Raw genomic sequence first — 288,358 nt, forward strand, 5'->3', positions numbered from 1 at the left:
CATCCCAGCACAACCCCCAAACCACCACAGCACCCAGGCACCCCTTGAAAACATAGTAGAATTTATTTTAAAAAGGCACCAACCAAAACACCCAAACCCAACCAAACAAAAAGAGTAACAAACTTTTGAGAGACATTCCAGAGACCAAAAGGCCGTGCTGGGTTTTTCCCCTAAATGAAGCGACAGATTTGAGAGGGCTTGGTTTTATTTAAAACCAACGACAGTTTTTGCTACCCACTGATTTCGGGGCCGCGGTGAGGTCTGATATAGTGTCTGAGGGGCCTGGGGAAGCACAGACAGCACAGGGCATTCCGGGATAGCACAGGGCACTCCTGGGACAGCATAGGGTATTCCCGGGATAGCAAAGGACACTCCCGGGATAACACAGGGCACACAGGGCACTCCCGGGATAGCACAGGGTATTCCCGGGATAACACAGAGCACTCCCGGGATAGCACAGGGCACTCCCGAGTCCCCGGTGCGGTCCCGGCCCCGGTCAGTGACGGCCTCCCTCAGCGGCGCCGCCGCCACACTGCAGCCTGGCGGAGGCTGCAGCGGCTCCTGCCGGGGGCGTTCGCTCAGCTCCGGCCCTGACCCGCCGCCCGTGCTGGGAAGCGCCGCTAAACACCGGTAAACACCACCAAACACCGCTGGGCACCGGGAAGCGCCGGCAAACACCACTGAACACCGGGAGGAGCCGGGCCCCTCGGCCCGAGACCACGCCCTCCGCGCCGCCAGGGGTCGCTGTCGCAGCCCGCCCGGCGGAAGCGCCGCCCCGCTCCTGCGCCTCTGTGGTGAGGGGCCGCTCATGGCCGCCGCCCGCCGGGCTACGCGCAGGGACGGAGCGCACGGACGGGGATCGTCACGGCACGGCACGGCACGGCACGGCACGGCACGGCACGGCGGGACGCTGCCCACACGGCGGCACCGACACCGCGGGGAGGTACCGGGGCGGCCCTGAGGGCGCGCGGCCCGCAGCGGGAGGGCCGAGCCTTTCCTTCCGCGGGACGGTTTTAGGCCATCGCTGCCCGTGTGAGGCGGGTTCCTCCTCCTCAGTGCTCCGCTCTGGGCTCCGCTCTGGGCTCCGCTGTGCTGCCGCTCATCGAGCCTTTCCTCCGGGCTGTGGCGTTTGCTGCGGTGAGCACTGGTTTAACCATTGCACAGGTGCACGTGCAAACCTTGGGGTTTGGGGTTTCAATCGCTTTTCTCTTTCCGCCAAGGGGAATCCACAGGAAAAGCAGCTGTGTGTTCGTCCCAAGGGAAGAAGAAGCTGAAGCTTCCACCAAGAATTCCTGCGGGTTGAGTGGATGAGATCCCTAGGTTTCGTCAGTAGTACTGTCATTTGAACAAACTGAGGTGACAGACCTGTTGTGCTCCTCTGCAGTTTAATATAGGGAATATCCCATAGCATAGTCAGCGGTCAAAACAGATACCTGACTGGGACAGCATTGTAATTTTTTTTTTTTTTTTTTTAATTAGAAGACAAATGGGGTTTCTCAATAAGAACGTCTTCCAAGAGTCCTGATTTACAATCCATGCAAATTTTGAAAATTCAGACCATCACCTGTATATTGACCTAGTGTGTTTCAGCCACACACACCGACCCCACCTCCTACAACAGGAATCGGTCAAAAATGCTCGTTAGCACTTGAAGCAGGCTTGATGCAGAGCCTGTAACAGGCTTCAAGTAAAGTTGACACTGCCTAAATTGCTGTTAAAATGTTAACTTGGCTGCAGTGAAGTTTGATTATTAACAGTTCCAATTACCTTGGCTTGAAACACACACTTTGTGCAGCTAATAAAAAAAGATCAGTTGCCATTAGAGTTGGTTCACTAAGATGGTGAAGTTTGATAGGTGGTCTTTTGAAAAAGATGAAAAAATCATTCAAAGCCAGTACTGCAGAAATGTGTGTAAATAGGCAAAGGCACTGGAACTTCTGTGTAGTAAAACTTACAAGTCAGTGCTCAGCAGCCACTGAAAAGAAGGTTTTTTAAAATTTCATTGACATCTACTCTTCTTGTGTGTGTGATTCAATGCAGATCTGAAAAGCTCAAAACTTCAGGAGTTAACTTAGCCTACAGAAATTTGGGTGAAGAAGAGTTCAGGTGGCCTAGCAACTTAGGAGTACACTAGGTCTAGTTTCAAAAATACAGGATTTACGTTTTGACCTGAGAAATCAATGTTAAGTATTAGAATATGTAAGTCTTTGTATTTTCAGATCACTTGCAAAAAAACAGAACCAAGTTTGCATTGTTTTCAGAATGAAGCACACACATTCTTTTCTGCAAACTGGGGCTTTAAAGCATTTTATGTAGTGCCTCTACATTCAGGTCTCTTTGTGCCCCTATTTTTCTTTAATTTAAATGCAAAAATTGCACCCTTCCTAACAATAGGCTGAGAAAACTTGTTTAAAAATGGTCGTTCAGTTATTATAAGTTGTGCCTCAAATCAGATATAAAATTACATTTTCAGACAAGTTTACTGGCCCAAGTAAAACCTCTCAGATGATTTATATTTGCATCAGTTAAATCACTAGAAAATATCATGTCCTATGCAAGACTTTTCAATTACTCTGCATAAAATTTGATGTATGGAAATATGTAATTGCTTCAGCTATAAACATCTGCTTCAGAAAAACTGAAGTATTACATTTCTGCTGCAAAAATGTTCCAACCAGTGACTTTTCAGATTAATTCTAAAAATCTTGTTGACTTACTATTCTCTTTTATGCTCTTGCACTGCCATGTTTGCATTTTTGTGTATTGGCTAAACTTACCCATTTCATGTCATTAGATTGTGTATGATGCTATTTGATTATATTTTATTGAAAGCAGAATCCCAGACTCTCTAGCACTGGACAACTGGTAGATACTTTTATTGATTAAAAGGCAATATTACCCTGTTTAGTTGTTAGAACAAGTAATTGTGTGTTGTGGTTTAGCTCCAGCTGGCAGCTAAGCAGCACACAGCCATTCCTCCCTCACCTTCCCTCACTGCAGGGAGGATCAGAAGGAGAAAGGTGGGGGCTGAGATAAAAGCAGCTTAATAATGAAAAGATGGTTTTAAAAATATTATAAGGACACCCCCCCCCAAAAAAAAAAAACAAAAAAACCAAAACAAACAAACAAACAAAAAAACCACCCCCAAACAGAAGAGAGCAGAAAGTAAAAACCAAGCAGTGCAGGTGGAGACAGTTGCTCAGCACCAACTGACCAATGCTCAGCCATTCCCAGCAGGCCCTTCTCACTTTCCTCTGCTTTAGTGCTGAGCATGAGGCCATATGCTCTGGAATATCCTGTGGGTCCCTTGGGGTCAGCTGTCCTGGCTCCTTCCCTTCCCACCTTCTTGTGTACCCCCAGTCCCACTCCAGCAGGGTGAGGCGGAAAAGGCTGTGATGATGTGTAAGCCCTGCCAAAACATCAACATGTTATCAGCACTGTTTTGGTCACAAATCCAAAACACATCCCCACACCAGCTACTGTGAAGAATTTAACTCTATCCCAGACACCACCTTTTCCACTGCTTTTCCATTTTTCTGGGATTTGCCTTTGCAAAATAGGGTGCAGGTAAACTTAAACATCCCAGTTAAGCTACGCTCGTTGTAATTAAGGTTCTTAGAGTATTTGAGAGCAAGGGATTCTTTTCTTTTGGTAGAAGTTTCGTTTTTTATATTGTGGTGGAAAATAATGCAAGATGGGCTCAGGCTCTGGTACGTTAGGGCCAGCGCTGGGCTGGCAACAAACTTTGGCCAGGGTGTGAGACCAGTCTGCAATGGCTCACTTGGCATTTGGTAATTTAATTTGCTATTAGTGTATAGCTGTACAATAGCTGCCCAGTAGAGGGCTGCACACAAAGGCCTAATAACCCCAAAACCGCACATCTGGAACCACCAGTCTTCGTGCGTAGCCCAAACTGGTTCTTGGAAAGGCTCAGGTTGATCCAGAGTGCTGACCCGCACCTGGTACACATGGGAAAAATGTACAGGAAAGTGCTGTTGGATGGGCATTGTTGACTGCCATCAGCCAGCCTGTGCAGCCTACCTTCTGCAGCTTTTTTCCCTCCTTGGAGATAGGCTAGGTGAATTGTTTAACCATCAGCAGTCCCTTTCTGGGGTCAGTCGGGTCTCGACTAGCAGGGATTGTCCCAAGAGACGGGGTCCCCAGGAAAACCAACGACCAGAGCAGGCTGCTATGTGAACAGTTCATCTACTTTGTACCTTGCTCCCAGATTGCTTTTGAGAAGGTAGTGCTGATAAACATTTTGAATAAATACTTATTTTAGGAAAAAAAAAACAACCTCTGAAAGGAATAGAAGATGCAAGGTTTAATTCCAGAATAAATTTAGTATCTTTTTAGTTTTTTAGTTTTATCTGGACTAGAAGGCTATAATTTCTTTACATGTTTTTTTAATAACTTAAATCCAGTGTGTCAGGTTTATGGTTAAAAGTTTGCACTGCATATCTGATTGATTTTAGTGCTTTCTCTAGGGTGGATCTTCACAGAGACTCCTAGAGGCTTCGAAGAACTCATTTTAGACAAAATAAATAAGTTTTTCTGATAAAGTAAAATGGATCCTTGTTCAGTTGGAGTTCAGCTTCAAGCTACCAATGAATGCCATAAGACCTATTACACCCGTCACACTGGCTTCAAGACTAAACAAGAAATATCTTCATCTGACCTCCTGCTGCTTCAGCTTAGGACTGGAATAACCCTGTCAGAGAACAATACTATCTGCTTCCACCATGCAAAAATTTACATTGAAAGATTTGAAGACTTACAAAAATCCTGTTGTGATCCCTTCAACATACACAGAAAACTATCAAAGAAAAGCTTGCGAGCAATTGACTTAGATGATGCAGCTTTTCTAAGTGCCAAGTTTGGAAGACAGTTTGTTCCTGGTTGGAAGCTTTGTCCCAAATGTATGCAGATAATAAATGGAAGTGTGGATGTGGACCCTGAGGAGCGACAAAGAAGAAAACTGGATCCAGATGTATGTATATGGATCAGTTTTCCCATCCCCTCTGTACTCTGCAAGCTATTAGAGTTCATATAACTGGTACATAAAGAAGTTAAATTTCTCTCTCATGAAAATCAGAAAGGATGTAGTCTTTCAGATGTGCAGGAGTTTACTATATTTAAACGTTTATTTGGAGAAACTTAAAAATCTTCTCTAATTAAATAACATGGCCTCTGAGTTTTGAAAAATTGTGTCTACAAGCATGACTGACTCATAAATTCATGTAAATACCGGATGCTGCTGGTATTTTAAGCTGTTATTCAAGCCTTGCAAACAACAAACTCCTGTGCTTGAAACTGAATACTGCAGAAGTTGCTTCTAAAGATGTCTCTTCAGTTAAAAAAAAAGAAAAAAAAAATGGAAAAAAGGGCATTTTCTCTTGCAGTTCATTATGAAATGAACCTGCATTGGGGTGAATTAAGTGTGCTCTTGTTGTGGTGTCTGGACTGTGAAGGCCATGGCATTTGGTCAGGGGCAGTGATGAGCAGGTGTGGGAGGATTGTTCTCCAAGTGCTGAGCTTGGAATGTGGCTGGTGCCTTGCTGGGTGCGCTGTTCAGGCTCTGCAGGGGGAATCTGTGGTGTGGGCAACCAAAACAGCAAGAGCTTGTCTGTATGCACGCTGTGCAAAGAGGAGTTGCATTTTCGGAGCTGTTGCCTAGCTGAACTTTTTAATTATATGTCATTATGATTAGGAGGCTGATCGGAGGATATTTGAAAGCATTGATTAAAACTGCTACTACAAAGCTTGTGTTGCTAGGGTCAGAGACAGGTATAGTTCTCCAGCATAAAGATTTTCAGGCTTCAGTTGTTTCTCCTGGGAAATCATAGAATCATAAGTCAAGAATTCATTATTAAAATAGATTATTGCAATATCCTTGACTGGATATTTTCTTAAGAATCAAGGTTTGTATTTATCATTAAGTTATATTTTCTCTTTCTTTAGGGGCGTACAGCTAAGGCTTTAAAGTCTCTGCAGTTTGCTAACCCAGGGCGACAGACTGAATTCACTCCAGAGACCAGTAAGAGGGAGAAAAGAAGGCTGCAAACAAAAATCGCAGCGTTCAATTCGGACAGGTAATTTTTTAGTTGTATTTACATTCATCTTCATTTGAAAATAAAATAGCCTTGTTGGTCAGCCACTGACATTATCTATGTGCGTGTTTGTGTGTGTATGAATTGGGTTCTTGGTTTTAGGGTGTTGAAGGTCACTCTCATTCCTGAGATAAATAAAAGAGAAAATAAAACATTATCTTACATTTGATATTTCAGGCAAACATAAAAAGGTGCTTGTGAGGCACAATACTATGCAGACCATAGATGTAGCAATTAGTAGATACATAAGCTAAAATTCTGATAATAAGATAAATCTAAGTATAGTAAGATCAAGTAGGCTGCGCTTAAAATATTGGTTATCATCTTTTGTAAACTAAGTAGTTACAATTGGTAAACAAAAGTGTCAAGTTAGGACTATGGCTTCCTTTTGAAAAACAAAGTTAATATCCAAATTGGATAATACTGAATAACGAGTTACAACCTTCTAATGTGACTGTTTAAAAAAAAAAAAAAAAACTAAGACCTTTTCTATTTGTCAAAATATGCAAGAAATACCACGTTAATGCATTGCCCCTGCCTGCCACCCAGGTGTAATTGTACCAAACAGAAACAGACACTAAATGTGCTGCTCACCAACTATACATCCTTCCTTCTCCCTCTGTTTCTTCTGCTTAGTGTGGGCACAGAGTGGAGATAAAATTAGGACTGAAAAATGTTATCAAATACAGCAGGGCATGTATATCTTTGAAATTAACACTGTTAAAGCGAGCACCTGAAGAAAGCAAACATCCCTCCACAACTCTTAGCAACTTGGGCATCAAAATAACGAGCAGATTTTAACACGGGAATGAACGGTTGTTTTTCATTGTACAGGCAAGTTATACCAGCCAAGAGCAAAGTGTACGACAGCCAGGGCCTGCTGCTGTACAGCGGGATGGACCTGTGTGACTGCCTGGATGAAGATTGCCTGGGCTGTTTCTACGCCTGCCCCAAGTGCGGCTCCAACAAGTGTGGCACAGAATGTCGCTGTGACCGCAAATGGCTCTACGAGCAGATCGAGATCGAGGGAGGAGAGATCATTAGAAATAAGCACGTTGGGTAGTGCAGGTGTACATTACTTATTCCTGACTGTATGATCCATGCTTTGATTAAAGACAGCACATTCAGCATTTAGTAATTTAATGGAAGCTATTGGAATTTGTCGTGATCCGTGTGATGAATGTGCTCACTTTCGCAATCATTTTCAGTGTGATTAAGGACTTAGCCATACTGCTGTCTTTTCACACTCGAGTCTGCGTTGTACTCAGGCTTCTTCGTCATCCGGGTAAGATCTCACTGAACAACTGTATTCAAGTACAGGGTGCTGAATTCTAATGTGATCTCTCCTGAATCACTCACTATTCTTTCATACATTGTTTTATAGAGTGTACCATCTCCATGTATCCCTCATTTCTCCTTTTCAAATTCAGGATCTCGTGGGTGAAATGCTGTGGAAGTTCTCAATTAATTTACATGCAGTATTAATAAAGCTCTCTTTCTAGTATTAATAGTGAACGCTGTATCTTCTATGGCGTATTGAAGCTCCATCTGATAAATCCAATCCTGTTCACTTAAAAAGGAGTCAAAAGCATTTAGGTGTTCAGATCTCATCCCACTTACTGGGATTTGAGATCAAGTTATCCTTATGAATCCATAAGGATATTAATTCATATTCATTAAATACTAATTAATATTAAAATACTGAAATTAATCTGTCACGGCATTGTGTTAAAGTATTACTCATTACTTTGTTGGTTTCTGTAGAGCAAAATTAAAATAATTTTGCTCCCTTATCAGTCTGTAATTGGACTGAACCAGTACTTCAACAGCCCTCTCCTCATTTTTTTCTCTTTTTACTGATTTTAAAGGTTTATATGCAGCTGAAATAAACTTGAGTGTCTGTTTTCAAAGAAAGGTTATGTAGACTGTTACCATTATCTGTCCTCATTATAACAAGGCTTATTGAAAAGATGTTATAAATGAAGTCTTAGTAACATTTTTATTCTTTGTATTTTTGTTGTGTTTTGTAAAAATTTCCTAGTCTTTGATGACTTGGAAGATCTACATGTTTGTTGGGTCACATTTTTTCAATAATATTGTTAACTTCTTTCAGACTTACTTGATAAAATTGTATAATCTTGCTATGTGCTCAGCAGATTTTTTTCTGTTCTAGTAAGCGTCATGAATGTTGCATTGACAAGATCCAGAGTTGTGCTTTGAGTTATGCTGACATCTGCTGGTCTCACTGGAGTATAAGCACTGAGATGCTACATTTTTATTAAATCTGTTACAAAAATAATGAGACTCCCTTTTTTTGGTCAGAGCGTTGGCAGTTGTTGCAGTGGCTGTCTTAACTGTTTCATCTCTTAATGAATTGGGTGAAAATATAAACAGGTAACTTCCAGGAGAGGGAGAGGGGAAAAGCTGGTTTATTGTTTTGTTTTGTTTTTTTTAATTAGCCCAGAGTTAGCAGTACCCATTGTTAATATGCTTAGCAGGCTTATTTACAGATGCACTGGCAGGTGACTGCTTTCCCAAATTAAACACTTGTTTCCTAACAGAATGCACAGGACTGCTGTTTGACTAAAAAAACTGCATCAAGTAGTGGGTACTGTCCCTCAGGACACTTGGGGTTTAAGGGTTTTTTTTCTGGCAAAAAAAATGACATTTTGGTGTTGGCTGTTCACATGTCCTCCTAACATATTTAGGACATTCCCGTTTAGCTGCATTTCCTTAGCATGCCCAGGCTGTAATGTATTACTGAGTTCAGTAGCATGTTCTTATGAAGTTCCATGTGGCCCACAACCGTTTTCCTCTTAAAAGACCTTGTTACAAGTCAGCCTTTGCCATCTTGCTAGATTTAAACTGCTTACAGCATGATTTTCTCTTTTTGCTGTTTTTATAAACACCACACAAGCTCTTTTGTCATCACCTAAAGTGAGTGTTTGTGACTCCCAGCAGCACATGTACTTCCCCGTCTGCCAGAATTACTCACAATTAAGCCTCTTATACAGGACATTATTTTAATAGAGCCAAAGGAAACAACTGCTTTCCATAAAATCCAAAATTCATAACCACTTCAAGCCCTGCATGCAGTGAAGCCAACTGTAGGTGTACCTCAGTGGCTGTATTAAAACTTTTCTTTTTGTATGAACTGCAAAAATGTATGCTTTGGCAAAGTTCAGATATTCAAGAGATAAAAATCGATTACAATAAAAGAATGGTTTGTGAAGAATGCATATCCCATGAATCGGTTTGAGTTTATTGAACAGAAGCTCCAGAACTGTGGTCTTTTAAGAAACCAAGCCAGTCCTTAATACTCTACTTTCTCCCACAGAGCAAGCTTCCCTTGAAGTTTAGAACATGGTCAAATTTAACATACTCAAAAGTCAGTGAGGGTTCTTCTGTTGACCCTGTGAGAATTGCCACACAACCCTGTGGTCAGACTAGAGCTAGGATGTGCCCCTTTGTAGATCCAAAAGTTTAAAACCAATTAAGTATCCCCTGGGATTATTTGTGTTCAAATGCTCAAATAACAGTGTAGTGCTGTCAGGTAATTAAAACTCAGAGAAGGTTTACATTAACTTCTTCAGCATTATGCTGCAAAAAGACATTTATCTTTGGGAGTATATTATAACCTTATCCTTAGACACAGCATGAATTTGTGGGTTGTTTTGTTTTGTTTTGTTTGTTTGTTGTTTGTTTTTAATCAGTTAAATTCATTACTTCAGTTACGAACATAAGATAACTACTAACTTTTGAATCTCTTACCATTCAAGACATCAGAAAGAGCTGTAAGGGGACAGACCCCCACAAAAATTGTAATTTTGTAAATCCAGAAATCAGAATTAAAACTTCTAAAGAAAAAGAAGGGAACAGTTAAGGTGACAAATTTTTACTTATTTTAGATCTCTTTTAATGTTCCTTTTAGCCTTTTCTCACAGGCATTACTCGTATTAGCCAGGCTGGACCAATAGGCAGCTGCACAAATGCTCTCACTGAAATCCCGTAGTGACAGAGCTCCAGAGAGGTTAAGTGGACATCTGACACTTGTTGTGTGACAGAAACAGCTACACCTAGGTGCAGTCACCATCAAGGCCTTAGTGTTCTCAGTCTCATGACATAAACACACAATTTCCTGTTTTAATTTGTTTTCCCCTAAAATTAGAATTACTTCTATTGTATTTGTGTCTCAATAAATGCAGTTTCAGCAATTTTCAACTGATCTCTCAGTGGAACATAGGGTGTGCTGACACAGTAGCTTGATCCAGGTCGCTTTTCCCCATAACTCTTCAGTAAACATTCTGAAAGTTCATTTTATACTGGTTTCTAACCAGTCAATACCGCACTAATGCAACTTTATTTAAAGGCCCCTTCAGACACTTCTCTCCCAACTTCGAATTACACATTCTTTTAAATCCAACTGATAGTAGAAGAACAGTTTATTGAAATTAATATATTCAAAGATCATTAATTACAAGTTGTATCTAATATCCACCAATGTGGAAGCCATAACCAGAACTACTGTTATTCATTCACTGGAATTAGATTTCAAATTATCAGCTGTCTTCCAACATGTATTAAGAAATATTGTAGGGAGGTGTGAACCCTTGCCATTAAACTGTCCGGTTCACTCTTTGAAGGGGTTTTGTGATGTTGTCCCGCTGTGAAATAGAGAATTTACATGTTTCAAGTCCCTCACACCCAGCAGAGGGCATCAGCTTGCTGCAAACCTGTCCATGAGTTCCATGGTGCGCCTCCAAGAGATGCATCCCCAGAACTGGGGGATTCCTCAAAGAGGAATTCATTGACACATGCAGAAATCGAGCACAGGACAAGAGAATTGTTACCCACAGCCATGAGGTTGCAATGTAGCTGACTCAGGTACAAGACTGGAACTTAAGAGAAACTGATTTTCTTTGTGGGCTTTATAAGAGCTTTGCACTCGATCCCCAAACACCTCGATGATTACTAGTTCTTTAACAGGAGAGCAACACGTTTTTATAGATACTTTTGCATCTTAGATTTCATCATGAAAGCTTGGTTTAGATCTCCTGCCTGAGCATTGCCTTAGAAATGCAGTATTGGATAGCCAAGAAGGCACTCGTAGCAGGGCCCTGCGCTCACTGGCAAAATGGAAAACCTTCTGACGTGCACAGTGGTGCTTCTGCCAGTGGCACAAAGCCACACGTGTCTTCTCCTCCACGCAAACAGGGAAGTACCCAGACAACATTCTACCGGAGTAGCTACAACAGGAGCCAGAAGCAGCCTAGCCTAAGGTGTTGGGCTGAGGTAGGGAAAAGACAAGAGAGACAGGGAGTTTCCCTGCTTCCCCTGCCGTAACTAAGTGGTGAGAAAATTGCCCGAATTTTTCTCACCTCAGCTTCCTTCGGTAGCCCTTCACATGTACTTGGTAGCAGATTAAATCTGGATCACACACTGACTTGCCTTTCTAAGATCTAGTTAGGACAGTATTAACAGCTCGTGTCATAAGCTCAGTTCTCCATCTCACCCACAGATGTCAGCGTTACCTGCTACAACCTCCTGCGAGTGGGTCCGTGAAGAGCTCTGGCCTGCGACCAGAAGTAAAAGCAATTCTCTTCTATAATCTTCTGATTTTTCTCCTTGTTATTCATCCACTTTCTCTTGCACTTTAACTGAAAGCTCTACCTACTTTTAAATTGATTGGTTTAGCTGCTGAATTAGTACTATGAAGTAGACAACATTAGTTAACATATTAAAAAGAATATGTAGATAAAAATATGTATACACCAGCAAGCACCAGCTGTGCAACCTGAGTAAACTGGTAGCCAGGACCATCAGAACTTAAATTCTCAAAGAGAAATCACTGGGAATTCAAAGATCCTACTTCATTCACTGCTTTTAAGGCCTCACAAGTCATCTGAGAAACCTTTTAACATAACTACTTTGCTTAAAGGTAGAAAATCAGATTTTACCAAATTTCAGTAACATAAGTTTTCTTAATTCACTATTTCTTTTTCTAGTTAATCCTGCATTAGAGTACTTTATAACCCAGGTGAATGAGTTTTCTTCTCACTTCATCCATTTTCTCTTGTAAGTTTCTAGCCCACAACAAAACACCCTCAAAACCCACAAACAACCAAAAACCCCACCAGCTGCTCCTTTCCTTCTGCTTTATAACATGATAGTGCTCTCTCTTGCCTGACAATTTTCAATCAGATGGGCTGGATCTTGACAGTTGACTTCAATGCTCCTGGAACTTCTCTCTTGACAGCCTTCTCTTTTTAGTAGCCATTATAATTAGAGTGATTATATCTTGGCTTAGTTTTCATTTGTTATCTTCATGCTGCTTCCTGGGAGTTTCAGATCAATCTCTAAGAAAAGAGAAAAATCAGAGCTACTTCTCTGTTAAGTACACTTGTGCAGGATGCCTAACCTCCACCAGGCTCCTTAAATTGTACAGGCTTCTCAAAGCACTTTTGAGGGACCCCCAAATCTCAGTAGTGAGCTCCTACTAACAGTCCTGGTGACTTGAGTGAAATTGCTTAGAGCAGTGAGGAAGCCAAACAAGGAGGTGCTTTCTGCCTAGGTGAAATGTGTCAGGAGAAAATGCCGAGACTGACAGAGCTGTTTGGACAAAGACACCATTCACCTTCACTGGCTATGTGTGAAACAGGAGGAGAGACTGTGCCCAAGACCTTATGATCCTAAGAAGCCACCGTGGAAAGCAGCGACAGAGTGTGCAGTGTACACCTAAAATAAAATCACCTTCTGTTGTGGGATTCCCAAAATAAAATGCTGGGTAACCTTTACAGGATTGTTCCCTAAAGATCCAGAGAAGCCCGAAGTGCCTATGATGTGTTACGTGCCAAATGCCTGGATGTGAACTTTATGTTTCCCTTTGGAGTTCAGAATGAGGCTTGGAGATGGGGACAGGGCAGCCAGACATGCAGAAGCAGAAGGGATGACTTTCCTTGTGCTTTCTGTGGGATTAGTCAGTATAAACAAACTGTGTAGAAAGCACAGTAACTTATACTAATGAAAGTTGTTTATATCTCCAGACAAAACCAGAATTTTATTTTTCACAAGAGGTTTTCTTCCTATTGGGCTTGAGGGTTTGGTTTTGCTTTTATCAAAAACCCCAGATAGGCCAAATTTATCCAGCCTAGTCTGTGCCAACCACCTCTGCTTTATGACTCCCCTGTGTTAATTTCTTGTCTGTGAACTGCGACTTTTTGAAGTAAAGCTTGGGCTGGCTCTGGTTTGGAGCAGGTGAGGGTGCAGGGCTGCTATCAGAGGACATCTGTCATAGGAGTTGCTGCAGAAAATGTCCTACAATTTCTTCTGTGGTGGGAGTGGCTGCAACACCAGTCTCGATGTGCACACTCCATCCCAACCAGGCACCTCCGACCCAAACTGGGGCTAACATGCTTTTCCTTGTCTACCCTCTGAGCACATCCTGACTCCTTAGTTTGAAGTTCTATTTTTGCTCCAGAGTGGCAGAACCTAACTTGCTAACAGTGCATCTGTAACTTATTTAATTTTTATCTGCATAGTGCTCCACATGGTCCAAGGCTGATTCAGGTCTCTAGTAAAGTGTGTGTGTGCACACATGCTTGTAGGACTGTAACATGCAGCTGATGCAGTCGAGCTGGGTGGAGCTCCTCTCTCAGAAATACCAGGGGCAAGTGGCATGGGTATAAGCTCTCCCTGATTTGTACTTGTTTGAATCTGCCCATGAAGGGACTAAAGGAACATGAAGGAACAAACCCCACTTTTCTGCCTAAGCGTGTGTTCCGTCCCATAGGGTATGAGGAGAGGTGACCTGCACTCCATTGACTTGTACTGGCCTTAGTAATTATTTAATAGTTAGCTGGAAGGCTGAAAACTGTGCTTCTGCTTCTTCTGCTTCAATGCAATTTTAAAGGCCCATCCATCACTCAGGTACAGCTGGTACCCAGCTCAGTATTTAGATACCACCATGTGCAACACAGACAACTTCTGGAGGAGCAGAGCTAGAACCCTTTCTCCTTTCACATCTCTTCTTTCCATTGACACCACTAATTTCACTATTTTTTTCCTACCTAGCATTAGTTGCTGATGCTTCTCACATGTCCAAAATTGCTACTGACATTTCAATTTTGTTTTATTTTTCCTTTTTCTTTGATAGAATTACAGAGAACATTTATATTTGAATAAAAAGCAAATAATGCATGTCAGAGTATGCATCAGGGAACATCAAATTGTTTTTTTTCCAATTACAACTCTATTTCAAATAGGGTAATGCAATTAAAGGATAATTACTTGAAGTGCAAAGCCAAGGTTATGATCAGAAATGGTTACCCTTTCACATCAAAGGGCTGTCTGACTAAATAAAACATCCCTGTGGGGTAAGTTACTCTGCCTTTCTGCAGGTATCCAGAAGCAACATGTCTGGCACTACAAGTAGAGTGGGTCTTCCAGTATAAACCACCATTTTAGGAAAGGGGACAAGTATAAGTGGCTTTATCACTGATTGATGGTGGCAGAGATTCACGTCAAGATAGGATGTTAATTAATAATATATTAGTACTTTTTAATAAGCAGCATCGTAACACACTTTTAAATAATAATTACGGTAAACTAGTAATTCTTCCTTCGCAGTGAGCTTAGTTTGAGTTGTCGTTGCTTTGATAAAAAATCAGCAACGAGGTAGAGAAGCAAAAAGGTAATTCCAGTGTTCTCCAGCCTTGCTCACTGAGCAGCTTACCCCAGCAATGTGGAGGAGCCATGCCCAGGGCCAGGGATGCTGTTCCCCAGCAAAGGGATCAGGTGTGGTGGATGAGCTGCAGAGCAAAGCCCTCAGTCCACAGCAGGTGCTGCCACAGGGAGGTCCAGGGGCCCAAGCAACCTGGCACTGGTGATGTAGCTCTGGGTTTTTGTCCCCGTGTTCCAGACCAAAACTGAATGAAACAAATATATATGTACTGCATCCTGAGGAGCCCTTCAGCTGCCTGCAGGAACACAGTCCCTGTCCTTTCAAATGGCAACAGACCTCAGCCTGAAACACTGCCAGGAGGACCTCCCACCTTCCTGCATCCTCCTGTACTCAATCATGGCAGTGATGGAGCCATGGGGACCAGTCTAGGAAGGGAATTGCGGGTATCCCCTCCCCCGTGGAGGGGCTTTCCCTCTGCAGTTTAGCTGTCTCCTTTAGGAGTGTTGAGGTGAGCCAGAAGTTTTCAAAAGTTCCTTTTCCAGAGCTGATTTCACCTCCTGGGGAGCAGCACAGCAATGCTGTACCCTGGCTCACCTCGGGGGCCATTCGTTGGGAATCCAGCCATGGGAGAAGTCTAGTTGTGCTGGCTGTGCCACCCACACGGGGCACAGCACTCAAAATTACTGTCCTATCATGAGCATAGATTGTTAACTTGCACAAACTCTTGCCCTTCGTCAGCCCCTGTCACTGCCAGTACCCTGGGCAATGGGGCTTTTTCCTTCAGCTGGCTGAGGGAAGGCTAAAGAGGATCTAAAATAGCTAATAACTAGGGGAGGTGTGGTTATAAAGGTGAGGGTGCTTCAAACTTTGTTCAGATAAAGTCATGGACTCCCACCCTTCAAAAGTCCAAAACTGCTGGAAAATCCTGCCTTTCTCCTGAAGCCTGTCTGCTGCTATGAAGCTTCAGCGTCGGAAATGATTAGTAAGGTTTTGCCAATCTGTTTTATTTAAGTGCAGGAAATAAAGCAGCAATCCTTTATTATTAGCTGCTTTATTGGACTGGTAATAGCGCCTAAAAAGGGCTGGGACTCCAATTTGCTCCACTTGGAACTACTATTTGCTGTGAGAGCACACGGTCTCATTTCCTACAAGGGTTTCAGTGGGACAGAGACTGAGTCTTGATCCTGTTTCATTTGTCTTTATCTTTTTTCTGGAGGTGGCTGACAGGCGATGCAAAGTACCTGTTAACTGCATCATGGGAGCAAGCTTTATTGCAGGAAATGTTCCAAACCACTTGGGTGAAAAAGCAGTGGTTTTGACTGTGCCCACTGGCCTTCCCCTGCCAGGCCCCCGAAAAGGGAATTCATGGGAGGCAGCTGAGCCCCATGGAACTACACACCCGAGATAACACAGAAAGGGTTTAGCCCCTGGTGTTGTCAATTCCCATGTGCTCTTCTAATGAGAAGCCAGATGGTGAAACTAAGCATACAGAGAATTTGTTTTATAACATTAACATTTTAAACAAATATAATATTAATAATAATAAGACAAATATAATAGTAATTATGATGATAATTTTAGTGGTCATGACATATTTATATTGTTTGATAAATTGTTTTATTTTTCATGTCATACTTACTTCCAAAACATTTATTTTGCCTGCATCCCACAGTACCTGAGGCAGACAGAAATTGTCCTCTGTTTACAAACTAGGCAAATGGGGCAGAACAGCAGACCAGGAAATACTGAGCCCTATGGAGCAAAGAGAAAGTGGAAAAGCAGCTGAGGTAAAGCATTTCCCTCATTCCCTGGAGGTATTTCCCAATCTCAATAACTGGAGGAAAAATAAATAAATACAATATCTTATTTAGCTGTGTTGTTGTTGGAGCCCTTTGTCTGTAGTGTACTCAGAAAAAACTTTCGGATTGATCCGGAGTGCACAAGCCTATTTTCTATTAAAGTGTATTAATGCCAAGTTCTGTGCAATTAGTGAAAAGTCAATTCCCATTACTAGTTAACATTATTGAGTATCTGCTTTCTTTAATAAAAACCTATGTCTAGCATAAAGACAATAAATCGATAAGCAGCCACTTTCTAAATCTATTCTGTCTCCTCCAAAAATGCAGAGAGAGTGCTGCCGTTTGGAAGTCGGAATGGATTTAGAAGAAGAGATCCCCTGCAGCTCCGTTTTTCTGTGAAAAAGCATTTGCTCCTTTCTTAGAGCTGTGCACGTGCAAACTGGGGTTAAAGTTTTACATCCATTCAGCAGCATCTCAGCCCGGGCTGGCAGAAATCCTCCATGGAATTAAGGCCTCTCACACGTTTAAATCATATGCATCCCTTAGGATTTCTTTTACTGTGAGGGTGGTGAGGCACTGGCACAGTCTGCCCAGAGGACTCGTGGGTGTCCCGCCCCTGGAAGTGTCCAAGGCCAGGCTGGATGCAGCCTGGGGTGGGGTCTTGGGGCTGGTGGGATGCTGCCTTTCCAGCGGTCGTGGAAAGTAATTGCATCTGACCTAGACAGCAGAGACTTCTGAGTGCAAGGGGCACCTGAATGCTTCGCTAAAAATCAGATGGGGAGAAGTGGCAAAGATCTGCTTGATACGTTTTTAAGCTTCTACGTGCGGGTTTCGTGTCTGGTTAACCCTCAAATAAATGAGGAATATTATTTGAATTTAACAAAAAATAACTAAAACAGGAGGAAAAAAAAACCCTTGTTTTTCTAGGGAAAAACTTGTTTTTCTAGGATCAGAACAATGAAAGCTAAACAAGAATTGAGAGGAAGTGTGAAAGGTTTATTGTTCTGCTCCTGATGTTTCTTTAGTTTACTATTGGTTTTCACTTTGACCGTGGATCTGCAAAACCCCAAAGGCTGCTGCTCGAAAGTGAATCAAAGGCAACTAAAAGGGAGCTGCTGTCAGTAGCCTTTTTTGTTGTTAATGGCACCTGCAGAACAAGAGGGAAAGGAGTGACTGGGTGGCAGAAGAAGCCAAAGATTGCTAAAGGAAAGCAAATGTATTTTCCTTCATTCTTTACAGAGAAGGAAGGAAATAAAACTGCTCTGCTTGTTATAAAGATTATTTGCTAAACATCCAAGCAGCTGAGTTGTTAGTCAGAATGAATGTAGATGAAATTCAGACATAGACAAACCTATTTGTAGATATTTTATTTTTATAGGCACGTTGGCAGTACTTTTTCCCTAGAAGAATTACATTTTGATTTAACTGAGGAAAAGGAATTATATTATGTGCTTTAATTACACGATTGTGACTCACACTGTTACAAATACTGAGCAGTGAAAATGGAAGCAAAATGCAAGCTATCTGTTAGGTAAACATGTTCTTTTAAACTGTTGACTGAATTTGAATAATGAATAAATTGGAGGAAATGGAAATCTGCTTGTGGAAGTTTCAGAAAAATAAAGAAGGGCGAAGCTCAAAAGGTAAATTATTAATGTTGGTATATTTGCTTTGCTCCTGTTATTTGTAACATAGGAAATGTGATTTGTGTGTATGTCATTTTAATATTAACTCAGTTGCCAGCTCAGATCTAAAATAATGAGTCAGATGCAAGTCTTTCATTTCCAGAGAAGCATTTTTAATGCAAATGAAATCAATATGGTAAAACATTCTGCCCAAAGAAGAGTTAAAGACTGGGGTTTGGGAGGTTTTATACTCTTCATTTTCTCCACCTATGGTGGGACGGACACATGAACCCATGGAAGAGGATGATGACACAAGCTTCTGCTTCTGAGTTCAGCACATGGTGGGATCTTATCTGCAGTCACTTTGATCAGGAGCAGCTACAACTCCATAAACAAGAGTGAAAAAGAAATCAGATACTTAGACACAGATGTGTACAGCTGCAGGGCCTGAGAGTTGGTGAGTGAGAGCTAACAGCATTGGTGGGATGCTCTTGGAGAAGTCTGTATGTCAGCAGGAAGGCTGCACAAGCCCTCTTCTTTCCATTTCCAGCCCTTCCTTACTACTCATAAATACAAATCCCTACTCCCTTTTTTCTTTTTTTTAATATAAATGTCTTCAATTGCAAGTGCAGGAATAAAATTTAAATAGAATTGTGAATTACAGCTGTATTTTATATATCTGAGCGTCTCGTTAATTTTAGATTTGAGTGTTTCGTTAGCTTGGTTTCAATGTGGTTTTGGTATTTGCAGATGGCAACTGTGGGACAACACCGGGCCCTGCAGCTTTACATTTTACCCCAGCAAAGAGACAGATCCACTGCCACTTTTCAGGCTTTGCCAGCAGGCTTCTGCCCAGGAAAGACCGTGTCTGGGACTGAGAAGGTTCTCTGAAGCTGCACAAGTCAAGCTAAACCCAGCCGAAGCCGCTCTGTGTGTTGTTGAGGGACCATTGACGCCGAAAAAGGGGCAATTTCTCTCCTTCCCGCTCTGTGTTTCAGTGTCGGTGTGTGCGAGCCGGTGTGCTGGAGGCGCCCATGACCTCAGCCGTGACGGAGGAGCGGGTTCTCCCACGCCTCTGCCTGCAAAGGATTTCGGAGCGCTCGGGGCCAGGCACTGCCTCACAGCCCCCGCCGATGCTGAGGACGGGGCAGCGAGCCCAAGGGCTGGCTCCGGGGAGGCCACGTAACACCACCCTCGACACTGCTGGGCGTACTGGGAGCTCAGAGGGCTTGAGCCGCGCTCCCGCGCCACACAGCTCACCCCCAGCCCTGGGGCAAGGGCCCTGACACACACGTGCGAGCCAAGGGATGTGTAAAGTTCCCTAATGCTGAGGCAGGAAATGCCAGGAGTCTGGCAAGTCTTAAAGGCCGTAGCGGTAGAGAAACACGTAGGTCCTCTCCTCCTGTTTAGGGCCTAAATGGGCCCACGTAAATTATCGTGGAATTTTTCCTGGACATCAAAGGGAAATGGCAGACCTGGCTTTGAAGCTGCTTAAAACCAGGAGGGAACCCTCTAATTTTTGAAGGAAATCCCCTGGGACGCTGGGGAGATCCCTCGAGAGAGCAGATCTCCCAGCGGTTCCCCTGCATTCGCATCAGAAAGCGAAGGCCGTGAGCAGGCCCGGCCACCCACGCTCCCCGTGGAGCAGCATCCGTGTGAGCAGGAGATGTCAGCATTCTTCCAGCTCTTCTGTCTTCAGCCCACTCCAGGAGGACCTTGAGCCCTGCTGAGGTCTTCACTTGTGGCCTTTTCAGAGACCTGTGCAGCGTGGCCTTGCTCCAGGTGTGAGTGAGTGTAATGCACAGGGGAGGCAAGGGTTTGATGGGCCTATACCTATCCACTATCCTACCAGCAGGTATGAGCTGGGATTTCGGCTTCCCAGACGTGGGAAACCCAGAGCATTGAGTATAGCCATACACCTTGCCCTGGAATGTTGTTTTAGACCACTGCCTTAGATCAGAGCGGCCCTGTGGTGACAGGTAATGGCATGAGAATAAAATAACCCTCACCAGCTCACCAGCGTAGGTGACCCGTGTAGGAAAATAATATTGTCAGGCAAATTTCAGGTCTTATTTTCATGCCGCAGGAGGATAGCAACTCAGGTGCAGCTACAGCTGGATAAAAATGCCTCTTTATTTAACTCAAAGGGTGAAAACACTGTGGGGTTTGGTCCAGCACCTCTCTTCTTTATAAGGCTGTACATGTCTCCAGACATACAGCCCATGTTGTCTCAGAGTGGATCCAGCTTTCATCCTGAGCTGATGTTGCTGAGATGCCCTGCACAGAGGCCAGGAGTATGCTGGGTTCCTAAAGGCTTCAAAGTTTCCTCTCTTCTTGTTTTCCACGGTGCTGATTCAGTATCCCCCAGAGGCTGCTTGTTAACAGCGCACACCGTCGCCAAAAATTAAAAACAAAAAAAGAGGGGAGAGGTGAGAAGAGGGGAGGAAGGATGAGGAAACAAGACATACCTGCAGCAGCCCTTGCTGTATATTCCCTCTGTGTCCCACCGACAGTGTCATGCAGAAGGAAAATTGTTCTATCAGTGACTATGTTAGATTCATGACCCCACCACAACCTTGAATTGGCCTTTAGTTGTCGCTGATGGGAACTGAAGAACAGCTCCTGTCGACATGATTGCTGCTCTCCAATGAATCAGAACACACAGGGCACAGAGCAGCACATTAAACTAGCAACAGAAATATATCACTGTACTTTTATATAGATGTATTGCTTTTGCCCAGGCATATAAATGATTGGGCTATCCACTTATTTTTTTTCCAAGGACTATAAATTAAAAATAAGCTAAGGGTTTGGAAATTATGTTCTCTCTCTTTCCCCCCTCCCCTTCTCTCTCTCGCTTTTTTTTTTTTTTTTTTTTTTTTTCTTTCTTTTTTTTTCTTCTTCTTCTTCTTCTTCTTCTTCAAAGCTGTGTAGCTATTTTAGGTCTACAGTAAAACATTTTAAAGGTAATCTTACTGCCTATGTCTACTTGATCATCTTTTTTTTTTTTTTTTTCTTCTAAGAGAAATCTACCCGTGCAGTTCTTGCTTAGGTAATTTAACGCTTCAGTTTGATCACACTTACTGTATGTATGGATCCCTGTGCTACTTCTGCTGCTAATGAACACCTACAAGGCTGTATTTTTTCATTTGGTAAGACAAGTTTCTGAAATGGCAAAATCTATGTGTGCCAGGTGCTGGGGTCTTTCCCCAAACCAATATTTTATGAAGTAAGATTATTTCAATATACTTTGACCAAAGGTCACTTTGACTTGAAAGTTAGTTTGATGCACTGCTGCATAATTCAAGGTAGTGCCTCAAAAGTGGAAATGTTTCACCATTGAACTGCATTTAATTTTTGCAACTTTCTCTGCTTGCTGATTGAATCATCTGCTTAAAATATCCCTTTAAATTGGAGGTGATATCACCAGATCTGCAAAAACTGGGATACATTTTGTCCATTGCACATTTCCAGTTTTTTGCAATTTGTCAGTTACCAGCTTTGCAGCCACGTGTAGAAGCAATAAGAAAGCTGCTCCCCTTGCATTGCTTCCCCCAGCTTAGGGAATTGTATTTTGGATGAAAGGCAGAACCAGAGTCCAGGGATCCATTTTTTGTGACCTGAGGCCAAGGCAGGCAGGCATCATAGTGTTTTTTCCAGCCCTGGAAACCCTTGTTCAGGTGAGCAGCCCCTGGCTGTGAAAGTAGAACAACTGACTACCACAGGGAAAATATTTCCTACAAGAATCTGTGGGACTGAGCCTGCCAGATTGTTTTCTGCTAGCTTTTTGATGTGCTGTAAAAGACCTCTTTAACTTTACTTTTCTTGGGCTACCTGCTAAAGGAGTTGGGTGGTAACCACATGCCCATGTACTGGATGAAATGGTTTTATCTGACCACAAGTATATGAGCTGGTCAAAGAAAATAAATAAGCTGGTCACAGCTATTTCCCCTCAACAGTCATAACCACCATAACTGTTTCCTCTGTGTCTTTTCACCAAGACCTGGGTGATTGAATCTTTACTGTGTACCACTTCCTAGCAAAACTAGTAGGGTATAAATGAAAACCTGGCTGCATTATTATGTCTTTAAAAGACCATTAATGATAGTATGGTCTCAAGGCCCACAATTAATCCAGGGCTGATGGGTGAAGGGCAGCAGTTCCTCTTTGCTGTATTTTCTCAGGAAATGGAACCACAGCTGCAGGATAAAGGACTTATGGTGAACACCTACATGGAGACCAGCACTTTGCTTGCCCAGAGGAGCCAGATGTCAGGCTTGGACTCTGCTTTCACTCTGCCACCACTCAGCCAGACCCATCTCCCTATGGATTCAATCCCTCTTGGAGGTTACCTGATGGTTTGTCCATTCTTTGGGTAATGGATAATGCTGATAACTGGTCATCCAGATTTAAAAAAAAAAGAAAAAAAAAAATCATTTTATTTAAAGACAAACAAGACTTGCTTTGTGGTTAAAGGGCTGCCCAAAGCCTATCTCTCCCCAGTGCATGTGTAATTTACCTTGTGGTCTTGGGAAGGCCAAGGAGCTGTTACTGGTTTGCTGAGCTGTGGAATTACAAAGTTTGGGGTGTCTTTTTTCATTTTTACAGAATTGTTGTCTTTTACTTTCTAACAGCTTTAGCATATCCCAATTGTTTACAAACGAACTTTTAAGCGTGACTGGTGCTAAGTTCTAGACCTAATGGAGTTTTGTGTCTCAGGATTTGCTGCTGAGCCACTTCAGGCTGTGAGGATGAGTCTATTTTCAGTACCCTCCTGTCAGGCTGGGAGGGGATCTCCTGTCTGCAAGGGCATTCCTCCTTCCCTGTGCCCAGCAGTGAGTGATGCCTTGGAGTGGCTACTTGTAACAGAGGCTAGACAAAATTAAGAGAATAAAGTGGGTATTTATTAAAGGCTTTCAAACAGGTACAGCTGGGACAGTCAAAAGCTTCTGAGGCTACACCCAAGAGGAACAATGCTAACGAGTTTTTCAGACTGATATGAGTTTGGGCCATTTACATGTCAGGCATTAATCCTCTAATTACAGTTCCAGGCAATGAAGTCATATTCCTCCAGTTTTTCCCCCCAATTCACTTTTGTTTATACTTTTCCAGTCCTGAGGCTGTAGTATGTCCTTGGATCACAGGCCCAGAGGGATTGTTTTGTCTGGCCAAAATGTGAAGAGAGTTTACTACGCTTCATATGGAGTTTGGAGCTATGCACTAATGCAGTATAAGATTTGGAAAATATAAAAGCTAAAGTCCTAAGGCATCAAGGGAAGCAGAGGGGGCAGAGCCACAGCTTGGCTTTTGCTCTTCATGGAGAAAGGGACAATCTCTCACTAAGCTGAGGACCAGCTCAGGTATTTCCCTCTAGAGGAAGGGGACTATAAGACTGAAAGGCCAGTGAACCTCTGCCAGCTCTGCGTAGGAACATGCCTACATGTTGTTTTCTATAAAATACTACATCACTTTCTATTCTGCTCTTAAAAGGCCAGGAAAAGCTCTTGAGAGCAGCCACGGAAAAGGAAGAACGAGGCTCTAGAAGCTGTCTCAAAATGGGAGAGTGGTAGCCAGCCAGCAACAGTGTGTTCCATGCCCAGAACTGTTTACAGCCAGCTGTAACTCAAACTTGCTCCTGATCTTAAGTGAGGTGAAGTTTAAGTGATCAACACTTCTGTAAATGCCAGTCCTCAGACCCAGACAAACTTGAAATACTCCCACCCAATAAGTATCATTGGCACTTGAAGGACACATAGAAAGTCACTACTGAAAGGTGCTAACTTTTCTGATGATAATGAATTAGTTTTCTGACTCCTTGAATGCTTTGTCAGCCCAGTCAGGAGATTGTTTATAGCACAGGTCTGGTATTGCTGCTTGCTTATTGATGTTTTGAATGTCCATAATTTTTTCTAGGGTTTAGGTTATCACCAGATGTTGAGATTGTATTTGGAGGGGTGAAATCTTGCATTGTCCTGATCTGATCTATTCAACTGTTTCTCCAGCAGCTCAGGTGAAGGGGAAGGTTGACAAATTCCTGATAGCAAACCCAGCTGTCAGAACAACACAGGGTAATAGCTGTCCTTGTCAGACAGGCCAATTAATTCACCAGCATGTCAATGTAGGTGTAATTGATAGACTCCACATTCTGGCTGAGTAATGAAAGTCTAAAACCTTACTAAGACCATTTCACAACCTAAGAGATCCTGTAATCTCACCTGAGCTTCAAGAGTTGTGGTGAGGGGCACTTAAAGAAACCCAGCAAACAAAACAACAGTTTGCTGCAAGAGCAAGTAGAGCTTTCCTATGAATCTTCATTTTAAAGGTAGAAATGGATGTGAAAAGAAAGACTATGGAACAATGCCATAATATTTTGGAGTGACAGTTTTATTCAAATCCTGCTTGAAGTCAAACAGAAAATACAATTACAGGAATTATTTCTCTGTGGGAACCCATGTGTTCTGGAATCTTCCTGTTAATGAGAAAGATGCTTTTGGAAGAAAATGTGGCCATTGTCTTAAAGAGTTGTGGAAAGGCAGTGTCAGCTCAGCAGGCTCATTAGCATGATCCTTTGTCTGACTTGGAAATATTTATTAAGAACTTCTAAAACAGCAACAAGAAATTGCTCTTAGAGTTCCCTGACTACTGTGCTGACTCATTTACTTGCAATGTAGATTTTGGTTTAATAAATGGCTTGAGTTCTTCTGGCTTTAGAGCACAAATTTTATATTAAGCAGTCATTTTTACCCCGCAAAAAAACACAAACAAACAAACAACAACACAAACAAAACAAACAAAAACCAAACCAAAAAAACCCAAAACTTTCTTCTTTATAACCACAGCACAGGGATAAGTTTGCTGGACCTGCAACCAGGCATGTGCAAGACCATGGCATGTGCAAGCCAGAACAGGTCTGCCAGGGGATAAGTATTCAACCATGGACTCAACAGCATCATCATAAAATACAGGAAAAACTCTTTGCAGAAAAGGCTAAAAGCCATACAAAACAGCATAAGAAATAATAATAGCAGGAGAAAGAAGGACTGACATTCTCTAAAATCCAGAGTTAAGTGGGTGCTGCCACGTCACATTTTTGAAGCAGCCTTGTGCCCCTGCCCATGAGGTCAGGGAGGATGATGGCAGCCTCCCACTCCACAGCCAGATCTTCTGTGTAGGAATGTATAACATACCTGAGATCCCCAGGGAAGGTGCATTTCTATACTGACCCACGAAATGAGTCTCATCCTCTTCCAGCACGCTGCAGCATCTCCACTGGGCTGTCCCAACTGGGGCGCTGCAAAGGCATCAAGGCTCCTTGCCTTGAGAAATACCTGCCAGGGTAGATCCTGCTTCTCTGGGGTAGCACAAATCATGAACAGCAGCCCCAAGGAGGGAACAAAGCCACCTGGGATTTTAATGGATGCTCCGAGAGTCTGAAATAAAAGAACAGACCTTCTAAGATAACTAAGGAGAGCTTTTTCTGGGGAGGGACTGCTGTATTGGTTCTTTATGCAGTTCAGGAGATGATTGAGGGACATTGCAACCACTGACAATGATGAGAAAAGCATTTGAAAATAGACCAGCAGTGTTGGTAGCTCTGCTTTCCTGCCTCCTAGGATTTATGTACTTACAGATGAATTTAATACTTGGTGATCAAAAGAGTTCAAATAGTGGTTGTATTAATGATTTCAGCATAACCTCTAAATCCCAGGGTGGCAGTAGAAATCTTCAGCTTGGTCTTCATGTCCTGACATATTTTATTAAGAGGAAAATTAAGCGCTGTTGCCTTATGATAAAGCAGCTTACAGAAGCGTGAACTCTGGCACTGCCAGCACAGGGAGCGTGCACTCTGTGCCCTGGTCTCAACCCTAGTCACACCAGTCGGTCCTTTCCCAAAAAATTAATTACTGGACAATAATATCCTCTTTTCCTCTTTGATACTTTTTTTTCTTTTTTTTTTTTTTCTTTTTTTTTTTTCCCCTTCTGATATTTGGTTAATTCTTACCTGGTCCTTACAGCCTATGGCTCTGGCTGTGCAGAGTGATCACCCCATTGCCTACATTTGTTACAGTGCACTGCTGTGTTATATACTGAGCCTCTGCCAACTGCTCTGGTCCTAAATTACCACTCTTCCTGTTTTCTCAATAAATGTTTGGTACACATTAAAGATACCTGCAGGGCTCTTAGCTCATAAAAGTTATTTGGGATTTTGCAGTGAAAACTACCTTATTTTGGAGTTTAGCTCACCTGTGATCTGTGTTTTGTGGCCAAAGAAATATTAATGCGCCTCAAATATGGGAATCATCTCACCATTACTCTTCTTCCCTTCCTCCCACACATTCCCTGAAGTATATTGATTGTTGATGTGCTTGCTTTCTTGAGCCAATTTGAAGACAAAGTGTCTGAATCAGGGATGGAAATAAGTGATATTTGAAGCTGCTCTCAAACCTTAGGACAGTTTATTCTGGCTTTGCTATGTAAGTCACAAAGACTACTCAGTTTCTCAGTTAGGGGTAGTGTTATCTGCTAATTAAAGGTAATAACATCCCCAAAGACAAACACTGCCAGCTCTAGTCTTTATTTTGAAGCTATAAAATATGGCAAGCTTGGATCCCAAGGGCCTTGAATGAAGGACAGGGATTTTGGGGTAGACATGCTGTCGTACTCCCTCCATCACAGGGGGGCTATTAAGGACACTCCCATTGCAGAATTGGGTGGTAATGCAGAAGGCAGATAAAATGATTTCTGCAGTTCATAGTTTCTTCTCCTTCCTTACATGTGGGACCCCACATCTCACAATATCAGTTGTGATGTACCCTGACAAATGCTGAGGACAGGGGTCTGATAACCTCCCCTACAAGCTGCACTCACTCCAACACCGTCCCTCCACAGTGCAGGACTTGTGTTTGTTCCTGCTGAATTTTGTCAGGTTCCCATTGGTCTGTTCCTCCAGTCTGTTCCTGTCCCTCAAAACACTCCAAGATCTTTGGATCAAAAATTAAATGCTAATGTTATTTTAATATTCCCGCATACGATGTGAAGAAGGAAAAAATGTTATACTGCCAGCTGCTGCTTATTAAAATGCATCTAGGATACATCCTGAGGGGAAAAAAATGGGAGGTGGACACGGTGACAGCATCTCCATGTTTCCCCACTCCCCTGACCTCAGGTTAGTTGAGTCCCTGTTTGTATAAGATATGTGGCAATAATATCTGAATGTTGTGGCCTTCAGTGAATGCAAGGTTTAAGATGTGAGGGGAAGGCATTCATAAATTCTCTGTGATGAATGGTTGGCAGTTTCATTTGAGTACTTTCTGCTACAGATGTTTAACATTTTTTCCAAGGCGTCAAGGTTTAACCTCAGATGGCAACTAAACCCCACACAGCCACTCACTTATTCCCCCTTGGAGGGATGGGGGAGAGAATGGGAAGGGTGAAAGTGAGGAAAATCCTGGGTTGAGGAAAAGACAGTTTAATAGGGAAAGCAAAAGCCACACATGCAAGAAAAGCAAAACAAGGAATTCACTCCCCAGTTCCGATGGGCAGTCAGGTGCTCAGCCATCCCCAGGAAAGCCAGGGTCCAGCTCTCATAATGGTATCTTGGGAAGACAAATGCTCTCACCGAATCTCCCCTCTCCTTCTTCTTCCCCAGCTTTATATGCTGAGCGTGAGGCCATGTGGCCTGGAATATCCCCTTGGGTAAGTTGGGGTCAGCTGTCCTGGCCCTGTCCCTCCCAGCATCTTGTGCCCCCTGATCCTCTCGAGGGTGGGGTGAGAGGAGAAAAGGCCTTGGTTCCAAGTAAGCCCTGCTCATTTAATCAGGGTGGTTTAACATCCCTGTGTTATTGACACCGTGTCCAGCACAAGCCCTAAGCAGTCCATGGCATCCACGAGGGAGAAAGTTAACCCCAGACCAAACCAGCACACAAGGGCCAATGCCAGAGAAGGAGGTGGTTTCAGCTGAACACTTGCATCCCATGGGCACGGACACCACGGCCAGCAAAGCCAGGGCAGCTGCACACGGAGCACCCAAGTCAGGAGGAAGTGCAGCGGGAACACAACTGGGTTCTGGAGTCGGCAGAATGCCGGCATTAATACGATGTGCTTTGCTGGGCAAGGTGGAGGATGCAAGGTCCCCAGCTGGCAACTGCTGGTAACTCAATGCTCCCAGCTGGAGCCTGGGGGGTGAGAGGATATTCCCAGCTGGTGGCCATGGCCTGCCTCGGTGCCTTCCCAGTCGGACATGTGGCTTCCCCACACAATGGGAAGGGGTGGGCGAAGCGTAATAAAGCAGCTGGTCTATTAGAAGATAAGCTTTGTGGAGAATAGCACAAACATGCAGAATCCCCTAATCTTAAACTTTATTACCCTAGATAATAGGCTTTGGTAGCGACAACAATCGGTTGAAATGCAGAATTGTCTTGGCTCCTGCAGCACCTGCCACGTCAGTCAGTCACAAACCACCTCCTGCCGCACAAAAAGGTGGCTGTGTGGGACCGGCAAGCTGAAAGTTTTGTTGGTTTGTTTTGAAAAGGCCAGGGAAAGCTGGGCACGCTCTCTTTGCAGATTTAAGCGTGCACTCTGAACCTGCAGTGGGGGAAAGGCTAACAGGATAAGAAAGCCAGCTTTCTTTACCTCCAAGGATTGGAGCAAGGCTTCTTTGTCTACTGAAGCCCACTTGAAAGAGCAGGGCATGTTATTCCTACTCTGAATTAAGTCGAGTTTCCCAATATTCAACCAGCAATCAGAAAGGGAAAACCCATGAAATCTGTTTGTAAAACCTTTATCTGTGTCCCTCGCAGCATTTCTGACACAAAACACAGTTATCTGAGGCAGAACTTGGAAGAAGTATCTCACATGCTCCTTTTGGTGAAACAATTGGATCCAAAAAGCTCAATGCACATGTTCAAGGTCCACGTTTGTAAATAGGGAGGAACCGAGAGCTCTCAAATGAAAAGGCATTTTACTTTACAAATGGCCTTGCCCTTACTTATTTTTCAGGTTGCTTTTTAAGTTAAGTTTTTTTCCATGGTTCTGTGATCAAAATATGAGGGAAAAAATAATCTGCTCACCCCAAACTTTTTTTATTTAGAAATATTTCAACATGAACACATTGATTAATATAATAACTACAAAGTGACAGGGTGATTTTTAAATAATGAGACATAAAAGTAGTTCTAACAAAAATTTGTGCCCAGTGTTTCGACTTTGATGGGCTCTCTGTTGCTACAAGAAGTGTAACAGAAGCTCATGGTGGAAGGGGCTGACTTAGGGACGGGTGTTTATACATGTGCTGGTTTTGGCTGGGATAGAGTTAATTTTCTCCACGGTAGCTGGTATGAGGCTGTGTTTTGGAAACAATGTGGATAATACAGGGATGTTTTCCTTCCTGCTGAGCAGCACTTACAGTGTCAAGGCCCTTTCTGTCTCTCACCCCACAACAACAGCAATTCGATTGGGGTGCACAAGAAGTGGGAGAGGACACACACAGGACAGCTGACCCCAGGGATATCCCCAAGGGATATTCCAGACCATGTGACATCATACCCACACTGAGAGCAGGGGGAAGACAGAGGGAACTGGGGCGGTGGTGTTTGTCTTCCCAAGTAACCCTTACATGTGATGGAGCTCTGCTCTCCTGGGGATGGCTGAGCACCTGCCTGTCCCTGGGAGGTGGGGAATGAACTTGATTTGCTTTGTTTGCATGTATGGCTTCTGCTTTCTGTATTAAACTGTCTTTATCTCAACCCAGGAGTTTTCTCACCTTCACTCTTCTCATTCTGTCCCCCGTTCCGACGTGGAGGGAGGGAGGAAGGTAGCAGCTGCGTGGGCTCAGCTGCTGGCTGGGGGTAAACCATGACAGGACAGGTCCAGACAATAATAGTTAACCAAGTCTAAATGTTATGAATATTAAAGATCAGTCTAGAGGGTTAGATTTCTGTTCTTAGCTTTGCCCACAAATCCAGGATCTTTCCCATTTAATGTCCAGCATTTCTTTTTTTCCTCTGAAGAAAATGTAAGTGGAGACATAAAAACCAGTGAATTGAAGCCAGCAGTGTATTTTGACCTGAACAGCTATAAACAGAGAGGGAACAGAAGGTGCATTGAAACCTGCATGACTCTCTGCATGTCCCCGAAGTCAGAAGAAGTCAGAGCTGAGGCAGCAGTGAGCACCCCAGCAGCCTGCCAGCCACACTGAGTGAGTGCTGGAAAAGCATCCTCATGGCAGAGCAGATGCCAGCATCAACCTGGCTGGGAAACAAGGAAACCGAGGAGAGGAGCTGAATAGCAGCTCTGCCAAGCTTTACAAGAAACGGTTTTGAGTCTGATTTCCCTCAGCCCAGTTGTCTTTGAAACTCCTTGTCTGGTTCAAGTGATTCAAGGGCTCCTGAGCATTTCATGTCTCAGAAGGATGAGACAACCTCCCTCCTTAGGCGGCTCCACTTCCTCTGGCAGACATGACCAAGACACCCCAGCTTCCTTAGCGAAGCCCTATTGATTTCTGCACTCTCTCCTTCCCTCAGGAATTGACCGCACTAGATCAAATTAAGAACAACCTGAGCATTTAATGGGGCCCCTTCAATATGATGAAGTTTGATTGCTTGAAGTTGAAGTCCATGATAATTATTTATGCTGACAGCACCCTCACAGACAATAAAGCCTGGCCCATTCCTAAAGGCCTGTCTCTTCATCAGGGAATTATTTTAACCCTGCTGTGCTTACCTGATACACTTACTTCTCATTATTAAATATGAGAATAATGATCAGAGAATAAAATTTATTATATTTACACCAAAAGCGATATCGAACCTCTTATTTTGGTTCTGTTCTCACCAAATAAAACCCACGTCCTTGACCAGTACTTGCAGCTCACCTGCAGTTTGGAGGTCAACAGCAGAACTTTTGGCTCTTTCGGGTAGAGGATTAGGGCTCTTCCTGCTTGTTTGCACAGGAGTTATAAAACCCATTTGTGATGAAAATTGCAGTATTTTTGTAATGTCTAAGAGGTCTGTCCTCAGGATTGCCTATAATCACCACTCTGAGTTAATAAACAGGTTTATCTGTGAGCAGGTATTTTCCTGAGTGACAGAGAGGCTGAAAATAAATCTCCTGAGTTCTGTAATTAAAACCCCTCATGGCTGGGTGTAATGAAAACAGTCCTCCAAGTCTATGTGTGTATTTGTGGGTATCCCACAAAACCAGCTGAGGATGTTTGTCAGTGCACAAAACATCAGCATGTTTTCATTTGTGGTATGTATTCACACATGCACACAGAGATAAAAGCAAAAACAAAACGTGTTGTATTTATATACACATATACAAAAACACAAGTGTAAAGTAACCCTCCACTTGCAGCTGCTATAAACCTCATCCCTCAAAGAAGTGAAAAGGCAAAAAAAGAGAAGGCAATTTCCTGATTCTTTTTTTCTAACTTTCCTCTCCCCAACACGCCCCCCCCCCCCCCTCCCCCCAAACAACAGCTACATCCATCCTACTTTTCTCTGGAACATAAAAAAATAGAATAAATTTTGGGACAGCCCCACATGAACGCCGCTTTTCTATGGCAAGGAGAAAAGCAATGAATATGGCTTTCCCACCAGGAATGTAGCACTTACCCAGGTTGAGGAGTCCTCCTGTGGTGGAGAGGATGTGGCTAGGGCTCTGACACAGACTCATAAAATGTCACAGCAGCACATCCCTGCTGCGTCCATCCCTCTCTTCCCCAGTGCACGTTTCTCTCTCTATGCAAGTTCTTGGTACTAGAGCTTTCAGATGGAGCAACAGCTGCCTTGCATTACACGGTGACTCTCGAGCCAAGGGACTGAGTAGAAAAATCAATCTCTTAAGTCATCTAAATGTAAAAGTTATGTTACTGAAGCAAAGTCAGAAAACATGAAAATGGAAACGAAGCTGCAGGGAGGCAGCAGAGGTTCCCTGCGGCAGTGCTCACACTCCCGCAGCAGTGACACACAGCCCAATTCCCTGCCCACCCCTTCAGCTGGACAGGGAAGGAGCAGCTGATCAAGGGGGAAAAGCACATTTGAGGAGTTCCCTTAGATGGCCGTGTTTATTTCTTGCTTTGGCTTTCATTTCCTCTTTGTCACATCTCAGTTCATCCCTTTCAGACTGTGTGTCAAAACAGATCTTGTCTCGGAGGATTGCTCTGAAACCTAATGATGCCTTGGCTTGTTCAATACCCCTGAGGGGCCAGGCAAAAGGAGGCTGGAGCTGCCCCCCGTGCATGTCAGGGTTTGCATTTTGGGGGGCAGTTGGCTGCTTGGAGCAGGGGAGGGGTTTTTCAGCAGCATGGCTTGATGCAATGAAAGAAAAGGGCTTAAACCTGCTTCTCATTTGGGGGGGGGAAAAAAAACCCTAATTAAATAAAGCAAGAAGGCAGAGAGGCAAGAAGGGAGCTGCTCTATTTCTTTAAGGGAAAAGAGGCTGTCAGCCCCTCTGCTGAGCAGTTCATGCCATTCACTGCCCTGCTCCAAGTTTCTGTGATACTGAACTCCAGGTGACCCTAGCAGACAGTAATTGCTTTAGCATAGGTTTGACAACAACAGAAAGAGCCTCTCTAAAAATAAGCAAAGCTTAAAATAAATTTCAACTCTGGAGACCTGCTCATGTGAGGAATCCAGTACATCACCTGTATTTTCCATGATGAGTTCCACAGTTCTTGGCAGCTGGAAAAAATTACAGTTTTGAAGGGATTTCCAGTGCCCCTTGCTCCAGTGTCTAACCTGGCAAGGAATCAGCCAGGAAAGACAGCAGGTGGCCTTAAGGGAACCTCATGGGATAGCTACAGGCCAGCATCCCTGCTCATTTACCCCAACAGCTACCTTATTTAAAGGTGGAATTTAGAGAAAACCAAATTTAATTGCAGCGCCTGGGATAAATGTCTTTCCTTGCTTTGTAGCTGTAACATAATTAATTTAAAATGGATTCATCATACCTGGCAATAAATAGTACCTAAAAGCCATTCATCAAAAATGCATTTAGTCACCCTTGCCTTGGGAGAATGAAACAACTCTCTGCCCATCAGGAGGAAAAGGGGAAATTTCAGCTGCAAGTGCTGGAGGAATTGTTTGTTCTCCAAGAGGTGTCCACAGGACATACACAGAGCAGAGGCATGTCTGCAATTCCAGAGCACTTTTAGAGCATTTCCTGTTGTAACAAACCACCTGCAAATCTGCCCTGATCCTGCAGAAGTTTCTAAAGGTGTATTTGCTGCTACACCAACTGCGGAGTGCAAATTTTGAGTAAATTCAATAGAAAGTAACCTTCTTCGATAGGGAAGAAAAAAGTGTTTTACTTGAAGAGAATTCAGTTTCCTTTTTCTAACACAGTTGTGGCGTACACAGAATGGATTTTGATTTGATGAGTAATGAAGAAGAGAACCGAATTATTTTTTCCTGGCTCTTTTTAAAGACTTTTTTTTCAGTTTTCCAGGCGGACTTTCTGCAGTTCACAATATGAACTGCTGAAAGTTAGAATGTACCTGTCCACCTGGCATAGCCTCCCCTTGTTCACATTTTAGTGGATGGTATGTGAGGAAAATGCTGTCAGGACATTGGAGTAGAGCCACAAACATGGAATTGTGCATGGCACTCAGTGCATAATCCAAGCTCCTGTGTTTTATCCTCTTAGGAAGACTTCAAATATTTCAAGAAAAGAATTTGCACTGAGTTTCAATCTCCTGTAGCAAACATATAGAAAATAAATGTTTCAAACTTTAAATACCAGTAGGTTCCAGGATGTATTGTGTGAGGAAAAGAGGAGGCAATATCCCTGCATGCAGTTGTCTGGAAACTGGCTTCTTTTTCTTTTTCCTTCCCCTCACCAATAAAAGCCAGAATTAGATCCCAAATGTAAACTGAAATACTCGTCTGACAAATATTCAGATGATCCAGGCAATTCTAAAGCAACACTTTCTCCCATGACAAATTAAAGATCTGAATTCTGAAAAACATATATATGGAGTCTACATCCTTTGCTTGCTTTCTGATTAAATACACTTCTGCTCTATTATCATTGATGAGGTCAGTTTGGTCCAACAATTTTTGATGAGATACTATGGTGGACTTCCTGTTGGCTTTTTATTAAATGCCTCCATTTTAGGAAGAAATTGTCTGTATCAGCTTGCTAAATAACAAAACTCGTGAAATTGCTTATTTTAGTCATCATTTGGATTGGCAGTAATTATGCTTGTAATAGTAAAATGAGATTTTAATGCTGATTAATGAAACTGCTAAATTGTCAAGACTGCTAGTCACAGTTATCAGTCTCTGGAGACTGTGCCCTGAAACAGTTGTCATCATATGTGTAATATGGCTTCTTTTGTAGGACCAGATGCGAAGCATATGGTGACCTATTACAATAGGGATGAGCTGTAAGTCTGTGAGGGCTGGATTATATTGGACAAACTACACAAATGGAAAAAAAAAAAGTCCAGTGATTATTGTAGGATCATAGTAACTTTCTAGAAGGATGATGAAGGACTTGGGAAGCTGCCTAGCTCAGGTAATCATTCCTGTAGTTCTGATATTCTTTCATATTTATTTGTATCCTGGAGGAAAGCTGTGGCGCTGTGCATGCAGACACACTGTAAAACATATTGCTTCTGCTTGTTCTCTTTCCTGCCTGTTTCAGGGACCCATTCCCACTGCTGAAAGGAAATCCTGTGGAGTGATGGGTGCTGGCATGGGGAACCTGTGGAGTTCCCCAGCAGCAGCAATCCTTAGAGGTGCTGCAGAGGAGGAAACGTGCTTGGTGATAGGAAGGATACTGGGCAAGCCAGAGCACAAAGCAGCAGGCATGAGAATGGAAACTAATGTAATGAAACTCACTGTCCTCATATGCAGAGACAGTTCTAGTGCATTGGGCACAATTTACCTCCTTTTGGCCATTGTCACTGGTGCAGGGTCCTTGCAGTAAAGCAGTGAATGGCTTCACTGAGCTCAGGAGGGTCATCCTGGGAGCACTTGTGTCCCCTGGTAGGAGGAAAAAGAGTAGACTCCTCTAACAACCATGTTTCCCCTTACCCATTAACTTCACTGTTATCAAAACTTGTGCTTAGTCTTCAGTACATTGGCAGGTACAACCCAGAGCAGAATATAATGGACTGCTTTTCAGTTTTGCTACTGCCACTTTGTATTACTCCTCCTATGATTCTATCATTTTATGAGCAGTTTAACCTATTTACTCATGTGTAAATGGACAATGGTTGAAGATTAGAGAGGCTTCATTTGCCATGAAGAGCTACTATCTTTTCTGAAAGAGAAAAGAACCAGCTGACCTGGATGGCAGGTCAGGTACTCCATACTGCAGATGTGTATCGAATTACCAGCACCGTGCCAGCCTACGTGTAACAAATACTCCACAGCATAGACACAAACTGATTTTTAGGGGCCAGGGAAGTTTACTCAGCTATTTCAGTGACTAAACACACAAGTCAATATGCAGTATGATTCAGATAATTCATAGGCTCATGCATTGTGCTTTGCAGTAATTTCTAAAATCAGTGCTGTAATTGCTGAGGGTCAAACTTTCTTCAGGCAAGATGTCCTTGTTTGAATGTATGCAGGAGGGAGTAAACTGTGCTATCTACTGGACACACTTCCAGTTCTTCCATTGCCCTATTCTTGGGCTTTAGGATTGTTCTGTCCAATAGAAGTGCTCTTCCTACAGCTTGTCAGGTCTCACTGTTTTGTGTGTGATTTCACAGCAGCCAGCCCTGCATCCCTAACATGCACAAGCAGCATCACCAACTTCAGAAAATCAGATCCCCAGAAATGCTGAAACTTTGTCCCACACTTCTGTAACCGTGTGAGGCTGATTTACTGCAGCAGAAACCCTCTTCAAATTGTCTGGCAACAGAAACTGAGGTATTTTTATTTTATGGCCAAGCTTTCTGTGACAAATAGTGCTACCACAGCTTAATTGGCATTTATACAAATATTCGGGTCTGTAAATGATACTAGTGGAAGCCAAAGCTACAGCTGGGGTTGCCTGCATATGGTTACTGTGCTCGGGATGGATAATTTGTTCCTTGGAAAAGTCTGTTTTCATAGTAACGTGGTTACAAAGCAGCCTCTCAAGTGCCACTGTGTCGAGAAAGCACATCACAGACAGAAGGTAATGACTGCTGACACCAGACCAGCTTTCCTCTTGCTCCATATAAAAGCCAGCAAACTCTAAATCATCAGTGCAACCCTGCTGCGTACCTGCCCCCATTGTTCAGGCTTGGCTTTAAGCTGGGAACAAAATCTATCAAAATGCAGTTTCAGAAAAAAAAAATTACTGTGCGACATGTACGAGTCCAACTGGCTGGTCTGAACAAAAGTAAACTGGGATTAAGATTTCAACAAAGAGCACTTCCTACTAAGAAATAGTGCTTTGGGAACTACTACACACACACACACACAAAAAAAAAACCCCCTCCAACATTCCACCTCCCCTCTCCAAACAAAAGAAAAACCTGGGGTGGGATCATCTTGGAATTGTTCCTGCCCTGGCATTTTGGCACACACCGTCAAGAAGGAAGATTACAGTAAACAAGTCCTAAAATATTGTTTGTCTAACATTTGCCAAAACTATAGCCTGTGTATTTTAGCCTGGAAATCCAGTTTGTCTCTCAAGTGCCCTTTCTGTTATCTATTGGTTATCATTAGTTCAAATGTTAGTTTTAATGTGAAATCTTTTGTGGGCTTTTAAATTATTTTGTTTCTCCAAATTAGGATTAGAAAGCTGGTTCATTCTCACTGTATGATCTTTCTAAATAAAAAGTTGTGAGGAACTGAACAGCAGCAAAAAAAGCAGATCAGAAAATAAGGATTCCATCCTTAGTCTGGCTACAGGCCACTGGTGTGACTGGGCTGATCAGCTTGATTTTCCTCCCACAGCTGCTCTAACAGTAGAAATAGCACAGTTACTGGCTTTTTGCTTTCCCTGATTCTTGTTTGACTCAGACTTCCAAGTAAAGGGGACTCTCTGACCATGTTTGACAAGTACACCAAGTCAGGAACATCTTTGTGTTCTCAGCTGTATCTGAGAGCTCCAGCTTTTATCCTCATAGCCGACAGTTTGCTGTAGGGCATTATACTAAGAGTAAATTTTATCTCTGACTATCCACTGTGCTAAAGTCTGACTGGTACCTACAGTAGCTCCAGAGAAATCTTTGAACAACAGATAAGATTTTTTTTATAAGACATGCCAAAACCCAGAATATTTTTAACATGCTTCCAGATCCAACAAGTGAGAGTGTTCAAGAGTAACACGTTACTGGCAACCTAAAACCTATCTGAGAAGCTGGCCTCAATTTGATAACAGAAACACAAATCACAAATAAAAATAAACCACCTGAATTTAATTTTAAACTGATACAGCTTTTGGATTTCAAAGTTTTTTTGTCAAATATAATTGACTATGAATAAGTCTATGTATTTTAGTTTCAAGTCTGCAGAAGATTCAATAGCACTTTGTGCAAGAAGCTGTTCTGTCGATTAGGAGACCTTAATGAGTGCCATTTAGCTCCTCTTAGGAGCTGCCCCTCTACCAGCCAGAGTCGGCCTTGAGCCTTGTAGTGTCAAGGCTCCTATCAATATGATGCTCATATCAATATGTAGCCCATATCAATATGATGCTCAAACACACCGTCTCCAAAATTCTCTAGATACCTCCTAACATAAATCCAATAACAACGTGGTGTTACTGACAGAGCTGCAGTCTGTATCTCACAATAATGCAGATTTTGTACCTGCTTCAGACCTCTTGAAGAATCTATTATAGTGCTCATGAAAAAGTTTACATTCTTCCTCCAGCTGCACTAACTCACAGAAAAGAAAATATTTTGCTGCAGTCCTTACACAACGGTGGATATTGAAAATGCTTGAGCACAGAATGCAAAACCCCTTATATTTGTGATGCTGTTCCTTTAGTGACTGAGGGCCCTTGGCAACAGACTGACACTTTTGAGCCACTTCAATAGTAATAGTAATAAAAAAATACATCTTAATGCAATTCAAGGAAGGCAAAGTCTTTAATTTTATACTTTTAAGTCTGTGCTTTCTAGTCTAATTTTTTGAATATGTTGCCATTTTTTTAAACTCCTTGGACTTATGCAGCCCCAAGTCTTTAGTTCCTAAATCCGTCAAGTCCTATTGTGCCACTGACATCTGCCTAAAGAAGTACTACCCACTGTTTCAGAAAGAGGAAAATGTGGGTTATTATCCTAAAACTCAGGTACAGGTTTTTGTTGCACCCCCTTTCACAAATGTAAACCTTCACAAAATAAGTGGCTGACTTGTGTAGTGAGAATTACAGAGAAAGGTTGCCCAGAAGAAATGAAGAACTCCTCTGATTCTATTCTATAATCAACGAAAAGTAAATTGAGCTTGAGGAAAACAAGAGGTAAAACAAAATGAGATGTATCCTTACAGCCACATCCTAATGGAATCATTACAGCACTGGCTGGCTCCTGCCAGAGGTGGAGGCACGGAAAGTGATAACTAGATGGGGAAGAAACAAATCAATATGGATCACTGAAAACCGATTTAGACCACTAAGCTCACTCCAACTTCTCTTGCATTTTCTCTTGATTAGGCTGGCAGGAAGTGAAGATGAAAACGTTAAAACCTGACTTGAGCCCTCCATGCTGCACTTAGGCTGCAGTCTTGTGTTGAGTCCCCTTCCTTGCATTTCTGCAGATCAGGCAGAGCTCTGACAGCTGGAATCTGCCCACAGGGGTGCAGAGGGTGTCCTCTGGCAGCTGACATCCTTGTCCAAGCCTGACCATAACATGATTTTATTTGAGTAGCTCAAGTAAATTAGCTGATGAGTGTGCCCAGCAAATGAGGAATCTGCAAGGAAGTTAGGATTAGTATAAAGGATAGAAAATACACTTGCTTTACCAACGCATTTCTCTTTCCATTAAGAAGCTATGATGTTACGCAGAGAAAAATCAGAATCCCTGCCTGCCTGTAACTGCTAGAGAATATCCAAAAACAAAACAAAACAAAAACAAAAAAAAAAAAAAAAAACCAAACCAAAAAAAAAAACCAAAACAAAACAACAAAAACCCCCAAAAAAACCAACCAAAAAAAAAAAAAAAAAAAAAAAAAAAAAAAAGGCAGGGGGAACAAGGGAGAGAAGGGGGTGAAAAGAAAATTCCAGAAACATAATTCAAACACATGTGGTCAAAAAGCAAGGTCTCAAAGAATGCCCTAGGGTCAATAAAACAGAGAATGGAAGGTCTACAGAGTTTGGAACTCTCCCTGTGACTTAAATTACAGATAGATTCCAAGAATTTCCTTAATAAATTTTGTCTAAGGAGAAAATATTGGTGTCAGTGAGGGGGAAAAACTCTGATTCAAGGAAAATGGAAAAGAGAAAAGCAGCTTCAACTGGGAGTCAGTCATCAATCTATTGCTTAGACAGAGTCTTGGCAAAACCCATTCTCCTGGTAGAACTTGCCTGGAGTAGAGCAGATTGATTTGACAGTCTCTTAGCCTAATAAATGCTTGACCCCAAGGTCTGCTGAATTCACTAAATTCACTATGCAGAGAGAATTGGGAACCAATCCCCTCTGGGGAACATCCTGTTCTGCAGCCCTCCCCTGCTGAAGGCCTTGACTGCTCTCAGCCTTATCGAGATGACGAGATGGAAGCTGCTCTCAAAAGAAGAAAGGTTAATCGACTACAGTGCTGTTAATCAATCACTTGGAAAGATTCAGCACTTAAAATAGGTAGGTCTCTCTTCCTGCCAAGAGGTTCTTGCATCTTAACCAAGGACCATCTCCTCCAGCTTGAAGGATGAGTAATAGACAGAAACACAGTCCAGAGAGATGCCAGGTGTCTGATCCAGAGCCAGCTGAAGTCAATAGAAAGACTCCTGGTGAGTTCAATGGGCTTGGACCAGACCCCAAAGAAGGACTTATTACCCAAGGTTTATTCTGCATACATGTATCAAGCTACTTTTAGAAGTGAAAAGAAGCAGATTCATCACACGCTTTTGCCTCCCTGTGAAACTTCTACAAACCACACTGTGTCCCAGTTACCCTGATTGTCACATATGGCTGACACCCAGCAAAGGAAAATTATCTGCCTGTGACAGCACAGACAGACACCTATACATTTCAAAATTTCTAAGGAGGACAAAAAGAAAAAAACCAAACTGCTAATATTTTCCTGGCCATTTTGTAATTGCTGCTAGCCAAAATGAGATCTTCCTCAGAAGAGGAAAACTAGATCAGTTTCTGAAAGGATAAAAGAAAACCAAGGGAGTTAAATTTAAAATATCCTGGCATGGAGGAGAACAAGCTCAGTGCTCAACCACCAGCAAAATGAAGCTGACAGCGCCTGAGAGAAAAAAAATACCAGGAAAAAACCTAGGGCTAGACAGTAGCCCTGAAGACATACTTCTGTAAATGAACAGCTGGATTTAGCACCAGCATCAACTGATGACAAAGCAGTGACCGTCCTTGATGCGTCTAAATCGAAGGAGGAAGTCTTAACCGGTTGTTACAAATCCAGGCCCGTGTATCCCAGCGCAGAACCACTTAGTAACACACCTGCTGCATCATACAGCCAAAAAGCCACATGGCAAAGAGCTGAAATCAAGACTCACACCTTTAGGACATCTGTGGCTACAGGTTCCAGTTTAGAGCTTATCGCAGAGGTTGCTACAGCTCTGCTCCTTCACGGCATTGCTTCCGGTGTGTTCTCACTGCCAGTCTGACCCAAGGCAGATTCCTGGACGAACTTCCACTGCCACCCACTCGTTTTGCTGACAGAAGTCTGCTCAAATCCTGGAACAAAGCTGTTGGCTTGGAATTTTTGCTTTTGGAACACCCCAGTTTTTATCAAGAGCCAGAGACATGACAGACTGGTGCCATGGACTATACCTGCTGTAGCTAATGAAGAGGTGCCAGGTTCTGCAGAAGGCTGGAGAGCAACACAGACACAGTGCCTATTCTCTGCTCATCTGAAAGTTCACAGCGTTACAGAGCATCTGAGGCTATGGGTATTTCCTCCTTATGCAGTGACAACAAGCAAGAGATGAGTGAAACAGAATCATCTAAGGTGTGCTACATACATGATTTCTATGTGCTCCAAAAACCGCTTTTCTTCAAGGATAGCCATCTCAAAAGTTCTTTGCCAGTAGGCAGCTGTGGTTGTCAAAACCAATTTCCTCGTCTCCTCACTGCTAGCTGAAGAAAGCCCACGAGACAGATCCTGCATCTACATCCAAACATAAGGACTAATATTTGGTGGCTTTTCTTCCTTTGGCTCAATTGATAAAATAACCATCACTGCAAGCAAAGTCAGGCAGATATCATTAAGGAGTGAAGGTACTTATCTATTTCATAAGGAAATTCCTTATGAAATAGAAATTCCACATACAGAACAAGAACTAGATTTAAGAAATACAGCAGCTTCTTCCCTCAAAAAGACTTTGGTATAGCAGCCTTATAAATCTGAATATTTCAGCCAACTCCACAGATATGTGTCATGCACGTTGCATCAAAAATACAGACAGTGGCCCTCTAAGTTGTACTCTGCTGTAAGAGCCTTGGATCTGTTTGTCTATAACCTTTGTATCAAAATAATGTCAAAAGTTAACAACCTGTTAAGATAAATGGTGGTTACTCCGTCTCTCCTCAGGTCTTGTTGATGTTACTGCGGATGCAGTTTCATAAAAACTGTGCCTCATTTTCTCATGTTTGAAACCAGATTTTTGCAGCCATAACTCCTGCTCTGGAACAAGACTGTTATTATCTATGTAACTGTATGCAGCAACACCAGCAGGTCCTGCAGTGTTTATCATTCCACTGGCATACACAGAACCACACTGCCCTGTGATTCCCCTGCCAGTGGTGGATCCTGCTGTAGCCACAAAACTGACAAGAGATCCACATCAAAAGTGACGTATTTCACCTATTGACTATTCATTTTTTAACCCAGAGCGAATGAGCATAAGACACCTGCAGCTCAGTGCTAATGACCAAGTGAGGAAGCAAAAAGGTTACTGCCTGATCAATTCTTCCTTGTGTCATTTGGAGCAGTGTCTCACAAGGCTTTGCAGCACAGACTTGATCACACTGAACCACCAACACCTAAAGACAAAATTCCTTCTGTCTATAAAAGAAATGGAGAGATGGATGGCAGAGAAACAGAAGGGAAACTCTGAGTGCTCTATTGACCAACTGACATCTGATGAATGATCTGCAATATAAATTTATTGAGAAATAGAAAACGTCTTACTTACCCATATCATCACTCCCCAAAATTGTTCATGCCACAAAAAAAAGACAAAATTCCCTTGAACCACATATTTAAAAATCTTGCAATTTTATTTGCATATAAAGGCCGCTAGATATAATATCACAATAAATTTAAAGAAACAACAGCTTTTCTAAATTCCATTAACAAGGTAACAAAACAGAACAAAGCTCAATAGCATTTACAGTGGTGGAACAGAAATAACTATCTGCAACAATATTTTGTGCTAATGAGATTGCATTTACACACAGTGCAAAATAAGAAAAAAGAAATAAAAAAGACAAGAAGAATATTTAAATATAAAGGACAACTAAGCCTTATTTTATTTAGGCTTGATTGTATCCATTTGACTCTATACATGCCTGAACTACAACAAAGATTTAACTCGGGCTCTTGAAGGCCTTGAGCACTTGGAAAAATGTATCACATCCTTCATAATTTAGATGTGCTGTACAGCATAATTTTGCAGATGCTATACTGGCAATATTAAATCCTAGCTTAGTTATAATGCACAAAAAATACATATATATATAAATTCATATTTAAAAGGAGTCCGCATTTACAATTTTTTTTTTTTTTTAACTGCATGAAATACCTGCTCTTTGCAGCTTTCACCCCCAGTCTTTTAAAGCTAAAATAATTTAAAAAAGAAACAACAGAAGGTAGATATCACATACAGGCTGTGGCTATCTAGATCAGTCTTTGTAAAGCAGGAACAGACAAACAACTGAGAAGTCTATTCTCCCCTTGCTGCATTCTACTGTGAATAGAACCAAGTTTAAGTACATGCACACATATCAAGAGGTAAATGGACCCCAAAACATTGTTTGTGCTACTAAAAAAATATATATAAATGGAGATAAAAAGCTAATATTTAAACCTAGGGAAAAAGAAGACACTTAAAAAAACCCCAAGAGTAACACAAGTTGTGCAAATTTGGGTGTATTTAAATGCTGCCTATTTTTTAGTTTATAATATAATATTAAAATAAGGTCTCTCACTTATTAAAAGAAAGCTTGGCTGTCCTTTTGAGAACACTATAACAATTTACAATGGCAAATTTATTGAAAAACAAAATTCATTTTACAAATTCACAATGCTTTATCAATTTAAAATGAATGCTGCATTTCCAAAAAGCACAACCTCTAACTTTTCTTCTTGTTTCTTTTGCACCAGCAATTTACAAATAAAAAACAAAAAACAAAAAACAAAAAAAAACCACCCAAACCCCACCCCGAAACAAAAACTCCCACGGCTCCCCCAACCCACCCCCCCGCCCCCCAGCCCCTATTTTGAAATAAACATGTAACTGAATGTAAGTTTCATAATTAGAAAATGGCAGTTTATAGACCTTCCCCAGTAGTGCTTCAGGATCCTTGAGGGGTTGGAAGGTCGAAGATGATGGGAGGGTTGGTGGGCTGGAAGCTGACTGTACACGTGGAGGCGTTGATGTAGGTGGTGTAGCCGTCTGTCATGATGCCATAACCTGCGGGGACAAGGGGCACACTCACTGTCAGGGACACACAGAGCACTCAGCGCTGCTGGAGGAACCGTGCTGTGCAATAAAGCAAAATTAACCCCCCAAAATGACACCAACCCCTTCTGGTATCTCTGTCACAAAGGCCTGACTGAAAAAAATACAGGGAACTGTGTTTGAGAGAAGAACGGGCGCTTTTGGTTTATGTACAAACTTCTGTTCGCCGCTGGAAAATCCTCTGTTGCAACGGGGTGTGGCAGAAACACAAACCACACATGTTCTTTTTCTAATTACTTAATTAGAGAGCTATAGTTTGCATGCCCGTCATGTCTGTCAGAAGAAAATGACCATTCAGAAGCAAAAGATTTAGAAGTAACTTTAATTTAGCCTAAACACCTCCTCTCCACCAAATGACCTGAACTCTGTCATCTCTCCCGTGCTAGCCCTAATCACGCAGTTCCTCACCCTAGCAATGCTGAGCTGGTGTTCACGGTGGCTTCTGAGGCCTCAGGAACTCATCAGCAGGTTACAAAAACACACATGCACAAGCTGTGTCTGCCAGTGTTCAAAGCCAGGCTGGGCGGGGCTCTGAGCAAGATGCTCAAGTGGAAATCATCCCAGCCCATGGAGGAGGGCTTGAGATGAGATGATCCTTAAAGTCCCTTCCAAGCCAAACCATTCTACAACTGCATTATTATATATATAATTTTTTTATTAGTATTTATAAAAGTGGTTTTGTTTTCAGCTGATGTCCACAAAAAGCTAACAAAGAAGTTTGAAAACATCCAGGAAGTATTTGGACCCAAATGCACTCAAAAAAAAAAAAAAAAAAAAAATTGAAAAAACCCCCCAGGGTTTCAAGGAGGAAGAGAGCTTTCCATTGCAAACCCTCAGAGGAAAAATGTTTTTCTTTCAAACCATTATGATAGAGTATATGATCACCACTGTCTGAAAGCGAAGATAAATACAGCTACCCACGGTGCCTATCAGAAAGAATAATCACTTCAGAATTGCTGCACTGTCCACCTGTATTACTTTATTTATTTGGACTAGCAATTTTGATGTAGATCATCTCATGGTGGGAAAAACCTTGTTTGTGGTTGTTTTGCTTATCAACTGGAGGAAAAAACCTGCATCACCTTAATGTGTGTATAGCATCTGTTGGTTCAAGGAAATGTGGTGCATGTTCATCTCAGCTGGAGTTGGATAAAAATTAATTGCACTGTAAGATAATGCTCTGAACGCTTTGCTATTTCTTCCTGTACTGAAACAAGACATTCTTATGTCTTCTGTGTAAGTACTAGAAACAATTTTCATTTTTTGGTGGTCTTCTTATAAGAATTTATTTGAATGTTTACTTTTATTATGTCCTACCACCTTTCCCAGGAGATTTAAATGTAGGGTGCTGCACATGGCAGCATTCTTCTTGTTGCTTTCTCATAATGATGGTCTTAAACATTCAGACACCCTCCTCTCCCACCCTTAGCACTATATCAACCTCTAGTTTCACCACCCAATGTGCCTACAAAGGCTGTAGACAATTTACATATTTTAGCTGGAAGTCTTGCTCTCTTCATTTATTTTAATATGCAAGTACTAGTATTTGTACAAAAAAACCAATCTTCTCCCGGGTGCTTTAAAAGACTGTTATTTATGCCTCTATGCAGAGGGTCATGTTGGTATTCCCAGTGCAAACTCTTTATTTACAGATGCCAGGCATTGGAATCATTGTATGAAGTCACAAGCGTTTCAGAAAAACCAACTAGCAGAGAAAGCTGTCCTTTTTTTTTTCTTTTTCTTTTATGAAATCCTCAAAAATCCTTAGGCCTATGGAGAATCTAGTTAGAGACAATGGAGAAACCTTTGGGGAGGGGGGAGTATAAAACATTTAATGTGTAATTTTGAGGTCTAGGGTCATGAAGTCTTACACTCTCAGGCAGAACTCCTAGTGTTAGTCTCTCAGCCAAATGAATGCGACAAAACCGTATTAAATATTTAAGTATCTCCAGAATGTATTTAATCTCTCAGTCTCTTCCACTGCCACAAACTGAGCTCATTGTTTCTGAAGCTTCACACTCTGCATGTCCTGGCACTGAGAGAGGGGCAATATCTCTTCCAAAACATGAGATCCTGGAGGGTAACACAGAGAGTACAGACTGCATTACGGGGTGCTTTTAGAAATGTGTGCAAAGTGAGTTCTGGCAGTGACTGCTTCTGATGCCTGACTTGAGATGCCCTGCTTTCTGCTTCTCCTTATACTCTGAGGGAGGTGAGCAGAGGCAGCAAGTTGTCTTCGCATTCTCTTTTTTTCTCTAGCATCTTTCTTAGCTCCTGTACTTGGAGTAATGGGGATAATTTTCATTTTGGCTTGCAAGTGTGGGGAATCTCATCTGTTTCACTAACCAAGTTTGTCAAAATTTGAATTGCTTTCAAATAACCTGTATAGAACAACCTTTGCACAGTGAAAGATGTAGGTGGCTAAATGTAGCACACATTCCTGAAGCAGTCTGTTTTAATTCTGGAATAAATTTACAAAGTGCCGCGCATGCAATCGCTTCCCTGAACTCCCTCTCTACTTTAATCCAATATGCCATTATCCACTGCAATACACCATCCAAATGTGCTTGAAATCTGAGATGAAGCAGGGAATAGCACTGCTCCTTACCTTCATGAATCCCACCAAAGACATGGAGTTTGGGCCTGACTCGCCTCTGCACTGTGTTCAGCAGCTCCACACAGCCCACTCTCTGCAGCTCCTTTGGAACCCAGTCTCTAAAACCTGAAGGCAAAACACAATCAATACTATTAATTTTCCCTATTCAGGTAAGGTTTCACATAGTCTTTCAGGAAGTCATAATTCACACAGGGTTTATTACATTATCTCTAGTCATAACCTCTCCATTAAAGCACACAATGGCTTTTAAGAAATGTTTCACTGTCACTTTGCCTTCCTTAAGATTTCCTCCCTCCATCTGCATTAATATTTTTCTGGATGTGATTTGTTTTTTTAAACTATGGGTTTAAACTCGTCTTCCACCTTGAAACTCTGGGAACATTTATTCCTGGCACTGCTGCAGATTTTTCTTCCCTTTCACCGGCTCTTACAGCAGTCAGCTTCCCAAGCCAGCTATGTGATTACTCCAGAAATGAAACAGCCCAAGAAGATGAGCTGAGCTACAACTCAGTACAGCTGCCACCCCAAAAGATTTAAAATACAGACTCCCACAATTTCTGGAGGACCGTGGTCTGCAAGCATCAGGTTACTTCTGAGCCCTTGTCACCCGCCTCAAGCAATGCAAAAATTGCAAAACAGCTTCCAGCAAGCCAGCGCTAATTGACCACGTTGCCACTTGGTCTTACGGATAATACAGAAAAATGTACAAAACCTGACATGAGTGCCTACAGGAGCCTGCAGCCTGGACTAGCATGGAAAAGGATCAGCAGGGCAAGGTGAACAAGGAGCAACAAAAGGGAAATCAGGAGCCACATTCAGCTGTAGCACCATTCTACTGTCTTTAGCATAATTACAGCTCGTGCCAAGGGTAATCCCAGGTAGTAACAACATGATGGGACATGAACTTGGCTAAAATTTAGAGTCACCAAAGAGTCCAGTTACGGCTCTACCTCCCTTGATATTTACTTAATATTAATAAGTAAAGACTTATTTAAAAAGCAGTGTTTTGTCAATATTGTCATGCAGGCTGAGAGCTAGAGCCCCTCATTTTAGCCACAGTACTGACACCTAATCTGTGTCTGTAGTTAAGATACAGTGCCAGCCTTTTGAAACTGAACTGCATTATCTCCTTCAAACACAAAATTTAAGTGTGAGTATTCAATAGTGTCTGCAACATCACAGTATTTCTGTATGAACCCAATTCAGAGCAGATGGATGAACAACCCATTTAAAACAGCACCCATGAAACATTACAAACACACTTGCGGGGTTTTTTTTTTGCTTCTTTGAGAAAATTAAGCAATTAAGAGAGTGCTGTTCAAGGCCCTGGTTTGCAATATCCGGCGGCTCTGCTGTCAGGGGATGCTGTGTCACTGCCTTAACACAGCAGCACGCAGGGAGCTCCAGGAAGGTTAAAGGGAATTTGCTGATCATCTTACAACATTCTCTAAGTAGCATTAAAAAACTAACCAGAATATAAAAGGAGCAGTAAGAACATTGGTCAAAAACTTTCTGGACTTTTTTTTTTTTTTTTTTTCCCTTAGCTTGGCTTAGATTGCTGACTCTTAACTTAATTGTGGTAAAAAACATAAGCATGCATTAATTCCTGACTCCACGGTCACCACGAAATGCTATGAGAACATTGAGCCAGCCTGGAAGCACTTGAAATGCTGCTTTATAATGGCACTATGCAATTCAGAGAAGATTTTACATATTCACTACAATGAACGTAGTGAGCGACTGTGATTCGGTCACTTCCTGTGATTGTGTGATCTGACCCCTTGGACTGCAAAGAGCTTACTAAAACCCTGACAAAATCACTCTTCTCACAGTAAGGGCAATGAAGAGACTGCCACACTTCCTTATCCTGGTAAGTCATATTTATAAAAGGCTCAGCTGTTGTAAACCCAACTGAGATACTTAAAATACAGTCCCAGGCTGCTTGCCCCATGTGCCTTGAGGAAAGGCAGTAAATAATGAGATACTGCCCTGTGAGGCACAGGATGGAGAAGGGATAGTGGGGCTTTCCAAATGGTTTTACTGTGGGCTTTAACGACTTCAGATATGCCAAAACTGAGTACTCCTGCCTCTGCTGAGTGAGTATCTGGTGTCCTTCTGAGACTATCAGAACTTAGTAGTTCAGATCTTAAGAGTTAAAACAGAGATCGACAAATGACTCATATTGACAAGACAAGCAAAATTCAACTAAATGAGAAACTTTAGCTACCTAATGAAGAAACAAATTATGCATTCATAGACTGGTGCTCACCTGTCATTAGACCAAGTTAGGAACAATTATCTGAGAACATAATTGTATTCCTTCACAAATTTTTTATAAGCCAATGAATACCTTTAAAACTGTTCTTACATATTCTAAGTTTACAAGGACATTATCAAGGAGAATATGTGACTGCATAGTTCCAAACTCTTGACTGCTACTCTCAAACCTTAAAATGACATGACACTGTAGTGAGAAAAGGTTTCAAGAGTTTTAGTCAATCTCTAAAAAGTCACATGGGATTGCAAACTGATTGTCAGATGAATACTATTCTTAAATAAAATGTCAAACTATAATGGTTATGGAGTCGGATATTTGATCTTCCCTAGCTTGAATTTAATAAAAAAAATCAAGTTTTTTATGGAAACTCAACAGATCACCTAAGCCTAATCATCATTTTCCACTTCTTTCAGAAAGGTTTTTAATCCATAGTATTTCGTTTGGGTGCAATTATAGTATATCTTACAGCATTATCAACTTTGCTTATTTTGAAGGTAAAATTCTCATGCAAAAAAATCACACAGAACCTTTGTTTCACTTACCAAGGGGAGGTCCATGTGTCATTAGTATATCAATTCCCTCAGGAATAAGGTTCCACTTGTCTAGCAAAGACTGACCTCTGGGTAGATTAAAGCCCCATCCATTAAACCATGGTGTCCTTTGGGGAAAATAAGACAAACGGCATCAGTGTAAAATAAAAATCTCTTCCCTTCTCCAATTTTTTTTCTGAATTAAAGCAATTTCTGTGCTTCAGAGATTACCTGCAGACAGCCTTTTTGAAGTGGATGCCTCTAACACACACTGATTCAAATACATACATATGTTAAAATATACATTTGAATTTAGATTAATGTCTGATGTTATTTTTGTACTTCAAGAGCATTCAGCCCTGGGGGCATTTACTCACTAGAGAGAAAGGAGAAAACACTAAAATAACAAAGTCTAAATCTCAAGCTCTTTATCAAAGTTTGGAAATCTTTAAACACTAGAACTCCTTCCCTATACTAACTACTAAAACAACCCCCAAAAAATTTTGGAGGCAAAAATCCTTTTCTCCCAGCACAGGGCAGCAGTAACAGTTCAACAAGTGGCTCAATGTGGCAGCTAGAGGCAGAATCCGTGCCACGACATTTCTCTAAATTCAAACTTGCCCCTTTTATCACTTTTAATACCAGAACTCTGTCACCCAACTGCTTTCTGAACTCCTGAGCCTCCTAGAGATCTCCGTCACACAATGTTTAGCCTCACAGTGACTTTTTAAAGAGATCTTATCATTTAAAATTCATTTAGTATTTCTCAAGGAAAACTGATACCCTCAGTTTTCTCCAGCATAGCACAGAGTTGTTCTGAGAGATCAGTTTATTCACCAACCCAAGCATGTAGCAATGACAAGTACATCTTCTAGGAGTACCTTTTTAACATATCGCTTTTTCAAAATATAGCATATAATTTTGATACAGGTATATCATAACAAATTCTTTCCCTATCAAATAAGTACACAAAACAATTGCTCTGCTGAAATACAGGAATATTTAGATTTGTTACCGATAACCTTTTATACAGCTCTTAGTACTGTACTAATTTTAAGAGCTTGCATCCATGTATGTGTTTTCTAGAGCTCAGGCAACAGTTTTAGACTTTGTTTTCTAGGTAGAATACTCCTGTCCTAGACCTAGTCACATTTCTGAAAGTTTAAGCTACACCTGAAGTCTTCTGTGTGCTGCAGTTCGGAAAACAGAAGACAAAAACTGGGGACAAAAAACAACCACAAATCAACCTTGAAAAACCCCATACCTGTTAAAAACAGAGATCATTAGAGTCCTATGTAATTTCATTATGTAATCTGCCTCCTCTATCTGCTAAATTATTCATTTTTCCAGCCTCAAATATGCATTTAAGTGGGAATGTCCTGCTGAGATTACATCTCTAATTTTTATTTTTTTATAATGAAAGCATTTTGTTTTCCCGAGACAATAATTTGACCAGTGAGGATTGTACCCAGTTATATAGATGATCTGCATTCCTGACAATCAGCAGTATGGAAAAACAGCAGGCACTGCTAATATAGGGGCAGGAAGGTCACTGGTGCCTTTGTAACAAATAATAGACATATCCCATGTAGTCCTGCTGGATAATACTCATACTACACACACACACACAGGAACTCATTCAAGCTAGCAGACTTCCTGAATGAACACTAACAAAAGATAGGAAAATTAGATGTTAGTCAAACATTTTATGTGAGCTGTGGGTTCCTCACGTGCTCAGCCATGAAGCTTTGCCTCTCACAGGCTGCCTTGCCTTGCACCCACTGAAGCACCCAAAAACTTCCTGTGCTGTAAAGCAAGGTCGGTGTACCTCGCAGGAGGTTTGTATGCAGCTGAATTAAAACTGAAGGCTGTGTCTTGGCTTTAACTAAACCACAAGAATTTCTGCTTTTCTAGGATTGGCTTTCCTGAAACATGTATCTAAGTTTCCTTTCCTATAACATTCCTAGGTTTTAACCTGTCAAGATTATTGTAACCTTCAAGGCTGCACTCAGAAGTTAAAATACCATTTGGCTAAACATTCAGCTGCTGAAAACAAACAAACACACAGAGCTTGGGTCAAACTTATCACTGTCAATTAATGATTCTTTCCCCACTTGCATTTCTCCTGCAGATAAGACTGTAGTTATTACAGCATAGTTAAACCTGAAACATGAAACCACGTCTGTGATTTCTCTGGAGCTCTTTGGAGACTACAGCCACAGAAAAACCTAGATTTGTCTGCAGGATTTTTATTTCATTTTCTTCTGAAGCACTGTGGAAAGAGGAGGAGGGGAACCTGAGCTCAGATATATTCCTCATTCACCAACCTCTGTAATTAGCTGTGACTAACAGGCACCACATGGGAATCCACTGGCAGGAAAACTTTTGAGAAACCTTCCTCTTTATGCAAGCATGTGCACAAAATAAGATGGTCAAGTACTTATTTAATATACTAAAAGTTTTCATACAAAATGGGTCAATCAAAGAGAAAAGCAGGCATGACTGGAAGAACACCTGGGTTACAGATTTAGGCTTTAGGCATTTAAAACATGAAACAGTGCATAATTCCTGACTGCACTGCACACTGGCCAGGCAAACTGAGGGTCCCTGCCTTTTGTAGGGAGTTCAGGCCTTGCCAGAAAGCCAAACATATGTTCAAAACACCACCAAGAAGCCAAACAGCTGTATGGCATGGGCTCAGGTTTAGATGGGATCACATGGAAGGTGACCTGATGTTTGCTGTGTTGCAGGAAAGACGAGATGGGGTCGGTGTGCTGTGAATCCCATGAGTGGACACTGAACGGCTGGTTATCCTAGAAAAGTTTAAATACGTGCAGGAAAGACAAAGCCTGCCCTGTAGGTAGGTAGTGTCCTGTCAAGGGGTATAAGAGAGCAGTATTTTACTCCTGTTAGTGCCTTTTTTTGCATACATAAGGGTTAAATAGGGTCACTCTCAATGTTTAAATAATTTAGAAGAAAAAATCTGTGCACCGAGTTAGGTGCCTTCTGCAACGTATTTTCAAGCTGATTACTTACTGTGAGAAACCACTTCCTACCTAGGAAGAAATGCAGATAACGAACTTTGATTGCACTGTCATGGTTTAACCCCAGCTAGCAGCCAAGCACCACACAGCCCTTTGCTCATTACCTCCCATGGGGTGGGAGAGAGAATTAGAGGGGTAAAAGCACTTACACCCACTCGTTGTAAATTACAATCAAGCGCAAGTAATTAATAAAGGCTACTTAGTCATTCGTAGCAATATTTCAGATCTGACCTAATTATTTTTCCTATGGATCTCTAAGTAAAAGATTTCAGTTAATTCCTAAACTTCGTTTTTAAGTATAGCTGGCAATAGCAGAAAGTTATTGGCTGTTGAATAATGCCACAAGGGAGGCATAGACGGAAAACCCCCAGGGACTGGTAATGAGAGATTACAAATGATTTTGTCATTTTACGTTTGATGGACCAGAACACGTCTTCACGCCCGATGCCTGGCGTGTCAGCCGTGTGCAGAAGGACCTAATTGAGGCTCTGCTCGTCAGAACCATGCCACACTTCACAGCATCCCTCACGTGCCATCAAACCGTGACAGTAATTCCTGATCCCCGGCTCACCTGACAGCTCAGCCCTCACCTCGACTGCAAAGCTTCCTTATCATTTAGGGAGAGCAGCTATGCTGGCACCAGATGTGACACAGGGAATATCCTCATGAAAGGCAGACACCTGGCCCATCCTTGCTCTCCTCAGTTCTTCATTTCTGCACAGGAATCCCCACAGACTCCCCTCCGCCTGGCGTTTTGGAAGCTACGCTTTCTGCAATTAAAAGAATGCTTACGCAGGAGGCTGCAAATTATCTTCACACCTTGTGCTGCAAGGGATGCAGACATTACTTGACATGATGCCAGGAAGGAGGGAACGTTAAGCTTCCCAACAAGACTCATCCTCCTTTTACAGGCGTATTGGGAGAACCCCCGGACAGGACACAAAAATCCATCTGCTTTTAACAGCAGAGAGCTGCAGCTTCAGCAGGTGATCAGATCTCCCTTTTCCCAAGTAAGCACTGTATGGCTTTATTATTTTACTAATACACTTAAAAAAAACCAAAAAACCAAAAAACCATACCCAAACCAACCCACAACAAAAGCACAGCAAATGGTGCATCATTTCATGACACAAAAAAATCAAGCTCCTCAGTGCATTCACCTCAGAAGTAACATTATCACATGAGGAAAGGAGACACAAAGCCACAGCCAAGTTCATCCAGGTAACACAGAATGTCTACTCCTTCTGGGACGTTAATGCTTTTAAAGGTTGGTAACTCCTACAACCTACTTTCATCTCTTCTCTGACTCATGAATTTCATTACCTGATCCTCAGGGTTCAACAAATCAAAAGGTAAATGTACAATGAGACCTTCTAGATTCACATTTTCCTCTTAACTCCACCAGTGAATCCATTTATTTCAACAGTTACTTCTAAACAGGATTAGAAAAAAAAAAAAAAATCTCATAGGTCTTTAATCCCAATATTCACTCATATTTTTAAGGCTACTCAGTCTTTTAGGAAAGCCTCAATTTTATCCTTAATCCAATGAGTAAAGTGCACGGGAGGCAAAACTCTCAGTCCGTCTCCTTCCACGGGATAACAGCTGAGGGAGCGTGTAAAAGGCGTCCCAGTGGGAAGCATTTCCACACAACCAATAACAATAACAAAATGCCCTCTCTATTTTTGTCAGCATTCAAACTGAGCCCACAGACCTGCCTCACGAGGGAGCGAGCCAGTTCCAGCAGCAGAACAGAAATGCTGAGACAGGACACGGACGTGCACCCCCAGGCTCGCTTCATTGCGGGACCCCCCTACAAACACCCTGCTCCAGGCCCGGGTGAAAGCTGCGGCCGTGCAGCGGAGCACAGAGCGCAGACTGCAAAGTGACAAACCAGCCACAAACAGTGCCCTTCGTGCGGGGAGAAGGAGAGGCTTTCAGTGCCCCCCGGCCCCGGGGGCACGCAGGAATTTGCCAGGGCCAGCAGCACACCGACTCCACGCACAGAGTGCCCACCGGGAATGCGCAAACAGGGACAAGGGCAGGGAGGAGAGACGGCCTGCGCAATCACCGAGACAAAGGATTGAGCACGGCAAGAGCACAATGGATTGAGGAAGCGCATTTTACAACAGCTTCTGTAAAGGCTCTGAAACTTGCCTTCGGTGCCACGAAAGTACTTTTTTGGTTAAGCTTCTTTTTATAGCGGAGATTCAAATGCTTCTTCATAATGTAACAACCACCAGGAAATGGTAAAGGCTAAATTGTTTCCTAAATGTGCTCATTATATGCAGTGTTGTGACATCAGTGAGAGGCACAGCCTGGGGGCTCGAGCTGAATGTCATTCCCACTAGCACTTACCTGCTGTGCCTCAGTGTCCCATTTAGAAAGTGAGAATAATAACGCAGAGCAGGAAGAAGCATCACGGAGCCCGGCTCCCTGGGATTTTGCTTACCCTGCATCTTTAAACAGCTGAAGCTCTCACAAAAGTGAATTATCAGTACTGCAATTATGTTACCGTGTTACTACATGTACCTCCTTATTACCAGCCTGCACTTAACTCAGGAAGTCTCTAAAACAGAGTTCAGCTCTTTTGACAAGGTTAGAGAACCTGAAACCTCAACAACCTGCTGGTTGTTTTGATTGGTTTTGTTTTGCAGGTTTCTCTCACTCTCTCTCTCTCTCTCTGTCTTTTAACTTACAGTCTCTAACCTCTAAATGCTGGTTATCTAAAGGACAAAGCATTTGAGAAGCACGACCCCCTATTTTCCACTGACCCCCCATCTTCCACCGTGTTTGGAGGGAAAGACCCATGCAGTGCCTTTTCCCTAGGGAGCAGTCCTTCACAATGAGAAACTGCAGGATCACCTCATCAGCCAGAGCGACCTGGCACACTCCTTGCACCAAGTCATTCTCAATTTCTACCTCAGACTGTACAAACTGGTCGGTGCAGGTTTTAGTTTAAACTCCTGTCAGATAGAGATTCATGCCTGGATCTGTGAGAGCTATGAAATGAAAGAAAAATCCAGGACCTTTACTGCTGCCATACATCATGTTCCATGGATGTGCTGATCTGGACCAGACTATCACATAAAACAGGAACAGGACAGGAGCAAGTGCAGCTTTAGCCATCCATCCAGCTGGAAAATGGTACAGGAAAAGAATTCCCTCCTGCATCTTTCCTCTGTCAGTGTCTGCACATCTCTGCCCTTGCTGCCCCAGCTGTTATTGACAGGTAACTGAGCTCTGGTCCCCAAATCTACAGCCTGGTACCTCTGCGGATACCTTTCACTTATTTCTCTTCTCTGATGGTCCACACCAGCCACTGACATCTTCTACCCTATGTCTGGAATGTTTAATGATCCTTTTTCGCAGATGATTGTCCATTCAGTTCACATACTTTGTGTTTTACAATACCAAAACACCACAGCCAGTATTTAAGAACACTCATCTGTGGGGAAGATGTGTTTTAATAAAAAGAAAACCAAAAGAAATTGAGTAAAGAAACACATAAAAATGGTCCGGGGTTTAAGAGACTCGAGAGCAAAGGAGCAGACACGCAGGAGGTTGAAACCCCAGTACTGTCCTGGAGGATCACAAGATACTGAGGACAGCAGGACCCAGAGCACAGGGCTCCCAGAGGACAGCAGTAGAGAACACAATGAAGCAGAGCAATGGACACCACCAGGAAGCCTGTGAATACTGGAGAGGAGAGGAAAGGAATAGGTGAATTTGTCAAGCTTATGCTCCAGACAGCATTTGCTTAAGTATCCGAACTGCTCATCAAAGAGGAAATTTCCTCCAAACCTTCAGAGGCTCTCCAATCCCTAACTGTATTGCAATTATTTTATTTAGGGCTTTACTTAATGAGATCTGGGAGATATTTTAATATCCTCAAAATATGAAAATAATTCAAACTTGACTCAAGGGCTAATTTCATTCTACTTTTAAAAAGAATAGAATTACAAAAGCCTATGAATAGAAGCAAGTATCAGACCTTACATATTTCTGTGCTGCATATAGCTGGGGCTGGCTTGAAGGGTAGACCTGGTTTAAGTTAGGACCAGACTCAAATGGATCCATACATTAAGTATATGGTGTTTCCCCACATGGCAGTGGTATTGCACTGTGGCAGCAGCTCAGACCTACAGAGTACATCCTGCACTGACTTGTAGAATTGCTTCTCATTCTGGAGTGAGCACATTTACTCCTTCATTCCCCTACTGCCTCCCAGTGCAGGGTGCACGCACCCTTGAAGCATCAAAGGATGCTGCTGTACTGAAGAAACTGAAATTACTCAAGCTCTTATGGTAAAATTTTGTGGTCTTCATAAAAACACAGAGAATCTTAAAATATCTATCTAAAGGAAGGAGCTCTCTGGTCCTGAAGCTCACCACAACATAAATCGAATATCTGTTCCCAGGGACATGCCAGGGGAAAGAGGAAACAAAAGAAAAAAAGAGCAGTTGTCTAAAATTTTGATTCAATTTTGCTCAACAGCCGTGCATGTTTAAGAACGATGCTTGAATGCTTGATTTCTTACAGTAAGTGTAATCATAATATGCTATTTTACCACATCTTAAATTAATTTTTTACATTCCTCTTATTATTTGTGCAGGAAATGTAAATTGACAAAGCTTCCACCCCAGGTCAGTCTGGGAGAGGCTTTTACTAGCAGTTCTGCTTCTGTGATGACAACACACACTAAAGTAAAGCAAAAAACAAAGTAAAGACCTCTCCCCCAACACACACTTAATAGTGCATCTCTTCAATCCACTGGGGTAGGATTGACATGTGTGTTTGACATGTAAAAAAGCAAAATCTGAACAGGTCTAATTGCATCCAGTAGTTTCTGTTGGATATTTTATATATTTGTAAGAGCAGCATTTGGAAAATATTAACAGAAACATGTCGTCCTTTTAAACAAATAAGTTACATTTAGGTGAATTATGAAAGAAATGTCACCAGATATAAGTTGGTATAACAAATAAAACACTCCAAAGTAGTTATGTTAACCTGCCCTATTTGTGGAATTGGTTTTTGCTCCTAAGAAACAGCCTCTAGATATTTAATTATTTGGAATGCTCCTTAAAACAGAATTCTTTAGCATTGATAAAGTCTCTGTAGTTCCTCCAAAAGGCTGTGAGGGTCAGCAGATGTGATAGCTTGTTCATTAATTAATGCCACAGACGAATTCCAGACACATATTTTTATGTAGTGTTTCAGCACTTTTTTATACGTTTATATCTGCAGCTTGTACTGCTCCTATATATACACAACATTTAATGACATCTACAGGAAAGGTGTGTCTTTTTTATACTGAGAAGCTCTACCACATAACACCATGAAGAAAAATGTTTGGTTCTTTGTGCCTTTATGTCCTGGCTTAGTTGCCCATGCTTTTCCCATTCTAATTTCCACAATTATCAAACCGGTTTGATGTTTCTGAAAAAATAAATAAACCAAAACCAACCCAAAGGAACTAACTAAGCACAAACCTACATCACAATCACAGGAACATGAAGGCTTTCAAAAACTCTTTCAAGTGCTTTAGAAGTAATAAATAATTTAGGCTCGGAAGAGTCTAGACAGAGCACTGTTTACAGAGGTACTGTGCAGAACTAGGTTGGCTAACCCGAGAATAAATTTGCCAGAATATATGCCTAAGTAACTTGCATGGAGTCAATCAGATGGTAGACACAGAATTCTGCCCTCCATGATTTTCACCATTAGTCTTTACCAATAACTCAATTATTGTTAGATACTCCGATGACTTAAAGCAAGACACTGAGATTGCTTATTGCCAGATGCTGCTGTTTATCTATAAACACCATCGCTATTTTTATTTATGCTTTGCTCAAAATGCTGGCTAGCATTCCTCAATAAGAAACTGAAACTTTCCAGAATGCCTGCTAGGAAAACCAAACAAGGCTCACATGTATTAAGTCTTCCAGACACGCACAGCCCACAATATTTAACTGTAGGAACTTGCAACGTAATCTTCTAAATATTTACAGAAAAGAATGGAAACAGTTATAATTAGGTCACAGGATACTCCCAGCATTTCTTGTTTGTCTGAAGTGTGTGCTACCTTCCGTTCCAGCTTATTATTGAAGCTCAAAGTAAGGACTCTTACCCTCACTAACCAGATGAAAACTGAGTTTCCAGTGTCACAATACATGCTTACTTGGCATTTAGGTGCACCATAAAATACCACGGCTTGGTCTTAAGCCATAATTTACTGGTTTACCGTTCAATTATCTGTTCAATTATAAGTTTTGGGAAGTGTCCTTTATTTGAAAGCTATGCAGGTATGGTTCATTTTCTTCATTTATTACAGACCTTGCCTCATGCAGAAATTTAACATCTGGCACACTTGAAATTTCACCTTTGCTGAAAACCGTGATCCAGCTTTGGAGTCTGCAGGAAGGGAAAGTTACCGGCTCCTGTCCAGTCTTCACCGAAACCCACCGCTACCTCATTTGCCAAATTCTGTCTACCAACCAACTTTTTGTTTGAAGTCATCTGGGGAAAGGGAGGATCATGGATCTCAAAATGCGTATCACACCTCCTTCTCAGCTCAGAAAGCCTCAGGAAACTTAATTGCAAGCGAAGTTCACGCAAACAGAAAATCCCATACCTCATGTGTACAACATTTGCACTTGTGTGTGTATATATTTATATGTATGTATAGAATAAATAAACATTCATTCCCTGCTGCTCTGCTTGTGTCAGGGAAGCTGAAAAACAACTTGCAGAAATGGCGCAGTGCACTCCCAAACCAATGAGAACTCCAAGTGCTGCAGCACTCAAGCATGGCCACAGTAATGTGAGCAAACATTTTCAGGTTATTACCTGGAGGAGCTGTCTTATGTATGAGCCAATTCAGCAAATCAATTAAAGTAATGCAGTTACCTGATCAACAGATGAACACAAAGGGTAAAATATGACAGAAAAAATTGAGGAAAAAACATACGGGTCATTAAAAAAAAAGCAGCTGAAAAGACAGGACAGAGCGTTTGGCATCACAGAGGTAAACAGAGCATTATTTTAATTGAAAAGGATCTGTTTAAGCAATGGGTCACTTGTTTTTGTTGCCTTCAGGATTAAACAAGGAACACTGATGACAATTGGGTCATTTACACAACATTTAATTTTAAGGTCCTCCACCTTCATGTTGTCCTTTCAACGAGGTTTGTGGGAGATACGGATTACCACAGACTGAAGGAGAGTTAATTTGACTCTTCTGGTGAAAAAACTAATAATAGAATAATATTTCTAATAATAGAATGATTAGAAACCAATGTAGCAGAACTTCTGCATCTGTGTCAGTTACTTGATCAACAAAATATTATTTATGTTTGTCTCAATTCTCACCTTGAGGGAGAGAAGATTTGACCCCCACATCTCTCTGAGGCCACACCTAATTCCTCTCAAGAGTGTTAATGGAAAACAGTTAAGTGGAAGCAAACAGCAGGAAAATGATGCAGGGAAGATGTCTTTCTCAGTGACCACCAGTGAAAATTCCAGATATTTTAAAAGCCTGAGTTGCCTCCTAGAGGATCGCAATGTAGTTCAAGAGGCTGATGAAACTGCTCCTCCTGGACCCACAAAGCAGCAGCTTGCAGTGGGCAACAACTGGTGTTTCTGGTGCTACAATCTATAGAACAGCTTGGATTGGGAGGGGTGTTCAGACCTACCTGGTTCCAACTCTCTGCCACAGGACCAGGCTGCTCAGAGCCCCATCCAACCTGGCCTGGAACACTTCCAGGGATGGGGCAGGCACAGCTCCTCTGGGCAGCCTGTGCCAGGGTCTCAGCGCCCTCACAGGGAACAATTTCTTCCCAGGATCTAATTGAACCCTACCTTCTATTGTTTGAAGCTGCTCCCTCTTGTCCTGTCACTTAATGCCCTCGTACAAGTCCCTCTCCAGCTCCCTTGCAGCCCCATTAGGTACTGGAAAGCTGGAAGGTCACCCTGGAGCTTTCTCTTCTCCAGGGTGAACAGCCCCAACTCTCTGAGCCTGTCTCCACAGGAGAGGTGCTCCAGCCATGCTGTAGTTTCACAATTATATATTCACCCCTTGGGATATTATATACTCATATTTTTTAAAAAGATGCATTCAAAGAAAAGTTGTGAGCTCATATTACAAGTTCTCAGCTGAAGTAAATTTTTCACTGATGAGTTACCAGCCTATGAACTGGTGGTTTATAATAGAAAGGGAGACTGACATTTAAATAGAGTGGCACTAGAATAATGGCTTTACATTAGTATTTTATGGGAGGCTGAATAACCACAGAGTTAACATACTGTATTTTCTGGCAATAAAAAATCCTTTGAAAACAAAAGGTCATTTTATTTGATAATGTAAATGAATTAGATTTGTATCGTATGGCCAAGAGAGTAAAGGAAAGATTAATTCTTAGAGAAGAAGTCAATATATCAGGATGGCTAGGATTGGTTTGGTTTTAATTCCTTAAGCATGCTGTAAAGCCTGCAGTTCATAACCCACAGCCATATATTGCTGTACACTGGGGGTTTTAATACAGGCCCTGGACTTCAGTCTGATCTGATAAAAATCTGAAACTTGCAATAGGCCATTATGTGGGCAAACTATTCATTTTATATTCACCTCCTTGTCGTGTCAGTGCAGAGGTCATCTAAAGAGGGGGCCTAATTAATCAAACTGTCAGAGCCGATGAGGAGGAGCATGTTAATGGGACTTTTATTTCACCCAGGAAAGCAGTGGTCTGACAGGAACCAGAAAATATGGCCTTGATGTTGCTGTTTATTAGCAATGCTGAGATCAGTAGTAATAGGTGCCAAGCAGCCTATGTTTGATAAAGCACTGGATGTCAAGAACCTGCACCAACCAGAAATCAGATAGACAAGAGGCAGGAATCACCACATAGTGATGACAGCAACAGAGCACAGGTAGGGGTTGGGTGCGAGTACAGAGCACACATTCTCGTTTCTTCAAAAATAAATTTGAGAAACCTCAAAAAAACAAGCCCAAACCCAAACCAAACTACCCCTCACCCTCAAACACCACAACCCACCAGCTATTTTCCTGCACTTAGAGGTGAGGCTTTGCAATATTTAATGCCTATTGGGCTTGCCTACTAGGCAAGCACAGTGGCACAGAAAAGAAACCTAAATTTGGTGCAAGAGTGCTGAACTTAGAGGATTGCCTTGATGGGAGGCCATGGTGGTGCAAGGCCAGCACACTGCTGATACCCTCTGAGAGCTGTCAGGACTGAAAATGCTCCAAGAGCAGCACAAGAGCTGACACTACCTGAGTCAGATCCTTGCAGGATGCACCAGATGAAGGAAGCACGGCACTGGCAGGAGTCAGGTCCCTGCACCTCTTGCCTGTGCCAGATCAGGCACTCAATGAGTTCAGCCCTGGCCTCACGAAATACAGTGATAATGCTAAAATAAACACAGCAAGGATTTAACTTCTTGTCCAAAGCCTCTCTCCAAAATTGATGTTCTTAACACAAAATGCACGCCCAGAGTAAAGAAGAAAACAAGGATATCTAAAAGGGAGTGAGTGGGAGTTATAAGAGATGCTCAGTTTTTGAAAGGCACTGGACTCATTTTAGCAGCAGCCAAGGCATTTGCTGTGTGGGTGATATATGTAAAATTTTAAATTAATTATTTTAGTAATGCCCCCTACATGATTTCTCAGACTGCCATATAATTCAGGCCATGGTAGACTTTATAATGAACTTTCTGAAGCCATTTTAATTATTTTTCCCCCCAACACCATTATTTTCAAATGAATAGAGAACTAGCATTAAATACCCTTCTAAATAGAGAGCTGCAGGAATCTAGTCTTGCAGGATAAAGCCCTCGGAATCACTACCCTAGCAATGCCCCCCAAAAGGTTTAAGCAGCTGAAAGGAAATATGTTGCCAAAGGGAAACCTCGGACACTAGCAGGGCATGCAAGTCCCCCGCTGAATTAAAATTTTTCTTCACGGAAAGGAAAGCTATTGTGGTTTTGGCTGCTGCCATGGATCCAAATATCCTCATCCTGAATTCTCTTTTTCTTTTCTCCATTGTCTGGGTCTTCCTCTTACAGCCAGCAGTACTAGAATTGGAATTAAATGATTCAGAACCAAGTTCTTTGCCTCTGACTGGGGTGACTCGGCCTCCTGGGCTGCTGGGCTCCATCCCAGAGCTCTCAGCAGGCTGTGGGATAGGCAGGAGCCCAGGGTAGCCCTGCCTTCCCCCTGGGAACAGCTGCCCCCTGCAAGTGGACAGGCACAATTCTATCTACAGAGGCTGGCAGAAAGGTGTTTTTCTCTGTTAGCAAAACCACACAGAAAACATCCTGCTTCTCTCCTGAGCCTCCCCTGCTCCTCCCTGCCACAGGCACCGCCCTCTTTTGGTGGTACTGATGAGCCTGAGACCACTGACAACGTCCTCGTCAGCAAAAATGGGAAGAACTTTTTGGTTATTTGGTTTTATAGGGTTCAAAACTTCAAGCAGCCCAAATATGGGACTGGAGAATGATAGCACCGAGCTCAGGACTGGTTGTTCAGGGCAGGAACTGCTTCTCTGATAGCAAAACTCACAGCTTTACCATCAAAATACAGCTTTAAAGAGAACAATCCACTCCTGCTGTAGAACAACTATATAAAGAACAATAAAGCCACTCTTCCCGCCCTAATCTTCTGTTGTTGACATTCCCTTTTGAATGGCCAAAATCATATTTTCCCTTACACTTTCATGCTTTCTAATTTAAACATAAGGCACACCCCCTATACTTCAAAGAAAATACATTAGATTGCAAATACATGCAGAAAGCTAAAATATAGTTAAGATACCTACCTTTTAAAGTTTTAGATGGCTGCTTTCACAGCTACAAGGACAATAAATGTTGATGCATAAAATCTTAATGGTTATGAGACGCATTTTTATATTTCTTGGTGGTAGTGGTGTTAAAAACATTAAAGCTAGTTCACTATTAGCAAATGGAATAGTACAAAAATTTGGGACTATGTTAAGTATCTTTTAAAAAAGCACTGAAGAGGGTTTTCAGTCACTGACAGTGTATTACCTAGCCATCACCATGGTATTCTGTTAGTATTAGGATTTTATTACCTATATTGTACTATTAGCTTATTGGAGGGGAGCTCAGAATTTTTTGTAACGTCACACCTTCATTTACAAACGTGTAGTTGAAGTACGACCACAAATCTCCTGCTTCAAAGGCTCTGCAAGCGTGTATTCCAAAAATGCCTGCCCAGCTTCATGGAGATATTGCTCTTATTTTGAAACAAAAGAAAACCTGCACGTTAATCCCAATGACATTGCTACAGGAACCTTATTTACAGTATGATTAAAAAATGGTCCTTTCTTACAGCCTCATTAAATCTAAGCCTCATTTAACTACTAGGACATTTTTACAATGGGTTTACTGACATACTATGATAAATGTCTGTATAACATCCTTCAACAATAGCCCTGACTACAGCCATAACCACAATGTGTATAAACACTGCATCAGCCCTAACAATGCGCTGTTCTGAATAGTAGGAAGTGAAGTATCACTGAACACATTTTTACTAAGCTCCACATCTCCAAACCTGTGTTTTGCTTTAGTTTTTTTATTGGTTTCTCTTTTGTTTTGGGGGACTGCTTTGTTTTCCCTTCTCAGTGGGAAAAGAAGCATTCTCCTTAAAATTACGAGAATTAACATGTTAAACTTTTCAAATATTACAGGACCCTTTGAAAATCTGACCTAGGCAGAAAGGTTTCCTGAAATTTGATTCTTTAGAGATAAAAGTGTTGGCAGGAAGATGAAAGCAGCCCTACCCTTTTTTCCATGTCAGAGAAATGAATGGAACAGCTTATGAATACATGTATCTCACCCATTCAGGAGCCACGCTGGTGCCTATTTGTCCTGAAATATCAGTATTAGGTTACTGTGCAAAGCAACATCACTGTGAGCCAGCATCGACTCCATCCACGGGAACAATGAGGGCCACAATAAGGATTTTGGAGATTTAACAAACTTTTCAAACTTCAAGCAAGGCAAGGAATTGAAAGACACTTCTGTGGGAATCATGCTTTAAAAACACCTCTATAAATGGTTATCCACTGTAACTTACTCCTGCAAGGCACAGCGATCAGGAGTACCAGAACTGTACAACAAACTAAAACTGAACGGGCTCAAATGCTTTCCTCTTCATGGCTGGCCTCTGATTTAATTTCACATCAAATGATATCTCAAAGCTGGACATGGTAAACCTACAGTATTTTCACTGGAGACTAGGGTCTGACATTCTGTCTAAATGAAATTTCCCAGTTGTCCCAAACACTTTTTATCTTATTTCCATGCTAGCAGTTTGAAATGTCATTATGCATTGCCACAATGACAGATGAGCAAAGGCACAAGAAAGCAACAGAGCTGCTTTCTCCAATGAACCATGCCTGGCAAATGTGAAAATTCACTTTCGCCCCTGGCTCCTGGCTCACTCCCAGGTATTGATGGTAAGAGGGGGAAGCTCTGTAATGTGACCTCATGCAGGTTGAAATATAGAGCATGAGATGAGAAAACTTTGTATGTATGTATATATATACTCACATTATTAAAAAACACCACTAAGGGTCAAATCTTGCAAATATTTTTTACTTTATTACCACAGGTTATCAGATACTGGCAGCAATAAACATCCTGGGATACAGGAGATTAAGTCACATGGCCATAATACATATTTTATGTGGATTAATAGACTGAGACCTAGATGGTAGTGGTAAAAAAAATAAACATCCTTCAGAAAACATTTTTGTCAGAGATGATGCCTCATGCTCACAGGGATTTCAGAAGCAACAGACATCCCTTCAGTGACAGTGAGGAGGAGACCACACCAACATTCCTCCCTGCCGTAACTTACATATTTCTATCGGCTACAGTGAATTTTTCTAAGGACAACTTCAAGACTAAACTGTGAACTAGGGTTTCTCTTTGCTAAATCACCTTTTCCTGCTGTAGTGAAATAAAAATCTTCTGCTTCTAAAAGGCAACTCCTTTATATAGGCTTGCTCATGTCATAGAGCTGACAACCGGCAGAAGAAAAATAGATGGGGTTCTATTACCAATTAACACCTGGATATTGCTTGCTCTCTCCCATTTGAGTCACTGCTCACTCAGCCACTCCTGTTTGCTTCACCTCACCAGACAGGCAGAGCGGCCACTCCCTGCAGTGACTCCTGAGTGGTGCTGAAAGGGAAAGGAGCAGGGAGCATTGGTATGCAGCAACCTCCATCCAGGAACACCCCGCACCGGGATCAGCGTGTGTGAAATGCTGCTCTCACCCAAGTCAGGGCTCAAAATTTCACCCATGATTTATTTTTCAATAAGTCATCTCTTGCTGTCCTGCTCTTTGATATTGCTTTGCTTCTGAGAGCACAGAAGATATGAAAAGGTGCATTTCTATTAGCAGCATCCACTTTAAAACTTAGCATGCTACGCTCTTTATAAGGCCCGGCTGTCTTCCATTCTCTAATACAAGCTGTTGCTCAGCCTTCTTCTGCCTTTATCATTAGAAGAAATCATTTTGACTAGCACAAAAAAACCCAAAGGTCACCATGATGTCTTTTATAAGCATTAGGAAACTTTTTAGTAGAAGGTAGGGTAAAAATCAAGTTCTGCACCATATTTTGGCTACATTCCCCTGAAGGAGTTCATCTATACGGCTCTTCTCTTTAAAAGTCCAAAACTGAGGCCCCAGATGGCCAGAATTTTCCATGACTACAATGATACAACTGAGTGATACCATATTTTGGGGATACACTTCTAGAGCATAGTGGGATCCATCTAAAACCTTCCTCTTCCAGGGATGCAGGAGATTACAGCTGCCCCCTGGAGACCCATCACCAGAGCCATTTCCTTAGCTTACCATTCCCCCCACCAAAAAAAGAGGAAAGGAAGACTGCTGGGATGGTAACTTCAGTTTATACAAGACTCCAGTGGTTAACAAAAACTTTCTCAGAAAGTTCTCATTCAGGAGATATGAACCAAGTACTCTTTAAAAACCAAACAGAAGACTAGAGGAACAGCCTCAACATCTATGTACAAAGCCAGTACCTCTATGAATGTATGCAGAAACACATTTATAGGCAACACAGTCCATATATTTTTCATATCTACCTATATATGTATATAGGCAAGGGGCTGCATAATATGCTATGCAATTGCAATCAAGCAGTAAAATCAGCACGATGATTTGGCATGTTGAAGGAGTCAGACACACTTTGCATATAGAAACATACAAGCCCTACCAAACTTTGCTCATCAAATTGTTGGAGCAGCTTGACTTCTGCTTGCAAATATGAATTTATAGAAGGGAGAGAAGCCACTGTCGTGGCTCTGCCTAGTTGCTTAATTACAACTTGTATTTGGCCAGATGAATTAGCCAACTGTTTAAAACACAAGCAATGGCTATCAGTCAGTTTTCCATAGTGTTTAACATTTTGCAATGCTTAAACCATTTTCATGATACCCTTACAGAGGTAGCTTTATTTCTTACAATGCATCAGGACCAAATATGACATGCTTTCATTAGCTACAGTGCGTGAAAGTCTATTAATACTGGAGCTAAATTCAGCTGTTCAGAAGTCAAATGCTTGGTGCAAGGCAGTTTCCTTGGCTCCCATATGGGCAACAGAGAGAGACAAGCCCTTTTTGCAAAGGGTACAATTAATTCACAGGCTACTTTATAAAGTATCTGGGATGGATTGCAAGTGCTGCTTTTGGTCGCCTTTAATAAAAATAGGGAGCTGAGGAACTCTTGTTTAGTTTCAACCTGTAACTTTTAAATAAAAAAAAAAAAAAAAAATCAAGCCTCCAACCCCAAATTTACTGTACCTTAAGGGACTTCATACATTTTATAAAATAAAGCTTCTGTAAAAATGTGGTGAGATAGGTGTTTGTTCACATGAGCATGCACATATATATACAGCACATAAAATCTGACACCTAAAAAAAAATATATATATCAACTTCTGGCAATATTGAAAACCCTTCAGCATGTTTCTTGTGTGCAATGTTTATAAGAAGGCAACTGTGATACTGCTTTTAAGCTATTTTAGCAAGGGCCCTTGACAAGCTTCACATAAAATATTCAGCATGGATGCTTTCAAGTCCACACAATCTAACTTAAAAAGCTCTCTTCTTCAACCCACATTATAAATAGGTTCATTATAAAAGGTGGAGTGTGGATTAGATGTTTCCCTTACCCTTCCCAAAGCATGATTGTATTGGGCTGCAACACAAGCCCAAGCAGAAATTGAAAAACAATTGCTTTTTGAATTAAAATCATTTATTGAATGTTTTGATAGGTTGTAAGAAATTCAGAGGAATTTCACATACTGTTTCAAATAGTTATGTTTACATCTCCAACAAGTAACTGTATGGCTGAAAAGCAGTCAGAATTAAAAGGGTACTCTATTATTTCAGTCCTCTAGTATAAAACTTTATTGCCCATGCCTTTATGGAAAGAATTTGTCTTCCAAACTAACTTTTGAAATTACATCCTTTCTTTACAGAACTGAGGAGCAAATGCAACTGGTTTCAGAGGGAGCTGACTTTCATCCTTAATCTTTTCTTTTTCATCTGCATAAGGAACTGATAACCTGCTCAATGTAAGGAAGTTCTTTAAACAATACACTGAAATACTGAAAAACACGGAAAACACAGCATTCACGTGACTTTTCAGACTATAGCTGCAATGAAGGACCCTTTGTAGGCATAAAGAAAAAAGCCTTTTTCAAATCCTTACAGGCCTGCAGACTACAATATCTTTTTCTGAGCTGTTTAGATGCCCAAGCTGGCATCAAAATGGAGACATGGTTGAGCCTGCATGCTGTATTTCACCATGTAAATCTGCAGTCCTGAGTCAGGCAGAATTCCAAGTAGAGTATTTAAATTTTTCTCATCTGTTGTCTAAGAACTTCAGGATCAAACATATGATTTAGAGGCCGTTGAGATCAGTGGGAAAATCCTGTTGGCTTCAATGAGCTTTGGATGAGACTCAGAGGACCACAGTCAGAAAGTTACCTAGGGCTGAAAATGCATCTAGTGACTTCTAGGCCAATTTTGTAGCTCAGCACCAAATCTTCTGATCATCTTAGCTTCCTTCTCAACTTTTCTACCTTTCAATCCCAAACTTTACTAAGCAGACATTTTCTTTATTCAAAAATCTAGCGTCTCTTTCCTGCTCTCCTTCTTCCCTCTTCTCTATTTGGTACATTTGGGAATTTTATCATCGACAATAGAACTTATGATAAAACAGCGACCAATAACACTTTTGACTTCTTCTAGTGTTATGCAAAGATATTTTAACTGCTGCTGAACTCAAGCTATAGGAAATGGCGATTTCAAAGTGAACTTGGTACAGTCATTGAAATATTTCCTATGAATATTTTAGATGGTAATTCTATTCTTTCCAAAGAGAAAATGATTTAATTATCAGGGGCTTCTGCTCACAGTATTCATGGGAGCAGATATACTTTTTTAGCATATTTAAAGATACTAAATTATGAAAAGCAGTTCACATAGGGTAATTATTTGATCGTTCATTATGATGAACAGTACATTTATTTATAATAAGTGCCATGTTTTACAGCATGATACCAAAATCAGATACCACTTCATAGCCAAAAGGGTCTCCTTTGGCACTACCAGAGTGAAAACCCCTGCAGCCTGTTAGTGCAGTCCCATTCAGACCCAGACACACTTCTCTTTGCAGTTTCCATACTGCCCAGCCACTGCAATCCATTCCCTTGCCCAAAGCCTCCTGGGTCAGTATGTTCTCTTACAAGAGCTACACACGCTGTGCACATGGGTAAATATACTTTGCCATTCTCTGTGTTTTATAACCTACCATTTAACCTTCAAGCATGTGTTTACCAAAACTTCTACGGGCACAATGGTTTTCTTTAGCTGGAGAACACCAGGCACACAAAGCAAGGTTTATATAAGGTTTTAACTTTTGCTTGACTGCAAAATATATCAAAACAGTCTCCCATTTATCCTGGGGAGGGAACAACGTTCCTCTGTCTTCTCCTCCCAGGTCTGACAGTCATTTACAGAGACTGAGAATTCATCTCCCACTGAAATGAGGAGAGGTCTGCCCAATGATTTAAAGTGGATCAAGATTTAATTGAGGTGAGTATTGACAAGACATTTACTGCAGAGTTATTGCAAAACACATTTCATTAATGACAATGATACTAAAACATTGGAAATCCATAAAGGTGAAATCAGAAAGACTAGACAAAATGCTCAGGGAAGTCAATGGAAATAAGCTCTGGACCCCACTTTGCTTACAAAATAACACCTTCTTTAGGGGCAGTAAAATTTTTACACAAAGGATTAGTGGCATGTTACCTATTATTTCTATAAAATCCCTATAAACAAATGTAAAAGAGTAGATATGAATAGAAAACACAGCAAGGGAGCGGAAGGAGACTCAAGACCGTGTTTCCATGAACACAATTACTGACACTCATTCAAGGGAGCTGCTTGCAACAAGAGAAATTTTTCACACCACAATTTGCAGGACGGACTCATCGGCCTACTTTCAGCAACCCTATCGCATCTTTGAGAAATCAAGCACAGAAGCCACAGTGTGCAGTCTTTACCTGGAGTTTTAGCACCAGCCTTTCCCCCCTGCACAGCTCCCCAGGCACAGTGTGTCTGGCCAGCAGCCATGGAACAGCAGCACACACAGATCTGGTGCTCAGAGCCCGGGGAGCTCCCTGTGCTGCTCTGCTGCCTTGAAGGCAGCTGTTTTAAGGAATCACCACGCTAATGAAAAAAAAATCTAGTCGCTGGGACAGAATATCAAAATGAGCAGTTGCTGCTCCTTTGCTAAGTTTGCCCTTTCTTGTCAGCTTTTTCTGAAATAAAAATGAATTCACCTGAAGGATAACCACTAGAGTGAGGTGAGGAGAAAAGTGCAATATTATTAGGACAAAGTGAAAGCTGTGATATGAAAGTCACAACCCCCTCCACCCCCACTATTTATTCCAACTAGAATACCATCTTTGCTCAAGCTGATATTCACCTTCTTGTCACTTGAAGAGAAAAAAAAAAGACCAACTTTTAAATTAACTTACATACCACACCTCCAGAAATGATTAATACCTCTTGAAAGGATAGTTAAGAACAGCAACAAAAGAAAAACCTAGATTACTGTAAATGGGCAGAATTTCTTCTTGACCTAACCTCAAACAGAAAGATTTAATTGCCCATGTTGTAAGGTCAGCTGCTATAAAATTCTGATTATCTAAGGTTTTCAATGGACAATTCAGCATAAAGCTTCTGTTTGAAAGGCCAGTGCCTATGAAAGAATCACAGCATTAACTAGCTTGGAAAAGACCTTTGAGCTCATTGAGTCCAAGCTATGACCAAACACCACGTTATCAACCAGACCATGGTGCCACATCCAGCCTTTTCTCCAACACCTCCAGCATGGTGACTCTCCCTGAGTAGCCCATTCCAGTGCCCAGTCACCCTTTCTGTGAAAAAATTCTCCCTAATACCCAGCCTAAACTTCCCCTGGTGAGCTTAAGGTAGGGTGGAAAACACAGAGACCTTCCATTATGGAAACAAAAGAGGCAAAGAAGATAATTCATGAGAAATCCCCGGGGAACAGTGAACTGCAGTGCCTGCTTGCTGTCAGCCCCAAAGGACTGAATTCATCAGCACCAGCACCATCCGTGTCCAGGAGCTCCCCTCCTACTGCCAAGAGCACTGCAGCTTTCCAGAAGCTGCCCCTGGACACAAGTCCATGGTGTTAATCTCTGCTAGCATTAGCTGTGTTCTAGAAAGCATCACAGAGCTCCAGAAGCTGAGGAATACTGAATTTTAGCCTACAGTGGGTTTGTTTGCAGTGGGTGGGATGGCTCATTATTATTTGTTGCTAGTTTTCACTACTCGGGGTGGGAGAATGCTGACACCTCTACTCTTTTATCACTTGAAAAAGGCATTCAGTCTCCAAAAATATTTTAGACTTTACTGATTGGTTGCTTTCTTGCACAAATTATTTTAAATAAGTTTCCATGGAAAAAGATGTTTTGGAATACACAATTAGAATAATTAACAACGAAAATGAAAAAATAAGGCGGTGCCCCACTCAAAATCTTCAGCACGTTGTTGGTGCAATCTTCTCAGATTGTGCAGCTAAACATAACCCCAAGGTTCACAAGCAGCTGCCACCCCTGGTACAATGGAGGGGAAAAAAACTACAGTAAGTAGAAGAGGAGTTTGACATGTGGCTTCTCTTCACAGACGTGCAGCAGATATTAAGATTCAAAAAATAAATGGTGGTAGCGAGACAAGTTTACATTTCTGATTTAATTCATGTGGGGTTTTATTTTGAGTTTTTTACACAGCAAATGCTAGTTTGCATAAAGTAGATTATTAGAGTTTTAGACAGCTAATTGTTTTTAACATTTACCCTAAAGATGTAACTACTCACATGAAGTCTACACTTACAATAATATAATAAAATCATTAATATTTTAAAAAAGCAATATTTACTTGTTCCTAAAGTTAAAAGTCAAGCCACTTAACTGAAAAAGTCCTCAAATAAACTCTTAGAATTACAGTTTGCTGGAAGAAATTTTACAGGATTAATTTCTGCTTCTCTCAAAGATAATACATTTTTAATTTAAGTTCATATAAGTAGTACATACTAATGTTTGAGTAAAATGAAAAGGAAAAGCCCCTAAAACCTGGGAATCAAAAAAGGAAAACTACCACCTACAATTTATGAATAAAAACAAAGTATAAAACACTATGTCTATTATCTATGTAATCTTAAAAGACTGGTTTGACCAGGAACAATACATTAGTTTAAAAAGCTGAAACAAAGCTAATCTTTTGTCTTATAAGATGAAATTTGCTGTAATGAACTTTTTCCTTATGCTTTTACAAGTGCTAAGCTGGTTTCATTCTGGTAGGAGAATGCATTTTTAAACATTCTCTGTGTTCATTTATAAATTAATTCTAATAATATGCATCAAAAGACAGCTGGAATACATGAAAAAAAAGATATTAAAAAGCATAATTCATCACTTTATAATAAGCAAGTATTTAAGGGTATAGTCAAAAAGAAGAGCAAAAAGATTAATGTATTTTATTTTTATGCTGCTACTTAAATAAGAGTCAGCAGCATCCTGTCCCAAGTTTAAAAATGACATGCTGCCAATTATTAACGCTCAATTTTCTTCACACAAATAATCGCTTGTAGACTTTTAGGAAGTAAAATAGCAAAGCCAGTTCATTTAACTACAAAAATCACTTAGGCTCGACCCATCTCTCCCTGTAAAAAAGAAAGAAGTCTTCCCCAAACAGCAGCATTTATTTCCATCTGCCGCGGAGGTTTTCTCCAAGCAGTTTCTCTAATCTCTGTGCAGCTCCTCTGCGGTGCCATCCGAGGCTGCACTCCCCACAGCGTGCCCTCGCCCTGCACCTCAGCCCTGTTTATCCACCTTATCAGCGCAGGAAGAAATTTCGGCAAAACTCTTCCTCTGGTCACCGATATCTCTGGGAACCGAAGCCATTAAGATATCTGTGACCCCTACTCGTGCTATTTTAACTGTCCGTTGTACAGGAAGGAACTGATAAAAATAGGATTACAATGCCCTTACAGATGAACTAGCAGGAGGCTCGATTGTGATTGATGCCTGGATAAATACACAATAACAGGCCCTACATTTCAACACGGCTTTTGATGGAAGGTAAGAAGCGGTGTCGGTTTTCGCTGCCTGGACTGCAGGACTCTTTGCTCATACACCTGGTAAGTGCTTTTCATTGAAGATTGAATCTTCTGCTCTTAGTCTGACTTTGAATAAAGAGCAGGAGGTGGTTATTAGTAGGTAAGAATGCATATTCATATTATTTTGTGAGACACAAAGGTACGCTTCTTCCCACAGGCACTCGCGTGTGGCCCACCCTAAATTCCTCTGAAGTCTCAATATCTTCCCCACAGATAATCAGTGCCAAGGTGAGTGTATTTTAAAAATAAACAGCATCATAACAGCTGTGTGGGAATCAAATGGGCTGGAACTGGAGTTCGGGGTGGGGAGAGGAAGGCTGGGATCGTCCACATCTTTGTCGACTCATCTGGGCCTTGGGAGATGAAGTTTTCAGCAGTCAATCAGGCACAGGCTAAGCCCAGGAAGTTTCTGCAGGAAGGGCACGAGCTCACCATTACTGGCGTTGGAGAGCAACAGGAGAGCAACAGGAGAGCACAGTATTTCTGTGTCAGATGGCTTTCCCTGACTCCATTTACTTCAGTACAGATTGAAGCCTGTCTGCATTCTTTCGATCTTTCCTAATAAACTAAGTCTTAATGAGTGATGCATTTACCACCCAAAACAGAAATTTCAGGAAGTAAACTCAGAGCACAGTTTTTATTAACCTTCCTCTTTTGGAGAAGAGGGCTTCAAGTATCCTGAAATCACACGTTATCAGCTCCCACTTCAAGTAACACAGCTATCTATTCCACTTCAACAGTATCTCAAATACGCCCCTTCTTATCCTGCAAAAAATAGACACCTACTTAGCTTTCCAGTGCTATGATCCAGCCAAGCACCCCAGCAAGTACACAGACTTCAAGGGGGCAAACACTCCCTCTAGCTCCTTTGAAATCATTCAAGGAGGAAATGCTTGCATTTGCTCAGGACCTTGCTAGCTCACCTTGCTAAAAATAAGTTAACAATACTTGGCACTTTCAAAGTGTTTCATGTGCTGAAACTCCTGTCTAAGCGGCAATCATAAAACTGTTACTAGCCTTATTTTGTAGATGGAGGAATTAAAGAACCAAGTTATTTCCTGGGACTCCCCTTCCCTGCTCCCTAATCCACATGCTCCACTCTTCTGGCACCCACATGTTTCTCCTGACTGAAGGCACAGTCACAGCCTGCACAGCAGCTGCCTGGCAGTCTGCAAACAAACTTTAAAAATTCAGTTCCACCTCTTACTACAGTCTGTACCAATTACTGTACATCACACCCCGAAATTAGTCCAACCCCCTGCAATGAGCAGGGACACTTTCAACAGGTCACTCAGGGCCCCATCCAGGCTGGCTTTGAATATTTCCGGAGATGGGGCATCTGCCACATCTCTGGGCAACCTGTACCTATGCTTCACTACACTCCAAGGACCACCACTCGCTATTGGTTATTAGCAGATCTTACTGAAGTACTAATTCTATTCTGAAGTCATCATTCAACAAGACAGTAAATCCTAGTTTGGTGCACCTGACACTAGAACTCCATCAAGCCCCTGAACCCCAAACTAAAGCACTGCAGCAACGAAATGCAAAGCATTTACCCAGTATAAACTTGGCATGCAAAGCATTTACCCAGTATAAACTTGGCCAGTTCAAAAACTGGAGTAAACACTTCCTAATTGTACCCTGAAGAATGAAACAGATACCCAGCTGACTTGGAGGAAACTGTGTTGAGGGGTAATATGGCAAAGCTCAGATTCAGTATGACTGTGGCACTGAGATTAAGCGGTGTTCCAATCTGCCTTCCTCTCCCCAGTTTCAGTGGTGTTGAAATGCTTGCAGGGTGACACCAAAATTATTGTGTTTAAAATCACTGAAAGGAGCATCTCACTGCTTAGGGAAAAGCAAGAAATCCTGGCTCCAAGTGGTCAGTGACGCCTGAGCACAGCAGCACCGTTCAGACTGCAGAGCTGCCCAGCCCTAACCAGGCAGGAGGCAGTGACAAGTGCTCTGGTTTTGTGCTGCAGTAGAGCTCTGGATTAGCACAGAACTAAATCAGGCCTCTGACCCAGATTTTAACACCTTTTCTTATCCCAGATGATGATTCAGTGGTGATTTGCAGAGCGTGCCCTTCCAACCAAGGTGGCACAAACAAGTTTTCCACACTACAATTTATAGAGTAAAAAGTGGGTTTTGCACAGAGTTTGTAAAATCAAGCCAAACACAGTAAGAGGAGGTGAAATCACAAGATCGGTTTCATTCAATTGCTGGATGGGACAACATGGTATTCAAGTTTATACTGACGAACACAAAGTTGTGAAGCATAAATCTTTTCTTATTCCACTTTAAATATCTTTCACAAATCACAAATTCATAAACAATTGATATAAACCCAGCTTCACAGCAAGAAAGCACTTAACCCACATCAAACTTAAGCAAACAGATAAATCTTACAAATTTCACAAGGATGAAAGTGTGCACTTAAAAGTAAGACAAGAGTTTACTACTGCTTTTGCAAACACGTAAATAAAATTTCAAATAGAAATTTGTATATTTATATATATATATAAATTACAAATAACAAAATGACAACTGCAGACAAACAAGCAGTAGACAATTCAAATACTAACAGAACAATTCCACCTATAGAAGTTTTGTATTTAAAATCAAATCCTGGACAAGCAGTGAGGAACATGGCACTGATCAGTACACTGTGAATTACGGAGCAATACTGAGAATCCTCTCCTAGTAAGTCTAAATGCAGCACAGAATAAAATTGCGGTGTAACTGGGGTGGGGAGTGGGTAGGGGTGGAGGAGGTGTAATTGCTCTAAGAAAGGAGAATTATAGCTACTCAGCTGCCAAGATCTCAAAGTGCTCCAAAACTACAGTTTTATTTCATCACATTTAATTTCTTTATATATATTAAATTCAGCCAAGTCAGTAGATTAAAATAATATAGTAGATTGTATCAACCCAGACTTTGGCAAAATGTGACACAATCCTTTTTCAAAACCCTAAAATTGGCTTGCTTACGAGGACTAGCACATGGCTGAATAGTGGCTAAGGGGCTATAAATAAATATATTGCAGCAGCACAAGGGAGGTGCTAGCAGATTGCCACAGGGATTGGTATTAGGATCAGTTTTATTTAACATCTTTATTAATGATCTGGAAGAACGAGTAAACAGTGCATTAATTAAATTCACAGATTTCAATATAGTGAGAAGTGTTATAAACATGACAGTGGGGAAAGAAATTATGCCAAAGGAGGTTAGAAACACTGAGATAAGTAAGAAAAGGGGATTCCTTCTGAAAAAATGCAAGCTAATACATCTGAAGAGAATTGAAAACCACAAATAATCAGTGAGAGGAAGAAACCCAAACCTGTTAAGCTAAAATAAAAGACCCAAGGGCAGCAGCTGACAGCAAATTATGCATGGGCTTGCAACATGAATGAGGAAAAGAATAAGATGATCTGGGCTACACACGTGGTTGCACCATGACATTATAGCGTGATGCAAGCCTGGACTTCCTGCAGAAGCAGTGAAACACAGTCCCCATCCTTCATCAGTGTTCCAAACAGCCAAGGATCACCCCTCATCATACAGCAGAGACAGAATTCTGCAGTTTGGTTCTAAGCCTCTTGTGAAAATTTGAAAAAAAACCAAACCAGCAACCAACCAAAAACCAATACCCCGGAATACCAGACACCTCACCAGAAATAACAAAGAGGAAAACAGGAAAATCTGAAAGGATTACAAAGATTGAAGGTATAAAATAAATGACACAAAGCTAGAAAAGTAGGGTACAGGAAATCTTTAGACTTGTCTCACCAATGAGCACAATCAACGGCACAATTTGTATTTTTTTAAAAAATAAAATAAACATAAGAAGTATATAAACAGAATATTAGTTCCCATTAGTAACATCTTTACTGCACTGAGGTAGAGTATCAAAAAGAATTAACTGAAACTGCTTTTCTTCATTCATTAAAACTGGGCATAATAGTCAAAAATATGGTGTAGGAGACAATCCTGCAATAGCAGAATGATTTAATAGGCCTTTTCCATCTCTAACTTCTATGATTCCTTAAGAGACAATAAGCAGAGAGACAACCTTCTGCAAAATTAAATCACTGGGATTCAACTGGAGAATGAAAATTAAATCACAGCAAAGTATTTTCTTCTCTGTAAGCATTAGCATTAATCACATGCAAAAGTAAAATATTAGTTAATTTGATTCCCTGTGCCTTCCAGACTCTGGTCGAAATGAATCAATGCAGGAAGACTGATTTCTCTGATAATTGGGGAAATGGTAAGGAGGGAGGAAAAAAGAAGTAAGGAGGAAAGAAAAAAAACAAAAAAGGTAGAAATACCTGGTGAAAATGAAATTACCAAAAGGAATTCGACTAGAGAAAACCATGCTAGAGCACCTATTTCTTCTCTACTCCTAATAAGAACACTATATGTAAAATTTCACAGTGGTGGCTTTGAGAAAGTGTTATCTAACTATGGCTAGAATTGGGATAAGTCACCTTGGACAGTACAAACTCTCCAAGTAACTAATTTAGGTGACTAAAACCTCTGAAAAATGGTTTTGCTCTCTGTCCTCTTCCGGTAGTCAGCCCTCTGCAACACCTCGGGTTTACCACAGGGACAAGGTGATGGCACACCAAAATCCCAGCTCCACCAACCAGTGAAGATTGGGAAGGATGAGTTTACGAGGCACAGCTGGTTTGGGAGCCCCTTCTCCTGCCCTGCCGTGAAATGTGCACACACTTGGGTGTGCAGGAGCCGCTCGCTGGGCTGCTTGATGCGCAGCGTGTCCCCACAGCCGCTGCGCCGCCCAGGAGGGAGGTGTCACACCACCACTTAAATCTGCTCCTTAGGCCACAACAGCCCAGACTGGACAAAACCATGGCCTAAGCAAGCCCTTTGTAGCTGGGGGCAGGCAGCACAAAGCCTTTCAAATTAGCAGCTAGATGACGGTACAAAGCCGTAAGGGACCGGTTTCTCAGCGCGGCCAACAAGAATTCCCGTGCACGTGTCACTGGACATCAAGACCGGGCCAGTTTTGCCAAGGCTGGTAATTTCAGCTTGTGCGCTGGAGAAATTGAAGCGTGTGCCACGGGAATACAGAAAAAATGGGCACGAGCACAGTGAGAGGAGAGCAAAGCAGCTGAGACAAACCCTGCTGCCTTGGGGCCACTGCTCTTTCCAGACAGGCAGCAGTTCTTTAGTTCAGTGACAGACTTCATTGAGCTGGCTAAGGGGTACGTCATCAACATAACAAAAACGTAAAAAAAAATAAATAAAAAATAAAAATAAAGCCAAAGGAACAATATAGAAAAAAATAACCAGAGATCTGGTTTGTTTCTTTTGATACGTTTTAAAATATGTACTCTCCGCCTAAAGGCAAGAAATACTGCATTTAATTACAAGAATAAATCATTACATTTTTATAGTTAGTAGTTTCTTCTACAATGAAACTAGATTAGTTTCTCACTACACATGCTGTTTATTGTTCAAATTTTATGGTAAGTTCTAATAACTGAAGTGTTACAAACAGTTCAGTTTGGGTTTGTTGTTTTGTTTTTTTTTTCCTTCCATTAAACCAGCTCTCACACTATTCTTTTGTTATATACATATAAATTTCACAAAAATTCTCTCTGGATTTCTACCTATTGCAGAGAAAAACACACTCTCTTAAATTACCCTCTGAATCTTATGGGGATAGACTTATGCCTCAAATTCTGCAAGGAGTTTAAAACTTAGTCCCACCCGTGAGTAAAGTTTGAATTTTAACCCTCACATTTATAACTGGGCAGGTTCTTCGCATTCAAAACACGGGTAACCAGAGGTTCTGCTGTGACAGGACCTGTCCTGCAACACGTAGCCACAAATGTCACTCACTTATGCAATTTCTATAGGACTGCAATTATTTCCCCCTAGTTTCCCCCTCCTACAGCAACAAAATCAAGATGTAAACACAAAGGAAGTGCAGCAGACACCTCACTGATTTCACTGCCATTTAAGACAACCCCAGCAGCTCTGTGCTGATGAGGAAAGCACATTAAGCACTTGCAGCAGAACATCCAAGTAGACCTGTTTTGCAGCCTGATTAATAGAAACAACCTCTGAGGACTAATCACAAGTCAAGCCCTGTTTTGTAGATTAATAGAACAAAGGCACAAGAGAATAGGGAAGGTTACAGGACTGGAATATAAATAAGAAAAGGTGTACATTCTAGGCAGATTGACTGCTAGTAATTATCAGCTAAAGGCACGTCCTTACAGCGAGGCCTCGCTGTTGTGTGCTAGAACAGCTCTTTTCCAGATGAACCATCAGTCTATGTATCTCTGAATATTCTGTCTTCAAAATCCGAAAACCAATGACAAAATACTTCTCTGAAACAAATCACACCTTCATCTCACTCTTTCAGGATCACTTGAATTTCTAGGTTGATATTAGGTGATCCCAAAGTTAGTAGCAACTATACTTTCCAGCTATACATATGTGGATCAGAAATACAATACTGGCATGTAGGGAATTGACTGTTACACAAACCCTGTAATATGGGACCAGATGCTACAGCCCAGCAGAGATGCTGCTTACCCCATCTGGCCCTGCAAGGAGCTGTGCTGAGTGATCTATACTTAGTTTACTCCGTCATTTTCTAACCTTTCCCTAATGTTCCACCTCTCCCAATGTTGCACCTCCATACATGCAGCAATATAAGTTCTTGAACCCTATAAATCTAGAAGTTTATTGATAAAGATCTGCAGATTAGGCAGTGGAAGACAATCTTCCTTAAAATGGCACTTTGCAGATTTCTCAAGAAACACAAAACTTATGTTACATTCATAAAGAGAAGAAGGAGCCAAATTTACTAAAAACTGAAAAACCAAATTCAGGGAGCCATAACTCGAGATAACAGTTTTAGGGCATCCCATATTGAAAATGGGAACACTTCAGGACTACAGCTTTCAGACTAGCAACTCAGGTTGTCTTTCTCCTTTTTCTTGCAGTGCAGGCCATGGAACTGTCCCAAGCAGCCCAGATGGAGCACCAAGACAAGTGTTAAAGAGAACACCTTTCTTGAAATTTATTACATTCCCAGTTTTGAAAACAAGATGCATTAAAATCTGTGCCAGGAAAAGGAGACTGAGAGACAGCCTTCCTTCTTACATAAAGCTTACTTTATATATTACTTATATAAAATTGGAGGCGACACAGAACCATAAGTATATTCTCAAGGTATAGACCAATAAACCTGACTCAAGCAATTAATACAGTTAGCAGCTGCAAATATCAGCTTTTGTTAGTGAGACACGCTGATTCACATATGCACGAAAAACCCCTGGCTTTCTGAACAATCAGACTCCACAACCTTCCTGCCAGCTCTATCCATCCTACAAATGCTGCCAAAGCAGCAAAACTGTAGGTGAGAGTCCTCCAGAAGCAGAGGACAGACAGGCAGGCAGACCTGCAGATACAAAACCCAAGTACTGGCATTACTTGCAAAATAAATACGATGGCGGAGTTGTCAGATGATTTCAAAGCATCACAAGATCACTTCCTGGAAAGCATTATTCCTTTTGTCAAAGTAGCCATGGACACAGGGTCAGTAAGGGAGGCAAAGAGCCAAGCACATCTGTTAAGGAATATTCTGTTTAGTGTTTATCTGAAATGCTGAAGAGGAGCACAGAATGGAGCAATTCCCAGTGCTTTCTCACAGGTACACTGTGCATGCAGACTGGAAAATGATATCCTTGTCTGTGCAATTGCAGCTGAGGAGGCAGCAAAGGTGGTGTGCCTTGTGAGGCCTCCTGAACTCACTAAAGGTCTGTGCAGATCAGGCACATCTGTGAAGGAACAAGGATAAGCTGTCGGCATCTTTCTGCCTGCAAACTACTGCTTAAGCCTCCTCTGTGTGAGCATCACAAACATGGCTCTCAGCCACAATGAGATTTGTTAGAAATGTCACTAATCCTCGTATTTTACATGTACACAAACCATAATATAGACCAGCACCTAAATGTTTTAGAGGTGGTTATAAATATCCACGGGTCTCATCGATTTTCAACTAAATCCATGAGTGTTGACCACTTCTGAAATAAGGTGCAATATCTATTCCACTGAACAGATTTTCATGAAAATCTGATGAATGTAGTTGTCACTCTTGACCTTTATGTCTATGCTCAGATTCACAAGCAGTGGTCTCTTATTAAAAGTGCATGTGCATTTTTTTCTCTATTTTATATAGGTTCTGTGAATTACTTTAAGCATTTTATACACACGTCAGGGTAAAGTTAGCCTTCTGATCAGTAAGTATTAGATAAACATGACCCAAATCATCTGGAAGACCATCATGAAAAATCTCACCCTTCACTGGGACCTAACAAAATCTAGCCAATTACTTTATGGCTTACTTTCGTGTTTAAATAAAATAAAAAATAATTGCTTCTCCATTTCTATTGCATTTTATCACCGTCACATCACGTGAGTTCTACTTGACAACTCCACCTGCTGTGTAAATTCTTCCACACTTTTTCCTGTTTGTCCCGAACAGATGAACTGTGAAACAAACCACTTGTAGATTGCATCGGTTCCACATACCCAACCACCTTCTTCCCTGTCACCTCCTCCATTCTAATTTCATTCATTTCCCTTCCCAGGAAGCTGGGCTTCATCACATGGAGTGGTTGCTCCAGAGGGCAAACACTGTAAATATCAAATGTCATCCCCCCACTTTCCTTAGCTTTTCTATCTGAGCTGATGTCATATGGTACGGCATATTCCTTTGGTCAGCATGGTCAGCTTCCAAAATCTTGCCCAGCCCACTGAGGGAGGGGAGGGATTTTGGAGAAAACAGTGCTGGTGCTGTAGTCAAAACACAGGTGTGTTATCAACACCTTCCCAAGGCACTGGGAGGGTGCTGTGAGGAAACGAGCCCCAGCTCAGCCAGACCTAACACAAACTGGCTGGGCCTTGCCCTCCCACAGATATAGCCCATCTGTGAACTCCCTACCCCTACAGCAAAGTCTTGCTATTCCACCCAGTTCCTCAGTGGAGTCCTGGCTCCTCTGGCTCACCAGCCCTGCCAGAGAGCCCTGAGCCCTCCCACCCTGTGCTCCAAGCAGCCAGGCCCTGACTGCACTCACCCACACATCCTCCAACAGGCTTCTCTGCCTGTCACTCAAAGCATCCACCTGCTCCCTCATTCTTCTTGCTTAGGGCATAGGGGAAATGAAGCAATGAAAGTAATGAGGCTTGAAGAGCACCATGCAATTCAAAATCCATTCTGATGTCAGCTCATCAAAGCTGAAGCCCCTTCTCTTCCACTCTCCTGCCATGAAGGTGGCTGTCCTAGAGCGAAGTAATTTTTCAGTTAACCTTAACAGCATAGTATTTTCAGCTTTGTCTTTCTTCCCTTCTGTACCAGACCACCACAAAGAGGTATGGTGCAGGTGAAAGGAAATGGAAAAGCAGAAGTCCTGAAGTACAGAAGCTGCACGGGAGAATTTGTTCAAGCGAGCATCAACACACTGCAAGGAGTCCAGCCCTGTGTACAGAACAGCCTGTCTCCAGATTTGGGTTAACTCTTGCCTTAACTCCTCTTTGCCAGCTCCCATTCTTAAAGGGGCTTCAAACCCCCTCCCAAGACAAAGTCTGATGCTATGGAGTTAAAATGTCAAGAGTTTTGTAGTATTCTGTTTCCTGCTCTAGGTAACTCCTCACTGGGTGTAAATGCTTAAAGCCTGCTCCTTGCACATGAATGCCACAGTGACCACTACGTTACTCCAGTGTTCAGCTAAAGGAAAGCAAACTGCTTGCTCCTGGCAAGTAAAAACACACCCACCAAAGCAAAACTACAAGTATAAGCACAACTTATCTATCAAAATGTCCTTTTGTTTGAGCAAAGCACACTTCAACCTACAAATGAGAAGGCCACCATAAATAATCAGCACTCCAGCATCACAGCTCAGGCTCATTCTGGCTCTCTGCTATTTTGCATGGCAAAAAAACCTGAACTACAGGAAAACGGAGCAAGAATTAGAGACTCAGAGCAGATTTCCACAATCATTTGTTTGTACTGCTGTGAAAGAATTCAAATCCCTGTTTCCACACCAGGAAAGATTCAAAAGAGCTAGGAGAGCTACCATTTTATGGTCGCTACATTTCCACTCACAATTAGGCACAGTTTATTTGTTAAGACTAGTAATGAACACTCTAAATTTCTTATTCCTGCATAAGTCAAGCCTTGAAGGAAACATCAAGACTTCATGATCTGCCCCAGTGCCAGGATGCAGAGAATTAAACAGGGCAGGTGAGAGAGAGAGGAAGAAATAAAGAAAGAAAGCTTTTAAAAGTAAACAGGACAATTTTTTACTTGGAAGTGGATCTGATATCAAGGAGACCAAAGAAAAATCAGCTACATTCCCAACAAGGTAAAAAATGTAAACAAACCACTGCAATTCTAGACTAGGGGGAATTAATTCTTCAATTCTGAACTGAGAGAACCGGTGGACAAATGCCAAGAAAAATGAAACAGAAGCCTGCACCTTTAAACTCAACCACGCTGCAGTGGTGGTGTGTTTGTTTAACATACAGACAGGAGACTTCAGTCTTTGCCAATAATTTTCTCAGTTGCTGACTTCTGCATAAACACCAGAATTCCTGAAAAACTGGTACAACACACTCACAGTCCTGTCCAGTCTCTCCTGGTTTCCTCACCACTAAATAGCAAAGAAGAACTTTATTGCTGAATAGCACAATTTCTATCCACCCTTTTTTAAGACACATGCTAATTGCCAGCTAAGACCATGACAATAAAAGAAATGAGATCCATTTCAACCCATCAGTGTATCTGAATCCCATCATGTGAGTTGCCAATTGGTTTTCCAGTCCTCAAGCTCAATATCTGCTGTTAATTTGCTTGCTATTTCAAGAACTTGAAGACTGTCAGCAAAATCCATGATGCATTACAAAACTTTATAATTGGAAAGAAAAAAAAAACCTCTGACACTTTTCTGACAGGATAAACAGAGTCTGAAAACACTGATCAGAGCAAGGCAGAAGTACTAACTTAGAGCTGCTTGTACTAAAATATTATTGCAAATGAAGCAGAGAAAGGAACTGAGTTAGAGAAATAATTTTAAACTGATGCAAAATCATTTGATGAAACCCCAGATTTTACACTGGGCTAAAAAGAAAAGACTGCACAAAACATTATTTTTAAAGGAGATGGCTGAACCTGTCTCTGCTTGCTTAAGGTTGCATTATCTATGCCAATTAAAACTTTGCTTCTGAAAAAGAGTTAAGGCACTTCCTCTAGAGTTACTAAAAAAAGCAAATGAAAGCCTTGGCTCCGCAGACGTGAGTGATAGTGAGCTGTTTGTTCTTGACCTCTGGATCACCCTACAGATCAAATTCTTGGACATAGGAAAAACCCACTAGTATTCATTAAAAGCAACTGGGAGGCCAGCTTTGTGCTTCTGTTCTTGAGACCCGAACAAGCTACAACTTGACAAACGTGCAGGATATTGCTGAACAATGCTGCTGTTCCTGTCAGGGGAGAAGAGCTTTATTCCCAGCTTCATTCAGGATGAATTAATTTTCATCACAATGATGCAAATTACAGATTTCAATCATTATTTAAATAATTGATTGTCATCTTTTACCTTTGTGGTGCTTTTCAGTTATCCCCATAAAGCTGATTCTGTTAACCGTTAACACACATTGATTTATACTGAATTAGCTTTTACACTACATATTTCTTCCTTCAAAAAGATACATATATCTCCAGGTATCTAAACAAATACATAAGCTGAAAGTCCCAGATCTCCAGCTTTACTTCTTAATCTGTTAGATATGAGTGGAATTTTTGCTCACATACTTTCACAGCTAAAAATGACATCAAAATGACATTGCTTTGTTAGATTATTTTACACTTACAGCTTTTGACATTTTTTGTGAAATTTTTATGCGGAACAGAATTTCAAATCCATAAATAAGCCTATTGCATCATTATTCATAAAACTAAGAATCACGAGTTTCAATGCACACAAAATAAAGTACATCAGAATACTTTTTCTTCTCAACTACTCATCTCTTTCAAACAAGTGAAAAACCACAAAAGTTACCTGTAGAGCTGATCAGCAGAACAAAATAAAACGAACAATAAAGTGAAAAATATTCTCCCTGAACAATTGTTTCAGTCAAAATGTAGTTTAAACAAATTCTGGCTCCAGTTAACTACAGTTCTCTGGTGGATTGAATGCTTTTAAAGCTTCATTAGAAAACACACATTGTGAGAATATTTGTATCCAAATGTCTGCAGCAGACCACGGTAAATTCAGCCCTCAGCATGGATGAACAATTTCAAATATGATTTAAAAAAAACAACACGTATTTTAAAATAACATTTGAATTTAAGTAAAACTTGCACTAATTCGCTTATGCATATTCAGCTCCCAAAGCTGCAGTAAAAACAGACTGTCTCTCCTTACCCTTTCACAGATACATCAGTATGAGTTATGCTTATGTTTACTTCACAGAGGGAGTTTTAAGATTTAAAAATTCATAAATCCATCACTGGTTTTATTTTCTCTCCTGTTTAATGAGAAACCTCAATATCAAATTTCCCAAAGAGCAAACGTTTTCACTGGAATCTTACAGAATTTTTTACTGCATAAACTATCAATTATTTTCCCACCAAACAAGCCAGGTTCATAGGGCAAAGTCAGAAGGAAGAGAAAGGAGGGGAATGTTTTTGTGGATTGTTATCTATAGACCAAATGGAAAATCTTCAGCCATTTTGTTCCTTCAAGGTACATCAAAGGCTCTCCTATTTAAGGTGTGAAAATGTCAGTTACATTCTTCACCTCAGAAAATGAGCAGAGCTCTGAATGTGATTTATGTCCCACCCTTGCACTTTTCTCTTTTAGGGGCTGATACTTTCTTTTCAACTTCCCCTCCAGCTAATGCCATTTAATACTCTCAGAAGCATCAGGCTAAATTCAAATTTTCTGCTCCTTAGAGGCTGTTGTTATGCACCACCGCACATTCCAATTGCAAATACACATGAATGCTCCCATGTATTGTAAGTTATTTTTTACTCACAAATTCTGCTAAATTGTAAGTTAGGAGGCACTACTTGAATTCTCTTAGGTCTTTAGAAAGCTTTTAGATGTACCATGAGTAATAACATGTAATGAATATGAACTGATATTTCTTTTCTGTATTTACACTGAGTTGGCAATTTACATTTTCTAGATAGGTGACTTATAGCCAGCCTTCCCAGTACTCTGGCAATTACTTCTTAGAAACCCCTGACAGGCTGAAACCTCCAGAATCACATCTGTTATTCTTGGTTTCATCCCACTTTTTTAAATTAAAACCAGTAGCTTTATCAGCAAATGAGAAATTTTTTTCCCCTCTGGAAACACTTACAAAACTGCACATAAATTGAACGTGCCAACTTATCTCATGTTAGGGTTGGCACATCTTCTGGGTTAATGACCAGTGTTCCATTTCTGTGACAGAACTAATTGGGGTAAGGAGGCCATAAATACATACAAAACCCCACAAATTCTCTTCCTTTGCAGTAATCTGAAGATTTATGGGAATAGAGCAAGATGTGATTGGAGGGGAGAGAGTGTAAAAATTTAACAAGTGGTAAAATGCTTGTCTGATCATTCTGTCTCAGTTTGCAGGCACAGAACAAAATTAGAGCAGAGTTTTCTAACATCTGATGGAGCTTTTCCTTCCTCTGAAAGACTGGCTAAAATACAAAAGACTAGTAAATTTTCACATTTTCTGGAAACTGTCGTTATTTAAAAAAAAAAAAAAAAAAAAAAAAAAAAAAAAAAAAAAAAAAAAAAAGGGGCTGGGGGGGGAAGAGAAAATGCATGGACAATGCCACATTTCTGCCCTCAACACAAACTGGCTGATTGATCTAAAAAGCTGTATTGAAAATGGTAGCCTCAACTCCACACCAGCAGTTGTTTAAAACATGATCTGACAACAATTTTTCACAGCTAAACACAAATGAAGTATCATTCAAGAGATTGAAGTCTGCACTTGGTTCGAGCTCAGTGTCAATTTCTAACAATCTAGCTTCATTTATCATGCATCACTAATTGGAAAAATTAAGTTATCAATGGATTATAAGAAAGATTAATTCAGGTTTGTCTTCCATGACTAGGTCAGACTACATATGTCCTTCACTTTTTACAGCTGAGACAACTCAGTGCCTTGATGTGATATCCCTTAATATTCCAGAACAAACATTCTAAATCCATGTGTACACCTGCAAATTGAAAGAACTTCTAAATGCAGCTGGAGACAAAAGGATGACAGATTTCCATTATAGATTTCAGAAGGAAAAGAGGAGAAAAAAGAACGTGATATATTGCCAGTACATATAAATGTAAAAGTAAAGGTGCATCACATCGTTTTCCCTTTCAGAATACCAAACTCACTCTCCTCCAGACTTGGATTCTGTGTTCTCCAGGTCTCTCCAGCAGTGCTGTAGGAAGCTGAGTTCAGGTAAATCTGATCCAAATTAATTTGGAAATATGCCTACACTTCCAAATCACTGGGTGCCTGCCCAGGCCCTTCAAGTCTGATGCATACATACAAAAGCAGCTGAACACAATCTCAACCTTTAGCAGCAAACTTTCCTCAGCTCCTCACCCTGCAGGCAAGTCTCAAACCCACCTCACTACCCCAGGCCTTATGTGCCCTGCCTTCTGTGCTGCTATTACAAAAAAATTACTTTGAAATGTCTTCAGGAGATGATTCCTAACCTGAATTAAGATCATCTTTCCCAATTTGCTGATATTGCAGGATTTAGAGCATTAATTTTTTTTTATTTTATTTTTTAGCTAAGCAATGTCAGGCTGATTTAAACTAGTAGCTAAAGGCTATGACTTAAATTAAAAGATTAGTAGCTCAAGTCAAGAATGTGAGATACAGAGCTAGATCAGTTTTCTAGCTAGCACTAATGCATACAGTATGATCAGGAAAAAGCGTTATCAGAAGCATCAACGTGTGTGGTGTCACATGAATCACCAGGGTCTGCTGCCCAAGACAACAAAAATGAGGTGAAGGGGAAAATTTCTAATGCATGTATAGGTTTGTCCCATTTTCTGGTTCAACCCATCATTCCTCCTTCCTCTCCTACTTTCACCTTTAAAGCAAGCCTGACATCAAAAATAAGTTATAAGCTTATAAGCCTTTCTTATAGGTGTGCATAAATTAGCATCTCAGTACTTCTGCTGACAATTGAGAATGCCAAGCAACAGAATGATTATCACCATCACTCAAGTTCAGGTCTCTCTGGTAAAGCCTGAAAGGGCTGTGGCTGTTCTTAGCATGAGAATTTAGAACAAGTGCTACCTAAGGCTCCACAGAAAGATGTCAGGCATCACAATCAAATGACATGTAGAAAAAACAAGGAAGAACCTCCTTAGCACAAAACTGGGCAGCAATCCTTCCTGCTTGACATGCTTGACACATGGGTGGAATGAGACCAGAACTGGTTTGAAATTTTGTTATCACAACTTTACAAGCAGAAGAAAACAATGCCTAGAACCGATCAAAAATAAGGCTTAAAGCGCCTGCTGCCTTGTGCCCTTATGCTGTGTGGGTGTTAAATGCCACCACACTAATCTATTAGCACAGCAGATACAAATAGCTCAGCAGTATAGAATGTAATGGAGTTTCCCTAATACATCCCAAAATGCCACCACAGTTAATCCACAAGCACAGACTCGGTATTGACTCCACAGTTTAAGTGCATTAAACAAGCAGAATAGAAATAGTTACAGTTCCTTTTGTCTTATTTCATACACATGGCTAAATAAAGATTATCTCTCCAAAAGGAAAAGAAAAAAAAATAAAAGCAACTGTTTCAGAATGGTTACAGCTAAGTCTGATGCCGTTCTGCAGGGCAATGCAACAAGGCAACTTCATGCACGTTCAACAGGAATGATTCCTGCTGCGGTTCAAGTAATAAACAGCAAAGAAAGTTTAAATTGAGACTTACCACGGGGCACCATATATTCGGAATCCTTTAACTGTTACCTCTGAATCTTGTAAGTAAATACTATTTGTCAGGAGTGACTGAACATTGTCAAAGTCCTCTGGTTTCAATTTGGACACAGAGGGAAAGCGGTAGTAATCTTGTTTAACAAGGTCTGCCATGAATTCCTTATCAAATGTCAGTTCATGATTCCCAGCAATCACTATTTTATATTCATATGGTAGGTTTCCTGAAATAACAAAAAAGAGGACTTAATTAGCACATTTCCTCCCACACCAGCGACGCTGGCACAATTAGCTAGCAGTGACAAGAGGGGAACACCCGAGGCCAGTGTGCATCTCCATGCTGGGCACAAGATACTGATGCTGCTCCTCCTCCTCCACTCAGTGGAACGGCGTCAAAAATGCACAGGAACGGCACACGGAGCCTGTACTGCAGAGTTCAACAAAACGAGCTCCAAAGGTGGCAGAAAACACCACTGCTGGATTATTCACTTGAATGTGAAAATGAGGCCTTAATCCAGGTCAGGGCCAGCAGTCCCCAGGAGTGACCTGCAGTGAGGAACCTGGGTGTCCAAGCGGGCAGGTGACCACAGACAGGATGCCTGCCAACTGTGTCCTGAGAGCACCAAAGCAGACTGCTGGGGCTGTTGGTTTTTAAATTATTTGGTTTAATTTGTATTCCAGTGGCATTTATTCAAGACCTATTCCCCAAAGCTTCAATTCATTTGCACTGTACTTTTATTGTTATTTTTGTTATTGTGTTCATGGCAGTATCTCACGTCTTGTAAAAAGCACACAAGTAGAAGCAACCACAAAACTCAGCCAAATAAGACAAACTAGGCAAAAAGAAAACCTGGTTAATTCATTTACCATCAGAGTCAGAAGTAAAGGATTACATGTTTGCTCCCCTCAGTTCAGGGGAGCTAATACCATTGTTTGGAAGGAGGCATGGATCGTGCTTCATGGAGGCAGATTTTTGGAGATCAGAACAGATTTTCAAGCACTTGGTATCAGCAATCAGTGCCAGATCTTCCAAATAAACATACTGGGTGCTGAGCTCCCTTAAAAATACAGTCCCACACTGTGGCATCTTCACAGAAGTTAGGCTCTTTTACAAAATCTGTCCCACTGTGACTTGCCAAAAATCACTCGTAAGATTGCATCAAAGCTAACTGCTACTGCCTTCCCAATAAGCCTGATTTCTTAGTCTCATACCTTATCCTTCATTTTTGTGTTTATTACTAATTATCATTTAGAAATGGCTGGGTTTATCATGGGGATTTTTGTGCAGCTTGTCTTTGTGTTTTTTATATAGGCAGCAAAATGTATGTAGAAATCTATGGGTTCATCTTCCCGTTCTGGAACTCGCAACATCTGTCCCAGGGAAGACAGAATCAGGTGTTATACATTTCTTGTGAGTACAGTTCTCCTAAACAGAAGTGACTTTGCTAGTTGCAAACTTTTCTTTCAGCTTTTGAAATTGTTTGGGTTTAAGGTTTTGGGGGTTTTTTGTTTTTTGTTTTTTTTTTTTTTTAAGTAAGTAAGTCTCAGAGTAAAGCTATATAAAGAATATACAAGATTAACTTTTCCCCTAAATAAGACTTACAGGGGGACCAGTCAAAACCCTCTGCTTTTTCAATATCTACAGCACAGAAACAGGAATTATGCAAGGTATGTGTGCAAACATCATCTTTGCACAATCAGTTAATTCTGGATAGAAAACCAAAAAGCTACAAATCCCTTGAAAAAACCAAGGAGACTATGTTTTTCATAGACACCAGACACCTCACATCTGAAAAAAAATACAGCTTGTACATATTCATAACTCTCTGTGGTGCTGCATTAGAATAAAAGCTGGGGACATGCAATAAATGCTCCTCTACAGTTTTTGACTCACTCCTTTCCCACTTTCCTCCCCTTCCCCATCTCTACTACGTGCTGCTCTGCAATGCATTTTTATTTAAAAACTCTGCGTGGTGTGTACCTACAATTCCTGCTCCCAGTGATTCCTGGGCACAAGACAAAATTGCTATTTTCTCTTCTCCCAGGAAACATAAAAGATACCACCAGCATGAAATTTGATACACTTGTCATAATCATCAATCCCCCAAAACAAGCTAGGTGTGATAATATTCTCAGAGAAGTAGGAAGGAGAAATTAAATTCAGGTTTCTGCTAAGTTATCAACATTTGCCTGTTTTAACACAGAAAACTTCATCCTACTTGATACATATCCAAGCTTTACACTTCCATTTATTTTGATAGACTTGAAAACCAGCACGTTCTGCTGATAGTATGCCTAATTAAGCCCAGAGCATTTTTGCTCAATATTTTTTCAACTTGACATTTTTAAAATAAGGGCTTACTTTGAAGACACACAGGACATGCAAAAGCAAACTAATGGTGACATCAGCACTTATTAAAACATATAAATGTAACATTATACATGCTATATAAGCACCTGAAATCTGTAGGGGAAACCCAGACAGTGAAACCCAGACAGTATTCCTTGCAATTGGTGTGAAACAGCGGTTGATACTTTTAGGACTAAGGAGATGCTCCACTTGTTCATTTCTCGAGAGGAGGCACTGGGGAGCTGGGGGGCACTGGCAAGGGACAGCCTCTCCCCACTGCTGCCAGGAAGCCCAGGACATGGCCCCACCAACAAAAGCTAAGGACTAACACCAGGACCAAGAAATGAGGCAAGACAGGCCCTGGAGAAGAGCTCCCACAGGGACCAAGTTCATCAGCACTCACCCCAGTGCTCTGGTGCAGTGCTGCTGCATGCCCGTGCCCGGGAGCTGGGGAGGAAGCAGTGCTGGCTGCAGGTGTGACAGCCACCAACACAGGCTCCCCATCCTCCAGCAGCCAGACCAGAGGCCCTGTGCTCTGCATTTGTGCCTACTGCAATATTTGCCACAGGAAGGGTACCAAGGTCTGGCCTTGCTCCCCACCCAGGGCCCCCAGGTCATCACCAGTCACTTTTTGGTTCTTGTTCTCTGGTTGCTAGCCCAGGAGCTCGCCATGAGCCACACCAACCCTCAAAAGGCAAACACATTAAAAGCCAGGGCAGCAGCAAGAAGAAGTCTCATTCAATTCTCCTCTCTTCCCTGAGGAAAGACTATATAGCACTAATCACAATAATAAATTACCTGCAATCAGATTGGCTATTCATTCATCACATTCCGGTTTTTCCTTCTTGAAAGGCCCTGTGGCATTGTGCAACACCCACTCTCTCTGATATAATTTCTGAAATATTTTGGCATGTTTTCTTTTGGCAAACCTGCCCTTTGTCTATAATCTTGTGTTGACCTTGTGTTTAATATGGAAACATGAACAGTCATATTCAGAAATCTCCAACTCCATGGTAATTTAGTTTTATCTTGACCAGATTAATCTCTGTGTATCTGCATCAGTGCTGCCTGTACAGCACAACACACAGGTTGAAAGGCTTTTCCTCATTATCCTTCACTAAATCTTTGTTAGCCACATTTGGTCTTTATTAGTTTGATTTCCTAACTACCAAATATTCCATTATGCATCAGTAACATCATTCATTCTATTTTATACTGTGACTCTGGAAAACAATTAGAAGAATCCTTTTCCAAACTAGAAAAAGTGTGATCTGTTTGCTGGGCCAAGCACTTCAGAAACCCCAATTATTAACTCCCAGCATAATAACTGAGTTTATTTAAAATACTTAACTGCTTAAAAGGTGAGATCAAAAGGCAAAAGTTACAACTACCAAAATGTCACTAAGTCTGTGAAGTAGAGTCACTTGTACCGGAGCATTTGATACCCATATTTATGTGTATATACACACACACAGAGGGTGTGCATATGTGTACCTTCAAAATATATCTATTATTTTGGTCAAGATGTTTTTCAACATCTGCTCTCAACAGTACAAGCAAGGGCACAGTGTAATCATTGATCAAGAAAATGCTGCAATTAGACAAGTTGTTCTCTTCTGGAAGCCAAAAGGTCAATACCGCTCTTGCTCAAATAAAGGCAACAATGGTTATCTCTGAATGACTTGTAAAAAAGTGGAATTGTTTACAGGAAATGCATTAATCTAGGAGCCTCAGAAAGTTTCTGTGACTTCTGGTCAAACAAGTCAACCCTCAAGCTACAGTACCTTTGTCCCCCAATGGTTCATCTTTACTCCTGTGCCAGGACACCCTTCTGCCAACACAAAGATTCGGTGGGCACAGAGCAGAGTGGATCAGAGCACTGATCCAGATGAAAAACGATGTAGCAAAAAAGGAGTGGGGGTCTGTGAATGCTGCTAAGGCAGAACTTCTGTTGCTGGGTGCAACCACTTAACACCACTCCAAGTGTCAGCTGAACAACAGACTGACTTTAAACATATCTATTACCTGGGACAAGAGGGGAAGCTTGGGGGCAGGGGGGTAGCTGTTTCAGTGGGTTTCTTTAAGTTCACCTTAAGCACCTGGATCCTAGGAAGCCTCAATCTGTTGAACAACCATTCCCATTTTAATACCATGCTTCATATGAGTACAGTTTAGTCACACAACTCAAGTTCTGTAGAGCTGCCACAAATGAAAAGGAATGTGCCTGGCAGTGAACATTAACTGCTGAGTCCCTATAAAAATAAAAAATGCCATTATTTTTTGACTACTGTTACCTGCAAACCCCACAGGGAAGTAGGGGAATAAGAAATAATGTGATACTAGCTGTCTATATAGTGGTAGAAACCTGTATTTATTTACCCACAAATGATATGCAAGTGCTTTTGATGCAAAGCTCTGAATATGCATATGCATGCATTAACTAATCAAACCACACAACACCTCCACGAAACAAGAAGCTTTTTTTCATGCCTGCTTCATAGCCTCATAAACCCTTTGGCCATATGCTGAGAAACAGGCTGAGAAGCCTTGACGTATAAATCTTAGTCCCCTCAAAAAGAGGGAAAACTGTACGAGAGAGAGATGTCCGCGCAAGAGAGTCGCCTCAAATTTATGGTATCTTGTATATGCCCCAAAAGTGCAAAACTGGTCGTGGATCATTCCCCTATAACCAATCCCATACACATCCAGGGATAAACACAGAAGGAGCAGATTTTGGTTTGCTGCTACAGACTTCCAGTCCCCACAGCTGCAGCTGTGAGCGCAGCCAGCACGGCCCACCTCTGGTCAGCAGCTCTGCAACTCTTCCTAGAGAAGTTTCTCATGGAAAGCCCTTGGCATCACAGAGCCACAGTCACTCTCTCTTCCCAGCATTTACAGCACGGTAGCAACACACAGAGGTTCCTTTCAGCTTTTTAAAACAAAGACAAAATGTCTCAAATGCTGCTATTTCTCCTTCAGCAGCAATAAGTGAGTTAGACTGCATAGGTACAGTTATGAAGACTCAAGTTTCCGCAGGATAAGCTGGACCTAGCCCATCAACAACCCGCCTCAGGTACCAAGATCCAAAACTGGGTAAGAAAAGCATCTTTTCTCTGATGAGACTGGCCAACTGGCTATGAAAATATTTTGGCTGTTTTAATCAAGTGAGCCTTCACAAATGTCCTCAACAGAATAGCTCAAATGGTATCAACCAACACACTGGCTGAAAACCTAGCCCATGAATTTCTGTGCAGTTTAGCCCCCCGTGTCTGTAGAAACCTACTCAATGTAACAATTAAAAGCAACAACAACAAAAAAAAGGCAGCAAGAAACAGAACATGCACAAAAACAGAGCATGCTTCTAAAACAGTACAAGGGACTGAAGTACAAGATCTCTCAAAATCTTCCCAGTGAAAAGTATTCTACCATCAGTTCAGATGCCTCTTTTTTATTTTTTTTTTTTTTTTTCCCCTCCACTTTTGGAGAAGAGAAAATAAAGGCAAAACGGCAAGAAGAGAGGATGAATGAAAATGTAACTGGTTTGCCTTTATGCAAAGAAAACATCAGATCGCAGCACGGGGAGAAGCAAAGGCTGAGACCCTTGAATCCCTGTGATAAATCCAAAGCTTGTACATTAAAGCTCCCCTTTGTTGAGAACACTGTTAGACACAACAAAACAGAAATGTTAGGTAAGTGCAAGCTCTGCCTCTGACCTTTCCCTCTGTAACCGTCAGGCTTCATTAATTTTCACAAGGCCTGACAGCTCTAGCGTTAATACTCACACTTGCGGATCGAGCCACACAGCAGGTTCAGAGTCCGCTACCTTCTCCTCTGAAACTCATGCATTAGGATTTCTTCCATGCTGGCAATGGAAAACCAAGTCTAAGAAACATTAAACACAAAAAACTACGTTACAGTAATGCCGGGGTTGAGTCATAAACCCATGAAAGCAAGGAAGCACTGGGTGAATCTCCTCGCCTCAGCACCTGTGCCTCAGCCGAGCAGTGCCGAGGTGCGCCGGGACACTCGGCCCTTTCCCAGGGACCGCAGGCGCTGCTCCGCCTCTACGGGCACTGCACAGGAGCCTGATGCTGCAGCATTAGCGGTGCTTTATACCGAGTGTTTCCACCCCTTCTCCCTTCCACGAGTAAATGGAGGGAATTTTGCACAACACCGGGCCAAAACATCCCCACGTGCAGCATGAGCTCTGCGACAGGGCCGGGCGCACTGCAGAACCTACTCGACTACGGGTCTGATTTAACCACGCTCTGGCGCTGGTACCAATTCCTTGCTTTTATGTTTTTATGTCTCAGCCATAACATTATTCTAATGTAACTGTGATTAATATCTTCCTCCTGTCTGTTGAAATGAAAAATGTAGCACTACATAAGCGACAAGCTTTTGTTTCCCTTCGGAGTTCTACGGCTTCCTTAGCATTATTCTGACATAACTTGTCCTGGGGTTTGATCTCCGGCTCGTTTTGAACTTCACAGGCTACACTGTTATTGAAACACCTGGGTTTTTTTGAAACGTGGAAATCTTCACTGAAGTTTTAACAATTAATATATGACATTTCCTTAGTTTGAAATGGAATCTGAAGGTTTTGTTCAGTCTAACCTCAAAAGGGAAAAAAAAAAAAAAAAAAAGAAGAAGCCTCCAGATTTTGCAGCTCACAGCACTGCCAACTTTAGGTGTAAAAAGTCCCCCCAAATTGACTTTAAAATTATGAAATCTGAAACGCAAGCAGCACAGATTGCTTGCTAGTCCCTGGAAAGGCTTTCTTTTCAGGCTTTTAATTATGCAACCTAAAAGATTGAGCTTTCAAGAGGGAAAAAAAAAAAAAAAAAAAATCACATAACTTAAAATCAAAGGAGCTGGCAGCTGTTAAATTTCTCTTGAAATTTAGCAAATTCTGAGATACCACCCTACCTGGAAATCGCAATAGCCTTGTCTGTCCCTTTTCATTTTCACAAGTTCATCTTGCATTAATGGCACTTCCTGCTCCTGTCCCCTTTCCAATAGCAAAATAATACCTAAAGGACTCCCAGGTCTGTGCTGGTGCCATGAGCCCCTTCCGAGAGATCCTTTAAGGGAAATGGTGCTCACTTGGAAAATTATAAGTGATTTTCAGGAGAGAACATCTTTTGTCTGGCAGAGCTGAAGGGTGCTTCCCTAAACAGAATTAGCCTATATTAACAGTAACAGAGACACTTGCATCAACCCCCCGCAGTTCAGGGTCTGCAGTGCACGTGTACTGTATATACAGAGAAATACATCCTGTTTTGTCCAACAGAACTTTAGGTTCTTCTCTTGCAATCAAGATCTTAATGAACCAGGGCTGACAAATTTTAGCAATTTTAGCACATTGTGTGCTTTCAAATGGCTGTGACCTTGAACTCCAAATACTAAGGCTGAGAGCAGGAACTAAAGCTCTGCCTTCACAGCGCCAGCAGGGCTAGATAGAAACATCTTTCCTGGACTTAATTTAGACTTAATTGAAAAGAAACATTTTTGGTTACTATAACATTAGGCTAAAACATAAAAATGAACCCTAATACTAACTAAATCTAAGAAGAGAAAGGCGTCTCTCTTTCAAAATTTTCAAAGCATTCTCTCTAAATGCATCACAGATCAATTTACATGGTACTTTTGCCAATAAGCAAAACAAAATCACAGGTTCCAATTGGCTTAACTCATATTGGAAAGCGCGAAAGCAAATGCTAGAAAATGCAATTACTGCAAACAAACTCCATTTTCTCCACTCAGGAGGGAATTTCAGAGAACATTTTATTGCCCTCAAATAATATTTCTAAAGGCATCAATACACAATTCTATTTTCTTTTCAGAGCCCCCCACACCATATAACCTAATCCTCCATAAAGAAATTCACCAGATTTTGAAATAATATATTGGTTGTTGATATTACCTTGTGCACACACATACTGTATCAATTTAAATTATTTTTCTCCATGAATCTTAAGAATATAAAAACCAACTTCCACTGCCTGACACAAACAGATCTGGACCTATTTCCCATAACATACCCTTTATCTCTGTAATCTACAATTCCAATTAAGTCTTTCTTTGCCCCCCTAAAATAAATGAATAAAAGCTGCCAAAAAAGGAGGTCATTTTGAGAAACAATTATACAGAAAGTAATTAAGCTAATCATGATTATCACAGACAATGTCTTGGTATTTTAATGCACATGGATTTTCACACTGCAAAAGGCCAGGGAAAGCTAAGGACAAGATTTTCCAGAAAAAGTGAAATCTTTATTTAAAAAAGAAAAACAAGGTTTGAATTCTTCACTATTTAGTGAAAGAAATGAAAATTATGAGTGCAGGGCCCAGATCTAGATTCTGCCCCAAATTCTTCTACCTTTTTGACAGAGACCTTTAAACAATCAGCAGAACTTCCTTTTCTGCCCAGGACTGACCAGCACACACTCCCGCTATCAGGATCCTTCTATCTTAATATGAACAAATAAATGCACCAACCAAGGAAACATATGATTGCCAAAACATTTTCCTGTTTCCCAAGTCTTTGAGCTAGTTCCCATTATTTGTTTTCTCATTTTTAGAAACAAGTCTCTGAGACTTACAAATGCACAAAGCAGTAGGACATCACCTTCCTCTGTCTTGCAGCCCAGTCAGTATTTCTGAAAAAAATCCCTTCAGATATCTCCTTTTTCCTGTATTCCAAGAAGGTGTTCAGAGTATTTCTTATGAAGAGAAAAATCTCAAAATACACAAAGAAGCTTCTAAAAACTATTTTCTTTCTATGATACATTATATTCTACATAACTTCTTGATTTATACCTGGAACTGAAATCCTTCCTTTAAAATTATGATTTTTGAGTATATTGTTGGTAAACTACAAAACATACTGGGGTTCATAATTAACCAACTATCAGTACCAGTGTTAAGTGGATAAATATCCATAATGGTAAGAGGAAAGAGAAAAAGCAGAGATAGCAAGAATAATCACAAGGAAAATAAAGAGAAGAAATAAGATAAAGTGGTTTTTTTTAAATATCCCAAAGGCTTTAAAAGCATGAACTACTGCCTAAAAGCAGGATGACAGATTTTTAATAACTCTGAGAATGTAACATTCTCCAGTGTGCTAAAGCTATTAGCTGCTTTTGAGATTTCACCCTGTGATCAAGGCTTGCGCTTTTATTTGTAAACATGAAAGGATAAGAAGCAAGTTTGATATTCAAAGGTAATTTTAAACATATTTTCACATGGCAATGTTGATGCTTGTTGGGAATTGTTTCCTCCTTTTCTAAGTTGGAAAGGCAGAAGTCAAAAGCTTGAGCTAAACTCCACCTCTAGAGTCCCACATGCAAGTGACAGCATGGATAGTACTGTGTTCCAGAACCACCTCCATGGCTCTTTTCTGAACTCTTTGTGGAGGATAGAACACAAAGAGAAAGTGCACAGAGAATGCAAACAGAAATTACAGTCAACTGAAATACTCAGGCAGCACTTTAGGAACCTCCATCATTATTCTCTGAATCCCATGTTTAAATTTATTATTCTAAATAAAGCTAAACATTCCATTATAGTCTTTCAAGATGAACTTGGATACCAGGAATCTCCTGAGTCCCGTAAGGAAATTCCTTTTAATAACCCAGCTCACAGAGAGGTTTCTTAGCTACTAAGAGAGACAACCAAATCACTCTAGCTGTATCATGTTATTTACAAGGAGCTGAATTCCTCTTACGCAGGTTTTTTTTTTCCTGGCCATCTAGAATTCGCTGACCAGGAGCCACAGATCCCCTCCTTGTGAGTTTAAGTACAGGGACAAACACTAAATGCTAAAAGGAGAGAGAGAAGGAAGCTTGAAGCCTGAGAAAGGTTTAGTGGCGACTATGGATGTTGGCGACAGTGATTTTTGAGTTCTCTGTCTCAACCTTGCTACTGTGTCTTGCCACATCCTCTTTCCTACTGGCTTTGCAGAATTTGAAGTCCCAGTTTATTGGCTGTAATTTATGTTACAGCATCCCAGGACCACACAACAGACAGCTGAAATTCACACTGAAGTTTTTTTTTAAGAATCCAAATATTTGAATTTCATTGCAGAAAACTATGTGCTGAAATGCCTCCTAATTGTCCTTCCAAAGGCAGGACAAATCGGAAAAAATTAAAAACAGCGTATGTAATGTAAACTCCATTCTGCAACAGAGAGTGTGCACGCTTTTATTTGTGACAGAATTCAGGTAAAATTCTAAATCTTTCCTGCCCTCATTACAGGGAGATAGGCTCTCTGCTACTGCCATCTGTGCTCTTCAGTAAGGATAATTGTAAGCCACTAACCTAAGAGCGAAATGTTTTTAAATCAAGTCAAATGAATGTGTGAGATTTAGATTTATCATTGTGGATTTGAATTTACAGCAACATTTTCACAAGGTGCTGGAAAATCTGTATGATGAAAATCTGTACTTCAATACAGAGGACACTGAGAATTCTGGTCCACAAATAAATATTTCTCTGTTATTCAAAGCTATGGTTAATTGTTGGACCATGCAATTTTTCACTGTGTGCTTTCTGCAGAGTGGGATTTCTCTTGACTTACCTTTTTTAGCCATTTTTTCTAGCCTCTAAAACAAAAAATAGGATGAGAAACCTGCTGTAAAAAGCCATGATATGCAGACTAAGTTTTGCTGAATAACGCAACAACTACAGTGAACCAGAGCCAGTCATTAGGACAAAGCATTCAGAGAGCAGCTATTTCAGTCACTTAAGACAAAGGTAACAATTTATTCCGTATTTATTCTCCTTTCTGCTGCGGTTTTGCCCTCTCACCTCACAGGCAAGCATCAGTTTTCACAGCTGGTCTCATGGAAGCAGCTGTTTATGAATAGCTGTACTGCTTCCACTCTAACTGGACACACTCTGGTAACTCACTCCAGTGCCAGACCCCTTCCAACACCAGAGCAGAGGCTCTTCCTTCCCTTGTCCCCATGCAGGCTGGGTGCCCACCACAGCAAGGCATCCCCTAACGCCTTTCCCACTCCAGCTAATATCAGAGGATTGTAATTCACAGCAAGGAGGCAGCAAATGGGGAGTGGCGTTCTGTACAGTGTGGATTACTTTGCATGGGGATTTATGAGGGGACTCCAGGACCTTTATTCTCAAGACCACAAGTATGGCTACAGCTGCATTATTTTATTCCCAGTGACCACTGCAACTTGATGCAAGGACAGAGGGGAGCAGAAGGAGCGAATCCCTCCCTGCCACATTCAGGAGACATCTCCTGCACAAAGCTGCAGCAAACTTCATGTCTGCCTTGCAGCTTTTCTGCTCATCTCTCAGTAGTGATGGCAAATGCCAAGTGCTGCTGAGGGAGCAGGGAGCCTTCAGAGTAACATATGGGGGAGAGCAGCTCAGGGAAAAGTAAGGACATGTGGGTAATTTTTTATCATTTGCAGCTCTGTTTTAAACTAAGAACCCTTTGTGTTGGCTGGTTACACCAAAAAAATGTAATGGCAACATTCAAGAGAGAAGGAGCTACTGCACTCTGATACCCAGCCTCCCCTGTAATGTGAAAGCTTCTGGCTCATTAAAAAAGATGCACATAATTCTGAGTCTTCATGGTTCACTTACCAAAAATTACAGGAAATTTAAAGTACAGAGTATTCCCAAGCTCTCATTTCTTAATTCTATTAACTCAAGAAGAGATGAAGCTCTGGAAAAAGCAGGTGAAAAAGAGCCGGTCCAGTACTTTATATCCCTGTGCTCTCATTTGTCTCCCTCCTCTTTGTAGCCTCCATCCCGCCCCCAGTTTGATGTTATTTTGTTCTCCCGTGTTGGTTTTCCACGGCCTCTCTCCATACACTGCTGTCCCCTGGTGTGCTGCTTTCTTCCTTCTCCCCTAAAGGTACCATCAGTAGCCAGAGAAGGTTTGGTGACTGTCACCTCTCAGCTGGGGTGCAGGACAAGAAAAGAGACCAGAACAGCTCAGTGAAGTGAGGCATGGGAATGAGCTGAGCCTCAAAGCCATCACAAGTCCTGAGAAACTGCCCTCCCAAAGCTGTGGAAGGGCCACCAGGATCCAGCCATCCCGTGAGCCCAGCGCTGAGCCCAGCCTGGTGTCATGGGGTCTGGCAGCACAGAGGGTCCTCCCAGCCTCGGACCAGGGCTGAGGATGCTGCCGGTGGCTCTTGTGGCCACCCTACAGAGCAGGTGCCATTATTCACTGCCATGCCCAGGACAGGGCAGGACAAAGAAAACAAAAGTTCCTTTAGCTCTGGGAAAAGGGGTTCTCTTCTTTTTCTCCCCACCAGCAGTGCCCACAACCATAACATCTTCCCCCAAAACCAATATACTACTCCCTAAATACGGGCAACTAAGGTTTGAAGGTCTCCTAGCAGGCATGACAGGGGAGGATGGGATTTGTGGTCTCTCTTTCACAGCCCTTTTGTGCCAAGACACATCATTCAGATGCAGGATTTGCCCAAGCTCCAACACTCAGCCCACTGCAACAAGAGGGTTAATTAACAAGCTACGCAGGCTGGTTATAGCCAGCAATAAGCAGCTCTCTGTTTTTCTTTAAGAAAAAAAGAAGTCAGTAATTCTTGGAACATTTATTAAACCCCTAGTACAGGCAATTACTGTAAGATAAAGGTCTGCCAGTCTTGCATTACCATAAATTGCTGCATGTTGCTTTTCCACGGCACAGTAACGTCCACAACCAGTGTGAATAAATGCTAACGTTTGAGTTTTAAGCTTGATTCAACCCCCTCAATTGAACATTTTCAGCAGGTCTTCACTTTCAGTGCCTGTTGGGCCACAAAAAAATTATACAACCAAAAAAAAAAAAAAAAAAAAAAAAACAATCCAGGTTGGTATTTTATTGGTAAGACTGTTTTGTTTAAGGTAATCTCACATATTGCCTAACTTGCAGAATGGAAAAGAAAAAGGCAGGGGGGAAGCACAAAACCCAAAGATCGTTCCTGCTGTCTACTAGGTTTTGTAGTCACATACAACATAAAAAAAACAGTGGCAATAAAAAAAAAAAAAAAATAAAAAAAAAAAATAAAAAAAAGGCTTTGTAATAGACAGAACTCTGCCAACCAGCTTTAAATTGAATTACACAGCCTGCTAATCTTTATGATGAAATAAAATTTCTTTGAACACTACACATTATACTAAAATCCGCAGTGCTTTCTCTCCAGCCTCAACCCCTCTTCGTTCACTGCAACTCCTCCACCCCGAAACCATTGTTCTTTCCAGCCTGGAATGTGATGCTCTACTAACAGAAAGACTTATTTTAATTAGCTATTGTTCATACACCGTGTGCACAGCGTGAAAATGTAGGAGAGAAGTATTTTTGCACTTTGTATTTTTGATGCAACATTGAATTTGCAAGTGAAAAAATAAACTGTGGATGTACAAAGAATCCATCCTTCGACTGCTCTCCACTGAAATCATTCTCATTACAATATGTGGCTGTGGCAGCAGTACTGGAGGAAGAATCGGATGAAAATGTCTATAAAAGTTTCTGTTTGAGTGGCATTAGTTGTTTCATGCCTGGTCAATACAGCAACCATAAATCTCTTTTCTGTTTCAAAGTGGATTTGCGGGAAAGGGGGAATTGAAAGGAAGAATTATTTGGGGTTTTTTATAAATTTAGTTTAGTTATAGCTTGTTATAAGAAACCTGATCATCCCCTCCCCCCTTCTAAGACAACATTAGCAGCCCAGGGAAGCAGATCCAAGAAATGACCAAGCAATTATTGTGATTGAAAATCCATTGAAGAATTGTGCAATAGTTTGCAGTGCTCACTGGCTCCTTTCTTTCATTGAAAATTACCAAATGAATATATTAGTTTTAACTTATAAAGAGCTACTCTCTCCAGAACATTATTCTCTTTGAAAGCACATTTTACCTCAGCCAAGTTTTTAAATGGCTGTCAAATAACACCTTTATATTTGGTTTGACTGACCGTGGCAATTTGTAAAGAGAATTTTATACTTTAGTAGCAAACACAGTTTAAAAACCCTCCATTTCTCTACAGACCATTAGGAGATAGCAAAAATAGATTTTTGAGAAATCTCTTTAAGAAGAATTGCCAGGAATAACAAGAGCAGAACAAAAAAGAACTGATCAGATATAAACGATCTTACACTGCTCCTCAGGCATAAATTCCATTTTAGTCGGTGGAAATTTTACTACCTCAGCATTCATTTTATCCAATTGCTTCTATTTTACCTTCTAAGTTACACTTTTGGGGTTCTGCTTCCCACAAAGCAACTACTACCTGACTTAGAGTGGAGGACAAATATGAAGAAGCAGCTATAAAAACCATGGCACAAAAGGAGAATTTTGTACTTTTTCCTACTTTTGTTTTCACATTGCACAATAGATTGCTACATCAAGAAAAATTATCTAGCCTTTACCAAAAATCAATATGTTTGTATTTTCCCCACTACTTTATAAATATAATAAAATGAAACATTCAAACTACTTTGGTATTCTCTGAGAAGAAAAAACAAAGATAAAAATTAGTAATAATATATCATAAAAAGGTATATGGAAATAAAAGCTGAGCACTGATTATTAATTCAGGCAAGCCATATGGGAATTGAAAACTAAGTACAAATGGGAATTTAACCATGGCATTAAACACAGTAGGAGTCAGAACAAAAGCAAAAGAAATGTTCTTAAGTGGTAACGTGGTAATAAACCCTAAATAACTTCTTCTAGGAAGAAGTCTTTTAAAACTTTATAGTAAAGACAGAGTGTGATACCTAACCCAGAAAACTACTAAATCAGTAAAAACTCACAAGTCCTCAGCACCAGCTCAAGCCCTAAAAATATCTCCATCCCAGGAGATGCCTAAGGAAGCTCCTCACCAGGGCCATCACAGAAGACAGAGTTGCTTCCAAAATTGAACTAATACATTTTCCAGAGAGTTGCTCGCCTCTCTCCCAGAACAGCTGTGCAAAACTCACACGTACTTCCAGGATTAAAGCTACCTCAGCATTTTCTTTCACTTGCAATGAATGCAATTTTTTTGTCAAGTGCTCAGAGTTTTGTTCATCAAAGTGGTATTTTATGTTTAGTCAATTATTCATTCTAGCTATAACAAGTAGAGCAATATAGAGTTCAAAATTCGCTCCAGATGGTAAAAACACAAATCAGAAATAAATCAATTTATAAAAAAGGAAGAGATTTGGTTTTATTGCCATAATTTAACTTTAAAATATTCACAAGCTTCCTTCTGGTTCTAAATTACCCCAGAATACTTTGAGCTAATACCGCTCTGAATCTGGAGAAATTTAGAACTTCCTGGTTTGTTTTTTTATAAAATAGTGTGATGTCAGATGCCAAAATAATTCACATCAGAAATATACTTTTATAAAGCAAAAGACCTCAAGAACAAACACTTCATCACACTGAAACTGTTCTCAGTGTACATTAGTAAAAGCAACACACTTACTCTAAACCCTAAATGAGCCATGCCTAGAGAGGAGATGAAGCCAGATAACTAAGCCAGACCAGAGAGATTGAGAAGGATAAAAGTAGAATGTGACCCTGCATTTTTAAATAGTCATAAGAAAAGCGCTTGATCTTACTATTATACTATTCTGGTATGGTTTCTTTTTTTTTTTTTTTTTTTTTTTTTTCAAATTAAATTACGCTATCTTCAATATCAAACACATTCTGGCAGGTGTCTGGCTTAACAGTTTTGAATATAATTTCAAATTTCCACAGCATTAATGCATAAATTTAAGTGTAGACTGGAACCAAGTGTCTGTCCATAGTTCTGAGAGCAACACCACATTTACATTTTATCATCTATTCCATGTAACAACCAGCAATTCCAAGGTGATGCTGCTATTTTCAATTACTAATAGTCACACAAAAATGAACTTTAAAATAATTGACAATATTTTGCTGAGGACCACATCCGCAGTTGCAGAGTGTAACAAGAAAACCTCTGCATTAAAATTATATAATCATTCTTTTCTTCTCACTTCAAATAACATGATCACGGAACTACAGCACTGGGGGGAAAAAAGCTCATTTTTTTTAGCTCTAGCAACAGTGTTTACACTAGAGGCAAGCACATATTACAGGTAAAGAAATACTGCCCTGTACAAACCCATACGTATTTGGCCACTAAACAGTTCACAAAGTTTTTGCAGTCATAATGCCAAAGAAATTAAAAGAAATAAACATTCAGAACAAAAGCGAGACTTCAAAAACATGAAACAAGTTGCAAAATCATAGAACAACTCAGGAAAAACCCAGCTAAATTCAGCTTTCAGCTCCACAGAGACAATAACCAGCAGTAAGGTCACCTACTGAATTTACCCAAGTGTACCACTGCAAGATTTTGCCTAGCTTGTGCAGTAATATTCTTTATAATAAAAACCTTGCATGGGGGGACAAACAAACAAACCAGAACCAAAAAAAATGAACACAGTATGATAACTAAACAAAAAAGTACAAAATGGGCTATTTGAGAAAAAATTTCTGAACTGAATTCAAATTACTCACGCAAGCAAGGATGTGCACAATCAGGCCCATAGTAAGTGAGCAAAATAAACATATCAACTCATTAAAGATCTATCTGCTTGAATTTATCTTCGCTTTCTCTTCAGTTCTTATGAGTTATTCAATCACTTTCCATCACCCAGAAAAGGAAATATTGCACTATGAAGACAGAGCTATAATTAGATATTCTTCTATTTCATTTCGCATATATGACTGAATGAGAATGGATGGGAAAAATATGAACAGAGATAATAATAGTAAGTTGAAACATTCAGTAAAAAATATATTTGGCACAGAATAACATCTCAATTCTTCCTCAGCACATAATGCTGTGTTTACTGCAAAATTATTTAAGTTAGTATACAAGATTTTTAATGAAAACAATTATAAATTTAAAATAACTGTGTTTAAAGCATTTAATAGTCCCTAAGGTCAAGTGATTACAGCAGTTACAAGACCCAAGGGACATGTTCACACCAAAACAAAGTGAATAAATTACCTCAGCCAGTGTATGTAATCACTAAGTGACCACAGAGGCTATTCAATGTATAAGCCCAGATGACTTCCATGCAAAACCAATAATGAAAATGTAACAGCCAAAGGGAAAAAGCATTTAACTAGCAAAAGTTGCTGGTAGGGCTGAGAACTTGGAAGAGTGAGAAAGAGAGTGAGAAAGAAGAGTGTGGGAAACAAGTTCCATGGCTTGGCTGTGGAGACAAGGAAGAAGGATGAGCATTGATAAAATGGACAGACAAGATGCTGAACAGTTTTTTCCCAGGTGAAAGACCCAAATTGTTGCAGAGGGATGCAAGACTCAAGAAATAAAAAAGTGCAGAGCTTTAAGGTCTGTTTTTATGTGCTCTTAGCCCTGTATAACTCTGGCATTATGTAATGCCCAATGAAGTATAAGCAAGGCAGGAGCTCAGAATAATCATCTTTTAACTTTCCCCTTGGCTTTACTGACAGGAAAAATTATGGACAGTTATTGTGTTTTACTTATCCCATGATATAATTCTAATGGAGGCAAGACTCTGTTTTTTAGCACAGTAGGTAAGATAAGCTGCAGAATGAAATCCAGCTTTGATCTGGCTTCTCTCCCTCATGACATAAATGATACAGATGCCTTGTCTCCATTGCAGCCTCACAAAACAATTGCCAGTGGGGAGAACCAGACCCATGAAAGACAGAAAAACATTTTTCTGTAAGGACCACCTTGTATTTGATGGCAGCTCTCAGTGTGTAGCTTTGGAATACGGTTCCTACCAACTATGGTGAAAAAAAGATGCTACTGAGGAAGCACAAGGAATCCTGCTTGCTCCTGCCTGCCACTGGTACATATTTTTTTTTTTAACTATGGCACATCATTACCTCACATCCTTGAAGGTTATTAAACCTTCACAATACACACAGTAAATAATAACATAGTAAATGGTAAACCACAATTAACACATTTTGCAGATAGGAATCTGAAGAGAGGCAAAAGGACATGCTTGACTTTTTGATCTGTGTTTTGATTCCTGGTGGTTTGATTCCTGGTGAAGATGCACTGAAGCAAGTATTCACCAACATTCGCAAGGGTGAATTAATTTGCTGTGTTGCCCTGTGCCAGGAACCTAATAACTGGTATTGCCATAGATCTATGAGAAAATGCAAGCGGACTTTTCTGCATGTAAAAAAATATTTTCTCTGTATCTGAAATATGAAAGCCTGAGGCCAAAGCCAGCAGGCCCTCACACAGTTAAAGTCTCCAATTTCAGTGAAATCTGCTGCTTTCTCTGATAAATGCTATATTGTCTTCTATAAGAATTATGCATATATGCGAAGAAAGCCCCCTAGAAAATTATTGAGGCTGGAACACAACCTATTCAAAGGCTTATAATTCTTCTGTTGGGAATATTAAGCCAAGGACCTGTGTGCTAAAATAATATCATCATGAACCCCCTGTTAGAGACAACAAATGCCAAGTGGCTGCCAATACTGCATGATTCCCCACAGAAGGGTGAAAGCACCCTGGCAGATTATCTGGGCTGGCTTAATGCAGCACTGAGTGTTTTCAAATATTGGCCACAGGCTCTGGCTGTATCAAAACAGCCTCTGTGAAATTATTCAAGGGCCAAAGAGGAACTCAGGTGGCCAGATACTGCCCTTAGCAATCCACTCAGGGAGATCTGTGCTCTCCAAAAGGCAATTCCTCTTCTGGAGCTGCAATTACATGCCCAGAAAAAGGATAGTTTTGAGCCTATCAAATTTAGTCACTTTCTAGAAATAAGAACAATAAAACTAAGTTACAGCGGTATGATTAGAAAGCTCCACTCCCACATGTGCAGCAGGAAAAACACTCATTAAAATAGGGTTGTGGAAATCAGAGGTGGTCAGGTAAAGAGAAGAGTGTGAAGGAAAAGCAAAGAAGGATGTCAAGACACATAATGTAAAAGTTCTTCTATTTAAAATTTCTTTTGTAAATCCGAATGTTCCTTACGTATCTCTTGAAGGGTCAGCCAAGGAACTCCAATGCAATAAAATGATTCCATTAAAGGCACGTAGAGATGCTGCCATCACACAGCAGGCAAGAGAGTGCAGTAAAGCCTGATGACAAAGCTATGCTTTGAAATATTTTTTTATATAATGCTGTAAATTCATTCTAATGTTTCTTGAAAATCAGCTGCTCAAGTCACCTTCAGCTCTGGGTATTTCTAGAGTAAGAGGTGACCTGGCAGTGCACAACCACCCTGCCAGTGGCATTTACAACAGGAGCTTCCTGCACAAGTTCCCCTCTTTCATTTTGGTTTTCTGCTATTGCTGTTTAATTGCCCTCAATTCTATCAATATGCTGTCAGGGCACTGCTGTCAAATACAGCAGAATATGAAAGGCATTCTACGAAAGAGATGCTGACTGCCCGCGATCAAAGTTAAAATGTCAGTGCTCCAACTCAAAGGGGCAAGCACGTGAATATCACCCCCAAAAATATTCTCCTCTTCCAAACAATATTATTGATTCTGTCAGGCTGTATTGTGGGAAGAAGGACTTTCATCATTCCCAAGTATGTTGTAACTTCCAGCGCTGCTGTAAGTTACAGTGAGCCCAAAATACAGTGAGCAGAAGTTTTGGCCGTGGATACAAAACTCCCCAGCATCTGCCAATGGGACACTGTATCCTTTGTATGAGGTGCCACCACCTCCTCAGCACTCCCAAAGGGCTGCGCAGCTCTTGTCGTGCAATGACAGAATCTTTTCCCCAGGGTAATGCAGAAATACAGCAAAGTCTCTAAATTTGTCTTAATTAACAGAATTATACTGAGGCTAGAAACAGCACATCACATGAAGGCAAGTGAAGTAAGGGTGGGGGGAGAATTTCGAGTGCCCTAATTCAATTAGGAGGCAGTGACTGACACTTGGACAGGAGAGGTTAATTGGGGTCACCAAAACGCAGTAATTCCTTACCTAACCAGTCATTAAACTTCTTGACCTCTGAGGGCAGTCCCAGCTCGGTGAAATCGCCCGTGTGAAGAAGGATGTCCCCATAAGGCATCTGGATGCCATCTGTTCTGGAGTGCGTGTCTGAGACGCAGACAAAGCGCGTGTGGCCCGCTGGTTTTGGAGTGTCATATGGGATAGGGTCGACCCTAAAGCAGACACAAAGATCTCGTAACAGTCACAAGGTTAAAACCCTCACATCCATTATTTCAGATATCAGCACACATCTCTCTCCACAAAAGCAGCCACACATCCGTTGACACACACCATGCTCTGCCAACAACCTTGCCAAAAACCCAGGAGGGACCGCAGTGCCGCTTAAAAACTTACCTGGTAAGGAAAGGAGGATTAAAATACACACAAGACACAGCCACTTCCTGACACTGAAGTATACTTAAACATTGGAAAAAATGGATTTAGGAGGCTTTGAATTCAGATGTTTTACATCCTGTGCCTTACACATGAGCAGGTACAGGGGCCATGAAATAAGAAGTCTCACAGGTGGGCCAGGAACAGGCTCTCACCTGAGCTTAGCAGCTGACTTTGTTCAAGGGCATATATACTTGTCCTAGGGTGACTTTATGATGCTTGTATCCCCAATCATTTGTTCTGTTTATGTTGGATATCGCGTTCTGTACCTTAAAGACTGGTTCTGAGAGCAAGGCAGGGAGAAAGAGATGCGCACACTTTGTCATCAGGAACTGCGCTTGCTCCTACACATTCCGCTCCTGGACTGTGTGTCTGCAGCACAGACAGACAGTGGGACAGAGATCTCCTCTGCTTTTAGCTGGTTTTAGCTAGCTGAGGCAGAGAAGTTCCCTGGACTGTTTTCTTTCCTTTTTCTTGGGACTGGATAAAGCTGCTCTGGACTGAAAACCCAGAAGAGCACCGGGAGCTCACACCCATGGCCCACCGGCATTTTCCGGTGCTGGAGGGATCAGTGAGAGCGAGCTGAGCTGCACTCACAGCAAGGACTTTCTTAGTTTTGCCATCTCTTTTCAGAGCAGCAAGAGGTTTTATTGTTCCATATTATTCATTTTTTATGTTTGTGAACATTTTGCTTGCTGAATAAACAGTTTTTTCTACTTTTCTCCTATGGAAATTTTGTCCTGGACCAGTTAGGGGAGGGGCCACTTTAATCTGCTTTCTAGAGGGATCCCATTCAGAGGTTTTCTCCTAAATTTGCCCCAAACCAGGATAATACTCCTGCAGATTCCAGCTCAGAGTATTTGTTTACACACAATAAAGTACATTCAGGGGTGCTTTGATGAAGGCTGGAAACTGCAGAATCAAGTCTACTGACACCTTCCTAAACTCATACAAAATCCTGAGCTTGTCTTTCCAGAATCTATAAAGTCAGGAACTGATGTGCTATTACACTAAGCAACCACATATAATTTTTTTTTTCTATAGCAATGCTAAAAATCTAGTTCAATTGGTTATTTGCAAACTACATTTGGTAATTTGATCTTATCAACTACCTGTGACCCATCACAGAAGTCTGGTCATTTGGGTTTTGGTCACTTTTTTTTTCTTTTTTTCTAAGCAGAATAGGGAAAAATAATAGGTAAGAGAAATGCTTTATGCATACTTAGTGGTTAGAAGGTCTAATTTGTAACAGAATAAATTAAATACAAAAGGCAACCCATTGCCTACTTTGGAATAGCAATTATTTCTCTGCAGAGTTACCATAATTTGATTTGCTCAACGCTTGAATAGCACAGCATCTGGATTAGTGCCACAGAAAATCCCATCCCAATTTCACAAAACTTCAACTCATTCCATTGATGTGCCACTTTGATCATGGTTAGAGCTTAGCTTCAGCTAGAAATGTTGAGGTATTTAGGAGTTATGTCAGAATAATAGTCCACTTACATCTCAAATTAGCAGGCTAGTGAAAGCAAGCTCCACCTACTTTAAAGCACCCAAAATAATGCTATTCTAAGATTTACTTGGACAAACTGGCACAACAGGCATTCAAAAATCGATGCCTGAAAGTAAAAATAAAATTAAACAGGTTTTATTAGTTTTGCTCTCCACACTGAAAAGAAAAAACAGTAGACATCAGTGTGAATTTGCTTGTCCTAAACCCCCACAGTTATAATGAGGTGTATGGTCAGTAATAGAAAATAAAACACAAACCTTAAGAAAATACTGACTTTTGAAGTACTACTTTTGTTTACTGAACTATAAACTAAATTAGCATTTAGTTTTCACTCTACACTGAACTGTGTGTAAAATTCTACCAGTGACTTGAACTTTAGCTCTCTGCATAGGTAAGAAAGACCAGAAGCATCCCCCAGGGTACAAATCAGTTCTGTGCTCTGGGGAGTTTTAAAGTGGTTCCAGAAAGCAGATTCCATATGGGTACGTCCTGGTCTCCAGTGGAAAACTGTCCCTGAGAATGCACTTACTAACAAGTTTTTACTGATTTAATTTTGTTAGATTTTTAAAAATTATATTATATTAATTATTTAGTATATTTGTTAGAATATCCACAGCTAAAATATTAGAGGGGGAAGCAGTAGGGGGGAGATACTTGTTAGAATGTATTTTCCTAGGTGCCATAATTAGGTCTTTCCAATCAATCTGTATTTACCATTAAAGTACCATACCTCATTGACATGGGTCACTGAATTAATTTCCAAAATTCAGGCTCTCCAAGATGATGCTTATTTTAAAAACAGATTCTGCTACCAGCTGGACTGGAGAGAATTTGGTAGATAACTCTTTTTGGGGGTTGGTATTGTACCTCCTGTTCCACCCAAAGCACCAGGTACAATTACCTGAGCCATGCAACTGGTTAGCACTGCAGAAACCCATGACAAAAATCCAAGAATCGATGGATTTTTTTCCTCAGTAAGGGTCTGAAATTAATAAGGTTATTATTCCAGAGAAAAAAATTGAATTTGTACTGGCAAGCTGGGCAGAACTGCAATCAGAGGCCATAGTGCTTTTCTACATGGTGTCTTCCTTCCAAAATATGGGGGTTCCCAAATCAACATTTCCCTACTTCCGAGTGTGTTTACTCCAGACAACACAAAAAAAAATGAACACCAGCTTTCATCATCACCACAGAATTTGTTCAGAATATCTCTGCTTGAGCTATGACCAGCACTGCCTGCCCTGGGGAGTCCAATTTTGTTTGTATACAGAAGCTACGCTTTTGCTATTCTCTGCAGTTTGCAGCCAAACCAACCCTGTTCTGCTTGAGGCAACCCCTATTAGAGTATGACACTGACATCTGGTTTAGGATTTTTCTATTCATGCAATGACTTACTTACAAAAAATTCTATAATCAAAATTCATTAAGTCCCTGACCCTTCTTTCTCTTCTTTACAAACACTATGATGTTGCCAAGTAACCTTTTTTCTACGTCTTAGCTTCCTTCTCTTATTCAGTAACGCTTGCCTACTAAGTATTTGGAAGAGAGATACTGAAGGTTATTGTGCTCAGTCCACCCATTTATCTAACTCAAAATAGTCCTTCAATAGAAACTTAATAAAGTGGTGTTATTGCCAGTCCTAAAGGCTCAAGTTTTCTTTTCATCCACAGCTACAGCACGGCAAACAGCAATATGAGAGTCTCCTTTCCCACTGCGAAATCCCAAGGGGATTGGGCTCTGAAGGCAAGGCACTGCCCTTTCACAGCTCCTGGGGACACGCTGCTCACTAGCAGGTTCTGGGCTGTGAGCATCACCCGTTCTTCCTGGGCTCTGAGCTTCTTACAAACCAGCAGCTGGGGGTTACATGCTGGCATTGCTAAAACCTCTGTGACAGTTATGCATACGACCCTTACTGCAGTTCAACAGCAGATAAAACAATTATTTCAGCCCTGTCCACCACCATTCCGCTGAATCAGAGCACATACCTGACAAATTCAACTTATTCTTTACCTTTGCTCCAAAAACAGTACATCCAGCTAACTGAGACCCTCAAACACTTCATTTTTTTATTTTTTTTTTCAGTCTTCTTGATATGGCAGACTGAAACACTTTACAGATTATTCGATTACTGCATTTGGAACAGCATGCTCATAGAAAGATACAGTAAGAGATAATTCAGAATCATTTAAATGGTCATATATTAGGACTAATACAGTAATGGGGAAATAGAAAACAACGTAAGATATGTTGCACCTAGAAAATCAGGCACTGGGCTGTTTTTTAAAAAGTTTATGTAAGAGCCAGAATGAAATCCCATAAGGCAGTTGAGCAATGACTGCTTTGTGAGATCATGACAGTAATGTAAGATCTGTCACATTTAATGCATTTATGACAAGGGTTCAGGAATCAGAAGGGACAATGTAACCTTCATACACTTCTAGAAGAACCTTGTTTATCAGATAAATACTTGGCTTTACTAAACTGCCCTTACCACCAGTGGTTCTCACTGAGTCCCTCAGGTAGAAATCTCCAATCTGCAGTTCCTCACACACTGCATGGGAAAACAGCATTCACCAGGCTCTGATTTGGCTTGCTCAGGTGTCACTCAGCAGCCCCTTCCCCACACCCACAGTTACCACAGTACTTCCAAGGCAGTGAATCTGTGTGAGTCAGGGGCTGAGTGCTGCCCCTTGCCCTGCCAGCTGTGCACACAGCAGCCCAGTGCCGCTCCCTGGGACTGCTCCATCCTGGGGTTGTACCCTGTCCTCACCCAGCAGACAGCAAATTTCACCATGGCTTTAAAAGCGAGAGATTCAATAAGCAAGAATGAGCAACATACACGATATTGAGGGGGTTTGAACAGGTAGTGGGGGCTGAATTCAGGAACTCACAGAAGAGGAGCACCTTGGGCCTTCCACAGGCACAGGGGCAAAGGACTTGATTTAGGATGTCTTGCTAGGGAACAGACATGTTAACTGTGCATTTCAACCCAAGTCTACACCAGTTACTCATAACGATGTCTTATAAATCAGCAGCGTTGGAAAGCTCCCCTGAGACAGGCAGGGCAGTGCAGCCCTCCTACAGACACAGCTGCAGGCACAGCCACGCTGGGACCCTGCTTCAAAAAACTCAGGAAACACACAAGCACCATTTTCCTGAAAGGAGTCAGTTTTGATTGTAAAGGATAATTCTGCATGGATGAGTTCAAATGCTGAAAATAAAGGTCTTGGGCTGGGTTAGCCAGTCCTTGGGAATGCCCGGGGTTGGAGAGCCAAATCCCACAGACTGCCCTGCTCTCTCAGGTTTTGAGATATGCAGATTCCAAATACCCTCTTAGAGAAGATTCCCAAGAAACCAATTCATCCTTGAAGATGGAATAAAAATCTTAAAACATTAAGCCAGGCAAAATGTCCAGTTCCTAATGGCAAGTAAATCACTCAGATGAATGCAGCACCTACGCTGGACAAAACATTAACAGATGCTGAAAATGCCTCCTCCACCCCCACTCCCCACAACTCAAATCAGCATTATTCCTGCTTACGACCCACCACTCTGCAAGCTGGTTCTGCTAGCATTGCTACAGGTGAACAAGTCAGCAGGCAGCACAGAAAAACACGTCATTTTACTCTTCCTGGGCTCTCCAGATGCATGAATAGCCCCGTGACATACGGGCTCATGCCCTTCCTAGACTGGGTCACACCATACTCTGGCTTTTCATCTCAACAGTTACCCCACTGGCTGTATCTGTGACTGAATTTGTGGGTATGTTTTTTATGACATCTAAGTAAGTATTTGTTATACATCTATTTAAGCACGGTCTTCCAAGTCTGTGTGCCACATCAAATCTGTTCCCCTGGTTTTTCTGAGTTTTTTTTAAGGCCTTTTTGAATTTCATAAATGGAGTCAGATCTTTTCAGTTATTGTACAATATTAAGAGCAGTTTTCTACCTTTCCCACAGATGTAACATAAACAAATCCTATGTTTTTCATTCTCTGTCCTTTGTTTGCATATTTCTAACCTGAAAGCAACTGTAACTGACAATTGGTCTGGCCACTGAGGCTGAGGGGTGGAAACCCCAAAAAGCCAATCTTCTGCTAGACCCAGAAATGTATAAAAGTAAAAGAATAAACAAAGGGTCTCTTCTCTCCGCTCTCTCAGCTGGGAGCTGGATCAGAAGAACCTCTGCGAAAATCTCTTGTCTGCATGTGACTGCTTTGTGTGTCTCAGTGACACAAATCCATGTGTGTTGTTGCACTTACTCTGTTTTGGGAGTCACTTGGAGACATCCTAACTAGTAACTACTCTATATTTAAACATATCAATACAACTAGCTTTTCAGAAGCATCCTACTCGTACTTCCTGTGAATAGTCATCACTGCATTTATTTGCAGTTTAGCTCCCTTTTGTATGATTTCATACTCTTCTTGCAACTCCTGTTTTCAAAATTTGCAAACAAAATATTTCTTCAAAGAGCCAATTCGCTTGGTATGTTTATTTCAGCATTAAAATAAAAATATTTTCTGCAAAAACACTTTTAAAAGCTTGTTTCTTAGCACTGTTAGTTCCCCCTCCTCAGCTAAGGCAATGGAAGACAATTTTTTCGAAATGGGAAAACAAAAGCAATATACTTTCTATATCTTCAGGTTTTTCTTTCTCTGAATTCATACCTCTGCCTCTACACATGCTCCCTCTGGCATGGAAAATTCAGAAGAAAAGAATGGGTTTTTCTGTGAAAACTGCTTGCTACGGTGCTTAATGTATTTGTTTCTGTATCCAAGTCTCACAGCTTTGCTATGGTGTGATATTTGTTACCGCTCTTAGAGCCAGTCCCAAGTCCTGGAATAGGGCGACCATGTGAAACCTGTGGCGTAATTAATTTTGTTAAAATTTATCAATAACTCTCTCAGCTGAAGAAAAAAAAGCATGAGGTGCACCTGCATGCCTGGCAGCATCCACGAAATAGAATGAAAGTAAAAGAAGTGTAATTGTTCTTATTTAAAACAAACAAACAAAGCAAACCGCAGGACCATTAGGCCAACTTCATAACTCTCAACTGAGATTTTAAAGCCACAGACTAGAAGGGCTATAGCAAACTGTAAATGTGTCTACATTTTGAAACAAAAATTTAATATCCTAATTTACAAATCTTCAAAACATGAACACCAGTGCAGTGTCATTTAAGTTCCCCCATCAGAAAAACACTTACATGCCCATACACACATAGCTGATTTTGTGATACAACACATGCTGAAGACACAAAGCCAAATACTAATTTCCTCTCAATAAACAAAATTAATGCCAAAATATAGTACGGCTTTAGTTGGCCACTGTCAGCCTTTAATTGTTTAAATCATACATATTAATGCTTTTGTTAACTTGACTGTTTCCCAGTATGCTCAAACACCAAGCCAACATCTGGTTTCTTCTCTGACTGAAAACAAAGGGATAAAAATACCTTTCAACACTCTCACTGGTAGATTTTATTTGTCTAAGTGCACATATCTAGGAACAGACTACCCCAAATCTGCTAGGAAGCCCCACCTCTTCTGGATATGTACACCTCTCCATGTACATATGTCACCCACCAAAGCCTTAGAGGGTTCTGGAAACTGTAAAACAGAGGCCTGATATTTATTACAGAAATGGCATTAATTGTGTCTCGGTGCAATGTGGAAAAAAAAAATAAATTACATTTACAAACCCACAGGAGGATTCAATGCATCGCTCAGCAGCTTACTGCTAACGCTTCCAACAATTATAGCTGCAGGGAAATGATGGATCTTTTTATTACAAGTTCTGGAGCTGTTTTACTTCCAGTGAGATTTATGAGATTAAACAGAAAAGACCTATATTACCCACTGTCATCATTTGGGTAAATTTAAGAAAACTCTCCTTTATAAGGAATTTATAATAATATATCTTCTCAACCTAATTTAAACCTTAACTAATTAAGGGTCCAAACTCTGTTAACCCCAGATTCTGGTCAGTAATAAAACCAGAAAGAGCTAAAATCCAAATTTTTCATGGTGTTCTTTGAGGAGCAAATGGTCAGCTGGCCTTTTCTGAAGTACCTAACCTCTGTCTTTGATACTAATGGGAACTCAGAAATGAAATTGCTTGAGCATTTTTAAAAATTCTATTAACCATCCCTTTGCAGAAAAAAATCCTTTTAAATCAACAAAATACCTTCTAAAATTTAGCTATCAGTGGCTCTCCAAAGGTTAGAGAAGTAAAACAGAACTGAAATGTTTCAATATCAGTATCAGCATCACTCTAAGGCCCAGACAGAAGCTTCCTTTAAATAAAATAGTAAACCACTCTTATGCTGGTATGATTTCAATTAAAATTCATTAAGAAGCAGTTTTCCCCTATTCTTTTGCTGCTGTTGTTGGGGGGCTGCTATAAATTATGTCTTTCTCTCACCCAGACAGAACTTACTTGCTGGCAAAACTGCACCTACTAGGAGGGCAAGTCAATAAGGTCTCCACACTGAAAGATTTTTATTTCCCTACTACAGGCTATCCAAACACCAACTCATGAAATACACTCAGAAAGTACAACCTGGCATCCCAAGCTTAGATCAAATTTTAATTTAAGGACAATGAGGTTTGAAAAATACGCATTTTGATATATTTAGCAAGAGTGAGGCTAAATTAATGTGTGGTATTCCTCCAATCATTTCAACTGGAGGAATCATAAAATGGGCTGGATTTACTTCTAGGACAGAACCACAGAGAAGGCTTTAGCCCTTGGTTCAACAGTAAAACAGTTTTTCCAACATGCAATGGAAAAAAAAAATGCACCCCCAAACCAGCAGATCTCCAGCACAGATTACATTTAACTGGTGTTGCTCTAACTTGACATGCCATCTTCCTCAGAAATCAGGACAATTCTGATCAGAGGGATGAAAGCCACAAGGTTCTGTCAAAATAGAATTGTTTAAGCATGTACTGTAGCATGTATTCCATTTCTGATGCCCATTTATATTAGGAATCAAACCCAGAATGTCATAAAATACAGAATTCATATGCATAATAAATTGTATTTTCTTGGAGATTATAAATTCAGCAAACAGACAATAACTCTTATGGAATAGGGAAACTGGGCAAGTGGACCTGAAGGTGCATTCTCTTTGGAATTTGCTATTAAATCTAAAATCCATCTTCATGTTTCAGAAACCCACAGGATTAAGCCCAAAGTGTTTGCAAAGAAGTTTGAGGTTGGTTCTGATTCTTTTCCCCCAGAACATGTTTGGTCTAAGGTATAATGGCTACTTGAAATTTTGCTGCCTTTCAGCTCAAGAAATACCAGCGTTCTTCTTTAAGCCACAAGTTAAGTATACAGTGCAAGTCAGAAACTCTGCCCTCAGCCTTCTCAGTCATTTTGCTTCCTGACCTGCAGGTATCACCCTCTCCAAGGGATGAGATGCAATTCAATCTCCATGCAGGCAAAGGGCTAGCCCTCTCCCAAGCAGACTACTAATCACGAGCCTCTCTGCTGCTCTCCCTCATGGTTTGACTTCCACAGGGGTGATGGAACTGAGTCAAAAAAAGCCCGTTCAAAGGAGAGGCAATTCATGCTGGGCAAACACCACCAGCTCCCGTTTTTGAGTTATTAAAGGCACAGAATGCCATCAGCACGCCTGTGAAACTGTCGCCGATGTTAGGAGGAGATCGGCGAACAAACAGACTGGAACGTAAAACTCAAAAAGAAATAGCATGTGCAGCATGACATACTATTTTAGAGAAGTAAATTGGCAGACATCATATGTTATCTGCAATATGAATTTGTGTATGTGCACCAGTACAAAAATCTGTCTCTGATAGGATGTGTATTGTCTCCTGCATCGGAGCTCTAACAAACTTCTCCAAGGTATTAGTCATAAAATGCATCCCATCAAAACACGAGCATCTAACACTGTGTTCCTACTAAATAAAACCCTTCAGAATCACCCTGCTGTCTTAAAAGGCCTTCCACCACTCAGTCTCATGTATATGAACTATTTCAGCCCTTGTCAAAGGTTTCTTTTCATTTGTCTACCTCCTAAGGTTTAAGAAGCTTTCTACAGGGAAGATGATAATATTCAGACACCATTTAGCTCTCCTAAAGTTAAGTCCTAGTGTCTAATAGGAATAGAGAGGAGATTATTGACTGCCTTCTACCAACACAAAAATACAGCTCTCTACTCAGCATCCAGGTTAACAAAAAGCTCAGTACCACATTGAAATGGTTAATTGGAATTAGGTAAGCTTTCATGCTCTGAAGTCACACAGCTGGCCTAATATTTGTGTACTCTTAGAAATTACGCTGCAAAAAATTTTGACACCAGTTGTCTTATGCTCAACTTGAACTCTGGATCTAGAATAATGAAAGATCTCAATCAGTCCCAGGGCATATAGAAAAATATACACTTATCTCATATAATTTTCTTTTTTGCAGAGGAAGAAACCAAAAAAACAATCAAAAATCTAAAACAAACCAAAAAGAGGAAAAAAAAAAAAAAAAAACCCACCTAACTTCCAAAAAACAATTTCTGCTCTTAAGATATGCACTTAACCTTTCACAGAAACTTTGCTAGAGACCCACAAACCTAAGAGACAACTTTGGGCCTAAAATTCTGCTGGAGAGAATTTAACACTTTAACGTTTCTATCCTTTCTCTTTCCAGTGCAATTGTCTTCATTACAGCTCACAGCACCTCCCTGACGCACATCTAACACGAAATCCAGTCCCAGACAGAACTGGATTCAACCAACAAAACGCTGCGATTCCTTGGCGACTGCATTGGAGGGGGCTGCAGTGGGCTGGACCGTAGATACTGAAAGCAGGTTCTTTTATTCGTAAAACACTGTGCCAAATGCATTCCCAGCTAAAAAGATTCTACCAGATAGCTCTCTCCGCCTTCTCTCCCTCTCCAGTATTAAATAACTTATGACAAGGAAACTTCAGGTCAAATAGTATACATTCCACAATATTTCAAGATACAAACATTAGTTCAAGTGAGAAAGAGCTCGATAGATAAAGCCGTAGCAGGCGGGGAAGAAAAACATCTCATGTCTTCACTAGCAGAAAGCTGCACGAAGGTAACTCCAGCTGGAGATACTCCTTGGAAATACACAATTCATCCTGATTCCCTTCCTCCCCCTTTTATTTTTTTTCAAATCTCTCTTATTATTTGGTGCTCTCATTTATTTTCCATGAGTACTTATACATGACAGAGGCTGCTGAAATCAGGACCAACGTTTTCTTATAGAAAATATAAAACACCTCAGAGATAAAAACCAGCACTGACTATTTTAGTTGTACCATCACTTTAACTTGACTGTGGCATTTATTTGACACACATCATTTTTATACAATTTTACCAGAAACAGTGCTGCATATACGATCAGGAAGTTTTATCAATCATGCAGTTAATACACAGCGTGTTTGTGGGCAACCACAGTGTTACAGGTTATCTAAGAACATTTGCGTTTTGCTTATACTTCTGTAATAAAAATTAATGACTTAAAAGTGCTCGGTGGGAGTATCTAGGACATTCATATTTATCAGAACTGTTACTGGCTTCTGCAATAAGCAATTATTCTTATTGCATTAAACCATTTATTTCCAAAGATATATCCCCAAAAATCAAATAAATCCAAAAATGAATTATAGTCAAGATATAAATTTACCTCAGGGATACTTTTAGAAAACTCAATTTAAAAATGCATTTACTTTTGCCTCTGTGCCAGCAACAAAGGCAGGGGAAAAGAGGGAAGAACAACAGAATCATTTTGTTTTCAGTGTTTTCTACAAAACAATTCCAAACCCAAATGAGCGGACACCTCTCAATATACAGCTTCTCTCTGTGAATGGTAGTAAGGCACTGCCACCTATGACTTGGAGATTGTTGCTAATTGTACAGACCTACTGAATAATGCTTTATATGCAACAGAATATTCTTTTCAATATTCCCCTTGAAAGCTTTGAAAACTTTGTATGTTTCTTCCAAATCCGTATGTTGTGCGCTACCAAAATTTTAGTTGGCATGGCAGATGCAGGAGCACGCTGCAGAAATTTCTATGTCAAGTACAAAAGGCAAATAGTTGCAGTTTGAAATTTAGAGAAAGAGCATCACAACGAGAAGCCCCGGGAAGGAGGAAAACAAGCTGCACCACATAACGTTTTACGATACAAAATGAGATGTGGGCAATGTAATTTCACTTACGTGATTCATTTTATAAGCAATGCAAATGCAATCCTACTGATTATCCTCCAAAACAAAAGAGGGAATTTCATTACTTCAGCCAGTGCAATTAGACATGCAGAAATCACAAAACATCCTATCTGCAGCAGAACAAATAGAAACCACCATTTCACATTTAGATGGGAAGAACCAAGGTGGGTGAAATGCATTCTGCGGTGGTGGGTGCTGGGAAGGCATAAACTGAATTGTGCAGCCTTTAAACTCACACAGCCTGCGGTACATAAAGACGCACACAGAGATTAACTCCACCGAATTTGTCATAAATGAGCTAAAGGTACCTCAGAACCCGTGAGACACGAGGTAAAAAAATCCCCAAACAACAACAAAACTACAAAAAACCCCAAACCAGTGTCTTCCCCCTCTCCCCCCCAACAAAACAAAACACCACCAAAAAACCCACCCCAAAACTGCACACCTGTTTTTTGATACAAGAGTCTTTTTCAGCTTTTATTTATCTTCTGGTTTCTCAGAGCTTGAAAGTAGGCGGTTACTCTGAAGTAAATCAGGCTGTGTGAATTAAGAGTACCATTGCCTTCCCTATATGACTCCCTGGGGAATCTATTTATTAGGCACAGGCCTGTTTTCTGATTTAGCTTAAGCACTTTTCCTAGAGAATATGACTATCCACACCAAGAGGAATTTTCAAGTAACAGCTGCAGAACAGCCTTTTTCTGTAGGAACTATCTTGAATCAGCTGCCTTATATGGATAGACAGTATTGATTTTCATCTTCGTACTCCTCTTAGTACTTAAAAGGAGAAGAAAATTAAATGTTTTTAAAAGGTACTCCAATAATAAAAACTTGAGAAAAGCTTCAGCTTCTTGAAAATTAGCAATAAAACTGAAACTGACAAAACCAAAATACATAAATAGATGGAATATCAGGGCACTCAGCTATACTAATTTGGGTGTGTTGCTTTTAGTTTAACAATCAAAATCACTTTTGCTTTGACTAAAATTGCACCCACCTACCCATCCAGTCTTATTTCTCAGCATGTAAATGAAATCCTAGTTCTTTTGCCTTTATCCACTAAGGAGCAGGAAAAGATGCCCGCCAGGGACAGACTACAGCAGAATATCACAGCTCTGCAAGGCTATGGGGAAGTGCAAAGGAAAAAAGAAAAAAAGTTTCTATGAGCTTGCAGCAAAAAAATCATTACTGAACATTCTGTAAAAGATACAGCTATTAGGGTGGTTTGTAAAGAAACAGGCTAATTTACTAAGTTGCTTAAGGAGACAAAAAAAGAAAAAAAAAACTTCAAAAAACATGCAACTGTTAAAGCCTGGGAACAGATATCTAACCATTTCTTTCTTTACATCTGGATCAAACAGGCTGTTATTTTTCTTTACATTTCTGCATTCTGGCGTTGCCAGTGAAATTTCCAGTTGCACAGCACCAGGGCTGCTTGTGCTGGCGCTTACTGCAGTCAATAAAGTCAAAGTTCACAGTGACCATAATAGGACAGGAATGTGAGCTAAGTGAAACTACCCTATTCACATCAATACTGTTACAGTCACCTATATTATACAAAATTAGCAGTTAAGAGTCTCAGTTCTTTGACTGAAGTGACTTAATTTCCTGCAACCTTTCTCCTCCTTCTTCCCTCCAAATGTTTTGGCAATCAAGAACAGACTTAGAGACTGTTTCATAATGAATACACCCCTCGAGGGCGAAACCAGCAAGATACTCCAGTGTGTTCCAGAAATCCCTTCTGCAATTCATTATTCCATCTAGTTCTACTCTACTGGTTTACTCCAGCCTATAAAATCTTGAGCTCCTTCATCTTCTGCAGATTGTGGAGGCTGGAGACTTGCTATACCCCTAAAGGCCAAACCCATGTCTCTCTAGAATTAAAATGCCCTGGTCTATCTACCTTCTGGAAAATCAATTGCTTTAAATCAACTGCTTGCACGTTGCTACAGAAAATGAATGGTGACACGCTCAGAGGCTTTCCACTAATTACTACTTTTGCCTCAGGAACCATCTCTAACACTTGCTTTTTTCCATTGGTATCACCTACAGGAACAAGAACCACATCTCCTTGTCAAATAACACGATGGATTTTTTAAATAACGATCACCTTCAACTGATGAAGAGAATACCATGCAGTTCCAGAAAGCTACTCTCATCTCGCCCACACAAATGACATTTTCTTGTCTGAAATATCACGATCTCCCCAAAGACCATTTCTCACCAAAGTGATACTTTGCTGTTACTATGACTTGATAGCTGCATACCCTTTACGGTGTACCACCAAGAGAGCAGCAAGTACAACTTCATTTAAACAAGCACAGGTGCATTTTTTTTGCAAAACAGCAAAATCACTTAGATCGCAGACATTCACTGTGTCATAGTACCTGTCCTTATAAGCCATGCTGTGCACACCCCTCCACCAAACATGATCCAGTAAATTGCTCTGCCCTTGACCTTTGCTAAGTAACCAGGCTCAGAGAATAGCCCAAATTACAGACTTGCCTTTGAACTATGTCTCAGTTTGAGGCAACCTGCCAGATGTACGCACCACTAGCCACAAGATATCCGTGAGCAGGGGTTTGCCTTGCTGCGCCCAGCTCAGGCAAGCCAACTCTCTGATGGGAATCTAACCTCACAGGAATTTAACAAGGTCTCTGACTTGTGACATGTGCCACTCACTTCTTCCATTCCTAGCCTGATGGCAAAAATGGAATTCCAGTCCAAGAGTGATGGGAACATGCTTATACGTGGAGGGACCAGTGCAGTGTGGTACAAAGGGAATTCAGCCCCGGGACATTACATATGGCCTGCCACCAGTTTAACAGATGTCAGAGCTGCACTCTGAGACTAATACAATGTACAGCCACTTTTACAGTTTGAAGTAAGTATGGAAAGTGTTGCTGAACTCATAAACTAAGCTGTCATTTTTCACACTGCTAAGCAAAACAGATGAAAGTGTTAACCACCAAGACCTGTTGTGTCCTGGATTTTCCCCGATGATTCTCAGCGTGTGATTCTCTCTTTTATGAGTGTCTCAGCGAGCTCTGACTCATGGGAGATACCAGGAAGCCGATCAAGGCGGTTGCCTTTACCATCCATTTCATTCACAGAAGTGGTAAAGGCCACTATTTCTTCTTCCTCTCCCACTAACCCAGAACCTGCATCTGGAGCCTATAGACAAGTGGCTGATCACATCCTCCCAACCAGCCATTACCAGGCATGTGCCCAGTCAAACCTCCTCCCAGCCCCACTCACAGAGCAGCTGCTCCAACAGCTGCCTGGAGCCAGCACTGTGAGTCAACACTTCAGGGCATCACAGCCTAGAAATGAGTAGTCACAAACAGCCACGCAGACCCAGGCCTAGATCCCTGCACTCCTGGGTTCCACCTGCCCCTTCCCATGGTGTGGCTGCTGACTTGGACTAGTCCTGGAAGCTGTGTGGCCCCTGCACAAGTGGATTCAGCTCATCTGATGGGCAGCTGAGTCTGAGCACAAATGAAGCAACAGGAGCCCCGGGGCACGGCCACCTCCTTTCTGCAAGGAGCCACATACTGGATCAACACAGCCATTTTCCCAAGTGTTAAGTGGGATGGTTTTTCTCCTATTAAGGCAAAAATAAGAACCTCCTTGGTCTAATGAGAGTTTTCTCTATTTGCAGACACAGTTTGATCTTGCACTGCATGTTCAACTTCCAGATGACTCCTTCTGGTAGAGATGGTATTAGGCTTGGATGGGAAACAGCCTTCTAAACAGGCAAATTAAAAGCAAACAAAATGAACAAAGAAAGGAAAAAAAGGTAAAGCAAATATCTTTAATATACTGAGATAATAAGAGCCCTGGCTGCAGTTTCTTAATTGTGCTAAGGGGCTGTATTTCATAACCTTCTTCGCACCTTCCGGTCACAGCATCTCATCTAACCATCCATGCTTTTTTCTTTTTTTTTTATATCTTTCTTGAACAAAACTGTATCCTCACATGGTCTCATGTAGTTACTTTAACCATAAGAGCATCAAGTGACCATGCTATACACAAAAAACCAAATTATGCTCTGCCCACTTTTACAGACTCTGCTTTTTCTTTATTTTCCTACAACCACTTCATTTTTTCCTGAGGGACACGCTGACATGAATGCCACATTAACTGCCAACCCCATGAGAAGAACATTTCAATCACCCATCACAACCAAGAATCAGACCTCTAAAGTCCCCTGGCCAGGCTGCTTCATGCCCTTCCAGTAACCCTGCAGCATGGCTATCACTGCCACTTCTTATCTTATCGCCTGTTCAAACATTGTCTGCTAGGGGCAGACAAGGAGCCAGACCTAAACAATGATGTTAAATGAAGGCTTCCTCCCAACACAGTCTTGAACTTCTGATGAAACTGATCACTCCTCAGCAAGATAGCAAACCCTGTTGGGGGTTTAAAGGCTTTAAAATCCAAGTCAAGAGAGTGCAAATAGGAAGCAGGCTTCCAAAAAACAGCAAAGCTCTCACTGCATTCAAATATTCTCTCTGGGCATCAGGTAATCACCAGCTATACGTACATACAGATGCACATGCAGAAACAAATAACAAATATACACCATGGGGATGTTTTGATTCCTCAGTCAAATTCTTTTCTGTTTAAAAAAAAAAAAAAAAAGTTAAATGAGGTTTTTTAGCTCATTAGATTTTAAAACATAGCTGAAGGACTTGGTCTTTTTAAATTCCATTAAAATTCAGGCAACTCTGCTCTAGAATTTGATGCTTGTTAGAGAAATTAAGTTTTTCACTGTTTTTGTAAGAGTGAAAAATCAAACAAACATGAAACAAAACAAAAAACCTAATCCTAGGAAGAAGCAAAACTTTTGCCTCCATCCTTTTTCTCCATCAGGCTACTTCCTATCAAGGCTCTAAGCTTTCCCATCACAATCTGTGTCATTCTTAGGCAGATCTGTTAACATGATTAACATTAGAAGTACACTACCTGCACTGAAGCATTTGGCCTCTGCTCACATTAACTGCCCTTTCTTCTAGAGAGCCTCAGGCAGAAGTTCTAAGTGGAGATTTAGGGTTTTCAGGGGTGGAAGACATCCTCTCCCGTCCAAGGCCCCATTCATTCCACCCGCAGTGGGATCATGCCCACAGCTCCTCCAAAGCCTCAGCACGGGCAAGCTCCAGAGTCACTGTGCGGCATTCCCAGGCTTTGGGGGGGGTTACCTTCTTATAGGTTAGGTTTATATAGATTGTAGATTTATATAAATTTCTTCATCCTGGAGACAAGTTTTCTATGCAAATTAGTTATCATGCGGAGTCTGTTCTTCCAAACTTTTCTGGAAATGGGCTGGAGGACTTTGGGGGTGGTTGGCAGTCTTGTTCCCTCCCTACAGTCCATGCCCATTCTGAATCTCATTCCTGTATTTGTGTTGTGCTTATCTCCAGGAACTAGAACAAGGATATTTGTCCCAGAAAAGTGCTGCCTACCTTCACATGGCCCCTGTCTCCAGCCACATCCTGTTTCTTCTCACAATATGTTATCACCAACAATCCATGGCAGTCATTACCAACAACCCTTGGCTGGCTCCACAGCCGTCTGATTGGGGGTGTTTGAGACAAACACATCGGTCCTTCTGGGCTTCTACAGACACTGCCCCACTGCCCCATTCCTGCACCAACCCATGCCTTGCATCATCACCACTGTGACAACACCAGGGGACAGCTGGCAGCTCAGCACTCGTCTCACTTCAAAAGCGCTGCTCTGGCCCTGCAAAAATTCAAATTCTCACTAATCCCCCCCACAGGTGCACTCAGGCCCTTCAGGATGTAGAAATTACCTCATATTAATCTTGTAACCTTGAAAAACGTTGGGACATTCTTTATGTCTTGTTGGGAAATCCCACAGAAGTCTCATGTGGGTTCATTCTACGCCTGCACTTCACCTGCACAGTGAACTCTAAACCATCTGACCCCACAGGACGATACAAACCAACCATCCCATAGCTGCGCCTGGTGAAGCACCTTTGCAACCAAACTGCTCTCAGCCACGCGTTGAACACGGCGCCATCACCGATCTGTGCAGGGACACAGATCAATAACCTCACCTTTCAGCAACAGCGCCAACCTCTGCAGCTCCCAGTCCCCTCTTGCTGTGCCCAGTTCCTGCTTCAGGCTGTTGTGCCAGTACAACTGTACAGGGACAGATGGTGAACGGGGCTGGAGAGCTGAGCCGGGCATCGAACTCCAGGGATTACTCTGAACTCCCGCTGATGCTACGCGTACAATACAGACGCGTGGGTGAACAGGACAGCGCTACAAAGCAGCGAGGGCTGCCCCAGCTAGCAGCACCACCACCCCCAAACAAGCAGGGCAAAGGAGTTCTCATCAAACCATTGCTTCACACGCCACTTGGCATCCTGAGTTCAACAACAGCGGCTTGGACCAGCCACGCTCGATGTGACAACAGAACTTAGCTGGAGCAGCCAAAAGGAGCCCCAAGGTGCATGTCTTTGTGGAATCACTGTGCAAATCAGATTGCTGGCCCAGTCAGGAGTGGAACAGCACATGTGAAGGCAGTGGCAAGCTTTGACTAGGTGTGCAAGTGAATGCTTTCTTTCATCAATGATTAAGCCATACAAAAAAGGCAAAAATACCACAGGAAAAGAAAAAAAAATAAATATTTTACCCTTTTTAGCAATATAGCTCAGTTCAGGAGAATATTCCATGGTATCTTACTGTTTCTGCAAGGACAGTGAAGGCAATCTCAAAAATGTTGATCCCATAGAAACTTGTCACACCACTTCCATTCACAGGCTGCATTTCAGCATTTCAAAACATTTCCCCAACAACAAATACAAACTGGTCTTTCAAATGTATATGATGGAGCAAGTGGCCCAGTGAAAGCACACAGTATTGAAGTTCTACCTTCTTCATTTTCATAAACATTTAAGTCATGTGCTGCAGAGCAGCATCACTGAAAGCTCCTTCAAGTTTCAATCCAAGAGGGTTGGGATCAGCCACCTTCTCACTAAATGCAGGAAGCAGAAGAATGAGAAAGCAAGTAAAGCTGTCAATACAGGGAACTGTCTGTATGCCATTCCTCTGTAAAAACACACCCACTGTAAAACCTTAGAAGTCTTTTTCAGATAGTGTGTCACTACTAAAGCTAATATAGCAGGAAAATTTGAGCCAAATACTGTATTAGCCACAACTACAACAACAAATAGCAAAGTTGCCATGCCCTGCATAAAAATGAAACCCTAATGAAACCTAGTGCAGTTTGTTGATACTATGTGCAGCATAGGCTACATGCATAATGTAACAGTGCAACTGCTAACAGCAGGCTCACAGAAGATAATTTACACTTGTTTTTATGGACATGAGGAACCGATCTTTGAAGTTGTCCCTAATGAGATTCTGCTTGGCCCCAACAGCATCCTGAGAGAACGTGCTGGTTTTCTCCCCTGCATCCAGTGCATATTTATGATGCAAAATGCAGACCTATTTAAATTGCACATGTGGACTGGTGTCCCCCCACGCCATGGCCAAGTCAGATTCTCACAGTGGGGGAAATACATGCTAAAATGTCTCAATTTAGCTTCAAGTCTTTTCTGTAATTACCCATACCACCTTTACTAAGTACCAAAAGATACATGGGGGTTAATGAATATGGTTCTTTTTTCCTTTGTACAGTTGACCTCCTAACTTGATTTGAGCTGCCAGGTCAATTGGCAGCTCTATCACACATTACAGAAGACACATCCAAACTACAGTCACAAGGCTCCCCAGAGAAAACACAAGTGTAGCTGTGCAATGGATTTCAAAAACACAGGCAGCAGCAAAAGTAAGGCAAACAGGAAAATGTTTTTGCTGTGCCCTGTGTAGTCACTGGGGCTACACCCACCTGTGACAGCCTAGATTTTACTCTCTCTTCCATACTTCTCTCAGACAGAGCCATCCATATGCCTGGGTTCTTGATTATCACTGCTTCAGGTCAAAGTATTCAGGTAAAACTAAGTGCAAACTAAGGCAGTTCAAGGAACTTTTTCATGCCCCATTCAAATGTTTCTTCTGCGGCTTTTGGGAGGGTGCTAAAATCAGAAGGTTGACCACTCCAGCAGCTCCCCATGCAGCTGAAACATAATATTACTTCAGTTATACCATCACAGAGTCAAAATTTTAACTGTTAAATTTCTGTTTTTTTCTGTTTGGACAATAGAGGAGGGGGGAAAAAATCCATAAATTCATTGAACATACGTGTCAGCACTGTCTATGCTGTATGAATGCAGAGCATGTTGTTTAGAATTAGATGACTCAGACAACAGATAGCAGGATGCTTGGTTTTTCATTTAGAGCTCATTATCTAATAACACACTAAACAAATAGAAATTCTACCCCACTGATAGCTGTTTGGTGCCTTAAAAAACAAAACAAAACAAAACAAAAAACTCACAAAAATCAACAAAGAACAAGAAAGAATTCTGCTTTAATTCCTATAAACAACTTCTTGGTCAGCACGGCCAAGCTTCCGTGCAAACAACTTCAAGGCATAAGTCAGGAAGTTCAAAATTTTAAAAGCTTTTTTGTTAGGAAAATAATAAAACACATACAAACACAAGAGACAGATTCCAACACTGCCACCACAGCAATACTGTGATATATATCACACTGCTGTACTTCATGCTAGGGCAGGAAAGTCTTTAAACACATATGCAGGCAGTAAAATTGTAACAAAGTAAATATGGCTGCAGGTGCAAGGTTTGCTAAGAGTTACACCTCAAGCCAACATCTTATCTCTGGTTATTTCTGGGTATTTGAGATAATTTATACATTTCCCAACTTCCATTTATTCTGTATTGGTAATCTCCAGTACATCCCTCCTGCATTTTATTATATAAGTATCTGGACCCAAGGAAATGGCACTATCACAGACAGATATACAGAAAATTGCCATCTTCCAACTCTTCTATAGGACCCCATTTATTTTGAACTAATTAATAAAAAAACCCTACCAACTTCCTGGCTCTACACGTTTCAGTTTATACCTTTTAACTCTTCACTGAATGAGATGATTCACAAAGGTCTTTCTCATCCTGTAGAATGACATCATTAAAAGCTTCTGTGAGGAACACTCACTGAAAATAGTATGAAATGATGGTGTGAACGGACTATCAAGGAAGCTGGGTGATCCAAAATTAATTTTCAACTTCAATTAATATTTCTCTTTGTGATCTAAACTGGATGCAAGGATTCTTTTCAGGAAAACATGCTCTGTAATAATGATATCCAAAATGAATGAGCCAGAACACAAAACAAAATCCCCCTAAATACAGATCATTTTAATTCTCTGAGACCAGGGATTTCTTTTCCATCCTCACTCAAAGGAAATGAAGTCTCCATTTTACACACATACATTTTTAAACCAACCTGTCTTCTCAAAGGCACAGAACTCCTGGCGATAGATAACCAACAACAAATGAAAACTCCACGTGTTCAAGGTCTGTGTTTTGCTGCCAAGATGATGTGTCAGGTTCTGAGAGGAGCAGCGTGTGTGATCCTTCCATTAAGGCAGCAGCACTCTCAGAAAGCAGCCATGCAGAGTAGCTGAGCAGAACACCACCAAAGGTCACAGTGGAGATAAAAAAAGGGGGGGAAAAAATCATATACCACCCCTAGCATTACCGTCAGCATTTTAATTCTCAGAGGGTGTTTGGCACTCCTACCACAGCATTTGATTTGTGCAGTTTCATTATGCACTTCTAGGGGAAAAACTGTCATAAGAACTTCATACAAACAATTAAAATAACCACCAAAACATCTAACAAGTTACAATTTGAATCATAAATCTCCCTCAAAAACCCAAAGAGGGTATGCAAGTGGAAACTTTCAAGGTACAGAATGGTATTGAGAGCAGAACAAAATTAATTCTTCTTGCAAACATGTCTTCCCATCAAAGCTGCAAACAACCCTGTTTAACAAACAAGATGATGGAAAATCAAACTAATGTCAAGAGAGATATAATCAAAATGAAACAATTATATATAAAAACTTTCAAGTAATTCAAAGATTGCACATGGGTTATATATAATGTTTTTCATATATAATTGTGTATTTATTTAATTTTAATTTATTCACTGTTTTCCACCGAGAGGAAAAGCGAATGCCTGGGTGACTTTAAATTTACAAAATAAACACACCACAAAGACAAAATTTTCCTCTTCTTTAATATCTGTCAATTATCATAATCTTATATGTACATTGCTAACAACCAGAGAAAATAAGTCCTTGAAAGAATTGTTGCTTAAAACTGAGGGAGCCACTTAATCCGGTATTTTTATGTGGCAGATCCTGTCCCACTGGAACTAATAATGTTGTCACTAATCACTGCATTTTACAAGTATAGGACAAGACTCCTATTTATTAAATATGCTGGATGACACAAAATTTTAATTCTGAGCATTATTTTCCCCAAAACTGCTACTTCACCATTCACAGGAAAGCAAATAACCCATTGTTAATGCTCACTGCTGGCCAAAAGCGAATGTGCTTTAAGAAACAAAGAAGCCTAGAGTAATTAAAAAGTAATGACTTTTTGCTTTGTGCTCCCTATATAAAAGGAACAGGAGAGAAGATATACTGGACTAGCACCTTTTCCTTCTCATAAACTGATGCAATAGCCAAACATTTAGGAGTAATGTGCTGACCTTCACGCTCACAGTCACTACACTCAATTCCTTATCCCAGAGAAATTGTAAATGTGGTAAATAGCAAGTTTCCTGGCTTACAAATACATCAGATCAAGTCCCTCTATCACACTCCTTCCTCCTTCCCTCCCCCATCCTCTCTCCATCTGCTGCCCTCCTGGGAAGGGAGCGCTACACGTAATGGCTGTGTGCTTTTAAGTCTAATGTGCTGGATATAAGTTAATGCCCACTACAGTAAGTGGAGACTCTGCTGCAAGGAAGCCTCTGGTGCTCTTTCTTCCCTGTCAACATCCACAAGAATCTCCGTAGCCCTAATGTCAGCCAGGATGCAAGGAAGAGAGGGTCTGGGAATATGAAATTCACAACCTGCGACAAAAACAAACCTTGAATGACAGTACACAGTACAATAATCTAAATAATCTTTCAGTAAAAACAAGAGACAGCTGGGATTTTATTTGTCCCTCCCCTCAACATAATGATTTAAATTTAGAAAATATGCCCAGTATAAAATAGGGCATGTAAAAATAAGGGCAAGCATCTCTCCGTCAGTGGAGAGTACACAGGTGAACTCTGTTGGCACGAGAAATAAAATGGGCTTGATCCTTCAGTTACGAAGAGGACAACTATATTTGGGGATTATGGGCTATCCTGCTCTCCAGCCATCCTCTCTGCCCCACTCTGAAAGCTTCAGCAGCAGCAGCAGCGCTGCTCATCCACCAGCACTTTGTGACAGCCAGCAGCAGCAGATCCTACAGGACACGTACAGCCCGTGTGCAGGGAGAAATCTCCAGGTTTATCGAGGTTATGACCAAGCTTTATGGTCAACTCTTCAGGAGATAAATAAGGTGACTGCAAGGCCAGGTACCTAAACTTTATTTTTTGGAACCCAGACTCGCCGTTTTCTGCTCCAGCCACTTGGTACTGCTCCAGGAATGTTACTGGGTGCAAGATTATCCTACCCTAACTTTTTGTTCGAAAAAGGCAGCAAAATAAAAACCATTAAATGGAGTCTAGCCTCATTTACCACAGGACAGAATTGGTTTGACTTCAAAGTTTTAAATGCACATGTGTTCGCTGTTTTATTTTATGTGATCTCAATTTGCTGGATTTTTTTTTTAGTATCTTTAGCAGTTAACGTAATGGTTTATATTGTGGTGGACCTGGCAGTGCTAGGTTAGTAGTTGGAGTTGATAATCCAGCCTAAACAAATCCATAATACAGTCACAGCTTCCTTCTAATTAAAAATACCCACACAGTAACACAAAACTTGCCCTCTACAATACAATACTACAATACTGTAAAAATTGCAGACCTTAATGGCCAACACCAAAACTGCAAGTAAATGGAAAAGACTTGAAATTCCAAATCCCACCAAACAAGCTGTTTTTATCTTCCGAAATACCTGCTGTGAAATATATGCATGCATCTATGCAGACAGCCTCTTTTGCACTGCTCTGCACGTTTACATTACAGAAAAGACCTGAGAGCCGCTATCAGGCCCTCTGCAAGCAGAAACAACCTCAATGAAATAAATGAAATAAAACTACAGCCGCATGTGCCAAGTATGACTCAAACCACTGGAAACAAGAAGTCATTACTCCAAGGACCAAAGCTCTCAATTTGCTGGAAAATCCACTCTAGGGACTTGGGAAAACCTGGTGTGAATTATGAAGGGAATGATTTTCCCATGCAAGACCAGGGGGACTTCCTACCCAGCACTGGCACTGCCTCGGTCCCCTGCCAGCACGTGTCACTTGAGGGAATGCAGGTAATCCCAGCACCAAGCTGGGCTGTGCCTTCCCAGCAGTAACTTTACAAGCTCACTGTTCAGAGATGCAAGTGTTAAAGACATGTCCCTGCCTCACTGTACTTCTGCTGTGCCCAAAAGCATTTATTTTCTCGAGTTACATCATGGCATATTACAGAATTGAAAACCAAACTGTTGAAGTGTTCCTTTGAGAGGGAGACACACTAGCCCTCCATTTCTGAATTTTTCCATGTATACCAATGTTAGGCAACTGACTCCAAAATTAAGCCACCTCTGGGAGCTCGAGATCAGAAATGTAAACTCAAAAAATTACCATGCTGACACTGAGTACAAAAAATCAATGTCCATGACCACTACTTGATCACTTCTGAAACAGTCTCGCATCAAACACAAGCAAGCTGCATATAATAATTAACATATAACACAGACATCTAAACTCACATTGTTTACAGGGCTTTCCTTTTGCTTATTTGTCCAACAAAATTCTAGCAAGGGTTTGTAAAAGAAAAGAGTGGAATGTATGATAGGTAGCTGCAGCGCTTTCCTTGGAATAGCCATATGTCACAGGCAAAGGTAACAGGCTCCCTCAGCACTGCTGTGAGGGAAGACCAGCCTCATCCTGCCACTAGGAGAAAACCAGGAGCCAAAAATTCTCCAGTGGGATTTGCAGTGTGGGGCCTGCAAATTTAGTTATTAACTCTGTTTGGAAATCTATGCCCTAGAAGTTGTTTCACAGGACAGATTGTATCTCACCCTTCAAGCACTAAATAAAAGCAGGAACCTACTGCTTCCACAACAATATCCCTACTGCTCTGATATTAAAAAAAAAGAAATTAACAGCTTTCCAGTGACAGTACAACATCCTGATTGAGACATATATCCATCTTTTTTGTCAAACTACATCACAGCAAACAGCTTCGTCAGCGAGCAGCCCCCCTCCAGCACAAGCTGCTGTGGCAGGAGCCACTGCTGCAAAAAGCATTCCTGGTCAGATCCCGTCACATATCTCCCAAAAGGTAAGAAGACATTTGTGTGTTGTACATAAACATGGAAGTGCAAGGCAGCTGTGTCTCAGTATGACTGACTGACCACTAGAGTCAGATCATGTAATGAAAATTTCCTTTTATAGTCCTCAGCTACTGACATGGAGCCTTACAGATAAAGTGTTACCTGAAGGTTTCTCTGCATGATTAATACAGCATAAAAAACCACCAACACACATGAGCACAAAAAATGGATTTTTTCTCCCTCTCAGGGTTCACCAACAGCAGCCAGACCGACTCTACAAGGTGTTTTAACATCACATTTTCATCAATGAAAATCTTCATCAGTCTCATTTTTGCACGAAAGGTGAACAAATATCCCCTTCCTTCTATCCCTGCCCACTGGTGGATCCATCAGCACAGTAGTGCCAGCTCCCTGTGCCACCTGCCCTGGTGATCCTCTACGGGTGAGGCTACACTGAGAGAGAGACCACTGGAAGTAGCTCATTGGGAAAAAACCAAACAAAAACAAACAAAAACAAACAAAAAAAATTCCAAGCAAACCAAAAACCCCATGGCACTGCATGGACATTTCTAAGCTGGACTGTTTCAGTGTCACAGTCCATCCAGCAGCCCCCCAAAGGCTGTGCCAGCGCTGCTGGGGAGGTGGCAGAGTGTGTGGCAAAGGGGCAGGAAGGAGCAGCTGGGGAGCAGCAGGTTCAGCGCCGAAGCTTTTCCCTGTGGCAGGGATCTTCCTTCCCCCCTTGCAGCGCTGCAAGTAACCCCCAGGCAGAGCTTTTCTCATTCACACAGCACGTGGGAGCTGCAGAAGGCTGATGCCTCACACTGAGGGACTGATGGATTGATTTTGATGGGCACAGAGACTGCTCTGGCAGCCTGGTCCCACTAGCACAAGAGGGAAAGGATTTGTCACCAATTGAAACCAGAGCTGGCTTCTGTCTTAGGGCAGGGCAATGTGGAAAGAGAGTAATAATAGGGCAATGGTGACAATAAATAAATAAATAAATAAATAAATAAATAAATAAATGTTAAACCTATCTTACATTTATAATAATAATAATATTGGCACTTTTACAGCATCAGCCTTCCAGGGATGTTAGGCCATTTTTTTAAAAGATAGGTTGGTATTATTCCTTTTTACAATGACAAGAAGCAAGGTCAGAAATTTAATCAGTTTTTCAAGAATGCTTAGCATGTGATGACTGCACTGTATAAACACAATACAAGGGGCCTAAATCTGAATGTTAATTACAGAACTGTGATTCCTGAGCCTTACATCACCATTGTAAGGTGGTGATGTAAGGATGACTTTTATTATGCTCCACACTCCAGCATCCCAAATAAGTGTAGCTTCTTTAAAAAGCTATTTTCATTTTACACATAAAATTTAAGTTTAGAACTTCCGTGTTGCTTACATTTTTGCACAAGTAACTTTGAACAATGTAAAATCAGTAAGATGGCAGAGATCCTCACTCACACATACACAGACATGCACAGGCAGTAGTAAAAGAGTTTTTTAAATGACAATTAAATTTGGCACCTTTGCTACACGGCTTCCATTGTTCTGTGGCAGAAGGACCACAAAACACAATCAGTTTCTGGCCCTCTTCTGCAGTGGGGGACTTTATTCTGGGACAGTTGAAGGGCTCCCATCCCACTGTGTCCCTCCCTGTATTCAGGGAAGCCTCGCCAGGCTGCAGGGAGAGCTCAGCGGCCTCGGGGCAGCTGCTGAAAGGCTCCTGCTCTTGGCTATAAGAAAAACAGGTTCATTTTTCTTCACACACCAAGCTGGGAACTGCTGCACATCACTGAGGTTGCAGCCAGGGAAAGGAGACTAAACCTGCACCAGGGTAAGCTGATTGTGAGCCATGAGCCCATGAAAAAAAATCCCAGTGTCAGAAAGTAACGCTTGGGTTCCAAGTGCACTCATTCAAAGTTTTCACAAGCAGAGCGTGAATGTCACCTGATTGTTTCAGAGAGTACTGGTTGATTTACTTATTTGGAAAAATAAGCAGTGTAAAGAAACCTGTAAGTTCTGTATGTTTTTGCAAAAAAAAAAAAAAAAAAAAAAAAAAAAAAAAAAAAAAAAAGAAAGAAAAAAAGCGTTATTAATGGCCAGAGCAACAATTTCCAGCAAAACTACTCCATCACATCAGTACCAGCAGAAACAGCCTGGCCAGTCACACGATGTACAGCTGACTGGTGTAAGACTGAATCTCTTATTCTCTCAACCAATAATATTACATGTACCAGCTCCAGCTCCACTTTTCTGTAAATGTCAAATGAGTTCATATTTTGCTAATGCCAACTCTTTTCCCCTCCCGCTAAATATCACACACCTTACATGAAACAAAAATCGAGAATACTGCAAATCAAATGCACTATTTCCCACTAAACTCAGTGGGAGTTTATAAAGCCCAAAAAACCAACCAAACAAACAGCAGCACCACCACCATCAAAACCCCACCCCCCCAAAAAAAAAAACAAACCACCAAGATCCTCTCTGTCGAGGTTAGTAGTCTAATAAGATCTCTGTGTCCTAACAATGTAAGGTTTCATCACAGTTGAGTTTTTTCTTCTATTATCAAATAGCTGTGGTTTTATTTTATTATCATTATATATATATATTTACACACAGACATTTACATACTTTATTCAACCAGACATATATTTCTACCAATATAAGACTCTGCTTACACTCTCTGTTTGAAAATAAGAGTATTCACATGGGGGGGTTGCTCTAGTACAGAAAAGACAGTAAAATTATATTGTTACAGATTGAAAAATGTATCTCTAGGTATGAATAAACTTATTTAGAGAACTTTCTTACTCCCTTTACTATTGGATTTAAACCATAACCAAGTGTCAACATGCATTCAAACTGCCCTAAAAACAAGGCAACAAGCCATGCTGGTGAGACCAGAGGAAACCTAAAGGACTCCTTTAAAAGGTTCAGCCTGTAGCAGCTCAGATGTTTTATCTTCACAAAACTCCCTCATCCTCACCAGGCAGGCCTGTCCAAAGGGGCATTTTCCATAACAGATACACAAGGTTTAGTTCACTCTTCTCTTTTTTTTTTCCTCCCCTCCAAGTAAATGGAGTGTTGTACTAAGCAGGAAGATTTTTCTGTCTGGTTAAAACCTAAGGAAGTAGTTTTTCATTTGAATTTGTCCCCAGGCTGCTTCCTACTGCTGCTCACTGGTATTGTTGGTACCACTGCTAGCAGCCTCATACAGAATATTTCAAAGTCTCAACAGGCTTAAAAGCTGGTTTGGTTTTAAAAAACAAAAAATCAAATAAACAAAAACCCCCCAAAAAACCCTGCATCACACACATATACACCTAAGGAACAAGAAGCACTTCCCTCTTTAAGTCACAATTCTTGACAAAAAAACTGAAAGAAGGAAAACTTTCAAAAGAATAATAATCAACATCAAGCACAGGGAAGCATATAATAGTTGTTATTTATTATTTTGCAGCTGCCCTTGAAAGTGAGGAACTAAGATGATGCAGTTAATTAAAACTAACTGAAAGTAAACATTAATTGGACAAAGCATTCAAATACAAACACTTTATAAGTCAGAAAGTAAGTGAAACCTGTGGGTGGAATCACTTCAAGATGACAAAATAATATTTAAAATTACATCCCTTTGTGCAAAACAACTCTGCAGCAAAAATTGCCTTTAGGATACGTGTTCAAACATTTATTAGCAGAGAAATGAAATTAAATGAACTAAAATAAAATGGCTGGACAAACTGATTCAAAAGTTATACTGACAAAACTGCTGTTGTTGCCAGTCCAAGCAAAGAGAGTTGTAATAAACACACTGTTGTTTATCTGACAGTATGCTTAAACAAATTGACTAAGGAGTACTGGTATAAAAATACATATAAAGATAAGAGAACTCTATCCCAGCTGATTGAACTACATGAAAGGCACAAAATAAAAGCGTGAGAAAAAGGCCAAGACATGTGAACAGGCTAAGTACTGCCAGTAGCGCCTTAGTCACCAGATTTATCCTGGTGATATCCCATGGGCTCTCCTTTACTCTGTATGAAATCGGTGAGGCCCAAAGGACACAGGACCTTGTACATGGCTCAGAGTAGGCCAAGAAACCAGTTCTCCCCTTTGCACATGAAGATGCATATCCATCAAGAAATTACTTCTAAAAACAATACTTCCTTTGGCAAAGAACACTGCCCTTAAGCTGCACCCAGCTACTGAATTATGGCATGCTCCAGGGTGCTGCAGCAAGAGATTGCCCTGCTATTCACATACATGTCACAAAACTTGCATCCCATGTTGCTTTACTAATTTCTCTTCATCCCATGATTTTCAAAATAAATATCTCACTAGAGAATAAAGCCTCTTCCAACTCCCTCTTAGGGGAAAAAAAAAAAAAAAGAAAAACCAAAACAAAACAAACAAAAAGAAACTAGCAAACCACACACGTGCATTACTTTAAAAGACAGCAACAAAGAAAAGCAGACTGTAAAACCAAATCAAATCAATCCTGACAGCTGCAGCAATGTGGCACTAACAGAGTAAAAACAGGGTACTACTAACAGTAGTAAAAACTAACAGGGTAAATAGAGCCTAGTTTCTTTGTTAATACTGCTTTTACCAATTTTCTCTTAAGACTCCTCACCTGATGACAACCTCTTTCAGATAAACACACAAAATTTCCATTACAATACATTAAGAAGACAAATAAAGACTCCATCTGAAGCTACCACATAATCCAGTCTCCCCTCCCCAGAAACAGTTCTACTGTTCATACATCACACAAACCCTCAGCACACTCATATCTTCACTTCCTTGCTTTCCTCTACCCACCTGGTAGGATCCCCTCTTTTCTTTCCCAACAGGTTTTCTATCATTTGCTATCCAGACCTATACCTGAACTCACCTCCTGCACTTGAACATTTCTGTCTCTTCTTCCACTGTGAATCTGAGACTAATTTCTAATTTTTCAAAATTTTGATCTCCCTTTCATGTGACACACCCTCCGCTGAAACCAATTTTCTGATTTTAGGAAAGTTGCAGTATTTAAGTTGAAAATTATTTTAAATACCGTCACTGTACTGTACTTTGAAGTTTCAGGTCTTATTTCAACTACACAGTTTTTCCAAATAACTATCCTTCAAGAAACCCATCAAGTTAGTATCATGTAAGAGATATACTATCCCTTAGAGGAGCGCCTGTCTGTTTGGGAGATTTTTAAACAAAGCATGAACAATTTTTACAGTGTGGAACACTACACTTAGTCCTAAATTCAACTCCCACTGAAGTCAATGTCAATAGGAAGGGGTTCTTTAAAACAGCTTTCTGATTCTCTTTTGTTTGCTTTGAATTCATTTTCTCAATAAAATTTATACTTAATGTCAGAAGCACAGCCTGTAGTGCAAAACACACAACAGAAATTTGCTGAGGAAAGGTCTGAAAAGAAAATCAAGACATGGAAATGTTTCTAAAATCAAAGTTACATCATCGTGGTAGTAATAAATCAAACGTAATTAATGGAAAGTTTTTCACCTTGAAAAGTGAACGCACGACAGACACTTTTCAGCATCCTTCCTAAAGTTGCCTTTAGGAACATTGTAACCACATGAAATCCTATTAGAAGGTGCTGAACTCCTACATTGTGACTCTTCCGGCAGGCTTCTACATAACAAAAATGCAATGAAGTACCATACAACTTTCCTCCCTTATTATGCAAAATCCTTATCAAATTCAATAGTGTGACATGGTTCAAAATCCTGCCTAACAATGGCTTGCAGGATGTCAAGAGATGTCGGCTTTGTTTTAGTTTCACGTGCTTTTCAGTCTATTAATGCTCAGAGAAAAAGAACCTCCACATAAATAACAGATAAAGATCAAACCCCACTAAACAATGGGAAGGAAATTCAGAGTTGAAACTGGTACTTAGCTCTTTGCTAAGCAAGCAGCCCATTGTACCTAGGTGCCGGCCCTGGGCGCCACAATACCCAGGAATAACGAGGCGAGGGAAGGAACCTCCAGCTCCCCACTTCCCATGGTTTCGTTGATTCGGGTCAGGGCTGTTGTTTAAAAGAGAGGATTTGCAGTTCTCGGGAGGAACTACGGGGCAGCCCCCGACTCCTTTGTGCGGCAGGTTGCGAGTGGAACGTGTGCCGCATTCCACATTCCACTCGCAACCAGGAGGACAAAGGATTCACTGATCGGGGGGACAATTAGTCCCAATTAGACCTATTTCACAGCCGAGTGTAAGCGCTGGGGGAAGGGAGCTTAAATCTTAAAGCAATGGGTCCCTCAGGCGAGTTAAAGGGAGATCAGTAAAGTGACAAGCTTGAGAACACGGGAGTTCCACCGAGGTGGTGGCACGGAGCCTGGCACACGGCCACCTCCAGGAGAGGATGGAGCTCGGCTTCTGCGCCCTCAGACACATCGGGTGAGAAACCTGAGAACCATTTTGCCTTTTAGCTAAGCTAATTTCCCGGTTTTCAACCCACTCCTGGAGCAGCAGTCCAGGGTGTCAGGAACAAGCAGGCACACGGCAGGCACACAGCAGGCGTGCAGGTCGGGAATACTCACATATGCACGTGTGGAGGCTGGAACCGGCTCTGATTGATGTTGTAGTGTGTAAACGCCTGCGTTGGGTTGGAGCTGTACTCATCCACCGTTATGGTAACTTTGCCTTGTGAAGGAATTCCATGAGCCATCCTTCCTCCTTATGGACATGAGCAGCTCACAACTTGCCAAGGCCAGGGGCAGGGTAGGGCATTGTGGTCCGGGCAGCTCCTGATTGCCAGCAGCTCGGCATCAACTCCGTGACCTCTGCCCAGGAGAGAAACACAGCACACGCTGCTATAAGCCATGAGATGTAAGCACACACAGACACTCTATGCTCTCATTTCCATTCAGATTTGAGATCTTTTTCTATATTCTTGTTGTACCCATCACCCCTCTCTACGCATTACTATTCACTTTTTTTTCTTTTAATTACCTCATCATCCAATTCCATCATCATTAGACACATCCAAAGGATGAATGCTTAAAGTAAGGCTTTATCTTCAGGGGGTGGGGGAAGGGGGAATAAAATATCTGCGTGGAAACCTCCAGTTAAATACTCCCCATTTCATATCCTGTATTTTAAACAGCATCTTGTGTTAATTGCAACCACGAAAACTCACAAGTGGACCCAGCTTCCTGAAGGACAAATGACTTTCCACAAATGCCTTGTTTTCAAGGCACTGCTGTAGCTTTAGAACACTAACTGGGAGACTTAGAAGAAACTGACGTAAAGAACATGTTACAATTGCATAGCAAAAGATATGCCCAAATACCTTTGAATCAAGGCACTTATGCGTCCAGAGAAAGGCGAGTATCTAGGCAATGTTAACAAAATATCCATATTATAGCTCACTAGCACTGGTTTGGATTCACTGTTACCAGACAATAATGATTTATCCGACTTAAGCGCGATTTTGCGCATAAATATTTCTGCATAAGATGAAAGAAACAGGCTCTTCCCTCTCTATGCACCCCTATCTTTTGCTTCTTCAGAGTGCTCTTAAACATATTCTGCATTAGGACTTGACGTGTACCGTAATATTAGCACAACCCAAGCGTCAGAAACCTCCCAAACACGCTCCTCTGAGTTTCTTGCGCAAAATCTAAGCTTCGATTTCTTCAGTCAATAAACTGAGGATACCTCAGCTGCCTTTTTTACAGAGGGACTCTGAAAATTGATCAGCTGATGTTCGAAGAGTACTTTCAAGATGAGTAACTCTTTATGAGGCAGATCCTCAGCTGGGACACGCTGCACTAGCTGCAAGGACTTCGATGAGATCACGCCACTCAAAACCCATTGATATTCCTCCCTTTCGCTGCCACATGCAAGAGTGGACTTCTCATATCTGGAGTGCATTTTACAAAAGTAAATCAGTGCCTTCCTGGGAAGACAAAGAGATGGGAAAGAGAAGAGAATGACTTGAGCCCTGAGCATCAAACTAAGCAGTATTTTTCCAGCGCAATTTTCCTGGACTTCTCTAGCTCCCAGATAGAAATGTGTTTGCCATGTGTAACACTAAGCATTTGAAATCTTTGATTTGCATTCAAAATATATTTTTAATACAAAGACTAATTTCCAGTTTGGCATGAAGCATGATGAAAACACTCTGCAAATGGCAGATGGCCTGCTATAGGCCATTTATTTTACTATTTTACCACCTCAGGCCTGTGTAGGCTTCCATATGTTAGTTGGGTTGAGACATTCTGCAACCTTCATTCCAGCAACTGGATTCTATCCTTCATCTTCTTTAGCATTGGAAGGAAAAAGGTATATTAAAAGAAAGAAAGGGGGAAAAAAGAAAAAGAAAAAGAAACTAAAGCGTAAAGCACCAATTTAGAAGCTGTCACTAGAGATGGTACAGCATTGTAACTGTGGTTACGGTCTGGTCTTCCCCTGTGAGACCTAGCGGACCTCTCTTGTGACAACAAGGTCTCAGCAGCAAAAATAAGTATGGTGAGCTTTGCTGAATCAAATCTTTGCTGTGTTAGATGCAATGTAAGATGCCGCAACAACTGCTCACGTAACGTAGTGGTTACCACGCCAAGTTTGCAGCTGTTTCCAGAATTTCCTTTACAATTATATTTCAGTGTTATTTTGCATAACAGTAAAACACAACACCTGCTTCAAACTGCAGTCGTGTTCCAAGCACCACAGTTCTTTTGAGATAGAAACTACGAAGAGTGCGCAACGCAGAGCAGCATAATTGCCCTGTACTGAAAAGTAAATACAAATGAAAACACCTTCCTGCCAGAAAAAATTACTGTCATTAACGAGAATGCTGGCCATCAGAGCTCCCAGGGAAAAAAAAAAAAAAAAAATTGAGTTTTTCTTTTACACTGCAAGAACTTTAGAGCCTGCATATATTAAGAAGTAGTGTGAAAATAACATGTGATGTAATTTTTTTTCCGCAATTAAAAGCAACAATATAAAACAATACATTAAACCAACAACAAAAATTATGCGTGGGCTTTCAGAAAAGCTAAATGACACTGTTTTCAGCAATCCAGCACAAGAAAGGTCAGAACATTAAATTTCATATTATAGTTCACTCATGGAAGAAAAATCTAATTTGTTCATGAGAATGAATTATACATAAAGATAATAGGCATTTTTTACAATGTTTGTAACAGGTCAAGTTACAGAAAGAAATTACAACTAACTGGCACAAAACAAATGACAAGAGGACACTTAAATAGCTGTATTAAATACTTTTAAGTTGACTCTCAGTAAGATGATAAGTGTATAAGCTGCAATTGCTTCCCATTGTTCTAATCTTTAATCTTAAAAATAAATCTCTACTTAAATTGCGACAAAGCTGAACAAAGCATCCTTTTAAAATGAAATTCAACAACAAATGCCAGACTGGGGATAAAAAAAAAAAAAATATTTTGAAGCTGGCTTCTGTGTCAATTCCCTTAATTTCTATTCCATACTCCATAGAGGACTACAGCTCAACTATCAGAAGTATCTAATCATTACCTTCTTTACTGTGAATGTCTCTGAAGAAAATAGAAGAAAGAAGCTGAACACTTCAAAACTTTAAAACAAATGTATCTTAGGCCCAAGATTTAAAAAAAAAAAAAAAAAATTAAAAAAAATACTTCTTCGAATCACTACCATTCTTCTTTCTCCAACTATGAGCACTGCTTGAAGGTTACACACAGGAGATAAGTACAAAAAAATAAAAGTTGGATTTTCCCCTCTATCAAGTAACACAACGTGTAGTATCTTCCACGCCTTTCGAGGCAATTTTAAATAAGAATGACTATATTAAAAACCTATATGACGATTTTTTCTGCATGTTGCATTTTCCCAGATACAGGCTGTTATCTTTTTCCAGCGTGTATTTGTAGCGGCAGCAAGACAGGAGATGTGCCATTGTACACATTTGCTCAGTGTTACAGGTATAAACCGGCACTTTTCCAGAACAGGGCTGACCCAAACTTATGTGCAGCTAATTGTAAACCTGTACGCAGCCGCCCTGTCAAAAAACTGCCAGGAAATCTGCACAGGTAAGTAATTTTCAATGTAACGTTACATTGCACAGAGAGCCACTCACACGAGCTCTGCGTACGTACATGCACGCGAAGGCACGCGAAAAACCCATTTCCCCAAATAAAATATTTACGCCTTCCTCATCTGAATTTCAAAAATTTGCCTCTAGCTGGGCTCGGGCTGCAGCAGATAACGCCGAAAGACAGGAGCTGGGAAGGGTTAACCCCGTGTCAACACCTTCTGTTGATACATCCACTATCCCGGCGCTGTTACTCCGACGCGGCACGCTGCACCCTCCCGGGGCCGCGCCTCAGCCCCCGGTGCTCCCGGCACTCACGGTGCGCTCCCCGGCCCCGCGGGGACCGGCAGCGGCCCCACGCTCCCCGAGATGCTGCGCTGCAGTTTGCGGACAACTCCGGGCTCCAGCTCCCCATCGAGTCCGGCAGAGGCAGCGAGGCGGGGGGGAGGGGGGGGGGGGGGGGCCGGACCCCGACACTCCCCCACCCCGTTTCCCCTCGCCGACCCCCGGTACCTGGGCTCCGGCCGCTCCCCACCTCCGCCCGCCGCCAGCTCCCGGGCCGCCCCGGCCGCGGCCCCGCGGGGCGCCGGGCTCGCCCTCCGGTGATTGATGGCTCCGGGTGGCCAATGGCTCCGGCGCGGCCCCGTCCCGGCGTGTGCCGCAGCCCCCGCCCCGCGCCCCCTGCCCTGCCCCCGCCCCGCGGCACCGGGGGGCATTTCTGCCCTGTCTGCGCCCTACGTGCCGCGCCGCACAAAGTTCGCGTCGCCCCCGTCCCCGCAGTTGCCACGGACCGAAATGGTTGTGGAGGCGGGGGGGGAGGATGCTCGGGGGAGGGATGCCATGAACTCCACGGCAGGCGCGGGCGAGCGCGGCGGGGCCGGGCGAGTGATGCCCGCTGCTTTTTATTCCGGCGGTGCCGACCCCCGCACCGCGCCCCCAACCCCTCCAAAGGTTCCAAGCGTCTGAGGCCTCCGGAATCAGGGTTTCAGAGCGGCTTCTTCGCCGGCGAAAGGGCGAGGGGCAACTCCGCCGGGGAACGCCGAACCGACCCGCCTTTCCCTCCTTACTTTTGCGGCACGTCTCCCCCACCTCGCCCCCATCCCCGGCTCCCTCCGCGCCGGCAGCCCCGGCCCCGCGCCCGCCGGGCTGCTCGGCGCTGCGCCCGCCGGCTGCCTCCCGACCGCTGGCCCCGGCCAGCACAATGCTCCCCGGCCTACCCTCCCGGCCCCGCCGCCGCGCCCCCCCGCCCCGACCCCGCGCCGGCCCCGCACACCGCCCCCGCCCCCGGGCCGCCCCCGGCGCCGCCGGCCCCCAGCCGCCTCCGCGCCCGGCCGGGCAGCGGCGGAGGGCAGCGGGGGCACGGCCTGGGGAGCAGGGCAGGGCAGCCTCGCTCAGCGCCGCCGACACCGCCGCCTCGGCTGCGGGGAAGCGCAGCTGCCGCCGCACCGACACGACCCGACCCGACCCGACCCGACCCAACCCGGCGGGCTCGGGCGGTCACGCCGGGGGCGGCGGGAGCGCGGGCGGCCGGGTTTATCCTCATTATTGTTCGCGGGAGGCTGGACCCGGCGCCGCCGCCGGAGCTCCTGCCCGCCCCCCCCCGCCGCTCTCGCCCATGACACGGCACCTCTAACCCGCCGCTTTGTGCGCCGCTGCCCCCGCCGTGCACCCCTGCTCCCGACACCGGCCCGGGGCCGCTCACCTTCCCTCCGCCGGCTGCCGCTGCGGACGGGTCGGGGATGCCTTCAGCGCGGGCAGCGGGGCCGCTCCATGGGTCTGCGGGGGCGCGGCCGGGGCAGAGCCTGCGCCCGACCCCGCGGCGGCGCCCGGCGGCGGCGGCGGCCCTGGGTCCGGCTCCGGGTCCGGCTGCGGGAGCGGCTGCGGGGCGGCGGCGAGGGCGGGCGCGGTGCAGTGATCGGGGCTGCCACTGGGGTCAGGGAGCAGGCACCAGGAAACACGGCGGCCACGGCGTTGCTCGCACACACACACAGACACACACACACACACACGCACGGCTCCTCCCGCTGCCTCGCACTTCACCCCCCCGGGCAGGGAGGGAGGGAGGGAGCGATCGCTGCTGCATTTCCCAAGTGCAGCACAGCCTCCCCACGCCGAGGCGGCTGGAGCACGGCTCTGCCAGGGTCACGGCGGGTGCCGGCGGCCACGGCCGGGCAGCGGCAGGGCAGAGCCGGAGCCCACCGGGACCCCCTCCCCGCCAAGGGGCAGCGCCCGCCTCGCTCGCCCAGGCACGGCGGGCCCCGCAACGATGCATCGCCCGTCGGCCCGTCCGCTGCCCACAGGGATGACTAAATAAATAAGTAATAACGGCAACAATTAAAAATCCCAAATCCTCGAAACAGGATTTTCGTATCTTCCACCGCACCTTTCGTCGCTGGGTGTTAATGCGGTGCCCTGCTCCTTTGTGGGTAAGCTCACCTCGCTCACCTCAGCGACCAGAAACACCAGGGTTCGCCTTTGAGGCCGAACATTGTCTTAGGGTAACTGGGGCTTTTCTGCGGAAAAACAGAATCAGAGATGTGGCTGTTGTCTTTCCCCCCTTTTTTTTTTTCTTCCCTCCTCCCACCCCCGTCAAAACCACAGCAATTGTGTCAACTGCCACAACAGTAACAAAGTAAAGATTAGACAGGTTTGTTCTTTTACTTTCAAGGCAGCAAATGGAAAAGGTAGACCTCCAAAAATATATTATGAGGAGAAAGAACAAAAGAACGAAAGAACCACATATTTTTGAATAGTCAAGCAGACAGAAAATAAATAGCAGGCCTCTAATAGTAAGTGAGTGACCTATATATATTAAATAAGTAATTTTGACTCTAGTCAACCAACCTTCAGATACGCATGGCAAGTAGGCAGGTTTTTCTTTGTTGCTGAAAGCCATGAGAAGGGTCCTCTGTATCGATCGCCAGGCAGAAGTCCACTGGGATGAATGGTCCTGTTTAGAAACATGGCAAACTAAGAAAAATTAACCTGAAAAAGACTAAATAGCATAAGACTTCCCCCCCACCCCCCCCCCCCTAAATCTACCCTTTTGGTCTACTTTTAATGTCATTATCGTTTTTGATAGAAGTGAGCACTGCGAACCACCAAAGGAAAACTCCTGTTTCAGAAAAAAATGGCCCACACATAAGTTGTCCTCCTACCCAAATCAAAGCAGCATTTCCAGGGAAACTTTTCCTGGAAGAGAGTCTGAGGCCGCAGTTGCACAAATATTTTTAGCTGACTTACTCCGACACAGCTGTAAAACCAGCAATCCAGCACCCAGCCCACTCCCCCCACTTGTGTCCCTGCACTCAACCTCTGGTCAGAACAGAGAACCCCATCTGGGAAACCGCTCCATTCAGCACCAGGGAAAAATGTTCTGGTCTGGTGTGGGTCAGTCTCCTCACCCAATCCACTTCACAACTGCACCAATTCTCCTGCTGGAATGAGACAGGGCGTGAGATGAGCAACTGAGGGCAGAAAGAGAACAGGTTCGCTTCCCTGGTACCAGGAGCAGCTTCAGTACAGGAACAGGGAGGGAGAGAGAGGGGATGGAGAGCAGGTTTGACCCTGAACTTGCTGCATCCCTTCTCCACAGCCACAGCAGAAGGACTTTCCCTGTAGTTGTGTTTTTATACATCTGGAGCCCCTGGCACTACCAAAAGGAGTTCCTAGCACAGAGGAAAGAACAGGGTAGAAGACTGGGTAGGAGACTGGATTGGGAATTAAAAGCTCACAGACCTTCTCTCTGGCACCTGGTGAGAGATCAGGTATTTCCCTGGTGTCTCAGAGCCCTGGTACTGAAAAGAGCATTCACCTGCCTCACTAGTCCTTATATACAGCAAGCCCTGTGGCCTCAAAGGTCGTGGTACTTGGGCTTTGCTTTTATGAATCCAGAGTGGGACCTGCTTCTAAGGTCACACCTTTTTTACAATACTATGTGCTCAGCAACAACAGCAAGCTGTAATACAGTAATCAGGAGCATTTTTGTTAATATATGACTTGACAAACTCTGGAACATTTTCTGTTAAGGGCACACAGAAGAACTTTTCCCTTTTAAAAACTACTTGTTTTCAGTATGCTTTCCAAAGAGGTACTCACCTTAGAAATGTGCTGGCCCCAGGGTTGCTAAAAGAAGGAAAAAATATTTTACTTAAACTGATTAAAGGGTTTTCTGAGGAAAGGAGTTGAATTTTATTGCCTTTCTTCTCTAATTCACAAAAGCAGCATAGAAATGCAAGTACACAAAACCAAAATATCTATATTATGGTTGGAACATGTATTTATTGACACACACTTGACAAGAGGATTTCAGAGAGAAATTCAGAAACCTAAAAAGTAAATGAGATGTTTATTTTGAGCGTCACGGGACTGATTTTTCTAGCTGGGTGAAATTCAAAACAGTGAACAAACAGCTTTTGCTTACCTTACTACTTCCTATTAATGATAGTGAAAGGATATGTTATACATGAAACTTTAGTCACATTCAGAGTTGGCACTGGATTTTGTTTTTTCACATGTACAAATCCAAAATGAGTATCATCAAATGTACAGATTCAGGAGATGCATGTTAAAAATTATAAAATACTATAGTATCTAGAAAAGTACATACATTCTTCACAATCTATTTTGTCATCTTTAATATATTTCACAGGTATCACTGCCTCCAGTTTCTGCCAAGCACAGGACTGAGCCAGCAGCATATGAGACACACACAGGGTAGTTCAGACACCTTGAACCACAGACACCTACATAATTTTGCTCTTTACTTCAGGAAAAAAAAAGTCCTAAGTATCTGTAAAGCAGTACAAAAAAGTATAGTTTAAAGTCCACCTCTGAGCACTCATTTATTAAATAATCAGATTTTTTTGAGTGATCTTTTACGCAGAAAGGAATTCAAACCAAACCAAACCAAAAACCCTCTCAAACACATGCAAACCACACACAAAGAACAAAACCAGAGTTTAAAAAGGCTCCTTCCAAAGGGGCAGAAAGGGTTTTGAGGCAGACCAGCTCCCCAGCCTAGCCCACAGCAGTGTCATGAATGCTTGTGCTGGCACAATACAGTGCCCCAGCCCGCAGTGCAGGACCAAGCACACAGTGTGTGCTACACCTCCTGAAAGAGTCAGGCCAGTGTTTCACACTATCTTTTCCTTTGGATACAGTACCAGAGGGGTTTGGGGTGTTTGTTTCAATTTCCTGGATTTTTTTAGCCATTTTAAGACCAAAGCACCAAGGGTTCTCATTTGCACTGCAGACAACTTAGTTTCAGCCTGCAGAGACTGGGACATGCTGGTACAGTACTAGACAATGCATATTTTACTTTCCTAACATTTTAAGAAAGTGGAGTTTGGTCCAGAGGACGGCCACTGGTAGGAATCTTCACCAAAAGTCACTGGATTCACCATATGGCAGCACAAACCAGTGCACTTCTGCCAAAAAACTGTATCTTGACAGGCTCGTTCCCCTTGTTAAAGCAGAAATTCTTCCCTAACTGTGGAACAGAGGACAACAGAAGAAAACTGCATTAGTTTCAGCTTCATGCCCCACTGAGCCCCACAATGTTGCAAATTTGCTGAATATAGTTGGATAGATTTAAAGTTCTCCATTGCTCTCTTCTTTCACTTGTAGGCCATAAGTCACAGAGCATTTGGTGTGCATGCTGGCCAACAACATGAAAACATCAGAAAAACAGAGTATTACTTATAAACAAAAATGAACAGGAAAAAAAAAATCCAGAACAACAGCATTCCAATTTTGCAAATTGGGGGTTTTAGCTCTTAAAACTGCAGACTAGAACTAGCAGATAATTGAATCCTAAAAGCTGAACACCCCAAGCACCATGGCTTTGGATTTTCATAATCTGTCCCATTATGAATTTTTATCTGACTTTTCCCCTCACAAACAGGGACCCATAAATTAACCTGTTTAATTCTCCAGCAAACACAACATCTTCAGAAAAAAACCACAGCCTTTCCATAGAAACACACCAGCTTTTGGAGGAAAATTACAATTGCCAAAAGGAAGGGAAATTTGAGCCTTCTGTGAGAATCTGCAGACACAGAAGAGCAAGTCATTATTATGCTGATAGAGCATCAGGTAAGATTAGTGAAGGAAATATCACTAGTTGCCCTTTGGGCAGTCTTTATATTTGATGGGCCAGAACTTTGTCACAGGACAATCCTTACCTGCTGCCTTGCCCCTTTAAATCAAATCAAATCAAATCAAATTAAATTAAATTAAATATTTGATTGGAATTTTCCTACTTACACTCTTTAGAAATAAAGTGATTCAAAAAAAAAAAAAAAAAAAAAAAAAACCCAGCTGGACAGCTGGAGGTGAATTGTTTGTCCTGAAAACTCCCAATGTAACTGATAGTCAAGGTACCTGGAAAAGAAATCATTCCTTTTTTTTTCTTTTTTCCTGAACATTCCACTCAACATTCTTTTCTCAGAATTAAGAAGGATACATGGGTGATTTATTTCTTCATAATAGAGAAGGCAGTGAGTTCAGTTTTGTACGTACATAATGATCCAAGTGTTGTTTGATGGAGAGCAGTTACTGCAAAGGTATCACTGCAGGAACTCCCAGGTGCTGGAGGCTCAGGGCACACTACAAGGAAAGGTTTTGGGGGGTCACACTCTGGTCAATGAGCTGTGGCAGGGAATACATAACTGTGGGAGTAATGTGAGGTGTTTTAACATCCTATTTATTGCTTAACGATTTACTTGTTTAGAAGGTGGATGCCTTTTTCCCCAAGTGATCATTTTATCATTTAATTAGTTTATAATGCGCAGAGCCAAAGCCAGTGCAATGGAAAACCCTCTGTTTCATTCACCTGCATTTCGGGCACTCAAAGCCCATGGTACCAAACAATTCCAAAACCTGATGGTCTGTCAGAAAACAGGCATTAGTACTACAGAAGAGTGTACTACAAACCTCTCCTCCCCTTGACCTTTAACTTATTTAACTCCCTTCCCTCTTCATCACATAGATTATCTTGTCCCGTGGCAGACCACGGTCACACGCTGTTTCCGTTCCTGGGTGTAACATGAACTGTGTCCCCATGAGTCTGAGGAGTCACAGTGATACCAGACGGCCTCCTGTCTACACTCTAACTCTACCCATGTCCTTCTGACTTTAGACAGAAGATTCAGTGAAGTGGTTTTCTATCACACTGAGTGCATTTTTCAAATGTCAAGCTCCACAAACTGAAATTCCTGCAGAGAAAAATTATTCTCTCTATTCCTGAGAGAAGGTCCCTATTGCACGGAAAGCTGTATGTGAAATTCTCAAAATCAGTCAAAATTCCACACGGAAAGCAAATTGCAAAATTGAAATAGATCTTATTTCTCAGTGCAAGTAAAGCATTTAACGTGGTAGTGCAGAGGAGAGAGGATTACTCCCGTGCTATCTTGAAGATTTTTTTTTTTTTTGAAGACTACAGATTTACTGGCAAATTCATATGATGATGATGATGACTATTGTCAACAGCTACTCAGACTTAACCTCTTTACATCTGAACAAATAGAGCTTCACTTCATGCCTTGCATAATTAACTTTATGCTTTTGACAGACAGAAATAACCATGGTCTCGAGCAAATCTGCATCTAGTTCTGGTTTATGGAATCTAGATTCCTTTTGGGTCAGAACTGTGGTGCCCTTACAGAAAATTGTAGGATGAGCATAGCAGAAAGCCTTTAAAGGTGTCAGGTGTTCCTACATGGACATCTTTCCAATCTGAGCAACCAAGACTCCCCAAATGAAGGAAGAGACTTTCTCAGAAGCCTTGTCACTTTAAATGTCCCTGGTGACACCGCTGATCTGAAGGTACACATAAACCTAAGAGCCTGAAGCCAAAATCTTTACTGTGTGTTAATTATCATCATTTTCAAATTCTGCTGTACAGAAAATACAGCTCATGTTGCTCACGAATCCTCCCATTCTGTGGGAAAAGAGCAAACCTTAAATTCACTGGCAGTGCTATAATGTAAGACAGGTTTCTGGAAAGGGATGGCAAACGTCCTACAGTATCATCTCTGGTCAATGTTCATTTTTATCCCTCGATTTGGCATTTAAAAATCAATATTCCATAACAGTTATTGTCTAGATTTTGAAGGCATCCAGGCTGGAAACACTAGCTAAGAACTGAGGGATTTTACGCTCTTTGTTTCAGACACCCTGGGAAAAGAAATCCTGTATTCCAGTTATTGTCTGGTATTTGAGTTCAGTGTTGGCAAACTGGCTGCTGCATGTCTTTGAGGCATATGGAAATTGATGATGAAAGTGTCTAGTATAACTACAAGTATAATTTGATGAAAACTGGAGCAGTGAACTGTGAGAAACTGCTAAATCAGTGTCATCAAACTCTGCTTGAAAAATAATGAAACAGAAATACCACCAGGACACATGCAATGCAGTGCAAAGGCTGTGAAACCAGCGAGCAAATACAAAAATTAAGGAAACCGACAAGAAATTATTTTAATGGTTATTTTTTAAACACATGCCCAAAATACAGCGCAACTTTCCTGTTCAAATTCACTTGATGGAGACAGTGACATAATGTCTCCTCCAAATTGTTCAAGCCCAAAATCTTGGCATGAGCTGTTCCAATAGAATATCATGTTCAGCCCTGGCACTCTTGCCTGTCTACCCATAACCATGTGCAGAATAAGAACAGCACCATGGCCAATGCAAATCCTAGTTATAGCCTGAGTCCCTTGGGGCAACAGAAAAACACCGAAATAGAAAACATATTACAGTTTTAAAGCAATAATATTACTGAGGGGAATAAAACAAATGTAACCTCAGAAGTAGGATGACATTTATTGCCTAAAAGTTAACAATTTCTGAAGCTGTAAAAGTATAAATAAGGCCTGAAGATGGCAGTGAAAAGATCCTGATATTGCTTTATTCATACATTTTGGATGAAAACAAAACAAACTTACATAGAAATCTGAGAGCAAGAGGACAAGGAAAGAAGGTATTGTAATTTTTGTATATTATATGTATGTTTTGTTTAGTGATGTTTGCTTACATCAGTAAACACACTCAAATTACTGGGAAAAAAAAATTCTATTTAGTTTTACCCATGCTTTGAGATAGAAAAATGTGTATGTATGCCCAAGAAAAGGATATAAGCGTGCACATTCGTAGACTTGCCAGAAAATTTGTACAAAAAGATCACAGGGAGACAGAGACAGCTGGAAAAATTCGAGCAGGGGCTCTGATTTTCATGCCAGTGTTACACCTAATGCAAAGGGAATGCAGATGATGGACTGCAAGCTATATGTTATTCCTCCTGACACATCGCAGCATGCTTGGAGAGCTGAGCAAAGACTGGAAAGCAACAAAAAAACCCCCAACAACCGAACACAAAAATCCCCAAAACCCCACAAAATAAACATCAAAACAAAACAAAACAAAGCACACAGAAATTATAGAAACAGTATTATTTAAAATTAAAATATTTATCTCTCATACTTATTACAGTCATCAACACTTTCATGTACAAAAGACAATGTCAAGATCAAGCAGTGAACACCAAGCACAAGCTTCTAAAACTTGAAAATTTAACTAAACCGTACCTTCAATCTCACCATGACACACGCAAGGTAGAAACCATGAAATGGAAAATGACCAGACACAAACATCTCTTGAATGTCCTATATCATGTTTTGAAAGAATCGTAATGAGACATTTCTGCACTGGATTTATTCAGATTAATTATCAATAAACCTAATTAGAAAGCTGTGCTAACAAATATCTAGAAGATTTCTTTCTATTAGGGAATATACAGATAGGAGGCTTTAGCAGAAAAATGGTAAGTGGAATCCTGAGAGGACTTTCTGGTTATTCATTCAGGTTTCTAAACTAATCTAAGTGTGGATTTTGATACCTTTTCCCATGAGGTGACCTCAAAACCTTTGTGTTAAAAAGTCATTTTCTCTGTTGGTTAACCCAAACTATGCAGTTGAGGAGCCTCCTTTCAGTGTTTCTTTCCTCCCCCACACCTACTGATCACAATTCCATCTTTCGTGATGTTATTATTGCAATTCAATACTGCAATCATACTCAAAAAGCTGCCTTCTCAAAGAAAACCAGTTTATAAACTCAGCTTTAAGTCTTAATTAGAATTTAAGCAGGGTACCATTGTGTGCCCCTGGGCAGGGTTCCTGTGGATTCCTGCAGTGCATTCAGACTTGCACACAGCACAGCCTTTGGCAGTAGCTGGGAGAGGCTGAGAGAAGCTGAGGGTGTGTTTGTACCAACCCTGTCGTCACAGTGACCCATCCACTGAGATGTCTCACCTCAGGAAAGAAGAAGTGAAAAGTAAAAAGTTCAAAACCACAAATATGGCAATGCAAAAGACAAAGGAAAAAGTAGGGGTTCAGTTCCAACTCTCCACAAGCCCGGTGACATATCCAGTATAGGGCCAAGCCTACAAAACACTTCAGCTTTTAAATCAAATCCAGACACAAAACTTTTCCAAATCAGCTTGTGTCTCTACCCACAAGCAAGATAAGCTAATAATCTGACAGTGGTTTTTTCCCATTTAGTACAAACTGTTGGTCTTAAGAAGGTCGAGTCTAGAATAAGCCTGGACAAACTTATATTTAAGCTTCTGCCCAAGCTTCAGACTAAGGGCTATACTTTATGTTGTTGGGTCAGGGAGCAGAAGATGCAGGATCACATTCATCCCACTGAAATCCTTGGCTTCACTTCTAGTTAAATTGATAAAATTGAAAAGAGTGCACATTCTGCCCTGTCTTGAGATCAAACTCCTATTTTTGAGATTAGACATTAGCTATGGATATAAAAACCCTTTATTTAAGTACACATCATTTTTTTTAGCCAGCTGTTTTATATGCAAAAACTATTAAACCACACTATTCACTGTTGGCTTTTTCCTACTCTTTCAGGTTTGGCCTGTCATAAAGCCCTCTGTAAGCTTAAGAAGAAAATTTCCCACATATGGGAGTTCTACAAATGGTAAATTACTTCTCCATATCTGGGGGTCTCTATCAAAATGAATAGTGTGAGCCAATGAACAGTAAGGGAAGAGATCACTGCTGTCAGTCCGTGCTTTGATTCCCTCAGTCCAGAATCCACCTGCACACACTCCTGTTACTTTGAAGCATTCCCTTATTTTCTGATGGATTTTCATTAGTGTGCTCTTTTCCAAGGATTCGTTGGGTCTGAACGCCGCAGTTACCCACGTTCAATACTGCCAAATTAACAAAGTAAAAATCAATGATTAAAGCCCACCAGCCACCAGATTGCCATAGTCTGCAAGCTGCTTAATTTCCATTCCTTCAAATACTTTGTTCTGGTTACATTGTTGTTAGAGTCCCTGTGCTGTGATTCTATATTCATTTCAGAATGCGTGTAGCCACAGCAGAAAAGTCCTGTGGCATTGCCTCTGGGTGAGCGCTGGTCTCCCAGACACGAGTGTTACCCCAGCCGTGCACCCACAGGGAGTTCCTCCAACATCTGATATATATCCTTCAATTCCAGGTCTCAGAGCCTCTGACAGAAGACAACTCCAAGGTTTTGGGCTCTGGGCCCTTGCACATGTTGTAATCAAAAATTTATTTCTTTGTATGACTCACAGGAAAAAGAGCCAGGCTGTCAGGATTTTAGAAGTCTGGGTTTGAAGATGGAAACAACAGGAAAATATGCTCCTAAACTCTCCAAGAACTGATCCAACTGCCACTGTCTTAAAATACCTCTGGCCATACCAGTACTGATTTATTACTATTGTTTTGTACTTCCCTAAGAGGAATGACAGGATGAGAGTCATCAGATGAGATATTTTATCTGACTTATCAAATGGCGATGTTTGTAATGACAAACTGTAGCTACAGAACCAGAGGAGTTGGAAAGGCTCAAAAGATGCTGTTCAGTAGGTACACTCTGGACTAAAATTTCTCTTTCAAACATGGGCTTCTTGCAGAGCCAAAGGCTCCTTCCAGGCCTAGCACAGCACACTTTTGTCAGTTCTCCTCAGCGGGACTGAAACAGGGCTTTGAGAAAGTTGGATTTGATTCCTGTCTAGCGCCTGAAAAGCATCCCCAGCACCAGCATCATTCCTTTGCAAACCAGAGCTCAATATTAGATTTCTTTCTTCCCACCAAATCCCACTCTTTTTAGAGAAAATTTGGGATTTGCGAGGAATGCAGGATCCATTTCCTTTCAGATTCCAAATAAATATTTTGATGTCAAACTTGCTGCACTGAAAGAGGTTTGAGTCTCGCTGTTAGCTTAAACAGAAGTGAGAGAAAGTTGCAGACTGACAAACCTGCACCTATCAGACATTTTTCCTTTTTTTAGGCTTGGATTTTGAGTCCCAAAAAGTCCTTTCAAAAGCAAACCCAAATGTAATGCACTTGGAATTCTCCCTGTCAGTGACAAGAGCAAAGGTGTCACTGTTGCCACTGCGTAACACAAGAGGTTGACAATGGTGTCATCCAAGCTGCGCAAATCTATACGGATTCTCTTTCAAACACTAGCTGGTGCTAAATCCAAAGTTCCTATTTCTGAGTTAGAGACAGACTCCACCAGCACTTAGTGATTTATGCTGCCTGCTCCAGAAGTCATGCAGTTCCAGAATTTTTTTTCTGTTAAGCTCACACAGCAGTTTGCAAGTCTCATCCAAGAGATATCAAGGGAATCCCAGCCAGCAGTTCATCTATATACATCCTCCTTCAGCAAAGCCAGGATTTGTATTTCCTATTCCAAGACAATTGTGAAGTAATGCACCTAGACATATTTTATTAACAGAAGTCTCCACGTCCAACAATCCACTTGTCACTATTCTTAATTTTGTCTCTCACTGCATTTACATGGTACAGAAGGCTGATACAGGCTTTATTTTAAATAGCTACATGGAAAATGAATATTAAAAAATCCTGTGTTGCATTTTACCTGTCAGAGGTCATCAGAAGCTATATTTCAAGAAAACTGAAGGCATTAGATGTAGTTTGCCCAGTAGATTAATACTGAGCTGTGAACTTTCATCCTCTGCAGCAAGATTTCCATCCAACTGACACAGAACTGACATGCAGTAACACTTACAACCAGGGGGATCCAATTTAGACAGAGTTCAAATGGTTTCAAGCTACTCATAGGTCACAAAGGTAAAGTATGCATAAGAGAGCTGGCTTTAATCAGAAGGCTTTCAGTAATGTCACACCAGAAGTGATAGGCCACACTGAGCTGAATGTTAGGCTGAAGAGTTAAATTACCAACTATATTTAAATATTCCAAATATATTCTTTAACACACTTTCACAAGCCCAAACACTTTGTGGGGTTTTTTTGGTTGGTTTTTTGTTTTTTTTTTTTTTCCAGAACAATACAAAAAGACAGACTTTTACACAAGAATAACAAAACCTTTCCTGTGTGACATCGTATCTGTGATGTCTTATCTTCAGAAGCTTTTGGGGAAGAAATGTGATCCAAACCTAAAACAAAACAGCTTCATTGTAGGTGACAAGTCAGAAATAATTCAAAAAAAAGACTCCACATTTTCTCCATAATGGCGCATTAGAACATAAGAAAATTGAGAGGGACAGGCAGGATTATAGTAAGAGAGAGGATTTAGGAAAGTACAATTTTAATGCAGTTATCAAATGCTGACCTACTTGTGGAACAGGCAGGTGGAATGTCTGTTAAACATTTCATACCAAAGAACAATGTGAAAATGAGAGAACTCAATGAAAGACATGTCATTGCAAGACCATGTGTTATTCTCTTGAGGCTTTTAAAGGTTACATTTCACCAAGAAACCCCTGAATCTGTCAGGTGTCCTTATTTCAAGTTTCCCTGATCAGTTTGACTGCATCCAAATCAGCCCTGCACCCTCCTTTCCAGGCAGATAGGCTGGGAGCTTTGTCTCCATGCCATTAGATTTAACAGGGAGTAAAGTGGGAAACAGCTTGGTAATACAGCAGAGAGCATCACACCTTCTGCACAGCCTTTCCTACTGGCTTGCACTCTGCTGAAGAACTGCATCTCAGCACAAACACAACAGCAATTACTGCACAAAGCCTAGAAGACAAGGTATTGTTGTGGTTCTGAAGATTTTCACCGAGCTTTGTTACAAAAAGGATTAAAATCCTTACTGCTGTGCCGTCTACAGTATTCTCTCTTCAAAACTTCAAGTCAGTGCCAGGAAGAGAAGGGGGAACTTGAAGTCTGTCAGTAGAAACACAGTGCTGGATCTCATGTCACATTACAGCAAACACACCTCAGCTCAGATCAGCAAAGCAAAACAAGGAATGTGGCAGAATGGGATCCAGGATTTTCCCACTGAATACTCACCCAGAAGCAGCACCACAACCAACAAAACTACACCATTGTAACCAATTAATTTCACTGCATCCTGCACTGATGATTTGAAGTCTGTAAGCAAGAAAGAAAACATAAGGAATTCAAACCAATGGTTTTCTTGAACAATATAAATTAGGACTTGTTGAGTCCCTTACTATTAGAAAACAATTGTCAGTACCTGGACTGTTTCTTTACCTCTGTTTCAGCTAGCTCTTTACAGAACTCTAAGATGTGTGATACAGGCACAACTTTAATCATTGGACTAGCTAAATTGTCTCCATCCCTGTTAGTAAAATAAATATTTAAATTTTTCCCCCAAACTAGCAGGCTTTTAAAGACAAATCCATCCCTGCTCTTTAAGTCCATGTCTATTTTTATTCCTTATACTGAATGAACACTGGTTTATTACAGTCAGAAAATCACTTGTTTTACAAAGTTGAGTCTTTCATTTGTTGTGCTCACTCACCTGCCAGACTAGTATCACAAAATTATTCCTTGGTTCTAATCACACTGCACAGTTCAACTTCCTATGCATTCTCCCACAGAGAAAATAGCTTCACTATGTGAATAGTCCACAGAAACCAAGTATTATGAGAACCTTTCTTTTCTTCCAGTTTAATAGGTCATATTACTCTTGAATTACGAAAAAATGTGATTTTTCTTACTTGCCATTGGCACTTTAACAAAGTAAGATTCTAAAACAAAAAGAACTAGCTCCAAACCCTCCACATAACCCGTTCAGCCCTTCCTATATTCACCCTATATAACTCTGAAACCTTTGATTATCTGTGTTTCAATTTCCATGTGTAATTTTGCAATTCTAAGTTGATGGACATATAAGCAGCATACTCCTGTCATTAAAAATTTCTACAATGAAGTGAGATTCAACTTTCCTTCTTCATTTTTGCTGGAGAAACATACTGTGATGTACTTGGCCTTTTAACACACCCTGATGACTCATGGCATTTAAAATTGAGTTAAATATTTTTCTTGGCACAGCTGTATATGTTTTATTTCATCATTTTACCAAGATTTCTCCTATACTCTTCCAGCTATTGCAGTTTTCCTCTCATGTTTTTAATTTTTAGTTTCTGTGGTTCCATAAAAGAGAAGATGCTGATCTCTAAGGTGGTGGTTAGAAATATCTCTTTATTCCACCCCACAGCCACTTAGAACCTTGGATAGACCTTAACAAACCCATTCTTGTGGGAATCTTTTCAGCTCATCTATAAGGGAGCAAGCACTTCTGTGAAGGCTGACCTAAAACTGCAGAATGAACTGCCTTAGGAAAAGGATCATCTCAAATCTTCCCCACCATCTGCAACTCATTTTAAATTTAACATTAAAAATGAATCCACACGTGTATTAAGCACAAACAAAACGAGAACACCCCCAGTCAAGCATAAAGAGAATGAATAACAAACCCTACCACCCCCAACCCCCCAAATATCAGCCTACAGAGCAGAGTACCCCATCTTCAAAACTAAAACACCGCCAACTGCTACTGAAGAGGGGTCAGAACCTGAACGTGAGAGTTTCCCACCCTTCTGCAGGACTTTCTTGAGTGCCTTTTAAGGAGCCAAGCACAGCATAGCACAGAGCAGTAATTCTGCTGCAGAAATAACCGTGGCAGTATAGAAACAACTATGCCTCAACATCAACATGTTATCCAAGCACTGCTGACACACTTCTCTCCACGCTGCTTTTCTTACATTGTCTTCCCAGGCTCTACTCAGAGCTCACTCCACTCACTTGAATGAATCACCCAGTTATGGCATGTCAGCTGAAAAGTCCTCATAAGGACAATGTTTTCCTTATTGAATTAAAAAAAAAAAAAAAAATAAAAATTACACAACACCCACTAAACTGATTCTGGATAGTGATGCTATAGGACATGAGACATTTCATGTTTTACAAATGATTAGCATCAAAATCTCTCTGTAAAAATAGTGACAATTATGGCAGTGAAGCCAGGTCCACCGTGTGTCTGCACACCACCTTAGAGAAAAATCAGCAGAGGGTGTTTATTGTAGTCCTAAATGTGATTTATCTATTGACTCGTCTGCATTCGTATGTCTAAAGCCTCCAAACCATTAAGCTATCCCACAAGACACATATCCAAAAACATCCTTAACAGCCTCCATTCCCAGAGTAACAGAATGTGTGGGCTTGAACATTCTGGTTAGCTGGCTCAAAGGGATCAAAAAGTTGATTGCCTGGGAAAGGAGCTACAAGGGTTAACTTGTGGTCTACCTCAAAACACATTCATGTTCTTTTGCAATAAAACACCAAACTTAATGACCATCAAATAATGGTTGCAGGATCCGAGATTTGGAAAACCTAGACATATTCAATTGCTTTCTCTGATTAGGTCTGTACTTATTTGGCATTACCAGAGATATCTCAATCCCTAAATAATTAACCTACAACCAATATGTATGAAATTGCCTCACTAAGCTCACTATCCAGGACTGTTTGCTGTTAAATTAGTAGAATAAATAATTTACACCAAAAAAGTGTGCACGGGATAGTGCCAATAAACCTGGGGGAACTTGTTCATTATTTGCAAGAAAATTGGATGAAACACAATTCCCCAAGTACAAGCCATTCTGTAGAGTAAAAGGTGTATTAGTATTATTGCAGCATGTAGGGAACAAATGAAGCCTCCTGACTACCCTCTTCAGAGTGTGCTGTGTTCATTAGCCTTTTCTCCAGAGCTGTGCAGAAATACTTGCAGTACACTGATATAAGAGAACACAGGAGACTGAAAGTTTGCATGCAAAGTATATTTTTGTGGGGGAAAAAAAATCATAAAAATATTGTAGTTTTATCATCACTCACTTCTGAGTAAGCAAGGACCTAAAAAACCAATATTTAACACTGAAATGACAGTTGTGTATCATCTGGAAAATCCACAAATCATTTTTTCCAGTGGCAAAAGTCACTGTTGCTCACTCCAAACACTCAAGAAAAGTGCTCTGTAAATTTGTAATTTGCAGGATTTTTATCATTTTAAGATCACTACAAAATGAAGTGTTGATAAAAGTTATGTCTTGCAAAAACTCATCTCTGCACGGTTACTCCTATAGACCTTGCTCCAGCACATCATGAATCAGTCAGCATCTTTTCACTAATGTCCCTGGGAGCTGGAGCAGGCCCTGCTGGCTTTAGAAAAACAATCCTGACTCTTTGTCGAAACTCCAAAAATAGTTTAAAAGCAGCCATTCAAAAGGCACATTCAGAATTCACAACTGAAAACTGACATTTAGAAATAAATAACTAAAACTCACTGAGAACGGTTTGGCGCAGAAACTGGTGCTGAGGCCAAAACAAAGTCCGTGACTCATGTGGGCCCCATCTCCCATTAGGTTCTGGAGAACTGCAAGCTCCTGTACTCAAATTGTCTGCAGTGCTGGAAGGAGTGGCTTTCCCTGCCCAGAGGGACAGGAGGAAGGGGCTCCCCCAGCTCACTGGGGCTTTTGCACAGAAGCACAGCTTCCCTGCCCTCCCTGCATCAGCCCTGACCTGAGGAACAATCTCCATGCACTGTCTGCCTTTCCAGATGTGTTTTTCCTACAGAGATAGTCCCCAGCCTCATGCTCTCTCAGCAGGCCAGGGACAGAGCCATAGACACGTTTTCCTCACCCAGAGTCCCTGGCTGGATCCATCCCCTTGTCTGAGCTGGAATCAAATGCCAAGTTTCAGCCTGATTTGTGGTGGTTTGTTGTTTTCCGTTATTTGATAGCAAGTATCCTGGGACGTGTTTTTTGACCTCGCTCTGTATTCATGCTGAAAACAAACAATCTCTTTATAAAACCCCAAACATTTCTCCTTAGATTATGAATCATGTAGTTGCATGACCTGTGTCCCAATGCTTCCTGCAATCTGTCTTATTTCATACTAAAAGAAATCATAGATATGAATGCCAGCTTGTCTGTTCTTCTAGAAAACAATACTGGGAATACCAATTTCACTCACCTTTATCCCAAAACAACAACAACAACAAAAATCCAACAAAAACCAGGTTAGCCCTGTGGAGTAAAAGGTGTCTCAGTGTCATTGTTGCATGCAAGGATCAGATAAGCATTTGGGTTGTGCAGTCTCTGAAGACAGCTTTATCCAAATAAAGCATAGTGCATTTTATCATTCTGTAATGGAAAAGACCTGTCACTCTTTGAATATCATCATATGGTCGGTGGCCGGCAGATAATGGACTGTTAAGTGTCAAGGTGACTGGCTTTGAATGTGCACAAAACTAAAAATTATAGACCTGTCATTCCACAGGCAGGCCACAATTAGCTGTCTATGCAACTTGAAATTCCCATTTTGCCAGCTGAATAATCAAGTGGGTACAGTTTCTCAATATGGATGCGTTTTTAGGCTCTTTGCACTTAGGATTTTATCTTTTTTATAAGGTTTTTCAAATAACTGCATTTAGGCAGAGGAGGTTAGGAGTGAACTGCACAGTTATCTACTCCCCCAACACAGCCATGAAAACACTCACTAATATTTTACAATCAACACTTTTTATGTTCATTTCCTCTCACTATGCTCTACCCTATATTGTTTCTGCCAGAGATGTGGTGCTAAGGAACACGAGCTACGCAAAATTCACAGCTTCACACTTCCTAGCTGTTTTTTTCTATTAGCAACATCATATTCTTTTTCCACATTTTGCTATCAGTCCACCCTGATATGAGTTAATAATGCAACCTGACTTAGAAATAAAATGTTTTCAATGGCCAGCTTTCCTTTCCAGAAAGGAAAATTATTTTCTTTTGGGAGATTTTTTCTTCTATATCTTTGGGAGATTTTTTCTTCTATATCACTTTTTCTCAATCACTAACAAACGTTTAAGGTGGTTTTGGCAAAGATAAGTACAGTGATATATCCAGAATTACTCTTACTTTCTGCTAGGAAGCTAAAGAAGTAATGTAACCAGAAGTATGGAGAACCCCAGGGCATACATTAATATATGTGCTGTAGCCCTTTTTGTCTCGGACAAGTAGCAAGCATTTGATGTCTAACAGGCCATTCTGCACTTGGGAAAGAAACTGCTTAACATTGTGCCTGAACATAAAAATAAATAAGGCTAAATTCTGGGTTTATAAACAATGTAACATCAGGACAATTGCTGCTTCAATGCCTTTTTGATATGAAGTCCTTTCTAAAGAAATCTTATTGCAAATATTTTGGTGGGGTTTTTTGTTTGTTTTTGGTTTTGTTTTTTGAGGTTTTTTTTAGCTCCGCCAAAGCCACTTGGAATAACAGAAATACATCTGGGATCATCACTGGACATTGAATCCAGCTGCAATATGAGTCTTTCCATTTTTATAGTGCTTCATATATGGATAAAGCCTCCACATGCAGGCCTGGGAGGTACAGGGGTACTTTGATTATCTAAAGAAGGCTGCTGATCACCCTAGTCTATGGCAGAGTCTGTAATTAAATGGCATATGGGCTGGAGGGATACTGCCTGAAGTGACAAGGGCTTAAGGAAGCCCTGGGCTTCCCTCAGACCCACGCTCATTCATTTCCTTTCTCCCAGCTCCATTTACTCTTCCCTCATTTGCCCCATTTAAGTGCCCCCCATCCTTTTTTGTTGATGACTTTTAACGGCAGTTATTTGAACTGTATAATTTACAGCAAGTCATGAAAATAGCTGTATGTACAAAGCTCAAGATGTAGCAAATTACAGCAAGAGAGCAGGAATGAGAGGATGGGGGGAGGAGAGGGGAAAGTTCTTAAATTCACACTGCAGACCTACAGTTAGCCTGAATCTGCTCTCTGCTTTTTCTCCTCTCTCCCTCTAGAAACAGAGGGTTAGACCATTAGAGAATTCAATTGGTTCCAGATGGACCCTTAACCCAGTTTTTCTAATAAAAACATTTTCCTGTTAAACAACCTGTGTCACATGGAATAGATGAAATTCATTTTTAGTATGCCGCCACTGAAGCCTGGAAAGGCAAACCCAAAGTATGAGGATCTTTATCTCAAATATAAAAGGGTAATGCAACAATGATTTATCTCACAATTAGGCAGTAGTAATTAAAAAGTATTACTAGAAAAGACATATAACACAAGTTTCTAAGAAAAGTTATAAAAAAATTCAGCTGTCTTTTTTAAAGGCAGTGGTCCATTTTTAACTTTCCTGTTATATTCTTTGGAAAAATCTAAATATAACAGTATGACTTCTAAGTCTTATTTTTTGTGAGCTACTTCCATTGTTAAAAAAATTTGTTTCATTTTACTTCTGCTTTTTAATACATAAATCAGAGAGCCAGCTTTACTTGTATAGAAATCACTGACAAAAAGCTTCCAATTGTCTCATCAGACTACGGTTAATCCTTTTTACACATTAGAATACAACTTCTGCTGTCCTAGATTAACATTTAAGGTACCTGAAAAATAAAAAGGGACTGTGAATTTGCATTTGGCAGGCAGCAGGTTGCTTAAGTATCTCCCATCCTCCTTCCTCACAGCCTTCGTTCGGCTCCACGTGCCAACCAGTGTTTTGGCTGGCACAGTCGTTTGTGTTGCCATGCAGTCAGCATATATTTTATCTTTTACCAGCTGGATCTATTCCTTGATCAAGTTCACTGTACTGCTGTGCAAACAGTTGTGGCAGCAAATGCAAGGGCTGGGAAAAACCTGCCAGGAGGGGGGAGATGCCCGAACTGTCTAAGCTGCGGCTGTGAGTGAATAAATGTTCTCAGTGCCACAGCCTGTGTACGCTGTCTATCCCAGTTCCTTAGGGAGCTTCTATTTGGTTTCAGATGCTTTCAAATATATTTTATTCACACACCACCTTTGCAAGAAGTACTGCAATTCCCAATTTACAGTTGTGGAAGTGAACTGCAATGATTATTTCAAAAATATCTTTCAGATGGACTTAAATTGTGAGTGTCTGTAATGCCTTCTGAATGAGCTTTTAATTGACCTAGATGCTTTTGAAATTATTCCCTTAAAAAAGCCAAGAAAGACATGGTTTCTAGGCTAGCATCCTAACCAGCAAGCTGTCCTGGCACCCTTGCTTTGTGCCTTTCCTTCCATTTTCCCACCAGACATCTCTGTGATATAATTTATTACGATCATGAAACTGATTATGCATTCTGAAGTCAGCAGATTTACCTTAAAATAACACAGTGCCTCAGTGAAAACCATTACATGCTCACAGTGGAATCTGTCTGGGCAAATGAAAAAAAAATAAAATGCAACTTGCCTCAGATTCCATCCACCCTCCCCCAACACCCACGCACACTCTCACTGTTTTATTCTGTTACTATTTTTGTCCATTCTGAAAATTAAAAAAATTTCCAGAATTGGGGTTAGTGGATATTCCCTTCATGTTTCTGTGGGGAACTGTGCTCAGAGAGGTTTGTTGTCTGTTTTATCCTTTCAGAGCTTTGCTTTGGGAAAAGGGAAGAGCTTTGGCACTGCAGCTGGGAGCATTTCTGCCATCTCAGGCTATGCAAGCAGCCTGCACGCTTTGCTAGATGCTAGCAGGGGTTTGAAAGAAAATGTTAAAAAATCACACATTCACATTTCTCTTTCTAATTCTCTTCACCTCAGAGGCTGCTTTGTTGCCAGACCATCCACAGAAGGCTGAAGTAATTCTCAATTAAACTGGCCTTTGGTTAGACCAGTCACACACACACACACGCTGCCTTGTAAAAACACTTATTTACTTATTTTCAGCAAACAGTGCTCTCCTATGGAAGTTTATTAGCCTTGAGATAAGGAAAGCCTTACATCCCTGTAATTCCTGTTGAGAGCGTATGGAAACATCTTGGAATGTCACTTGTATGGAAACCTAAGGAAAAGGGTGAAACAGGGTATGTTTCATGAAGATAACGAAGATAAGGCATTTGCACAAAGGGGTGGATTTTTGAATGCAAATTTGTCAAGCTCCCCCCTCCCCACTTCTTTGCTTTTGTTTCTTCAACACTGCTGCTTGCAACTCTGTTAGTGATCCCTTTTCCTGTTTGCCCTGGTAGGCTTTTCAGACTGGAAGGGGCAATACTGTGATGCAAGGCATTCACCAGAGCGATTGTTGCTCTTCTCAGTGCAACCTCAAGGAAAAGAATCGCACCAGCACCCCCCGCCGCTGTCCGAGGTGATGTGTGTGAGATGCAGTTCCTCCAGCACTGGATTTTATATACGGCCCGACGAGAGTTGGGGAAGTTACCATGACACCAAACCACCCCTGCCCTCCATTTCACCGCGCGGTATTTACATCTCCCTTCGAGGTGAAAACGGTAAAGCGACACGCACGGCACTAAACGAGGCCGGACCTGTCCCTGCTGCCCTCGGAGTACGGCACCGGCTACACCGGAGCAGGGACAAGCCCTCTACCTGCACCGAGGCCCACATAACTTTGAACCAAGGCAAAGGACTGCGGCTGCTCTGCACACCTGAGGGGCGACCTCTGGGCTGTTCAACTCTCAAAGCAGTGACGCTATTAAGCCATTCAGCTGCTGAATGAGATACACGCAAGAGATCTTGCGTAATTTCTGAGAACTAGAAAATACTTGCTAAAAACTACCACGCTCTTTAAGTTCTGCAGCTATTTCACCTCAGAAGCCTTAGGTCTCCAAAAGCCCACTGGTGAAGGAACGCGGTTTTCTTTCCTTAGGCTCTACGTTAAATCTAAATAATACAGCGACTTCACGCGTCAAGTTAATATTACAGGGGCAGCGCGATGCATACCAAGCACCGAGGCTGCCCACCAAGCTCACACAACACCGGTGGCTTCCAGCGTGGGAAACGCACCCCGCTCGTTCCAGAAGGGGAGCTCGGGAGGATTCTCCTGAGCCTGCCCGTGCCACGCCGAGCGCCCGCGGCGGGGCGGCTCCGCGGTGGCAGCGCCGGGCTCCGCGGTGACAGCCCCGGGCTCCGCGGTGGCAGCGCCGGGCTCCGCGGTGACAGGCCCGGGCTCCGCGGTGGCAGCGCCGGGCTCCGCGGTGACAGCGCCGGGCTCCGCGGTGACAGCCCGGAGTTCCGCGGTGACAGCCCCGCTGGCCGCGCTGGCCGGGGCCGCCCCTCGCCGCGGGCTCGCCAAGGTCACTGCGCCGGCCGCGCGCGGGATTGGCTCCGGCGCCACGGCGTGTTATTACTGTCTGGTTTGATCGGAGCGGGGGGTGGTCTCCAATCAAACAGAGAAAAGGTCCTGGAGAAGGTAATTAAATCCTGTCAGAGGCAATTATCGGTTCCAGGGCCATGACTCTGGCACTGAATGCAGATGATCTGAAGCTCTATTCTTGTAGAAATTCAAGAGGGCTTCTGGCACGGATCAGTCAGACATAAAGGAAACAGCAGGCTTTTTGCAAACAATGCCGTGCTGTATTTTGAAGCTCTTTGCACATCTTTTTTCCTCCCTGTTCTCAGAGTTTGGTTACCGCTGATCAAAAATATTTCCTTCTCCCCACATTCTCATTAATTTAATAGATAAGATTTACTTACGTATTATACACGTAATGACAAGCTACATAAGAGAAATCTTGTTCTGAAACACTGCCCACTTAAAATGTCTTTCATCAAGACAAAACCGCTTTAGACAATAAAAGCATATAAAATTATTGATGTTTTACTGGAAAAACCAAAAGCATCAGAATTGGATTAGGAATCCAGAAGGGCAATGGCTCATCTCTAAATCCTGTGGATGCCAAAAGGGAATAAATAAATGACTTCTTCCTACCCCAGGATAATGATGCCAACATAAGTGTATCAGAAGTGGCCCGATGTTGAAAAAGACACGCATTTCACTGGTACAAACAATACACTGTTTACATTTAGTTCCACAATGCCCAAAGTATTATTTACTGTACATTCTTTTTATTTCACTCTCATGTGATAAACCCATCTGACAAATAAAAACCCCATTTTTTACCGGAGATTAAAAATACCAAATGAAAATGGAAAAAAAAAATTAATAAAATAAAATTTCTCACAGTTCTTCTTTACCAAAAGCATGTTCCTGATTTTACACAAGACCTTTTTTTCACTCAAGTCTGCATCAAGTTATTATTTCAGAGCCAGATTACAAGCTCAGCTGTGACACAGTAAATCAGGATTGACACCATTAAAGTACATGGAACTACTTTAGCTTTTACAGAGAGCAGAGGCAGGGCCCCTGCCTGCCACAGCCTGGGCTGCAATCACTGCCACATCCAGGCACAGGGAAGGGAAAGAGCCTGGTGTATGTGACAGGGCTTGTGGGGAATCACCTTCAAACTGCAACCGTAGGTTTTCCTGATCAGGCTTCGCTCACTGGCAACACATTCTGTTCCAAATTATTTCCAATCATCTCAAATTATTATTCGATTAAAAAAAATACATGTTTACAAAGCCCTTCATTTCTCTGGAGTTCTGATTTGCTGAACTGACTTTGTAAACTGCTGCTTAAATACAAATATTGCCGCTGCTAAAACATTTCTCACACTGCTAGTGTGAGTTTTCTGCTATTTCTGCAAGGGCCCTGGGGTTTTTGTCCAGTCAGTTCCCTGGCTCTCCCTGCAGAGGCCATGCTCTTGCATGGCATCATTTCATTTCATATGAATGCACACCTGGAGAGAGGGGATTATAGCTGCCGTTTCACATTTCCTCACACAGATAAGGTATAGGGCTGCATGAAAGAAATGAATGTAAGCCTTTCTTTAACATTTCAGTCACCTCATAGCGTAGGGAAGTAGGACTGTGTGTGTGAGTGCGTGTGTGGTGGGTCTTACAATCACTAAGAAGGCAGCAGATTATTTCCCCTTATGAGCAAACACAGCAGAGGGAAGGATTTTTCTCCCTCAGACCACGCCTGGAGGGAGATCCTTCTCTCAGCCTCACCCACAGCTCACTCAGGGTTGTGTTCCTGAAGCATCATGGAGCTGCATGAAGGTCTCCCTTTGGCCAGTGAGCCCACATTAAGAAAACTCAAGAAAGAAAATTTTACAGAGAAGCATAAAGGGGGAGACACTGGCAGAGCTAAAGCTCAAATTCTATGGATCTTTATAAATCCATTTGGGTGCTTTCACTTGCAGAGAGTGGGGCAATTACAATTGCAGTAGCAAAGGGAACATCTATGTCCTTATAATTCACTCATTCTTGAATTTCAGTGCAAGATTACTGACAGAAGCATGCTGGTTGGTGATAACCGCCGCAGTAGTTTCTGGAATTCATGGCATTTGTCAAGGGTTGAACGAAGCATGAACTTGGTTTACACAACTGTCAGCTGTCAGAGAATGACTCCCTCAGTCACTCCCAGCTTCCAGCGGGGTCTAAGTGGTGACACATTGCCTATCACCAACCAGTCAGGCCTTCCCTACACAACAATCACTCAGTACTGGCACATTTTCCCGCTGAACCCTTTTGGAAGAGGAAAATTTTGCTTCTGACTAATGTCTGTGAAGGAAGATAATGCTGATCCTGACTTGAAGAATAATTTTTGAGCATAAAATAGCAAAAAAGATCACCAAATAGAGCTTTGGCTTTAGAGTGCCATCTCTGTCCCTGTGGTAACACAGACCCTCATCTACCCCACTTTATATCCTCAGCCTTGTCAGCATAAAGATACATCCATACTCCTGAACCATTTTATAAAGGCTTTGGAGAATTAGAAAGGAACTTAAAAAATTACTGATAGCTTATACAGAACTGAACAAGATTATTGAGAGAACAAGTTGTCTTACAGGAGCTCATTTTCACTGTCATTATCACACACTCCGGTATTCTCTATAAAGGCACATCAAACCAAAAGATTGAGCTGGTTCCCTGTTCTACAGCTGTCATAGCTGACATCAGGATTCCATATGTTCCCTCTGAAGCTGATACCATTCTGATTAGTTTCTTGTGAAGCTGATATGATCCTGATTATGCAAATGCTTGGCTATTAGAAGATAGGCACAATGCCTTAATTTTGTACCTGTATTTTAAAACATGCTTATTCACCGTTTAACTCTTTTCATATACAAATCTGTGTGTAAGAGACAGAAGACATATTTCTGTTTTATGGGCCAGTAGTTAAGAGAAATATCATTAAATATTGTCACACCAAAATATTTCATTATTGATTCACAGACAGAGTGTGGAACAAGTTCTTATTTGTATAAAAGCAAATCTTAGTCATCTAAGTAAACTAGATATTTTGCTGATAATGTAAAAAGTGGTTTATTTCATGGGTGCTATAAAATATTTTCAAATCTACTCTTACAATTAATGGGAAATTTGAGCAAGAATGACAATAAAACTCGAAAAAAGCAGAAAGAGTGAATATCAACTTAATTACAAATAAATACCTCCTAAGCTTTTTTTTCCCCCTGTATTTGTTTATGTGTCATTAATATTAATACTCTTTAAAACAGAAAACCAGAAAGGTCAATAAAATAGTTGATTGCACCAACCATAAAGGGATAGATTCTTTCAGACAATCCACATTACATACGTAAATTTCAAGGAGCCAATATCCAATTTTCTGTGGTTTCTTTCTTCCCACATATGTCACACTTCAAATTCGTTTTGACATCTAAACAATGTTTCCTTTATTTCATTATAATTCTCTTATCTAGAGTCAAAGCTTCATGACAATTCCACACAAAGAAACATGAAAAGGCTTTCTGGTAGATAGGTTCCTTATTTTAAAGATTTCTTACAAAGATACATTGACAAACAATCCAGCTCACAAACTCCACTCACAAATCCTACTGTAGATCCAATTCTCATGATAAATATTCAGCCTCCTAAAAAAATACCCCCCAAACACCCCAGATTATTCTTCATACCTCATTTCTGCATGCTCTTCTTTTTCCTTGAGGCTGAAACATTTGTGTTAATTCCCTACCCTCAGCATACATTTTTAATTTACTAAATGCAATAAAAATAATTAGTTGTCATTTTTTGCAAGATTTTTTTTGCACTTACATTTTTTTCAGTTTATTTATAAATGTAATTTCATTCACAATCATATAAAAGCATTAAAACATATTTCAGGACGGGGATGCAGCCACTGCTTGCTAATGCACAGCAGCAGAGTGAATTAATGCTTACCCAGGCTCCTATCACCCAGTGACCACAGGAAAACTGAAGGCTTCCCTTGAAGAAGGCCACAAAAATGAATCAGGAACACATTCTGAGACCAGTTTTCACGGCAGACTTGAGTCCAAGCATGTCTCAGAAGGAGCCACAGAACTGCCCAGCTGTGGATCCCAAAAGGGATGCTCCGCTTTGCATTGACTGATGAAGTTCAAGAGCCCTTTAGTCCTTTCCCTCCAACTCCCACAACCACTCCTGCAGTGCCAGAGGTGTCAGGAGATTTGTATGTTGCAAGCCCATAACCTGAGGAGAATGGAGAAATTCAGACCTATTCCTCAGTGCTCTGTAAGGAAGGCTAGAACTGGCCAGATACTCTGACCTATATTAGCGCAGCAAAACTGCGGAAAAGAGGCAGAAGGCAGATGTAGAAGCAGCAGACCAACAAAGTCATAACCAGTAAGGAAGATCTTGAGAAAACAGGCACAGGATCTTTAAAAATCTCAGCTGGTGTGTCCCCTGACCTTATGACACAGTTGAAAATGACATCGTTGTTGTTCCCTCAGTGCCACGCCATCCTGTTCAAAATGCAGTCTGAGACAGGTGGAAAGACCATTTAATGAATCCCAAACACAGGGCAGGAAGGAACCTCCTAAATCAAAATTAATTTTCTGCTATCACAAGCCACATCATCATACAATCTGACTTATAAATTAATCATATTTCATTTTAATAGTACCTTGGTATCTTTCTCCCATTTCTATCATCAAACAGATTTCTGGCATCTCCCTTCTCCAAGGATAGAGATCTCCTCAGAGATTTCCAGCCTAAGTGTCTGCATCTAAGACCAGGTGATACACAACTTGTATCACGAGGGTGCCAGTATTTTCCCTACTCTTAAGCAGGGAAGGGGTTTTGCTTTGTCTGGTGTTCACTTCTTTAACTTTTAAAGAACGAGCTTGCTCTCCTACAGCTTCCCTTTGCTGGGCTGAACTCACCAAGCTCTTTGAGTCCCCTCTCAGCAGAGATGTTCCCCATCCCATTGGTAATCCTTGCAGCCTTTTCCTACACCTCTTTCATTTGGAATCATACCGCTGGAGCAGGGGCATGCAATAATTTAGATTATATGTAGCACTGTCACATATATGACCTTGGCAGTTTGCTGCACCTTTAGGAAATACTTCTGCAGGTGCATCAAACTACTGCTTTTCTTCAGCAGCCCACATCACAGTGGTAGCTACTCCTCATGGTGTGATCTGCTAATAGATTCTTTTTGTTGTCACAACCAATTGATCAGCCCAGATCTTGCAAAAGAAATCCTTATGGCTAGTTTTTAAAAGCATAGGATCATGCTTTGTGGCATTAAATTACTTCCCATTTCCATTATCCTCAATCATCAGATTTGTTCTTTATGAAGTCAATCTCTTAATAACAATGACTTCATAATTTAATTATGCTGTACCTGCTTTTTTTTTTTTTCCCAGTGTTATTATAACAGTGATTCAAAGGTGGCCTTTAAAGAAACTTCCAATCAAAAGTTTCTACTTTTAGAACATTCTAGAATTCTTTAGCTACTTTCTCTTACTTACCTCTATTCCTTCCCTTACTGAAGCTACGTATAAATAATAATTAAAAAACCCTTTACATGAATAATCTAAATCATGAGAGTTGTGGCGTAATTTATCTTTGGTAAATTCAGTGTGTGCTATCCAATTTTAAATTAATCTCCAGAAGTTTTTGTTTGTTCATTCTAAATAATGTCCTGATTACTATTAAATCTTAGAAAACAAATAGTTACCTAGGAAAATCCTCACCTCCATGCTTTACACTTCTTACACAAAACTTGTATTCTTTGGTTTCTGGCACCATATGCAATTTTACCGGTCTTCAAAAAATAAAAGGGAACTACAGGAACCATCGTTTCAATGCCCCCTTTTTAAAGAATTATTCAGGTTTTTCCTTCCCCTACTTTCTCCCTGCCAACCTTTTATATAATGCTTTCCAAATTTTCATTTTATTTTGGCTTTACTAAGATTATATTTTCATACTTTCTGTTCTCATTAAGAATTGCATTGCTTCCTTGACAACCCCGCCACCATCACCCAACTCCAGCTGGTTTGCCAAAACTTGGTCTTGGTGTCTATCTCAAGTACATTAAATACGAGCCCCACTTTCTCTCAGCAATTCCTTTTCTTTAAAAATATAGAAAAATAACTAATATTTACCATTGATTGACACTGATTCTTTTTTTTCCCTCAAGTCTAAGATGTTTTGTCTTTGGCACTTATCATGTCACACTCACCAGACAATTTTCCTACCCACAACAGATCTCTTCCTCTGTTCATTAACTTCTTTCCTAAATTCTAGTGGATTTTTATCCTTCATAATCCTTTAGATCATTGCCGAGATTAACACCACAAAACTGGGCCTCAAAACCTCCCTTACAAGTTTATACCCTCTGGCTCAAGATGCAAATTTCAAACATTTTTAAACCAAAAGTAGAGGTTTCTGAGTTTTACAGTCCAAGTGACTCCAATGAATAGCTCTTTACTTTGATGTCTTTAAATCATTTCTTCAAAACCAGTCTTATATTTCTCTTTAATTTGAAATTAATCAAAGGATAAACCAAGCAAGAGCTTTCTCTGTGAACAACTCCTTATTACATACTCACTGCTCGCCAGAGCATGGATTGCCTTTTATTTCTTCTGTAGCAACTTGATAAAGAAAACCAGCATTCTCACACTGAATTAAAATTGGGTCCTACCCAATTTCTCAGTTTTCCACCCATTTTTATGTGGAACATTAAATCTCTGCACCACCACACGATTCTCGCAGTGCTCTGTCAAACCATGTAACAGGATTTTTTCCTGCCGACTGACACTTAGCCTGGTGGCACACAGCTCACTGCTGATACGATTCCATCAGGTCATTGTTGAACTAACAGTGAGGCATTTTAGTTCCAAACCCCTTGTTTCAGCCCTCCTGTTGTTTTGTATTACTTCACAGGTTGATTAGCACAGAAATTCCCCTATCACTTTAATTTCAGTACTTCCTACAGGTGCACACCCCTTGAGAGCCTTGTTTCAGACCCTGTTGCTGCTTTCCCACCTTGCTTTCAGACTGCAGCGCCTGGTGCCCAGTTCATGCCAGGTATGTCCAGTCATCTCACTGGTGAGGCACTGCTTACTAAGCCCATAAACACTTCTGAAGTTCCTCATGTCATCTGCCAGTTCTCTAATTGAATTAGACATTTTTCTCAATTACCTTGCCACAGACCTGATTATTATTGCCACCACCCTCATGCCTCTCTTGATTAATACTCCTAACAAGTGCCACAAGGCTACACTGAGCTAGGGGAACTGTCATAAATTCTTCTGAAGTTTCATTTTCTTTTAATGATAGATTAGTACACTTTTCATCTCCTTAATTTTCATTTCAGGGTAATATTATTTCACACAGTTATCAATAGTTCTTTATATGTATATGAACACACTCAGGTAAGCTGCCATAGTTGTCATAGAGACTTTCTTTATATAATTTCCCTTTTATTAAAAGAATGTCTGCAATTGTCACTCTTCTGCTTGAAAAGGCGGCAGATGCTATGGCTGATAATGATTAGCTCAGAGTCTGAGTAGTGACATCAATGCAGCCAATCCCCACTCACAGCAATGATATCAAGATTTAATTCCTGCCAGAGCTGCAGTGAAGCATTGGGATCTACTGCAAGGTTTGGTGTTTGAAATCAAACATATTAGTATGAGTTTAATTGGCTTCCGGTGAATCCTAATAATTGTATAATTAAGTCCACCTTTGCAAATTCTCTGGTTATTATGGCTACTACTCAAACAAAAGCCCTGAGTAATATCTCTTATATACAAGAGCTTTGGGAACAAACTGGATCTAAGAATAGAGTACAGAAAAACCAACAAAAAAACAAAACCAAAAAAAAAAAAACCCCAAACCCAAAATATTTTTGTTATTGACTTTCCCCAATGCAGACTTTAAAACAGAATAGAAATGTTGAGCAATTTTACACCTGTTCCCTATTTGACACTAGTTTATTACTACATGATAAGAAATATTTCATTTTGAAGCACATGTTTCTTCTTGGGAAGTGAAAGATTTATAGTTCTAGCAAAGGTTAAGGTTTAGGGTTTTTGAAGAAGTCTTTTTCTGTGATGTTTCATGGCCCTTTTACCTTGAAGGACCTCATCAAATGACTCAGGCTGTCAAGAGTACGTTAGAAAGTTTGATTCTTCTGCAAAAATATAAAAGTAAAGAAAAAAGTTAATTGCAGGCTAAATGTCCTTTTAATGAGACTTCCTTTTAACAACTTTACTCATCTCCAGAAACACTGGTCCCAAAGTATCAGACTTTTCTTAATCCAGAGATGAAACAGCTATCTGAAAGGCACAGTCCTCTTGCCACTGAACATCTCAAATAAAATAATATAATTGAAACCATCCAGCTTTAAGAGAGAAAATTCTGCAGTATTTACAGCTCTGCTGTGTAACAAATGTTCATGCTCATGAACAAAACCTATACACAAGAAAGTGATGGGAAGAGACATAGTCAGCATCCCGCTTTGTTCTCTTCTGATACCTCTCTATTTCTGCCTGACCCAAACAGATATCAAAAAGAAGTTGACAAAAACTAACATAACATTTGAAAAGTAATTAAAACAGGAATTAAATTGAAGGTAATGAAATCTCTCTTGATTACTATATAGACTTTGAAAAACATACAGATATCATCTCACCCCCTACTGATATTTACTTGGAAGTGAAATTGTTTTATAAACAACTGACTGAAACAGCAGAGAGAAGTAGGAAAGTATTTGCCCAAAAATGAAATTACAATAATACAGAAACAATAAAGGTCTGGACTTACAGCTCTGGTCAGCTTTATACCTAATTCATATTGCAAAAATTGGAGTGTAAAATTGCTCCCTTTGCAGTACAATGAAAAATACACTCAATCCTGACCATTGGCAGAGGCTGTCTGGTAGAACACAGTACATGTAAATGCAGGTAGGAGCAGAAACCAACTGGCAACAGTGAAAAAGAGCAAAACACCAAAGGGTCTGAAATGCTTGCCAAAGCCCTGGTAATACTGACTGAGCATGGTCATACATGGAGATATATCCCATCTGCAAGCAGTTGCAAGCCTTCCTACCTCTTTTACATTTAATGTCATGTCTCACATCAGCTACACAGCGCCGAGGTGCCATGGAGTGAAGCTGCCACTGCAAGTCTGGAGCAAATAAAATACGCTGAAGAAATAAGGTTGCCGCTTCCCAAAAATATTCTGTTAAATGCTTTGCTGTTCTCTCCCTTTCCAGGCAGCATAAGGGATTATTTTTCTATCAGGAAGAGCCAGGTTCTGTAATGCATTCCTAAAATTCATCCTATTGTGCTAAATAGCCAGAAGATTGCTTACACTATCATGTTTAGCACATACTGCTGGCTTTGATATATCTCAGAAAAGTTTTGCTGTAATCTGGTCATCAGTGCCTACCACTGTCACTTTCAGGGTACTGACAGATTTTCTGACAATGCTACTCCAGTGCAGCAGCATTGACCTGCAGATACCAAAGTTCAGCTGCTAAAGCAGAGATGTCTTACTGGCTTAGAAGTGATGGTCCAAGATGGGAAGGAATTGGCTGTCTCTGACCTTCCTCTATGTGAATCCCTTCTGAGAATCCCAAATCTGAGAGGAAAAAATGCATTCCAGAGAAATGTCACATGTATCTTTAGTTTCTATACTCTACAACACCCTTTCTTAAGGATATAAACATTTTCCCTCTCAATAGAAAAACTATGAATTTCTGAGGAAATACTTAGTGCATATAAAAATAAACTTAAGTACATATAAAAATAAACTAAAAAGCACTACTTAAAATAAAAGCTTTTTCAAATTATTTTAATCAAATAATATCAAAATTGGCCAGATTTGCAAATATAAAAGCTAAGCACAAAGAAACCCAAACTGATTAAGGAAAGTCAACTTTTTTATTGAACATTCACTGTTGTCACCCTATTTTCTATTATTCTTCATCTGAGAATTGTTTGAAAGTTAAAGAAGCTTGACCCCAACAGAATGACTGTGATCAAACTACTGCTTTTCTTCAGCAGCCCACATCACAGTGGTAGCTCCTCCTCGTCCTGTGATGCAAGGATAATATTAGTGCAGTTTTTCACCGACAAATTTTTAAGGAAAATATAATTTTTTTTAGATGTTGATACATATTTGCAAGAATGATAGGACTTAGAAGAGAAGACTTTTGCAGCAGTCTTAATTTCTACTTTTCATTTAGAAGAATCCCTGTACTGAGCAAACAAATGCAGTGCAAACATTCCATCTCTGGGGGCTGTGGGGGCACCATCACAAACTTCCAGGTAAGAAAAGAGGAAATTCTATTCAAAACATGCATGAAAGCTCCCTGAGTGTGCTCTCCACATGAGTTTTTGCTTTAACTCTACAATATTGTACCAAGTGTCATTAGCTATGCTACTCCCTGCAAGTAACTGAAATATGAAAGCACTTGAGATGTCTAAATCATAGAATATTTTGGGTTGGCCATACTGGAGCAGATTTCCTGGTAGGACTTATGAGCACTTGGGGGACTTACATGGGAGCAGGCTGTTCCTGAAGGAATGCATCCCACAGGAGAGTGACCCACATTGCAGCAATTTGTGGAGAACTGTTGCCCATGGGATGGACTGATATTGGAGAAGTTCATGGAGAACTGACTCCTGTGGGAGGGACCCCAGGCTGGAGCAGGGGAAGAACTCCTGTCCCCGAGCAGAGGGAGTAACAATGTGTGATGAACCGACCAAGGCCCCCATTCCCTGACTCCCTGCACTGCTGGGAAAGGAGGAATATCTCAATAGAGGACCTTAAAGATCATCTTGTTCCAAACCCCCTGCCATGGGCAGGGACAACTTCCACAGGAACTTCATGCCATTGTACAGCTCTGTCTCCAGCTCTCTTGTAACCCCTTTAGGCACCGGAAGGGTGCTGGAAGGTATGCCTGAAGCCTTCTCTTCTCCAGGGTGAACAACCCAAACTCTCTCAGCCTGTAAGAGAGGTGCCCCAGTCCTCTCAGCATCTTTGTGCCCTGCTCTGGACACATACTGAAGATCATACTGAAGATTTAGGTTATCACATATTCATACAATCCAGAATAGCCTCACCATCCACCTGCACATACTGATATGCACAAGTGTAAGCAACTAACACAGCTTTCACCAAAACTTTTAGATAGGATGAAACAAGTATCTAATAAAAGGAATAGTTTGTGTGATTTTAGGTGCTTTCTCTGGCAGGAGTTTTGTCCTTGGTAAAATGCAGTTAGACATGCACCATAAGCAAAGCATTGATCAGAAATTTGCATTACAAACCCAGTTAGTATTGTTGCAGACAGTGCTGCTGCAGTAAATTGTTCAGACACAAAATAAACCAAAGGTGTTTTTATGTGTGTTTTATTTTTCCATACTCATGGTATTAAAAGTCATGAAATACATGCAATAGCAGTAATATCTACTGTTTAATAGCTCACATACAGCTTAGGCAATTAGAAGCTGTTTTCTTTGCAAAGAATACATTAATATTGGCCAGGACAGCATAAGGATAAGTGATAGTGTTACTTGTGTGAGACTGACTGCGATAAGGAGATTATATGAGCTTGGCAAAATGATAAGCTTCTGTGTATTGAATAATTTCAGAAGCTTGGGAAGGCTGGAAGTGCTTTTGCTGCACTCAACAGTACAGAATGCATACATCCCTGGGCCAAGCTACCTGCAGAACCAGGGGCAGAATACTCGCACCACAGTAACACTGTCCCATGGCTAATTACTCATTTTTGCAGTTCACTCTTAATCATTAGGAAGAGGGAGTGCATGTGGTGCATCAACAAGCAAAGGAAAATAAATAATAAAAACTAAATATGCTGGAAAGAACCAAACCCAAAACACCCACACTGATCATGCAATAATAATTTATCTAAAATTTTCTCTGCACACTCATAACTTTACCTGATTTATTCAATTTTGTAAACAGAATAAAAGACTGGTTAGGCAGACACACCAGGATATTATTCTAGAAAGCCATGTACAAGTGGCAGAATCAGCATCAGTGATTTGTGACTACTATTGAAGAAATTAGAAATAATTGCAACCTTTCATTACAAAACCTGTCATTTGGTATCTGCAAGCAATTTGGTGTAAAACTAATCTTGACGACTGAGTCATTGCCAAACCTAATAATTTGCTGCATAAACATTAAACCATATAATTGCTCAAGGTGAATGCAAGAATCTATAACATTAACTGTTGTTATATCAAGACCAAACCATGCAGTTCTCAATTCAAAGAATTTGGAACTGTAGGATCAGGCTTTTATTTATTTTTTTTTTTTTCCTCTTTCAACATAATGAGGCTTAATATGAACTTAAATTTCAGGAAAAACATCCATCCGTGAAAGACATAACATTTCCATTGAGCAAGCATATTTTGGATTATTCACATGAACTGCTGAATTCACAAACTCAGGATTTTGCAAATTTATACCTAAACTGCTTTAGCAAAAACAATTGCACAGTGTGAAGAATCCATCAGCATTTATCACAAATCAGATTAAACACAACAAATTTTTTCCACATGTAGACTGTGGATCAAACATCCTCACCACACACAGGTTATAGTTGCACCTGGATTCTACATTCTCCTTCCATTTCTAAACATTTTCCCCTAGATGAGTCCCTACCCAGTTTGCAATTAAAAAACCCCAAACCCAGCAATATATTTTATACCATAAAATATAATTGATCTGTCCCTTCACCACCAGAACTTCCACCAGTTTCTTGTAAACCTGATATAAAATCAGCATTTCTGTCAAGGAAATTATATCAAACAGCTCCATTTGCAGCCTATCCTCTTTTGCCATCTACCATTGTTATACCTTAATAAGTGCATGAATGTATTTTAACACACTGCCATGGGTTTAAGCCCAGCAAGACACCAGGACACATACCTTTATGGATATCCTGCTTTTCTGTCAATTCTGTTCCAAGGATTTGGAGAGAAAGATGGATTGGCAATGGATTTCAGATGCTCCCACAACATGTGAAAATAAAGTTCAAGTCACAGCATGGTGCAAAGCATTATTGGAAGAGAAAAAGAAAAACTCTGTCCTGCAATGTGTTGAAAGCTTCCCAAATGGTGAGAGTTATTTCAGAAAGTTTATTTTAGGTAAAAGAAAGCTTTTTCAAGGAAGTGGTAACATAGGATTACACATAACAAAAGGTTGCTTTCCAAAGCAAAGTAGAATTATTTTACTTATGCTTCTCTTTTCAATATATTCTACTTCTCTAGGACAGAATTTTTAACACATTTCAAGGAGCCTTGCAAAACGTAATGTTGGAAATTAATTCTACCAATTCTACCATAAATCAAGTAACTGCATCCTGAGGCCGAAATATGGCCTCTGTTCTTTAGCTTTAATCTGACAGGATCTCAGGAGCTAAACGGCTTCTTCCCCTCCTCTCCTACATTTCTGAATTAATAACTTGGAAATTAATTTGACTGTGCTCTGGTGAAGCAAAACTTCCAAGACAAATGGACTGATTTTTTGCAGTAAGCCTAAAAATAAAATGAAATCTAGGATTTTTTTATTATTATTATAACTCCTACAAACCTTACAGAGACTATAAAAAACAGAGCTCTAGGAGCTACAATTAAGAACTACGTCCCTGGAGGGAAAAGGAGTAATTTTTTACATATTGAAGTTGTCCCTAGATTCAACCAAAGCAAGTAAAATATTTGATTTCTTTCATGCATTTCCAGTGCAAGTGACCTCTGTATACAGCCAGGCACCTACATCAAGTGTAATGTTAGCCCTGTTAATGCAAACAAGTTTTTTATTGATCTACTGTAGTGAAGACTTGAGCCTACACAGTAAAATAACAAGGGGAAAAAAAACCCTGTACGATTCTAAAAAGGATTTTTTTGGTTTGAATTAGTGGTTCTTAGAGCACACTACCATCGAAAGCTACTTCAGTCCATTTCATATAAAAGTGGAAATCTTCAACCCTTTTTGCATTTATCATGGTAGTCAAGTATTCTAAGGTATAAATGACTGCAACAACACAGAAAACAAATAGAAGTTTTATCTTATTAAAGCTATTCAAAGAAAAGATTTCCTCTCCTGCACACACTGGTATGGATGTAACAAACAGGCACAGTGTGGAAGGTCTAGGTCACATGGGTATCAATAAACCATGCCTTCTTTATGAAACAATAAGAAAATACATACAAAGTTAAAAGGGTAAACTTTACAAGGAAGATCAGTAAATGTGAAATCGATTTTGCTCATTTATTCCCCTAATCTTGTCATGCTGTAATCGAGTTTCAAGTTATTTCCCTGCCCCCTCACCTAAAATTTAAGCAAGCAGCATGTTAAATCACTGCAAATGGACTCTGGCTTTCTAGACCCCGAGAGAGTGTGGCTGTTCACTAATGTATATCTAAAAATAGTTTCATTTTGGGTAAAGCTCCTCTTTGTGCTCCTGCACATTAAATGGAGAGCAGATTTTCGATGGCTGATCACCGTGACATGAATTTTACTTCAAATTGTGCCCACACTGCAATTCAATGAAAGAAATTCAAGTTTTCTTACTGTCATTCTAAACAATGCCATTACCCCATTATTTTTTTTTCATTGTCTAAAGCATGAAAACCTGCAGGGTTTCACATCAGATGTTCTCTTAGTTGTTACTAAGTAATAAGGACTGAACACTTGAGAAGGCTTCTGCATTAAGTCTGAAGGATGAGAAATACTTGCAAAGGTGGTATTCTGTACTCAAAATCTCTGCTATGGTTCTTTCTGCAAAGGTTCTCTCTCACCAAACAACAATGAGCTTCAGTTACCAGTGCCTGTGTGCATAGAAATAGGTTTCCAACTTTGTATGGCATTTGAGAACTTTAAAAAAATACAAAAAGAGAACAAGTAAAAACACCATGGTTTTTGCAAGATCATATAGATGAAAATTTTGTGGATAATTCATACATAAAGCAGAAGTACAGTTATAAAAGAAGCCTCAAAAGATATGTTATGAAAATATTAAAGTTATTAAACCTGAACTCCTGGAAGTCCACTACAATTGCTTGTTTTATATCTGGCATTGCTCTTCAACTACTGAATTCCTTAGCTTCCAAGAGCAGACTTAGGAAGATGCTGTACTATTTGATTTGGCACTATTCACAAGCCTTGGTAGATGATCAAAAGTAGAGGGCACAGAAGAGCGGGAGAAGCCTTAAGAAACTGTCCGAGCTGCTGTTGTTACTGCCTCCATAGGCAGAAAATTTGTAAGCACAGAGTAGCTGTATGATTCACTCTTGTTTAATTTTAGACTGCTTTTTTATGTATCTTGACAAAATAAACATCAGCATTTCTTCAACAGATACTGATTCATATCCAGGTTAACTCTCGTCACTTCCCAACAGGTAGCAATTTTATTTTTTCCTCCTTGCAGTATTTTGGAATACATGAGTCATGTTGTACATTAATTGAAAACTGAAGGCAAAACTGTTACAAAAAGCAGCAAGAAGTAAACAAGACAATTTAAAAGGTACTTAAAAAAAATTTCCCAGATTAAATCATGATTAAAACAGGAAGATTTAAAACATACTGTGTATAAATATTCAAGGGACATAAAACTGATTTTTGCAACTTCAGGAGGACCCAATAATGAGCCGGGAAGTCCTGAAAAGCTGCCAAGAAAATTGTGGAATACCAGGGGGAGAGGGAGGGGAGGATATCCAAGTTACCCAGAAGCAGTAGAAGGTTGTCCTAGGATGCTTACACATGACTGGAAATTCACAGGAAAGCCTTCCATGTAAACAGGAATCTCCAAATATCAATAAAGCCACAAAAAAACCCACTTTTACATGTAGTGCTTAATTCCTCATAAGATCAGGCTGTGTCCAGTGGCAGGGCCCACAGAAGACATAAGGGTCGCTCACCCATGTCCCAGTCCCTCTGTTTGCTGCCACCAGCAGCAGGTCCTGGAGACAAAGTCCACAGTGCTGGATGTCCGCCCTGCCTCTGCTGCCAGCATGAACCCTCCAAAACCTGCATGGGCAGAGGAAATTTCACTTCTGCCGAACAGGGCTCTGGTGGGAGCAGGGAGGGAAAGAGAAGGCTGATGACTACAAGGGGAATTAATGCTCTGAGCAGTTTAACTCCTATTCAGATTTTGACTTGGAGTGCTGCCAGGTTTCCAGGGAAGCAAGTCATACAGAGCAGCTGCTGCCCAGTTATGATCTTCTCTCTCCCCAGACTTCCTCCCCAAACATAGAGCAGATCCTTGTCGGCAAGCTGGGGGTTTTTAAGGTCCCCACAGCCAAGAGAGGGGCAGAGCTCCTCGCCTGCCTACAGCTTTGGCTGTTTGTCCTCCCCAGCTCTGCACTGCAAGTGGAGAAAAGCAGATTGTGTTCTGTGCAGCATGGCAGTGCTGGGTGATGCCCTTAGAAAGGGCAGTGGGGATGAAACACAAAATAAATTTTCCCAGTTTGTGCACAGCCCCTTATGGCTCAACAGTGAGGAGAATCAGATGACTGAACCTATAGTCCAGCCACCAGCAGACAGAGACACGCTTTGTAAACGGCATCACGCTCAGCTACAAAGCTCAGTATGACTGTTCTGCATGAGAAATGAATCCTCACAGAGGATTACATAAAAGCCATCCCACAGTCTTCTTCCTTTTTCAAGATTTTGCGATTACTTTCCCTTTCCTCCTCATTTGCCACTCCTGCATGCGCCATGCTTGGGGACAGACATGTACCTTAGCCAGCATGAATGCAGAAAAAGTGCCTTCTTCTGAACAATCTCCTTTCATCTCCTTATTCCAAGACTTTTAAAGTCTTTTATGGTCAACTCTGCTCAGATTTGCCACATTACAAAAGGTGAAGCAAAGCTCCTCAGAGGCAGATGTTTTGTCTCACGTCCCTTTTGAAAGAGAGCCTGAAGGTTCTACTGCTAAATACGCTACTTGCATATGTACCTGTACTAGTGCATTAAACTGAAGGTCTCTGTTTCTAAGTTAAACGTTCAAGTGCTTTTCTGTACTACTTTGACAGATATTCTTCTGACAGTTCAAAACCAGAAGCATTCTCTACAGACAAATATTTTTTATTGATTTCCATGAAACTTCCTTGCAGAGTGCACTGTCTGATCACTGGATTGTTGTTCTAAAGCAGAACTACTCTAGTGAGCAGCATCCAAGAGTGATGCATGTCTGGACAGTTGTATTAGGAAAAAAAAAAAATAAAATTCATCTAGTGGCCAAATTCCAGTTCCAGTTATGGTCCCTTAATGAAATTACGTCTTAATGGAACTGACCTAGTTATACATTAAGACTACTGTACCTAAAATATTACATAGATGGAAACATATTCTTTGCCATTTAAGCTGCAATTTGCAATATTGATTTTAACCCCAGATGAGACCTTGATCTAACTAAGTGCACTGTGAATCCAAAAATCCTGACCTCCAGACCAAACATTTGTTCTTTATTATAAGTGCAAGCAGACTGCCTCACATTTGGGTGACGGATGTGACCCAGATCTCTCAGTTAACACTCTGGTTCAAAGAGTAATCCTGCAGCATGCAGCTTTTTTTGGTATGAAAGCTACACCAGAATGCTCACCCACACAAAGTAGTGCCTCCAAGTTCTCAGCAACATCAAGAACCACAAGGGTATTTTCATGCGAAACAGGGAAAAAAAAGCAAATCCAAAAGTTAGAGTTCTAGTTTGCAAACAGAAAAAGTAATCTTTGATTCCTCTATACCAGAGAAAATCAGGGGGAAAAGAGTGATTTCATCTTATCTTAGAACAGACAAAATCGTTCAACTTCCCATCTCAAGACCCTCCTGCCCTGATGGAGGCATTCTTGAAAGATTTGTTCATTGCAACCCAGAAGCACAGGAAACCTCCGGAGATTTATAATACCTGGTTCTCCCTATAGCAAGTGATACACAGACCTTTCACAGGTGCTTATTTTCTACTGGTTTAACTGAGCATCTAAATGCCTTTACAATTATTTCTGCCTCACCACTCCTCTTCCTCCCAGTACATGAAGGTAACACTATCACCTTCTTCAAAGATGGTTAATGAGAATGAACTGCTAACATCACTGAGTCACCTCAAATTATATATGGTTACCTAAACAATTTTGAGGACTTGGGACTCAGTCTCGAATCACAGGCATAGAGCAGGCCCATAGAGTGGTGGAGGCTTACTACCTGCCGTGAATGAGATTTTGAAAAGTAATTTAATCACAACAACAGGATTTGGGAATTTAAAGGGAAAAAAAAAAAAAAAAAAAATCATGATTCTAAGGAATAGAGGAGACAGGTTCTCTAATTCTGCTCTATGCCTTTCGAGGAATCTCTTTAAGGCATTATTAGATTTTATATGACTGAACTACACCCTCTTTACAAAGCTGACTGCACATCTAAACCACAGAACAAATCAAATGTAGTGGACTCTTTTAATCCAGGAGAGCCTCTCTACGTGACCAGCAAGACGGACTCTCTTTAAACTGATCTATTTAGTTTGAGAGGCAGTTATAAATGTTCATCTCTTCTCCCTTCTTGCAGACATGAAGGGAGCAGCACTCTCAGGACTCATACTCTGGACAACACTTTACATTAAATCATTAGAAAGTAACAGTACATAGGAGGATCAACAGGAAGCAGAAGCAAGTATTCTGCAGTACTATAGTCACTATAAAATTCAGCTTTAAACAAGGAAATCCATAGAAAAAAATCAACCCAAACAATCCAAAATATAATCAAGCTCCTATTTACCAGAGTTTCAGCTGATTTTCTTGAATGGAACCAGCATGGTCTGCATGGAACAGGGATTAAGACTAGAGCTGCTCACTTGCCAATACTTCTGATTGGTAAATGAAAATAAAAAATATCCCAACTGCAGAAAACTTAAGAGCATTATCCAAGTTGTTAACAACAGTAGAGGACATGAAATTAATTCATTCAGGGTCCGCATATTTCCTGAACAGCAGCAAATTTCACGTAAATTTTCAAAATGTCAAACATGAATGACCACAGTCATGTCTCACTTAGCATGTGACCTTTGATCAGTCATTTTCCTCTTGGCCCATAATTTCTGGGTTGTGTTTACTTACACATTATAGTGTTGCATGGAATTAATATTAGTTAAATGAGTTTAGTGCTGCAAGGAACTCAACACTTACTGTGATTGTGAGTATGATCTCAGGAGATAGGGATAGGAAAAAAAAACCAAACTATTTTCACCACTACAAAAGACAGTAAGAGTGAAGAATTCTGAACACTTCAATTATTTTAGCATGCCTCAGTCAATCTTCAGGGTAAGATTCTGGAAAAAAGACCTAACATTATTATTTACTAAGTGATTTCATAATGCTCAAGAAAGACAAAGAGAATACTACTCAAGAAAAAAGAGAGAAAAAATATTTTCTAATAGGAAAAAGAAGTGTCCTCTTCCCACAGCAGTTCTCTGCACTCCGTGACAGTTTATTTTATGCCTACATAATAGTTTTATTTTTGAACAGGATAACATGGAAGGTCTTGGGAAGGTACTGCTTCATGATCATGATATAAATATTTCAATGGTGCAGGTAAGATCAGAAAATTCTGAATTTTGTTGACAGAAAACATAACTTTCTGCCAAGATGGCAATCTTGGAAAAGCTTTGAAAATATCTAAAGCTTCATCAACTATATAAGCAATCACAAACAACCCACCAAACACTTTTCCCAGAACTTTGTGAGAGGAAACAGAAAAAAAAAAAAAAAAAAATACACCACAGTGTACATCAGCCATTGCAGAAGCATATACTACATTTGCCCTTCAGATCTGCACTGTGCAAGTCATGAATGATACACTGGAGTCCTTCCTTTCCTCAAAACTTCTGTATGGAAGGAAAGAGTTGAGAATGCAGCAAAGTAGAAGTATGCATACCTTGATGTCATCTCATATTCTAAGCAAGTATTGTTTTAAACCATTTTACTAACACAACAGATTATTTCTTATTACATCTGGTTTTTCACCCTTAGGCTGAGGGTCCTGTAAGGCACTGACAGGACCTTTTTAGACAGCATCCAAATGTCCACCTCAAAATTGGGATGTTTACTTAGTGAGAATTAATTTAGTTATAGTAAAGTACAGCAAAAAACTGAGATGCTCTGGTTTGATTTCACAACGATGAGCTGCAGTGAAACTCTGAAATAAATGATAATGCCAAAGGAAAAATTCTTCACTGTTGTCAAGTGTTCGGAAAGTGTTAACACAGTTCATTCATTTTCAGCTGCAATACCATGTTGAAAACATACTTTTGCTGGTCTGCAGTTGATTGATGTACATTACTCATATCAGGCTAATGGCACTTTATTTTCCAACAGTAGCAAGTAATGAGTGACCTTGAGTGCATATTGTTTTGCTGAGAGGTTTTGTTGCTCCGTGTACTCTATGAGCACCCCAAGGAAATGAGGGCCCCGTATTGGTGTTTTTCAGCAAACCTCATTTCTTTCATGGCTTTCTGTAAAAGAATTTGATACAGGGATAGAAGCTAACCTAAGTGAGTAAATGAAATATTGATCCACACTACTCTGGCCTTGCCTTCACCTTGTCCCAGGGCTGTGAGTTACTGACTTTTCCGTTTTGGCTGTAATAGGAATTATTACAACAGGCCTGTGCGAGTAATTACTTGGCATGGCAAAAAGGAGGGTCCATCATATATTTCTGTAGAGACGTTAGTTTCCATCAGGCCAGCAGTCTGCTTTTTTGGCCCTGTCTTTCCTACTCCTGATTCAATTCCTTTAACCATCATTAATCAAGTTCCTTGTCAGTAGAAGTTTATCAAAAGTATTAAGTGAGCAAGGTTGCATGGCCTCCTTAAAAAAAAAAAAAAAAAAAAAAAAAAAAAAAAAAAAAAAAAAAAAAGAATTCAAGGGGAAAAAAGCACCAATGCAGGGCAGTAAATTTCAAAATATGGAACGCTGGTTCCATGATATATATGAGTGTCTCTTCAGCTGGAATGAGCAGTTTGTTTTAATGATAGATATTGTAGTTTGAGCCGTGATAGAATCCTTCTCAAGTTTATATGCCACAGACTATCATTTATGAGGGACCATGTGTTTCTAAATGGTGAAGGTCACGGCTGATGGCAAAAGTAAAAGCAGTGGTGATTCATTAAAAATAGTTAATAGGGCCTGCTGTTGACAGGGATAAATAGCAACACCCTGCATTTGCAACCCACAAGCAACTGGTTTAGGCAATGCTTCTTCTGTGTTTTCACCACCCCAACTGCCAGACAGCTGTGAACATACACAGAGACATCAGCCAGATTGCTTCCACCTTGCTAATAATAGATGCACGATGGGTTTCCAGTGTGAATGACTTCTCTGGATTCAGATTTTCCAACCAGCAGCTTTGACAGACTGACTAAACATCCAGCTCACAGTGATTTGTTAGCTAATAACAAAGTTTATGCCGTACACTGAATTCTTAGGGACCAAACACATTTGCTAACTACCTTGCTGGGATCCCTTCCTTCAGGTGATATCCCAGGTGGGCCCACGTGACATCAGTGGAAGCTTTTCTGCATAAAGGACAACAGGACCTCACAGCCTTGGAATGACTAAAATACTAATGATCTTTATTGAATCCTCAATCAGAAAAATGCAATCTTCCTAAGGTACTTTTGTGCTATTCAGAAAATGAACTCTCAAAATTCAGTTAAAAGAAAATATTTTAACTGGTTGTTGTGATGCTGTCCCTTTTTTTGTTTTCACTTTATTTTTAAAATGCAAACGCACAACAATCATCATTAAAACAGAGATGTACTCCACTTAGTGAATTTTACAAATATAGATTGTCAAACAGATTTGGGGTTGCACTTTAAAAACAGAGTTTGGTGAATGTTCTCTCATGAACACAACTCTACAGCACCTACCAATGACAGCCCATGGATTGCCTATGGTTTTGTCTGGCTTATTGTTAAACACAGAGGGAAACTATTACTATATCAAATATTAATATTGAATTTAGATAACAACTAATTTATAGTCATTTTTTCCAGACTAAAATACTGGAGAGGTGGTTCACATTTAATTTCCGATCTTCTTTTGTCAACCTGTTCTGTCCCTCCTAGGACATTTCTTTACCTAACACATTAAAACACATTAAAGTAAGCTATTATCATTTATTTTAGGAGAAAATTTTGTTGCTCGTTCAGCTCAAGTCATTTCCTCCTCAACTGAGCTTTGTCTCAACTACTTAGAGAGTTCCATTTCTTAGCTGATCTTGAAGTACCATCAAAATGAATACAATTAATGACTTCCGTAGGAGCTGATCATGCACTGCTTGACTGGACACTGGAACAGTGCAAGTAACAGCAGCAAAGGAAAAAAATTAAAAAAGGGAAAAGAAAGAAAAAAATTTAAATCTTCTCTTTAATTACAATTAGTAACAAAGAGAGGAAATGAACGTGAATCCATTAAGGCTTGCTTAATTCTGCCATCTCTAGTCCTTTTTTCTTCACATGATGCATATGCTTTGCAGCTGCCTAGATCAGAGCTGAAATCCTGTAATTACAGAAGCTCCCTGACTTTCTTTCCTCTTCCTTTATTGTGGAAAAAGAAGGTTAATTTTTCCTTACTTGATTGCTGAATACAAATGCTTTTTTAAGCAAGCTAGGAAATGGGTCCATGTTGTCTAGCTGATAACTCTTCTTAAAATGTAGTTTTGTCTCAAATGTTTTTATCTTTTTTAGGCACTGATTAAATGCTACTTCCCTTGTCCAATCATCTACAGAAATAACACCAGCCTCTAAATTATAGAGGCAAACAGTGAAAAATATTTGATTACTAAGCAGAAAGGTAAATGAGGTATCTGTTGTGATTATTTTAATGCTTATCTTTCAATACTTCTATAAAAGGATCAGTTACCCTAATATAGTCATCTTGCGAAAGACAGTCTGCAGTGGTTACAAATTGACTTTTTATGGAGAAAATAAGACTGTTCCTAACCTATTGCACTGATATTATATTTTGTTAATATTTTATGAAATAGAAGTCCTCCCATTAAGGGTGGCAAATTGCTTTATAATTATAGCACTTCGCACACTAGAATGACTACTTCATTTTATGGAAAAAAGCTCCAAATACAATTTCATTATCATCCAGTGTCTTTTCAACCTTCTAAGGGTTTCCGCAGAAAGCACTGTCATGTGCATCTCCAAGATGCCCTTTTTCAAATATTAGTTCAAGTCAAAGAAAATTATGACTCCTGTTCCGTTCTGCTCACTAATGAAATAGTTGTGTACAGTGAACATTTGTACCTAGATCTAGACGAGTCAAATGAACAGACTGAACAACTACAAAATATGGACCTTTTAACTTCTGCATTCAAAGGTTGATTTATATCAGTTTGAGCACTGAGTTACCTCAAGTGGTTTAGAAACAGATTTAGTTAAATCTGTGCAAGTCCCCGGTGCAGTCTCTCTTAAATCAGTTTAAGAGAAACTTAAATCAATTTAGCCTGATGTGGTTTATAGATCTGAATTGGTTTCTAGACCAATTTAGTTAAAATAGGTATACAAGTTGTAATCAGACAGTCTCCCAGTCAATCACTCTGATCTCAATCCGAACCAGCACACTTTTGCAGTTCTCACATGAGAGCAAAATTGTAGCACCAAAGATCTTTTTTTCACGTTTCCTCTTGAAGCTTCTGATAGAACCATTAAAGCCTTCTGCTGAAAAGCCTCAACAGTCTGGCATATGTACAGTCTTGTCTGTGACACTTTTTGTGCCTAGGCCGGTAAGCGCAAAAGTTATTTGATTTCCACTGGAGTGATTTGCTTGTCTGCTAGAAGATCATCACTGCGGAACTATCAATACTGCAATATCATATTTATATTGCAAATGAAAACTCACCTGATGTGTGTTACTGGCAAATGTTGTCAGAAAAATATTCTGATTGTAGAGGCATTAGTTCTAAAATATCCAAATTTAATCAGCCATGATGCAGAAAGAGCGATCAGTCATAACTAACAAACAAAGCTCCCCCTTCCTCAGCTGTAGGAACTTTTTGGAATGATCTCTAGAGGAAATATCTACTCCATGCAAACAAAGCAATAGTAAAGCAGAAAATCACCCCAAACTCAAGCACAAACAGAAATGCTTTGAACATCAATAAGCCTGAAATGTAGCCTTTGGGCACTGAAGATTTCAGCCAACTTGAATGCCAAAGTGGGAGCAAACTGATTGTCCTGACATAAGCCAAGACTGTCCTGACATGTCCAAGACCTACAGATCAAGAAACTCCAATTCTTTAGTACTGCGAACCTTTCCCTAACACCACAAAATATATAAAACCCTCTATATATAAGATTTGGTGTGCTTTTGGTTTCTAATGGTGTTTTTTTTTCCTCTACATACAGAGAATAAATCTTCTATTTTTACTTTTGTTGTTGTTTGTTGTTGTTGTTGTTGTTTTCATTTGTTTTGGGGTGGGGTTTTTTGGGTTTTTTTGCGTTTTTTTGGTTTTTTCCCCCTTCTTTTGATTAGTGCCACGACATCTTGTCCTACAGTTTCTGGTTTTACAGGTTTAATTGCTAACCAGTGAACTTCAGTGCTTGAGGAAGGTGCAGGATGCATCTTCTGCATCTGCAGAATAAATGTCATTTCCTCCATGTGCGGAGCACTGTCCCTGCACCACACATGTTTAATAAAGTCTGGTATTTACTTGCCAAGAAGACACAAAAATAAGTTGCTTTTAACTCTTCCACTGCCATTATATTTTATAAATTTCATCCCTTCACAGCTAGTTCGCTGCGCAGAAATGCTTGGTTAATTTAAAAAGGTAAATTCTCCCTAAGGCACAACTTGTACGGCCAGTCATAGAAGAAAACATGTCATTATTTCTGCTAGGAAAATTGGTCTAGCTAATGGATTTTCATTTAAATATACTTCTGAGTTAAAAAAATATTAAAACCAACAGAACTCTAAACTCTGGGCGAAGGACATTAAAACCCAGGCACACCTTTCCCTTCCCTTCTGTCTCTCTCTGTAGATAAAATGTAATTTGGGCTTTCTTTCAAATAAGAAAGCAATATATTACTCAGGATTTTATGAGATTATTCTTCTGTGATAATAATTTTATTATTATATAAATTATATCATTTATATAAATGATATATAAGTTATATAATTTTTATATATATCGCTCAAAGCCAGAAATAAAAAATATTCTGGGCTGAAATTATTCATGTCCTATTTTTTTTGCCTAACATAGTTGGGCGTGATGCTGTTGGGCTCCATTTTAGGGGACTTTACAGTAGAAGTTTAAGAGATGTCAGAAGGACAACCAAGGCAACTGAGTTGGCAGATGAAGCTGAGGCAGCACACATAGAAGTGTCTAAAACTTGCATTTTTGAGTGTTCCAAAAGAGTCATGAAGGTCTTGTTTATTTTAAATTGTTTGTTACTATCAGGGACAGATTCCAGTGGGGTTTTTTATATTTGCTAGAAGCTCAGGATCCCTGCACTTTGAGAGTGGAAAGGATATCAGTAACAGAAGATGTCTTTACCGATCTAGACTATTAGAATGCAAGCCAAAGATCAAGTACTATTTTGGTTTAAATACACTCCCATACAAGACACTTCCACACCTCATTTGTTGCTGCATTTACAGACTGGAACATGAATGGATTCAGATTTCAGTTATAGTTATCGTTCAGTTATAGTGTGGAGGAAGAGAAGAGTTTGAACCATCATGGTGATAGCTGAAAAGAGAAAGAAGGATGAGATATTTTTTCCAGGCTTGTTCCAGTCCACCTTCTTAAATGGTATCTGGCGCTGGGCTGATTTCACTTGCATGTAAACCCAGACCTTTCCCTGATTCCCAAATTCTATTCCATACTACAATTTTTACGTATCAGGACCCTTAGATTATTTCTGCACTGGCTCTGTACCAATATAAGCACTGGCAAAAATTCAAAACATTTTTCAGGGAATGATTAATTGTATAAGTGTTCTGAGATGTACAACAAATATTCACTCATTTGAATGGCCCTCTCAGGCTCTTGTTAGCTAAGATGACTTTGCAAAAGCTTAAAGAACATTTTGACTAATTTCAAAGGAAAATGTAGGATGCATACACTCCAGCCAAGAGTCCCCCTGGTATAGACCAACTGATACCTGTTCCTTTCTGATTTTTTTAAAAACTGCTACTATTGAGAGTCTCCTGCTTCCAGTAGAACAAAGAATAGGAGCAGCTCATATCATTTAAGCCAAAAGCTTACTTTAACTTTATGTTCTGTTCTGCTGATATTCCATTACAAAAAACTTATGCACCTCTTTAAAATTGTTTTGGGAAAACAGATAGATAGATAGATACTGCCACAATCCAAAGTAAATATTTGTACTTTCTGGTAATGAACAGTGCATCAGAGCCTACAAGCTTTTTCTCCCTCTTTTGTTTCCTGTTCTCATTAAAATATTTTTAAATGAAAATGTCATTGGTAAGTCACATTATTTCACCCATATTCAACCCTCAGATGCTCATTACTCTTACTCTTCAGACAAATGTTGGTCTAAGAACAAAAAGCCTTTTTTTCCCTTAGGAGAAGAAGGATATAATAATAATAAAAAAAAATTAACTCATCAGCAAACCCCATTCAATTCAGAATATTGTTTCAAGTGTTTTAGTATTAATTTAATACTCTAAAATTGCAACATTCACTTAATTCTAAGCACTATCTTAAGTTTTCTTCAGTATACATTAGTATATGGAAAGCAACCTTTATTTAATACACGGAACAAGACCATGGAATTCTAAAACCAAAGGGTTAAAAATTAGAGAAAATCTGATTAGAGACAAATGCAGAAAAATGTAGACTCATAGAAGTAAACTACATGAAATCAAAGGCCTGGAAATCCAATGCTGCTAGCCAGTGCTCTCAACCCGAATGTTTAATTAATGTTTTTCCAATCATCATTATTCCTAGATGAATCTCCATAGCAATTATTAATCCCTAGATAAATTATTAGCACACACACACATATGTATTCATTCTAATTGAGAGAGTCATGCAATGGAGAATTGAAAGCACAAAAGGAAAAATACCAGAAGCAGGTTGAATTTTTGGAACTCTAAGGCCTTGTAGACAAACTTCATCAGGCAGAGAAAACCCAACTAAGCCTTAATATACATAGGAAACTTGTTTCTGCCACCTGCAAGTAAGGATGCCTAAATGTAAAACTGAAATGCAAAATGTTTGAGGTGTTTTAGGGTAGCCCACTTGGTAAGAAGATTTAATCACAGCAATGACTTGCAGGATTTTTGTGTCATTTTTCAGACACTAAAAAGACTGCTGATGTCATCAGTGGACAAATTTATTAAAGAAAAAAACTTCCATAATCAGAGACTGAAGTTTTATCACCTTAGTTCTAAATTACCCACATTCATAAAGGCTACTGACTTCAAAAAGCACAGTAAATGCAGCTGTATCTTTGAGTTCACCCATTATGACCAAAAATGTGAGTCCTGTCATAACATGCACACTTTTGGGGAGACAGTTCTCCGTTTTATTCTGGTCAGGAGCTCATTTCTGACATGTGCCTGTTGGGAAAAAGGGGCAAGAAAATAAACTCTTTTCTGACAGTAATATTCACAGTAAGAAAACACTCAAATGCTGCCTTAAATTTGGCAGGTTTTTTGAATTACTGCCTCCTGTAAGTTTAGATAAAGTCAGATACAGCTTTTGAAGTCTGTAAATTGAACCCTTTATTTTCAGAGGCTTTTGGGTCATGGCATGACCCAAACCAAAATAAAGGTGTGGGTAATTATGAAACAGAAATTTCAAATCAGATTCCATCTTTCTGATCCACAAAGCCCATTTTTCCCCCTAGTGCTTTGATTTAAGCCAAGTAATTAGTGCTTTATGAGAGATCCTAACAGTAAAACTGAAGCTCCATCTGTGACTGTTTATACAACCTGCATTCCTCAACATGTATTACTAGTGGTGCAAAAGAGAAAGATATCTATTGCACCTTCCTGTATTTTCTTGGGGTGATGATTTTTTTTCTCTTGTTTACAGAAGAAAGACGTGTTGCCAAAATAGTGATTTCAGAAATAGCTGTAAATTGCCACCAAAAAAAGTTAAAAAAGTATTTCTTTGCAACATATATTTAAATACTAATTTGTCAGGCTCTCCCTTAAAATATCCTTAAGACAGATAAATAATATTTCTCTTTTGAAGGAGGTAGAGTGCCTACAGAAACAAATATACACAAATATATTCCTTTTCCCTCTCTAACAGTTTTCTGAAGCTTGATTTTGAAACACAAGGGAAAATCAAAAAGATACCATTAGCTGAAATACTGTCACATTACAACAAATAAAACATGTTTATAAGCCTTGAATTCAATGGCAAACACGCAAGCCAGGCAGAAGTGGTGGAGTAAGTTTCCCAAGCCTGAAGCTGTGCTGGGGGGGCTGGCAGAGCAGTCTCCCCTCTCTCCACCCCAAAGAGCAGGGTCTTTGTCTTCTTGGCTGCCTGGAGGTGGAGGGTAACCAGTGCCATGCTGCCTTGAAGAGCAGCACCACCAAAATCTGTGTGAGCACAAGCTGATGCTCATGAGCGGCTCAGCCTGGCAGCCACTTGAGCCAGCCCAGCTTCCAACAGCTATGAACTGTAAAACTACATCCCTGAGCCTTACAGGTTTTAGTTGCAGAGGTTATATTATAAAAGCTTGACTGGTGCTATCCTGCTTCTCAGGTTACGTATGCAAGCCAAGTTTTACAAGTTGTCATAGACGTATCCAGACAAGTTTCAAACACTTTGAGGTTAATACAGAAATAGAGCTCAAGCTCCTTACAACAGAGTTTAGCTGCTCATTTGTAGTTTGGATGTAAAGCCAAAGTGCTGTTAATTCACAGTATCCTACCCACAGCTATAATTAATGCCAATATGGCAGATATCATCATACCCCAAGAATTTGTTTGGTATCCACATGAGTGTGTCCACAAACATCTTGCTGCCAAGTCTTGTAGCTCCAGAAGCAAACCAGTCACCTTCTCACAAACACACTCTAACACCAATAAAGCTTTCATTACCTACACTTTCTCCTACGTAGGGGGTGTGTTTTTACTTGGAGGCAGCTTTTTTAGGCACCAAGTAAAAATACCCCCTCTATGTAGGAGGAAGTGCAGTTTGGTTTTAAATCCAGGGCATATTTGTCACAAATAAATAAACATATAGTTTCAAAATAATATCTACCTAGCCATATTCTCGAAAGGGTTTTAAACGAGTAAACAGAAATTAGGTTTCAGCATGTAAAAGGCTGCTGTAAGTACTTCCCCATGGCTCTAACTCCATTTTGACTCCCATAGGGTCTTTGCCCTTCCCAGAACATTCCTTGTCCAGAAGGCAGCTAAGACTTGAACACACCACCACAGAGAAATTACACTATTTTTGACTGAAATCAGACTTGAAGTAATTTTTAGCAAAAGACATCTAAAAGAAGCACAGTGTTCCCAAAGCACTGCCTCATCCCTCCCCAGGTGTGCTAAGCCGGTGAGGAGTGACTGGGCTGCCCTGATGGCACGGTGGAATCAAGGGCCCTGGAAAAGATGAGCTCCCTCAATTTCCACAGAGCCTTAGAAAGTTGCTGTGTCCCCCACAGAGTCAAAAGGATTTGCTGACTGAAAAACAGATGGGGCAGAGTCAGCCTCACTATGCACAGCAACAGGGAGGAAGATGCAGCCGTGTTCTTCCTCATCTGACTGTGCCGGTCCCTGCACAGGCACTGGGAGCTTGCGCTGCTTGCCTGCCAGTCATACAGAGCATGAACTCCATCCCAGTGACTGATCCTGCTCCATCACGGCTGAGCCACTCCTGTCACTTGGCTTGGAGTCACCGCAGCGTCCCTGGCACGGGGCATTGCTTCTTTCCCGTGACAGGACCCGATTGCCACAGTCAGAATTGTTCCCACCCAGGGGCAGCTGCAGGCCGTGCACAAGGAGCAGCTGGGATCAGGACCGTGGTCCCGGGGCATTTTCTCTGCTTTGCCTCATTTCTCTAGACCTGGCACACCTCAGCTCAGCCTCCTCCCCACTTGGGCATTGCTCAGGGAGGGAGAATCTCCGTGGCACCCACAAGGCAGCTGCTGTGCAGGAGCCTCGCTGTGCCCAAGAGAATCTCCCCAGGTAGTCTGCAGCTTTGGAGCTGTGAGAAGTCCCAAAATGTTGCAATGCACTCCAGCATTGCCACCTTTTTGATGCACCTAAATTCAAACATGGAATGGGTCGCACAAATGGTTATTTTTCAGCATCGTACTCCAGACTCCTCAGAAGGCTGCTCATACATCATGCAGTATAAAAGCTAATACAATTCCAGGAGCTGTACTACATGGCCAAGGTCAGGAACATTTTCTCTGCACTCGCACTTTTTGAGCACTTAACAAAAGCTTGCCTAAAACAATAGGTTTGTTATGATAAAGACAAAACAGCCCACAATCCTGAGGAGCAACAGGACTGTATTTATTATTTTAACATTTGCAGAGTTAGAATGGGGAAATCCAAGGTAATGCACAATTAAGGGGCTAATTTGCATGATTATTTATCACTATTTCTCACACATATCAAGTGCTACTTACAAATGGCCTGCTAAACACCTATTTGTAAAAACAGATACAGGATTTGTGCACAGCAGATACCTTGCCTAGTTTGACTGCACAGCTACAATCCCAAAGTACTAGGAAATGATGAATGTGTGGAGACCAGAATGCAAGTACTTAAATAATTCAGAATTACAGTACCCAAACCCAAATTTTTGTTTTATATATTCTGAAAAAATACACCAAATTCAAAGGTATTCTATTAGAATTAAGTTCTAGGAAGAAAAACCTTTTAATTACAAATCTTCCATTCCCAAATAATACTACTTTTAAATAAATATCCACATATGTATTGCTTTGCTATTGATAATGACTATTAGTAACACATTTACAATTGCTACTTGAGAAAAAGTGGAACATAATTAAATGCAATATTAACAAAAAAAAAAAAACAAAAACCAAAAAAAACCAAAAAAAAAAAAAAAAAAAACATGAGTTTGGGGCATCTGAATGTTAGCCTTCCTCATGAAATAAATTTTAAAAACCAAAGACATACAGTACTTTGCTCACGTTGTAATTTGTCAACTGTTGAGGAAATTGGCATGTCTTTTCTGCTGATTTATTGGTTAATCCCAACAATTCTTTGCAGAAAAGGCCATCAATGAATTACAATGCAAGGAAAAAATAAGCAGCACATTTAAAAAGCATGTAACTACACAGCCCTTAAAGCAAATTTCAAAATTCTCATATATCTAGCTAAAATATTTTGGGTACTAGAGTAGACAATATTTCTTTCTGTTTTCTGTGTTACATCCTCTATAGTAGCTTTGCTAATATTGATTTCAAATGTTTGAAAAATATACACCCCCTGGGCTCCCAAAATAGAAAACATGAAGGGGTGCTGGAGCTATTATGTTGATTTTCTAGGCACTGGGACTCTAGGTATTTCTGTGCATCAACGGAACTAATTATTTAATTTAAATCAATTGCTCTTCCTGCTTCTTGTAATGGATTTATTTTTTTTTTTTAAGATGAAGGAGGTTTTGAAATAAAAATACTCCAACACAGGACTATACACTTCTAGACTTATCCTATTTTCACATAAAATAATGTGCACACCTTTAAAATCCTATTCATTTAATGTAAGTTCCTAGAGAAGTGTAAAAAAAGTCAGAGGTATAGAGTTTCTTAAAGTCTGAGGGAAATCAAGTGAGGCACCAGGGAAGGCAGGACTCCAGGTCCCCCTTTCCCTGTCACTCCTACATGCACACACAGCCTCCAGCTAGGGCTGAGCTGTCAGGTTTGATACTGGTTGTCACATTGTGTTCCTTGCTTCAGCTGGTACATGTAAAATGTTGGTAATCAGACTTTGCTTTCTCTTAAGCTTTACCACGCAAGAAGTGCAAGATAAGGAACACCTTCAGCTTAGAAGGCATGCAAATTAAACTCCACTTGCTGCTTTGGGACAGAATTCAAAGCCTCACCATAGTCAATGGGAGTCTTGAAAAAGTACAGGTTTGGAGAGAACACTTTTTGAGGGGAAACCTGTACTGCATGATACAGATTTGTGCAGAAAAATACCAGAGGCAGCTTACAGTGTACATCTGGCTTATACCCTCCTTTTTTTAGGTAAGACTTTTGAAGAGAACATTGGCCTCCATTGTGGCTCCACTTAGGTCTTCTGTCTCCTGGTGCTTCTTTTTGAGAGCTGTGCCAGATTCTCAATAACGAGTTTTTAAACTGAATATATTGAATGCAAAATTATGCCCATTTGTTCTCCCATCAGATCTGCATTAGCTTAATTATTGTTTTGGGGTACACAAGGAACATTATTGTTTATGAGTTGCATTCCTTAATTTTGACCCTAAATTATCTCTGTTGTAACTGTCTGATGCTCTGTAATTAGGTACTTGATTGCCCATTTCATTGCAATTTTTTAAACTGAAGTTCCAGAGCTTTTCAATTGCATGAACTCAATTCCCTAAACTCTTCAGAGCCCTTCATTGCATTGATCCACCCTTAACCAATACATTTCTAAATTCTTCCCTTCTGACATTACTTTGATGCTCATGCACCTTCTTCCATATAATTTAAACTGAATTACTTGCGATCACTTCTTTCAAAGTTATCACCTCCACATTCCCCATAAGTCACTAAATTTAAACATAAAGCATCATCATGTGGTTGGAATCCACACAGCGCATCCAAAAACAGATTTTGCCACCTTGAGAATAATTGCTTTCCAAGACAGAATTAACTGATTCTGTGTATTTTCAGGCACAAAGCATCACCTTTATACTGTTACCAAAAGTAAGCAAGCAAATCTTGTCTTTGCCATGGCCACCCACTCTCGGAGGAGTGAACTCATCAGAATTTATTGAAGAGCAGTAGCTTGCTCAGCAGTGTAAGGTGAGCTGCAGGGGACCTTGCCCGGTGTCACTGTCTTGTCATCCCCTTTTGCACTCCCACACTTTGCTCAGCAGTGGTAAAGAAGAACAACTAGCAGTGAGGAGGCATCACAGGCTGAGTTCCTGCATTATAAAGTGCTGTCTTAAAGCCTGGACAAAAACCATCCCTGCATCTTGGTCTGGGAGCAAAAGTGACCAATGTGTGGCAGAGAGTAGTGGTATATGAAACAGGCTGAAGCTTTCAGGAGAACACCAGCTCCACTGATTAACCCACACTTTTAACATTTTAACATTTAGCCAGATCATTCTTTTAATTGGATAATAATGCTATACCATGTATTCATTTCAGAGAACAGACATGCTTAGTTAAAGAAATAACAATTAAAAAATCAACAAAACTCAAACAAAATTCAGACAACAAATTCTGCAGAGTTCACAAATTGATTTTCTTATTCTAGTTATTATTTCAAAGTATTTTCCTTGCAACCAGTCATCAGGCTATAACTAAACCAGAGAACCTGGGAAAGAACAAATTTCTAAAAATAACAAGACATTATGTAGAGCAAATATTCTAAAATAACAAATAGCTGTTCAGTTAGCTCTAAAAATTAATACCACTTTTCATCCTCACACGACACGCTAATGTGTCTAGAAATATCACAGCAATCAGAATACAAGAAAAAAAATCTCAAAAAAGAAAAGAGGTATTTTTTTTAAAAAAATGAGGACATCTGGGGTTTGGGCTAGGTTTCTTTCAGTTTGGTTTTTACAGGTTTGGGTTTCTTTTCCTTTTTTTTTTTTCTCTTCACAAACTCAGGTACCAGTTTTGGGTCCCACCTAGCCCAGAATGCTTGACACAAACCAGTAATACACATGACTTTCCAAAAAGGGAGAAAAACTCTTATAATTCTAAAAGCGAACACCCTCTGTACAATTAAAATATTTTATCTGCTGAGTCTTCAATACCCTCACAAACTGCAAAATTCGGCAAAACATCACTTTAATCCCATTCTTTTGCCTGTTGCTGAAAAGAACTGTCATGCAGACAATGCTCTTTGAAAACCAACATCATACTAACAAAACCCAAGCAAGGACACACATACAAAATTGAAATCATTATCAAAGTAATTTACCACAAGGTTTAATTTGGGCCATCCAAGACTTCATGGCCAAAACTAATAGGAAATTTGTGAGAAACCCATCAAAATAGTCTTAGAGATGGAAAAATAATTTCTGAAGTTGAATATTCTTACTTGTCAGTTATAAGCAGAATTTTCCAGTAACAGCAGTGCAAGGCCAGTTTCAATGTATTTCTCTGCTTAGGGAAATCTGAACCTTCATTTCTCACTCTACAAACCAAACTCACACCCAGCCTCTGCATTTGTGCTCTCGGTTTCTGCTGTTGATACTCCTTCAGTTAGAACAAAATATATAAATATTTAGTAAGACAAAAGCAAACCAAAATAAAACCTCCATCATCAGAAAGAAAATGAGTCTATTGCTTAGTCTTACAGTCAATTTTCTGAGAGATCCAAGTTCAAATTTATAGGGGAAAAGTAGCAAAGCAGCAGTCTCCTTTTTGTGCTCAGATGATTTGCTAAAATTTATCTTTTCATTGAGATGAGACAATAAATATATTAGATTTGCTCCAAATGAAAGTAAGTTTTTTACTCACATTTTTTGCCCTTGGCAGACGACTTGAAGACTCTAATAAAAATGCTATTGTCAGATGCTTAATTGTGATTGCAATCTGGCCAACAGGATTCTCAAGAAGAAGAGGTACAAGTAGGAAGTCCATCTGCTGGCTAATAGTCTAGAAACTAGAAGGGAACTATTCTATCCCACCAACAAACCACATTCAAAGAAATCACACCAGAGCATACAGCATCAGGGAATTACTGGGAAAGGTTATTATTTGGGCCAGGTTATTTTTGGGAAGCCTATTGACAGCTTATCAGCAGGCATTCCCCAATTCTGCCTCTGGGGAACTCCGCTGCACTGAGAGAGGAAATGCAGAGTCATCACCCTGAAACAAACCAGTGATGGAGCAAATGAGGAATGCTGCACACAGCAAGAGCTGGTAGCACAAAAACCTCACCACGGCATGAATCTCACCAGAGGGGGAACTGAAGACATGCACCTGAGAACTGTATGAAGGGACAAAGCAGCACTCTCCAAGAGGAATTTGGCTGCACTGGCACCACCTTGTAGCAAAACTACCACTCAGCAATTTAATAAAAGACAGAACTGCGACACCAGAGTGGACTCTGCAGAGCTTTTGCCTGTGTAAAACAATGATCTCATTTCATTTGCCAAACAGTGTATTTCACATCCAGTACCTCTTTCTTGTACATACAGATTCTCAGCTTGTCAACAGTGATGTCATTTATGAGCACTATTTGCACCATATTATTTGATAGAAATCCCATATTTGTGTGATGTCATTAGTTCAGATGACTGCAGAGGTATTTGATTTATCCTGTAAGAACACAAACTATGTAATCTCATTTCCACATTATTTGAGCTCCTAAGCTGCTGTTTATTTCTTACACTGAGAATTTTATCATCTTTCCAAACTTAAAATCAGTGATCACTGCTCACTGCAATAGGTCATTTCCTTGGTCCTTACTCTGCTGCTCCAAGGCAGTTTATGGGATCAACAGCTCTACTATAGCAGATTCTGGGGGACCCCCAACCATGGGGACAGTGCTCCATGGGCCAGGTCAGCCAACCCTTTGCTACACTTCCAGCTTCTGCAAGAATACCATTGCTCAACAGCACGGGAAAGGCAGTGGAGGTAGAGAGGGGAGCACAGGAAAGGCAGCACAAATCATGGCATGCAGCTCCCAAATGGGAAACAGTCCCTTGGCAATAGCTGGGAGCTAACTGAGGACAGTCCAGCAGCATTGTTCAAACACTGGGAGCTTCCCCAGAGTGGCCATGGGATCAGGGGTTGCAACAAAGGTGGTTTGAAATTATATATAAGGCACAGTTGAAGAATAATCTCACAGAATGGATGAAGTGCCCAAATTCATTCTGATTTTAATGCTTATTGATTTTACTATACTGCTCTTCCATGTTGTCTAGTAGCACTTTATAAATGTTTTATGTAAAATAAATAATTCAAGAAAGACCCTGCTTTCTTCAGTAAAGTTTATGACATCATGAGAGCTACTTTTCATGACTATGCTGACTGCAATGATAAAAGAAAAAGGAAAACTGGGACCTAGACATTTCAAACGTGACCATTTTCTAAATCACAGCACTTTTTCTGTTGCAGCAATACCATGTTAGGGACTGCATTAGCTATATACTATATTTTTATATCTATATCTAGATATTAGATATAACATAATTCTGTCCATTTCTGGCATAATTTTTAACATTTTTTTCTCCCCTCTGATCCCAATGCCAAGTCCTTAAATATAGCAGATTGCAGTTTGTTGAATTTTAATAAAATACTTTGTGTACGTCCCCATCACACTGTTCCTTTTGTTCTACTGTGTTCAGTAGCACTTCCATTATATATCAAAGGGAGAACCTGCAAACGGAAAGAGGCACTTCTGACTTAATTTTAAAAAATTGCAATCTATTTTTTTAACTCAGTTTTGGTCTACTGACTTGGCAACAGCCAACCAACCATAATGGTTAAAACTCTTTCTCATAAGACTATACTTGTCCTTATGTACACTCCCCCTGAAACACCTTTCTGTCAATTCTTGTGGTCTAGACTATAAGACTGAAAATTTACCCATACAATATCTTTAACAGTAGTGTCTCAGTGTCAATGTGTTTTATGTCAGTACATTAACATTTATACTCATCACTGAAAGGGAATTAATAGATTATAAACCATGGTTTCATGTCTGTATTTCTTACAGCTGTAAACCCAGCTCTTAATCCTTCCCTTTAGAATGATTCCTGACTTTACAGAATCATTGCAGCACATTGAAAATCACATGGAATGAATAAATCCTGCCTGAGGCACACACACACACACATAGATAGTGTTGTGCAAATCTTGCTGCAGGTCATCATAAAGTCAGAATGCTCCTCACCTCCCAGGAGTCTGTCCTGGAAGGAAGAAAGAGAGACACAGGGAAAGAGACAAGAGCTGGATGCATTCCGCTTCGCTAATTTTGTGCAGAAGGATTTCTTATGCATTTTTACAGTGGTCTTCAAATCTAGTCAAGACACAGTAGAAACTCAAGGATAACTCCACTTTCTTGAAATTTAATAAGCCTATGGGCAAAACTCCCCTTCACCTTCAAGAAATCATCTCAGCATTTTATAACAGAAGATTGCTGAGCTTCAGATAAGCTTAAATCTCATGAAGAGCAAGTAAATAAAATGAGGGCTTCTGTTCACTTTTCAGTGAAAATATTGAGCCATTAAATGTCAAATGGTGAATCCATCTTTCACTACCTTACTCACTAGAGCCTACTACTTGCAAGTTTCTTGGCTCTAATTGTGATAGCACTGTTTTAGAAATGTTAGAAGTGCTGGATGAATGAATAAAACAAGTTAAAAAAGAGCATTGTTTCAGAGAATAATGAAAGTCATTAGCATTTTTTTCACCATTATTGCTTAACAATCCGACAATTTGGTCTTATACATCCATACATTATATTCTTGTCATATTTTTAAAAAGTGACACAGTCTGAGGGCAGCTAAAAACCAAATCCTGTCAAAGACAGAAGCAGGGTTAACAGTTGGAAAGCATAATTGATCTTTACTGCAGCTGATAGAGTCGCACACATCAGTGCTGAAACAGACATTTCCAAACCACAGTGCAGTTGGATAAGAATCTTCTCATCTGAGGTACAAGCACAGAGATTACAGCTGGCAGCAGTAGGAAAGAGATCCTTCTGTCAGAGAGCAAAGTGACTTTCTGAAGGAATGGGAACCCTATGCTAATGCCTGCAGAGATTATAGGACCAGTAGGAATAGTTACGATCCTTGTTTAATCTTCTGAATATAATAAGCCTTTCTCTCTTGTAACCTGCTCTTATCCATTCAGAACTTGAACACAATTATCCCATGTGCAGTGGTAGATGATGGGCAAATGGCACCAACGCAGAATGATGAAGCAGCACAAATCCAGTTCCATTCTGCACTAAGCATATAAAATACACCTCCAGCATTACATCAATGTTGTTATAATTTCTTCTGGTAGAATCTGAATGAGAATTCAAAAACCCCCACCACATGTTACTTATCAGCCCTAATGCATGGTCTCCTGGGTGGAGGCTTTACTGCTGATTCATATTTGGGGTGTCTGATCTGCCTCTGGAAAAAATGTACACTTTTTTTTTTTTTTCTCCACACTGCCAGTATTTATCTCTGCCAGTTATTCCAAGCTGTCATGAACACTTAGAAATAACATAATTGAAAACTAGAAATGTATATAAACCTTAGGAAATTGCTGGTGTGAAATGTTTCATCTTCACAGACTCCAAATGTGCATAGCCCATGAGAAAAAGAAATTAGAATGTTGGTATGCAAATGCACAAGAGACTTGTAGGGCACAATTTCTGCCTGACCCATTTGAGGCAAAGTCAGTGCCCTGCACATGGCCAGGTGACGGCTGAGCACACTCTGTAGCAATCTAACCACATTCTCCTGCCTTCTACACTCAGTCTTGGGCAGGGATCATGACGTTCAAAACACAAAACATCAATACCATCACCATGACACCAGGACACGTGGCTACTTCTTATTTCCATGGCTCAGCACAGTGTCTGCAGCAACAGCAAAACATTCCATGTAGCTGGTAAAGTGTTTAATCTAAAACAAAATTGCAATATTTTTTAAAAACTTCCCAAGTCTAAGATGACCAGCTACCTCAAGACTGAACCCTGATATTATTTGCTTCCTCAGAACTGGTTGTCCTAAAGTTCCCAAGGGCCACAAAGGCAGTGCAGGCAGCCAAAAGAATGAATAAAAACAGTGGCTTTGCTTGTTGAATGAGAACTCCCAGCAGAAATGTACAAGCTATTTTGCTCAAACCCTACTGAAAATTTTATTTCTAAAGGCAAAAGTAACATATATGCATTTTTATTGCTGTCAACAGCAGAATTAAGTCCTACAGAAAGAAGGTGCTTCCTATCAGTAATGGTACACAGCACACAAAAGGCATTTACTGAGAGAAGAACACTTTGTGCCAGTCAGAGAGGTAACCTCTGACAGGTTTCTGAGCTGAACAAATAAGGTACAAAAAAGTTAAAAAGGTCTTTTGATTAAGTTTTGAATGAACAGGCAGTCTCCACACTTTTCACAGCCACACATATATCACTTAGGTTAGAACAGATATGCTCTAAGATGGTTCTGTATTGGTGTAATATCTGCCACGAAGAACAGTCCAGAATCGCATCCTCTATCTTGTAAACTGTGTGACATAATGATATGTTCAGATTCATTTCACATCTCAAATGGCAACATTTCTACACAACTTGCTTTCAGACACAAAATGTTCTGTGAACTCCTAGATCCCATCTTCTTTCTCTGATAGTGAGGCAATTTTGATGTGCCCTTCTGCTAACAAAGGGTTAAAACCTTTTCTTATGTTCCTAGTGGGTTGTAAAAGAAACTGCTGAAGCTGATCAATGACCACTGTTAAGACCTGGAAACCAATTATAAACCTGAAATTTGTGATGAACAAAGCTCTGAAACACTAGGATGAAAACTACTGAATTAGTCTAGTTCATTAAAATCATTAATAGTCATGAAATGAAAACCACCAGAGTCCAAAAAGGCTTAATGCCCTATCCATATTAATTAGATGGGAGCAAATCTGAAGTGAAAAGCAGCACATGCTTTGTAGAATTAGCAATTGCTCTCTACAGACTACACAGATCTCTATTAAAATTCAGTTTAATTAAAATTGATCACGTTAAGAAACTGATGTGGTTAATTAACTGAATTCCTGAACTTCTTTTCATACATTTCACAAATGCATTGTACACTGTTTTCCTGGGTGACAGCTTATGTTGCAGTGAAAATCTTGATTTCACAGGTTAATGCTGCATGTTTCATGAGGCCTAAAGTTCTTGTGTCCCCGCCAGGAAACCCTGACAGCACAGGGAAAATGACCGGCCTTAGAAACTTCCAAAATCTAGAAAGCCTGGCTGGAGCTTTAAACAGTTTCTCCTTTAGATAAGTGTGGAACTCTGGGCACGTATGAGGAAACATCCCAAGAGCTGTGGTCTCATAAGGTCTCTCATTAGAACTACACAAATTTTACAGGAAAGCTACCAACATACCCATACAGTGATGCACATATCAGCACAGACTGATACAAACAGCCAAAAGCTCTGCTATATGCAGTTAATGAACATAAACACACAGACTACAAGCATTTCAGCTTTTAAAACACATAGTCTCCCTGTGTCTCACCAGCATCCATGAAGTAATAGGGCTTGGCTGAGGGCTGAGCTGAGAGATGCCCAGGAACACAGAGCTGGCTCAAGCTGTAGTGGTTGTGTTCTGCATGGAGACTCCCAGGGCAACCCAGGACGTCCAAGAGTCTGCAGGACCATTCTCTAAACAATGAGGCAACCATTTCCAATTAACAGCAGACTTGGCAGTGCTGGGGTTAATCATCGGACTCAATAATCTTCAGGGTCTTTTTCAACCTAAATGATTCTATGATAAACCACTAGTGCCCTACCAGCTTCAGGAGAAAGACTGAATTGCATCTCCTGAAGATTAATTTTTATCATACTGTTTTAAACAATAAGGCACTGCGAATTGTCCCATTCTTTTTTTTTGGTAGAAAGACTACAGAATTTTACATGTCCTGTTCATGGGCATGGTTTAGTCTCTGGAAGCAGCTTGGTTATGAAGTACTGCTGCAAACAATTCTCATCTTTTCACAGAATCACTCTTACAAAATATCAGCAAATGGTCCAGCACCTGCCCCTTACGTCATGCTGTAAAACAGAACATCACTGCAGCAGCTGTTTGAAAGGAAGTGGATGGATGTCCCTCTCTCTGATACAGCACAGAGGATCATCCTACAACACCAAGATTAATATCTGAACTGTCAACCAAGAGGCTTCCCAACCTTTCAGGGAGCAGAGTGACACATGGATTCTCAAAGACTGATAAGCAACAGACACAGCCAAGGGGACACCTCAGAGATAAACCCCCAAATTTTAGAATAAGGAGGAGTGTGGCCAGACAACTACTGAAGGAGTGTGGATCTAAGGCCTGAAAATGGCATAAAGTCTAAATGGAGGCTAAAATAATTACCCAGGAATACAATAAATATATTACAAAGAACAGAGGTTTACGTCTAAATTTTACGTGCCTTTGATTTAAATTCAAATCTATATGAATAATAGCACTGAATTCGGTATAACCGCATCTCATTCTTCATTACTTCTGACCGCAATGTAAATGCTAAAGTGGTATTTTCTTCTCTGAATTCATTCTACTAAAATAAAGTGCATCTGACTAGGATATAAGATACACGACTGACTCTTAATTCCCTTGTGGCCAAACCCTTGTTAATGTCTTGGCCTGTTTCAGTAAAATGATCATGGTTCAAGTAATGTAAAACACATGCATTCAATCATTTTCCTTTTCCCTAAAGGCAAATACTTTCTTATCATGGTAAAACAGGAGTCGTGTGCTGATGCATTGGAGAGCCAAAGTTCTTTTAAGCCTCATCAGGAAATTGAACATTTACTGCAACCTATCGTTTGGAGCTGCAGAATGAAACAAAAGCATAATGCAAACAAACACAGGAGGTTCAGTCAGCATTATCTAGTATTGCATAAGCCTAAGCAGCTGCCTTAGAAAATGAGCAAAGACTCAAAACCAAATAGAAAAATCTAACTTCAGAAAAAAAAAAATCTATTCATATTTAAATCAGGATTTCATAGTTAATAGTTAAAATACAACCAATTGAAGGGAGATGCTGATGATCTACTTGCCTTGGAAGAGGGGCTGTTTCTCCCAAGTAACCACAAAGACAGCAAGGCCTTAACACTGCAGGTGTGCACTCTCTATTTGTGCAGCATCATTTATAATCCTCTTTTTGTAACAAAAAGGGAATATTCATACTTGGAAAAACTGAATGACAGTACAACTGGATGAAATAGAATAACTGGAACTACATAGTGATTAAAGCATGTTCTTCATTGGTTAAAAAGAAAAATCTTAGAACAAGATTTTGTAATTCCAAGTTGTCCTACTCAGGTTTCTTACAGACTCCTGTATTGGATCTTCAGTTTCACAGAGCAGCTTGAAAATTTCCTGGGCTACTATGTTGAACCACATCTCTTCCCTGAGGAACAGCAGAATAATTGGGAATTGTCCCTTTCACAGTAAAAGTCAGGCAAGCTGACTGGAGTCATGAGAGTTGACAGAAAGGGAACTACAAACATATGAGGATTAAATCCATCCCTTAGGAATAGGGTCAGACCCCAAACCCTAAAGGACTTCCCAGGTGCTCACTGCCTGAGGTTCAGTGTTCTCTGAGCTGTTGTAGCCCCAGTCTCTCTAACACTCTGCTCCCTGAACCTGCAACTTCACAAGCTCCCAGTATGCCAGAGCTCCTCAGGCACACACAAGTAACACACTACATTTTTGGAAAGGGCAATGAGGAACCTTCCCCATCCATCCTTTGCCCATCACATCTTTCCTAGGAAAGCTGATCTCCAAAAGAAGATGATCCAGGTACATAAAGGGTCAACTCTCTGCTGCTCTCCAACCAACTTCCTTTTCTTACCGCTGACATGGCTTAAACACGAGCATTAAATCCATTTCAGCAGTGGATGACACAACCGGTCATTGGTCTAGAATGAAATGTGTCATTAAGCAACAACAGGGAGCAATCTTTCTTAGTAATTAAAATAGGATTTAAAATCAGATCATACTTTCCAGTACCTGAAGCCTCATAAATGAAGATTTACAGTTTATTTGGCCCATTTTAGCACTTCCTTATCCTACAAGTACTTTTCTGGCAGAAGAATCATCTCAGTACATGAGGAACAGGACTCATGAAACAATTCCATGCCATGAACATGCACATCATTTAAAGTCAGACCTCATAATAAGTACTTATGAAGGAAATTACACAAAACTGAATGACACTTAACACAGAGCTCAAATCTTCATCTATTTTATAACCACACAAAGCTATTACAAATCTATTTAGTGGCTTTCTCCCACTTATATGTAAAACCAACAAAACAGAACAGAGAAAACCCTTAACTTGCCACTGTGTAACATCATATGCAGCAGTCTAGTTTAAACCAACTAGAAAGACAAAAACCTCAAACTAAAATCCACATCAATTTCTTTCACAGTCAGAAGACGTTTACCAAAATACTAGTCTAAAATCATTAACAGAAAAGTATTATTCTCCTTTATATTGTTAACATTAATTAATGATTTTATATGACTTTTGCATTCCTCATACACAAAGGATGTAAATTCAACAATTCCTCCTCTGGGCTTTCAAATACCTCCTGGGCCTATTACCTGCAGGTAGGTACAGAATGCAGACTTTGTCTGGGCTCAGGGTAGAAGATGATGTAAATCATTTAAACAAACATGTGGAAAATGGAGGCACTGCCAAAAAAATGTTACTGCTGGGCTTCATTTCCAAAGTCTGCCTGAGTACATTAAAGGGAAAATGCAGAGAAATTCTCACACTGACTTTGGAAAAAAGTCAGGCAATATCAATTCTCTGTAAAGCAGCACGGAAGCTACACTAGGGTACAGTTTAGTCCACTACCTTGTCAATTTGTTAGCATGAGATCAATTAATGTATAGAACTTGTGTGTCTCATGCCTTCCTATGCACAGATTTAAAGACTGCATGGAATATTCAAGATTGTTTAATTATTTCTTGATGAATTACTAAGTAGGCAAGGTTAAGCAACAGCTGCAGTCAAAATGTGGAGCTGATAGGTACGTTTCCCTAGATTCTATTTATTCATTTTATTTCCATAATGATTATATAATTTACATAATTATTATCATTCACATAATGAGTATTTGTATTCATAGGTACCTGAAAGAAATGCTGTGTTCATACACTGAACATTTACTACTTTCTGAAAGTTCAGGCTCATCTGGATATTTCAAGGGAATGTTTACCTTGACTGATTTCTTCAGCCTTGATGAAATTCTCATCAGACTTGTCATCTGTCTTTTGTCATCTTCCTTAGTGTGACCCTTCATCCTACAAAAATCATTGAAATTTAAAATGCTTAAAGTGTTTAAAGTGGAAACAACCAAACTAAAATTTCAGGGAAAGGAATTAATAATTGGATTTTATATATTAAAGTCTCCCACACGATATAATTGCATTTGAATGAAAGACTTCTGTTCTTCTTGCAGTTTGGGAAGGTAATGTTTTCTGTGGATGAATGAAGTACGTAGATGCTTCGTGCTAATTAGGTACCTTTCCATAAGTAGAGCTGTCTTATTTAGCTAAACACATTAAAGTTTGTTACTGGTAAAATATATTCATTATTCCTACAGTCAGATTACAATCTTCATCTTGCTACTGAACTGAGAGGAAAATGTTACAAAAATTACAAGTAGTTAAAGAACCTAGAATGACATGGAGCATGCTAAACAGGAAGGAAGATGATACACACAAGGAGCCCACCCTCAGTAAGTTCAGTTAGAGCTTATCATATCACACCAGAGCCCCTGTTTCAATCATCTATTCTTGTGCTGTGCATGGAGCAAGCTTTGAAGAAAACTCTTGTACTAATTTTGCATGAAAACACCATCTGGCCCTAAACAATTATCTGGGTTATGGACCTGTTTGGGCCTAGATATGGTCAACATGATATTGAAAGGCCAAAGAAGGGTCTAATTACATGCTTTAGTACTCAGAGGCCATGGTCACTGCAGCACGAACATAATCATTCAGGCCAAACAAGACTCCTTTATTGTTTTAATTATCAGTGAATCAGACATCTCTTGAAGAGTTGACCATGTTAAAGAATTATATGGCTGTTGCTCAAAATAGCTGTCTTGTTTGTCTCTAAAATAACCCCTTGAGACACCCTCAATAATTCCCTGCTGATATATTTAGAATCCATCAATCTTCTCAACCACTACATATTAACATATCTGGAGTATTGTATAACTGCACACAAAAAAATCTGCCTTGTGTTCCAACAGTACAGTCTGTTACAATGGAATTATCAAAAATCCAGAATTCCAAACCTGAGATATATCGGTCTAGGGCTGACCATACAATTCCATTCACTCCCTTTTGTGGAATGATGCAATATGTACAAAACTGATTGCAATGACAAGTCTCTTGCCTCAATTACTGTATATGGTGGAGTCCTCTGTGGGTGAGAAATGAGCTGTACCTAAAGGAACACCCACTCTGGCTGCTGGGAAAAACAACAAAAACAAAACAAAACAAAAAGTTTTATTTGAAAGAGACCAGGATGATACAATATGAAGCACATGTTAGTAGATAAGCTGATCTACAACCTCTTCAGCTGCCATGGATGCTACATGACATCATATAAATCACTTGAATAATTTTTTGCCCTCAGATAGAATCATAGAATATACTGAGTTAGAAGGGACACATCCGGATGATCAAGGTCAACTCCTGGCCATGCACAGGACACCCCAAGAATCCTACCGTGTACCTCAGAGTGTTCTTCAAACGCTTCTTGAACTCACACAGGCTTGGTGCTGTGACCACTTATCTGAGGAGCTTGTTCCAGTGCCCAAACACAGTCTGGGTGAAAAACCTTTCCCTGATATCCAGCCTAAGCCGCCCAACTCAGCTTTCTGCCATTTCCTTGAGTCCTGTCCCTGGCCAAGAGAGTGAAGGGACCCTTCTCTGCCCCTCCTGAGGATGCTGAAGAATACAATGAGGTCTGATCTCAGCGACCTCTCCTCCAGGCTGAACAAAGCAAATGCTCTTAACCACTCCTCAAGGCCCTTCACCTTCCCTATGGCCTCCTTTGGATGTTCTCTAATGGTCTTTTTTATATTGTGGCACCCAAAACTGCCTCAGGACCCGAGGTGAGGCCACCCCAGCCCAGAGCAGAGCAGGACAATCCCTCCCTTGCCCAGCTGGTGATGCTGTGCCTGATGCCCTCCAGGACACAGTTGGCCCTCTGGCTGCCAGGGCACTGCTGACTCATATCCAGCTTGCCATGGACCAGGGCCTCCAGGTCACTTTCCACAGTGCTGCTCTCCAGCCTCCTGTTCCCCAGTCTACATATCCACCCATCCCAGGTGCAGAATCCAGCACTTGCCCTAGCTAAACTTCATCCAGTTGGTGATTGCCTGTCTCTCTAAGTTTTTTGAGGTCCTTCTGCAGGGCCTCTCAGCCTCAAGGGAGTCAACTGTCTCTCCCAAACCTAGACTCTCGTCCCTCCAAATAATCACGGCTGATCCGTTGTTATATTGTGCGAGCACAGTCCAGGGTCCTAAAGAGCGATTCGCACCTCTAAGCCCGGGAGCGCGGGACTGTAATGGCACTGACGAAGAGACAGGTTCTCATTTGAATATCCAAAGACTGTTTATTCAGAATCACAGGCAGGAATAGCAAAGGGGTCCAGGGATGCGGAATAGAGGTTCACGGACATGAACAGCTTCAAACAGAATCAGGGACGAGAACAAGGAGTGGGCCGAGGGCACAGGCTTATAAACAAGACAAATGAGGTGGATCTGAGGGTCAAGGTCCAATAGGGATAGGGAAAAATGGTGCAGAGGGGTGGCTAGGAACCAAGGGGACTAATGGGATCATGGGGATGGGATACTGCAGCAAAAATAACCCAATGGGGTTCAAGGGAAGGAAGAACATTCCAGGAGGGGTGCATATATGGGGAATGGGGGCTGAACAGGGTGATAAAAACTTAACAAACCAATAGAAAAACAAAACCTAAGAGATATTAACGTGCGGCTGCAAAGGCCCGTGGGAGGAAGGCTTTTCTCACCCTAACCTAGAGGGGTAATTCTGCCTGTTTGCCCTGGCCCCCCCAGGGTTGAGGCCTGGAATCCCAACAATCTCTTGACCTCCACAGTCGGACTCCCTTCTTCCCTTCTCACACAACCACCCTGGTCTCCTCTGAGAGGAAAGCAGGGCTCTGGGAGATAGTGGCTGCTCCATCAGGCCTGGCTGGCTCCACATGACACCTGCACCCACAGCCTGCAGGCAAAGCCAATGCCAGTGTCACAAAGGGCTGCTGGCTGCATTCCCAGCCACCGTGACTGCTGCTCTGGGCACTGTGCACACACACAGCCTACTTTGGAACAGGCCTTCAGTAGGAACGAATGCCGAGCACTACAGCTTAAGTCTCAGGGAAAAAAATCTCTTGCATACAGAGTTTACTTGCCCAAGTTTAATACTATGACATATGCTGCTGTTACCATCCATTTTACCCATCTTGATGCTGATTTCTCCCATGTTTTTACATGGTTGGGGAGAAAAAGAACAGATTTTTGTATAGTCAAAGCAGCTGGAGTAAAACTTAGAGCTAGAATCAAAGACAAAGATACTTATCAAATAGAAAAAGGTAATAAATTGGATCATTTGCTTCCATATTTCCTTTCAATCATTAATCAAATCCATTTCCACTTCTAATTTTATAATTTTTCTTTTCTTTTGACCTTTAATAAAATGTTTCAATTGATCAGGGTAATAAAAATGTGAATTATATGAGCTGGCACAGACAAAGAAAGACCATTGAGTAATCTGTGTTTCAGATATAACAAGGAAAATGGCTAAAAGGCAACTTCAAAAAATTCCAAGTATTATATCTTTCTCTTAAGAATTCAGTAAAGTACAGACTTTTAAAAAAATTCCAAACATGAACAACCAAAACAAGGGATTCATGGGACTACAGCTGTCCTTGAGTTGACATATAGAATCTATTTGCCCATTAATACAAAGATTTTTTAGCACAAATAAGAACTTATTTTCCTTTGCTCTTGAAGTTTACTTCAATTATATCCCAAACACTAAACTACTTAAATTGTTTCATAGCAAAAGCACTTAAAAGTTATTTTTTGGATTTTCTAAACACCAGTGCAGTACTGTCAGCAAGAATATAATCAAAGCAAAAAGGCTGCTGAGCCTGCCAACCAGTAATATTATTTGTTTCAATAGCTTTTCTTTGAATAGAAGTATTGATTTTCTACATCAGAACTCTTCTACAAAGAGCATTAAAAGAGAAATTAGACTTCCTATTTTTTCTCCATCTTATTAAGGACCATTGTTGAAGACTAGCAATAGAGCCACCAGGGATTTAAAAGTTTGAGCTAAATAGAGCAGCCATTTAGGAGTTCTAGAAATTTTTTCTTCTGTTCTAAGAATTCCTGCTATGGGGCAATGCCACTCCCACCAGAATGCATAGGGTTTTTTTCCTTGGATAGAGGCAATTAGCTGCATTGCATTATTCCATCTGGCTTCAGCTACCTGTGTTCCTCGCATAAAGTTCAGGTAGAGTGAAGGGATCATGAAGGGAAGTAAGAACAGAAGCATAGAATGAAGGGTACCAGTGGACTGGTGGAAGGAAGAGGCTGAACTCTGGAAAAAGAGGGCAAGGTCAGAGGTGTTTGGGAGAAGCAACAAAAGGAATTACGGCCACCAGGAAACAAAACTTAGACAAGTTCTGCACTTCAGAGGACTTCGTTCAGAAAAATATCTATATGCCAGGAGAAATCCCTAATGAGAGGTGGTTCAACAGGGTTTGTTACTCCTTCAGCAACAGCCCCAGCCTGTCATCCCTATATACATCACAACAGCCTAGGAGGACTTTCAGGCCTCAGGTAGCAACACCCTTTAGCAATGCTCTTTCAAGTAACAGCAGTGGTTTTTGACTTCCTCAACTTAATATCTATTCTTAAAAAAAGGCCAATGAACTAGAGAGCTACTACTAAGTCAAATTTAGTGGGATTAGTCATGTACATTGAAGAACAAAGACTGGCCTCACTTTTAAAATTTTAACTTAAAAAGTATGAACTTTTGTTAACATATTCATTATCATTAGCTGAAGATCAATTTTTGGTGGTTGCATTTCCATCATACTGCAATAAATTTGGTGCCGTTACTTTCACATCAGCATATTTAAATCGGAGTTACCAGAGCTACAAAGCAAAGATTTTCCCCCACTATCATTACAGTATCGCTGCCAACGTTTGGTTGAACAAGGGTGACCCTGAAGTATCCCTAGTGACAATTACTGCAACAGGGTCACTAAAGAGACATAAGCAACATATTGCCTTTGCGCTCTGACTACACACTTGGGATTAGGGATGTCTAGTAAAAGACACAGGGCTCTATAAAGAACAGGCAATGACATTCAACTTCTAGGATTTTCATCCCAAGGAGGGAATTCAGATTTCAGAACCTGATGCATGGAGGAACTCAGCATTTCAGAGTGGGATTCAAAATAAATGATGCACTTAAAGTCCAGAGAAAAATCTGAGCACACAGAGCATCTTAAATGCTGGAATGAAAACTCAGAGATGCAGACAAGTTCTAGCATACTAGAGTACTAGAATTTCTTCTTTGGGCAGACTTATGTGCTCTGACACAGTCTCCTAAATATGACTGATGTGGTGATTACAGTGTTCACCTTCATACAGTATCACAGCTATCATGCCTTACTTAGGGTGTAAGAGGTCATGTTCAATGCCATCCTTACCTAGCAAGGCTCAAGTCCATGTTTTCCAAATCCACGTAAAGCCTTTCCCCCGGCTATGTATCAAATGACACAGCAGTTGTTGTGATTCTTCCTGCTAGCCCTGTCCTGTTATGCAGAAATAAATTCTGACCTGAGGGGGGAAAAACCAAAACAACCCAAACATGAGAAAGAATCATAGCTGATTTTAATGACTTTTTAAGAACACTTTGCCTCTAGGTTCCCAGATGTTGATCTCAGCTCCTGAGCCTGTTCTGGGATAGCTACTACCTACCTTCTCTGTACATGCACAGGTGTCCCAAACCCAGAGAACTGAGGCTCCTTTCTAACACTGCATGACACAATACTCTACCACCTCAATCATTCAGCTGTTCCACCAGCAGCATCACTCACACCCTGAAAGTTTCTGGCTTTCCATTATAATTCCTATAATTTTTCTATATTCTAATCCATTCTTTCAAGCACTAACATATTTGAAGTTACCAGTTTGAAACTCAGGTGGGCACTATCTATCTCCCCACAGGAAAAGCTCCTGCATTTGCACTTGAGAAGCAAACAAGTCATTAGAAGAGTCCAATAAAATATTGGGAGTAGAAGTCTCCAAATGAGAGAAATTGGGTGGAGGGGATCCAATTAAAGAACAACAAAGGAGAAAACTTCATCCCCAGTTTAAACAAAATCTAAGAGGAAGTTGCAATTATTGCAGTGTGTTAGAGTATCGGTACCAGTTCTGGACTAAAGCAAGGGTATTCAAACAAAAAGGATATTAACTCAAAGTGCACATTTTTATTTAATTAGAGGTAAAACAGAAAGACCAGTAATAGGTCAATAATAATGACTTATTACTTCCTTTATGTGGCACATTTACAATAAATGGTAATTTACCATTAGAGAGACTTATTAAATTTTTTTCTGCTAAAGAAATTAACATTAGTCATGTGGAGAAAGAGAACACTCTCCATTTCCAGCTCAAGGATTTGCATTCAACAAGGAAGTCAGAGGATATTGCAGACCCTGTTCCCCCTTTAGCAATGCAGGAAGAATTAAAGCATAACCATGTATGACATCATTCCAGCTGTATGCTGATGGGCTACAGATCGTTTCATCCATGCCATTTGAAAAACATTCTACTTTCCAGTCATTAGACCTGCTAAATGGATTCACCTGCCATACCCTTGGAATCAATAAAAAAAAGAAAAAAATCTTTGGCACACAGAACCATACTTTAGTTTTATTCTTGTGGCTGATGTACTATATACTTTTACATCCTAATAATAACTTAAAATTACTTTTTCACTTTCCCCATTGGAAAAAAAAAAAAATCTACATCTATGTTCCCTGCTTTTATTCTTGCTCTAGGCTTATGTCAAAGCTTGTGATTAACTATCTTAGCAAACATATATAGCATGACTTTCTAGACAAAACTTGTCATTACCAGGGCTGCACTGTGCCTTAGTATTTTTAAATAAATGCCTGTTAGCCTGTTCCAAGGAAAACAGGATCAGTTTACTCATCTGAAGTCTACTTTTGCTAACCTCCTTAATTATTTGACATGAAGATAGAGAGCTGCTATTTAACACTTCTTCCAGTCACAGGAAAATATCACACCATTTGTGCACTCATTATGGCTCTTAACTTCAGACTCATTTGAAAGCTTCAGCTCTACAGGTGGGATTTTCAAAGCTGCCTCTAAGTCATTAATTTCTAATTGGACACCTCAACCCTCTAGGCAAGCTTTAAAATCTCATCCTAAATAATCAATATTCTACTCCTTAATAACCTGATCTGCAAAAGAGTTGACAGGACAAAACATTTAGCTACTAAGGGAGAGTGCTGTGATCATGGCAGGAAAAATAATAGCTTGAATATCCTCATCTTATTGGTAGGATTATTTCCTACTCCCCATAAGGTGTAAAAGGGAGCAGACTGACAAAGGACAGAGGAGGAGAGGGAATCCTCAGGAAAAAAAAAAAAATAAAACAAATCCGGAATCAGGGCTTCATACATATCAGGAAAACGGAACAGATTCAACAGTGCTGTGCCCTGCTTGGGTGTATATTCAGGCTAAGTCCAAAACAATATGATCTGATGGCAAAAAGAAAAACCCCACCAACAGTTGAAAAGGAAAATGAAATGCTGCATAATACCACAAAGAAATGTATATGATAAAAAGAAAACCAAATAATTAAGGTATCATTACAAATCTAACCCCACATTTTTGAAATGCGTAAGATGGGGATTTAAAACACCAAAATAAATATCAGATCTTGCTGGGTTAACGTATAGTTAAATATGAAATAAGATTTCATTTGGGGTATACATCAGCCTGAGTGACCTAATGAAAATGAGAGAACTAATTATATTAAATCTGAAGCAACAGCAGGGAAAAAAAAAGTCAGAGAAACATTTGGGAATATCTCACCAATTCAAGACTGTAAATAATTTGAAACATACTCTCCAAATACATCAGAAAGGGGGAGAAGGTAATCTAATATAGACCATCCCTAGTCTAATTAGCAGGCATTTGAACAACTGCATTTTCTCAGAGGGAAGAAAAATAACCCTCCCAAAACCCATACATTTAAAATTTTAATTATTATTTTCTCTGAGTTTCCTACATTCTATAACAGTTACAGAACTGGGTAATAATTACTTTGTGGAGTCCTTCCAAAATAAAATACTTTAAGCCACCTTGCAGCAGAAAAAGGATTCCATCTGGTTTAACATATTGTATTTAAAAACACCCCGAATCTTTACATGTTGACCTCCAGGTAATTCAGTGCTATTAGAACACAGCTCTTTCCCCTAATGGTTCTCTAAAACCTCTTTGCCTCTTCCTTGATTTTTGCACAAGTTCCTGATGATGTGAATTATGCATGCAAAATCACAATAATAATTGTCTATCTTTCAGCTATTTTGGTCTTTTTAATCAGCTTTTTTTTTTTTTTTTTTTTTTTTGGCATTAGGTGCATGAAAAACAATCAAGATTTTAGCACAGCTTCTGTCAAGGAAATTCAAGTTTCCTTACTTTGATAACTTCACAGCTGACTCTTGATATAAAGTACCTATTTCATATTTGGTCTGACTTGAATTGGTAATCTGAAATATTTAAAAATATTCTCTAACTAATATTGCTCTGTAAATCAGCAGATGATGTCTGGAGAGAGGCAGTGTTATGAATCTCAGATATTTCAAAATATTTTAAATAAATCTTTTTATTTTCAGCATAACTAGGAGATGCACTTTTCACTGTTTTGTGTTATATAATCACTGTGAATGTAAAATTTGAGGAAAGTTAAAAGACATTTTGCATAATGAAGAAGCTCAGTTTTCAGTGCAGAGGCAGTATGGACTGAGCAGGCTGAGGCTGAGTTCCTGAGTAAGGTCAGCACCAGGATTTTAATATGCCCAATTCTCTTTGTTACTTTGCCCAAAGTTCTAGCTCAGACACAATTAATTCTACATTCTCCAGATTTCTAGCTGTGACAACACAGTAATGGTGAGATTGATGATATTGGGATATTCGCTGAACTTCTCCAATTCACAAAATACCTTAATGAAGCTTTTCTTTCTAGTATGTCAATAGTAGTGACTTTGCTGCCTTTCTCGAAAGAAGTATTACTGCTATAATGCAAATAAAACTCTAGAGCTGCATCAAAGAACAGCCATTATTTTTTAATAATCCCTGGTGTTGATGCCAGGATATCAAAACGCAAGAAATCAATTCTGCAGATTAATTACACACATAGTTGAAATCCTAAATTTCATTTGAAGGAACTAACACACTGGGGTTTTCAAAAGGTGAGCAACACTGGATATCATCTGACCAGTAATTTCCCTTTCCTAGTTTGATACTGCAGTTTGGAGTTGTACTCAAAAGGGCTCTGCAGTGATCCTGAGCCGATGCCCACCATAAAGCCAGGAGTGAGTGATCCACCTAACAATCAACCTGTGCAGGGGAAATTGCTTTATGCAGTTAATGGTAAAACATGCTAAGCTAGAGCTTACTTTAACCCCCCACTTTATTCCTTATATGAAATGGCCATAGCCACTGGAGAGACAGCGCTACTTTCCCTACACAGGACAGTAGCAATGCTTCACAACTGCATGTGCTGCATTCTAGATTAAGAAATCATTTGTGCTTTCCATATCATCCTCAGTGGCCGGAACACAAGAGGAAAGAAAGAAGAGACTCCACCTTTTGCATTGGTGACAACACAGGCAAAGCCTTGACAACTTTTCTGCTGCCACTGATATTCTGACACAGAGGTACAAGGATCCCAAAAAACAGAGTCCTTAGAAGAGCACAGGTCTGCTTCTTTCCCCCCATGTTGTGCTGAATCACCCCAAGCAGTTCCTCTGTGAATGTGTACAATTTTCCACAGAGATAAATAGGCAATTGAAATGTAAAAGCCCATGACTGCTCACTTTCTATATACAAAATGCTGTAATCTTGTAATCAATATGCTATTTAACACAAAGCCAGCCCTGGGGGAGGGGGAGCTCTGCTGGGAATATGTAGTTCGGGTGAAAAGGTTTGATGCGGTCTTTCTGGTTGATAGAAACAAACAGGACCTAAACATTACAGCTCAACAATGCTATCTGATGGTCACAGTGCCTCAGATTAATCAAAAACAATGACAGAAAAGAACAGTAAGGCAGCCCTTGAAAACAGAGCTTACCTGTTGGTTCAGGCATCCACACAGTAGAGCTGAGAGGGAATTCCCTGCCAAGTGTCACAAGAGATTTTGGAAACTCATGGCGAGCTGTGGGAGGCTGAGAAACAAAACAAAACAAAACAAAACAAACAAGCACCAAAAAACACACCACCACACACAAGATTGTTTGTCAGAACTAGAAACACTGGCACATTTCTAATAATTTATGCTATGAAAGTGTTGTTATGTAGGAACAACACAGATTATCACACTTTAAGAAAACTCAGAGAAGAAGCTGCACTGGTTTACAGAGACTATTTCAAATCTAATGAAATTACTAATCCATCCTTTTAATCTGATAATGTTCTATTAGCAAATCCAACTTTTTCTTTTTTTTTTTTTTTTTTTTTTTTTACAAAAGCATCAGATACTACAATTTCTTTGGATTTAATTAGACAATAAGGAATAAAAGCCCCAGGTAGATAAAACTAGAAACGGTCAAAGTAATTTGAAATCATTAAACAATTTCTAGATGTGTATTTAAGTAATACAATCTGCCTTGTCCTTTCTGACCGCTGGTGGAGACAGAACAGTGAATTACACAGATAAGAGCTGAATAATAACTGACTAGAAGCAGGGTATTAAACACAGAAATTGTCTCATGTGGAATAGGAGGGTTGTTGTCTTGGTTTTAGTTTGCATTTTCATTTGTACTTAGGAAAACATTGTGATAATTACAGCTGATCGTAATTTGAGATAAGTAGCAAAACCATATGAAATTACAAACTTAGAAGAAACTACATAAATTAGAAATACATGCAAACAAAATATAATTCAAAGCACATAGAGAAGGAAATAATCACACGAGCTGTCAAAAAGCAGCATTTCTTTGTGAGATGTTCCAAATCCTATTAAGCAAAGTTCAACTTTCTTGTTATTTGCCACCTCAACCTCTGCTGAAAGCTGCAGAGGCACATCCAGGTGATGTGTCCATTCTTCAGTTTCCAGTTCAGAGGCAGGCACATTATAATATAAACCACTATTGATTTCAGCTCACTTTAATACCCTGGACTGTGAACTGTGGTGGTGGTGGACTCCAATTCATAATCCCTGTCAGATTTAACTTCCACAGCTAAATCCACAGGGGTTGTGAATAAGAGAACTTAGAAATCATTTCAAAGTGAGATATGATGCGAACAGGTGAGTACAGTTTGAGGACATATACACTGAATCAGAGGGTAAATTACTAACTAGCTCTGCTCCTAAGAGGGACAGTTTAACTGAATGGATACCATGAACCAGGAGCTCAGACACACCCTGTTATGAAAGCACTGCCTGCAAGGCACAGGCAAAAAGAAGTCGTGGCAGAGCTCCTCCCACATTCTGGACACTGCAGTGCAACACAGCAGCCCTTCAGGGAACCAATTTCCCCATGTCTCTTCCCTCATCCTCAAAAGTTTCTCCCTGTTATGAAAGCACTGCCTGCAAGGCACAGGCAAAAAGAAGTCGTGGCAGAGCTCCTCCCACATTCTGGACACTGCAGTGCAACACAGCAGCCCTTCAGGGAACCAATTTCCCCATGTCTCTTCCCTCATCCTCAAAAGTTTCTCCCCAAATGAAGTGAGTCCAATCACTTTATTAACCCCGTCCTCAAACAGCCTCTCACAGATGTGCTGCAGTCTCTGGCTGGGCAAGATTACCACCAGTAGTACTGCTCAAAGGTCTGTGACACCAAGCATTGCACACACAGGCTGAGGGTTCCTTGACATTTTGCTTTTTTGTGCTTTTCCTTCCCAAGCCTATGTCTCTTTAGGCAATGGACTCCCACCCTCCAAACAATAGTTCCTTCACTAAAGCTAAGGAGTTAAATCTGTAGAAGCCTTCTTTTGGTAAAATTAATCGTGTCACAGGTATATTCTTTGTCTCCACAGTCACAATATCTAGCCCACTGGTAGGTATTTATTTATTGATGCATTCCATACAAGATTAACTCTATCTCAAGTCACTAGAAAAATAACTAGGACTCAAGAAAAAAAAATAAGAAGAACATCAGATTAAAACTATAAAAAAACCTCCCTCTATACATGAAATAAAGGTGTCACATCTTCAGTTTTTAATTTTACTTAAGGATTGGGCAGATGCCTCTAACACATAAGTAAAGCTCTGCTTGACAAGAAAAGTTGATGATTTAGTATTAAGTTTCTGATTTCCCTTCAGCAAGGCTTATCATTACCCAAACCAATAACAGCAGCAAGCCTCTGCTGCCTATTGACACCCAGAAATACCTCTCCAGCATTACATGACTAACCAGAAGCAGACTAAATCTCATCCCCATACCTAGAATACTTCTCTAATTTAGGAAAACAAAAAACAAAACAAAACAAAAAAAACCCACAATGTGATTCAATCAAAATGAGACAACAGACAACCAGAACTCTATTTTTGTTGCATTTACTTTTGCAACATTTTACAGTCTGCACTTTGGCAGACAAGTTCTGTTGTCATATACACAGAAATAGTTGTAGAGAAATAAACATGTCCAAGCCCTCCCTGCAGGTCATTATAATGTGTACAAGTTTTGAGAATGCAAGCTGTAGTTCACATATACATAGAGGAATCCCAGGGACCCGCCCAATTCATAGCCCTGGGGAACCTGGCAGTTCACAGGGGCAATATCAGAAGATGAGATATTTACAGTGACAAACTGGCACCACTGAGGCAAATACTAATGAAGCAATGTCAGAACAGAGCCCACAGGGCTCAGGAGCTTCTACAGGTATTTTAAGAGAAACTTATGATCTCTGGTATCAAAAGCCACAGGAAGATCAGTAAGAATTAAAATTGACAATGTGCCAGAATCCACCTACTATGAAACAGAAGGTCACTACAAATCCTCATTAAAGCTGTCTCTCTGCTTTGGCCTGATTGAAATTTTTCAAACAGTTTATTATTACCATGAAGGTAAGGGCTGCAGTTGCCCTATCACAACCTTTTTCCAGGACCTTTGCTAGAAAGCTAGATTTGAAACAAGGTGGAAAACTGAGAAATTGTCTGAGGACAGCAAAAGGCTGCTTAATCAACTGCTCCAATCTCCAGCAAAGAAAAAAAAATCTTCAAGATGCCAAAGAGGTGTTAATGATAGATATTATAAAAGGGAGCTGCTACAGTATATCTTCCAAGGACTGCTACAAAAGCCTTGCTGGCAAAAGATCAAGAAGACAGCTTGCAACTGCAAGACCATATCTATAATAAAAGTACAATGTGACAGGTTTAAAATCCATAAGCTATGCTGAAGTACATAGTTCAGAATCCCAATGACCCAGCTGGAACTGAAGTCATTGAAAGCCTTGGCATTTAACCACCACAGAAAAAGGAAAGACCCCAAAGCCTTCTCTCATCTTCTCACATCTCTCCACTAGTAGACCTTAGGCCAGGAAGCACAGCAGCCCAGATTGCTTCTATGTAACCAGCTCAGAGAACCACCATGACTGGAAAACTTCAGCAGGCGTTAATCATGAGGAATGCTCAACCACAGCAGAACAGCAGCATAGAGTAACAGAAAATAAAACCCCCAAGCCCATCACAAGTCCTTGAAGCAATGTGTCAAGCTGAGCAGCTGAGCATGTAGTGGCAATGATGGTCTTCCACAAGCTTCCCCGGCCTCTGAGGCAGTGCCTCAGCGAGCGGTGAGGCCATGCACTCAGAGATGTACAGTGAGGTCCTCCCAGCTCAGATCCTCTGACTCTCCAGTTATGGTGCTTCAGTTCCTTTTGCTCACCACATTCATTGCACTCCTCCCTGTCCCATGTACAATTAAGGAGTCACCTTTCTGGGTCAGAAACCAGAAAGAAAATCTGGGAACATCAGCTGGTTAGTCCTTCAGGACCATATCCCCAAAGCCCAACCAAACCACAAAATCTCCCACGACAATCCAAACCTCTCCCCCACAAACTCCAAGGATGATAAAGGAGCAACATTTCAGTACCACCCTAAGTCTGAGAAGGATCAGCATTTGTTCATGTCTTTAGCAATCTCACTTCTTTTGTGCTCAACAAGCATTTCAACTCAGCAAAGTTTAACTAACTTTGATCCTGCTGAACATTTTCTTTCAGCAAACGTCTAAAATAACCAAAAGGGACTGTACAGAAACAGAACCCTGCAGGGAAGCTATTGGGAAAGGAGTGCATGGTCACGCTCAAGTCCTGAGAGTTGAGCTGGTGAGGGTGCTCTGAATCTTGAAAGGAGAAATGCCGGTGTCTGGACGAGGTGGTGTGACAGTGCATGTCATTGACGGAACAAGCAGATGTCTGAAATGTTGGAGTGAAGGGAAGGAGATACATCAGCATTTCATACATAAATGAAGTTCAGCAATTATGGAATACACTAAGAAAATGAGGTTGAGGTCTTTTGTGAGATTATTAGTGAATGGACAACTCGGGAACCAACAGCAGAACAGGTGACACATGATGAGGTGACACACGATGAGGAAATGCTGAAAAGCAAATAACTGAAAAAAAACTCAGCCTATACTTCAGATCTTGGATATCTCCAGTATTAAAAGAAATAGATAAATTCTGGGCTAAATCTGTGACCTAACACACCACCCTCTTTACAACAGCAATGGGTGCCAAAACCTTTGAGAGCAGTGAAAAAAATCACAAAACAAAAAATTGTGATTTCTGGAAACACTTGCTTTTTGTCTTCTGCTCGTGCCCTTCTGTGCACTCTCTGGTGCACTTCCACCACCTCTGTCCTCAACCCAGTCAATGGCATTACTTATACAAAACATCCATTTCGTCCTCTCCCTCCTGAAACATCCACCAGGCTCTCATTTACCTTCACAGCAACAAGAAGCAGCAGCTGTTTGACTGTTACATTAAAAAGTAACATTAAAAATATTTTCTCTGAAAATTTAAAACATCCTGCCTCTACCTTACTTTGTATCAATACCATAACCATCTCCGCTAAAGGAAGAGAGAATAAAAAGTAACAGAGAAGAAGAGAGAATGAAGTAGTGAGGTCAGACCTGCGTATTTTATACCAGTTCTGTCTTTGTTTCATACAGATGTAAGCAAATAAGGACTTCATTATTTTGTCCAAAGCAAAACAAAGGTCAGTACCATTCCTGAAAATATCACCTGTTTGTCCTCCAATAGTTCTTTATTTGTTTCATATTTACTATAAACAACAATCAGGGTTCTCCTCTTGAGCTCCATCTCTATGTTGTTGCTGTATTACCTGGATGTCTCAAAACTGTTTCCACATTTGGGCTCCTGCAGGTGATAATCCAATACTGCACCATAATAAATGCATTAATAAAAACTTTAAACACTTTCTTGTAACCTTGCTTTCCTCAGACTTGAGCCAAGCAAAATACAGGAGTGCATTGCATGTGTGCTGAACACAGTGACAAGAGGTGTGACTGGCACACAAATCACACAGTAGGCACACTGTGAGCTCATTTTTTTTCTGAAATGGAGATGTAGTTCCCTGGTCTGGCACATAGAAATGTGAAACTTTGCAACAGCTATAAAATCCACCACAGCTTTCACACAGAGCCAGGTCTATATTTCAGTTCTGCTGGACCGGACATGACGAATATATTGATATCACAATCTAGCTAAGGGGAAAAAAAAAAAAATAAAAATCGAACACATGGATATCTTCAAATTCTCACCATGAGAAGAATATATAGTGTGTAAAATGCAGTTTCTCAGCCTGTGTTTTCAGTTCAACTTCTCTCTGTTTGACTACAGGTTATCATGATGAATGATATATTCTTTTGAATTCATTCATTCACTAGGAGTTTTTGGCAGAAGGATAGTCTAAAGTCTTTGTATGATGATGCTCAAAGTTCCTTAAAGTTTTGTCTGCAGAAACGAAGCACTTATATAATGAAAAACACAGGAGGACACAGAATTACTTAATTCCACAGCTTTGTCCCAAGAAATAAATCTGCTGGAATCCTGCAGTTTTGCAATACATGATCCTCTTAAAGCATGATCTATTGTTTAGATGTCTACATACAAATCAACCAATAGCGCCTGATATTGTTTCCCCTAAGAATTATGTCTGAAGCTTTTCTAGGAATATGATTCACATAATTGCCCTTCTGCATGCATGCAAGAATTCCTGCAAAAACCAGTAAATCAGCAATACCTGTGGGTACAAAATGTATTTTACATCTCCATATTTTCAAGCTGTGAGAAAATCTCAGACTTTCCACCTGTTTTCACAGCAGTAGGAAGCTGGGCCCTGGTCATCTGAGACATCCTATGGGGCTCCAGATGCAAACCATGATGTGGTCGCTCAGCAGGCAAGCACTGCCTCTCCCCCAGGTCAGTGTCCCACATGGCACACAGCTAACTGGGCACGGTGTCACCTTCTGCCAGGGAATGGAGCAGGAACATGACTGCCAACAGGAGCAGCAGAAACTGTGGAGATCGACCCTCCAGTGCCTGGCTGTGCCTTTGGTGTGAGGGTTAAACTGATTAGCAACTTGGGAACACAATTTCATGTTCTCCCAGGCAGCTTGCAATGAGCACCATGATCCCACTTTGAGCTTCTTGCATAGATCAAACAGGAAAAAGGAACAAATACAGAAGAGCAGGAAATAAGATTCACCATGAAACCTCCACACTTCTGACCCAAACGGCAAGCAAGCTAACACCTCAGTCTTGCCAACATCATGTATTTACAGGCTGGTCCACAGAGGAAAACACTTCTCCTTCCCCTTCAAAAAAAAAACCCTGTTCGGGAGATAAGGAGCAGAAAAGATATTAGCATATCATTATTTACGCAAACAGAAGGCATTGGGGTGTCTGGATTAGGAGACAATGCAAGAAAGCCTTTGGATAGAATCGTAGAATCCCTCATGTTGGAAAAGACCTTTAAAATCATCAAGAGAAGCCATCAACCCAGTAACACCACCCTGTTCACCATTAAACCATGCCCTCAGGTGACATACCTACATGACTTTTTAATGCCTTCAGGGATGGTAACTCCTCCACTTCCCTGGGAAGTCTATTCCAATATGCTACATCCCTTTCTGTGAAGAAATTTTTCCTACTACCCAATCTAAACCCTCTCGGGGTACAACGTGAGGCCATCACTTCTCATCCTGTCACTTGCTACCTGTGAGAAGAGACCAAGACCCACATCAACAACCTTTCAGGCAGATGTAGAGAATGATGAGGTCTCCCCTCAGCCTCCTTTTCTCCACGCTAAACAGCCCCCATTTCCATAAAACAAAATAAGGAACAATGAGGAAAAATCCATTCTGGAAGAAGCTGGGTCATTCTTGTGTGAATATATGGATGTTCTGATATGGTAAAATGAAGGTTTAGTACCATTGTTTGTAGGCAAAATATATTTGCATTTGCCCATAAACCACAAGCCAAACTACAACAAAGACCCCTGCTTGCCTGGAAGCTGACCAAATACATTGCTCCTGAAGTAGCAATAATCAATAATACTCCTCCAAGTCTTTTATTTTTCACTTGGCAGTAATGACTTCATTTATTCCACATCACCACTTCATCTTTGTAAAGATGCATGGAGACCCAAAATAAGCTCCTATTTTAGCACAGCATTTAAGCACATATTGAACTTAAGTACCAGTAAATTCAGCAGGGATGTTCACATGCTCAAATCACTCTTGGGATCTCTGAATTCAGACAAGCACCATTATCACTGGGAACAAGAACACTGCCTTGCCTGGCCATTGCAGCCCAGAGGAATGATTCTGTCTGGCCCTGTCCCCAGAAGCATGGGGCAAACACCAAAACACCCTCACTGGGGAGGAAAATTACTCCTTTTCCAATAGAAACTGCTGCAGCTCTGATGTGACATAGCAAACAGCAGGAACATTTGGTTATAACATTAAATGATGCTGTTACAAGTGCCTACAGCTGTGGGAAAGAAATGCTGAAGCATAAATGCTTAAAGTGACTAAAAGAGCAAATAAACTGCCGTAAGGGACAAAAATAATTCCATACTTTCCCTCCAAAAACAGGTACCAGAAATGAATATGTAAAACATCCTGGCCTGGGCAATTAAATGGCAGCCTAACTACAATGAAAATCTCAGCATTATCTCAGTGTTCAAAGGCTGGCTTCCATTTAAATAAAAAAAAGTTATCTCTCTTATTTCTAAAACTCTTGAGCGCTGCCTGGCCGAGTTCTTCTGTGCTATACAAATGAAAAGGGAGACCTATATTAAGGGGTTTTTTTGGTTTTTTGTTTGTTTTTTTAAAAAAGGTCAGAGACAAAACTAGTACATATATTACAATAAAAGAGCTGATAAAGAATATTCTGCCTCAAAGTTCATGCCAAGCAGGGGCGAGAACCACATGATGTTGACAACAGGTACTTTAAACCTCAGGTCAAGGATAGTTGCTATATGCCCTGTCAATACACTGTTAACCATGATTGATTTGGTCCAGTGACAGATAATCTATTATGAACTCATTCTTCAACCCCACTAAATCAAAGACAGTTTGTCTAGCAGAACAAAATGACACAACATAGGAGAAAGCACAGGGACAAAGTCATAGTTTTCTTTTCACCCAACATTCTTCTGTGACAGAAGGCAACAAACATATAGCAAAAGGTCTAGCAAAACACAAATGCTTACATTTCTGGAGGATGTAGAAGAGGAAAAGGAGAACACTGTAAATTAAAAATATATACTGATGAAAGAAAAGCCATAGAAGTTCTAGCAAAATGTCAGAGAGAGTTGCAAATTGCCTACACAGAAAGAACAAACTAGGGAAAGAAAACCTGCCGCTGGAGTCAAGCTGTGTGGAGATATTTATCTAAAACTGCGGTGGAGGAACAGAACCAGGCTCACCATTTCTCTTCACCTTCAGTAGAGTGGGGGAAAACCAAATTGGATTCTCTCCAAGTATCTAATAGCGTAGTTTACATACTTTTCATTGCCTGGCAAAGACTTGCAGTTTCCACCTTATTCTCCCTCCTGGTCTTTCCTTATTTAATGTGGATATCTGCCTAGAGACAAGATGTCTGGGAACAACGCCTTCCTACGTGTATCCCAACACTGATATCCTAAAGCTAAGGACTGCTGAGTGCCCCCTGCCTGCACAACCCTCCAGTCTGCACGAAAATGGAGTGCATTCACCCTCTTTTATTATTCACTCTTAATATCCTGACGTTCACAGCATCAGGAGCTTGTATCAGTAAGAGGCAACACATTTCTGTGAAACAAATTAACTCCATTACTCTGTCACCCAGACATCCTTTGTTGGTCACAGGGACTGAAAAGAAATTGACACATCCCATACAAAGAATTAGCAGAGGATGTAAGTAACCTAGGAAGTAAAAGACAGGTGCTCTGCAGACATACAGAGCTTGAAGCTGAACACAGAATGCTCTGCTGATGGGCACCCATACTCCACATCCATCCATTTCTATATGGATTGTAAAACAGCAGCTGGTTACTCTGAGCTGGATAAACGTGTGACCAGCAAAAGCCCAAAGGGCTGTGCAGACACCTGCAGTGTGTGATTACAGCACAGCCCCAGAGCAGAAGTGCTGCTCAGACTCTCCAGCCGGCTCTGCCACCCCAGGGCTAGAGGGATGTGCTGCTGTGGCCTCCGTGGGAGCTGAGCTGTCCTTTGCACACCGACCAGTGCCTTTCAGAGCTGCACAAAGGCATCTGGGACTGCACTCAAGCACTTGATTGCTGTGCAGGGGTGTAAAGGGTTACTAAATAAAATCTCCCCCTCAGGCCTTTTCTTTGGAGGTCTACATGGCGTGGGCCAAAACTAATTTTCTCTCCTAACCACATCTAGCAAGAAAAGCTCAGCCATACACAGAAGCTGTGTAATATTTGACAAGGACAAAAAGACTAGGAGAACAGTGAAATATTAACCTGGGGATAGTGTACATGCCCCTTAACATTAATTATGGGACAGAAATAAGTACTTCAGCCCTCATCACAGAGTAAATAAATAATATTTTACATTGTATTGGGCAAGTACAGTATATATTTTCAATGCAAAGTCATTTCACCAAAGCCAAGTAGCCTGCAGATATTTTCATGTTTCCTCAGCTTTATTCTTTCCTTTCCTTACATTATACAGACATAGATATTTCTTTAATTACAGTAAGTATACTACAGCTGTGTATAATTTTTCTTCTCAAGCTTTGCAAAGTGTTGTCAAAGCAGAGAATGAAAAAAGCCCACCATAGCAGTGATGATGACCTACTTCACTTCTGTGCAGCCAGCAGAATCAAAATTGCTTCAGCTTTAAATGCATTGCCAATTTAAAAAATTTAACACAAGCTTTTTTCCTTCTAATAATAGAGACCATTAATAAGTAACACTTACAGATTCCTTCCAGCCTTTACAGCATCTCCAATATGCAAACCGTGATATTTTTGTAAAGGCTGAACTCCGTAAGACTTCCCAGGAGGCACATGGATCAGGCCTTCAGATCATAAGAACCTACCCTGATGCCTCCAGGGGTTTAGGGAAACCATTTCAACTTAACCTGTCTGAGGAACTGGCTCACAGCTTTAAAAAGTATTTATTTTCATACTCTGACTGACACTGCAGGCCAACTAATCTAAGTATTTATCCTTAGTCTATGCATCACTGAATTAAACTTAATAATACTGAATTTATAGACAAAGCGTAAAGGAACTATGTGCTTCCTCCAGGTTGCACAAGACGTCAGGACCAGGTCAGAAATAAAAATTTGCATCTCTGACAATAAGTCCTGTATCTGACCAAGAAGCCATCCCTTCCTGTTGAAAAACAAATCACATGTAAGTGTGGCCACAGAGGGGACACATGTTCAGCTGGCACAAGTGGGCACAGCTATTTTCTTGTCAGCACAGCTGTGCTCCGTTTCGGTAGCTCACCTGATCCGGAGTTTGTGTGCATGAAAACTGACTAAACACACATGAAACAGAAACCTTAAACACATGTGAGGTGTGTTTATATGGTCAATCTACAAATTATCTCATTACCAAGGACGTTCTCTCCCCAAAACACTTAAATTCAAACCATTCAAAGCTAATTAAAGTAGTTGTTTTTAGAGCAGCCTATCTCCCCTCAAGCAGTTAAATTAGGCTTATGAAAAGAACATCAGATGACGTACTCATTTCTTATTACCAGAAGAAGAGTGACTTCCTTGGCTGGATGATTTTTAAAAAAATCACATGGTAGTGATATAATTTCCCCCTGGTTAATAGCTTTGGTGTGCCTGAGAGGCAAAGAGAGCAAAGAAATACCTCATTACACCAAATAAAGAGCAATTTGAGAATATCTACTGTCAACTTCAGCAAGTCAAAACAATTTAGCCATACATATTCAAATGTGTTCAATTCACTAGAAACTCTACGTTGAAGACCAGATCATGCTTAACTCAATGGAGAGCTCTCCTTGGACACAAATTGCAGGCTGTTTACTATAGCAGGGAGAGAAAATAGAAAACATATTAAGAAAATGGAGTGCTGGAATATCTTCTAAATGGAGAATGTCTGCCTGAACAACCTGCCTTGCAATCAGTCCTTAAGCCCCAAAGGCATAAACTTGTCCTGTATTTGCTGACTATGACAGAGCCACCCCCTAAATGCATCATTTTTAGAAAAGGCTCACATTAAAAGTAGGTGGGATTGATTTCTTTCGGGAAGAAAAAAAAAAGAAAGAAAAAAAAAAAAGCAAGAATCGCACCAAAAGGCACAGTCACTTGGAAGGAGGCTACTTTCTCTGAAAAGCAGTACTTCAGTAATATTTGATGCATGAATATTCCAACTCACAACCAATGCCTCAGCCCATCTGTGCCCTGCAGCCTTGCTACCCCAAAAGCAACACCTGAGAAATAAATGCAATTGCTGTCTATTTCACTGTATTCAAAGGGGCTAATGAACTCACATTTGAAATAAACCAGTCATTGAAGCTTTAGTGCAGCCATATATTAAGATACGAGTATATTGTTCTCTGTCCAAGACTTAACACAGGAGACATTAAACCATAAAACCTTTACTACCCGGCCAGCAGAGCTGCTGCGTGCCTGCTTGTGTCCATGGCGCTCCCTGCACTTCCACAGCCCAGGGAAGTGCTCCTTCAACTCCCAAGGGAATGAAACAACTCACCGTGCCCGGCTCCTGCCAAAGAATATATATAATTTCAAACGCGTGCCCACCTAGGAGTCGAGCTGTATTTGCACTTGGAACAACTCGGGTAAGACTGGCAGAAACCTCAAAAACACAACCAACAAGTCAGGAAGAGGCCACTGAAATATACGAATTCGAGACTGGAGGACTTTAAGAACCAGGTCTGAGCAAGCACGGCGGGGTGATCGCCAGCACCTGAACGCAAAGCCTCTCCTCAGACAAACGCAGCGGACCCCTAACCCCCGGGTTCATCTTTACCACGACCCACCCAAAAGTTGTAAGAGTTTGGAAGAGTGAGTGGCTCTGAGGATAAACGGGAAAAAGCTTTCAGTGCTCAGTTCCCGCCGTTAGGCAGCAATGCCCCTCCAGCCCGGCCACGCCGCCCGGTCTCTCAGCCCTATCCCACCGCCCTGTCCCGCCCCTCAGCCCAGCCCGGCCCGGTCCCACCGCCCTGTCCCGCCCCTCAGCCCCGTCCCACCGCCCTGTCCCGCCCCTCAGCCCTATCCCACCGCCCTGTCCCGCCCCTCAGCCCAGCCCGGCCCGGTCCCGCCGCCCTGTCCCGCCCCTCAGCCCTATCCCACCGCCCTGTTCTGCCCCTCAGCCCAGCCCGGCCCGGTCCCGCCGCCCTGTCCCGCCCCTCAGCCCTGTCCCACCGCCCTGTCCCGCCCCTCAGCCCTATCCCGCCGCCCTGTTCTGCCCCTCAGCCCCGTCCCACCGCCCTGTCCCGCCCCTCAGCCCTATCCCACCGCCCTGTCCCGCCCCTCAGCCCGGCCTTCAGCCCTATCCCGCCGCCCTGTCCCGCCCTTCAGCCCTATCCCGCCCCTCAGCCCTGCCCCTCAGCCCTATCCCGCCGCCCTGTCCCACCGCCCTGTCCCGCCCCTCAGCCCTATCCCACCGCCCTGTCCCGCTGCCCTGTCCTGCCCCTCAGCCCTATCCCGCCGCCCTGTCCCGCCGCCCTGTCCCGCCCCTCAGCCCCATCCCGCCGCCCTGTCCCGCCCCTCAGCCCCATCCCGCCGCCCTGTCCCACCGCCCTGTCCCGCCCCTCAGCCCGGCCCCGCCGCGTCCCGAGGGTCAGACCGGGCCCGCGGGGTCGCCCCGCCCAGCGCGCACGGGCCCGGCGGGGGCGGCGTTCAGGCGCCACCTGGCGGCGCTGGGGCGACTCGTCCCTCATGCGGGTCGGGCCCTGCCCCGTGAATAAAATGGATAAAGCGGGCAGCAAATGAGGGTCCCGACGAACGGAGAGCGTTTTCGGGTCTTTCCAGAGGGAAGGCAAAAGGCCAGGGGAAGGTCCTGAAATTACTGAGTCATGCTGTGAACTAACGGGATCTTCCCGTCGCCAGGCGGTCCAACAGAACGTCGTGCGAGAGCAGATTTAGGGGGGGGGTGAAAGACTGTCATTTTGCTAAAAGCGACCCTACTCCCTGGCCCACATCTGCCCAATTGCTCTGGCTGTTCCTAGACCGACACCAAAGACAGGTGCGGCAATAAAAAGGCGGTGTGAAGAGGAGAAAGTCCTGAGCTGCCCGGCAGCCGCGGTGCAGCGCCGGGAGGAGAGCGGGTGTGAGGCAGGGAGGGAGAAGGGACAGGGACAGGGACAGGGACAGGGACAGGGACAGGGACAGGGCAGGGCTTACAGACCCCAATTAATGTGATCACCTCGTTAGCAGCGCACACAGCCTCTAGGCTCCGAAGAGGCTCTCAGCAGAGTTATATTTCCTGTGTCCCAGCACTCGGCTGTGATATCTGTTGGAACACGCTTACTACAATAGTAAAAAAAAAAAAGTAAAAATGAATCATTAAGTCTGAAGGGCTTTTTCAATGCTGCATCAACCTTGTGGCGGGTGGAGACACGCATGGCACAGCCTCCCTATTCACGACATGGCAATTAAGAAAAAAGCAAAAAGCAAAAAAAAAAAAAAAAAAAAAATCATGTGTTGGCTCCTAATAGGACCTTCTTTTTGTTTTCAGAAGTGTCCATTCTCTATGCTATCATTATAGGCCGCTCTGGTGTGTTTTCCATGAGGGTTTTAGATGTCAGGATAAGGCAAAAATCTATAATGATCATTATTCTGTATTTTAAGGACTCTGAACAAAAAGAGTCACATTGTTGGGCTTAGGACCCCTAAGCATTCTTGGTGTTTTGTGTGTGTTGTTACAGAGATGAAATATTAGAGTAGCAAATAATATTTCACGACACTTATATTTTAGAATATGTACATATGCTTGTATTCTGTTGTACTTTCCTTTGATATGTATTTCAGAAATGTGATAGTGCTTTTCCTGTCTCCCTAATAACAGCTGTAGCCTTTAATATGCTATAACAAATCTTGCAAGTGTTAAGATCAATATAAAACCAGCTTGAATCCTACCAGTCCATTATTTTTTAAAAAAAAATAATTTCTTAGCCTTTCATATCTTGGGGTCTTCCTCCTGAGCCCACTCCTGCCAGCTGCTGAATGATAGGATCTCTGAAGTTTGTAATGGAAAGGATAGGAAATAATCTCTGTTTATTCATGCATCATTGCCCTAAAAGAAGTATGAAAAATCTCAGAAGGAGAAGCACAATTCCTCTACTTGCTGTTCAGACCTAGGACTGAGAGAATTCTCTTCTTCCTACAGAGAAAGCTACATTTATTATCAGAAACAAGTTTTAATATAAACTTTAAAGCAATTGTTCTACTTTAATGAAACTGCTATAAAGCTATAGTTTAATAAAAGCTGTGTACATACAGTGTATGAACCAAAGAACAGTTAAAATCTCTGTTATGTATAGATGAACTAAATATGACAATATGTTAAGGGGCTTTTTTATAAAGATGTATGGGATCAGACACTATATCAGAGTAGCTGGAACTATGAAGAAAAGCTCTTATTTCTGCTTAAACCTGGTAAATGAATCATTTTTACGATTTAAGTAAGAGAAAAATCCATGGCGTCTTATGGCATGGGTTGTTTCTTTCCATTTGAGATGGTGCATGAATCCAGTGTATCCAAAGGAGTCAAGAACTACAAAAACAACTCCAGTGGTGATTCTGCCAAACATAGAAGTTTATGTAGTAAAGAATACATAAACCAACAATGGTACAGAAATACATGCTACATCCATGCCAGATTAAGTTATTGCTGGAATTAATAATCATGTAATCGAGACAGAAAAAGAGAGATTTGAATTTTGTGCCAAAGACACCAACCACATGTAGTCTTTCCTGTTTAACACTTTTAAAAACAAGAAGTTACTATTTATAGATCCTGCAGTAATTCTAGGGTGTCAGATAGTGAACATACAAAAATAGCACATTTCAAGATATTTAATTACTTCCCAATCCAAAAAGCATGCTGGTTTTGATAGTTGTTTTATTCTTGAAAACCTTGCTTATGGGAGAAAGTGCACTAGTGCTTCTCTTGATTTAAATATATATACTTCTAGAAGGAAAAGTAAAATCTGTGAAGAAGATCTACAAAGGATAGATTTCATTGTTCTTTGCCGTTAAACAGCACTATCATTTACAGTTATTTGGGGGAAAAAAAAATCACTAAACAATGATATCGTTCAATTAATACACCCCAGGAAAATTAAAGTTATTAGACTGTCATTCAGTAAAGCTTATAAGCAGCTTTGTAATTTAACTTCACTGACAACAAGTGGTATACTCACATTTTCTTTCTGGAGGAGTCGATCTCTCGAGCTTATTCAGGTAGCTGACGTAAATAAAACACGTGGAGGCTGCCCCATGACTCTGCCAAAGCCCTCACTGCCCACACCTCAGGGCTGGCAGTAGCAGACTCTAATATTTGCACATCCTTTTGTTTGAAGGTTGTTTGATATGTGTGGGTGACTCCTATTTTCTGTACAGAAATCACTTTTATATGGCTTGGTGTAAATGTTTATGTCCAGGAAAACTACGTTGCAGTGAGTACAGAACTCTGCACCATAACTGCCTTGAAGTCTTGTGTTTTAAGAAGATTGCACGACAATGAGAAGCCACATTTCCTCCTGCCACATCTATACAATGTTTACAGGTTTATGCCTGGGAAATGTCAGGAAATCTCTTGACTTGTCAGGGGGGTTCCAGTTCTGGAATAATCAAAATTATGTGTCATTACAGAAACTCCTCTTAAAATTACTCTCATGGTTTTTAAACAGATATTTCAAAAGTCCAAGCCTCACTCTCAGTTACATTAGAATAACCCCATCAACTTCAATTATCTTAAAATCAGAGACTTATCATTGTCCCCTTGCTGCTGTCTCTGTAATAGAACACTGTAGGCATCAGATTTAGCTTTTTTCCATGGAAAATGATTTCTCTTTTGTACTTTTAATAATGAGATCTAACATAGAATCAAAGTGACTTTTAAGAACATCCTATTTGTTCCTTTTTGATAACTTTTTCTTCCTAATATACCCTAAAAACTTTAACCAAAGTCTCAAATAATGAGATCAAAACTATTTAAATTAAAATACATGTCTAGACTATTGAGTTATGCCTCCTTCAATCGTACTAAATAATACAAGCTAGAGAACCATAGCTTCCAGCCAGGTCTTTTGTGTATTTGGAAAAGCTTTATCAAGCCTAAGGTTAAAACTGCATTAAGCTACATGAAAGTTTTATTCCTAATGTGTGTGAGACAATTTCATCTATAACCTTGCCCAGTTTCAGTCCTGGTTTGGATATCTCTGTATGTTATCCCCAGTGGTGAAATTTGACATCTCAGTATGTCCTTTACACTTCAGTCTTTAGTGTAAAGATACATCATGTCACAGGTTGAAAATTGTTTTCTCATGACAATGGATGAGTTTGAGAAAACTCAGAAACAAAGAAGGAAATACAAAGTAGCCAAATAGGCTAAAAATATTAAATAAGACTGCTGAACTGCAACTGGGAAAAGGGATGTTACTTGAAGCTAGTAACAGGCAGGTGTATCCAGACACCCGCAACGATAAGGAAGGCGCATCTCGGTGTTCCACATTCTTGTGTTTAGTCTTAGCTTTGGATATATTCTCCTTCAGTATGTATTTTCATACAGCAGAGAAAAGTTAGAGAATATTCTTCCTGATTCCTTATTTTGTCTTTTTTAAAGTACTTTTTCTTTTTTAATTTTCTCTCTTTTTAATCTGAATAATCTCTACCCAGAATTTTTTGCTGTTTCTGTGTTTTCTTCGGGAACCCTGAAATGGATGAGCCTGGCCTAACTGTGACTCTGAAATTTAAATTTCTGGTCAAAACAAGGGAGCAAATTATTTCAGCTACGGATTCTAGAGATAAAATCTATATATTCCCCTCTGGATAACCAGTTCTATGCAGCCTTACTTAACAGCACCCAGAGATGAACTGAAGAGAAGGGAATTCTCAAAATAATGTGGTTAATAGATCCCAGCATCTGTACGATACAGGAGTCTCATTTTAGAAAAAAACAGCCCCAAAAAGAAATAGATTCGTTTTCAATTACAGGGTTTAAAGTCATAGTGAGGTTGAGTTAACTGGAACATTTCTAATTTACCTCTGGTGAGGATCTTGCCTAGTATCTCTGATTTAGGATTAATTTTGGATATGATGCAGATGATGTTGTAACATTTCTTAACTTTTCAAAGAAGGTTGTGTTAAACAAGTAAAGCTTTTTAGTCTCAGGCAAATTACATCATTCATGCTAATTTGCGTCCACTTTTCAAATCTCGATCTACAATAAGTCTCGTCTTTTAGAGAAGTGTTTTAGAAAATACAGTTTAATTCTTTGTATTAAACTTCATAACACAGGAGACAAAATTTGCAAGAACACTATCCAGAAATTCCTTATTTGTACCACCAAGATTTAGCTACCTACTTGCAAATCTGATCCGTGCACAAAAGATATGTCTGTAAATTCCAACTAACTTATCAACTCATTATAGGATTTTTAAAAAATGAAATAACTTTTTAAGTGATTACCAAAGACAATCTCACCTGTCAAAGGAATGAAATAATATGGTTAAGTTTTCACAGAAATTAAAAGAAAAACACATTTTAGTAGAATAGATGGATTAAGTTCAATAATGATTTTAAAGCTTATAGATACCAGTCCCTCAAGATCTTGTGTGAGTTATGAAATCCAATTTTATTCTCATATCTCTGTAATAAAGTTCTATAAATGTTATTAAAAAAAGGGTTTTACTAAGAGTGAACAGAAATCCAAGCTATCTGGCCAAGAAATAAAATTACATTCCTTTGTCACTAAGTGTCAGAGAAGAAGTTTTCCTTGAAAAATTGATTGGTAAATCTTCCTTTTCCACAGAACTGCATTCATTTTTTCCTTCATAGGATAGTAGCTTCTTGAATGGGTTTTCCATTAACATCTAAGTTAACTGCTAGGAAAAGAAAAGGCAAACATAAAACAAAGTGGGGGAAATAGTCAAGAAAAAAAGCTTTGCAATCATTGATATATTGCATACCAGCTTTGCAATGTGCTCTGCTGTGCTCATTTCTTATCATTGCAATAAACAGTTTAGCTCTGGTCTTCCTCCAGCAGCACAAAAAAACCTGGGTTGTGAAAACACCGACCATCCTTACGGCAGACTAATCCCAAGTGCAAGGTCTGTTATCATCTGCCATACAAACCTGGAAAGGATCCTGTGTTTCCAAGAAAACAGACTCGTGTGCAGTGCTCTGGCAGGAGTGCTCTGAATGGTGCCTGGGTGCCTCTCCAAACACCTCTGTCCTGAAAAGATTACAATACACTGCTGGAAGATGGAGCATTTGTCAGACTTTCAACTGATGATTATTTTGGGTAGAAAAATCTGATTTTAAAATGTTTTTGATAACATACACTCTTAAGAGATTAATTGTTTTGAATAACATACACACTTCAGAGAACATTTTTTTTTCTGCATTTGTTAGCTTTTGTTGCTGAGCATCTCAAAATTCCTTTTTTTTCAGCCTGAATATTGCTTTTGCAACTGCAGGTCAATAATTGCTTTCTCACCATATTGGCATATTGTCATATTGTCATTTTGTCCCGGTCACACCAAGGGAGAAATAAAAACGGCCCAGAACTGTTAAAAGATACCCTCATTCTACCTCTTTAATTAACAATATTATTGCATTGATACTTGTAATTTCTTTATATGATGAGATTTAAAGAATGCCTAGACTCTGTTTTCACTCCCCCACAAAAATTGTCTTGTACTTCTATTTTTACATGACCACTATGTGTATTATAATGAGATTATTCCATCCTTCTAGAGTCTGTCATGATTTTCTTGGAGACAGCTTGTTTAAAACTATGTTTCAATTAGTGAATATCTTTGAAAAATATACTTTGTCTCATTCCTTCTTTTTTGCCTAGGAAGGTGGAGAAACTCCAATGCTCACTGGTATTACTCTCTTATAAATTACCATAACATATTTCTCAAAATTTTACCCAGTGCTGAATGGTTTTCGCAGTACAAAATGGATAATGTGAATTAAGTTTAGTCTTTAAATGAATTTTCCATGTATATGGAAATTCTGAAGAACCTCAATTTTCAACCAGAAAACTCTTCTCATGCCTCATTCCTTAGAAATGAATTATTCTGAAAGGAACAACATGATGGTAAAAAAAAAAAAAAAAAGGGGGGGGGGGGAATAGGAAATGGAAAAAACCATAATTGCACTTTGTAGCACTTTGGTGAGGAAAATACACATTTCAACTAAATCAATTAGATCCAACTCCATGTAATTATCCTGAATGCAAACCCAACTTGAATTTAACTTGCTACGGGAACTGTGCAGTTTGCCTGTTTAAAAAGACAGATTTTATCACCAGCTAAAGGCACTTCAATTAAAAATGGAGGCTTAACCAGCTAGAAGCCTGCTGGCACTGCCTTGATGAGCTGTAATTCTAATTGGAAACTCTTTTCAGTCAGTGCACAGCAATGTACCGTGGCTGTGTTTCCAGGGATGCCCCTGTTCCCTGCAGATGTTTCCTACACAGCACGTCTGGAAGGGGCATCATGACGTGCTCCATGGATGGGGAAATGCAGAACAGGCATGGATCCACCTGAAGCACAAAGCTGGTTCATTCTACTTTCATGAGAAGTCTTGATTTTTATTATTCTGTGTCCTTTAAAATACTTTTCCTTCAGATATTTTTATTTCATTATTTTGTTGGTGGAGTTAAAATCTCTTCTGTCCATCCCAGCAAAGGCCAGAGGGATTGGTTATATGCCAGAACACTTTTATGTGGAGCTGACCAGCTTGAAGCACTTCCAAATGAAAGCTGGAGGAATGGTAACTTGAGCAATTATAGTTGAATCTATTAATATATTTTAGAGCTTATGATAACTGATTCAATACATTTGTAGCTGGCAGTGTAAGAAATATCATCAACACTGCTATTAATATTTGATTATTGTTAAATAACCTCTTTTTTAACTTGTGGTTCCCTAATGTTCATAAACTCTGTAGAGCACTCATTGCTTTTTGAGCTCAATTTTCTTAGCATATTCCAGCCACTGAATTCAGTATAAAAAGCTCTTATGCCCTTGTAGTGGGACAAATGTGTTGGGTTTGGGGGTTTTTTAATTTTTTTTTTATTTGACTAGTAGTTTTTTGTTTGGGTTTCTTTTTTGTTTTTTAGAGCAGAAAACGCAGGATAGATAGTAACAAACACCAGGGAGTTCCAATATGAGGTGAAACAATATCACAAAACACTAGTCTCGGTTCAGTGACTGTGATACTTTAATAATTAGAATGGACGCAGGTGACCGCTTAATTTCCCTTTAAATCATTTTTTGAGGTTTTGAATAGATTTTTATGATACAGCTTGTGATTGTGATAGCCTAAATAAGTTTACCACTGTTAAGCAAATATAAGATCCAGTATTCAATAAAGCTGCTTACTTTGTTTTTTTTTCAAATGACAGATTCTTGATCAAAAGTCTAAGAATTTCTCAATGTTTCATTTTTGCATAATTTGAATATTTCATATGCAAATCAGTAGCTGCAATTGATATAAAAATGGTCCTTCTTTGTGTGAGGTGTTGACAGTGATCTACTTTCATCTTTTTCATGTATTCTTTCATTATTTCCAAGGTTCCAGCAGTAGGCTCAGCCTCTGCTGACACAGCATTTCTGCAAGCAGAATTCCTCTTTGCAGTGTTGGGACTTTCAGCTGAGAAAAGATTGACTCAGCTCAGAGTGAAAGGAGTGGTCTAACAGGGCCATCAGGAATTGCCCTCTTGAAAGGTGGCAAAGATGGGAGAAATAACTGAGTTTAAGAGAAAGAGGGGAACAACACAGGGTGAAAGAGGAGGACCATGGAAATGCATGGAGAAAGCCTTTCAAATTAAAGGGCTGTTTCAGTTGAACTCTTAGCTGCAGATGAAACATAATTTCTTTAAACTCATTTCGCTGAATCACCTTGAACATTTTCAGGAGGTTTGGGGATATTCGCCAGAAGTCTAAAGGTTAAGTCTTCCACTATATTTTTTAAGTAGTTTTGCTGGTTTTAAGTCTACATTCGTATCTCAAAAGATTTTTTTACATCAAAGGAAGAAAGACAAGTAAAAATTCTAACTGGTATCTTTTTAGTGTTAAACTTTTTTTTCTTGTGGGTATGATCATGGTAACTTTTTCAATCTTACCTTTGAAGAAAATACTACTGATGTCTTTTAGGTCCTTTAAAGCCACCTAATGTAGTACCTTTACTTTTTTTCAGGATCTAATAATAATGAATAAGAGCAAGATGAATCCTTAAATGGAAAAACGTCAAGTTCTCTTTTTTCCTTTTTGACTTCTGAAAATAGAATGTTCCTTGGAATCAGTGTTTCCTTTACAAAAGGAAACGTTGCTAGGGTTGGAATTTTAATTAAACATGACGCTCAAACTAACCCTGCTCTAATATTAGTACTGCTGTTTGTTGATTTTCTGCAGAAATTTCCTTGGATAAAAACCAAAATCCTCAAAGTATCATTCTTCATGAGTCCATAACTGCCAGGCTAATGTTGCAGTGGGGACTGAACTGTTCATATAAAACTACCTCTGAGAGGCAGGATCCTTGTGACAAGGTGGGTTTCTAACTGAATTAGCAAGCCTCATGTAGTCAGCAATCTGTCTTGGGGCAAATGCTAAAAACATCCACCGTGAACTGCTTAACCATCATGGTGCTGAAAAACCACATAAGCAGTTAAGGTTAGTTTTTTATTCTCCAAGGTTTGAAGATGTCCTTGATTTTAAGTAGAAAAGAGTCCCAGTGAGGACAGCTGGCATTTCGAGTTGGCTAAAGATACAGCTGCTCTTAATGGTTGCATCACACTTTGACCCTGAGCATAACAAATTATTTTAGCTAAAAAAGCAGAAATTGCAGAAGATTCTGCATTTGTGTGGTATTCACACTGCTTGCCACTTTTACTTCCATTGTAACGACTTTTTGGTCCTATGGTAGTGTACAGGTACCTTCTCATCAACACCAAAAAACCTAAACAGTTAAAGACTTACACACCCCTCAGTGCAAAATATTTTCTGAGGAAGTCCTGTGGAATCATGGGCAGTTCTAGGAGATATTCTATGGAGGCAGCATTTCTCCAAAGATCTGTTCTGTAAACAATATACAAACCTCTTTGTCTCTACAGCTACTTAAGAGTACTGGTTTTGGTATTTTCCCTTTTTTCCTGGGTGTAAAAAGATCCATTATGGTTGCCATTTTTTCTGCCATAATGTTTTTTTTTTTCCTTGCTAAGGTGCTGGTTTAGGTTTAGGCTTCAGATTAGCCAAGTGTGTGAGCTTGACTTCACTGTGGTGAACTGTACATGCATAACTTTGCTAGATAAGGCACTCATCATTAGGAAACTCTCCTCAAGTTTGAACTTGCTTTGTGTTTACAGAGAAAGTTCTCTTTAAAAATTTTTCTGAGAACCAGCTCCTTGAGAATATAGAATCTTTCATGTTGTTGTCACTTACACACTATGGACAGTGTCATAACTGTTAAATATGTGATAATCACACCATTTCTGTTTCTGGCCAAACTTTTCCCAGAAGTACGACTTCCAACCTGATACTAAGCTGGGTAAATTACTGAAGACTTTATGCATAGGCTCAGAAAGACATTGATTGCTTGGCTAATGACGTACTGACCAATATATTAAGCAGAGATGGGCACTCCTAGAAAGGCTTAGAAGTAAACCTAGAGTTTTGGCATTAATAGAAAATTACAATAATCATAACTGCATCATAATATTAACTTTTTTTAATTCTTATATGAGACAACGTTTAAGAAAGCAGCAGTTTGGAACAACATTGTTCTCTTAACTTCTTTCAGCATACATCTAAATGCATTTTATTTTTAGAAAACCATCCCAAAACCTTAATGATCTATTAAGGAAGGTGAACAGCCTCGGTCCACACATAAGAAATCAAATATTCTTCATAAAACAATCCAGAGAAGAGGGCCATGGAATAAGGCTATCCATAATGTATAAGATGTATTTATGTGTATAAATATGAGGTTATTCTGTCAGTAGGACTATAAGCACATAAATTCTGTGGAGATAAGGGAAACAACAAACTCCTGATCTGGATTTGCATATTTTGCAATCTTGCAGTGTATATCTCTGCTTCTTCTGTAATTGATTTGAAGCTGCTACAGCAGCATTAAAGTGTCAGAGACTTCAATTTATATACCACTCTGCCCAAACCCATAGTCCAGTCACAGAAAGGGAGCTATTCACAGTCATAGCATGAGTTATTCTTTATTTTGCTTGAAAACACCTTGCAAATATGCTTTATGGTTCTCAAATACTCGTGTTAATTATGGATAGGAAAACTCTTTGGACAAGAAAAGCCCGAGATGTGCAGACAAACACAGCTCTCTTGAGGATGCTGAGTGTGCACTATGGTCACTGACCTGTCACTGCTGATTTACCTTTGGATCACCTTAATGTTCCTGGAGCAGCAGGAAATATATCTTCCATGGGATGCTGTCAAGCTCAGAGATGTTGGTACCTTTCAAGTTTAATAACAGCATGGGTTCTCATTCATCTGAAAATACTGGATTCTGATTTGTGGCTTTAGAATAACTTATGCAAATTTTCAAAATCCTTTCAGGAATGACTGGGTTTGTTAACAAGTCATGGTTTAACCAAACAATCTATGTAAGGTTTAACCACAGGGAATGTTTCCACACGCAGAAAATGAAGTCTTTTTGAGGGAAAAATATGTAATTCACTTAAGACTGAAGACAAACATGCTTTCAAATTTGTTTATTTTGTTACAGAAATCTCATGGTTCAGACTTAATTTAACCTATGATAACTCTTGTTTTTATGTGTAGCCAATAATATACTGGAGTTGTAGGCAGTTACCTTTCCCTTAGCCATTGGGTTACTGTAGAACTGGACACAACAAAGGTTTCTATGTCTTTTTGTTTGTTAATTTCAGAGTGTTAATAGGTAGGAAATTAAATGAAACTCAAATTGTAGAAACTCAAATTAGAGACACTGAATGAGGAGAACTGATTGATATTTCCTTCCAAGCTGGGATTTCTTTCTCACCATGCTAGAGAAAAGGAAGAATTATTTCCTATTGCTGGGATGCTTTTTTGTAACTTTAGATAGGAGAGATTTAAAAATGAGAGATGCTGTTCTGGAGGAATTGCCAGAATGGCCAAACTGCTTATATCATGGGGAGCAAGAGAGATCTGGGGATTTCATTTCCACTCGAAATGTTCGTCTAGTTTGCTCACATTGGAAAATAGCATTATGGAAAAATTTGTCTAAGGAAACGAGGTAAGATTTGTAAGTGAGTGTTCTGGCAAAATGAGACCCTTTCATCAGGCCTGCAATTTGCTTGCAGATGGGATGGAAAAATGAGGGAAGGGAAGAGTAACGAGCTAGTAACTGTCGGGTTTTGATTATTAATCCTAACTCAATATGAATTCTTATTTGCATGTTTTTTAAGTGGACTAGAACATTAAAAGCAAGTTTCTCACGCATTTTGACTTTCTGAAAAACTAGATAACAGACTTTTAAATTCACTTATTTAGAGAACTTCTTTGGGTTTTGTGTTCTATTTGTTTTGACAGTTTTATTGCTTGTTTTCTACTGAAGAGAAAGCAGCGTACGCCACACTAAAAGGAAAATATTACAAGTGACAATGGCCCCTGGAAGTTACAGCCACAAATTAGATGACAAAGCTTCCTGGGACATGGACACAATTAATTTGATTCAAAAATAGTGTCATAGAAATTTCTTTTAGATTCACTTGAATCTGTTGAAAAAATGACTGGATGTTAGCATGCATTTACCAATTTTAAGGCATCAGTGGCTCTTATAGAATGGAAAACGTGTTTTTGATAAACTCAAAAATCTTTGATTATCAGGAGTACTGTGTGTTTATTTTAGTGGGAACTTTAAATATGTTAAATTCCTCATCTCAGTTCTTGTAGGAATCAATTCTACATAACTTTGAAGTCAGGAGGTACAACAATGAACTGTGTAGCTCTACTATTGATGGGCCACTGTAATGGAATTATTATTTTCTAATTGGAAAAAAAAAATTGTAGCCACATACCTTTTCTAGATTGTATATATAATACTTATGTCAGAACACCCGGCTATTTCTCTGGAGGTGAAAGAACAATATCTGTGGCAGCTGGTCTTGCTGGTTTTGGATGCTGAAATAGTAATTAAAGTTAGTACATAAATAGAAATGTATAAAGAGTTACATTTATTATATGGAGTTAGCTTGTATTCTGTCCAAAAAAAAACCCCAGGCAGAACTAAATAAATTAAAATATAACCAGATGAAGGAAAATACCAAGTGGACATATTATCACAATCTGGCTTCAACCCACACATTGCAGACTAAAAGCTGCTATAGAACTTAACGGGGATAAATCACAATCTCAGTGTGGTCTATTGGCGAATTTACTATTAAAAGATTTTATATTTTTTGACAGCTGCCCACAACCAGAAAGAAGCTACTACGTAAAGAGAAATAAATCACAGTAGAGAAGAAGATTTAAAAAACCACATTAGATTGGCTTTTGGAATTTATAAGTTGTTATAGTCTCACATGTAAGGTTCCTGGAAAAGGAGGAAAAGGAGATATGTCTCTTGGTCCCAAATATCATTAGAAAGTAGTCCCAGTTTAGGAGGGAAGGAATTCAGTGGTGTTTAACCCCACCCTTAACCACTCAGTGCAACATCTCTTTCCTAAAGCATCACTCACACCATTCCTAAATCATTCCTGGGCAGCAGTAACAAAAGGAGATCCACATAGGAAAAAAAAAAAAAAAAATTTATTTGCTGTTCAAACATTTGAGACTGCATTAAATCCCTTTCACGTATTTTTTTCTAATTTTTTTTTTCCAAAATCTTGGGGACCTCTGTTGGCACAGAGCTCCAGTGGAATCCAAGGAAGGCTAGGATTATTGGTATTGCTCCTTCATCACCTCTCAAAAGAGGATCATCATTTCATCCCTTGCAGAAGTGGAAGGGATAATCAGGTTTTAGAATTCAAGCATTATTGGGATATTAGGTAGATTTAAGTTAGCATAAGGGGAATTGTAATACCATAAGCTATAGAGGTTGGAAAACCAAGGAGATATAAAACTGTAAGCCTCCAGTTGCAGTATGAAGCAGTAAGCCCAGAAAAATGCTGACACCTACAATGCATCAGGAATGTAAATGAATTCATTGAAACATAAATGATAATTGAGAACTCTCACTGATAATTTAGGATGTCTGAAAAATTTTAAATTGTTCCTGAAGCACAATGTGGAGCTGTGTGAAGCTTTCTGCTTCAGTAAAGGCTGGTCTATTTCCTTAACTGTTTCTGTTTGTTGCTACTGCATTGCCTGTGTTTCCTGGTATTCTTTTGGTTTTGTATGCAATCAGAGGCACTACAAGATTCCTCACAAAAATTACATTTCTGCCTATGTTCATGTCTTTTTATGGTAGTAGGTATGTTAAAAGTTTTCCCGTATCACAGTTACTCAAAAGAACAAACATGCTACAATATGAAATTCAGGTTTAAGATAATCTAATATACCAGCTCCTACTTTACTCACAGTATCCAAAATATTGTAAAGGACAAGTGAAAAGGCACTCACAGTATACAACTGAAATGTTTGGTTACCTGTGGAAGATCTTTTGGTCATCTTATTAAATCAATAATGTTTAGTATCTGAACGCCAAGCAGTTTATTTTCCCCTAAAGTAAAACCTCATGGTAGAACTCAGATTAAAAATGACCTAAAGAAAGGACTTAATCTGATTAGGAGACGACAGCTCCATCCCATATCAATTTACAGAAGTCAGAAGTGGTTAGTTATATCAGTTTTCCTTGGTTATTACGTTCAATCTTGAATAAATGAGGGGGAAAGTCTGTCTGTGCTCCTCACATGCAGTCGTTTAATTCACCGTTCTTTGCTGGCAAATCTCATTCAAAGTGCTTCTTTGAAATATGATTGGTGATGCCAATTACCACAGGCATATTGGCTGAACAGAATATATTTCATTTTATTAGAGAAAAAGACATCAATGGAATCTGCTGTAATTTCTGTGTCCCTTGCTATTTAATTCCTACACTGTTTATTTTTTATTTTAGAGGATGAGCCTGCATCCTCTGCTCCCACTCAGTTTCTCATTATTTCTCCATTAAGTCAAATTACAATATAATTCAAGAATATCCAAATTGATGAAAAATGGTATTGCTTTGGCTTTTAAAAGCTAAAGAGCCATAGAATAAGCAGCTTCCTTCATCTATAATCTTAGCCTTATCAGATGCTCAAATCAATTGAAGACGATAGAAATGTAGGAATTTAGAAACCAACAACCAAACTGATAAATTGCCTACAGTAAGGATATTTCATTGTGCAAATGTCAATAAGCTCAGAAATAAGCTTTAAAGAACAGAAAATTCGACTCTAAAACCAGGGAGTTCATTGACATAAGACTAATTATCATTTAAGACTGAGTTTGTTAAGAGAGTTTTATATGAAAGTCTTACTGATATTTTAAATTTTGCTGAAGTCCCAGCTTCAGAAGAGTTTGGATTTTACCCACAGTGTACAGCTACATCCATTCTTTCTCAATAACAGGCATTGGCCATCTGGCAAGGGTTAGCAACCTGTTCAATTTTTGTGGGGTACTTCTGATTCATTACTTTCTCTGCTCATGAACAGTTTTCCTGAAGAAATCAACAGAACTGTGCTGCTCTCTATCTCATCCCAGGGTTTCTGAACTTCATCCTGGTGTGCTTAGCAGGCTCTTGCACACTGGGCTGAAAGGGGGAGTTATGCAGCTGATAAAATGAAGAACGTATCAAGTTCATCATTGTGTGTTCTGCTATGGCAATTTAAAATAGAGCCTTAACTAAAGATCTCTAAGTACTAACAAATTTTTTAAAATTAAAAATCCCTGGTGTATGGTGCAGGAACATAGTGCAGCAGTGATTTCAAGCAGTTTGTGATTCCTGACAACCTGAATGACCTCATGGCCCAGGCCTAGATCTATGCAGTATGTGCACTAATAACTCAGCCAAAATCAAAGGCGGTACTTCATTCTGATGCTCACACAAACGACTGAGCTTTGCTGCTGCACTTCTGTAATGTTTTAAAATGATCATAGCACTAAGAGGGAGGTACACATTTTCCTTCAGAATTCCTCCAAAAAAGAATTTTAACAACAAGGCAATGTAAAAGATAAAGGTTGTCAAAATACCAGAAAAGATGACAAACTAGTGAATTCCCCTGATTTACAAGGTAGGCCCAGAGCTACAAATGCTTGTTCCACTTCATTGGACACAGCGCAATCTGCTGGTCCAGGATAGATTTATCCTGCAGCCTCAGCCAGCCAAGTCACACTCACTTTCTATCACAACCTCTTGGGAACTCACCAGCACTTCAGAAATGGATCTCATCTACCAGGTGCAAAAATAATTCAACTGGTTAGGTTTATTTTATTTACCTGTAGTGAGCAACTTCAATTTATCACAGCCTTATTTTATGCATCATGTGGATGAATCCTGCCTATAATAAAAAATAATGAGAGAATGTTTAAATTTTCTAAATATTTAAAATATAATCTTGCTACTTAAGGGTCTCCTTTAACTTTTAATATATTTCAGCTGATATATTAAAAAAAAAAAATGGGTTTTACAACAATAAAAATAAATATGAATACACTAGTACAGTTTGACTGAAAACTCCCTGAAACAGGATCGAAGGGAACAAGCCCTGGTATACAATATTTTTATATTTAAGTCACATATTAAAAAAACATTAATATCCTTTGTAGAATCAGATGTCCTGGAAGACCCTTGCTTAACAAGCATATCTTTGCAAATAGGAACGATTTCAGCTATGAGGAGAAATTTTGCTGGAGATACCTTAATGAAAGGATGAAGGAGAACAGAAAACTGTAAGACTGCTGTAAAATTGACCAGGAAAGCAGCAACATAGTATTAGACACAGTGATGCAAATAGAATGACCCTGGAAAAAATGTATTGGCAACGGAGTTTTGGGAAAAGGGAGTTTTCTCTAGCCAAACTAGACTTCATAGTCTGTACCTTACAGTCTGTATAGTTCACTTTACTGTGGATTCCAGGAAACAGGACTGCATCATTACTCTAGGGAAAAAATAGATTTATTGCAAAATAAGTCTACATGTGTTTCATTTAATAAATACAGTGCATTATTCTTCATTCTCTTTCTGTATTGCATAGTTAGTCTCTTCAGCAAAGGTTTTTAAAAGTAATTTCTGTGCAGTACTTGAAACAGATTATTTGAACTTCTCGCAGCTGCCAGGACATGCCTGGGGTCAGCTACAAGCAAGAGCTGAGTGCCAAGAATTTGGTAATCCATATGAACTGGAGAGCTGTAGGCAATGTTACTGTGCTTGAAGAGCAGCACAAACACTTCAGCTCTTTCCATGTGTTGAGCTTTGACCCCAGCTGGCAGTGCTGAGGGCCAGGCATCCACTGACTAATTCCCACCACACTGGGATGGGGAGAGAACTGGCAAAGTGAGAAAACTCCTGGGCTGACACAAAGACAGTTCAATAGGGAAAGCCAAAGCAATCCACAGAAGCAAAGCAGAGGAAGGAGCTCATTTCCCCTTCCCACGGGCGGGCAGGTAAGGGAAGGCTTCCCCAGGGAAGCCAGGCTCCATCCCCTGTAACAGGGACAGGCAAAGGCCACCACTGTGAACATTCCCCTGTTCCTCCTCCCTCCCCCAGCTCTATAGACCCAGCATGGCCGTGTGGTCTGGGACATCCCTTGGGCTGGCTGGGGTCAGCTGTTCCAGCTGTGTCCTCTCCCAGTTCCTTGTGCACCCCTAGTCCCTCTCTCGTGGGGTGGAGTGAGAGGCAGAAAAGGCCTTGGCTCTGTGTAAGTTCTGCTCAGCAATACCAAAAACATCCCTACTCAAACACTTGTTCCAGCAGAAATCCAAAACACAGCCCTACACGAGGTACTAAGGGAGAAGTAATTGAACCTCAGCCCCAAACAACAAACTGTACTACTAAGAAGATTTTATTGGGTTTTTTTTTCCCATGTGTTGGTAATGCCATCATTTTTCATTTTGGGTCACTGATAGGTTGTACACATCAAAGACATATCACATGAACCCAAGAAAACTAGACAGCATTTAGCTGAATCAGAGAAAATCAGTTTTGACCATTTCTTCATCAATTACATGATAAATATATATACAATAAAATAGCTATATAAAATATATATATAAATATATTCTATAGACAGTAACTAGAGTATCTCTCTATCAACAACACAGGTAGAAGCTCTAGTTAAATCTTCAACAGCCTGACTGTGCTACAGGGATCTGTGCAAATAATCTAGTAAAGAAATCACTCCTTGAATCTCCATGTTTTTTGCAGTGAGCTTTATGTTTAGCTTCTCAGTCTTACAATGCACATCTTTTGACAGTCAGACCTCCTTTTCAGCACCTCTACCTCTGCAATTATTTTTTTCTGAGGCATAAGTTTCCTGGTTGGGTTTATAAGCATTCAAATAACTACAATTTTTGCAGCTGGTTGATCATACAAACATTTGTTTGGGTGATAGCAGTTAAGTAAGAATGAAAAATTTCTTTTGAGTTGCAACAATGACCAATATGTCAGTGTGGCAAAATAGTCAAGTAATGAGCTTATTACAAATTTCTCTCAGGATTTTAGGTTTGGTAAATAATTAAAAAAAAATCCTTTTAAATACTTCAGTATGTTTTTAAAAAACCCAAAGTATTTGGGCTTAACCAACAGTGTCTTCCTGAGTGAATTTTAGTTCTGGATTTGATTATGGCCAACAGATGGTCCGGATATTGCTTAATTTTAATTAAGTTATTTTAGTTTTCATTTGTATTTCATGACTGGATCTTTACACATCTTATACTGGAGGAAACAGCTATTTCTGCCCTAATGCTCAATTTTAAAATTGCTGCTTTTCCTTTACCTTCCGTGTTCAGAATAGAAATGTGTATTGTCCACAGTTTATGTTATACAGCATATGGTTGGTAAATCTCTCCAGTCTGATTTTAAAGCATTACTTGTTATCTTTTCTTGGGCCTTATTTCAGGATGTCAACACCATTAACAAACTGCATAACACGTCAACAAGCTACGTAGTATTAAGGTTATTAGCACCAGTTGTTGTTTTTTGTCTTTTCTAATCCATGTAATTTCAATACAGCTTTGAGGAAAATGTTTCCAAAGGCAAAATGAAAAGATCCTCTCCAGTTCTACAGTGTTTATCCTAAGATCTGATCACATACTCCCTGCATGACCAAGTGCTGAAAAATTGACTGCTTATCCATAGGAATGAAAATTAACTTTTAAATTCTGAAAGCAAACAGTGTCTCGCTCCCTGTGCTTTCCACTCCTTGCTGTTTTGGGAGTCCCCCAAAGGAGTTACTAGCACTGAATTCAGGCCTGTTTTACTGTCCTGCATGTGAATATCCATGCACATGGCCATGTCACTATTTTTTAGTTGTTGCTATATTATGTGAGTTTTTGTGAGATGTTTACAGTTCTGTAGCTGAATTCTCAGGGTTTGTACTGTAAACAATCAGTGTTTTTCACATTTCTTTCTGATGAGAGTCAACTGATCAACTTCTAGCCTGGCTAGTGGGATGGTGAGATGGTAACCTTGTTCTCCAATCCCTGGTCATCATTCAGAACATATATAAGCAAGGTCTTTGTAAATAATAAAAAGTTCTTCAGCCTTCTTCTTAGCGTCAGACAGAGAGTGTGTGAGTATCATTTTCTTTTCGCGTCCTCTAGCAACATTTAGTCTCAATAAAGATCATGGTTCTTGACTTCTAATCAGTCAAAATGTATTTACACCTAAACCACATGTATATTCAAGTCTCTTGTTAAGGCCTTCATAGACAGTGTAATTAATCTGATCAGGATCTCACGGGGGTCTTAAAAATCAGTCTTTGATAAAGCTCTTGGATAACATGAAAAATACCATGTCAATCTCCTAGGCAATAAAGTGTATTGAAATACCTCTGCATTAGCATTGAATTTGAGTTGTTCCTGAGTTTTTAAGTCCATTTCCCGTGGGCTTTCACTACCACTGGATAGGGCTTCTTGTCTGGTTTAAAGGCTGGTATTCACCTCCCTAAGATGGAAATAACGTATCTCAGGTTATTGAGCCTGAAATACTGGGAAAAAAGTGATCTTTAAGGCAAAAATTAAAAAACAAAAAGAAGATATCTAGAATATTGTTCTCTTCAGAACAAGTAAAAGGAACAAATAATCTGTTAATCTGATTTGTGTCTGAATTAGTCCAAGGGTTCATGTGTACAAAAAAATTGTTAGATGTTAAAGCAAAAACAGCCTATGTCATTTTCTTTCCATATTCTGTTTAACTTGTGTTTAACAAGCCTTTTCCCACGATTGAAAGACATATTTTTGCATAAGAGATTGCTTGAAAATAACCCAAATTTACTTTATGTTGCCTGTGTTTTCTATCTAGTACTCTCCTAAGAGGGCATCTGCTACGTGATGACAGTTCTGGTACACAGTAATAAACACTGCTCTATTTAACCCTATTTTTTTTTTAACTATTGGTGTTTTCCACACTGAGGTTTATCTACTACACTTTAATATTAAATGCTTCCACTTGCCTTGAGTGATGTGTTCATGGATTTGTAAAAAGTACAGTGAATTCTACTCTTTTGTTTTTAGAAAGATAAACATTACACCCCTTCTGTGAAACTACACCATTTAGCTTGCTTTCTAATAGTTTTCTTCCTCAAAATAGACAATACTATCTTTCCAATAAAAGATCCCTCATAAAAGAGCCTCATAAAAGATCCCTTTTGCCAAAAATCTCTACAGGCAGAGCTTCATGTGGCACAAAGGCTTTTCTAGGTCGAAAGATATAAGTGCTAGATTGCGTGAACAAGTTTGGAATTGCAAAAATACTTACAGTTCATAAAACCTTCCAACAAAAACTCCTAACTACCCTCAAAACTGTGCCTTGCAGGATGCTTTATGACATCAATCTTGTAGCTTTCTGCTTCTGAGTTTTTTTGTGTCTAGGTCAGTAAAAATATATTATTTTCTAAGTAAGTACAATCACCTTTTTTTCCCACATCTGTCAAAAATACATAAAGAGCATCTATAGCTTCCAGTTCATATAATGATCATATAATTCATATCATAATCGATAGTTTTTTATGGATTTGTACTAACCAGTTAGTATAATCTGAGCTGTTATGGAAAATACCTCTTAAAAAGGAGAGCGAAAAATAACTAAGTGCCCAGAAGAAATCAGGTGGATTAACAAAAGTATTTCAAAGTGAAAGAAAAATTGTGTTTAATGTAAATGCTTTTTTGACTTTTCCGGTATTACACACTTCCATCAGGCAGTGAAGATGGTGTTGTGCCGCCTTATTAATGTGTACCCACTGCTTAAAACTCTTACCCATAAAAATGAAACCTAGACAAAGTTTCTAGGATAAAGAATTTATTCTGATTTTACTAGTTTAATTTAAACTACCAACACTATTTCATTCATTTCTTCATATACTGAACATTAATAAATCAAAATTTAATAAAAGGTTGAGTTATAACAGTTATACAACAGAAGGAGAAGATGACCAGGAAGAAAAATCCAATGAATATTATTTATTATAATAAAATAATAACCATAATCACCATTAATATCACAGGAGTAGAAGGTCACATTGCTGAATGGTCCATGATGAAAAAACAGTGTGTAAAAAGCTGGCTGCTCTCTCTCTGGATCTTTAAAAAAAAAAAAACAAAAAAAACCAAAACCTTTGTACTAAAACTGAGTTGTATTTGGGGATGCATATCTGATGGCAAGTCTGAACCATTACTGCTATAAGACAAGGGAGGTACACCACTGACATCTTATAGGATTATAGAAGACAATTTTGGTAAATAACCTTTGTGAGATTGTTCCTGAAACCCATTTAAATTAAACTCAAATCCAGAAAAATGAATTTTTGCATCTAGTATAGCAAAAATCTCATTTTCTTGCAACATTTTTTCTAGTTGATTGGTTAATTACAGGAAAGAAAAAAAATACTGCAATCCTTTGTAAGGAAAAAACTTTCTAGTATAAAAAGGAAAAAAAAAATTAAAGATCAGGGCTAGAACATAAGCCTGCTTTTTGATATATGCCTTCAGTAATGTTTTCTGAAACAGCTGAGAGGCCTCAAGAATGGATTTTGTTTAGGTCATGAATCTTAGTTTTTTAGATGAAGATGATCTTTGACGAATCAGAAATTAGTTTGTGAAGGACTAGGAAACCCCAGAAATTATTAAACCTGTCTAGGAAACTGCTGAAAAATGGACAAGTGTGACCCTCTTCAGCTAAGGAAAAAATGTTACCTTTTCTTTTGTACTTTCCATAAAACTGTTCATTTTGGTCTTCATGTGTCTGATGGGCTTAAAGATGCTGTTTCTATGATACATGTCAGCCCCGAGTGTCGTTACAAAGAGAACCTTTGTATTTGCCTCCAAAATAACTTTACTGGCTGTCCATTTTGGTTATTCTGGTTTGTTATGCTTGGCACGACGTGTTTGTTATGTATTAGAATTCCACCTGGGCTGTTTGTGTCTGTTGTACAGGGTAAGAAAACTGTAGCATGACCAATCCTTTAATGTCTGTGTTCCGTAGGTTTTGAAGGTCCCTTGCATTTCATTTGGAGCAAATTTCACTTCTGATGTACAAATCTCTGGTGCAGAGATTTGGGGCATTAACAGTAACAATTAATATGTCTTGCCATTCTGTTAAACAGATATGAGAAGATGGGAACATAATGCGTGGTAATTCCCAGCTGATCTTTTTTTTTTTTTTTTTTTTAAGCAGAACATTTTATATTCTAATGCCAGGGTAATGTTGTTTTAAAACCTTGGCTTTTAAAAACAAGGAGGTTAGAAGATTCAGATTTTACTCATCTAGTTCTTTCAGTGACAGCAGTCAGTTATCTAGAGTATCTATTGCTTTTAAATCTAAAAATGTTTCTGGTATTATAATTCTGAGTTAATGCATGGCTAAAGCTGTATGACACAGAATGGTATGCTAAATGCAAAAGAATCAGATATCACAATATTTATACTTCCATATGTTTATAAAAGTCTAAAACCAGCACAGAAGTAGACTAAAAGGTGAAATTTCTCTGTACTTTGACAAGGGCTAACTACTTGATACTTTGTACCGAGTCATTGTATTTCTACCTTAAAAATTCATATAATCATAGTGTCATGCAAGCTACTGTTACCCTGTTTTTTCTGAGTTTTTTATAGCCTTTTGAATTTTCATAAATGGAGTCAGATTTTTAGTTACTGCACGATATTAAGAGCAGTTTTCTAACTTTTCCCACACATGTAACATAAACAAATCCTTTGGTTTTCATTCTCTGTCCTTTGTTTGCATATTTCTAACCTGAAAACAATTGTAACTGATGGCTGGTCTGGCCAGTTGGCTTGAGAGGTGAAAACTCTAAAAGCCAATCTTCTGCTAGACCCACAAATGTATAAAAAGTAAGAAATAAAACAAAGGGGCTCTCTCTCGGCCTGGACTCAGCTTTGAGCGGGATTGGAGGAACCTCTGCTCTGCGAAACCTCTTGTCTGCATGTGACTGCTTTGTGTGTCTTCGGTGACAAGCTACAAAATAGAAGATTTTAAATACAATGGAGAGATTAGGAATTAATTTCTTAAGTCTGCTTTTCCCCCCCCATAATGCTTACCAAAAAGAAAAATAAAAAATATTTAACTACACAATTTGGTAGATTGAAACAGGTAATCACCATAATCATCCAAATTTGCATTACATACAGGGAAATGAAAAATTTTGCATCTTTTCTTTAACAAACAAACTCCAAGATTTTCTAGATTCTGGAATTGGTGATTTTAAACACAAATTAGCTCAGGTAAGATGTTTTAAGAGAAAGTCCTAGATAAGTCAGCAAGTCCTTATCTTAAACTTATTTCCTTATGCTATAATAAGTTATACAAAGAGCAGAGGGCCTTTCAAGCAACCAAGTCTCACACAGTGAATGCCAATGCAATGACTTTAAACTGAAGTTGCGAACAACATCAGTACAGGAATTTGTGTCTAATTTATTTTAGAATTACCTAGAATTCAAAATTTAACACTGCACAATATGAAGGAGTCTCCAAGGTTCTTTTGGAGGAAGGAGAAAATTTGCATTTGAAGCACATGCAAAAACATCATCTCTGCTACCAAATGGGAGGAATAATCCACTGCACAGGTACTTCTGTAATCTGCAGTATCAGTTCTGCCTCCATACACAGCATAACACTCAATGCACACAAGACGTTAAATGGGGAGTTTGAAAATTGCAGTGTTGTTTTTGTTCGAAGTGAGTCCCAAATAGGGTTTACATTCATATTCTATAACACATCAATGGCAGGCAAACTATTCAACATTCTAAAATTAAAGAGATTTCCCCCCCACCCCCCGAGTTTTTAAAGTGTTTCTTTTCCTTTTTTTTTTTTTTCTTTTTTCTTTTTTCTTTTCTATTTTTTGGCTTTCCTTTTCTAGATTTCCCTCTTTTGTGAATTTGTTTTTGATACAGTGAATCACAATTCTTTACAACATCATAGCTTTGCAAAAGATGTGTTTGTTTAACTTCTTTCCCATCTATTAATTCTCCAGGCAGCAAGGCACTCATTGAAGTCAGCTGAAATGTATACATTCTTGGCCCATCGATTCAGTTGTGCTGGCAAAAGCATAAAAAGAAGTGACATTGGCAGTTTTTGAAGAAAGGCTGATACATCAGGAATCCCTGCTGTTACTAGTTATACCTACAGGGTGATAACTACCACACAATCATCCTTTTATTATCACCTTTTACTGAACTTCATCGTTTTTACGAGCGAGGTAAATGGTGTTGATTTTCAGAGAGTGAGAATACAACTTCACCAGGGCAGCAGCTACCTAGGGATGGACAAAGTAAGAGCGAACATTGGTTAGGAACTGGAAGAAGAAATGAGGAAAGGGAAAAAAAAGTTATCAATTGAGTAGGTATGGATCGAATCACTAGAAGCAGAAATTGCTTGGAGTGTTAAAATATAACTTTTGGTGGATATTTTTTAAGGTACAGGAGGAATTGAGATATGCAGCACTCACTGCACTTCGACAGAAACAGCAAGGTGCTTCTTTTGGTGCATAAAAAAGGGATTGAAAACAGAAGGCACTGAAAACCAAGGAAGTCACCCACAAAACAATGAAGTGTTACCCTGTTGACTGAAGAGTACTTCACTCTTCAGGTCCTTGGTTTAATACAGTATTTTTGTTTACACTATGGTTTGTTTTTTTTTTTTATTTTCCTAAGTCCCTCTAATTAAGTTTCACTGTGTGCATGTAAATAACTTCCCCCTCAGCTATCTTCAGTCCTGAGAGAGTATCCAGTATCCAGGTGGGTGACCCAGCAGTTCTGGGCAGGTCCAAGCTCTGTGCATCCCCATGAGCATGAAAGGAATCAGCCGTGCTCCTTGTGCTCAAAAACGGGGCAGGTGTTGTCCATCCTCTGTTTTTATGGCAGACTTTAATTGTTAAAGCAGTCACTGAACAAGTCACAGAGCCTGATTATTGTTGTCCCACTCTCAGGAGCCTGTTATAATATAAAATACAGCAGGGCTGGTCAGAAATCTCTTCACTCCATGAAATAGGTTATTGTGCATTTAAAATTAATGAGGACAGAGAGACAAAATCCATAAAGAACTATTTTCTTGTGTGTAGCAGTTACGTATTTAACGGAGACAGAAAACTTCATTTCTGGTCTCTCCGTTATTGGCTGCCCACATGCCTTGAGGGTGATTAATTCTGTGGTATTGTAAGGAACAAGTTGCTGACTTCTGAGCCGCCGCTTCTGTGGTATCTAAGTCCTGGCATTGATTGCACAACTTCAATTTTAAAACCTCCAATAACTGCCATGATATTTGGGAGTGGTTGTAATTCTGATCTGATCTGAATTTACACGACCGTCAACCACCTTACAACTAATGATCAGAGAATATAATAGTGGATTTAGCATGAAATTCCTTTATATTTTTGTATTAGTTGCTAATCTTTTAGCTAAATTCACATATTTGTTTCCATTTAATTACTTTTTTAATTGACCAGCGTATAAAGTGGGTTCATGATTCCAATAGTCATAGAATCGCAGAACATGCTGAGTTGGAGTCCAAGCCCTGGCCCTGCACAGGGCACCCCAAGAGTCACACCAGTGCCCAAGAGCATTGTCCCAGTGCGTCCTGGGATCAGAGAGGCTTGGTGCTGTGCCCGCTTCCCTGGGGAGCCGCCGTCTTCCAATTATTTTGAAGGCATTAAGAGCAATCAGTCTTTGCAGACTCCCAGATCTATCAAGTAAGCAATAAAAATGATTAACAGTAATACCGTAAAAATTCATCACAGGCCTATTCTGAAATGTGTATCATCTTGCATTCAATACTGATCAATTAATAATTTGTAAGTAGCCCGATATTTATTTAATATAACCTTTACACCAAATCTGATTTTCAATAGCATTTAATTAACCTGTGCAATGACTGCAGTTGTGTACATAGATTAAAAAATTTGTAAAAGTAATGGTCAGTTAGGCAGCAACCAGTACAATTTGTACATACAGTGACATTAATTATGCTTTCAAATTAGGCACATCATTGCTCTGGATGATGTGGAATCCTGGCCTTATAAGTATATTCTCTTTAACATCTCTCAAATATTTAAGTAATATCTGTACATAGAGCAACATAGTGCAACTCATTCTTAGTCCAAAGAGATCCTAATAAATTTAAAAAAAAAAAAAAAAAGAGGAAAGAAAAGAAAAAAGTGTGTTTATCCAATGTTAATACATTTTCTAATGGGATTATTTTTTTCTGTAAGAAAATGAATTTAAGGTAAAGGGTTTCCTCAGACAGTTTTAAGCATTTATTTGCAAAAATCTTTTGGCTCCAGAACAAAATACTATAGGTAAGAAAGACAATCTATATGCAAGTTCACACACAAAAAGTAGAGTTAACTGAAATTTTGAGATTTTGTTTTTTACCTGCAATGTCCACTGCAATCACTTCTTCAGCAGCATCACAATTTTAGATTTCCCTTCACACTTGTGTCCTGAATGTGGCTCTTGTCCTTTCACAGCCTGTGACGCTTTCTTGAACTGCCACCAAAGAGGTAAACAGCAAATTTGTGTAGAACAAAGTAACACTAACTCTGCTAAAGAAGATTCCACTTGTTCAAAAAGCTCATTCTGGGTTCTGCATTTATGAATCCTTTGTCACCATGTTTTGATCCTCACTGCAGGACAATCTCAGGGGCAAAAATGGATGATGATGTGCAACTTTCTTTGAGTGCCTTCAGCAAAAGGGGACGGTCCCCAAACAAACTCTCCTTTCTCTCATTCTTCTGTCCTTTGGAGGGTAAATTTTTGTAGGTAAAAGTCTGTTCTCTGGGTGTAAAATGAGTATTTGCTGTTTTTATCTGACTCAGAACTCTACAATGATAGGAGTGGTTCTTTTTTCTTTCAATGGACAAGGAAATTCCTCAAATGCAGTTCTGGAATACCTCTGAATTTTCCTAGTTCATCCTCAAACGAATAACCATACCTGCTATTTCCTGCAGGAAAAAAATTCTGTTCATGAGAGAAAAATATAAAAATGTCAGTGTGTTAAAGAACTGGAAAGAGATACATTTTTTGATGGAATGAGCATACTTGAAAGGGGAGTCAGTCCTAAAAATTTTCTTGTTTGAGTCTTCTCCAGGATGTCACAGGTTTTGAGTGTCTGGGATTTTCACAGTTACCATGCAGTGGTTATCTTTTCAGACTAGGAGAGAAGGAAATGTTTGTCATTAACTCTGCTCCCTATATCATTTAGATACATGTGATCCCTGCCCTGCACCATATCATATTGTTACAGTAAAACAACCCATAGACCCTTGCTATTTTTCCTTTGTATTCCCAGCTGTCATTTTTAAAGGCACAATATTTTGTACTGCAGTAGAAGAGTCTGCCTCCACCATAGAAAGCATTCTTTAAGTGCCATACAATGACAGAAATTAAAGAAAATACTGGTATATAGAATTACATAGTTCACATTTCAAACTAATTTCAGACCCTCAGTGCAAAAAAAAAATAAAAAAGTCATTTGAACACCACCTTCATTTTGCCTGGCAGCTTGTGGTATGAAATATGGACAGGAAATGACAGTGGAATTTAGGAATTTGCCTTCTGCTTTAGGACTAAAAGAGTAAAATAAAATAAAATAAAATAAAAATCACAAGGTCAAATTCAGAAGAAAATCTAGTGAGTCTAAAGGGATTTTAAGTTGGAGTGGTTTCTATTCCTCTGCTGTACCATATCTGAAACTTATTGAAGAAGGTTGACCACAACCAGCAGTTCAGAAGTTCATACCCACCCAATGAGATGGGTGAGGGAATAGCATGGACAAAATTGAGGAAAACCTCATGAGTTGAGGTGAAGACACTACTAAGTGAAAAAATACCAACAAACACAAAATCAAGTGACGCAAAAGCAATCACTCCCCATGTCCTACCATCAGTGATGCCCAGCCCGTGTCAGCAACAGCTTGAGAAAGTGCCATTGTTTCCCACATTAACGTGAGGAAAACTAAATTTACCAAGTTAGTTTTTATTCCTTAGATCCTCATACCAATTAAAGCTGCTTCTGCCTGATGTGATCAAGAAAACATTTTCACACTTTTATTAATGTTATTCATACATTCCAGTGCTCTTGTTGACTTTTATTTTTACTTCCCTTACCTGTAAGAGCAGTCTGACCATGGTTGTTTTCTCAAAAAGAGGCTACCAGAATAACTGCGAGAGTAATGGCTAGACTTGATGATCTTTTCCAACATAAATGGTTCCATGACCCTATAAAACAGTGGAACATGCCTGGTTAAACATAAAAAAATTGCAGCAGCAGTTCTGCAGGGATACAGCTCATACAAGACACACTGTTGTGGCCAGCTCTGAGTGAAGTATTTTTATAATAACAGCCATAGAGGATCGTCTCTGGAAAACAAAAGATTTGATATAAAGAAAAAATGATGTTGAATCATACAGAAGAAAAATGCAAGAGCATGTGGTTTGGGTTTTTTTTAAATAGAATAAGAATCAAAAGGGGGTTAGGAGTGTAAAAATATTTTAATCAATCATTGAGTATTAAATAGGTGAACTCTGGTGAGTTTTCTCTGAACTCTAGTTTTTGCAAAATCGTTAAACAGGTTGAGACATAATGAAAAGCTGGTTTATCAGAAATGTGTGGAAGAACTTGGAAATATAGTTCTGGGCATATAAATCCTCAGCATTACCGATTAGTTTTGATTTACTGGAGATGCAGAGAGAATGCTGCTGTTGGAGTCAGGCGCTTCTCTGTACATGAAACCTACTTTGAATTTCTGTTGTTACTGCTGAAAGACAGAGTTTCTCTCTTCATGGGTTCACTGACTGATTTAATATATCTTCTGTCGTGCTGCTGCTGTGGATTTCATCTCTTAAGGGAAAAAAAGGTAGAGGAAAAAGTATTAAACTGCACAGCAATCTATAAAACTATTGGCATTTCCAGCATTGTCAGTGTGTCTCTGATTGAAGGCAAATAGTGCATACATGCTGATGTTTTCTCTCTGTTTTTTGAAGGACATAATGTCTGGGTTCATTATAATAATACTAATCTGAGCCTCTGTAACAATATCCTACTTTTTGTTTGATGATATTGTGGCCCTAAGATCATTCCTCATGTTGGGAAAGCTTTAAAGCAGAGAGCACTTCCCATATCTATCCGACAGCCCACTATTGAATGACTGTGATTCATTAGTGAGATAGGAAGAAAGTTCCTTGAGCTCAGGCCTGAAAGCAATCTGTCATTAGAGTGGCACATTAGCTTTCTTCAAATTCATTTGTGAGACTCTTTGCAGGAAATAGTGCCTAATAAAGTAAGGAAATGACAGAGGAATATTGAAGACCTATTAAAGCATTAAACCCAATTCTTTCCCAAACACAATAAAGGCCAGCCAGACAACCATCTGTAATGCTGCATTAATTTTCTAAGAACCAGTGAGGAGTTTGTGTTCATAACACCGGGGCTTTAGCACACAAGCCAGTGCAACCCTTGGAATCGTCCTTCTCTCCGCACAGCTGGCGTGGCTGCTGCAGGCTGGAGACGCCTCCACTGCTGTAACCTCAGTCCCAACACCCAGGGCAGAATCCCCCACTCCCAAAAACAGAGCCTGGGAAGGCAGGGGTTGTGCTGTTCTCTGAGCCCAAACCACTGGGTCGCACTTTTTAAAAAACTTGCAAAGACCTTTGAGATCTGAATGAACAGCTTAATTTCATGCTGATAAAACGTTCTGTGAACTTGAAATATTGACAGCTCTATGCAAACATTCCTTTTCAGAGTTTATACTTTTTTACTCAAACTTCCTTAAACTATATTAGAGGAGTAAGTATGATGCGATCTTGTGGACAAGGAGACAGAATTGGAAGCTTGTGTTTAAAAAGAGAAAGAGAAAAAGCAAAGGAAGAGAAACTGGATGGGAAAATATTCCAAAGAAAGTATAAGGCCATTGTTCTCTTGTGATTTTTACCAGTTCATAATCTCAAAAGATTCTTCATTCTTGTCTTTTGGGAGTCTATCCTACGATCAATTACACCAATGTTTTCTTGCCAGGGGTATTTGTGTATTAAAAAGCAAGAATTCACTTCATGTTTTGACTTGGCATGTGAATTGCTTGAGAAAATAAAACAGAAAAAATAAAACAATATTTTATGCAAAATATGTTCTGCAGTGAACACATTCTGTGTCCTTCATCTAAGGATAAATTTATATATATGTATATGTGTGTGTCTCTATACATTTTTTTTTCCCTCCAGTACTAGTATGTTAATACAAGAATATTTTTTACTAGGAATCAGAGCCAAGGATACTTTCCGATGTGTAGGAAGCTGCTGTGGAGCAGCTACAGTCCCACTGTATCTGTGTCTTGTATGTCAGACACAGGAGAAGCTCACTTTTTATTAAATTGAAATACTAGAGGAACACTGGCTAAAGATTGATCTCCATTTGGTCTGCTTTATGGACAAGACAGCAGAAATTATGGCAACTCACTTGGGCACCTCCAGGTGGATATTGGAGGGAGTCACGGTCTCCTGGCTTGCCATGAATTTCTCTGGACACTCCCAGCGCTTGGCAGCCCTTGCATTTTGCTGAGAGCTGCTCTTCCTGCTCACATGCAAAGGCCAAGCACATGTGCAGTGCTGCACAGGGAATTTATGGAGTCTTTTCCAGCAAGTAGCTAAATTAGCCTCTTCACCTCTCACAGACCTGTGTACTGCATCTTTTCTAAACAGGTAAAATCTCTTATATTAACAGTGCTCCTCAGGGAGCATCTTGGCCCAGCTACTCTTTTACATCATATCGTCTTCTGGGCTGAAAAGCCATGCTGTAATTAAACTCAGAGAGTGACCTTTGCAGGGAAAGGCTTTGGGATGTTTTTATATTTGAGTTCTGGAGACGTAAAAAAAGGCATTTTCACAAGGTAGTTTGCTCCTAAAACTTAAATTTATCCATAAGTGATACATGCATTGAGTTTCTGAGAAACTGCTTTTATGCTGGGTTTCAGTAAGTGTGAATTTATGATTTATAATTGTTTTAGAGTGAGATACCATATCTAACTCTCCCAACACATAAGAAAATATTGCCATCTTTTGCTCCATGCAGGAAGTGCAGCTGCTTCCTCCAGGTCCTCTTCAGTATTCATTGCCCTCTGCATACTTCAGCTGTTACAGCAACTCAATTGTTTTCAGAAAAGCTGGGATACTTCTGTTACACAATGAAAAACTTAATTTCAATGAACTTACATGGTAAAATGTTGAAACAAGCAAAATGCTTTTATTTTGTAGTGGTTGGTTAAAGATTGATGGGAATTATGTCATTGAGCATAGGGTGATTTCTTAAATTTTTAGAGGTTCATAGTTGGGGTGGCTGTTGAGAAAAATAACAGCATGTTAATACTGTCACTGTTACTTAAAAATCCTTGACTCATGCCTGGATGGTATGGCCTGAGGTGGCTGTTGTGAAACTGTTTAGAATTTGTGATTGAGAAAAACATGGAAAGACTGATAGGCCTATTCCAGTCTTATTCCAACATGTGCTCCCTCTAAACCTCTAATACATACTATCTAAAAAAGGCCTTTATATTTTTATGATTTGTTTTTCCTTTTTCTTCACACAGATCCTTAGGATTACAATTTAATCTTGTGATCCCCCCCCCCCCCCAAAAAAAAAAAAAAAAAAAAAAAGCAAAAATTTCATCACAGAACAAAAATTCTCCAACTCCCAATAAAATTTACATTGCCTGCAGTCTTCTGCTTTGTTCCTAATTTGTTCCTATTAGCTTGCACACTTCTAATTTCTCAGGTCAAGTATTCTTGCTTTACAAATAAAAGTCACACACAAGTATTACATCTTATGTAGAAAGCTAGAGAAATTTTGTTGCATTTAGGAAGACTGTGGGTCTTTCAAATGCAATCATCTGTATTTGAAACTGCTTTTGAATTCTTGCAAACATGCACCTTATGTGACAGGAGAGGGAGCAAAAGTAGTGTTCACCAGAGGAAGCAAAAATCTGTGATCTGTGCAAGTTTAGCTTGTTCTCTCAAAAATACTTCTTACTTTTATTTTGATTCTGACTTCTTACCTCATCCTCATCCTTACTCTTCCTGTTCTTTCTCAGTCTGCTCATAGTTCCCTATTCCAAACCGTATCTTATTTCATTCTCACTACTTTTGATCTATAACTTCTTGAAAAATTTCTTGAAATTACAAGTAGTTCAGCATCGATGCCAGCTTGGATTTGTTACGCTTTGTTCGTAATAGATTATTTCCAAAAGGGACAAGGCTTGCTCACAAATGGGGACAGCACAGTCTCATCACAGTGTCTACAAGACTTTCATTTCCAAAGGCTGAATTGATGGATGCTCATCTAAAACCAGCAAAAACAGGTTTCCTGTTGTGGTTTGTCCATTGGGCTCTGAATTCCTGCAGCCCCAAGCAGGGCCATGTAGGAATGTTGGCCTCATTAGGTTAAAGTTAGGGCTTGTGCATGTTGCAGTGCCCATTGAAGTGCCACAATAATATGTAACCAATATGTATCTGACTTGTATTTTACATTTCTTTCTTTCTTGTGCTAGAATCTATGGATCACAGATGCAAATGTGGAGTTCCAGACTTCTTACAGATCATATTCTAATTGGTTTTCTGTATTCTCATTTTTTTTCTTCCATTTGCTCCTCCATCTCCTTATTTAATTTTTTTTTCTCCTTCAAAAGTAGAACATCTGCTCACAGAAAGTCTGGCTGCAGCTGTACTTGCCTTGCACTTCTGCAGCTAACTATGAATATATAGCTGTCACCAAATCCTTCTTTGTTACCTTTGTAAAGGGTTAGCCACGAAACGTTGCTAGGGTGTGGGAAAAAACCAAACTTTTATTGTTCAAATATCAGTATGAGTCTTCGTTTTTGAAGGCACTCTGATAATTTTGAGCATTTATCCCGCTTTACATTCTCTAGAATGTTTTCTGAACTTTTAAGCTGTGGTTTTCACTGTACCTTTTCTACTCGGTCTCTATCCTGATTCTGAGACAAAAGCACCAGCAACATGACAGGAATATTCTGTGTGTACATTGTGAAATCTGTATCTATTTTAGCCACCTTTCTGATGTATTTTCCTGTGGGTTTTTTTGTTTGGTTTGGTTTTGGTTTTTTGGTGGGTTTGTTTGTTTGTTTGTTTGTTTGTTTGTTTTTGTTTGTTTGTTGGGGATTTTTTTGTTTGTTTTTGTTTCTGTTTTTTGCTGTGCCTCTACTCTGTTGATATCCCTACCTTCTCTCTTATTCATGCTATGGGGATTACATATGTATTTAAAAGAGGTCTGGTTTTATACTGCCTGCTGTGCACAGTTTTCCACCACGATCTGAACAGTTTTGCTCATCTGCAGAGGAACAGCTGTGAAACACATGCCCATTCTGCAGCCAGGGTAAATAAGAGGCAGATGTGTAATGTAAGATAGCACATCTGAGTCGTGGTGGACATCAGTGACAAGTGTCCCTCAGGGGCCTGTACTGTGATGTATCTGTGGCTGTGTATGATGAAGTGGATGAATTGTTATTTAATATCTTCATCAAGGACAAAGACAAAGGGGTTGAGTCTCCCTCAGCAAATTCGCCCACGACACCAAGGTGAGTGGTGCAGCTGACACTCCTGAAGGATGAGATGCCATGCAGAGGGACCTGGACAAGCTCAGGAGGTGGGCCCATGGAAGTCTCCTGTGGTTTAACAAGACCAAGTGCTGGTGCTGCACCGGGGTCAGGGCAGCCCCCGGTATCAATCCAGGCTGGGGATGAGCAGATCCAGGGCAGCCCTGGGGAGAAGGACTTGGGGTGCTGGTGGGTGAGGCTGGACATGAGCCAGCAGTGTGCACCTGGAGCCCAGAAAGCCAATCCCATCCTGGGCTGCATCCAGAGCAGCGTGAGAGCAGGTGGGGAGGGGATCCTGCCCCTCTGCTGTGCTCTGGTGAGACCCCACCTGCAGCTCTGCACCCAGCTCGGGGGGCGCAGCACAGGAAGGACAGGGACCTGTTGGAGTGAGTCCAGAGGAGACCACCAAGATTAGAGGGATGGAACACCTCTCCTATGAGGACAGGCTGAGAGAATTGGGACTGTTCAGCCTGGAAAGGAGAAGGCTTTGGGATCACCTAATTGTGGCCTTCCAGTATTTGAAGCAATCCTCTGAGAGAGATGGAGAGGGACTTTTACAAGAGCCTGGAATGACAGGACAAGAGGGAATGGACTCAAACTGAAGGAGAGGAAGTTTCCATTAGATCCTATGAAGGTTCTGAGGCACTCAAAAACATTACCCAGAGTAGTTGTGGCTGCCCCATCCCTGGAAGTGTTTAAAGCCAGGCTGGATGGAGCTCTGGGCAACCCGGTCTAGTGGAAGGAGTCACTGCCCATGCTAAGGGAGTTGCAACTGGGTGATCTTTAAGGTCTCTTCCAACCCAGGCCATTTTATGATTCTGTGATTTGTACCATAGCTGAGTAAAAGTCAGTATTCTGGGTTTCTGCTTTTATCAGATTATAAATATGTTTTCTCAGAATATATGAGGGTGCTGATGTTTCATAAGCATTAAAAATTATTTTTCTTTCTTAGATGCTATGAAATGAAGATTTTCCTTATTCATAACCTGAATTTTAACATTTCCTCCAGAAGATTTATTTTTCTACAGTGAAGAAGGCCATGTTCTTTGGGCCAAAGTGCAAGATTTACTTTTCTGCCAGTCGTCAGTAAAGTTGCATCATTTAGTTAATGTTTTTTCACCCTTGAATGTAACGATTAGAAGTCTTAGAAGTGACACACAAAGAATATTGACTTATTAATTTAATATAGATACTGTTCATGACTTAACTTCTCAGATCTCAACATCTTGCAAGGATTTGGTCAGTAATTTCACAAAAAAGTAGAAACTCAGCCATAACAGGGGATGATAGAGATACTTGGATAAGTCAGATTCAGGGGCTTATGTTCAAAATTATCTGTTTTTTCCATTATCAATCAGCATCATTGCTGCAGGAAGGAAACAGATCATTTCCCTGACAGAAGATTTCAGATCAGACACGGTGTGGCAACAACATTTTTAGCCATTCTCAAACCCTTGCTTCTGCTGGCTTAATGCTGCTGAGTTCCTCAAGGATGTTATCAAGGAAAAAGACCCAGCCTAAAATATGTAAATACAAAATAAAACGAAAACCATGCACACAGACTAAAAAACCTCAAGCCAGCAAACCTCCCAGAACAGGATAATTTCACTGTTGTAGTTTAGAGAATAGTCCTACAGCAGCTGGACCATTAAAAAATGGTCAGAATTTGGTGATGTCAGGGCAATGGAGGAATGACATCAACTATATCCTGAAGCTTTGATCCTGCTCGTATTCTGTGGGCTTCTTTTTCCCTTGATATGTAGGTGGATCCCGTGCCTGAAACTGTTAAAGTAACACAAGAGACAAGGAGGGCTATTTTAGGTAACTTTATAAAAAAAGAAAATTCAGCAACTTAAAAAAGAAAATGACAAAAAAGTCAAATGACTCCAGAATCCTTCGAAGTCAGAAGTGCAGCAGCTAGAACAATTTATTAATGCTCCATGCAGGAAGACCTGAATTATTTTAAGAGCATTGTATTTGCATTTTAGATATAGCAGAATGAACTAATTATGAAATGTATGCATCAAAGATTTCAATTTCAGGCTTGACTTTACTTTGGAGATTAATTTTTTACTTTATCATTTTTGCAGGCAGTTCAATGGACAGCCTTATTTGAATGTTACTCATTGTTCCGTGATGTATGAAGTATATTTAATCAATGTGAAGAAAGTAATATTAAACTATTATCAGAAGCATCAAATGTTCCAAAAAATCTCAAAAGCAAGGTCAAAAGGTAACATTTCTGCTAACAATATGAGAAACAATATATTTACCTTATTCACATTACATAGAAGTTTTCACGGCATATACACTATCCTTTTGACAGAAAATTACAATGTAAAATGTGGAGGGTTACCCCCTTTGTTAAAAGTATCATATGTAGAGTTGATCAAGTAAGCTTTCAATGCTCAGTAAAAGATGTTTAAATAACTGTTTTAGAGTTGATGTGCATTTTAAATGGTTGCTGCAAAAACCTCTGACAGAACAGTTCTTGTGCTCATCATCAAATTGCTCCAGATGGGATTTCAGTCCCTGCTCAACCTTCTGCAAGTGTTTCCACAATGGGGGCCACAGGTAAAATCTGGCACATACAAGGCCAGAACTCTGTCAGTTCCACCGCAGGCTCGTCCTCAGCCTGGTGGGTTAGCTCAGTGTGGAAGGCACACCAAGCCAGCTGGAAAAGTGGCTGCTCAAAGGAACCAGAGTATGCCTTAAGTCTGGGCTGGAAACATTCATTTTCCATATTCACTGCCTCACACTCATGGATCATGTAAAAATAATGGTGTAAGAAATATAAAACCCAAAAAATCCTCCCAACTATATGCAACTTGCACTTTCTATGTCAAGGAGGACTTCAGGTCTAGCTCAGAAGTCCAGAAGTTCTTTCTGAAATGAGCAGAAGGGATTTGAAGGAAGAGATCATGTGAATGCAAGCCACTGACATGGTAAGAGATGTCCAAAGAGTAATTTTCAATGTCTGTTTGAATTAAGAAATGAATTCATTGCATAGTGAAAAAGTGGTGACCTGCACTGTGGTTTTTAGAGTAAGCTACCAATTAAATTATGGAAAACTGATTTTTTTCCCCTAGCTTAAGATGTACTCAAAGTTAACTGTGATCAAAGAAATTAATTTTATACCACTACTAAAATGAATTACTGTGTCCTTACTCTCTTTTTACCACACTTGTGATATCTCTTCCAGTAATAGCTGATAGCTTTGCTTTTGTCTCTTGCTCCGTGACATCAGCCTTGCATTTTCAGAGGCATAAAGCAATAAGACTCGTTGACTGGGGACTTCTCTAGTGAACAAGCTATTAAGGATAAGCAGCACTTCAAGTGGCTAGTAAAAGTGCTTTCAGTGAAAGAGCAAAGCATTACTGTAATTTGATAGATTTGTTTCAACAAACCCTCTCAGTTTCTGCTTTGTCTTATCAGCGTCTTGCAGAGAAGTGTATATTTAAAGTTAACCTCACACAAGTATATCGTAAATGTTTATAGAGAGCAATGGCATCCCCTGTGCAAGAACACAAAGGAAAATACTCCCAGCTTCTCAACCTTGAAAGCAACAAGACAATCTGAAATTTCCAAATAAGTATTCCACGGGCCCTGTTACATCTTACGTGTGACCTTCATTCCGCAAACACAGCAAACGCCTTTTGAACATCACCAGCGTTATGATGGTTCCCTTGGCTTGCAGAAATCAAGCAAAACTAAGTCTTCTCAGGAGTTGGATTTTACTGTCTCACAGAATACTTTGCCTTCTGATTTTATGATCAGAGGTGACTGTAGTCCATCCCTAGTGGCAAGTACTATTAGTGATGCACCCAGCTCTTTGAAAGTTTTTGGTGTGACTGTCATTGTCCTTCTTCTTCAATGACTGTTGAGCACACATAAATTAATACTGTCCCCTTTTCTTCCCCTCATGTAATTTTTTAATCTCTGTTTCAGTAGATGTATTGGCAAGTAAAGGCTACTAAAACTACACAGCCTGACAGATAACAGTCACTTACTGAAGCAGACAACTTTTGCTTCAATTCTTGATTAATTATTTTATTGAGCAAGGTTAATCTATCAAGCTTAGGTTTAATACAATTGTAAAGTTATATAAAGTCCAGTTATGTCACCCTAAACCACTCCAAGTTGCAATTACCTGTTATCAGTTGCAACAAGTGTGTTCTTGTGATTAAGAATGGAGTTATATTCTTTAAAGGCAGTAAAACCATTGCAGCTGTAATTTAAGATTATTTGGTATATTAAAGAAACTCAATACCTAAAGCTGTTACATGCAAATAAGCACAACAGATATGAAAGCCTATCTGTGTGCCAAGTCAGTCCCGTGCCAAGAAAGTACATATTTTTTTGCCTTTATGTGATTTACAGGTGAGCATTGTTGAAATAAGCAATAGAAAAAATCTTCTCTAAAATCTAAACTCTCAGTACCATGCTGTCATGGAAATAGCAGCCTCTGAAGCTTAGTGTTTCAGCATTAAAAGTCAACAGAGCAAATTTTAAAGTTTCATTTTATTTCCCGTGATTTTTCATAACCAAAGACTACTTTCATTTATTCCTTTTCAAATGGCAACCTTCACACAATATGTCTGCGCAGAAAATTAAACCCACTCTACATTGTTAGATTTAGCATAAATGAAACTGACTACCATCAATGCTGCTTCTTCTGATGCACTTATGACATTAAATTCTCCGTTTGGAGCATGGACAGTGTGTACGTTACCTTGTTCCATGAGGAGTTTTCTGCTTTGGAATGTGTCTGCTGGCCAGGTTTCATTGTCCCTTCATGCTTGTCCCCTCACAGCCATGTGAAAATATAGAGAAGTCCTAGGAAAGGAAAATGGAAGACAATTATTATTAAGTAGATAAAGTAAAGTTTCTTCCATTCTTTCAGCATATGCATTGTGAAACTACAGGTCTGGATGCTGAAGATTGAATGCTGAACCTTGAAATCTGCGTTATGTGCTGAAGGAATTGTTCAGATGCAGTTTACACAGATGGAGGATAGATGATTCTACTGCTGGTCCCATGCACTTGAACTTCCAGGATCACGTGTCACATTTTGATCCAGGTCTACCTTTTGAGCTGTGATCTTTGAGCTTCATTTTCAACAGCTATTTGATTTTACAGCCTACTGAGATGGGACAATATTCAACACATTAAGATAAATGTTACTGTGTTGCATAGCAAATGTTAAAAGTGTTCAATATTACAATGTATGGTAAATAAAATGATCAGTTGGTATCTGTTATCAGCTAGGAGTCACCACCAATCACAACTTAAAAATATCCTAATGCACTTTAACTACAGAACCAATTTAAAAGAGCCCCCCACTTTCTCAGATGTGCAATTGTAGAACTGATCCCTTCATGAAAGCTTACCGAATTTCGTGCATGTGCCTATATCTATACTTGATTTATTACTTAAATGACTTAATAGATTGTTCCACCACTGCTGTCTTATAATGTCAGCTGTACTGTCCCCTTCCACACAGATTCAGCAGATAAAACTTTGACTGCTGATTCTTTGCTATACAGATCAGAAAATTCATTGGATGCTAGATGTACCTTTATGACTCACCCTGGATCACCTGGAAATACTGGAATCAGAGCACGTTTTTCCTTGAGATACATGTTTTTTATTAATAATGGTTCCTTGTCTTCCAGAAGTTTTTTCTGGAATTCTACAAGTTTGAAGAGTCTCATTTTTCTTCTCAGAAATATAATTAAGATATATATAAGAGTTTCAGTTCAATCCTCAGAAATTATAAGATCTTCAAATCAGAATATATTTTATCTGTAACACCAGACAAATATTTTTAAAGGAAGTATTAGAAAGATGTAGAGAAATAAACAGAGTGATAGTCAAATTATCAGTTTAATTTAACATCTCCTGTTTAAAAAAAAAAAACAACCAAACTGTATTAGAGGATCTCAAGGAAAGATAAATTACAATACTTTCAGTGAGTGAATGTCACAGAAAAACTGAAGATCATCCCATAGAGTTGCATTTACGTGGGATAGAGGGGTCAAGAAATGTTCTCAGAACCCCAAAAAAGAACATTGCTGGAGTGGAGACCAGACTGAGCAGTTGTCAGGTGCTGTGCTCGACTAAGGAGCAGCTACAACTCTTGTGAAACTTAGGTATAAAAAAGAAGTAAACTTTGGTGGATATATTTTATTTCCTCAGTTTTGCTTTAGCAAATACGAGATTTCATTTTGCTTTGTTTTCTGTTTTGTAACTTCACAGTTAGCAGTGAAGGTCAGAGTAACACAACTAGGATAACTACTCTGAAGAAGGAAAATAAATCTGTTGTGGAAGCAGAAAGAAATAATTGGAAAAATATGAATTTTGTTATTTATTTTTAATTGAATATAATCAAATATTTTTGCAAAATTCAAACCAAGAGATTTGCAATTTTGGCAAGAAATGAAAGTCAACATTTGAAATAAATATAGAAGTTAACCCTCAGAAAAGATCACTAAAATGGTAAAAAAGAATAGTAAATAATTAAATAAATCTGGATGTGACTGTAGTTCAGTTCCCGTCAGCAGTTTAAATATTGCTATCAGCCAAATAAACATAAACTATATAAAGTTTTGCAGCAATTAAAAAAAAAAAAAAAATCTGTCTACAGAAGGACAACTGAAACACAGGCCTTCAGGGTTTTTCTTTTATACACTGGATAAATTCAACCCTGTTTGAGATATCTGGTGGTTCTTGATAACAATATACAGAGTGTACATTATTGTACTGCAGGCTCTAGTCTGATGGACAAGAATCTGATCCACGTGATGTTATGAATACTGACCTTTATTGTGTGGATTTAGTGCTTCAGCTCATTGACTTAGCACTTGACTTTTAAAGAATGATCCTTTGAAATCAATGAAAATTAGATATAGAAACATCTTTAAAAAAAAAAACCAGCATCCAATCCATGATTCTGCATGCAGCACCCTGCTGAGCATCTTAGTTTGAATGCAGATGGCCAAAATGGGGCCCCAGGTCACCAGCTGCAGTATGAAATAATTTCTCCTTTCTCTCTAGGGAGGACTCCATCCATGGAGGTGTGATTTAGGAGGCTGTTTAAAACACTCACTGAAGTTTTCTTAGAACCTGTTCTTGCCTGTGCTGTTGTCAGTCCCTGGTTTGACAAACTGCTGACATAGAACTGTATGATGAATTCCTACGTCCCTTGCGCACCTTCACTACAGCAGCCAGAGGCTACAGCCTTTGGGCTAGGAATACCTGAGAACTCTGGTGACACAGTGCAGAGGAAGGAGGTGTTTATCTGGGATACAGTGGTTTGGGTGGAGAAGCAGTGACTCTCTCAGGTGACAGAAATGCAAGGCCTTGCCTGCCTTCTGACAGAGGATTTTAATACCTGTACGTCAGGCTCTAACAAACAAAACCACAGAGACAGAGGCTTTAAAGAGTTGGGTTGCTGGACACTGCCCAAGCTGTGATGTTGGAGATGTTCCCTATAGGAAGCAACAGTCACAAACGTGGTTAGAAGACACTCCTATCATTATTATCTCAATCATACTGTGGGAAAAAAGTGTCATTTTACTTTACATCCCTTGAAAGGGGAATGTCAGGGTCTCTGACCCAGCTGTTTTGTTTCAGGAGACTCGCAAGGACTGCAGCAGGATTACACAGCTGCCTCCTCTGCTCAAACAAAATGAATATCCATGTATCATTTCCTGACAGAAATACAAATGTCCACACGACAGCACAGTGACACTCAGATATTTAAATAAACCTTGAGAGTTATTTGAACCATCTATTACAACAATTTTTAGCTTTTGCTCAACTAGATATCTAATGGTTTTTATGTATTTTCTTTGTGTAGAAGATGCAGGAAACTACTTAATACACACTTCACTTTTATATCATAACCAATAAAATTAGATCCGAACGATGCTCAAAGTCTGAACTTAATGAGAAAAAAATAGTTAAGTACTATTCTTATCCTGACTTATTTATCCTATTATAATTCATAGCAAATAATTATGATCTTAATCTTGATTTAAGTTGTTAATATTTATAAGGTGTCCTACAAAAGTGGTGAGATGAAACTATCTTATTGAGCAAGATTAGATAAATTAGTTACAGCTTATAATCAAAAAACAACACGGGTTTAAAATTATCCAAAGAGATAAAAGTGGGTTAGATAAAAACTTCAGTTATGATGGTTGTTATAACTTTCACAATTTAAAAAAATTGAAAATGCAGTACACCTACCATAAAGACCATGGAAAGCTTAGTCTGGTTTTGAGTCCTTTAAAGCACTATAACGTCATAAAACAGGTTTCACTTTTTTCTTACACTAAAAACGAGACTAATGGAATGTTTCTTGATGCACAGAAATCCACATAAACTCTATCAGTCACATTTTTATCCATCTCTAATTTCCTAGAAAGGGAAAAAAAGTTAATTACTTGTGCTAGTTCAATACATTGAAACAAGACTAAAATCTGTAGTGAGAATTCGTACCAAGAGTTTAAAAGTGTAAAACACATTGCAGATAGAAGTCACTGCTTGTCTTTGTATTTCTGCTGTTTCTGGAATAATTGCAGAACACTGTCTCCTGAGCTGGGAGGTTATGTTTTGCAGATGCTTTAGTCATAGGGCTGAATCCTATTTCACAGTAATTTTCTTCCAGTTTTGAGGAGGCAGTGTAAACAGCAATGAATTTGCAATTATTTTTTAATTTGGTATTGGAGCAAAAGCTGTAAAAAAAAAAAAAAAAAGAGACTGTACTTATTTCAATGTTGGGAAGCTGTTGTAGCATAATCCTGTCAGTTTAAATTCCTTGAACTAAGTTCTGCATTGCCCCCCTCCTTTTTCCCTGTCTCAGAGCACTGCCTGTAATGTATCAGCCACTCACTGATTTACAGATTTGGTCAATTGGAAATTAATCCTTGACCCAGACATTTGGCAGCTATGAGAGGACACCATGGTTCAGGGAAGCTCCTGACAAGTTTTCTGTGCTATTTATTATTGATGAACGTATTAATTAACATTAATGAACATATTAATGATTGTATACCAAAAGGTCATTGCAGAAAACCCTGAGAGCAGTAAAAAAAACCCTGGTGAACTTTTATAGGCAATTTATAAACTTCGTGTGTTACAAATGAAATGTTGACATATTTTAAACTATGATGAATTAATGGCTGAAGCAGTAACTGTTTATATGAAGAACAATTTTATCTCATTACAGAATCTCTTGTGTTTGCAGTGTCCATACCTTGCCGGGTTTAGCAGCCCAATTTCTTACTGGCAGCACTAGATGGAGATAGTGACTCACACAAAGCTTCATGACAGATGCTTTTCTGTCTGCTGAACCAGACACTGCCAGAGAACAAAGTTTCTTTTGGTGTGTTCAGTTTATTACAGATTGCACAGCTACAGTTGTTTGGGTTTGTTTGTTTTGTTTTGTTTTGTTTTGTTTTTTTTAAAGAGTGATTTCAAAAAATGTGAAAGAAAATTATTCGTGCTTTGAGTAGCTGGCAGGTTTTCCCAAATCTCTTTCACTCAAGTGTGTATATATATATATATATGCAAATCACAAAACTCCAGGCAAACTATAAGCAAAGTATCAGAATTTTATTTCCAGGTTTAGTATATGTGAAATTTATTTAGCAACAGTAACATTGATCATGTTTTTATTTGACCCATAAGAAAAATCCCTACCCCTACTTTGTAATTGAATGTTCTTTTGAAAATCCTGGAAATAAACAAAAACAAAACAAACAAACAAACAAAAATCTATACATGCTAGTTTACTTTCTCCACATTATGTGAATATATTGATCTTACCAGGGTGTATTTAATTGTCCTTACTACAGAACAGCCTCCCAATTAGCAGCTGGACAGAGCTCTCACACGGCAGTCAGGAACAGTGATGGACATCTCACATCCATCCCATCCCTTATATTTGATTTCCCATGAACTAGTTTTGGGTAGATAAGGGATGTTAAAAGATAAAAGTCAACAGGGAAAGAGAATTGCATGTAACTAAACAGCTGCCAAGAGAGTACTGTGCAGGTATTTTGGGTTAAATTTTCTGAAGGGGCTCGTGATTTAAGGAGGTATATGGCATCAGTGTGAGACAACATGTAATTAGCAAAAAGGAACTACACAGTACAGCCTGAAAACCTGACATGTGTGAATTATTAAAAGCTTAGAAGTCAGGTGTATAGTGAGTCCTTTTATTTAGGCTGCTGTTTAAGACAAAAGCAGCTGGAGTTCTTGTGCTGGAGCACAATCTCCCAATTGTCTGAAAGATGGGACCTCCTGGCAGTGACATTGTTTTGACTTAAAAATCATTTAAACACACTGAACTGGAGTGTGAGCTAATTTCCCAATGGCAATCAAACTTCAGATTCTGAATTTGGCTGAACCTAGCTGTAGCTGACTGCAGTCTCTGCAGCCACGTTGGAACAATGCATCCAAGATGATCCTCTTGCAAACATCTGCTCCAGTTAGCTGAGCCCTGGTAGGCGCTTGGCAAATTGCAGTAGCAGGCTGCTGATGTTGATCACAAACTGGCTGGAACTAATACAGCCTGGCCTGATTTCTTTGCATTTGTTTGCACTCTTGCACCTTTCAAAGGGGAAAAAGAAGAGAAGTATTAATACTGTAGAGCACTGCACTCCTACTGTGCTGGTGGAAGCTGTTCTGACTTTTGTTCAACAAGAGAAAGACTAATTGGCTTCACCTGAGAGTCTTTGGAGGTGCCCAGTTCTCTCTAACATGTGAATATACTAAAATCTGCTGATCGATAGGACAGCACATCCAAGCTAAGAAACCACAGGATTGTTTGTCAAAACAAGCAGGACAGCTCTCAGAGAACATGATGCCGTGGTGTGCACTGTCCTACAGCTCTTTTTATCTACAAAGAGGGGTAAAAAGATTTGGGCAGGCTGCTTGGGGGTCAGAAAGTCAGTGTCTGAGGTTAGTCAATACACTTTGAACTCCCTGATAATCACTCACCAAAATTAATATCATTTACAGCTGGAAGTAAGGAACTTCTGTAATTTATATGGTCTCCAGCTGAATCCCTCTTAGTGTTCATGATTTAATCAGGATTATGAGTTTTTCTGGCTATTTTGGAACAGAGAAGACTCCTGCCAGTTTTAATTTTTTTTGTTTTGTTTGGTTTGGGTTTTTTTTTTTTTGTTCTTGTTGTCTTTAATATATATTATCACTACTGACATCTAACCTGAAAAACAAATACCTAAGCATACGTGATTATGTGAAAGGGACCAAAGAAGACTTCTGAAGGTCCTACTCAGGGCAGGGAGAATTTGTGTTTATAGTTTGTGATGAATACAGGTAAAAAAACCCAAAATATCTGTCCGTGTCCGGAGTCTTTCGCTACCAATTTACTTCAATCTTCAGTTTCTGACAAACAAACAAGAACAACCACAAAATGATAGCTGGGTTTTTCCTTTTATTATATATATATTTTTTTTTTTCCAAAGGCTCACTCATTTTTCATGTAATTAGACTGTTTATTAGTAGAAAAGTAGTTACAGACTGAGTGGTTTGGGAGAAACAAGTAGATACCTACATTGAGCTATCCCTTTATACTGAGTGGTTTCTTATAGTTAAGCAACTATAAGTGCATTTATAATTCTCAGTGCTTTTGCATTACCAGAATCTCTGTTAGAGTGGGCAGTTTGTGTTTGTGGGGGTTTTGGCTTGTTTCTGAATTCTGGCTACTCCTGATGCACTCACAGTACCTTGCTTTACTACCTTTCCCAAGAAGAGGGGATAATTACATGCAATTGCTCTTCCTGGTAATAATAAACTGTACATATATTCACAACAACCAGGGGAAAGGGGGGATAAAAGGCCATCAAAGATTCCACAACAGGCTCTGAAGAGTATCCGGGTAGCCACATGCTTTGGACTTGATTTTGCTGACAGTAGAATGAATTTCAGAGCACTGTTTTTTCCCTTGGTAATTTGAGTTTAAGCACTCTGAATAAGACACAGATATGACTTTTTGGTGGGATGAACTCTTAAAGCCAGCTATGAAAAAACTGCTTTTTAAAAAGCCCTCCTTCTTTTCCATATTCTCTAAAAAGGCTTCAGTTACGTAGGGACAGTACCATGAATTTCTTCTCGTGTGGAGAGTCAAACATGAAATAAAGGATTAAATCTCAGTATATAGAAGGGGACTCTTCCATCTTCTATTAAAAAAACCCAACTATATTCTTTCTAGTACTGCAGTGAAGTGCAAGATGCAGTGCAGGATATAATTTGAATATGATACTGTATATAAGAATTACTTTGGGGAACCCAAAGCAGCCCAATCTACATGTCTATAATAAACATGTGTGAAAAATTTAATAGATTAGGACTTATTATTGCCAGGGACTAAAGCTTTTTTGCAGTTACTCACTTTGCACTTGGCAATACGCACGGCAATACGCACACATTTTTTCTTTGTCTTTAGATCCTTTGTGTTTTAATACAGACTAAAGTTTTCACACCCAGGTGCTTAAAATTGCACTCTGAATTCTGCAAGAGAATAATAATCAGATTTTCAAAGATTCTTTAGTGAGGAGCCTAGAAGCCAGCAGAACTGTCCCTTTTTGTATTAGGCTTGAAAAAATACATTTTATCTTAAGAAAACTAAGTTAAACAAAACCAATTTGTTGAAATTATCTATGCCAATATTTATTAAAAAATAGCAATTTCATGAAATCTGATGGAAAATAATACTTCCCATCCACTTACAAGCCATAGTATTTTTCACGTATCTGGTGCTATGCTGTTTTTAAATGTCTCTCCAAGTAAGGTAACATGGACTCTGTGTGCAGGGGTTAAGGGAAAAAGAAAGAAAGAAAAAAAATTACCTTTTACATATATAGAAAATCTTTAGGAAAGGTCACCTGAGATTTTCCTTTTACTTCTTGCCACAGGAGTTAACCTTCACTGGAGCAGTCCACACTGCTGAGGGACAGATGCAGATTATGAGCTTGGGGTGGGGAGGCCGCTCAAAGAGGTCACGATGGACCCACTTCTGCAAGGCTGAAAGGAGGTACCAATGAGAGCTGCCAGAGTTTGGAACGCCAACCCACTGCCATGCTGCATGGAGTTCAATCTGGTTTTGCCTGCAGATTGTCTTGAGTACATCTGTAAGCAGTTCTGACACCCATCAATACTTAAGAGTCAAATGTAGTGGGGAATGTGGAATGGGACAGGAGCGTGGTCAGGCAGTGTGTAGGAATGAGGTGAAGGCTGTGACCCAGTGCGGTATGAGAGAAGGATCTGCGTGTCCAAGAGACCAGCAGGGATGGAAGCATGGGAAACAAGGCTACAACAACAAGGCTACAACAATGGTGCCAATGTTGGCAGCTGTAAACATGAGCAGAGGATTGCAATCCTAAAAAAACCCCCAGTCCTCCAGTTAGGGGTTAAATTCCCGTCCGTACAATGCCTGCCAAACCCTTCAAACAATACCCAGAGGCACTGTCCACATTCTCACCTGTGCTATGAGATGCTCTACAAGCCTTCTTCATCAGCCATTTATTCCCACACAGTCTCCTTTACAGTACTTGAATACAAGTACTCACAGCCAAAACGGCAACTACTCTACATTTTCAGAAAGTAAATAATATATACCCTTAATGAAATATTTGCTGAGCTGAAACAGCTGACAAAATTTTCTTGATCTCAGTGCAGCCAGATTTTGAAACATGGACTGCAAGAACAAAAAAAAAACCAAAATACAAACAAACAAACAAAAATTTAAAAATATATTATTCTAGCTACAAATAGAACAACTGTTCTGCATTTAAAACTGTTGTAATAAGTCATAGTTCTGTGAAATGATGAAAGGTGGTTCTTTTAATTTGTATTATTTACATTTTTTAATACAACGGCACAGTAAGTGAAAGATACAAAGGCATGTGAATTACAGTTGGGCCATGTCCCTGATAAATCACACCTCCAGATCTCTCTCTCTCTCTCAAAAAACAAAAACCAAACCAAACCAAACCAAACCAAACCAAAAAACAAAAACAAAAACAAAAACAAAAAAAAACCCAAACAAAAACAAAAAACCAACCAAACAAACAAAAAAAACCCCACCACAATCTATACTATTTATTATACTAATATTCAAAGCTCTCCAATTCAGGCCTAATAAATGGCTTTTAAAATTTATCCTCTCAGCTCAGGCTCAGACTGCATTGTCGAAACACTGCATTCCAGCCCTTGGAGATCTAATGCACTGATCTAATGCACTGTGGCTGACCTATTACAGATGATTATAAATTACAGAAGTCCTTGTGTTGCTATAATTTTCCAGAGATTGCTTCTTAAAGGCAGAGGATGTAAAAGAAAAAAAAAAAAAAAAAAGGAAAGGAGTGTAGTAAATAACCATTTCTTTTCTCTATGCTAGGTTTAGCTCAGTTAGAAATATAAATTTGGAGCCATAACCACTGCAAACCATTTATTTACTCTCTTATTTGAAATTTACACCATGAGGAAGCAGAAGCAAGTTTAGTTCTTTAATATAACACTACAACAGGGGGTGGATTCTGTGCTGCCCACTCTTGGGGGACTTGGCAATTTTTCTGCACTATCTATATTTCAGTTACACATATATGAAATGAGGAAAATTATTCCCTTCCCTTAGAAAGATGAGAAATTCATTACTGATTATGAGATATTATGTGACAGCAATGTCATGCAAAGATGCAGTTTAGAAAAATAAAACCCCACAAAATTTGTATTCTGAATTGTTACTTACTTTATTTTTGTTGGGCAAATTATTTGCAGGTTTAGAGCGCATTTGAAAATTAATAGTGATGTTCTTTTGTGTCATTTTATGCAGTCCTAGAGACCAAAGGAGCCTCGGGAATTAATTGCAGCCTTCTAATAAACACAATGGTGTAATGACGTATTTAACATCACTGGTTTTTGTTTGATTCCAAATAAATTGCCGATTTTTTTTTCCGCCGTGATACTAAAACAATTACCATTTTGAAAAAGGATAATTAATCTACAATTTTTTCACATTAGATCATATATCTCTAAAGAGTGCCCACAGATTTGATGGTCTTCAGCTGCTGTGTATTTATTTTTCATTTTTTCTGGTGATGTACCGCCCCATCAGTGCTGACATTTAAATGAGTGAGTATTCAACACAAATGTGATCGTTTGTGTAGCATCCAACACGGCACCATACTGAGATGATTGCTTCTGGGAGCCATCCATGGGTTCCCGAATAGGGGGGAAAAGCCAGGCAAAATTTTATCAATTTACATTTTTCTGTGATTAATTTTTATGCAAATAAGGGCCCGACCGTGCTCCCATCTCACCTGAATCATGCGGATCATCAAAGACAAATTGAGCATCACTTATTTAAAAAATAGGCTTTAAACTACTCTACAGCTGTGTTGGAAAATGCTAAGAGTGGGGCATGAACTTTTCTAATGTAACAGGAATAGATAAGAAAATGCTTCTCTTTGCATTTTTGTCCACACTGTGATAAACATGAGTCTTAACAAAATCCTAAAAATTGTCTTTGTTTTACATTCCTTATGCCCTTGTAAACATTTGACTATGGAAATGCTACATTAGGAGACTCTTCCAATTCTGGAATAAAAACAAATGGACTTGCAAAAATACATTGCTTAGTGATGAAAAAAATTATATTGGTTAGCATACTCAACGTACAGATTCTATTTACATTTTTAGATACAATTCAAGAAATCATCCAGTGGTATACCGCAGCCGTAAGGGCCTGACATAAACAATCTTCTAATGTTTAAGCTGTTAAGACACAAAAAGGTAAGTTCTGTTTACAAATGAACACATTCTGTACATTATTGTACATATCTATCTATATTGTATCTACAGAATAAAATTGCATAAAACTGGATATTTACACTTTGTTAAACAACAGGGTTTGAAAAGAAATTTAGGATGAGAAGGTTACACTGATGGGCATTTTATAATTATTGATACTAATATTGAAGTATATACATGTGAAGAGCTATTCTTATTTACTTTTAAAAAAATAATATTTCTCTTCTTTTAGGAAAGGGACAAAAATGTTTCTTTATGGCATTAAGGAATAAGGCAATACTATCAGCCACAACTGTCATTTTTTACAGCTGTAAGATTGCTAGCACTCAGGGACAGAGCACTTGTGCCTCTAATTTTCACTTGAAATTTGAATCCAGGTGTAAGAACATGTTCCCACAAAAAGCATTCTCTTAGAAAGAAGCGGAATTTTGAAAAGGCGGTTTTCTCTTCAGAGCCGTGTTCTGAAAATTGTAACGTGTAGTGTCAGTTCAGAGCCTCATTTCACGAGTCTCTCCACAAATCCATATCCCTGAAGCTAATCTCGGAGGAGTAAATGTGATGTGTAATAGAAGAAAGACAGTCTTTATCAGTGAGAGGTGGAAAAACAGAGGCGCAGGTACCGGATAGATCTCGTGGCACTGGAGCAAAGACGGCCTCGTATGAATTGCACAGGCTAAAGCTGTGATTTTCCAGCTTTGATTAACCCACAGCTTAACGAGCTGCTTTTCATGAAGCTGCACGGCTGAGTGTGCATTAGCGCCTGCCCAAGCAGAACCTGTCTTTGCAGACGTGACCCATTCCACGCTCAGTCCTTCCCCTGGAACGTTTCCTGTCGCTGTTAAAGCACAGCACGTGGGGTCAAAACTGCAGCAAAGCCACCAAGGATCCCCGTAGTGGTCTCGACACACCCAGAGCTCTGTCTGGTCTCCAGCTCTCAGCCGAGACCTGCTGCTCCCGAATATCTCAGACATGTGCAACCCATAGGGGTTGATGTCTATGAATTCATTCCTCGTCTCGCCCAGTTACGATTTTTGTGGACAACTGCGGCAAGTTTGGGGGTACCCAACAGCTTGACTACGTAAATGATACAATTCATCTGTTCAGGAAAATAAAAACAGTGAAACCTAAAGTGTGAGGAGCGAAGACAGCTAATTATTAAAAAAAAACAAAAAAACCCCACACAAACAAAAAAACTCACCAGACATTTCCTTCAAAGGATAGTGTTGAAAAAAATCAATTTATAAAGAGAGCAAAATATGTTTAAAATATTGCTAGATCAATTGACTTATTTAGAATCCTCCTAAATGGAACCAAGTTTAAAATATTTACTATTCACTCTCTTTCAACAAGCTTTAGCATCTTCTGTAGAAAATACCTTTTATGATTGCATTAATACAGAAATACAGTAAGAGACCTATCAAGCCCTCCTTCTCTATATGACAGGTTTCCACTCTGTCACAGATATCCATATAATTTTTTTACAAGCTTCAGTCATCATGTCCTACTGGAATAGTTCTGTTTTTATAATAAGTGTATTATAATATGTTAATATAAAATGTTTTTATAATAAGTATAATAAGTAATAGATTAAAAAACTACTATGAAACGGCTTTCAGTGAGGATTCTGAGTCAGCTGAAAATGTTGAAAGTGATATTCTGGTGTTTAATTCCAAATACCACAAAAATCTTATGGGATATGAGAGGCATAAAGTGATTATTTTACGAGCTGTGGGCACACATTTGAGGATGGAAAATATCTGTTGTTTACTAGCACGTGATCACACAAGACAGGTTTCAGGGCAAAGAGCGAATGATTCATAAAACATGATGGATGTGCGTCACCCCTCCTCAAAGACCATGAGCTGGTACTTCCCTTGCCGTATGACTGCAAACCACACTGAAATCAAACAAAAATTAGCATTTGTATAAAATAAATACCTGTATTCACAGCTACAACAAAATGAGGAGAACAGGAGGAAGCAAAGATTTTGTCAGCCTAATGAATTCAGCCTTAAAAAGAGCTACCTATGTGTCCTTTAACTTAAAAATGTAAACCAAGTAAGACATATACATAAAAAAGATAGACATACATATATACATATATATATAAACACCCACACGTATAGATTTTTCCTATATAAATACATGTGGTTCACAAGGTCCCTTTTTCAGCAATCTAGGAAGCAGACAAGGAGCTGTTAAAAGGTGCTTTTAGGCACCCCCAGAGCTGTCAGCTGAGGTGATTCCAAGGTGCTCAGCTGCAAATGAGATTCAGTTTCCCCTCTAAGGTAGCTCATCCCTCAGTGCCAAGCTGCCCCCCCTTGGGTCAGAGTGATGCTCTCAGGTGCAGAATGGGCACAAGAGGGTGGCCAGAGTGCAGCTTTGAAGAAATACACAAATTTTCTGAAAGTGCAAGAGTTATTACTAAAAGTAGTTAAAAAGAGCAAAAGAAAAGGAACTGATCAAGGCTACACTGATGCTGTGCCACATCCCTGCTTGCAGAAGTCAGGCGGCAAGTTGCTCCATTTTTGCTGCTGAGGTACCAACCTTTGGCTTGAGGCCCGTGTTCTGAAACCACAATGCTCAGAGGGAAACGCTGCATGGAAGGCAACAACAGACTT

At 40.2% G+C, this 288,358-nt stretch overlaps 2 protein-coding genes and 1 long non-coding RNA gene across 6 annotated transcripts; 1 reads left to right on the forward strand and 2 right to left on the reverse strand.

Annotated features, from left to right (window-relative positions):
- The first annotated feature begins 904 nt into the window (after positions 1 to 904).
- On the forward strand, positions 905 to 8,673 carry ARL14EP (ADP ribosylation factor like GTPase 14 effector protein). 2 transcript variants are annotated; one of them, XM_040068258.2, is made up of 4 exons: positions 905 to 1,137; positions 4,488 to 4,990; positions 5,962 to 6,092; positions 6,945 to 8,673. In XM_040068258.2, the coding sequence occupies exons 2-4, from the start codon at positions 4,568 to 4,570 to the stop codon at positions 7,171 to 7,173; spliced, it is 783 nt and encodes a 260-aa protein (XP_039924192.1). In that variant the 5' UTR covers positions 905 to 1,137; positions 4,488 to 4,567; the 3' UTR covers positions 7,174 to 8,673. The 2 variants fall into 2 exon arrangements, with proteins under 2 accessions (XP_039924192.1, XP_039924193.1); XM_040068259.2 differs by lacking the exon at positions 905 to 1,137 and adding an exon at positions 1,163 to 1,356.
- A 9,660-nt stretch (positions 8,674 to 18,333) lies between these two features.
- LOC120754442 (uncharacterized) lies at positions 18,334 to 32,121 on the reverse strand. Its single transcript, XR_005701440.2, has 3 exons — positions 31,828 to 32,121; positions 25,402 to 25,644; positions 18,334 to 20,585 (listed from the first exon to the last, which is right to left on the reverse strand). It is a non-coding gene; the product is annotated as an uncharacterized LOC120754442 (long non-coding RNA).
- An 11,660-nt stretch (positions 32,122 to 43,781) lies between these two features.
- Positions 43,782 to 147,048, reverse strand: MPPED2 (metallophosphoesterase domain containing 2). Of its 3 annotated transcripts, none has more exons than XM_040067461.2 (7): positions 146,965 to 147,048; positions 141,769 to 142,011; positions 109,605 to 109,786; positions 89,302 to 89,527; positions 49,461 to 49,576; positions 46,632 to 46,745; positions 43,782 to 43,975 (listed from the first exon to the last, which is right to left on the reverse strand). In XM_040067461.2, the coding sequence occupies exons 2-7, from the start codon at positions 141,894 to 141,896 to the stop codon at positions 43,857 to 43,859; spliced, it is 885 nt and encodes a 294-aa protein (XP_039923395.1). In that variant the 5' UTR covers positions 141,897 to 142,011; positions 146,965 to 147,048; the 3' UTR covers positions 43,782 to 43,856. The 3 variants fall into 3 exon arrangements, with proteins under 3 accessions (XP_039923395.1, XP_039923396.1, XP_039923394.1); XM_040067462.2 differs by lacking the exon at positions 146,965 to 147,048 and adding an exon at positions 145,776 to 145,841; XM_040067460.2 differs by lacking the exon at positions 146,965 to 147,048 and adding an exon at positions 142,889 to 143,212.
- Between the last annotated feature and the right edge of the window lie 141,310 nt (positions 147,049 to 288,358).

This window comes from Hirundo rustica, chromosome 6 (genome assembly GCF_015227805.2).
Source record: "Hirundo rustica isolate bHirRus1 chromosome 6, bHirRus1.pri.v3, whole genome shotgun sequence".
Classification (NCBI taxonomy): Eukaryota; Metazoa; Chordata; class Aves; order Passeriformes; family Hirundinidae; genus Hirundo; species Hirundo rustica.

Bases quoted from the DNA above. Each gene is read 5' to 3' on its own strand.
- ARL14EP (XM_040068258.2), top strand. From the start codon at position 4,568: ATGGATCCTTGTTCAGTTGGAGTTCAGCTTCAAGCTACCAATGAATGC. The intron at 4,991-5,961 runs GTATGTATATGG...CTCTTTCTTTAG, and splicing joins GAAGAAAACTGGATCCAGAT to GGGCGTACAGCTAAGGCTTT. The intron at 6,093-6,944 runs GTAATTTTTTAG...TTCATTGTACAG, and splicing joins GCAGCGTTCAATTCGGACAG to GCAAGTTATACCAGCCAAGA.
- MPPED2 (XM_040067461.2), bottom strand. From the start codon at position 141,896: ATGGCTCATGGAATTCCTTCACAAGGCAAAGTTACCATAACGGTGGAT. The intron at 49,577-89,301 runs GTAAGTCTCAAT...TTTTCCCCAAAG, and splicing joins CGAATATATGGTGCCCCGTG to GACACCATGGTTTAATGGAT. The intron at 46,746-49,460 runs GTAAGTGAAACA...TTTTGCCTTCAG, and splicing joins GACACATGGACCTCCCCTTG to GTTTTAGAGACTGGGTTCCA.